The sequence below is a fragment of the Siniperca chuatsi genome, linkage group LG12 (assembly GCF_020085105.1).
Source record: "Siniperca chuatsi isolate FFG_IHB_CAS linkage group LG12, ASM2008510v1, whole genome shotgun sequence".
Classification (NCBI taxonomy): Eukaryota; Metazoa; Chordata; class Actinopteri; order Centrarchiformes; family Sinipercidae; genus Siniperca; species Siniperca chuatsi.
Window position 1 is genome coordinate 1 of NC_058053.1, and position 288,358 is coordinate 288,358.

A 288,358-nucleotide genomic window follows, 5' to 3' on the forward strand; every position below is an offset into this window, starting at 1 on the left:
TACCTTGCTTAAATCCTGAAACACCTCCAAAGAACGATCAGGCATGCGTCGCTGTCCAGCAGCAGTGTGGTGTCATCTGCATACTGGGACAACTTGACCCGTAGGCCTCCGCTGCCAGGCACTAGGAAACCTTTCACACCCGGGTCAGCCCGAATGGCTGCTGCCAGGGGCTCCATGTAAAGGATGTAGAGCAGCGGTGAGAGTGGGCACCCCTGTCTTACCCCTGAATACAAACTGAAAACATCCCCCAAGTGACCGTTAACTGAAACTGTGCTCCCCACGCCCGTATACAATGTACGCAACCATCCTACAAAAACCTGGCTAAAACCTAACCTTTCCAATACCCTAAACATAAAACCCCAGTGTACCCTGTCAAAAGCCTTTGCCTGGTCAAGACCAACCACCATAAGTGGCAAGTGCCTGTCCTCTGCCCAAGTAACAGCATCTCGTACCAACTGTAGATTCCACCTCACGGAGCGCCCTGCCACCCCGCATGTCTGGTCCACATGGACCACATGTGGAAGCGCTGTGCCCAGTCGATCCGCTAGGACCTTTGCCAGGAGTTTATAATCAACACACAGCATGGTCAGTGGCCGCCAGTTCCCTAGGTCAGTGTGATCACCCTTCTTAAACAGAAGGGAGATAACACCGGTGGCCAAAGTCCCTCCCATTACACCTGTGCGGAGTGTTGCAGAGAGTACCTCCAAAAGTACCGGCCCTAGTATGTCCCAAAACTTCACATAAAACTCCACTGGCAGTCCATCGATGCCAGGCACCTTCTTCCTTTTCATTCTATGGAGGGCACCCTCAAGCTCTTTGAGGGTGAGCGGGGCCTCCAAAGCCTGTGCTATGTCCAACGGCACCCGCTGGGTCAATAAATCCAGGAAACCATCCCCTCCCCCTACATCTACCTCTTTCTCCATAAAACTTGCGCGGTAGTAGTCAGTGGCGGCACACACCATCTCAGCCGCTTCTGACACTACCCTGCCCTGCATATCCTTAACCCCAGTCATTACCTGTTTTTTCCTTTCAGCCCGTATTGCGCTGAAAAAAACAGCAGAACAAGTCTCAAACTTCTCGTGGAATTCTCGACGTGATCGCATCCCTTAGGGCTGGGAGTGGTGGGAAAACCCTCTGTGGACTCACCGATGTTCCTCGTGGAACCTCATTGGGCCCCCAGTCTCAAATCGCCGCGTATCGGCCGCGACGCGGCGCAGAATCGACCGCCAGGCGAAGCCTCCGAAAAGGCAGCCAGATTTGCGCTTTGGATTGGCAGGGGATATTGCCCCATTGCGACCGGTATACAATACCTGTTGAATGTGCCCCGCATTTTCCCTCCCTCTCTCTCACTCGTGGCCGAGGGCTTGGCTTGCAGAGCCTGAGTACTCCTGATGTTAAAAGCCAGGCCCCTAATTTCTCCGCAATCCGATTGGATGGAGCCTGGGATAATGCGGTTGAGGGGAATGGGCGTGGCCTGGTATTTGGGACTCCGTCGGCAGAGTGAGGCTTACCGCGAGGGTAGTGACTGGGGCCGCTAGGCTCGTCGGCCGCTCTCGAGGCCAGGCCTGAACTTGCTCGGGTTTCTCTTCATAACGCACAAGTCTTTCGCCTTTTATTAAAGACTTCCGTGGAGAGGGACGCCCATGAGTTACGCCTATTTTTGGCAGGCTTTGCCGTCCGGCCGAGCCTTGCGCGTCTTTGAAAAGCAAGAGAGCTGCCCCAGGCGATATCGGGGCGTGAGGGCAGGTGAGGGGCTGGAAGGGCAGATGCCTTACTTTCATAGGTAAAGTTCTTGTCTTGAAGGTAGACGTCCTACCATCTCTCTTATACCTGGCATACATATACCCACTGCCAGTTAGTATGAGGAGGCCTCTTATGCGCCTGGTGTTCGGTTTCATATGGGGTGGGAGATACGAGTATGTGGCGAGGACTCGCATGTTGGCTGGAATCGAAGCAGGGGGGAGAGATGTGCCACACCTCCCGCTGAAGCTGGACTGCATCTTTGTTTCTTTTTTGTGTAGGGAATTATCCGCTACAATAGTGCACCCCTCAGGCTACTTTCTGAGGCTCTATTTTGCTTACCAGGCCAGACGGCAGATGGTATGGAGCAATTTGGCACCCCGAGTGGAGCAGCAACCATGGCACTACCATCATGCAACCAGGTGGCTGCGGGCTCATCCGGAAGCTACTGAGACAGAGGTGAGAATAAACCACAAGGTCCTCTACAGAGTGGTTAGACAGGGAGTGGTCATGCCTCAGGTGGCTGGGACCACGACGGAGATTTGGAAGAGGATCCAGCCACGGAGGCTAGACAACGGACTCAAAGATCTAAATTGGTTATGCCTCCATAAATGTATGCCGGTACGAGAAACTATGTATAGGCATGGGTTGGCAAGATCCCCTGTGTGCCCGAGGGCAGCTTGTGCAGGAGAGGAGACGATTAGGCATGTCATGTGGGACTGTCCATTTATGGGGCGGTATGGGATAAAGTTGGGACATGGCTAGGCCTCTGTTCTTATCAGTTTAATATCTGATAGGTCCTCTATAAGTTTGTGGGGACGACGTATTAAACGGATTTTTAGCACGGGAGCTGACAAAACGGGCTCGCTCCGCTCACTCCACGCATCGACCCGGCACTGCAGCGCCGCCGAACGGTGCACCCTTCTCCTGCCTTGTGGAAAGCCAAACGCGCGAACGCGAACGGAGAGGTTCGACGCTGGACCAAAAGACTCGAGTCGGGGTGGATGGCATCCCTTAGGGCTGGGGGCGGTGGGAAAAACCTCTGTGGACTCACCGATGTTCTCTCACCGAACCTCATTGGAACCTCATTGGGCCCCCAGTCTCAAATCGCGCGTCGTCGCGCGCTTGGCGCAGAATCGACAGCCAGGCCAAGCCTCCGAAAAGGCAGCCAGATTTGCGCTTTGGATTGGCAGGGGATATTGCCCCATTGCGACCGGTATACAATACCTGTTAAATGTGCCCCGCATTTTTCCCCCTCTCTCTCACTCGTGGCCGAGGGCTTGGCTTGCGAGAGCCTGAGTACTCCTGATGTTAAAAGCCAGGCCCTAATTTCTCCGCAATCCGATTGGATGGAGCCTGGGATAATGCGGTTGAGGGGAATGGGCGTGGCCTGGTATTTGGGACTCCGTCGGCAGAGTGAGGCTTACCGCGAGGGTAGTGACTGGGGCCGCTAGGCTCGTCGGCCTCTCGAGGCCAGGCCTGCACTTGCTCGGGTTTCTCTTCATAACGCACAAGTCTTTCGCCTTTACTAAAGACTTCCGTGGAGAGGGACGCCCATGAGTTACGCCTATTTTTGGCAGGCTTTGCCGTCGGCCGAGCCTTGCGCGTCTGTGAAAAGCAAGAGAGCTGCCCCAGGCGATATCGGGGCGTGGGCCGCTTGGGAGGCGGTGCTGAGGAAGCAGCCGTTGTTGTGCGCAGAGACAAGAGGCTGCACCAGGGCAAGGGAGAAGCGTTCCAGGAGGTGGGCTCCGGAAGCGAAGCGTCAGGGCTCATCGCTTCTCGGCCTTTTGGCTAAGATCAAGTGTAGTATCTGTTCTTATCAGTTTAATATCTGATAGGTCCTCTATAAGGGGACGACGTATTAAACGGATTTTTAGCACGGGAGCTGAAAGGGGCTCGCTCCGCTCACTCCACGCATCGACCCGGCACTGCAGCGCCGCCGGGAACGGTGCACCCTTCTCCTGCCTTGTGGAAAGCCAAACGCGAACGGAGAGGTTCGACGCTGGACCAAAAGACTCGAGTCGGGGTGGATGGCATCCCTTAGGGCTGGGAGCGGTGGGAAAACCCTCTGTGGACTCACCGATGTTCCTCGTGGAACCTCATTGGGCCCCCAGTCTCAAATCGCCGTGTGTCGGCCGCGACGCGGCGCAGAATCGACAGCCAGGCCAAGCCTCCGAAAAGGCAGCCAGATTTGCGCTTTGGATTGGCAGGGGATATTGCCCCATTGCGACCGGTATACAATACCTGTTAAATGTGCCCCGCATTTTCCCTCCCTCTCTCTCACTCGTGGCCGAGGGCTTGGCTTGCGAGAGCCTGAGTACTCCTGATGTTAAAAGCCAGGCCCTAATTTCTCCGCAATCCGATTGGATGGAGCCTGGGATAATGCGGTTGAGGGGGAATGGGCGTGGCCTGGTATTTGGGACTCCGTCGGCAGAGTGAGGCTTACCGCGAGGGTAGTGACTGGGGCCGCTAGGCTCGTCGGCCGCTCTCGAGGCGAGGCCTGCACTTGCTCGGGTTTCTCTTCATAACGCACAAGTCTTTCGCCTTTTACTAAAGACTTCCGTGGAGAGGGACGCCCATGAGTTACGCCTATTTTTGGCAGGCTTTGCCGTCCGGCCGAGCCTTGCGCGTCTGTGAAAAGCAAGAGAGCTGCCCCAGGCGATATCGGGGCGTGGGCCGCTTGGGAGGCGGTGCTGAGGAAGCAGCCGTTGTTGTGCGCAGAGACAAGAGGCTGCACCAGGGCAAGGGAGAAGCGTTCCAGGAGGTGGGCTCCGGAAGCGAAGCGTCAGGGCTCATCGCTTCTCGGCCTTTTGGCTAAGATCAAGTGCGTTGAGGAGGGACCACTGATGACTTTAAGATGTCAATTTCATCAGCTAATTTACAACAGCAACTAACTGTGCTGAAAAATACCATTAGATTTGTTTCGAAAAGCGATGAAGAACTCATGGAGAGGACAGTGTTTGGGCAAACCATTCTTTTTGGAGCTTTGGGACTCAACACAGATGATCTTCTGTGTTTGCAGAAGAATGCAAAGGAGAAGTACTACGATGTCACTTTTTTTACCATCAGCAAGATGGAGGAGGTAACAGGGCTGGCGTCTCGTTTGGCTGATGGCCCGCTGAAAAGCTTTCAGGTGCAAAGCCTGTGTCGCACCCGTGAGCGTATTGTTACAGTGCACATTTATAACCCTTGGGTAACAGAAGAAGCAACCAGGTATTTTCTTGCCAGGTACGCAACGGTGCTATCGGGTATGGGAGAAATTAGGGATACTCTAGGGATATGGACTGGAAAGCGTCAATATCGCATCATGCTGAAAGACGACCCAAACGGTTACGACGGATTTTGCCATCCCCCAGCCACTTTCACCATTGGAACCAATAGAGGTTATCTGATTTATGCAGGTCAGCCGAAGTACTGCAGGCAGTGTGCTACATACGGACACCTAGCGACGTCGTGCAAGCAGGTGCGGTGCAGAAACTGTGATGGCCTGGGACACACTATGAGAGGCTGTGATCATCCTAAAAAGTGTAGTCTATGTGGGTCAGAGGCACATTTATTTAAGCACTGCCCTAAAGTTGTTTCATCATATGCTAATGCTGCCAGACGGGAGTCAATGGTGACGGGGGTACAGCATATGGAAAAACCAGGGGTTGACGACTGTCACACCTCCTCGTTAAGAGCAATTGAGGATGTAATCGCTGAACTCACAAGAGACAGAGAGATTGAAGCAGCTGTGGCTGATTTGCCTGATGCAGCACCAGCCCCTGTGGGGAGCGGTGACTCAGGGGAAAAGCAGGTCGAGGAGGATGAAAGTTTGGAGGAGAACTCGTTTGTCGCTGAGTGGGTAACGGTGGCGAACAGAGGTGGAAAGGGAAAAAGAAAGAGGTTGGAGGTGGGCATTCCTGTTTTGCCACCCTCGTCCCCCTCTCCACTGGTTAAGGCGAGCAGGTACAATGTACTTTCGGAGGTTTCGGAAGAGATGTACGAAGAAAAGGAGTCTGATAAGGTGCAAGAAAGCAATAAAGAGATTGTGATGACTGGGGAAACTGAATCTGCTGCAGCCGCAATTGAGGGAGATGGAATGGAGAATGGGGAAACTGGAGCGTCTTCGACTCAGCAGGACATTACTGCATCAGACAGTAGCAGGCTTACACCCAGCGGTGTCTCTGGAGAGTCTCCAAGGTTGGCTGCTACTCTCTCACATCACTTACCGGTTCCAGAAGGCAGCCCCTTACCTTCTGAGGACAGCCCTCCCGGTTCAGAGCGTGGTTTTCCTTCTGAAGAGCCAGATGAGGATGACTGTCTTTCATGACTGGTTACAGGAAGTAATGTGAGTGAACCCATAAGATATATTTCCCCTTTTACACAGGCTGTCTTTATTTCGGATAATTACTTTAAACGTTAGAGGTTTGAGAAATGCGGCTAAAAGAGCTGTGGTTTTCTCACATTTATGTTCAGTTGATTTCTCACTGTGTCTCTTGCAAGAGGTCCACTTGAAGACTGTGGAGGACTTGAATGGATTCACAAAAGAGTGGGTTAAAGGGGAATCCAGATGGAGTATTGGGGGTGTTCACTCATCTGGGGTGGGTACATTATGTGGGACTGCTGAAGTTAAAATTGTTGGGAGTTTCTCTGTGATACAGGGGAGGGTTTTGGTCACAGATGTGGCATGGAAGGGTATGGGCTTAAGAGTGGTGAATATATATGCGCATGCTACACCAAAAGAAAGAAGTGAGCTGTTCCTTAAGTTAGATACTGTCTTTATGACTAATCGCCATGTTATAGTTGGAGGTGATTTCAATTCACCAAGTGAGGGTAGTAAAACAGCAACCAGTTTCCAAAGTATGATAACAAAATACAGCTTAGTAGATTCTTATAAAAAAGTCAATTCAGATGCCCCTGGTTTCACATGGTCAAATAGTAGAGGGGCAAGGAGTAGAATTGACTACATATTTTGTCCTTTAGAATTTCAGGTGAGTGGGGCTCAGGTATCACCTGTGTTTTATTCAGATCACAATATGCTCACTGTTGAACTAAACTTGAAGGGGATAAGGTTTGGAAAAGGATATTGGAAATTGAATAACCGCATTCTAGAAGTTCAGCAGTTGAGGATTGCTTTCAGTTGTTTCTTTAAAGAGTGTGTAAAAATGAAGTCGTTTTACGGCAATGTGTCCGAGTGGTGGGAAAGTACAAAGATTCGTATTAAACATTATATGCAGGTATACTCAAAGAAATCAAAAAAAGCTGAATTTAAGAAATACTATCAACTGCAAAAATCAATAGAAATTTTAATGGCACAAAAAAACACTTGTGGGCATACAGATGAGGACTTACTGAAACACTTACAAAATAAACAGAGTATTTTTTTTCACAGGAGAGCGGAGGCCTATAAATTTAGGTGTCTTACGGAGAAGTGGGAGAAGGATGAAAAGTGTTCTTCTTATTTTTTCAAGCAGTCTAGAGCAAGGGTGAAGAGAAGGAGTATTGTCTCCCTTCTAAATGAAATGGGAGGGGAAATTGATGATCCGGTTGGTTTAGTAGAAGTTGTTTCTTGCCATTATTCCAAGTTTTTTAGCGCAGAAACAGTAGATCATATAAAAGGCACAATATTGTTAAATAACATAGACAGTGTCGTTCCTGACTATTTGAAAATAGAGTTGGAAAGGGACATAGAACTGGAAGAAATCTTGAGAGCACTTATGTCATTGAAAAATGGTAAAGTGCCAGGAATAGATGGGCTCACAAAAGAGTTCTACTTGACTTTCTGGGATGACATTGGGCCTCAGTTGTTGGAATTATTTACTTTCATTTGCACATCGGGAATTATGGGGAGATCTATGAGAGAAGGGGTGATCTCCCTTCTATACAAAAAAGGAGATGATCGTATAATCTCTAACTACAGGCCCTTAACAATGTTGTGTGCAGATTACAAGATTTTTAGTAAGATTCTAACAAACCGATTGGTTTCTGCATTGTCTTTTATCATAGGTCCAGATCAAACCTGTGCAGTACAAGGCAGACAGATACAATGGAATTTACAAATGCATAGAGATTTATTAACTTATTCCTGGGAAAGAAATCTTCCCCTTATTGTTCTCAGCCTTGACCAAGAGAAAGCTTTTGACAGGGTCAATCATGAATTTTTATTTAGGATATTGGAAAAATTTGGGTTTGGGAATAGATTTAGAAGTTGGTTAAAAATTTTATATACAGAGGTAGGAAGCAGAGTTAATGTCAATGGCAACATTGGGAAATTGTTTAAGCAGACCAGAGGGGTTAGGCAGGGGTGCCCAGCATCAGCTCCATTGTATGTGGTGTTTATTGAAATTTTGGCATGTGCAATTAGGAAAAATGCTCATATTAGAGGCATACAGCTGCCAGGTGGTGAAACTCTGACCTTGTCACAGTTTGCAGATGACACAGTATTGTATTTAGAAAATGATTTTTGTTTACAGGAAGCTATGAATGTTATTGAAGTGTTTTCAAGTGCCTCAGGGTCTAAGATTAATAAAGGGAAATCACAAATCAAATATGTGGGAAAGTGGAAGGATAGGATTGACGCAACTCTGGGTCTCTGCGTGTGTTCGGGACCAATGACTTTATTGGGCATATCCTTTGGTAATAGGGATGATGTCGAAACTAATTGGGAGATAAGATTAGGCAAAGTGTTAACAAAACTAAATATGTGGAAATTAAGAAGGCTGTCTTTCAGTGGTAAAGTTTTAGTTATAAAATCTGATATATTGCCAACATTACTCCATGTGGCATATGTCTTTCCTATGCCGCCAACAATTTGTTTTAAGCTACAAAAAGCTTTGTTTGATTTCATGTGGGGAGGGTATGAATATATTAAAAGGGAAACTATGTATCAGCCAGTTGAGAGAGGAGGTAGAGACATGCCCAATTTCAGGTTGAAGTTGAATGTGCTATTTTTTTCAAATGTTTGTAAAATGATTATGGCACCTCCTCAGCATAAATGTCAGTCTTTAATGAAATTCTGGCTTGCTTGTCATTTGAGACTCTTAACTGTGCCATGGGATAATAGGTTTCCCAAAGCAGAAGTCATGCCGGGGTACTATAACAGGATAATCAGGTGGGCGAAGAAGTACAAGGAGTGTTGGGACAGATGCTTAGTCCTTAATCACAAAAAGTTGTATAAGGTATTGATTGCCAGATTTGACCCTAGGGATGCAATTCATATTCCTACCGAAGTGTGGAAGAGAACTCAACATAAGCAGTTAGACAATAAATTCAAGGATTTTAATTGGCTAGTGCTTCACAAGAGATTGGCGGTGAGGGACACCTTATTTAATCATAATTTGACCAGAAATAAGTTCTGTCCAAGAGAGGGATGCTTGGGAACAGAAACGGTAGAACATGTATTATTTGAGTGTCCTTTTGCACAAGAAGTTTGGAAAATATTGGGTCAAAAGTTTGTTTTTTTGAAGGATTTGACTTGGACAAGGGTTCAGTATATGGATTTTGATTTGAAGGGAAAGAATGTGAATAAAGTCTTGGAACTTGTGTCTATTGTGAAGGCCAAGTTATGGGAGGTAAGATGTAGTGTCATTAATGGTGCGACCAAGTGGACAGTGCGAGGCACTGCAAAAAGTATTGAAGAGGCAATGCAGAGGTGTTTCCAAAGGGAGATTAATAAGTGGGGAATTGACTCAATAAAAGACAGATGGAAAATTATTTATGGACATGTATAGATGTCGAGGGAGCTTACCTCCTTTAGCAAAATCTGTTGTTTAAAATGTTTGTGTGATTGGGTTTGATGATGTTTTCACATGTGGACATACTGATGTCATCCAGCATTATATCATAGTGTGAAAGAAAAAGTGGAATAGATCTCATATAAGGAACTAAAAGGGTTTGAGTATGGAAGGCTATCCTTATTGAATGTGAGTTTGACTTGGTTGTAATGTTTTGTACCATAACATGTGTAAAATTTGTTTATGAATCAAATAAATTATATATTTCCAAAAAAAAAAAAAAATCTGTTCTTATCAGTTTAATATCTGATAGGTCCTCTATAAGGGGACGACGTATTAAACGGATTTTTAGCACCGGGAGCTGAAAACGGGGCTCGCTCCGCTCACTCCACGCATCGACCCGGCACTGCAGCGCCGCCGGGAACGGTGCACCCTTCTCCTGCCTTGTGGAAAGCCAAACGCGGAACGCGAACGGAGAGGTTCGACGCTGGACCAAAAGACTCGAGTCGGGGTGGATGGCATCCCTTAGGGCTGGGAGCGGTGGGAAAACCCTCTGTGGACTCACCGATGTTCCTCGTGGAACCTCATTGGGCCCCCAGTCTCAAATCGCCGTGTGTCGGCCGCGACGCGGCGCAGAATGGACAGCCAGGCCAAGCCTCCGAAAAGGCAGCCAGATTTGCGCTTTGGATTGGCAGGGGATATTGCCCCATTGCGACCGGTATACAATACCTGTTAAATGTGCCCCGCATTTTCCCTCCCTCTCTCTCACTCGTGGCCGAGGGCTTGGCTTGCGAGAGCCTGAGTACTCCTGATGTTAAAAGCCAGGCCCTAATTTCTCCGCAATCCGATTGGATGGAGCCTGGGATAATGCGGTTGAGGGGGAATGGGCGTGGCCTGGTATTTGGGACTCCGTCGGCAGAGTGAGGCTTACCGCGAGGGTAGTGACTGGGGCCGCTAGGCTCGTCGGCCGCTCTCGAGGCCAGGCCTGCACTTGCTCGGGTTTCTCTTCATAACGCACAAGTCTTTCGCCTTTTACTAAAGACTTCCGTGGAGAGGGACGCCCATGAGTTACGCCTATTTTTGGCAGGCTTTGCCGTCCGGCCGAGCCCTTGCGCGTCTGTGAAAAGCAAGAGAGCTGCCCCAGGCGATATCGGGGCGTGGGCCGCTTGGGAGGCGGTGCTGAGGAAGCAGCCGTTGTTGTGCGCAGAGACAAGAGGCTGCACCAGGGCAAGGGAGAAGCGTTCCAGGAGGTGGGCTCCGGAAGCGAAGCGTCAGGGCTCATCGCTTCTCGGCCTTTTGGCTAAGATCAAGTGTAGTATCTGTTCTTATCAGTTTAATATCTGATAGGTCCTCTATAAGGGGACGACGTATTAAACGGATTTTTAGCACGGGAGCTGAAAACGGGGCTCGCTCCGCTCACTCCACGCATCGACCCGGCACTGCAGCGCCGCCGGGAACGGTGCACCCTTCTCCTGCCTTGTGGAAAGCCAAACGCGAACGGAGAGGTTCGACGCTGGACCAAAAGACTCGAGTCGGGGTGGATGGCATCCCTTAGGGGGTATGGCGATTGTCAGTGGTGACAATTGGGAACATTTTGACAAATGCTGCGACAAATAGGAACACTTTTGACGCGCGCGACGTCCACTTGGGAACGTTTTTGACACAGCGGAACTCGGTGTCCAAAGGGGAACACTGAGGGCTCCGTTCTGAGGTATGGCAAATGTCAACATATAAGGGCGTTTCTTACATTTTGACATTTGGCACACTTTTGAATGGGGTTTTCGGTATGGCAATTGTCAGTGTGACAAATAGGAACATTTTTGACAAATGCTGTGACAAATAGGAACATTTTTGACGCAGCGCGACGTCCACTTGGGAACATTTTTGACACGGGGGAACTCGGTGTCCAAAGGGGAACACTGAGGTCTCCATTCTGAGGTATGGCAAATGTCAAAATATAAGGCCAATTCTTACATTTTGACATTTGGCACACTTTTGAATGGGGTTTTCGGTATGGCAATTGTCAGTGTTGACAATTGGGAACATTTTTGACAAATGCTGTGACAAAAAGGAACATTTTTGACGCGGCGCGACGTCCACTTGGGAACATTTTTGACACGGCGGAACTCGGTGTCCAAAGGGGAACACTGAGGTCTCCATTCTGAGGTATGGCAAATGTCAAAATATAAGGCCAATTCTTATATTTTGACATTTGGCACACTTTTGAATGGGGTTTTGGGGGTTGCCAAATGTCAGTGGTGACAATTGGGAACATTTTTGACACGGCGGAACTCTGTGTCCAATTGGGAACACTGAGGGCTCCATTCTGAGGTATGGCAAATGTCAAAATATAAGGGCAATTCTTATATTTTGACATTTGGCACACTTTTGAATGGGGTTTTCGGTATGGCAATTGTCAGTGTTGACAAATGGGAACATTTTTGACAAATGCTGTGACAAATAGGAACATTTTTGACACGGCGCGACGTCCACTTGGGAACATTTTTGACACGGCAGAACTTGGTGTTGTCAGCGCATTCATTTATTTGTAAAAGAAAAGTCTGGAGAGAAGTTATTCCTTAATTTGGCATTTATTAAAGAATTGGAGGATAAAAAGCATGTTGTACAAACATATTTTCTATTCAGACAACCACAGTCAGCAAGCTGTTAATCTGTAGCCATCATCCTAAAAAGAATGCTATTCTTAACATTACACAGAGTTTTAAATGAAAATGTACAACTATCTGATTTCTACAGAGGTGGGGAGGAGCTGTGGTTTAAACTTAGCTCTCCTTCGGTGGTGCACAGGCTGGTCCCAGCCTCTGGCACACGATTCCACCCTTCGTCTGGAGACAGCGCCCTAGTGGAGGAATCCTACACTTCCTCTGTTTGTAACTTGCTAAAGTCTCTGCTTTGTTCCCCAAAACTGATACTTGTCCAAAGAGGAACACTGAGGCTCCATTCTGAGGTATGGCAAATGTCAAAATATAAGGGCAATTCTTATATTTTGACATTTGGCACACTTTTGAATGGGGTTTTCGGTATGGCAATTGTCAGTGTTGACAATTAGGAACATTTTTGACAAATGCTGTGACAAATAGGAACATTTTTGACGCGGCGCGACGTCCACTTGGGAACATTTTTGACACGGCGGAACTTGGCGTCCAAAGGGGAACACTGAGGGCTCCATTCTGAGGTATGGCAAATGTCAAAATATAAGGGCAATTCTTATATTTTGACATTTGGCACACTTTTGAATGGGGTTTTGGGGGTTGCCAAATGTCAGTGGTGACAATTGGGAACATTTTTGACACGGCGGAACTCTGTGTCCAATTGGGAACACTGAGGGCTCCATTCTGAGGTATGGCAAATGTCAAAATATAAGGGCATTTCTTATATTTTGACATTTGGCACACTTTTGAATGGGGTTTTCAGTATGGCAATTGTCAGTGGTGACAATTGGGAACATTTTTGACAAATGCTGTGACAAATAGGAACATTTTTGACGCGGCGCGACGTCCACTTGGGAACATTTTTGACACGGCGGAACTCGGTGTCCAAAGGGGAACACTGAGGTCTCCATTCTGAGGTATGGCAAATGTCAAAATATAAGGGCAATTCTTATATTTTGACATTTGGCACACTTTTGAATGGGGTTTTGGGGGTTGCCAAATGTCAGTGGTGACAATTGGGAACATTTTTGACACGGCACAACTCGGTGTCCAATTGGGAACACTGAGGGCTCCATTCTGAGGTATGGCAAATGTCAAAATATAAGGGCAATTCTTATATTTTGACATTTGGCACACTTTTTGAATGGGGTTTTGGGGTTGCCAAATGTCAGTGGTGACAATTGGGAACATTTTTGACACGGCGGAACTCGGTGTCCAATTCGAACACTGAGGGCTCCATTCTGAGGTATGGCAAATGTCAAAATATAAGGGCAATTCTTATATTTTGACATTTGGCACACTTTTGGATGGGGTTTTAGGGGTTGTAAAATGTCAGTGGTGACAATTGGGAACATTTTTGACACGGCGGAACTCGGTGTCCAATTGGGAACACTGAGGGCTCCATTCTGAGGTATGGCAAATGTCAAAATATAAGGGCATTTCTTATATTTTGACATTTGGCACACTTTTGAATGGGGTTTTCGGTATGGCAAATGTCAGTGGTGACAATTGGGAACAATTTTGACAAATGCTGTGACAAATAGGAACATTTTTGACGCGCGCGACGTCCACTTGGGGAACATTTTGACACGGCGGAACTTGGTGTCCAAAGGGGAACACTGAGGTCTCCATTCTGAGGTATGGCAAATGTCAAAATATAAGGGCAATTCCTATATTTTGACATTTGGCACACTTTTTGAATGGGGTTTTTGGTATGGCAATTGTCAGTGGTGACAATTGGGAACAATTTTGACAAATGCTGTGACAAATAGGAACATTTTTGACGCGGGCGCGACGTCCACTTGGGAACATTTTTGACACGGGCGGAACTTGGCGCCCAAAGGGGAACACTGAGGTCCCCATTCTGAGGTATGGCAAATGTCAAAATATAAGGGCAATTCTTATATTTTGACATTTGGCACACTTTTGAATGGGGTTTTGGGGGTTGCCAAATGTCAGTGGTGACAATTGGGAACATTTTTGACACAGCGGAACTCGGTGTCCAATTGGGAACACTGAGGGCTCCATTCTGAGGTATGGCAAATGTCAAAATATAAGGGCAATTCTTATATTTTGACATTTGGCACACTTCTGAATGGGGTTTTCGGTATGGCAATTGTCAGTGGTGACAATTGGGAACAATTTTGACAAATGCTGTGACAAATAGGAACATTTTTGACGCGGCGCGACGTCCACTTGGGAACATTTTTGACACGGCGGAACTTGGTGTCCAAAGGGGAACACTGAGGTCTCCATTCTGAGGTATGGCAAATGTCAAAATATAAGGGCAATTCTTATATTTTGACATTTGGCACACTTTTGAATGGGGTTTTGGGGTTGCCAAATGTCAGTGGTGACAATTGGGAACATTTTTGACACGGGCGGAACTCGGTGTCCAATTGGGAACACTGAGGTCTCCATTCTGAGGTATGGCAAATGTCAAAATATAAGGGCAATTCTTATATTTTGACATTTGGCACACTTTTGAATGGGGTTTTGGGGGTTGCCAAATGTCAGTGGTGACAATTGGGAACATTTTTGACACGGCGGAACTCTGTGTCCAATTGGGAACACTGAGGGCTCCATTCTGAGGTATGGCAAATGTCAAAATATAAGGGCAATTCTTATATTTTGACATTTGGCACACTTTTGAATGGGGTTTTCGGTATGGCAATTGTCAGTGTTGACAAATGGGAACATTTTTGACAAATGCTGTGACAAATAGGAACATTTTTGACACGCGCGACGTCCACTTGGGAACATTTTTGACACGGCAGAACTTGGTGTTGTCAGCGCATTCATTTATTTGTAAAAGAAAAGTCTGAGAGAAGTTATTCCTTAATTTGGCATTTATTAAAGAATTGGAGGATAAAAAGCATGTTGTACAAACATATTTTCTATTCAGACAACCACAGTCAGCAAGCTGTTAATCTGTAGCCATCATCCTAAAAAGAATGCTATTCTTAACATTACACAGAGTTTTAAATGAAAATGTACAACTATCTGATTTCTACAGAGGTGGGGAGGAGCTGTGGTTTAAACTTAGCTCTCCCTTCGGTGGTGCACAGGCTGGTCCCAGCCTCTTGGCACACGATTCCACCCTTCGCCTGGAGACAGCGTCCTAGTGGAGGAATCCTACACTTCCTCTGTTTGTAACTTGCTAAAGTCTCTGCTTTGTTCCCCAAAACTGATACTTGTCCAAAGAGGAACACTGAGGCTCCATTCTGAGGTATGGCAAATGTCAAAATATAAGGGCAATTCTTATATTTTGACATTTGGCACACTTTGAATGGGGTTTTGGTATGGCAATTGTCAGTGTTGACAATTAGGAACATTTTTGACAAATGCTGTGACAAATAGGAACATTTTTGACGCGCGCGTCCACTTGGGAACATTTTTGACACGGCGGAACTTGGCGCCCAAAGGGGAACACTGAGGGCTCCATTCTGAGGTATGGCAAATGTCAAAATATAAGGGCAATTCTTATATTTTGACATTTGGCACACTTTTGAATGGGGTTTTGGGGTTGCCAAATGTCAGTGGTGACAATTGGGAACATTTTTGACACGGCGGAACTCTGTGTCCAATTGGGAACACTGAGGGCTCCATTCTGAGGTATGGCAAATGTCAAAATATAAGGGCATTTCTTATATTTTGACATTTGGCACACTTTTTGAATGGGGTTTTCAGTATGGCAATTGTCAGTGGTGACAATTGGGAACATTTTTGACAAATGCTGTGACAAATAGGAACATTTTTGACGCGGCGCGACGTCCACTTGGGAACATTTTTGACACGGCGGAACTCGGTGTCCAAAGGGGAACACTGAGGTCTCCATTCTGAGGTATGGCAAATGTCAAAATATAAGGGCAATTCTTATATTTTGACATTTGGCACACTTTTGAATGGGGTTTTGGGGGTTGCCAAATGTCAGTGGTGACAATTGGGAACATTTTTGACACGGCACAACTCGGTGTCCAATTGGGAACACTGAGGGCTCCATTCTGAGGTATGGCAAATGTCAAAATATAAGGGCAATTCTTATATTTTGACATTTGGCACACTTTTGAATGGGGTTTTGGGGGTTGCCAAATGTCAGTGGTGACAATTGGGAACATTTTTGACACGGCGGAACTCGGTGTCCAATTCGGAACACTGAGGGCTCCATTCTGAGGTATGGCAAATGTCAAAATATAAGGGCAATTCTTATATTTTGACATTTGGCACACTTTTGGATGGGGTTTTAGGGGTTGTAAAATGTCAGTGGTGACAATTGGGAACATTTTTGACACGGCGGAACTCGGTGTCCAATTGGGAACACTGAGGGCTCCATTCTGAGGTATGGCAAATGTCAAAATATAAGGGCATTTCTTATATTTTGACATTTGGCACACTTTTGAATGGGGTTTTCGGTATGGCAAATGTCAGTGGTGACAATTGGGAACAATTTTGACAAATGCTGTGACAAATAGGAACATTTTTGACGCGGCGCGACGTCCACTTGGGAACATTTTTGACACGGCGGAACTTGGTGTCCAAAGGGGAACACTGAGGTCTCCATTCTGAGGTATGGCAAATGTCAAAATATAAGGGCAATTCCTATATTTTGACATTTGGCACACTTTTGAATGGGGTTTTCGGTATGGCAATTGTCAGTGGTGACAATTGGGAACAATTTTGACAAATGCTGTGACAAATAGGAACATTTTTGACGCGGCGCGACGTCCACTTGGGAACATTTTTGACACGGCGGAACTTGGCGTCCAAAGGGGAACACTGAGGTCCCCATTCTGAGGTATGGCAAATGTCAAAATATAAGGGCAATTCTTATATTTTGACATTTGGCACACTTTTGAATGGGGTTTTGGGGGTTGCCAAATGTCAGTGGTGACAATTGGGAACATTTTTGACACAGCGGAACTCGGTGTCCAATTGGGAACACTGAGGGCTCCATTCTGAGGTATGGCAAATGTCAAAATATAAGGGCAATTCTTATATTTTGACATTTGGCACACTTCTGAATGGGGTTTTCGGTATGGCAATTGTCAGTGGTGACAATTGGGAACAATTTTGACAAATGCTGTGACAAATAGGAACATTTTTGACGCGGCGCGACGTCCACTTGGGAACATTTTTGACACGGCGGAACTTGGTGTCCAAAGGGGAACACTGAGGTCTCCATTCTGAGGTATGGCAAATGTCAAAATATAAGGGCAATTCTTATATTTTGACATTTGGCACACTTTTGAATGGGGTTTTGGGGTTGCCAAATGTCAGTGGTGACAATTGGGAACATTTTTGACACTGGCGGAACTCGGTGTCCAATTGGGAACACTGAGGTCTCCATTCTGAGGTATGGCAAATGTCAAAATATAAGGGCAATTCTTATATTTTGACATTTGGCACACTTTTGAATGGGGTTTTGGGGTTGCCAAATGTCAGTGGTGACAATTGGGAACATTTTTGACACGGCGGAACTCTGTGTCCAATTGGGAACACTGAGGGCTCCATTCTGAGGTATGGCAAATGTCAAAATATAAGGGCAATTCTTATATTTTGACATTTGGCACACTTTTTGAATGGGGTTTTCGGTATGGCAATTGTCAGTGTTGACAAATGGGAACATTTTTGACAAATGCTGTGACAAATAGGAACATTTTTGACACGCCGCGACGTCCACTTGGGAACATTTTTGACACGGCAGAACTTGGTGTTGTCAGCGCATTCATTTATTTGTAAAAGAAAAGTCTGAGAGAAGTTATTCCTTAATTTGGCATTTATTAAAGAATTGGAGGATAAAAAGCATGTTGTACAAACATATTTTCTATTCAGACAACCACAGTCAGCAAGCTGTTAATCTGTAGCCATCATCCTAAAAAAAGAATGCTATTCTTAACATTACACAGAGTTTTAAATGAAAATGTACAACTATCTGATTTCTACAGAGGTGGGGAGGAGCTGTGGTTTAAACTTAGCTCTCCCTTCGGTGGTGCACAGGCTGGTCCCAGCCTCTTGGCACACGATTCCACCCCTTCGTCTGGAGACAGCGTCCTAGTGGAGGAATCCTACACTTCCTCTGTTTGTAACTTGCTAAAGTCTCTGCTTTGTTCCCCAAAACTGATACTTGTCCAAAGAGGAACACTGAGGCTCCATTCTGAGAGTATGGCAAATGTCAAAATATAAGGGCAATTCTTATATTTTGACATTTGGCACACTTTTGAATGGGGTTTTCGGTATGGCAATTGTCAGTGTTGACAATTAGGAACATTTTTGACAAATGCTGTGACAAATAGGAACATTTTTGACGCGGCGCGACGTCCACTTGGGAACATTTTTGACACGGCGGAACTTGGCGTCCAAAGGGGAACACTGAGGGCTCCATTCTGAGGTATGGCAAATGTCAAAATATAAGGGCAATTCTTATATTTTGACATTTGGCACACTTTTGAATGGGGTTTTGGGGGTTGCCAAATGTCAGTGGTGACAATTGGGAACATTTTTGACACGGCGGAACTCTGTGTCCAATTGGGAACACTGAGGGCTCCATTCTGAGGTATGGCAAATGTCAAAATATAAGGGCATTTCTTATATTTTGACATTTGGCACACTTTTGAATGGGGTTTTCAGTATGGCAATTGTCAGTGGTGACAATTGGGAACATTTTTGACAAATGCTGTGACAAATAGGAACATTTTTGACGCGGCGCGACGTCCACTTGGGAACATTTTTGACACGGCGGAACTCGGTGTCCAAAGGGGAACACTGAGGTCTCCATTCTGAGGTATGGCAAATGTCAAAATATAAGGGCAATTCTTATATTTTGACATTTGGCACACTTACTGAATGGGGTTTTGGGGTTGCCAAATGTCAGTGGTGACAATTGGGAACATTTTTGACACGGCACAACTCGGTGTCCAATTGGGAACACTGAGGGCTCCATTCTGAGGTATGGCAAATGTCAAAATATAAGGGCAATTCTTATATTTTGACATTTGGCACACTTTTGAATGGGGTTTTGGGGGTTGCCAAATGTCAGTGGTGACAATTGGGAACATTTTTGACACGGCGGAACTCGGTGTCCAATTCGGAACACTGAGGGCTCCATTCTGAGGTATGGCAAATGTCAAAATATAAGGGCAATTCTTATATTTTGACATTTGGCACACTTTTGGATGGGGTTTTAGGGGTTGTAAAATGTCAGTGGTGACAATTGGGAACATTTTTGACACGGCGGAACTCGGTGTCCAATTGGGAACACTGAGGGCTCCATTCTGAGGTATGGCAAATGTCAAAATATAAGGGCATTTCTTATATTTTGACATTTGGCACACTTTTGAATGGGGTTTTCGGTATGGCAAATGTCAGTGGTGACAATTGGGAACAATTTTGACAAATGCTGTGACAAATAGGAACATTTTTGACGCGGCGCGACGTCCACTTGGGAACATTTTTGACACGGGCGGAACTTGGTGTCCAAAGGGGAACACTGAGGTCTCCATTCTGAGGTATGGCAAATGTCAAAATATAAGGGCAATTCCTATATTTTGACATTTGGCACACTTTTGAATGGGGTTTTTTGGTATGGCAATTGTCAGTGGTGACAATTGGGAACAATTTTGACAAATGCTGTGACAAATAGGAACATTTTTGACGCGCGCGACGTCCACTTGGGAACATTTTTGACACGGGCGGAACTTGGCGCCCAAAGGGGAACACTGAGGTCCCCATTCTGAGGTATGGCAAATGTCAAAATATAAGGGCAATTCTTATATTTTGACATTTGGCACACTTTTGAATGGGGTTTTGGGGTTGCCAAATGTCAGTGGTGACAATTGGGAACATTTTTGACACAGCGGAACTCGGTGTCCAATTGGGAACACTGAGGGCTCCATTCTGAGGTATGGCAAATGTCAAAATATAAGGGCAATTCTTATATTTTGACATTTGGCACACTTCTGAATGGGGTTTTCGGTATGGCAATTGTCAGTGGTGACAATTGGGAACAATTTTGACAAATGCTGTGACAAATAGGAACATTTTTGACGCGGCGCGACGTCCACTTGGGAACATTTTTGACACGGCGGAACTTGGTGTCCAAAGGGGAACACTGAGGTCTCCATTCTGAGGTATGGCAAATGTCAAAATATAAGGGCAATTCTTATATTTTGACATTTGGCACACTTTTGAATGGGGTTTTGGGGGTTGCCAAATGTCAGTGGTGACAATTGGGAACATTTTTGACACGGCGGAACTCGGTGTCCAATTGGGAACACTGAGGTCTCCATTCTGAGGTATGGCAAATGTCAAAATATAAGGGCAATTCTTATATTTTGACATTTGGCACACTTTTGAATGGGGTTTTGGGGTTGCCAAATGTCAGTGGTGACAATTGGGAACATTTTTGACACGGCGGAACTCTGTGTCCAATTGGGAACACTGAGGGCTCCATTCTGAGGTATGGCAAATGTCAAAATATAAGGGCAATTCTTATATTTTGACATTTGGCACACTTTTGAATGGGGTTTTCGGTATGGCAATTGTCAGTGTTGACAAATGGGAACATTTTTGACAAATGCTGTGACAAATAGGAACATTTTTGACACGCCGCGACGTCCACTTGGGAACATTTTTGACACGGCAGAACTTGGTGTTGTCAGCGCATTCATTTATTTGTAAAAGAAAAGTCTGGAGAGAAGTTATTCCTTAATTTGGCATTTATTAAAGAATTGGAGGATAAAAAGCATGTTGTACAAACATATTTTCTATTCAGACAACCACAGTCAGCAAGCTGTTAATCTGTAGCCATCATCCTAAAAAAGAATGCTATTCTTAACATTACACAGAGTTTTAAATGAAAATGTACAACTATCTGATTTCTACAGAGGTGGGGAGGAGCTGTGGTTTAAACTTAGCTCTCCCTTCGGTGGTGCACAGGCTGGTCCCAGCCTCTTGGCACACGATTCCACCCTTCGTCTGGAGACAGCGTCCTAGTGGAGGAATCCTACACTTCCTCTGTTTGTAACTTGCTAAAGTCTCTGCTTTGTTCCCCAAAACTGATACTTGTCCAAAGAGGAACACTGAGGCTCCATTCTGAGGTATGGCAAATGTCAAAATATAAGGGCAATTCTTATATTTTGACATTTGGCACACTTTTGAATGGGGTTTTCGGTATGGCAATTGTCAGTGTTGACAATTAGGAACATTTTTGACAAATGCTGTGACAAATAGGAACATTTTTGACGCTGCGCGACGTCCACTTGGGAACATTTTTGACACGGCGGAACTTGGCGTCCAAAGGGGAACACTGAGGGCTCCATTCTGAGGTATGGCAAATGTCAAAATATAAGGGCAATTCTTATATTTTGACATTTGGCACACTTTTGAATGGGGTTTTGGGGGTTGCCAAATGTCAGTGGTGACAATTGGGAACATATTTGACACGGCGGAACTCTGTGTCCAATTGGGAACACTGAGGGCTCCATTCTGAGGTATGGCAAATGTCAAAATATAAGGGCATTTCTTATATTTTGACATTTGGCACACTTTTGAATGGGGTTTTCAGTATGGCAATTGTCAGTGGTGACAATTGGGAACATTTTTGACAAATGCTGTGACAAATAGGAACATTTTTGACGCTGCGCGACGTCCACTTGGGAACATTTTTGACACGGCGGAACTCGGTGTCCAAAGGGGAACACTGAGGTCTCCATTCTGAGGTATGGCAAATGTCAAAATATAAGGGCAATTCTTATATTTTGACATTTGGCACACTTTTTGAATGGGGTTTTGGGGTTGCCAAATGTCAGTGGTGACAATTGGGAACATTTTTGACACGGCACAACTCGGTGTCCAATTGGGAACACTGAGGGCTCCATTCTGAGGTATGGCAAATGTCAAAATATAAGGGCAATTCTTATATTTTGACATTTGGCACACTACTGAATGGGGTTTTGGGGTTGCCAAATGTCAGTGGTGACAATTGGGAACATTTTTGACACGGCGGAACTCGGTGTCCAATTCGAACACTGAGGGCTCCATTCTGAGGTATGGCAAATGTCAAAATATAAGGGCAATTCTTATATTTTGACATTTGGCACACTTTTGGATGGGGTTTTAGGGGTTGTAAAATGTCAGTGGTGACAATTGGGAACATTTTTGACACGGCGGAACTCGGTGTCCAATTGGGAACACTGAGGGCTCCATTCTGAGGTATGGCAAATGTCAAAATATAAGGGCATTTCTTATATTTTGACATTTGGCACACTTTTGAATGGGGTTTTGGTATGGCAAATGTCAGTGGTGACAATTGGGAACAATTTTGACAAATGCTGTGACAAATAGGAACATTTTTGACGCGCGCGACGTCCACTTGGGAACATTTTTGACACGGCGGAACTTGGTGTCCAAAGGGAACACTGAGGTCTCCATTCTGAGGTATGGCAAATGTCAAAATATAAGGGCAATTCCTATATTTTGACATTTGGCACACTTTTGAATGGGGTTTTCGGTATGGCAATTGTCAGTGGTGACAATTGGGAACAATTTTGACAAATGCTGTGACAAATAGGAACATTTTTGACGCGGCGCGACGTCCACTTGGGAACATTTTTGACACGGCGGAACTTGGCGCCCAAAGGGAACACTGAGGTCCCCATTCTGAGGTATGGCAAATGTCAAAATATAAGGGCAATTCTTATATTTTGACATTTGGCACACTTTTGAATGGGGTTTTGGGGGTTGCCAAATGTCAGTGGTGACAATTGGGAACATTTTTGACACAGCGGAACTCGGTGTCCAATTGGGAACACTGAGGGCTCCATTCTGAGGTATGGCAAATGTCAAAATATAAGGGCAATTCTTATATTTTGACATTTGGCACACTTCTGAATGGGGTTTTTGTATGGCAATTGTCAGTGGTGACAATTGGGAACAATTTTGACAAATGCTGTGACAAATAGGAACATTTTTGACCTTGGCGCGACGTCCACTTGGGAACATTTTTGACACGGCGGAACTTGGTGTCCAAAGGGAACACTGAGGTCTCCATTCTGAGGTATGGCAAATGTCAAAATATAAGGGCAATTCTTATATTTTGACATTTGGCACACTTTTGAATGGGGTTTTGGGGTTGCCAAATGTCAGTGGTGACAATTGGGAACATTTTTGACATCGGCGGAACTCGGTGTCCAATTGGGAACACTGAGGTCTCCATTCTGAGGTATGGCAAATGTCAAAATATAAGGGCAATTCTTATATTTTGACATTTGGCACACTGAATGGGGTTTTGGGGTTGCCAAATGTCAGTGGTGACAATTGGGAACATTTTTGACACGGGCGGAACTCTGTGTCCAATTGGGAACACTGAGGGCTCCATTCTGAGGTATGGCAAATGTCAAAATATAAGGGCAATTCTTATATTTTGACATTTGGCACACTTTTGAATGGGGTTTTCGGTATGGCAATTGTCAGTGTTGACAAATGGGAACATTTTTGACAAATGCTGTGACAAATAGGAACATTTTTGACACGGCGCGACGTCCACTTGGGAACATTTTTGACACGGCAGAACTTGGTGTTGTCAGCGCATTCATTTATTTGTAAAAGAAAAGTCTGGAGAGAAGTTATTCCTTAATTTGGCATTTATTAAAGAATTGGAGGATAAAAAGCATGTTGTACAAACATATTTTCTATTCAGACAACCACAGTCAGCAAGCTGTTAATCTGTAGCCATCATCCTAAAAAAGAATGCTATTCTTAACATTACACAGAGTTTTAAATGAAAATGTACAACTATCTGATTTCTACAGAGGTGGGGAGGAGCTGTGGTTTAAACTTAGCTCTCCCTTCGGTGGTGCACAGGCTGGTCCCAGCCTCTTGGCACACGATTCCACCCTTCGTCTGGAGACAGCGTCCTAGTGGAGGAATCCTACACTTCCTCTGTTTGTAACTTGCTAAAGTCTCTGCTTTGTTCCCCAAAACTGATACTTGTCCAAAGAGGAACACTGAGGCTCCATTCTGAGGTATGGCAAATGTCAAAATATAAGGGCAATTCTTATATTTTGACATTTGGCACACTTTTGAATGGGGTTTTCGGTATGGCAATTGTCAGTGTTGACAATTAGGAACATTTTTGACAAATGCTGTGACAAATAGGAACATTTTTGACGCGGCGCGACGTCCACTTGGGAACATTTTTGACACGGCGGAACTTGGCGTCCAAAGGGGAACACTGAGGGCTCCATTCTGAGGTATGGCAAATGTCAAAATATAAGGGCAATTCTTATATTTTGACATTTGGCACACTTTTGGAATGGGGTTTTGGGGTTGCCAAATGTCAGTGGTGACAATTGGGAACATATTTGACACGGCGGAACTCTGTGTCCAATTGGGAACACTGAGGGCTCCATTCTGAGGTATGGCAAATGTCAAAATATAAGGGCAATTCTTATATTTTGACATTTGGCACACTTTTGAATGGGGTTTTCAGTATGGCAATTGTCAGTGGTGACAATTGGGAACATTTTTGACAAATGCTGTGACAAATAGGAACATTTTTGACGCGGCGCGACGTCCACTTGGGAACATTTTTGACACGGCGGAACTCGGTGTCCAAAGGGGAACACTGAGGTCTCCATTCTGAGGTATGGCAAATGTCAAAATATAAGGGCAATTCTTATATTTTGACATTTGGCACACTTTTGAATGGGGTTTTGGGGTTGCCAAATGTCAGTGGTGACAATTGGGAACATTTTTGACACGGCACAACTCGGTGTCCAATTGGGAACACTGAGGGCTCCATTCTGAGGTATGGCAAATGTCAAAATATAAGGGCAATTCTTATATTTTGACATTTGGCACACTTTTGAATGGGGTTTTGGGGGTTGCCAAATGTCAGTGGTGACAATTGGGAACATTTTTGACACGGCGGAACTCGGTGTCCAATTCGAACACTGAGGGCTCCATTCTGAGGTATGGCAAATGTCAAAATATAAGGGCAATTCTTATATTTTGACATTTGGCACACTTTTGGATGGGGTTTTAGGGGTTGTAAAATGTCAGTGGTGACAATTGGGAACATTTTTGACACGGCGGAACTCGGTGTCCAATTGGGAACACTGAGGGCTCCATTCTGAGGTATGGCAAATGTCAAAATATAAGGGCATTTCTTATATTTTGACATTTGGCACACTTTTGAATGGGGTTTTCGGTATGGCAAATGTCAGTGGTGACAATTGGGAACAATTTTGACAAATGCTGTGACAAATAGGAACATTTTTGACGCGGCGCGACGTCCACTTGGGAACATTTTTGACACGGCGGAACTTGGTGTCCAAAGGGGAACACTGAGGTCTCCATTCTGAGGTATGGCAAATGTCAAAATATAAGGGCAATTCTTATATTTTGACATTTGGCACACTTTTGAATGGGGTTTTCGGTATGGCAATTGTCAGTGGTGACAATTGGGAACAATTTTGACAAATGCTGTGACAAATAGGAACATTTTTGACGTGCGCGACGTCCACTTGGGAACATTTTTGACACGGCGGAACTTGGCGCCCAAAGGGGAACACTGAGGTCCCCATTCTGAGGTATGGCAAATGTCAAAATATAAGGGCAATTCTTATATTTTGACATTTGGCACACTTTTTGAATGGGGTTTTGGGGTTGCCAAATGTCAGTGGTGACAATTGGGAACATTTTTGACACAGCGGAACTCGGTGTCCAATTGGGAACACTGAGGGCTCCATTCTGAGGTATGGCAAATGTCAAAATATAAGGGCAATTCTTATATTTTGACATTTGGCACACTTCTGAATGGGGTTTTCGGTATGGCAATTGTCAGTGGTGACAATTGGGAACAATTTTGACAAATGCTGTGACAAATAGGAACATTTTTGACGCGGCGCGACGTCCACTTGGGAACATTTTTGACACGGCGGAACTTGGTGTCCAAAGGGGAACACTGAGGTCTCCATTCTGAGGTATGGCAAATGTCAAAATATAAGGGCAATTCTTATATTTTGACATTTGGCACACTTTTGAATGGGGTTTTGGGGGTTGCCAAATGTCAGTGGTGACAACTGGGAACATTTTTGACACGGCGGAACTCGGTGTCCAATTGGGAACACTGAGGTCTCCATTCTGAGGTATGGCAAATGTCAAAATATAAGGGCAATTCTTATATTTTGACATTTGGCACACTTTTGAATGGGGTTTTGGGGGTTGCCAAATGTCAGTGGTGACAATTGGGAACATTTTTGACACGGCGGAACTCGGTGTCCAATTGGGAACACTGAGGGCTCCATTCTGAGGTATGGCAAATGTCAAAATATAAGGGCATTCCTTATATTTCGACATTTGGCACACTTTTGAATGGGGTTTTCGGTATGGCAAATGTCAGTGGTGACAATTGGGAACATTTTTGACAAATGCTGTGACAAATAGGAACATTTTTGACGCGGCGCGACGTCCACTTGGGAACATTTTTGACACGGCGGAGCTCGGTGTCCAAAGGGGAACACTGAGGTCTCCATTCTGAGGTATGGCAAATGTCAAAATATAAGGAACAACCTTCTATTTTGACACTTGGCATACATCAGAATGGGGCGCTCGGGGTTGCCAAATGTCAGTGTGACAGACGGGAACATTTTTGACACACTTCAATGTCCAAAGGGGAACACTGAGGGCTCCATTCTGAGGTATGGCAAATGTCAAAATATTAGATAGTGTGACAAACGGGGACATTTTTGACACGCATTTTTCCGTCGAAGGCTAATTTTCACATTTTTCTAACCAAAGTGCAATGCCCATCCCCCACCCAGTGACACACGGGAACATTTTTGACAAATGGGAGGGAGGGTCCGCCGGAGGTCTACCCAGGAACGAATGCCCGTCTCGGGGCACGCGGAGGAAGGAGGGACCCCCCCCCCTCCAGGACTGGCTCTCTGACAAATGGGAACATTTTTGACAAATGGGAGGGAGGGTCCGCCGGAGGTCTACCCAGGAACGAATGCTCGTCTCGGGGCACGCGGAAGGAAGCAGGGACCCCCCCCCCTCCAGGACTGGCGCTCTGACAATTGGGAACATTTTTGACAAATGGGAGGGAGGGTCCGCCGGAGGTCTACCCAGGAACGAATGCCCGTCTCTGGGCACGCGGAGGAAGGAGGGACCCCCCCCATCCAGGACTGGCACTCTGACAATTGGGAACATTTTTGACAAATGGGAGGGAGGGCCCGCCGGAGGTCTTCCCAGGAACGAATGCCCGTCTCGGGGCACGCGGAGGACCTCCGCCGGGCCCTCCCGGAACGGGCGCTCTGACGATCGGCGTACGCCCCAAATGTCAAAAATGTTCCCAAATGGACGCAGACGTAAGGGAACCCGCGACCTCAGAGGGCCTCGTTAAGTGCGTTTGACCGGGTCGCGACCCTTTACGCTCGAGGTAGAGCTTTGCGACCGTTTCCGGTCGAAAGTAGGTGTTGCTGTGAAGAGCTGGTGTGATTTTGGTGGTCCTGGGTGCATGCTGAGGTGCCTAATAACCTGCACAAAGGTCAAAAGGTCGCCAGGTGTCCCAAATGTCAATTTTGACATTTGGGTCAAACCACTGGATTTCATCATTTTAGCACGGGGCGAGAAAGTTGCGACCGTTTCCGGTCGAAAGTCGGGGTTGCAGAGAAGAGCTGGTGTGATTTTGGTGGTCCTGGGTGCATGCTGAGGTGCCTAATAACCTGCACAAAGGTCAAAAGGTCGCCAGGTGTCCCAAATGTCAATTTTGACATTTGGGTCACATCACCTGAACTCAACATTTTAGCACGGGGCCAGAAAGCTGCGACCTTTTCCGTTTGAAAGAAGGGGTCACGGTGGAGCGCTGACGCGAATTTGGCGGTCCTGCGTGCGGGCTGAGGTGCCCAAAGACCCGCACGCGGGTCGGTAGGCCGGACGGTTCCCTTACGTTTTTGAATTATTCAATTTATTACATCAAAAATTCATAACTTTTTACAGAAACGTCCCAGAGACCCCATATTCGGCACGGACGGCGCGGGCGGGGCCCGGAACGAGCCCGCGGCGTCGAATCCCCCCCAGCGGCACCGGGGGGGGAAATAGGGTCCGTTCGACCCGCCGAGAGAGGACGGGTTAGGAAGCGACGAAACTCACACCCTCCATGACTTTTGGACGGCTCGGAGAGATTTTTTTTTTCGAGCGCGCCAGAGCTCCGATTTTTCGGCACGTCGTCGCCGGGCCCCGGAGGGCCCCGCCCGACTAGGTCCGGCCCCTCCGGGGCGCTCGGCGGCGGCGCGGGACCGCGTGACACTTCCCATACATTTGAATGGGAAATTTGGAAAGGACGAAAGAATGGGAGGTTATACCCGAATGTCAACCCGAATGTCAAAAATGTTCCCGTGCGTCAATTTTCGCAAGGGCCGCTCTGACGAACGGGACCGTTTCTGACACTTGACTTTTTGAGCGCGTGTCAAAAATGTTCCCGTTCGTCAATACATATTTCCATACGGACCCCCTCCACTGTAACAGTCGACCCGAGCGTCAAAAATGTTCCCGTGCGTCAAATTTCGTAAGGGCGCTCTGACGAACGGGACCGTTTCTGACACTTGACTTTTTGGGCGCGTGTCAAAAATGTTCCCGTTCGTCAATACATATTTCCATACGGACCCCTCCACTGTAACAGTCGACCCGAAGCGCCAAAAATGTTCCCCGCGTCAAATTTCGTAAGGCCCGCTCTGACGAACGGGACCGTTTCTGACACTTGACTTGTTGGGCGCGTGTCAAAAATGTTCCCGTTCGTCAATACATATTTCCCCTCCACTGTAACGTTCGACGACGTTCCCGTCCGTCACGGCGGCTTCCCAATCGTCAGAACGGTCGTCGGCGACCGAAACGTCAAAAACGAGCCCGCGTGTCAAAAGAGCGCGACAGAGAACGTCCCCTTTGTCAAAAAGGGCTCCGCAAGTGTCAAATCTAAAAATTGGACGCGGACGCCCCCCTCGGGATCCGGCCGGTCGTCGCGCCCGCGTTCCCGAATGTCAGGAATGTTCCCGAATGTCCAATTCAATGTATGGCAAGTGTCGACCACATTGACACCGTGGTGACTTTTTGACAATGGCAATACTCTCCCATTCATTTTCCCTGACAATTGGGAACATTTCCCTTACCTACCTCGGTGCTCCTTACCTTTGGTCAAGTTTCTTTTTCTTTTTCTTTTCCTTTCTTTTCTCCCCTTCTTTCCGGGCAGGTTCCAGCGAGATCTCTCTTACCTAGAAGATATAAAAAATTAAATAAAAAACACATTTTTTAACACGGGGTCGGCTTGGAGTTTTAAGCTTTTAAACTGAGTATTGGTCAGGACCTTAGGCGGACATTGCTGCAACAGGGCTATTCGGTTTTCTCCCTTTGGTTAATTAGCACTTACCTTTTTTTATTTCCAGCACTTACCGCCCTGCTGCAGTTCTGTTTGTCTGCTTTTTGTTTTTCTGACCCAGCTGCTCTCCTCAAATTATACCTGAGCACTTACTTTTTATGAATTATCAATGGTGGTGTCTCAATTCTCCCCGTCACAGGAGATTTAACTGAGCCCCGTCGACTGTTAGACTATGTAATCATTTATTCCATTTCTTAGTGATTTTAGTCCCAGACACTGATTTGTTGTTTCCCCTAATTTTTTCCTTTTGGTTGTTTTTAAAACTTTTTATAAACCACATAGTAGCACCTGTTGATTTTATGAACTTAGAATACAAAGAAATACTAGTGCCAGTGCATTATAACTGCCTGCAGGGAGTTAACCCCTTTTTGCCCCTAACCCTAACCCTATGTTTATAAGTCCCCTAACCTAACCCCTGACCCTAACCCTAACCTTAACCCCCTAACCCTAACCCCTAACCCTAATCCCCTAAACCAACCCCTAACCCTAATCCCCTAAACCAACCCCTAACCCCTTAACCCCTAACCCTAACCCTTTGAGATAAACAAAATATTTGAAGAATACTACAAAAAATTATACTCATCTGATCTGGACCCAAACCAAGAAGACATAAACCAATTCCTCAATAACATCCTACTACCAAAACTCAACCCGGAACAAACTAACTCTCTCGAATTACCAGTCACTGAAAAAGAACTCCACTCCGCGCTGAAACACATGCAAAATAATAAGGCACCAGGACCGGATGGTTTCCCTGCTGAGTTCTACAAACATTTTTGGTCAACCTTATTCCCACTATTCAGTAGAACAATAACAGATATAAAACAAAATGCTAAATTCCCATCCCACATGAACACAGCGCTTATATCACTCATCCCTAAACCCAACAAAGACCACACCCTCACATCTAACTACCTTCCTATTTCACTTATAAATGTCAACGTAAAAATCATCAGCAAAGTATTATCCCATAGAATTGTAAAAATTATACCATATATCATCCATCCTGATCAGACCAGCTTTATAAAAGGTAGACATGCATCCAATAATACTCGCAGATTATACAATTTAATGCATTACTCATCAGTACAACAGAAAGATACTCTCATTGCCACATTAGATGCAGAAAAAGTTTTCGATAGGGTCAAGTGGAAATTTTTATTCACCGCATTACAAAAATTTGGCTTTGGAGAGTCATTTATTAACTGGATCAAGATTTTATAGACATCACCATCTGCCACAGTCACAACCAATGGACTAACATCACAAAGCTTCACACTGCACAGGGGGACGAGGCAGGGATGTCCACTCTCTCCATCTCTATTTACCATTTTTATTGAACCCCTAGCAGTAGCTATCCGCCAAAACCCATCGATCAAAGGTATTGAAACACCACAACAAACACATAAAATCTCACTTTATGCAGATGATATTCTACTATTTATACAAAAACCGTTACTATCCACTCAAGAAATAATTAAAACAATCCAGTCCTTTTCAAAGATCTCAGATTATGCAATAAATTGGAACAAATCATCCATCCTCCCTTTACATAAAACCAAATGGGATGTGGCACCCCACCAATCACCTATACCTACATGTCATGATCACATCACTTACTTAGGCATCAAGATTTCCTCCAGACTGTCAGAGTTGGTAACACTCAACTTCACACCACTGCTAAAAAAATAGAAGACGACTTGCTTCGATGGCTCAACCTTCCAATCTCCATAATTGGCAGGATAGCGGCAATAAAAATGACAATTTTACCAAAAATCAATTATTTATTCTCAATGATTCCAATCCACCCCACACTCACCTGGTTTAAATCGCTAGACTCCATTATCACTCACTTCTACTGGAAAAATAAAATGCCAAGGATAAAATTCACTACACTACAAAAAAACAGGACTAGAAGCACCAAATTTTCATTACTACTCAATGGCTAATCAACTGCAATACATATACAAATGGATCCACCCCACCAAATCCGATATTATATGGCTAGATATCGAACAGTCACTATGCAAAGAATTAAATATAGCTGACATACCATTCCTTTCTAAATCAATCAAACACCACACATGTTTCAACGCTGTAACAATAACTTCCACTCTGACAGCCTGGTGGAAATTTCACCAAATCACAAATTCTATACTAGCTCCATCTAACCTCACCCCACTGTGGAACAATCCTGACTTCATAAGCAATAAAAAAAAATACTGAACTTCCGCACATGGGATGAAAAAGGTATCACTCACATTAAACACATTTTCAAATCCAACACATTAACAACATTTCCGCAGTTGGCCCAGGAGTTCGGCATCAGGAGCAATGAATTTTTAAAATACCTACAAATTAAATCTTCTGTTCTGGCTAAAATAATAATCAGAGCCACAAACTTAAAACTTCCACCTGCAATATCAGACTTGGTTAACATTCCATCCCGAAAGAAACTTCTCTCTAAAATATACAAAATCATTTCAAATCAACTTCAGACCATATACTTGCCAACAATAAAATGGGAAAATGATCTCTCAATAGCTCCTGATGCCAACTTCTGGACCCAAATTTGCAAAAACATCTATCTTATGTCCAAAAATGCTAATCTTCAATTAATACAATACAAAACACTTCACAGAACACATTACACGGGCAATAGATTAGCTAAAATGGGTTTTACATCAGAAATTTGCACACATTGCAGTCAGAAATCCACAGATACATACATCCATGCAACCTGGCACTGCACTCCCATCAAACAGTTTTGGGAAGAGGTCACACAGACACTATCCACTTTAGTGGGCTGCCACATCCCACTATCGCCCTCTCTCTGCTTGCTAGGGGACCTCACAATAATTACTGATAAATCTATAAACTTTAAAATTCTCCTAATAGCTCTAACCATCGCCACGAAAACTATCCTCATGAACTGGAAAACTCGCAACAACATACTGTTACGGACGGACCAATCCGGAGACACTGGTAAGGAGATTTCGAGAGTTTATTGATTACAGAGAGAAATAGAGAGTCTATAGGAGTAGAGAAGATACCGTCCCTTGTATCACTGACGGTGGCGGAGTGCAGGAGCTGGATAGCTGAACACGAGGCGACGGGAACGGGAGCCACACACACTGGAGACAGAAGACACTCCGGAGCCGGGTGAGAACTGCTACCCATAGAAAACCGGAGTCGAGTTAGAGGTTCGTAGTGCTGGATGGCTGTGATCAAGAAGTAGCGTCGTAGGAGAGTCCGAGGTTAACTGAAGGTAGGAGGCGTAGCTCTGTCCTTCTAGCGAACGAGACCAGACACTGACTGAGGTGAAGAGTGGAGATTTATAGTGGAGAGGAGTGGCTAATTGCAACCAGGTGTGTGCTGAGTCACAGGTGCAGGCCATTAGTATTCAGGTGAGGAGGAGTGGTGTGGCTGAGATGAGGTGGAGCCTGGCGTGTCTGTGACAGTACCCCCCCCTTCACGGTCCGCTCCTGAGGACCGAGGACCCCGACGTCGCGGCGGTCTTCCCCTTCCTCGGGGGGCAGGTCGGTCCGGATGGTTAGCGTGGAATTCAGTCAACAAGGAGGGGTCGAGGATGTCATGTCGGGGAACCCATGACCTTTCTTCCGGACCGTAACCCTCCCAGTCCACCAGATACTCCAGAAGACCACCACGGCGTCGGGAGTCCAAGATCTCACTGACCTGGTAAGCGGCTCCATCGTCTACGATTAGCGGTAAGGGGGGATCTGCCGAATCGCCAGGCTCTGTAGAGACGGAGACAGAGGGATAGAAAGGTTTAAGCAGTGAGACGTGGAAGGTAGGATGAATCTTGTATTGTGGTGGTAACTGAAGCTTGTATGTAACAGGATTGATTTGTTCTGTTATGGTGAAGGGACCAATGAATCTGGGACTTAGCTTCTTGCAGGGCAGGCGCATCCTGATATCGCGGGTGGATAGCCAGACCTTCTGGCCAGGTTGGTACGTCGGAGTGCTGGATCTCCTACGGTCAGCCGTCAGCCTGCGCCTGCAGAGTGCTCTTCTGAGTTGCCGATGAGCTGCGTCCCAGACCCTCTCGCTCTCTCGGAACCAGTATGTCTTCAGGTATCCCATAGTATCTAAAGACATGGTTGAAGAGACATTCTGCCGTCTCCATGGCCATAGGTAGTCCTCGAAGAGGGATGAGACGGCAGGACTTCGAAAAATGGTCCACGATTACCAGGACACAGGTGTTGTTGTTTGATGGAGGGAGGTCGGTGATGAAGTCCACTCCTAGGTGTGACCAGGGTCTATTGGGCGTCGGTAGGGGACATAGTTTGCCTGCAGGAAGATGACGCGGAGATTTAGACATGGCACATTCTGTACAACCCTGCACGTACCTTCTCACGTCCCTTGCCATGCTTGGCCACCAGAAGTGTTCTCGTAGCAGCAAGAGGGTTTCATTGGCCCCTGGGTGACCAGTGCCTAGTGAGGTGTGAGAAGTATGGATGAGTTGATTTCTCTGGATTCTCGGAACATACTGAAGATTGGGGGGACAGCCCGGCGGAGTGTTAGTGGAGACATTGGAGGAGGAACAGAATCCTCTGACCATTGTATGGGATTAACGAATACTTGCCGGGTAGAATGGGTTCTGGGTCTTCCGTGGTGCTTTCTGGAGCGTGTAGGCGGGAAAGTGCATCGGCTTTCAGGTTCTTGGATCCAGGGCGATATGAGATGTTGAAATGGAATCTGGTAAAGAACAAGGCCCAGCGTGCCTGGCGTGGGTTGAGACGTTTGGCTCTCTTGAGATACTCTAGGTTCTTATGATCTGTTAACACGGTGAATGGGTGTTGGGCGCCCTCCAACCAATGTCTCCATTCCTCTAGTGCCAACTTCACAGCCAGCAGTTCACGGTCACCGATGTCGTAGTTTCTCTCCGCCGGGCTGAGTTTCCGAGAGGAGAAAGCACATGGGTGGAGTTTGGCTGGGTCTCCCTGTAGTTGTGATAGCGCCGCTCCTACCCCCGTAGTAGAGGCGTCCACCTCGACTGTGAATGGTTTCTCGGGGTCTGGATGGGTGAGGAGCGGTGCACTGGTGAATGCTCTCTTGAGGAGGTCGAAAGCTTCCTGTGCCGCTTGTGGCCAGGACAGAGACTTAGGCTTGTTGTGAAGGAGACTGGTCAAAGGGTGGACTATCCTGCTGTAGTCCTGAATGAAGCGGCGGTAGAAGTTAGCAAACCCCAGGAATCGTTGTAGTTCCTTTATCGTAGTTGGAGTGGGCCAATTCCTAATGGCCTCCACTTTCCCCTCGTCCATCTGGATGCCACTGCTCCTGATGACATAACCAAGGAACTGCACGGAGGATCGATGGAACTCGCACTTCTCAGCCTTGAGGAATAGCTGATGGCTTCGCGAGGCGTTCGAGGACCTCCGCAAGCGTGTTGGCGATGGTCTTCCTCGCCCGGGAGTAGATCAGGATGTCATCGATGTAAACTATGACGAATTTGTGAAGGAACTCCCGAGCACCTCATGGATGAAGTCCTGGAAGACGGAAGGGGCGTTAGCCAGACCGTAGGGCATGACTAGGTACTCATAGTGGCCGGTGGGTGTTACGAAGGCTGTTTTCCATTCGTCTTCCTCCCGTATCCGGATCAGGTTGTATGCGCTGCGGAGGTCCAACTTGGTGTAGACTGTGGCACCACGAAGTTGTTCCAGTGCAGCAGGGATGAGAGGAAGTGGGTAACGGAACTTGACTGTAATCCGATTGAGTGCTCTATAGTCTATACAGGGCCGCAAGCCTCCGTCCTTTTTGGCCACAAAAAAGAAGCTTGAGGCTGCTGGAGAAGTGGATGGTCTGATATACCCCTGGGCTAGGGCCTCCTCAATATACTCCCCCATGGCTTTCTGTTCTGGTAGGGACAATGGATAGATTCTTCCATTGGGCACTGGTTCACCCGGTAGGAGGTCTATTGCACAGTCCCATGGCCGATGCGGGGGTAACTGGGAGGCTCTCCTTGGGCAGAAAACATCTTGATAGGCGGCATAGCAAGACGGGATGTCCACTGACTGTTTCTCCTTAGGACTCTCGATGGACGTGGCACACACGGGAAGACTCTGGAAGTTATACGAGGACGGTCGTGGTCGCCGCGGGAAACAGCCGGGATAACAGGACTTGCCCCATTTCAGCACTTCCCCTGTAGCCCAGGAAATGATGGGGTCATGTTGCTCCAACCAAGACCGCCCTAAGATTACCTCCGCAGTCGAACCCTCCAGAACCATTAAATGCAGCTGTTCTTCATGCAGTAGACCTACCCGAATTCCAAGGCGTAGTCCTGGATAGACCGCTGACCTTGCTTAAGCTGATATAATTTCTCACCAGCTGAGGAGTCACCGGCGGGTCGTCCGAATACCTCGTGGAAGTGATCTAGGAAACTCGTCAGAGACTGGGTGACGGGTCCGCTTTGTGACCAGATGGACTCGGCCCACTGTAACGCTCTCCCTTGCAGCTGGGAGATAACGAAGGCTATTTTGGAGCGTTCAGTGGGATACAAGGGCGATTGCATTTCCAGAACCAGGGTACACTGTAGAATGAATCCATTGCAGTCCTCCGCCGAGCCAGAGAAGGGCGCTGGTTTGGCCATGGGACTGGAACAATGCGGAACTGCTGGAGTGACCGGAGCGGAAGCGGAAGTGGTGGAGGTGGACGTGGATGATGGTGGAGCGTTGAGGCCACGGCGTAGGATCTCCACCAGCTCCTGGAATGGATCCGTGGCACTCATGCTGCAATCCTGTTGTGTGGTCCGGTCTTCTGTTACGGACAGACCAACCCGGAGACACTGGTAAGGAGATTTCGAGAGTTTATTGATTACAGAGAGAAATAGAGAGTCTATAGGAGTAGAGAAGATACCGTCCCTTGTATCACTGACGGTGGCGAAGTGCAGGAGCTGGATAGCTGAACACGAGGCGACGGGAACGGGAGCCACACACACTGGAGACAGAAGACACTCCGGAGCCGGGTGAGAACTGCTACCCATAGAAAACCGGAGTCGAGTTAGAGGTTCGTAGCGCTGGATGGCTGTGATCAAGAAGTAGCGTCGTAGGAGAGTCCGAGGTTAACTGAAGGTAGGAGGCGTAGCTCTGTCCTTCTAGCGAACGAGACCGGACACTGACTGAGGTGAAGAGTGGAGATTTATAGTGGAGAGGAGTGGCTAATTGCAACCAGGTGTGTGCTGAGTCACAGGTGCAGGTGATTAGTGTTCAGGTGAGGAGGAGCGGTGTGGCTGAGATGAGGTGGAGCCTGGCGTGTCTGTGACACATACACATCACTTCATTACATTTGAATATACATCTCCCTCCTATAATTATTCATCTGAAACCGACCTCTGTCATCCAACACTTTCTGACCTCTTACAACTCTGAATCCCTTCTCTATCCTCAACTCCAACTCCTCCCACCTTATAATCAAACCACAGATATTACTACATTGCTGTTATTGTTGTCATCATTGTCATTAATTTCATTAATGTTAATGTTATGATTGCTATTATTGTTTGTTATCATTGTCATTATTGTTTTATTTATTGTTGCTCTTATCACTCTTATCATTGCCATTGTCATCATCATTGTCATCATCAACAGCATCATCATTATTATTATTATTGTTATTATTATTGCTATTTTGGAATAACTAACCTGGTTGTCAATACCACTATATTTAAACCATTGGATTATTTCCAATCCCCCCCCCAATCTTCTCATGTGTTTTTAATGCACCACAACGTAGAAGAGAAAAATATATATATACATACATTGAAAAACCTCACAAACACTCAGGCATGGGAGACAGGCGAGAAGTGGTTCACTGGGACAGCAGCTCTGTCCCAGGTTGGCACACTTGCACAACGTCCCCCTTCTTTTAATGCACCTTAGACACTACACATAACATACAAAAAAAAAAGAATAGGAGAACATAGGTACCGAAAAGATGTGGGGGGGAGAGTTCTCTTATATTATATTATATTATATCACTAGCTAAAATTAATTGATTCATTGAGAGTGGTGTGACAATGGTAATCATTACATCGGGAAAAAAAAAAAAACTTAACTAATGCAACAATAGTGATGGTGGGTGAATGATGGTAATGGTGATGACAATGGTAATAAATGGGCATATACACACACACACACACACACACACACACAGACACACACACACACACACACTTCTGCAATTATAATTCCACTTCTGGAATTATGGAACTACTAGATTGTTGGTCACTGCACTATTATAGTCTGTACATCTGTCTGTCTGTCAATAAAAAAAAGGAAAAAAAAGAAAGATATATGGCCATACGGCTGGAAGACACAACAGACTGGGCCAGAGAACAGCAGGGGGACCCCAAGTTCAGTATGGCATTAGCTGGAGGCCAACCAGTGACCAGAATGGTCAGAGGTTGCTGCGGCTGGTCTGTCCTTGGTATTGGAACGTTTGGGGGCAGTGATTTACAGGGTGAAGCTGGCAGGACGGGGACAAGTTGTGGTGATGATGATAATAATAATAATAATAATAATAATAATAATAATAATAATAATATAATAATAATAATAATAATAAAACTTTATTTATAGAGCACTTATCAAAACAAAGTACAAAGTGCTTCACAACAAGAAAAATAAAATAACACAGTGAATTTGACGAAATATAAAGAAATAAAACACATGAAATACAGAAAAACAATAAAATAAACAGTAAAATAAACAGCCAGTTCAAGTAAAATCAGGATATGATTTCAGATAAAAATGTGTTTTGAGACGAGATTTAAACGAAGACACTGACTCAGACAACCTAATTTCTTGGGCAAGTTGTTCCAGAGCCTCGGGGCCCTGATAGCAAAAGCTCTGTCCCCTTAGTTTTCATCCTGGACTCAGGAACAGACAGGAGACCCCTGCCCGAAGATCTCAAACTACGTGAAGGTTCATAAGGGATTACAAGGTCTAAAATATAATCTGGGGCCAGGCCATGAAGAGCCTTAAAAGTAATCAACAAGATCTTAAAATCAATCCTAAAACCAACAGGGAGCCAGTGTAAAGAGGCTAAAACAGGTGTTATGTGGTCATACTTCTTGGTCCTGGTTAACAGCCTAGCAGCTGAGTTTTGTACAGTCTGCAGTCGTGTCAGAGTTTTTTGATTAAGACAAGTGAACAGGCTGTTACAATAATCAAGGCGTGAGGAGATAAAAGCATGCACAACAGTTTCTGCATCACTAAGATTTAAAATAGATCGTATTTTTGCAATATTTCTGAGGTGATAGAAACATGATTGGACAAGCTTAGTGATATGTTACTCAAAACATAAATTGCTATCAAACAGGACACCAAGATTTCGTGCAACAGGCTTGATATGTTGTGACAGGTTACCAGTGGATGGCAGTATTTGTTTAGTGATGTGTTGGGGCCCAATAACAAGGATTTCAGTTTTATTTGAGTTGAGCTGAAGAAAATTTATCGACATCCAATTTTTTATGTCAGACAGGCAGTCCTGCAGAGAACTCAGCGTACTAAGGTCAGTGGGCTTGACAGGGAGGTACAACTGTGTGTCATCCACATAACAATGAAAAGAAATACCATGTCTGCGGATTACATCGCCCAAGGGAAGCATGTATAAGGAGAACAATATTGGTCCCAGAATTGAACCTCGAGGCACACCGTACTTGATATGGGAAAAGGATGACTTGAAGTTATTAATGCTAACACAGAATTTCCTATTGGACAGATAAGATGCGAACCAGTCTAGTGCAGTGCCAGATATGCCCACCCAGTGCCTCAGTCTATCTAAAAGAATGCCATGATCAATTGTATCAAAGGCAGCACTTATGTCCAACAGCACAAAAATTGAACACATGCCTGCGTCTGCATTCATTAAAAGGTCATTAGTGACTTTGAGAAGGGCTGTCTCAGTGCTGTGGTGTTGACGAAAGCCAGATTGGAACTTTTCAAAGGTATTATTGTTTTCCACAGCAGCAAGGAGCTGCTTAGATACAAGTTTTTCGAGAATCTTCGAAATAAAAGGCAATTTGGATATTGGGCGGTAGTTATCCAGGAGGGTGGGATCAAGCCCAGGTTTTTTTAAGACTGGCTGGACACAAGCTGTTTTAAAGAAATCAGGGACGCAGCCAGTAGACAGCGAGCTGTTAAAAATAATTTGTAGAAGGGGACAGTAATGAGGCCCCCACCTCGACCACAGACCCTAGGGCAACTAAAGCAGTCATAATCAGGAGGGCACAATTCAGCCAGCTGACTGTGATCACCAGGACGTAACCAGGATTCAGTTAAAAATATAAAGTCTAACTCGGTGGAAGAGATAAAGTCATTTAAAATAAACGTTTTGTTAGAGAGGGATCTTACATGCCGAAGAGCCATCTTAAAAAGTCTGTGCTGGGCCAGATTTGATGTTGAGACTGGAGGTCGGGTTCTGGCCCGGATCTTTATTAAGTTATTATTGTCGCTGTGTCGCTGATACACTGCGACCGCTTGACACCCTACCGAGGAACGAGCCAACCAAACTACAAACCGGATTGCCAGTCTCCTACGGCTGTTTGGACACGTCCTGCAGAGGGGGCCTCTTCCTCACAGCACCTTGTGAAGGGGACCCTGTGTTCTTCTAGCTGACAGCAGATGGACATTCAAGTCACACTGCTTGGAGCAGTTATCCCCACACAGGATTTCAGGGAGGGTAGTGCGAGGGGGACTCCTCGGCCCAAAAGACAGCATAGGGTTCTCCAGCGTTATATGGACTTAAGTTTAGCTCCTCTGGATGAGGAGAATCAGAAAGGGGGGGAGCAGTGTAATGCTGGGTATAAGTTCCTGTTTATGTGTGTTGTTTTTGCAGTGGTTTTATTGAGGGAGGTGTCCACCGTAGTGGGTAATTGGCTAAGTAGTAGTTCCGGGGAGGGAAAAAGGGGGTTATGTGTTTAAGTCACTACATTATGCTCCAGATCATCAGAGACGAGTGAGAGAGACAAGGGACATTGTAACATAACCCTTGTTACCGTCAGTCCTTGGCTTGACACAGACAATGTGACACAATTGGCAGGTAACGTTTTCTTTTATTTACCTTCTGCTCACACACACAAATGCAACTTCTTAAACGCAAAACTCTTGAACCACGCCACTGTCACGGCTGCTCACGGGTCCAACTCCTCCACAACATCCATGCAAAAATGACATCTTTCTCCAGTCTATTTCTCTGTCTGGATCAGTCCGTGCGTGTGAGAGAGAGCCCAGGTCCAGCACGCTACTGAATATAAAGGGGAGAGCATAATTAGACAACGAGACACAGCTGTGATAATTAGCTCTCCCTGACACTGCTCACCTAGGCCACGCCCCCACCTCTCCCTCTGCAGATTGCTAACCATGCCCAACTCCACAGACATGCTAATGGAGAATTAGCTAACGAGAAGTAAAGTTACAAGTTCAGAGAACCAGCAGGTTAGCCACCCTGTTTTGTTGTCTTACCAGGGACACCTCAACCTCGGGTTAGCCGTTGCTGCAGCACGGAAATAAATCTGGGTTCCGTTGGGCTATCAACACGCATATTGCCTCCTGGTTGTTCTTGCGCCTAGCTACCCTGCAATGTTACAGTAGATATAACAATAAAAGCAAAAAAAATTGTATATGGTTTAAAAAGCTATTGTTAGGTGGTGGACTTGTTCTTCTGTTGGAAAAACAGCCAGTCCAGGCAAAAAGTGAATGCTGGTTGGGGGCGCTTCGGTATGGGGGAACTGACTTCGACACAACAGCCTGGACTGGCTGTTTTTCCAGTAGAAGAACAAGTCCACCACCTAGCAGTAGCTTAGTTATTTACATTTAAAGGCTACTGTATAGTCTATAGTTGGTAAATGCATGTGTTGTAATCGAGGGGTGACAAGTTATTCTGTCTATTTAGAAAAACGTCTTTCCCACTTTGAAATTAAACAGGAAGTACCGAAGTTTTCCACCAGCACTTAAACGCAGCATGAATTTGTGGCTCTGTGTGGAGTTGGAGACCGTGAAAAGAGTCTCAAAACCCCACACGCAAATTTAACCTGATCCATTCGTATCGTCCAAGCACACATTTAACAATCTGTCAATAAATACAAAGAATGTCACAAATATTTCAGAATCAGAAATACTTTATTGATCCCCGAGGGGAAACTCTTTCAAAGTAAATTTAAAATAATATCTCTACGTAAAATATTCATATTTATTCAGGTTGTGATTTGTGCATTTTAGCTGTTTTACATGTGTTCAAATTGCTTGGTACTTGTGTGTGGATTGGAACCATAGACTGGAACACGCATTTGAGTACCCAAAATGACTTGAAAATAGTTGTACACATTTGTGACCATTTTTGGTTTAATTTCTCTCCATATAAAGAGACCGTTCATTCCTTAGAAAGTCGCTCTAGAACCGTCTGTCTCGCACTCCGCCATTTGACACTGATAAGACGCAATGCATTTTGGGGTGGTTGGGTGCAGTAAACTTACGCCGCATACTCAAAAAATCTTGCAAATCTAGTATACGTCTAGGCATTTCTACTCGCGTACATACAATCCTCAACGCACTACATACTCAATTTGACTTCATACTTACAGCGCTATGTAGTGTGCGATTCCGAACATATCGAATACGACAGCGGTTATATGACCCTCGTCGTGTTTGTCCCTGAAGCGACTCACTCCTGCCAGCTGATCAGCGCAGCGCTCGATGTTTCGGATGGCTCGGAAGTAGAAACTGACGGGCTGACTTCGCTTTATGAGTTGATGTAGCTTAGCTGGTTAACAGCGTCACCAAACCAGAGACAGAAAACACAACTCGTAAATATGCTTTGGTTTGAAGGCTCAATTCCTGATGCCATTAACTCGGCTAAACAGCGGAGTTTCGTCTTTGTCGTTGTCATTACAGGTATGTGTGTTGATTAACCAGTTAGCTAATGCAGGTCTGCAGAGGTAACAAGTGAGAAAGAAGTGATAGCGTTAGGGTGCTAGCCAGCTAGCCGTTGTAGTTGTAACTACTAAGCTAAGCCACTAGCATAGCCTACCAGATGTCAAAGAAATAAGAAGTGTCGTTACGCATGTTTGAGGAAAATGACCCACCGAAAACAAGAAGACAGAAACGTAGTTACCTAAATATGATGTACTATGATGTGCTAGCTAGTAGTGTTGGTTACTGGCCTGTGTGACGTTGTTTTAAGAAGAAATGACAATGTCTTTACAACAGCGCCTGGTGTCCCTAATAGCCTAACCAGATTAACTTAATGCTAGAAGGAGCACAGGCTAGTTGAATTTGGTAGCCCAATTAAACGATTTTACAAATCGGTTAGTGATGTGACATTAGTCAGATTATGATTGGAGAGATCCGGGCAGATGGGTACAGTCAATGATAGCCGATCAACTTCATTCTAGCCGGGTAAGCTAAAACGTCACCAGTTTGAGTTGGGTCATTGTTGCATCATAGGCACCAGTATTAGCAGTGGCGGTGTTAGTTAGCCATGTCACCATTGCAGCTTTCTAGAAAGTATCCAACTTCTGACAGGATGGTTTAATGTATTGACAGTGAGCTTTAACTAGATGACTCATTACTGTCACTTTTTCTGTTCTCAGGGGAAGATGAACAGTCAGCACAGCTGATGTCCAGCTGGGAGGAAGACAAAGTCTCAGAGGCAGCACAGAACTGTTGTGTGGCCATTAAAGTAGATGCCAAGAGGTACTGATGTGTTAAGTTAGGTGCACAGTGCATGGTACTGAATTTTAGTTGCAAGGAAAGTAACTCTCTTCAAGATTTCCATAAGTGAATATTCACCACTGTCTCCCATAAGAAAAATATGATGTTCCACTAGGGGTGGGCGATACACCTAACATTTATATCAAAGTATTTTGTACGTTTTTTTACGGTGATGGTATTTTATCAGGTTATTACAAAAATGAAAGGGATACTCCACTCAAAAAATGATTCTACCTCTTTTCACTCTATTGGCAATGTCAGGGGACGTATCTTAAGAAAGAAAAATGATTACAACTGGATGTGTGTATTGGCTCCAAATAGGAATGAAAATGAGGTATAGGCCTACATGTGTTTTGGGAGGAGTAGCCTGCCCCATAATGTAGGTTAATTAGTAAATGTAATGTGATTCATTCTCAGAGTTAGATAAAGGGTACGATTAGGCATCTCAACAGCATTTATTTGGCAGAAAACCCAAAGTATATTATATGAGTACAATACTCAGTGTACTACCACGGGACATGTCCATCAAGTACATTTTCATACGGCAGCAATAGACACACACACACACGCAGCAGCAGCTGTGGTCTGCCTCTGTCACCAGATTCATCACACATTCGCAAACATACTAGTGAGCACTACATCACAGCCACCTACCAAAAAAGAAATGTAATCTGCTGTTAGGGGAACCAGTTAGTTTGAAAACCAGTTGGGACATAACACCGGCGAGAGCAGAGGGGACTGTCTTGTAACAACAAAGCCAGTTGAGCTAACGTTAGCGGTGCAATATGAAGTTCCACAAAAAGCAACGTGAAAAAACAGTTTTCCACATCTAACCTACTGCTCTGGTTATGTAATTGGCTTCAAATGAGGCTTAACGTTCACACAAGTTCTCTTGACTGTCCTGTGTGACGTGATAGTGAGCAGCTGTAACGAAAGAGTTTCCCCTCGGGGATCAATAAAGTATTTCTGATTCTGATTTCTGATTCTGAACAGGCTAACCTGCAAAATAAACAGTAAAGCAAGATGAAGATTTTGTGTTGGTTTTTGCAGCCAACAGCAGAAAAATTGGTAGCTTTGCTCGTGGAATATAGTAGTTACTGGATGTAACTCCAGTTCTATGAGTATGTGCGTAGCCCACTACCTGCATGGTATCGCAGCCACAGTAAAGCACATTTGTTTTAAATGTGATACATTTATCACGGTAATGATGGCATTGCAAAATCCATCTCATAGAAGAATGTGACGGTAAACTGCCCAACCCAATATCCCACAGCTTTCTACCTCAACTAACCAATTTCCTGGGGAAACTCTGGTGTCCAACTAGTTTTGCAGTGGACATTACCCCTATGTCTATTCAGTGTAAATAATTCAGGGTGCCTGCAGGGCCTGTTTTTGTTACACAAAGATTGTCCTATATTTCTTCAGAATCTGGCAGAATCAGAAATTCATTCCATAGTCAGTCTTTTCAATAAACTTATTATGATGACTTTTCTTCCTGTTGGGGAAAATGCATGTAATAGATAAATCCAACTGCACTTATTGACACTACTTATGACACTTATTACACTCCCCATTACATATCTTTCTATGTGTCTCATAGGAAACTGGTGTAATTTAAGTAACATTCATGAAGCTGATTGTACCAAAACTAGTATGTATGTCTAAACCTTTAATTTGGTCTTCCTTAACAAATCACTGGTGCAGACAATCTTAAAACATTTTTAGAATTGCTTCTACTTTTGACTAAAATATTAACATCAACAATACTACCTGAGTTATTCAATTGTTTCTTAAATTCCGTCATTTTTATTCTTTCAAATATATGAGTCTCTGCACCCTGGAAAGCCTCTCTGTTGTACAGTACACGTCTGTCAACTTGTTTAGTGCAATCACTTTGACAGGTGTTTTGATGTAATACATTTAAAGAATAGATGTGTTAATGTGTGTGGAGTTTCACCATATGATGCTGCAACTTCTTTTCCACAGTGAGACATGTGTGCAGTTCTCCCAGATCTGTATCCTTTTTGTTGTTCTGAATATTGACCATTTCTTCTTGGGTTGAATTAGCTACTACAGAAAGTTAGTTAGGAAGTTATTAATTACTGACTAATCTCTGAGAAAAGCTAGTGCAGTGCTTTTGCATGTTTTAGACTAAGAACCTCCCCTTTCAGGCTGGATTACAAAGGAAGTGTTTTATAAAAGAATGCATAAGATAAGATTTATACAATAGATGAAATTCCTCAACCATTAAAAATATCTTGTCTGGCAGAAGTTTACATAATGTAGACATGGTACTAGAGATGTCCCGAGCTGGTACGTGGGCCAGTCCGGAAATATTTTAATGGATCGGTATTGGCTAAAATAAAGCAGATCAAAATCCGATCCTGTCTGTCCTGAACTGAACTCTACTGTGTTTTGTCACCTCTGCCTGCTAGTGCTGAAGTGCTGCTCTCCTTAACGACAGCCTACAGTGCAGCATATCCAAGTAAAAATTATAGTGTGTGAATGTGAAAAACGATTTGGTTGCACCAGTGATCGACAGTGTTCTGACACTGGGTTGGCAAAATTTGATAAGCTCAGACAGTAATGAATCTAAGCGATCTTGCGATTTTCGCGTGATCTCGTGAAACCAGCTTCCTCACAAGATAAGGTGATTTAGGCAGCAGGACTGCTTACCACGTTCTCACGTGACGTGACAGTTGGTGGTAATGCATCTTTTAAGCTGGTTTGCCAACCGCCACAGAAGAGAGTAAACATGGAGGAGGAGGAATAATCAAATGTGATGAAGTACGGTGGGGTTATTGTAAACATCGTCCATTGCCGATGACAGACATCGACGACTTAGCCCTCTACTATCGTAACATACCACTCCCCAATTGCTGAGTAACATGTCGTTACTGAAAGTGCAATAAAAGCTTCGCGAGTAAAAAGCGTTTATTTTTGGTAGTTTATCACTATCGCTTGTATTTTTTATAATCATATGAACTTAATGAGGTAACTTAAGCATAGTGTTAACCTTTCCTGCTGCAGCTTTCAGACAGTGGTCAGGAAGCACAGGTTAGACTGTTTTCCTCCAGGGCTGAAGTTGATGCTAATCTCTGGGCGAACCACCTTCACTTTTACCCAGCAGCTGGGAAGCAAGACACTGGAACGTCTTTGGTATTGAGGAGCTGCAGCATTTAGTCTTGGGCACACTGTAAGCTACAATGTACATTTACTGCCACTAGACAACTTCACTGCTCTCTCTCGCTCACTTGCCCACACACTCACTACAGGCTGCCCTCGTCATTAAGAGTCATGCTACTCTTTTAACAAATATGGAGGAAATCGCCATATGCCAGTTTGGTAGACATCGCTCAACCCTATTTTAAACCATTTCTAAATTGAATTTACAGAACAATTACTGTAGTATTTTATATATATATATATATATATATATATATATATATATATATATATACTGTTACCGTGATGTATATAATTACATATAGTGTTTTAAAAGATTTTGGCCAAATCACCCACACCTAAGCTACTTCATCCAAATACTGAAGATCCTGATTCAAGGCTGTAATGTTAATCATCTGAAATTATTGATTTGATATGATTAAAACTTTAAATGGCAGAATGTGACGTGATCAGCTAGTGAGAAGACGTCCCGCTCTGTGACGGTCAGCACCAGCTAAAAATGCTACCTGAATGTTTTCTCCACTGATCTTTGCTAATGATTAGTAGTATCAGAGTTTAACTAATCTGTATATTTTGACAACCTCATTGTCAGAACTCCAGTGCAACCAAAATTCTTCATATTCACATACTCAAATTTTCACTGACATATGGAGCTAAATGCTGCACTGTAGTCCATCCATCCATCCATCTTCTTCCGCTTATCCAGGGCCGGGTCGCGGGGGCAGCAGTCTAAGCAGGGACTCCCAGACTTCCTTCGCCCCAGACACTTCCTCCAGCTCCTCCGGGGGGATCCCGAGGCGTTCCCAGGCCAGCCGAGAGACATAGTCCCTCCAGCGTGTCCTGGGTCTTCCCCGGGGCCGCCTCCCGGTGGGACATGCCCAGAACACCTCCCGAGGGAGGCGTCCAGGAGGCATCCGGATCAGATGCCCTAGCCACCTCAGCTGGCTCCTCTCGACGTGGAGGAGCAGCAGCTCTACTCGAGCTCCCCCGTGTGACTGAGCTCCTCACCCTATCTCTAAGGGAGCGCCCAGCCACTCGGCGGAGGAAGCCCATTTCGGCCGCTTGTATCCGCGATCTTGTCCTTTCGGTCACTACCCAAAGCTCATGACCATAGGTGAGGGCAGGGCGTAGATTGACGGTAAATCGAGAGCTTTGTCTTTCGACTCAGCTCCTTCTTTACCACAACGGTCCGATACAGCGCCCGCATCACTGCAGACGCTGCACCGATCCGCCTGTCAATCTCACGCTCCATCCGTCCCTCACTCGTGAACAAGACCCGAGATACTTAAACTCCTCCACTTGGGGCAAGGACTCCCACCCACGCGAAGAGAGCAAACCACCTTTTTCCGGTCAAGAACCATGGCCTCAGATTTGGAAGAGCTGATTCTCATCCCAGCTGCTTCACACTCGGCTGCAAACCGTCCCAGTGCATGCTGCAGGTCCTGGTTTGAAGAAGCCATCAGAACGACATCATCTGCAAACAGCAGAGATGAGATCCTGTGGTTCCCAAACCGGACACCCTCCGGCCCCTGACTGCGCCTAGAAATTCTGTCCATATAAATTATGAACAGAACCGGTGACAAAGGGCAGCCCTGGCGGAGTCCAACATGCACCGGGAACAGGTCTGACTTACTGCCGGCAATGCGAACACAGCTCCTGCTCCGGTTATACAGGGACCGGACAGCCCTTAGCAAAGGGCCCCGGACCCCATACTCCCAGAGCACTCCCACAAAGCGCCCGGGGCACACGGTCGAATGCCTTCTCCAGATCCACAAAGCACATGTGGACTGGTTGGGCAAACTCCCATGAACCCTCGAGCACCCGGTGGAGAGTATAGAGCTGGTCCAGTGTTCCACGACCGGGACGAAAACCACTCTGCTCCTCCTGAATCCGAGGTTCGACTATCGGACGAATTCTCCTCTCCAGTACCCTGGAATAGACCTTACCGGGGAGGCTGAGAAGTGTGATCCCTCTGTAATTGCTGCACTGTAGTGTTGTGTTTTATCCACACAAAAAAACATAAGATGATGATGACAGTGGCCAACAGTCACTGTGTGAGTGTGTAAACAGAAATAAGTTTCTGTGTGGCATCGGAGTCGTAAAGGAAAGCAGGCCGAGGTAGAAGTAAAGAAACACAGTAGAGTATTATGGCTTTATTTTAGCCCATACCGATCAATCAAAATATGCCGGATCAAATCGGGACATCTCTATATCTAACCCTAACCCTATATTTTGATTCCTTTACTATCTCATAATTGTAACTTTGAGTAAAACTTTTGACAGGGCGTCTCATAATTTTGACCTACCATGACTATCATTTTTATCATTCCTTACCTTTTAATTTTTTTTTTCTGTGATCTTTTGCTATGGTGGAAATGGTCTTCCATAAGTATGTGATCAGTGAAGAGTGCTATTTATACTGCTTATGAGGACACTACTACTACAAAATGCTTGTTGCTGGGAGCTTGTTCCTTAACCCCCCACCCCCACCGTGTAAAGATCCAGTGGTGTGCATACCCTCTAGTTTCTTTATTGGCGAGAATGGGATTCCTCTGGAGGTCATCGCTGGCAGTGTGTCTGCTGAAGAACTGATGAAAAGAATCAACAGGGTTAAGCAGGTACGGGCACAAAGACTGTATTGTGTACAGTTTAATGTGAAGTGAGCTCTCTACTGGTTTTTCAAACCTTCCATGTGTTTTATCTAGCTATCCACAGTACTCCGGTTGGTTGGTCGGTCCACCACTGTGGTCCTGACTGAAATATCTCAACAGCTATCGGATGGATTGCCATGAAATTTGCTACACACATTAATGTTCCCCAGAGGATGAATTTGAATAACTTTGATAATGTTGATCCTCTGACTCTTCATTTAGTGTCAACATCAGGTCAATTCAGTACTTTTGCTTATGACCAAATACCTGCAAAACTAGTCACATTCCCATCAGCCTCAGCAGTACAAATGTTAGCATGCTAATGCACCAGACTGAAATGGGGAACATGGTAAACATTACATTTGCCTAGCATCAGCATGTTGGCATCATCATTGTGAGCATGTTAGCATGTTTATATTAGCATTTAGCTCAAATCCCCACTGTGCCTAAGTCCAGCCTCACAAAGCTGCTAGCATGGCTGTAGACTTTAGCCACATGAGTGTCACTTTTCACATACTTGCCTGCATACTTTGTGTGTACATGGATTAAATAGTATGTCCACTAGGGGGCAGATCAGGGCCAAATTATCCCTAGCTGACACCAGAATAGCATCTTTGGGAACTTCTTAATAATCCCCAATGTTCACAGCATCCAGTTGCACCACGTTCCCATTCACAGTTTCATTGTACACTGGAAACGCTTCAGAAGAGGAGTGTCTGTTCTTAAATAGCTACTTTTATAATTTATAATTTATTGTTATTCTGCCAACGTTTAGATGGTAACTGATGCTTTTTGTCTTTACTTGAATATGACAATCTTTTGTTGTCCTCACTCATTTTAAATGGCACTATAGTCGATCTCAGCACAGCTGCTGTCATTAACCTTTATGTCTGTTTATTTTGTCTGACGACGTCATGATCATAAAATAATTTTATCTGCACATCTGCAGCTTGGTAATGATTGCTGGTCAACATAGTATTTATGAGCCGCCATCAAATTACGTACTCATCCAGTTGTCTGACAACGGCAACAGAAAGATATGTAAATGGTATAAACTTTATGGTGAATTTGGCTGCATTGTGTTGTGCTTTGCAACACAGTATAGGTGACCACCGCGGAAAAAAGTCACTCATAAAGTTAGGTGTTTATCTAGCTAGCTGTTCACAGTCTGGACCAACTGCTGTGAAAAGCAGAAGACGCCATAGTAACAATACATAAACAAACACACAGCCTTTCAGTAACTATTATACTGCAACCCAAGCTTATCTACACACTTTGACTGACGAAAGTAATTTAACTACCCCTCACCAGCGACCAGTGGAAACACTGACAACTCGAATGTGATGAATTTTTGTGGTCAATAATCAATATTCGAATATACTAGCTATATCGCCCAGACCTACTGACTACAAACACAAAAAACTGTTTTTATTGTGTATGCGTGAAGACAAAGTGTACTTTCACAAGTGAATTTCACGCCTCAGTGACGCGAGTTGACTTCTGCAAAAATAGACCCGGCGCGTAAAGAGACAAGAGCTGGGAAAAGAGCAGTGCGTGAGACGCTCCTGACACTACTGTGATGGAGACACATACACACGAGCTAGAATGGCAGCGGATCGTCTCTGCTTCTGTGACACAGCCTGATCCTGTGTACATTGGTATTAATGATCATGGCAGAAAAAGCTACAAGCTTTCCTTTCTAAACTCTCCTCTGTTGTTTTTATAGTTTTTTTTCAGAGTCTGCTTCTGACCTTTCTTCACATCATGATATACTGCCCCCATGTGCTTACTTGCTTAAATGTTGTTAGATCACACAGTGTTAATTTCTGAGGATGTGCACAACAAATTTTACAAAGGAACACAGGATATGTGGAGTAGCCATAATGTGAATGCGAATGTGTAGTTGAAAGCAAGTGTATCACAGTCCTAGATGTGAAGACAACCCTTTAACACCTGAGCTACTGCCACTGAAGCTACTGAATATACGTGGTGTTCTTTCTTGTAATGATCTTTCCCCCTTTTTTTTGACAGATGCATACTCAGCAGATTGGAGGTGAGACAGTGTTACCAGAGGCAAGCGCTTCTGTGGAGACCAGCCCACGTGACAGTACAGCTCCAGCCCCTGCTCCAGCCTCAGCTTTAGCCTCAGCTCCAGCCCCTGCTCCAGCCTCAGCTTTAGCCTCAGCTCCAGCAGTGTCTGTTAGGTCAGCAGCAGCAGCCACAGAGCCTGCAGTAGTACTAGGAACAGCGAAAGGTGAGTGAGCCTGGATCACACACTCATCCAGTAGGCAGATGCAACTTAGACTCTTGTGCTTCTCTGGTGACAAGGGCCTGGTTCATAACAAATTTAGCTTAATTAGGGCAGGGAAAGTAATCCATGTTGGTCCTTTTTTTCCTACATTATTTGAGGCTAATTACACAATGGAAAAATGGGACTACAATTTTAAAGTTGTGCAGGACCGTAGAAGGAAAAAACATTGCACTCAAAGACAAAAACAAAGTTGAAGTGCTCAGCCACAGTTGAAGTCCAGTAAGTTCAAAAAGGAGTATTTGCACTCCAAATCTATCAGGATACTCTTGTAATTGGTTTCTGTTTTCAGCAAAGGGAGTAAAATACACAGATATTTTGACTATGCCCTCTTCAATGTGCAGTAGTCATTCAGCCTTAGGGCCGGATTATGCATCAAAAGAACTAGTTTGTATGACGGGTTGTCCGACTACGTCAGAAAGCAAGCAACGCTTCTCTCACCAACTGTGTTACCTGGGGCCTATACTACGCGATCACCTTAAGCGGTCACACAACAGTGGTTATCAACTCGATAAGTCAACCTAGGTTTTCCAAATCTAGCCACGAGAGCATTTACATAAAAGGGGTGTTTGCAGCATATGACCAATTACAAAGATGGACAAGTCTACTGGCAGCAGAGCAGCATATTTTACAAATGAAGAGCAAACTATAATATTAGACAAATACGAAGAAGTTAAACACATAATCCAGCTGAAAGCACCACAGTTGCCAAATGCAAGAAGGACAGCTGGCAAAAAAATCTCCAGATTTTGTGAATCCATAAATTAATAGGCTTATAATATCACTACCCCAACATTAGGGCAAGCAATCTGACTATAATTACATTTATAAAAATATTAATAAAGTTTATTTGTATAGCATTTATCAAAACCAGCGTTACAAAGTGCTTTTCACATAAAACACAACAATAAAATACACAGTGAATAAACAGGCAGCCATAGAGAATAAAAGAGGAATAAAACTTAAACATAACTGATGATTAAAAACCATAAATAAAACACCAAGGATAAAATGTAAAGCAATGGGTGAATTAAAACTTAAAATAGAGCAGTATAAGACTGAAGTGCAGCATCGAGAATAAAGTATAATGTAACCCAATAGTTAAGAATTCAAATAAATCTAAATATCATAAGAAGGTAGGAAGATTTGTGTTTTCCATTAAATTAATGTGTTAGATGTGTTCTTATGCCGTGTACGATCATTTTAGCCTTAATCTTTGAGCTGCACCCCAGCGGTGTATAATGGACTTGCAAATAAAAGATAAATATAAAAACATAATTCAAAGCGGTAATTAGCTTACTTTCATATCTTATAAGTATAACAAGTACAGGGCTTTAGTGCTTCAATCAGTCTCTGTTGTAGGATGATATCGGTATACAAAAGCACAATGGTTTTGTTGTCTCGGAACATTCTTGCCCTCCTAAGAAACCCTCTCATGCACCAAGCTTTTATTTTTTTATTCTGAGCACTGAGCTCCACAGGATCTTCTATGAATGGTGATGTCATTTTCCGAAAGAGTTGATTTGGTCAGTAGCCTATTTAGGCTGTGCTTTTATACACGTTGATCTCTTATTTTGAACATAACCTGCAGGTTCATTAAATTGTTATAAATGGATTTGCATAGGCTATTCGTTGATAGTTTTTCAAACGCTTACCTTTATTATCAAGTCGTCTTCAGGGTCATTGGGTCGCTGTGCTAGGCATCTTTGCTGTCATCAAAGAATGTCGGTAATGCGTCATAACCCGGTTACTCAAGATAATCCACAGATTTGTTGTGAGCAGTTTTATGCAGGAAGTATTTTATTTCTACCGGTAGTTCCTACATGAAACTGCTCACAACAAGGTCTGTGGATTATCTTGAGTAACCGGGTCATGATTTCCGGAACGAGACATTGCTGTTGAGTTTCAAATATATTCTTTTGGCCCTTTGAGCACCACAAGCTGAGTGCCATTTAGTCCCATTATATTCAAAAAATGCAGACATCTCTACGGCCGTTAGTCGACAAGTTTTCATTAGTCGGGTAGTTGCTGAAAAAAAAAAAAAAGCCCCTCAAACTGCATTTGGTAGCTGCGCGTTGTCACAGAGACAAACGTATTGGGATTGATGCAACACAAACATTTTCTCTTGTAACTCAGGAAGTCACTTACCAGTGCACTGCTGCTAACTGTACCAGCTGCCATTAGCTAGTTAGCTAACTTAGCAGTCCTATTAGCTTAGTCTGCCCGGACTAGAAGCTCGGAGTACCAGGGAGTGTTTGTTTACAAAGCTTTGGACCACCGGGAGGAGGAAGATTTCAGGCGCAGGACCCAGCAGGGGGGATTCAGCAGTGCCAGAATGACCACCAGAACAGGAGCCGGGCGAGCAGGCAACAGAACCGGGCTTATCTGCCTCCCACTGAACACGGGCCCGGGACAGAACACAGCCTCTGAGATTGACGGAGATCATTTGATGACAGGGAATACAGTACAGAGGTGATTTATAGCAGCTCCGACCAGGACTCTGGGGATGACAAAGACACTGCGTGTTCAGGCGGGGACAGGAGCTGCGTGAAGCGGGAGTGTTCAACGACTAGTCGACTAAGAACAAACAGGCTTGAACAAACGACTACTAGTCGACTAGGAAAATCTTTAGTCGGAGGCAGCCTTATTAATTCTCAACGCAAAGTGATGCTGACTTTGCCTTATCAGGATCTAAATCACCAGAGGTGTAAAAAGTACCCAGAAATTATACTTAAGTTAAAACAGTTTCAAACTTTTTTTGGTCAGGCCCCCCTTTTAAAACTAGAAAATCTGTGATTTGATCCCCCCATCTTAATCCGTGGGGGTGCAATTGAGTAAAAGTACTTAAGTATTAAGGTCAACTTTTTTCTTAATTTCAAATTGGATTTGAAACCCTTTTTTAAAATGCTGAATTTTTTATAAGATCAGATGAGGCAAAGGAGATACTTCATTCAATAAGAATCACTGTTGACTCAGATGAAAAAGAACATTTCATGGAGATTGAATCGACTGTTTGGCCTTCATCACTCGCTTGTGTAACATTAGCCATCTTCTGCAGCTTTTGTCATCTTCTAATGTTCTCTAATCTGAGATCCACTATGGTCTAATGGACGATCCTTGCACAACGACCAGTCAGCATTGAAAGGGATTTTAGTTGAATGCATCTTTGCCTGATAACAGTGTACCACTTGTCATCTGTAAATTTCAAATTCTACGTAAAGTATTACTAAAAGTAAAAATATTAAAGAGTCCCACCATGAGCAAGCACTTGGCGACAGTGGCAAGTAAAACTTCCTTTTAAGAGGTAGAAGCCTTGAGCAGAACCAGACTCACCACAGTCCTTCACCTCACCACAATACGTTTCAGTCCCGGTCTTGTTTTGAAGTCTGTTGCCCTTCAAATAGTGTTTTACATCTGTTAGAATAGTGCGGTACCCCTCACTGCTCACTGCCATGTTTTTTTTTTGTTGTTTTGTTTTTTGTTTTTTTCGGGGTAGTGATATTATTAATATGAATATGAATGCCAATAAAGCCTGATAATAAGGAATTGCAAATATTATTATAATTTCAGTCAGGATATTTTATTATATTATCGGTTAAGTTCTTACATTATTGGGTTTTATTACATTTTCAGGAAATTATTACACAGGCCTGATCACTTTTAACAATGAAAGGCCCATCTGAAGGTGGTGGAAGGCCTGACCCACTGGTATCGGGACAACAACCTGGAGCTGATAGCAGACCTTGGGAATAGCAGGGGAGGAACTACGCCCCCCTTAAAGGTTTAGTTTGAGTTTTTTCAAGTGGGGTTGTATGAGGTACTTATCGATAGTCAGTGTATCTACAGTGGATGGGGGTCGGTGACAGTTTGGAGAAGCAGACAGCTACTCCGCCACAGACGCTCAGCTCTGTATTGTTGTGAATGCTGATCAACAGTAATACTTATTTTGATGGGCTACAAAAATTTGACCTAAAAAAATCAGTATCAGTGTAAGTGTACGCTATGAAGACGGTGTAGTCCCTCATTCGTCCAGGAGTGTTCTATCGTAGAAAAGGTTTCAGTCGTAGTCATCTGGACACTGTTTTCAGAATCACAATTGAGAATGACTTCCGGATGGGAGCCGAAACGTCTTGATTCTGAAAACAGTGTCCAGATGGCTACGACTGAAACCTTTTCTACAATGTACGCCATGAAAGTAAAATTCTCACTGCTTTAGCGTGCTGTCAGACAGCCCCTTTCCTTTGGCACTACATTTTCTGAACCGCTGGAATTTGTGCATTATGACGCGTGTTACATAGTGATGTAAGTACGTTACGGAAGGAAAGGCTGGACTACAATCGAGCTGTTTTTCAGGCAGTTCAGGAGGAGTGTTTTCAGTGGGAGAGGTAACTCCCTTTGGGGTTGACTTTGGGCTTTTTCCCTTTGCAAACCTATTACATGCACAAAAAAGATATATAACACAATAAAGGAAAGGGGAAAAGCCTAAAAACATAATCAGGGTGCAGGGACTAATTGCATATTAGACACAGCATTGTAGATTAGACAATGTCATACATGCTACAATGACTTCACCGTTACTTTACCAGCAGCTCAGCTTTTTTTTGTTTGTTTGTTTGTTTTTCACAAAAACCATCATATACCGTATACCCGGTGAAATGTCAGGAAGGTATGAAAAAATAGATTCTGCCAAAGCCTACTGGCTACTTTCTCACCTCCACACAGCTGAACAATCAGAGCATGAAGTGGGTGTGAATGTCATGTTGTCGGGAAAATTACAGAAATGATCAGACACAGGTGTGGGGGGGAGGCGCTTTCTGAAGCTCATCAAGTGATTTTACCATGTGAGTTACAGAGATTATGGTGTCACAGTCAAAGGCTGTTGAAGTGCGTAGTTTTTGACATCTCTCAATGATATTTAAATCATGACGGTTACAGACAGTAATGTGATTCGGTTTCACCTTCAAGTTATTTATGGAATAACTGTGAAGAGCTTTGAGAAGAAGGAGAGACTTTTCATCTGTGGCACAAAGATCTTTGCTGTTCCTCTGGAAAACAACTGGTGCCCTGCTGTTTGGTGGATACTTGTTCATTTCTTCTGGAGCGTGCTGGGACTGTAGGCCTGTTCAGAAAACCAGGCTCTCCTCCTCCTCTCCTCGCATTAAGATCCTCAGGGCCAAGCTGAATCATGGAGAGGGGTGTCTATCCACAGCCCTCCCTTATGACGTGGCAACTCTCATCAAACAGTTTTGTAGGGAGCTGCTGGAGCCTTTGTTTCCCTCTGAGCTCCATGCAGCTCTGATCAAAGTCCAGGCGCTGTCCAACCTACAGGACAGGACTTCAGCCCTCCAGCTGCTGTCCTGTTTGCTACCTGCCAGAAACTCCTCCTGTCTGCATTACCTCTTTGACTTCCTCTCCAAAGTCTCCCAGAGATGCACCGAAAACTTGATGACAAGCTCCAACCTTGCCACAGTCTTCACTCAGAATCAGAATCAGAAATACTTTATTGATCCCCGAGGGGAAACTCTTTTGTTACAGCAGCTCACTATCATGTCAGTGCACACAGGAATAGAAGTACTAAGCAAAAAATATAATACACTATATGCTCACTCACTATAATACCAAATGCTTGATCATGGTGGGATTTGTTGGGTCTCTGTAATTAATATTAGAAAGAGTACGGTCTAGACCTGCTCTATAGGAAAAGCGCAATGAGATAACTTCTATTATGAATTGGCGCTGTATAAATAAAATTGAATTGAATATAATACAGGTCAGAAAATAGATTAAGTACCAAGTGGGTATAAGTATAAAATTAAAATAAGTGTGAAGTACAAAGTGGGTTTACCGGTTGATGATAATACGCTATAAAGTAATAGTGCATGAACTGTCAAGTTAAGTGTAGCTTATTAAGATTATAATGAGATGGAGGATATTGCACAGCAGTAATAGAGGTATGAATAAATATCAATAAATAGGACGTTTTAAACTGAAAAGAGTACTGCACAGCAGTATTAATACAGAATTTTGCACAATTATGTCAAGTATTGCAGAGATGTTAATGATCAATGTCCTGTTTAATGACTTTAGGGTCATATAGACTAACAGGGAGGAATTAAAGAGTTTGATGGCCACAGGCAGGAATGACTTCCTGTGGTGCTTTTTGGGGGGATGAGTCTTCCGCTGAAGATACTCCTTAGTTTGACCAGCATGTCATGGAGCGGGTGGGAGACACTGTCCAAGATGGCATGTAGTTTGGTCAGCATCCTCCTCTCTGACACCACCGACAGAGAGTCCAGCTCCACCCCCACAATGTCACTGGCCTTACGGATCAGTTTGTTGAGTCTGTTAGTGTCCACTACCCTCAGCCTGCTGCCCCAGCATGCAACAGCATACAGGATAGCACTGGCCACCACAGACTCATAAAACATCTTCAGCATTGTCCGGCAGATGTTGAAGGACCTCAGCCTCCTCAGAAAATAGAGGTGGCTTTGGCCCTTCCTGTACTGAGCTTGCGTGTTCTTAGCCCAGTCCAATTTATTGTCCATGTGTACTCCCAGGTACTTGTAATCCTCTACAATGTCCACACTGACCCCCTGGATGGAAACCGGGGTTACTGGTGCCTTGGCCCTTCGTAGATCTACAACCAGCTCCTTAGACTTTGTCGCTTTGAGCTGCAGATGGTTTTGCTCACACCATGAGACAAAGTTACCCACCACAGCCCTGTACTCAGTCTCATAACCACCGCTGATACATCCCACCACAGCAGAGTCATCGTAAAACTTCTGAAGGTGACAGGAAGGGAGAGGGAGAGAACAGTCCCCTGAGGGGCCCCAGTGTTGCTGACCACGCTGTCCGACACACAGTGCTGCAGGCGCATATGCTGTGGTCTGCCAGTCTGGTAGTCAACAATCCAGGACACGAGGGGGGCATCCACCTGCATTGCTGCCAGCTTCTCATGCAGCAGGGCTGGCCAGATGGTGTTGAAAGCACTGGGGAAGTCAAAAAACATGACATGCATTCTCTGTAAATAATATTATAAAGAGTACGGTCTAGACCTGCTCTATAGGAAAAGTGCAATGAGATAACTTCTGTTATGAATTGGTGCTATATAAATAAATTGAATTGAAGTAAAAGTTACAGTGCAAGAAATTAATCATTATTTGATTTAATAAAAGGCAGCGGCAAACAGAAGTCTTCAGCCTTGATTTAAAAGAAAAGAGTTGCAGCAGCAGGTCATGTATAAGTGGCTACCTCTGGTAAGACAGGTGACTTCAGAGTCGCCTTACTGAAAATCGTCTTAGGCAACATTAAATCCCAGAAGTACAATAACCAAGCAAAAGTACTCAAAGTACTTTAAAAAATGTGCAGTAACAACTGATGAAAGTAGACGGTTTCTAAATTTAAACTTTGAAATTAATTAAGAAGTCTGAATCCAGGTAGGTTGGTCTCTTTGTTTTCTTCTTTTCATTTTTTTGTCTTTCAAATTCTGAAATGTTGATGGAAGAATGATGATATGAGTTGATGTAAGAATCCATTGTGCAGTTGTACCTCATGGAAACTTCAAGTAAAAACTCCAATTAAATATAATGTTTTGGCACTTTAGAAAGAAGAAAGTAATGAATTCAAACTGCTTCCACAGTGTGACATAACTGAATGCCACTAATATCAGCTTTGAAATAATCTGCTGTCATTCAACAACAGCAATTGTATTTTAGCTCACAGTGATGATAATCAGGGCTCTGTGTGAAATGCAATCACCTTGCCAAAGGAGGTGAGAATCATCAAGGAGTTCACATGGCATCATGCCTATTGCTGTTTCTGAAGCTACTCTGGCAGGCAGAGACAATCTTCTTGCAACCAAAGTAGTAATTGAAAAAGTAACTGGCTACTGAGGTCTTGGTGCATGGTCCCTGAAGATTTTGTAGAAGTATAGCATTTTTTGTAGGCATGCACAGATTGGACAGTTTTTGCTGCCAATTTTAACTAACTTTTCATTGAGTTCTACCACTTTTCAGTTTGGAAAGTGAGAGAAGGCAGTCTTGAATGGGTTCAATGTAATTGAATGTTATACAGTTCATGGCATGACGACAGTAGGTGAAACAAAGGATTCCATACAGAAATAAATTATGGATCTATAAATGAAGGATAGATAGACTTTGTTTGCTTTGTGCTGTCAATAAGCGAATTAACCCAGTGCTTTCTGTTTGTGTTTCTGCTCTATGTAGCTTCCCTCTCAAACACAGTAGATGATGGCAGCCTTTCAGCCACAGTGACGCTTGCAGAGAATGCATCTTCAGATCATGCTACTCAGTGTTCTCAGAGTGAAGAAAACCTGGATGCTAAGGTGGAAAGGTAGGAGCACACATACATGTCAAGCTCTGTACGTTCTAGACAAAAAATGTGCTCTGTGTTGAGGTGTTTGTACTAAAGATGTCATCTCTGTGTAAGTTAAATGTCAGCCAAAGGGAAAACAACAGTAAATAAGCACATTTTAGGCTACCTATTAGACTGTTCATCAGTATGAGAACTATACTAAAAGATGTTTCTGATATCAAGTCCCAAACATTAGAAACAACTATCACTATAATGGAGTCCAGTATAAATCCACCTCTAAACAAGCCTGTTTACTCGACTTCAATCTGACAGTGTCACAATCTGACTTGACATTAGCAGCTTCACAAATATGAGTTTATTACAGGGCTGTTGGATTCGATTGGTACCTCATTGTACCTGTGACAGTCTCAACAAAAATGTAACATTAGCTTCATAAAAGTGAGATTTGCCCAGTTATTTAATTTCATTACAGCTACTAAGGCTGGACAATAAATCACATTTTATTGAGTTATTGACATAACTCTCATACTAACCCTAATTAACTCATATTGAAGTTTTCAATAAATTGTCAGAATCCCATCTAATTAAAGTGTGAATAGCTAAATCAACCAATGACATCTAACCTGAAGTCCAGTCCAGAATCTTTTAACTGCTCAGACTGCAATGAATTAGGACAAATAAAACAGAAATGAGCCAACATGAGGAAGGATATACCATTCACTGATGTATTAAAAAGCCTGCTATTGTTTTGTCAGGTTAACCAAGAAACTGGAGGAGAGACGAGAGCAAAGGAAGATGGGAGAAGAAGAAGTAAGGAGACAAGCCTGTTTTGGGCACTAAATACTAGTCCATATTTTTCATGGGGATGCACCACTAATCACTGTAATCACTGCAGTCACAGGTGGTCACATCCCCCCAATATACACCCCTCCCCCAATTTGCTATTGACCAGACACACAATTCCTCCAAAAGCTGAAAGAAAGCTAATTTGTTTCCCTCAATTCAATGTTAAACTGAAAACGTACTGCATGCGTAGCATTTTGGTGTCAACAATCAATGAACACAACAGCTCAGGAGCACGCTCTGTATTGGCCTATCCTCCATGTGCCATACACTCATCTCTGCCCTACGCAGGCTAATCACTCATATGTCCACATAAGTAAAACACAGTCTGTTTCAATTACAGCATCACTGACGCACATGTTAAATATGAATCAGTGCGTTACCGCTCTTGTTGATTAGCATGAGGTGTTTTTCAGTGTATAGGATGATCTGAGTTTCACTCAGCCACTTTTCCAGTTTGAAAACTGTGTCTCTAGTTGATTTGTCTCTAAACTGTGACGCTGTGAACCGACCATTTTCTCACTGTTTTGTTGTTTAAAATGCACACACGCTTGCGGGTGGCAATTCTGAAACTTGTGTGCGCGCCGGGGAGTGCATTTTCTCTGGCACATCTGGTCTTTACCGCTCCCTGCACTGTGTTCTGTGTAACTGCTGGTTAAAGAGTTGAACATGCAACTTTTACATGTACAAAAAGCAAATTCTATTTATTTATTTATATAGCACCATAAGTTATCTCATTGCACTTTTTTAAATATTTATTCATACTTCTATTACTACTGTGCAATATCCACCGTCACCATTATAATCTTATAATCTTACATTGTATTGCTATACCATATTATTATCATCAACCGGTAAACCCACTTTGTACTTTACACTTATTTAAATTTTATATTTATACCCACTTGGTACTTAATTTATCTGACCTGTATTATAGTGTATTATATTTTTTGCTTAGTACTTCTATTCCTGTGTGCATTGACGTGAGCTGCTGCAACAAAAGAGTTTCCCCTCGGGGATCAATAGAGTATTTCTGATTCTGATTTTCCTATAGAGCAGGTCTAGACTGAACTCTTGATGATAATATTTACAGAGACCCAACAAATCCCACCATGAGCAAGCACTTGGCGACAGTGGCAAGAAAAAACTTCCTTTTAACAGGCAGAAACCTCAAGCAGAACCAGACTCACCACAGTCCTTCACCTCACCACAATACGTTTCAGTCCTGGTCTTGTTTTGAAGTCTGTTGCCCTTCAAATAGTGTTTTGCATCTGTTAGAATAGTGCGGTACCCCTCACTGCTCACATATCAGAATTAAACGACCAGTGTCCTTTTAAATACCACTTACACAGAAATAGAAATATATAGTGTGTTTGGTTTTTACAAAAGCAGCTTGTATACAGCCTTTGTGACAGGTGTGTGCACATTAGGATACAAACAGGAGGCTGACTGACCGGTTAGGTGATTGGTTGCTTCCAGATTGTGTCAGACTATGTACACAATGAGCCAAGCTGACCTGCTGGTTCAGGTGTGCAAGATATACCTCAGATTCTATGAGTACAGGCATAGCCTAATTTCCCAAATCAGCAACATTGACCATTAGTGCTTTATTTTTATGTGATTGTTTGGTAGGTGCACCTCTACAAATGGCATTTTTGGGTTATTTTTTCGAGCCTCTGAGTTTTCTGTAGTGTGAATGTTGATTGGAATGCGTAATTAATGTGGCCCACTCCACCCCTGACCTACCTGTGTGTTGCCTGTGATTCAGAATGAGATCAGGAAGGAAATAGAGCGGCGGAAGGTGGGGAAGGACATGCAGGACTTAAAGAGGAAACAGGAAGAGGAGAAGACCAAGCGACTCCTGGAGGAAAGGAACAGAGAGAAAGCAGAGGAGAAAGCTGCCAGGGAGCGGGTCAAACAGCAGATTGCCTTGGTAAGCTCATCTTTCTCTCTCCTCTCTGCCCTACCTAAAGATGACATCACAGTTTGCAGGATTGAATGTGGAAGAAGTGAGAAACAGTTATCAAGCTGCTATATGATTTGTAAGACATTACATTCAGAATGGCCCTGTGTTAGTTGGTGCTGATGACGCTTCGAACTCAATTATTAAGTGGGCACAATAACAGTGTCAGGGAGTCTGTCATTAAACAGTCATTCTAAACATTTTAAAAAATCTTCTATTCTAAATTCTAAAATTAAACTGGACAGGACCTTTTATGTACCCCAACTGCAGAGAGAATGATACATTAGAGACAGTTCTTTATAAATATATTTCATCATATTTAGTAAGAAGCCTCTCTGTTTTCTGATCTGCTCTGGTTTTCATTTGCTGTTGATACAAACTCAACACTTCATCCATGTTTTCCTGTTGTCTTAATAGATTCAGTATAATGTCCATTTCGTCATCACTTTTATTTTACCACAAATATTCTCATTGAGATTCAGAATCTCTTTTACAAGGGAGTCCTGGCCAAGACAGCAGCATAAAAATTTTCACAAAAAAGACAAGCAACGGACTTAAAACACAACAGTAAAGAGTTAAATCCAACAGCATAACAATTTCACATAAAAGAAACAAGCAACAGACTTAAAACAAACAAGAAACGTGTGTTCATGTGACCGAAGGTTACAACTACTGATTCATTAGAAGTTGTAATTTGGAATCAGTAGAGAACATAAATAAGGAGGCAGTTCATGTAAAATGACCTTTATAAAGACAAATGTACCAGTGCTCCATTCTACAGTTGTATAAGGAAAACAAACCAACTTTCTCATGCAAATCGTACTGTGCATGGTACACCGAATCTAACATTTTCAAAGAAGATGAATTTGCATGCATGATAAAAGCATCACTTGAACCAAATGTTTTCTTGCACCAGCAGAAAAACAGCATTTTTTTCTGTAATAGAAACCCAACTTTACCCTGAGTCATCATATCAAGACCCTTGATTTGATGTTTAAAAGACAGATTATCTTCTAGGAAAAAACCCAGGAATTTTTAAGTTGAGACTTGTTCAATCACCTTACACTGTTTTCACTCACTAGTTATTCCCTGTCAATTCTACAGTACTTTGCCATTTTTTCTTTGGCTGTTTAGCTTCTGTCACTGCTCTTCAAGACCTCCTCTGTCTGCACAGAGGTTTCACATTAAAAGCCTTGAGTGACTCAGAGGGCATAATCTCTCCCATATTCACTGATCGGTGGTACTTTGCTGCATCTTGTGTCTCTTACTTAATTTTATTTTGTTTGTATTTACAGTATATGTCATGTTTTGTATTAGCTTTTAAAATCTTAATTTGGGGGGAGGTCCACTGTGTAAGCCTACAACTTCTTGACCTCTCCTGCTACACTGGTTACATCTGTATTGGTTTTTATGCTTTTGTACAAATGCAAAATAAACATAACTAATCTCTCCCTTTTTTGGTAATTAATGTCAAACATAGAAAGTGTTGTGTTTCATTTATGGTAGCTTAAAAGCAATGGACAAAACTGATTTGAATTAATTTAGTGAGTGAAAACAGTTTTTGTGTTAAGAAGTGATCTCAGCAAAGTGGTGAGTATAATATGACAAAATTCCACCTTGCAGTGTTTTATCCTGCCAATATTAGGGCTCAGTCTTTATTTGGTTGTCTGCTACCAACTAGCTTTTATTTGACCATTTATGGTATTCTCAGCAAAGTGAGGCATCAAAAATATAGTTTTGGTGCCAGTTCTTAAACTCAGGTATTATTAAACAAAACTGGAATGATACATAGCTCAACACAAAATATGCCTGTGATTTCAAGCTCTTCCAAGACAAAAATGCAGGAATAGATTCACATGACATTACGAGCTTTAACTTGAACTGTTGCGCTTGTTTGAAACAATGCAGATATATCATATACATAATGTATTTTAAGTATACGCCTTTGTTCCCTCTGTCCTGCAGGACCGGGCTGACAGAGCAGCCCGCTATGCCAAAACCCAGGAGGAGGAGAAAGCTGCTAAGCAGGCCCTACTGCAGGCCAGACAGGCAGAGCAGGAGGCCAGGAAGGAGACATTAGTCAGGGAGAGGAGGTAAAGAGACTGAGAAAGATATATACACAAACTGTATATCTTTCAGCTGCCAGCACTGCAGGAGAAAATGGACAATTGTTTGTTTTATAGCCAAAACAATTATCATCCTGAAGTGTGCATATCAAAACAACACTATAAAAACAGCTCACAGTTTATGGCTTTTTCACTGCAGACATTTTGACATAACACATAAAGAAAAGCAGAAGTGTAACAAAAATGGCTACAAGGCTAAGCTAAGGCTACATTTTTGGAAGAACATTCACATATGCTAACTGTCTAAATGTTGCAGTTACAGTTCTGCTGATCATGAACTGTTCAGGAAGTGATCTTATAATCGATCTGTATAATCAGAATCAGAAATACTTTATTGATCCCTGAGGGGAAACTCTTTAAACAGAGCTACGGCAACAGGCAGCATGCAGGCTGGCGCATGCTATACCATGTGTCATGCCGCTTTAGAAAAAAAAAAGTATTTTTTGTTTTGTCTCAGCAGTACAGCGCGATCTGTTTATTTCTCTAACTATAGTAACGTAATACCGGTGCACGTCTTGAATCAGGAAGTACTGTAGGTCGCCTGCGGTTGTCAGTTACAGCAGTGTGCGAGCTCTACCGGTCATCCGTTCTCAGGCGATCGCTTTCTCCTCTTCTCTTTTGCTAAAGCAGCGTCTGTGAGTATTTCTCATCATATACGGAGCAAGTTAATACCAAGAGATAAGTGGCTAACGCTATAGCGCCCTGTCAGCAACGCAATAGCTCTCTTCTCCTGTAATCGACAATGCAGTGAGTCACAATGTCACAACATAGCAACAGTAGAAAAAGGGACGAAGATATCCAGTCTGAGACTATGCGTTCAAGAAGCAGTCATTCATCTGGTTCATCGTCCAGCTCGAAGATTAGTATGGCTGTCGCCATGGCAAAGGCGAAGGCTGAAGCAGCACAAGCTAGAGCAGCACACACGCAGAAGGAAATCGAACTTAAAGTAGAGCAGGCCCGCGTTCAAGCTAATCTTGATGCATTAAATGATGAGAAAGAAAAGGATGCAGCCATAGCAGAGGCGAATGCCCTCATGGCTGGTCTACAAGATATGGGTGTTGAAGTATGCAGTAAGGCTAGCAGTCAGGTTCCTCAATCGGTCAAAGACCAGCGAGTCGCCGCTTATGTGTCGGTGCAAGCCAGCCTATGCAGCAGAGATTTATCAGTCAGAAGAGGTAGTGATTATGCTCCACCAACGCTGCATCCTCCGTATTCTCAACCTAATGATGCTATCTTCTCAATGCCTCACTCACTCAGCGTGAGCCAAAATCAAGCTACTGCTTCCGCAGACATTATGCTACATGAAGCTCATCAAGCACCTCAGAACAGTGGAGCGCCGCTACAACAAAGTTACAATCGCTTAACTCTGTCCCAGTGCTTCAGCGCGGTGGGAGTTGTCTGCAACAGAACATCAAAGTGGATCCCTCACCTCCTGCATGCACGCATGCCCACAAGACACCTTATGGAGCTAGCTATGACCATTCTACATCCACTGGAGACCTCATTAAATACCTAGCTCGTAGCAGCCTGGTGACTTCAGGTCTAACCGCATATGATGACCAGCCAATGAACTATTGGGCCTGGAAAACATCGTTCCTGAACACTATCGCCGATCTAGACCTGTCTGCTGCAGGAGAACTCAGCCTCCTCACCAGGTATCTAGGAAGAGAGTCGACAGAACAAGTAAGAAGAATTACAACAGTTAACATTAAGGATCCAACAACTGGATTGCGCATGGCATGGGAACGCCTCGACGAAATATATGGCTCACCAGAGGCCGTCGAACAGGCTTTGTTCAACAAGCTAGAAAACTTTCTGAAGGTTACAACGAAGGATCTGCAAAGACTCAGGGATCTAGCCGACTTGTTGTCGGAGCTACAAGCGGCCAAAGAAGACGGCTACCTTGCAAGCTTGTCGTGTTTGGATACCTCCAGAGGCATTAAGCCTATTATCGAGAAACTTCCATACAACATGCAAGAAAAGTGGCTTTACCTTGGCACAAGATACAAACAGGAACATTTCGTTAGCTTTCCACATTTCTCCTTGTTGGTAAACTTCATCGCCACGGAAGCAAGGGCTCGCACTGACCCAAGTTTTAACTTCTTCTCGCAAGCTCCAGCAGAGAGAGAGTAAGTGGGAGAAACCTACTAAAACATCTGTATACGTTCACAAGACACAGGTCTCAGGAACTGCCAAGGCCGAGTGTAGAGAAAGTACGGAACGTATTGATCCTAACAAACACTGCCCTCTGCATAGAAAGCCCCACCCTCTGAGGAAATGCAGAGGCTTTTGTGAGAAGAGCATAAGTGATCGCAAACAGCTTTTGAAAGAGCATTACATCTGCTTTCGCTGTTGCTCCTCCACAGATCATCTCACAAAGAATTGCACTGCTGAGATAAAATGTACGGAGTGTGGGAGTGCGGCTCATGTGACGGCACTTCACCCCTACCCACCTACCTGGAGATCTAAGTCGTCCCCTTCCACTTCAGAGGATGAGGAGGACAAAGCAGAAATCTGGGAGGTCAAGTCGACGTGCACTCAAGTATGTGGTGAAGGATTGAGTGCCAGAACATGTGCTAAGATCTGCCTTGTCAGTGTGTTCCCCAATGGCTGCAGGAAGGAGTCCAAGAGAATTTACGCCATACTAGACGAACAGCGCAATCGCTCCCTGGCTCGGTCGGAGTTCTATGAGATTTTTAAGATCTCTGGAAGTTCCTACTCATATACCCTCAAGACCTGTGCAGGGTGTTCAGAGACAGCAGGGAGGAGAGCCAGCAGTTACACTGTAGAGTCGGTGGACAAGAAAATAAGCATTCAGGACCACCGTGATTTTCTTCGCTTCCTGTGGTACAGGAACAACGACCCTACCTCCGACATCGTGGACTACAGAATGCGGGTTCGTCTTTTTGGGAATAGTCCTTCACCTGCCGTTGCAGTGTATGGTCTGTGACAGCTAAGGAAGCAGAGGCCGACTATGGTAGTGATGCAAGAAGATTCATCGACCGCAAGTTCTATGTTGACGACGCTTTGAAGTCCTTCAGCACAGAGGAAGAGACCATCAGCGTCCTTGGGCGAGCACAGAAGATGCTTGCGGCTTCTAACTTAAGGCTACACAAAATTGCTTCAAATCGTCCAGCAGTCATCGAAGCGTTCCATTTGGAGATCGTACCAAGGACGTCAACAGCCTAGGTCTCTTCGTTGATGATCTGCCAATACAACGTAGCCTTGGATTGTTCTGGAACATGCGCGCAGACACCTTCATGTTTCAAATCGAAGATGACCAGAAGCCATTCACTCGCAGAGGAGTACTTTCGACCGTGAACAGCCTCTACGATCCTCTAGGATTCCTCGCACCCATCACAGTTCATGGAAGACTAATACTCAGACAACTGACTAAGCAAGCAGAGGATTGGGACACACCTCTACCCAAAGACATGGAGACTGAATGGACTAGATGGAAACGGTCACTCCGAGACCTGGAGGGACTCCAGATACCACGTCCTTATAAGTCATTCTCCACCGCAGGCGCTCTAAGAAGAGAACTCTGTATCTTCGCAGATGCATCGGTCAAGGCAATAGCAGCCGTAGCCTACATCAAGGTGACAAGCCACCAAGAACAGATTGACATTGGCTTTGTCTTCGGGAAGGCGAAGTTGGCGCCCCAGCCTGATTTAACTATTCCAAAACTTGAGCTTTGTGCGGCTGTACTCGCCATCGAGATCGCTGAGATGGTAGTTTCAGAGATGGACACAACGTTCGACAACATTACCTACTACACAGATAGCAAGGTCGTATTGGGATACATCCAGAATCAGTCAAGGAGATTCTATGTCTACGTACATAACAGGATCCAAAGAATCTGTCAATCACCTTGTTCCAGCCCGTGGAAGTACGTTCCAACGCATCTCAACCCAGCTGACATTGGGTCAAGAACTGTGCCTTCAGACTTGCTTAGCAGCACAACTTTGCTCAAAGGGCCAGCCTTTCTTCATGATATGTCTTCACATTCGCCTGTATTCAAGAGGCTTACGACCTTATCAACCCCCACGCCGACTCTGAAGTGCGTCCCCAGGTGGTGGCAAGTTTCACTCACGTTACCAGAGATGTGATACATCCACAATGCTTCGACCAGCCATCGCTCACCTCATCCACGTGGCTCGTTCTTTCGCCCACTTTACTCAGGATGAATGTCAAGGGTGGCATGTCTGTCGACCTACAGAGAAAGAGTTGTTGAGAGCCAAAGTGTGCATTGTGAAGAGCATCCAGAACCAGTGCTATTCAGAGGAACTTAAGTGCATCAACTCAGGATCTAACATTCCACCAAGCAGCAGCTTTTGGAAACTGCACCCCATCATGGACCAAAATCAACTTCTTAGAGTAGGAGAATTGAGCAGTCGGATCTGAGCATGAACGAGGTTCATCCCATCATCATTTCTGGCCGGCATCATCTAGCTACCCTGCTCGTGTCTCACTATCACGAAGCAGTGAAGCACCAAGGAAGACATCTGACCGAAGGTGCCATTCGAGCAGCAGGATTCTAGCTGGTGGGAGCTAAACGCTGCATCAGCAGTTTGCTTCATAGATGCGTCACTTGTAGAAGACTGAGGGGAAAAATGGAACTTCAGCAGATGGCTGCTCTGCCAGCAGAACGGTTACAAGTAGCGCCTCCTTTCACCTATGTAGGTGTCGACGTCTTTGGACCCTGGGAAATTGTCTCACGCTGTACAAGAGGAGGAGTCTCCAACTGTAAACGATGGGCTGTGATGTTCTCTTGTATGTGTTTGAGGGCAGTCCACCTATGTCCTGGAGTTTCTTGGGAGTGTTTAAGCTGAATGGAGCATAGTCCACGACACCATGTATATATTTATGTAAATCATTTGGTATTTACGGTAACACATATGAGCATCACCACTTGAGTGCAGGATTTCCCCTAATCAATCTGACAGTCAAAAGCAGTTTAAACTGCAGTGTGTTGTGCTTGTGTCCTAATCCATGTACTTTATCAGTTCATTAAATCCATTAAAAAGTGTGTGACATAGTGATCCCGCAATAATCTCCCCAGAGCATTGTTGGACAAGACGCCTCTTTTCCGTCCTGTCTACCCGTTTGTCATTATTCACAACGTGGTCGATTTTCAGTCTTCTAAATACTAATAATGCTTATAATCAGGTAATTGTCTATGAGCTCTTTGCGACACCAGAGAACATAAATATACACATTAGAAGCATTAAAGTGCTGCATGACCTCCTGTCACTGTAATTTCTTGGTGGGTCCCGAACATTTTGATGTTTGAATGAAGTTTCCATGTGAAAGTATTTTAAGTAGTTGAATGACAAAAAAAAGAGTCCAGAAGAAGAATAAAAGATATATTTAAGAGTGTAAGAGTGCTCATCGCTAAAGGCAAGCACACTAATTAATAACATTGATAAAGGCTGCATTCCATTCAGGTGAGCCAGTTCCAGGGCACTGCTATAATGCTTCTGGCTCACTGGACACTTAAATGGAACAGAAGCATCATTCTTGTTATCAGGTACAACAGAACTTGTCCTGCTCGAGCAACGCAAAACGTGTGCTGTAGAAATTGTGTTTTCCCACCCAGTTTTTGGGTCCAGTGGTCTGAATGCTGTGTAGGAAGCCTTTCACATATACTACTCCACAGAAAGAAATTTAATTTTAACCTGTGTGTGTGTGTGTGTGTGTGTGTGTGTGTGTGTGTGTGTGATCAGTACCATAGCGAGGATACAGTTCCGCCTCCCAGACGGCTCATCCTTCACCAACCACTTCTCCTCCCAGAGCAGACTGCAGGAGGCTCGGGACTTTGCTGTTCAGGTCTGTTGGACCAATGTATTTCCATACAGTTGCTGCTCTTCTAGCTGTTGGTATGTTTGATTTGATTTAAGTACCTGGTTTTCAACTGCAGTAACTGGTTTTATTATTTTTGAATTACATTTTGCTCTAAATCATGAACTCAGACAAAATAAATTTGTAAAACAATATATGATCATATCTTTATGCTATGTTTCCACTTAAATTCCATGAACAAGAATATTGAATTATCAACCCTCTCAAGTGAGAAACAAACATGAGAATCACAAATTGGTTTGATTCAAAACATATCATATTGATTATCGCTAAAGAAGAGCAGATAAGTTCAGTTCTTTTTAATAGATGCAGCAGTTGTTCCACCCTTGATTTCTAGTGTGTGTGTTTTGTAATTGTGACCCTACATTCAGAGATGCTGCTGCTGCAAACTAAATTCCACATCATATTACAGATGGAAGTAAACAGTTTAGTCTCTGGTCATCTGTCTGGTCTTTGTCCCTTGCATAGTTATACACAGTCACTTTTCACTTTTACATCGCTGATTAAACCTGCCACTTCTGTTTGTTTCCAATGTTATTATTTTTAATGATAACCAGTGAAGTCATTAGTATAGCATTAATGCAGAGGTTCACAGGCTTGGTGGTTTTAATTCCAGGGTTCTGTATCACAAAGCAAGTTCAACTTAGTCTGTCTCTCTTTGGGTTACCTCCTTCACTGAGCCTAACATTGGTGATTCTGGATAACCGGTATCACCAAGCTGGTTATCAACTGGCCCTGTTAACTCTGGGTTTATTAGTCCAGTTGCATGTCCATGTGAAAGAGGCGGAGTAGTTCAGTATAAGCGACATCATCAGAACAATGAACAACAAAGAACTTAATATGACATGAGATGAAACAGTCTTAACCGTGTGGAAATTCAGTTATAGCGACAGCAGAAAGTGATTTTTAAAGAGGTGAAATGTATCAAATATAATCACATAACCAAATATTAAAGTAAGGCTATAAATAAGTGTGTGAATTATTAGTATAGAGTGAGTATTTTTCGTGTCTGATTGATGTCTGTTTGTTCAGTTATTTACTAAGCTACCTGCTATAGCTCAATAAACTCCCCACTGGAAGGGTTTCAGGACAAGCACGGCGGACACAACTCAAGCCACTTTTTGAGTTTTATTGTGCACACATACACAATAAGCATCCACAAGCTAGTTATGTGTAACATTTAGCTCGTCAATTAACTACTCAATTAAGTTGCTAGGTTGTAAACCTGCAATGAAAACACAAAACAAACATCAGAATTAACTAATGAAATTACACAATCATGAGACATTAATTCTTAATCTGAATTACTAGCAATGCCAGTTTAGACACTCACCGGCAAGCGTACCAGCCCTGATCAACAACAGAATGAAAATTTAACCTAGGTGGCGCTTGCGCACTGACTAACTTCACATATAGATAGACAATCTGGTGACTAGGAACGATAATAAAACATATCTGTAACCTAGTAAGATTATAACATATATGACATAAATGTGCCTATATTTAGAATAAGATGGTAAATATACACACTTATTTCTTTAAATACCCCAGGACATGATGATAACATCTATCACTTGTAATATACATACACAAAACAAATAGTGACACCTGCTGGAAAGTTCTACACTGTTTCTGCTGCCAAAGCAGAGAGGAGAAAAAAAGTGGTGGAGGTCTGTCTGACTGAAATGTTGTATTTATAATCATGGGAGCTATCTAACGTGTGTAGATTATTTTTCTAATAAAAGACAACAAAGGGTTTAGTTTTTATTTCCAATTATGATCACAGAGTCTCCTCATGTCATTCTGAGTCTCCTCATGTCATTCTGAGCTGCAATGATGCAAAAGTGTAAAAGCATGTAGTTACTTATTGTGGTAAACCTTCTCCTCCTCCCCTTCTGTTACGGATATACCTCAATTACTCTCGACAGTACATGCACCTCCGCTTTTACTTTTACTATTATTTATTACATAATTAGTGACATTGTATTTATACTGTACTTCACCATCTACCAGTAAACCCACTTGGTACTCGACACTTAGTTTATCTTATACTTATACCAACATGTTACTTAATTTATTTCTGACCTGTTTATAGTGTATAATATCGTTTTCTCCTGTGTGCACTGACGTAAAGAAGAGCTACTGGAACAAAGAGTTTCCCTACGGGGATCAATAAAGTATTTCTGATTCTGATTTTGTTAGAAGCTCTGCTTTAAAACCAGAGTGACACATGGAAAGCCTGGAATAGTAAAATGATTCTACTGATCTATAAAAAATCTACTGCTATTACTTATCATGTTATTGTAAACTCAGCACTTTGGTCCCTGTCAGGCTCTGTAGGAATGATGTTTTCCAGTGATCTGATTGGTCAGTAGTCAGGCTGTTGATCCTCTGTAGTTCACCTGCTCAAGAGCAGTTTAGCCATGCAGCATGGTTACCATGGTGATGTCCCCGGTTAAAAGAGAGCCAGTTTCGTGATACCAGAGTTAAACCCAAAGATAACTGCCTAACCCACTAATCTGGCTGTGTGATACAGGCCCCCGGTGTTGTAGAATCTCTGCTGTCTCTGGACACAACTGTGACTTCCCTTCAAGCAGAATCACTGTGAAATGTTTTGTGCTGGTCTTGTCTCAGGAAGTGGGAAACCGCTATGGTAACTTCTCCCTGGCGACAATGTTCCCTCGGCGGGAGTTTACCAGTGAAGACCTAAACAAGACTCTGCTGGAGCTGGAACTGGCTCCGAGTGCTTCCATCGTGCTTCTGCCGGTGAGTAGACCAGAGTCCAGCTTCCATGTGTCATTCAGTCAACATCCCACCTAACCGAGTCATCGCTGAATAATGCAAGTAGACCAGTACGTTGTGCTGCTCTGAACAGCTACCTGATCTTCTTGGATGTCACTGTGACATTCTTAAACACTGGCACTTTCCATTCACACTGGTTTTAAAGGAGTAGTTCAACATTTTGGGAAATGATCGGATGTTCAGCTTGATGTCAGTCTCATGTCTGTATGTTAAGTACAAAGATGGCGTCAGGACAAGGTTAGCTTAGTTTAGCATAGGGAAGCAGGGGTAAACAACTAGGCTGGCTCTAAACAAATGTCCCAAAATGTTGAACCATTCCTTAAACGTGCCTCTTGTATCAACATTATTTGGATGCTCTCCCTCTCAGCAGTCAGGCAGGCCTGCTAACACAGTGGCCCAGTCCTCTGGGGGTGGTATCTGGACAGTTCTGGGCACACTCCTCTACCCTCTTCTGGCTGTATGGAGATTCCTCAGCGCCTTCTTGTTTGCAACCCCGCCCCCTCCTGGAGCAGCATCCAGAGGCCCCGCCCACCAGTCCAACTCTTACACCAACTCAGCATCAGCCTCTGACAAAGCAAAGAGGTGAGGGATGCTCACTGTTTTCAGATAGAAATACTTGTAAACGGCGTCGACTATGGCTTAGTGGTAGAGCAGGTCATCCACCAGTCGGAAGGTTGGCGGTTCAATCCCGGCTTCCCCTAGACCACATGTCGAGTGTCCTTGGGCAAGACACTGAACCCCAAATTGCTCCTGAGGGCTGTACCTTCGGTGTGTGTGAATGTGATATGTAGTTGAAGCGCTTTGAGTAGTTAGAAAAGACTAGAGACAGATCCAAATCAAATTCTGTGTGAAATTCCTCTAAAATTGATTCAGCTGTCAAAAAGTGATCTGAAAAGTCCAACACAAGTGCAAACAGCTGTACAAAAACTAAATAAAATAAGCTTAAAATTATGATTTAATTCAGAAATGATCAACTATAAATAAACAAACAATATGACCAGACATTCTGTGCCAAAAAAGTAGTCTTCAATACCTAACCCTACTCTCGTGCCAGAAAGAAATCCCACACTGATAGAAATGACAACACTGCCTGAAATCTGTACGTTAGCAGTCTGTAAAACGCACAGTGGAGTCAAAATGTGCCGGTGGAACCACAAGCTGAGCTATTTTACTCACAAGAATGTGGATCCAAATATAGATGGAAGGCGCTGACCCGGGAACTTACATTAGTGTGACAACAGACAACTTTTGAACTTTTCCCCCTCCAGCGTTTCCAAGTGGTGTTATTGTTGGCGCCACTGTCAGGAAGAAAACCGGATCGCTTTCCGTTTTCCTCAGAGCCTAGCAACTATTCAATTAAATTTTATTTATTTATATTGCGCCAATTCATAACAGAAGTTATGGGGAGAGGGAGGCACAATGCAAAGACCACGTATAATTGTTTTTATTTTTTTAAATAGTAGAATAGTAAATGTAGTGTTAATATTAATAAGTTAGTAATAATAGGAATGACAGCTATAGGAAAAATAATGTCAGTATTAGTAACAGAGCCAATAACAACAACTGTAGTAGCAGTTGTCGAGCAGGAACACGGGGGCAGCAGGTGGCCCACAACCACAGATCCAGACTCTGCAGCTCCGGAGGCAGAAATACCTGCTGAAAGCGACAGAAGGAGAGAGGAGAGAAACGAGAAGGCACAGAACTACGGGAGAGAGAAGATGTTGAATTAGTAACATGCAGTAATGGGATAAAGATGCATACAGATGGAGAGGGAGAGAAAGAGAGAGGAAAGAGGTGCATCATGGGAAGTCTCCCGGCAGTCTAGGCCTATAGCAGCATAACTAAAGGATGGATCAGGACTCACCTGAGCCAGCCCTAACTATAAGCTTTATCAAAGAGGAAAGTCTTAAGCCTACTCTTAAATGTGGAGATGGTGTCTGCCTCCCGAACCCAAACTGGGATCTGATTCCACAGGAGAGGAGCTTGATTGGAGCTTGACTACTAACAACACAGGACGATCTCAGTGCTATGATAAAGGCAGAGTAAAACACCCAGTAGTAGGCAGGTTTTGTTACTTACATTCAACTGAATGTCAGTTTGGAACTCAAGTCCGGTAGAGTTTCCAAAGTTACTCCGGTTATTCCACCCTCCACCGATAGCAACTGGGGAAAACAAAAGCGCTATCCTCTTCCTCTTTTGGTTGTGCAATGGTTGACACACTTCCCTTTGTGTTGTAAATTGAGCCTTCATTTTCCCAGGAGATCGTACCCGGTGGCAGACAGAATTGCATCTACCGATGGTAAGACGGTGTAGTCCCTCATTCGTCCAGGAGTGTTCTATCATAGAAAAGGTTTCAGTCGTAGTCATCTGGACACTGTTTTCAGAATAAAGACGTTTCGGCTCCCATCCGGAAGTCATTCTCAATTGTGAAAAAAAAAAAAAAGACTTTATCAGCACAGACGACACGCTAACTCAGGATTACAGAGCGCCGTGCATTTGCATCTAAAAGCTACAAACCACACATTTGAAGACAGCGAGGTGAAGATTCTAAGTAGAGAGAAGAGTTGGTTTGAACGGGGCGTCAAGGAAGCCATTTTTGTAAAAAAAAAGAGAACCCCTCTTTGAACAAAAATGGTGGTTTGAGATTCAATTTGCCCAAAGTCTATCAGAGTGTATTATCACCTTGGTCACGACAATCACATGCTAATCAGGTACTTAACAGTGATGAAGCAGATGCAGCCAAAAAACAATAGGCCTGATTACTGATTACTGGGCCATCTTGGAAACTATTAGGTCAGTTTCAGGTGAAACTAGCTATTAACAGATACTCAGGCAGATTCCTTATGTAACACAGAGTAGCTTAAATTTCTAATTCCCGTCCCATTTTTTCACAATTGAGAATGACTTCCGGATGGGAGCCGAAACGTCTTGATTCTGAAAACAGTGTCCAGATGACTACGACGGAAACCTTTTCTATGATCTACCGATGGTGTCATTATTCTATAGCCGTAACATTGTGCAATCAACATTTATTTCATAATGATAAGTTAAAGCAAAAAACTTATCTATTGCCACTTTTACATATTTCAGTGTAAAATTTCTCCTCTAGGACTGGCCAATAATGCATCTCTGCCTATGTTAACTGTTGTTGGTGTGGCAGTGAACACAACGAGGCATTTCTGAATGAGTACTTAAATAAATATTTAGGAAGTATTGATGTTTCCTTTTTAAGTTATCGAACCCAATACATTGTCATTCATTAACAAATAAAAATTTCAAATCTGAGCTGAATCACAATGAAATTACTGCTGAATGAAACTGAATCAGTTTTGAATGGCAATTTATCAAATGGCTACGAGTGGATCTGTGTGGGGGTTTTTTTTAGCACATGGATGGTAGACCGTGTACTGTATCCTGATATACTGTATATCAAATCTATAACTAAACCCTCACGCGCTAAATGAACGTCGCACGGACTTGACAGCAGTTTTGTACTTTTTCAGACTTTTTGTTGAATTCTATACTAATTTTTGTGTGCCACAGTGGTGGTTAATGTGCCTATATGTGTGTGTTAAGAGCTTTGACTCTGTTGTACTTGTGCTACTGTTACACTGCACCAGAACTTACAACAGCAAAGATTTGTAAGATCCAAATCAATGCTTTTCAATGGAAAAAAGGATAGATTTTATTGGTATAAACAGTATGTATATACCAGGGCTTGACACTAACTTTTTTCCCAAGGAGCACATGTGCTCCTAAGTTGAAAAATTTAGGAGCACATAAAGAACTTTAGGAGTGCAATGAAAATTCATCAAATAATGTGTGTTTCTTTAATACAGGGATACGAGGAGACATTAAAAAGCTAAATTATTTAATTTATTTGAATAAAGCACATTAGGTTTTTAATTATTTGTGCTTCAAACTGTATTTGTTTAATATTTATCTAATTATTTATACTTTAAACTACTTTAAATGGTATGAACAGTATAAACACATCTATAACTGGAAGGGCACTATTATGACAATATTTATTAAAAAACACATTAAGCGTAATGTCCTGAAGTAATCCTTCACAGTTTGTGAGTGATTGCACTGTGTGTCATAAAAAAATAGTAATCACAAAATAACATTGGTTAAACAAGGCTTATAGTGAAGGGATTTGATAAGATTATATCTTTATCTTATCCATACTCTCATCGGCCCAGCTCTTATCATTACTAATGCAATGTGTTTTTGTTTTTTTTATTGTCATTTTTAATAATGCATAGATTCAGAACAGAATTTTTAGTCGCAAATGCGAGTGAACCACTCGCACTGTCGAGCCCTGTATACTATATGTGTGTGATTCACTCACTGAGTGTCCTGCCATTTTCCTTTGTGTCCGCTCAGAGAAACTCTCTCCAAGCACACTCGGGAGAAGCGGCCTAAGGACTTCAAGAAAGACGGCAAAATCTGCAGGCTCAGGACTCAGGAGGACAGCGAGGACGACAACAACACCTGGAACGGAAACTCCACCCAGCAGATGTAGCGCTCTCCTGGAGTGATTAGTTCAGTCTGACCAGTTCAAGAATGCTGCATATAGGGCTGATCCTTTTGTTCTCTCTTTCTCTTACTGAGTTCCGGGCCTACGCCCCTGCACCTCGCCTGCATGGGAAGATCAATAATAATCAACAGAACCTCCTTTGGGCTTAAGCTGAGTGTTTTTGTGTTGATTATAACATGATTCTGTCTCCTAACCCGGGCTCAGATTACAGTAGCAGGTTAAAAATCCTGACACACTGAAAGGCTGCACCGGCATCCTCTTTTGTATTTGTAGCTCAGTTGATCATCCTCAAATCCATCTGACAGGTTTAAAAAAGAACTGGGTGGCCCTAATTGTGTCTGGCACCAAATTCTATGACAAGAGCAAATGAGCAGTAAACAGTAGACCTGACCTGAAGATGTAATCTGAGCCTGGCTTTACATTATGTTATGGAGTCACTGTGATTGGGTGATTGCCAGTGACTTATCTGGATTATTACCTAACAGTGGAATGAAGATGTTTTTGTTTTAGATGTATAAAATATTTCAAACAGCTTGCAGCCGCTGGCACAGTACGATACGTCTGTAGCTGTTTGAGTTCTACCAAGGTGGTGGCCCACACACACACACACACACACACACCTTGGCAGTATGTGTTTCTACTAGTTGACAATGGGTGACTACTGTAGTTCTCCTCATCCAACAATGAAAATTAAAACAGCCTGTTTTTCAGAAAAGCCTTGAATTGTGTTGTTTCTTAACAAGGACCGTTACCTGACCCACGTTCTTCACACATGGGTGAGCTTATCCAGGTCAACACAATGTCATCATGATCCAGATAATCTTTGAACACAGTTACCGCTTTGAATTGAAAGTGGAAACCATGATCAGCACTCATGTGATTGGCTGATCATCTGATAGTGCCATGCCAACTCATCTTTATTACCAACCCTGTCAAAAAGCAGATCCATCTCACCTAAATAATAAATCTATTGTTTATGAAACAAAAGTCAAATGTAACTAAATTGTTTGCATTCCAATGTACAGTTCATTTATTTAGGGTTAGTCAAAATGTCATCTAATAGCATGTTTTCTGGCTCCAGCAGTCAGAAACTTTTAGTTGAATATATTTATTTTGCTGGTAATATCCCAAACTAAATTTGAAGTAGTCTTTAAGGTTTACTGATTTAAATTTCTTGTACAGTGTAGTTTATCATGTGAAGGTACTTAACCTTTCTTGTAAAAATTACATGATGATCTCCCTCATTACCCTCTGTAGCTGTTGGAGCAAAGAGCCAGATGTTTTTCTTAGGAGTTGGTGGAGCCCAAACCAGAGCAACTATTGGATTTATTGTCTGTTTGCCAGAAACATCAATTACTGCAGCTTTAAATCTTATTTTAGCCCTCATGACATTTAAAATAAGAACACATTTTGAAAATGGTTAACTTTCTGACCTTTCGTAGAAAAGGTTTCAGTCATAGTCATCTGGACACTGTTTTTTCAGAATCAAGACGTTGACCAGTTCCCGGTCCATTTTTCACAATTGAGAATGACTTCTGGATGGGAGCCGAAAATGGGAGTCTTGATTCTGAAAACAGTGTCCAGATGACTACGACTGAAACCTTTTCTACGATAGAACACTCTTGGACGAATGAGGGACTACACCGTCTTATTTCTGATCTTCATTCAATTCATTTCCAATTCAAATTAGATTTTAAAGACATACATATAGAAGAAATCATTTTAGCAATCACTAAAATTATGTGCCACATGAAGAGAAAAACAGTGCTTTGAACTATATAATGTGTATCAATGTTCTTATGATACATCCAGTGTATGTATGTGTTACATCATTATATTCTGCCCATCCTATACATACTGTACCACTATAAACTGTGTACATTATAAGCTCTACTACATTACAATATCTCATGAAATTATTATAAGCAAAGAGCATAAATGTGCATCATTTTTGGAATAATAAGTAAACAAATATAATGCAACTGCAATCGTGTGTAGACAGTAAATGACAGTAATTCATTATTAAGAAAGTAAGCAAGTCAGCATTAATGCTGGAAAATAAATCTGTGAATGTGGACATTTGCAAATATATATGAGCATTACAAATTATACTTTCTAACATACTGTCATAATTTAGATACAACAGAGATGTACTGAACTCTCGCTGTGCCCTCACTCCCCAGTGAAGGTTGGGTTGGACACAGTGGTGGTGGCATTCTGGAACAGTGGGTTGTCAGCCTAGCAAGAGAGAAAGCCCAACGATTAGTTTGTTTCCATCTATGATGTTTTTTAATTTTGTCTTGAAGTCACTTAATTTCAAGATTTCACATCATATGGAACAAGCAAATTACAAAAGCACACACAGTGTCACTGATGCTCTTAGGCAGATCCCTGAGTGCTGCACATGTTCATCTCCAAAATGTAGAAGGTGGACTTTAAATTCTCTAATAAAAGTCTCAAATAATAGCAGCCAGTGGCTGGCACAAATAAAGGCTGGTCTCTCAAAAAGTCTGTGTCAAAAAAACATTGAGGGAAGTGAATTACCTGTACTATAATGGCCACATGGTGACTTGAGAACAGCCAGCAGAGCCCTGCCTAAGGATCTCAGGCTGCGCTCTGGCTCATGGGGGTGCAGCAATTCAGCAATGTAAGTGGGAGCTGAACCATGAAGTGCTTTTTAATATAATCAGTAAAATCTTAAAATCAATTCTAAAACTGACTGACTTCTGTTTAAATGTGCAACAGCAAATTTAAACAGGAGCAGATTAGAAAACAGAGGTGTCTTACTAAAATATACTCAAATATAATAGTAAAATAGGGGAAATGAGAAATAAAGGCTTGTTTCAAATAAAGGTCTGGTTCTAGTCTGCTGTTTAGTTACATAAAGGCCCTGGACACTATTTGAGAGTGTATGGTATGTAGGTTTGTGTGGAATATTGAGGTGGTGAAATTAATATGTAGATGATAGATATAAATGATAAAAACAACTTGGCAATATTAGCTGACTTACTGGAAAAGTTTGCGCTTCATCAAGGGCTTGTACAGGATGGATAAAAGCACAGCCTATACTGTATACACTGACTGAATCTCTGTCAGTTATCCTATGAGAACTAGACATAGATGACCAGCCTCTGAAGGATACAGTTATAAATACCATCAAAGCCATCATAAAAACAAGGAAAGAATTTAACACCTAACTGAATATTAAAAGGAAGGAAGTTGATATCATCTAATCTATCATCTAGTAATTACAAAGTCTGAGGTACTTTGGCTCATCTGGTGTCTAAATAGTATCCAAGAATCTTTAGACCTTGTTGATGTGGTATGTTAATGTACGGCTGTTGCTAAAGAGATCTTGATTTCAATGATATTCAAGGTAATAATGACTTCTATGTCTAAAGCATTCATTATAGTATCTGTTGTTGCAGGTGAAAGATTTCAATAAAGAATTTAACAAAAATAAACAACACCATAGAAGCTCTAGTTCTTAAAATGGTGATTGTGATTATTTCTAGTTTTTATTTTTGTTAGCAGTGATAATAAAAAATAACATTCAAATAATTCGTCTCACCTCTGCCCACTTAGATTTCTTCTTTTCATTTTCAAATTTCCTCCACTCTTTCAAGTCCTTTATGTAGATTAATAACTTGATGATCATCAGCAGAATGATGCCAATGAGAGCCACAGACACAATGGAGCCTCCGATAATAGCTGTGACGCTGGGTGGTTCCGGACAGTCTGGAGAAAGAGGAATACATTACAGAAGGTTTTACACATATCCAAAATGCCAAACTATAAAAAAAATAACAACTATTGGATAAATTGCCATGAAATTTTGTGGTCCCCAGAGATTGAATCCAAGTTACTTGAGTGATCCTCTGACCTTTCCTGTAGTGCTACCATAAGGGCGATAATGGTTTTTGACAGAAATGTCTCAACGAGTTGCCATGCTATTTGGTACAAACATTTATGTTCCCCTCAGGATGAATTGTAATCACTTTGGTGATCCTCCAACTTTTCAGCTTTGACAAATAAAAATTGACCTGATGATGTCACAAATTCTTTTTACTTTTTTGTGGCAGAAATGAGTTGTGCGATGCTAATTGTGAACAGTTTCTTTTGCACTTTGCTGGTAAGGTGGAGTTAATAAGATCTGATATCACCCCCAATCCTGCCTTTTTAGATGTGGATCAACCGCTCAGCCATTCTTTGAGCAATTTTTCTGCTGTTGCTCTGCCTGAACTCGCAGACGTCATGTCTCTCATGAGTTTCCTCCAGCCCTCTGGACAAAATCCCAACTAGGTTTTTATTGGAAGTTATGGATTGTATTGCGCCCCTTTTGCTAATTATTTTTAACAGCTCACTGTCTACTGGCTGCGACCCAGATTACTTTAAAACTGCTTGTGTCCAGCCAGTCCTAAAAAAACCTGGGCTTGATCCCACCCTCCTGGGTAACTATAGTCCAATCTCCAAACTGCCTTTTATTTAGAAGATTCTTGTATCTAAGCAACTTCTTGCTGCTGTGGAAAACAATAAATGACAACAAATGACCTTTTAATGAATGCAGACACAGGCATGTGTTCAATTCTTGTGCTGCTGGACTTAAGTGCTGGCTTTGACACAGTTGATCATGGCATTCGTTTAGATAGACTGAGGCACTGGGTGGGCATATCTGGCACTGCACTAGACTGGTTCTCATCTTATCTGTCTAATGGGAAATTCTGTGTCAGTATTAATAACTTCATGTCATCCTTTTCCCATATCAATTACGGTGTGCCTCAAGGTTCAGTTCTGGGACCAATACTGTTCTCCTTATACATGCTTCCTTTGGGTGATGTCATCCGCAGACATGGTATTTCTTTTCATTGTTATGCGGATGACAAACACTGTTGTACCTCCCTGTCAAGCCCACTGACCTTAGTACGCTGAGTTCTCTGCAAGACTTGGTGGCTAACATAAAAAATTGGATGTCGATACTGAAATCCTTGTTATTGGGCCCCAACACATCAATACACAAATACTGCCATCTACTGGTAACCTGTCACAACATATTTAGCCTGTTGCAAGAAATCTTGGTGTCCTGTTTGATAGCAATTTTATGTTTTTATCACCTCAGAAACATTGCAAAAATCCAATCTATTCTAAATCTTAGTGATGCAGAAACTGTTGTACATGCTTTTATCTCCTCATGCCTTGATTACTGTAACAGTCTGTTCACTTGTCCTAATAAAAAAACTCTGAAACGACTGCAGACTGTACAAAACTCAGCTGCTTGGCTGTTAACCAGGACCCAGAGGTACGATCACATAACACCTGTTTTAGCCTCTTTACATTGGCTCCCTGTTTGTTTTACGATTGATTTTAAGATCTTATTGATTACTTTTAAGGCTCTTCATGACCTGGCTCCAGACTATATTTTAGACCTTGTAATCCCTTATGAACCTTCACATAGTTTGAGATCTTTGGGCAAGGGTCTTCTGTCTGTTCCTGAGTCCAGGATGAAAACTAAGGGGGACAGAGCTTTTGCTATGAGGGCCCTGAGGCTCTGGAACAACTTGCCTGAAGAAATTAGGTTATCTGAATCAGTGTCTTCGTTTAAGTCTCTTCTCAAAACACATTTTTATCGGAAAGCAGATCCTGATTTTACCTGAACTGGCTGTTTATTTTATTGCTTTTGTGTATTTTATGTATTTCTTTATATTTCGTCATTCACTGTGGTATTTTATTTATCTTGTTGTGAAGCACTTTGTACTTGTTTTGATAAGTGCTCTATAAATAAAGTTTTATTACTATTATTGTTTGGATTCTTCCTGCTGCTTTGGACTTTGGATAGAGTGACTGCTGCAGTTTGGTTAAGTTACACAACTTAGGGGCGGCTGTGGCTTAGAGTTAGAACGGGACAAGACATGACAGCCTTTGATGTGTGACTGAGTTAGTTTCTCTGGACTGATGAGTAGTTGGCACCTGCCATCAGTTTATGAATGTGTGTGAATGGGGATCTGTCACAGCTGTCGCAGGGAGGTCTCAGAATCTGCTGTCACTCTTCCATGGCTGAAAGAGGCTTGACAAAACTGAAATAATCTTATTTGTGCAAAATGAGGAGAGACTTAAGATTGCCACGTATCTTGACACAAAAGGACTTAAACGAAGGACACTGTTAAAAACCTTGTTGTCTTGATTGATTGCGATCGCATTTTTTTTTAAAACCACGTTAAAGTAATAACTTAATCTGCTTTTTACCATCCAAACTTAGAGGCCTTATGTCAAAACATGATTTAGAAAAACTCATTTATGCTTTTATTTCCAGCAGGGTTGACTACTGCAATGGTCTTTTCACAGGCCTTCCTTAAAACACCATCAAACCGCTTCAGCTATTTATTCATTGTTCAAAAGATGTAGATTAAATTAAACCTAAAGCTAATCCCTGGTGAAAATAAGTTATGGTAAATGGACTGTACTTATATAGCGCCTTTCTGGTCTTTCTGACTACTCAAAGTGCTTTAACTACATATCACATTCACCCCATTCACACACTGATGGCAGGTGCCAACTGCTCATCAGTGTGAACTAATCATTCACACACACACACCGGGGGCACAGCCCTCAGTGGTTCTGGAGGTCTCATTTGTCCGGAGACAACAGGGAACCCCTCTACTAAGAAGGACGCTGCCCCCTCACCGCAGCAGTCCCGGCTACGACCATCCATTCAATCGGTGAATGCGGCGCACACTATGGATGCTGAATGTGCTCTGTTTTGTCCTGACAGAGCCCAGCCTACACCCCCTTGGCACCCTTGGGAGACCCTTAAGACTGATTGTCGGTGATTCCATAACTAGGAAAGTGTGTTTCTTTAATGCAGACACAATATTATTTACAGAGACCCAACAAATCCCACCATGAGCAAGCATTTGGCGACAGTGGCAAGAAAAAACTTCCTTCAAGAGGCAGAAACCTTGGACAGAACCAGACTCAATAGTGGGCGGCCATCCACCGCTGCCATGTTAGGTTTTGAGAGAGGTTTAGAGAGGGAGAGAGAGACAGAGGTAGAGAGAGAGGTTTAGAGAGGGAGAGAGAGGTAGAGAGGTAGCGGTAGAGAGAGAGGTTTAGAGAGGTAGAGAGAGAGGTAGAGGGAGCGAGAGAGGTTTAGAGAGGGATAGAGGAAGAGGTAGAGTGATTTAGAGGTAGAGGTAGAGATTTAGAGAGAGAGCGATTTAGAGAGGAAGAGAGAGGTAGAGAGAGATCTAGAGAGAAAAGTAGAGAGAGAGATTTTGGGGAAGGAGGGGTGGGGGTGGGAGAGAGGGAGGCACAATGCAAATACCACCTACAATTTTTAATATAGTAGAAATGTAATTGTAGTGTTAATATTAATAAAATAATAATAATGATAATAGGAATGACAGCTATAGGAAAAATAATGTCAGTATTAACAGAGCCAAAAACAACAACTACAGTTGTTTTAGCAGTTGTCGAGCAGGAACACAGGGGAAGCAAGTGGCCCACAACCACAGATCCAGTCTTTGCAACTCTGGAGGCAGAAATACCTGCTGAAAGTGACAGAAGGAGAGAGGAGAGAAACAAGAAGGCACATAACTGCAGCATAACTAAGGGATGGTTCAGGGCTCACCTGAGCCAGCCCTAACTATAAGCTTTATCAAAGAGGAAAGTCTTAAGCCTACTCTTAAATGTGGAGATGGTGTCTGCCTCCCGAACCCAAATTGGGACCTGAAGTTTGTTTCATTTGGGAGTTAAAGGATAAATCCTGATCAAAGATAACTCTGAGCTTCCTTACGGTGGTGCTGGAGGCCAGGACAATGCGATCTAGACACAACTATCTCTTTAGATAATGTGTCTGTGGTGTTTGGGGCGAAGTACAATCACTTCAGTTTTGTTTGAGTTTAGAAAATTGCAGGTCATCCAGGTCTTTATGTCCTTAAGGCATGCTTGAAGTTTAGCTAATTAGTTACAGTAGTTTAATCTGGCTTGATTGATAGATATAATTGGGTATCATCCATAACAATGAAGGTTTATGGAGTGTTTCCTAATAATATTGCCTAGAGGAAGCATATATAAGGTGAATAGAATTGGTCCAAGCACAGAACCTTGTGGAACTGCGTGACTAACTTGGGCGTATATGAAGGACTCACCGTTAACATGTACAAACTGATATCGATATGATAGATAGGATTTAAACCAGCTTAGTCCGGCCTTTGTCTCACCTCGTGTTGTCTAGTGTTTGTAATTGTGTTTTTAAGGTCTGTTATGTTTTACATTAACTGTTTTTATGTTGTTATTTTTTTTTAACAATTTTACTTGTGAAGCACTTTGTGACCTTGCTCTGTGAAAGGTGCTATACTAAATAAACTTTACTTACTTACTTTGTTTATGACCAAATACCTGCAAAACTTCAAAATCAGCCTCAGCTGTACTTTGTGTTTAGGGCTAATTAGCAAATTGACTAACCCTAACAAATTGACTGCAGCATTTATTTTCTTGAGCAAAACTAATTTAGGGACATCATAACTAGCCACTATATATAGCAATAATTAACGTAGCCTACATTCTTTACTAGCCTTCATGTACCTTGTCTCGGGTCCGCTCTGTGGACTGGATTCGTAGACTGTAATGTTATGCTTTTGGCTAAGATCCTGAAGCAGAGACGTTGTGCTGTTGTGGTAGGCTAGTTCAGTTTTACAATAGACACACTGTGCAGAGTTTTCTTGGACACTTTCTGTCGCTTTCTCTGGCCTGTCTCTTCTCTGCCTGTCGGCACGCAGGAAACAGGGAAAGGACCCAAACGCAGACCGCACAGGCAGGTGCATCAATTATTTAATATGGCTTACTGGCAGGTATACTGGTTGGCAGGCAGGCCAGTAGGTAGACAGGCAGCAAGATAGTCACCGGTAACAGGCAGGCAGATAATAGTCCAAACGACAGGAAACAAAACGGCAGAAGCCAACATAGCACGTAGCATAGAGATGAAGGAATCACCAAGACTATATACAGAGGTGAGGGCAGGATAACTAGACACAGATTAACTTAATTAGGGAGGGGCAAACAATCCAAACTGGCTGGAAAAACAAAACAAAGACAGGAAATAAAACTACCAGACACATGAGGGGAGGAGAACATACAAAATAAAACAGGAAATAACTATAAACATGACACTGCGCCTTTCGCTATTTTCTCTCTCTTCTTCCTTTTTGTAATCTGCACTGTCAAAGATGCTCTGAACTGTCTCTGATCACACACAGTGTAAGCATGTCGTGTGACAGTAATAATCATCCGTTTGAAACAGTGCGCTATATGTAATTATATGGATTAAACGAAGCTTTGATGCAAATAATTTGCATCGAAGGTTTTTAAGTAATTACTCGCGTTACTCGAGGAATCGTTTCAGCCATATAGTACAGTATACTCATACTGTAAACTTTAGCACATTCCCATGTAAATATTTTGCACATGCCTGCACAAACTGTAAATTAAACAACAGTCATATTGTACGTATTCTTTTATTTTCTTATATTTTTTACATTCTTTAATACCTTATTGTCAATTTATGATTCTTGACCTGCAGTACTTGCTTTATATTTCTTATATGTCTACTATGTTTATTGTTTTGCACCAAAATACCAAAGCAAATTCGTTGTATGTGTAAACCTACTTGGCAATAAAGCTGATTCTTATTCTGAGAGCATGTTAACATACTGGTTTTAGCATTTAGCTGAAAGCACTGCTGTTCCTAAGTACAAAGCTACTAGTCTTGTTTAATGTTTCCAAATAGCAGAACCACTGAAAACGGTATTGAAACAATGACATTGTTCTTAAATTTAAGAGTTTGGCACCTCTGAAGAGTTTTCTGTATTTCAGCAGCTTACCTCTCTGTTTCAGAATTTCAGCCCTGTAGTTATCCTCTCCGACCAACTGTTCTAGCCTAAATTTGATCCAGCAGCCCTCTGTGTCCTTCTGCTGGCACTGCTTGCTTTGTATGGTGAACTGGTCTACCATGTCAGGATAAATGCTCTTGTTGCAAGCCACACTGCAGTTTTTTTTAAATGGACCTGAATTAAAGCCGAGGCATTCAATGCAGTTCCTGAAAACAAGATTAATAGCAACAGTTAATACTTAGGTCAGTAGTGAAGCTACTTTATTTATTTATGACCAAATACAGGACCTTTAACAATAATTTGAAAGTAAAAGTTGAGTTCTGGACTCCTTACAATTTGGTCTTGCAAAGGTCAGGGCAGCCGAGGCATGTCTCGCATAGTGGAGGCTGGTATCCCTCCTTACACTCACAGCGGTTACACTTGCAGGTCCCTCTGCCGTAGCATATGGTGTTGTTAAGGGTACGACAGGCATTCTCAGACACCGTACACTGACAGGCTGAGCCCTCGTAGCCTGGATTGCATTCACATCTGTCACAGTTGCATTTACCGTGTCCTACAAGTGATGAGGAAAAGACAGGAGAGTTAGAGTGCTGATATAATTGCTTTTAACTACACATTCGTGTGCTCATGCTATTCCACATGGCCTGCATTCCCTCTGAGGAAGTATCTGCAAGGTGCAACTAAGCCCATGAATAGTGGGGGCAGCAGATCTGGTCAGCAGCTGAGTCTGAAAAAACAATCACAGAAAGCTTTGAAGATGAACTAAAAAGGGATTTATAGTTAAAGGGTCTAGCTGACGTGTTCATCCTTGAAAATATAACTACATGTCAGGGCTATAGAGACACCACATGGAGAATGCAAGAACTGTGCTGTGATTGGTCAGCCTGAGCTGCATTTTTTTTCTCCTTCGAGTTTCTAATGCTGATGGAAAATGATGGTGAAGACAACATGAAGCGAGCTAAAGAAAGATTCAGTAATCTGCTGCTTTTCACTCACACACATCTGACAAAGCCATCTCCACTCAACATGCTCACCTTGATCACTGCTCACTATCACAGTGACAATGTAAAGAGTGATTGTACAGTAACAGTCTCCTATTCAGTTATGAGACAAGGTGAACAGTCCCATCATTGTTTCTGACAGCAAAATCCCAATTCTTCTGTTTATGTAATATATTTTGTATTTGTTGTTTATATTTTACACTTACTTTGGCAATGTAAATGTCTGTTTACATTCAATTCAATTCAAAGGGGCTTAATTGGCATAATAAACAAGGTTACTGTGAGGAACATAATTAAAGCCTAACAGAGTGTAGAGCACACATCCAAAAACTTTCTACAGGTGCTGGATCATAACACAAGCTGAAAGCAAAAGTCAGACAAAAGATCGACACTGATAGCTCCCTGCAAATTTAATTTAACAGAGCAACATTTTGATCTGACCAGATCTTTGTTAGGCATTGTCAAATAAACATCACAACATATATAAAGCACAATACAGACTGATCACAAATGGTATATCCGTCTAGTGTTGTGGTGGTGATATTAACAGGTGAAATGAACTACAGACCCAAACCTGCGCTGTAGTTATCTACAGCAGCTTCTACAAAAGTATAAATCCAGTTTACACAGCAGGGTTCTCAGGAACTGTCAACACCTCCCACACTTAGCAGCCTGTGGGCAGATCAGTCTGTTGTAAATCCAAATGCAGTTTACTGCTGCTTCCACTGTTGTTGCAGTTAAGGTTCATAAGTAGGTCAATGTAGGAGTTGTGTATGAATGGAGTTTCGTATCAGATGTATAATATTGGACTTCAAATAAATATACAACTGCTATCAACTGTGACTGGTTCCTGCACACTCAATTAATTTGAACTTTGCATGCATATCTCTCACAGCTGACCTCCACTAATTTTCTATAAGAAGCAGCAAATTCCTCACGTGAAGCACAATGGAGTGAGAGATGGTGAGGTAAGGCGCAGCAGCAAATATTCAAATGAATGAACTGTGACCTGGAAAGAGTTTGAAAATATTGCCGTGGTAACTAGTCACACCTGTCATATTTCTTATAAATAAATAATATAATAGTAAACATAATAATAATAAATAATGATAAAAATAATTAGCTTAATATGTTAGTCCTGAAATAACTGTCCAATAAGATGCAGCGATTGACAGTAAGATTGTTCTGCCCATGGTGGCTAAGAGTGGGAGGTTTGGTAGTTCCTGGGGACCGATAGATTGGCTGGGCCATTATTATTGGACAAAATTTGCTTATTTATTATAGATATATCAGTATCAGTGTATGTCAGCCAATTAGTAACAAGAAATGTCATTACATTTAGAAATGTTTGAGGTAATTTTGAAACAGTGTCTCCGTTACAGAGTGTGTCCACCAAAGAGCCTTGTCAAGTTCATTTTTACACTGTAAAATGTCCCACTCACAACATATATTGGTCACAATTCTTTCAAATTTAAAGTCCCTTAAAAAATGTTTGTGTATGTTTTGATAAGAAATACTGGGGACATCCTGGTGGCCTTGGGGTGTAAGATGCTTACCATGTAATTGCAACGTCCCTGTTTAGTCAGGGCCATTTTTTTGCATACGACCCCTTTTCTCTCTTTCCTCATTTACACTCCATCCATCCATCCATTTTCTACCGCTTGGTCCCGTTAGGGGTCGCGGGTGACTGGAGCCTATCCCAGTGACTTTGGGCCTTAGGCGGGGTACACCCTGGACAGTGGCCAACTCGTCGCAGGGCTAACACAGACAAGGACAGACAACCACTCACTCTCACATTCATTCAATACGGGCAATTTAGAGTTATCAATTAACCTACACATGCATGTCTTTGGACGGTGGGAGGAAGCCGGAGAACCCGGAGAGAACCCACGGTAACACGGGGAGGACATGCAGACTCCACCCAGAGAGATTGTGTGATGTTGGTCTGGTCCGGGAATCGATCCCACGAACCCACGATCTCCTTATTGGGAGGCAGGAGCTTTAGCCGCTCTGCCACCGTGCACCCCCCATTTACACTCCACAATAAAAAATAAAAGTAAGAACTCCTCCCTATCTACCCCCTTGTTACATAGCAATCTGGAAGAAGAAGACTGCTATCTAGCAAACATGAATGTTAACAATAAAGAAAATGCTTTCCAAATGTTTTATGAGGTAGAAAATACATTTAACCCAAATGTTTGGTCTTAAGGATACAGACAATGTGTTTTGGTGAGAAATACTTTTATCTGTTAAACCATAATGGGAAAAAAAACAGTTATTTTGTTGTAACACTTTAAAATGCAGATAATTTAAAATGACTAAAACTCTACCTCCACATAGTTTATTCTGGAACTTCTCACAGTGTTCATCGTCGCACTCGCAGAAGTCGCCATGGTAATTGCTTCCACTCACTGTGGTGTGGCACTGGCACCTGCCACACACACAGTCTCCTCGACCCTCACACTCAGTGCCATTCTGCCTCTGACAGGAAGCTCGCAGGGAGCGCTCGTCTTTATCGCCAATGGAGCACTTACAGAACTGACCGACAAAGCTTTCACTGCAGCTGAATAAGGATAAGTTAGAAAGAGCGATAAAACATAAAATTAGCAAATAAACTTGAACAATAACTCAATAAAGAGCTAGTTTTTTCACCAGCATCCATCCTTCTATGATGCATGTTAAAATAGAAATTTTCTTTTATCAGTTTTGTGAGCCCCAACTATTCTTTTGATCTGTCACCTTAATAGATTTTTGTAAATTTTTCAGCAACCCACACAACGCCCCGTAAAGTCACAAATTGTTGCTTCTGTTTTTCTATTTAAGGGGTGTTAATTAGTGAGCTTCAGAGGTGTTGGTGTATTTTTTAACTTTGAAGAGCCAGAAACGCAGTTTGCCCTGCTTTCAGTCTAAACTAGGCTAACCACATCCTGACTCATGCTTCTCATCTCACTTTCAAAAAGAAAGCAAATAACAGGTCTCTTAACTATTTTCACCATCTTCCCAGAACAGTCTCAAAAGTACAATCTAAGCCATCCTGAAATGAATGTGGACCGTCCTGAATTTAGAGTCTTTGTTTTCTACATTATCATAAGCTAAAATCATTCAAAGTGACCTTTTAAGATAAATAAAACATCATACAAATGATTAGATGATCAATCTAGGCTTGGGTGGTAACTGTTTTGCCTCCATACCATCCTGACATTTAACCAGGGTATAGGTATATGACGGTATTAGTGTAGAAAAAAACAACGTGAAACAACATGAGCTGCTGGTGATAGAAGTCACTGTAGCATGTATGACATTGCCTAGCTTACAATGCTGTGTCATTGCTTGTGCTGAACCAAACTTCTATTTAGGTTTTTGAATTAAGTTTTGAATGTCGTCATATTTTATGAGCATCACCCTAAAAACAATTTAAAAATCCTCTAACAAAATCCTCAGTTTAAATAAAGTGATCCATCGGATTAAATTACTTAGTCTTTTTTATGAAATCAAATTTCTTTAATGAATGTAACTCTTTAACTTAGTTATGGTGCTGTTAGAATGCTGCTATACTGCCCCATTAACATAGGTGCTGCCTTCCTTGTGTGTGGCAAGCGGGACAACAAACAGTTTTTTGATCACAGTGAAAATGTTGTTTTTCAAAGGCTAAACGCCATCAAATATGGATTGAAGCACAAATAAAAACATATTGTTGTCGTAAGGCGAGGTGCTAAATAGAGGTATGTGGACCCAAAAGCAGATGACAAGGAAGCGGTCTCAGGGTGAAGTAGCCGGATGACTACAGTGTTTATTGTTGGGTGGAATGCAGGCAAGAACAGGCAGAGGTGAGCAGACAGGTAATGAGCAGACAAAAGCCAAAATCCAAAAAAGGTTCACGGGAGAACAAAGAATCCAACACAACTTAGCGACAAGGCTCGGCAGGAACAACACCATATGTACAACAATGATCCGACACAGAACAAAGAAAAGACCAAGACTAAATACCCTAGGGGAGGTGAGATAACAAGACACAGGTGCCAACAATCAAGGGAGGACCAACAATCAAAACTGGAGGGAAAACACAGACAGGAAGTAAAAACACAGGACACACAAGGGAAGGAGACTACTACAAAATAAACCAGGAAGTGATACACCTAAACTACCACAGTTGTGATTTTGAAAATTATTACATCTATCTTTTCTCAATAAATTTTGACTTTTGGACTTTATAACGCTCTGGAGTTCTTGGAAATGTTTGGATCATGCGAGTCAAACAATCCCAGCCACTAGGGTTGGGTTATTTTTTATAGCTAATGTGGTGAATTAATTGTTATATCAACCAAACCAGAGATGGTGATTGTTGGAACAGTGTAAAGACTAAGTCATCCTCCCCGATCCTATTTTTTATTCCCGGTATGAAGGGAGGTCCTTAAACTTGAGCAAGCGTTGGCACCTCTGTTTTGAACAGGCTGTTGGGAGAGACTCGGCTGGGCGTTGCTGAATGGATGCTGGTGATTTTTTGTTGTCACCAAGGCATCCTCCACGGCCCGCCAGACGGACCTGTGGCTCCGGAGGGACACAGAGAGAGAGAGAGAGGACCGGACGACCAAGTGAACCTGCCAGGTGAATGTAAGAAGCGTGCGGTGGACATTTTAAGTATCCCCTCCCCTTTGACTTTTAAGTCTCCTTCTGTTCCTTAGTGTTGAGGTAACTGTGGACTTAAGTAATTGCTGGGGCAACATTTTAATTCCTCTTTTTAAGTTATAAAAAAAAAAATCTGAATCAGAATTTTAAATTCATTTAATTATTTAATATTTTATGTTCCATTTTTAAAATACACCCCATCACTACATACGCCACACCAAATTAGGTGTGGGCAGACAAAACACAAATATAGCGAGGCGAAAACCCAAGCGTTCAAAGCTTGTTCCAAAACGAGAGTGAATCTGGGGTAGGCTTTCACCCACTGACGAGCACTAAAGGAGAGGATGGGGATGAAGAGCGACGCCGAGTGGGCTTGTTTTATGTTGGACAAGTAGGTGCCGGCGGTTAACTTAGTTAGTTTGCTAAAGTATCGGTTTTTCCATTACAACAAATGTAACGTTCCAAAAATAGCAGCTAGCAGTGTACGTCAGCACGTTCTCATTCAATACTGAAGTTTCGTCACACCTCTCTGTGTCATATAAACACACACAAGATAGCCTTTAGTGTCTGTATTACAGGGCTGCCAGAAAGCCTTCATGAAATCAGTTGACGTAATGTAATGTAAAGAGCGACAAAGTCCACTTAAGGAGGAGGTGGGCTGGTTGGACGGGTCAAACAAACCCATGACCGGGGTTCATGTCCTGTGTAAAACAAAAAGTTAACATTGACTTTAAAGTTTTAAGTTACGTTACATGTCACATGACAAAAGTCAAGTAAGTCACATGACTTCCTACTGCCTAACCAAGTGTTTTTTTCCCTAAACCTAAGCACAAGTGTGACGTCACACGTCACACAAGTGACGTGACATTGTTTCTGAAAGGGTCTCCTACTAATGCCAAAGGGTACCATGTTCCTGTTTATATGATGCAGAGAGGCGTGACAAAACGTTGGTATTTGGCGTCCTGGGAATGAAAATGCGTGTACGTTCAAGCATTGTACGTACACCAACATAGTAAGTTGATCGTCAGAGACTCCGTGCTAGTGTCTGTAATGAGCTTGTATATAGCTGACAATAGCTAACATTACTGTTGGCAGTGTACTTTTTTTCCAATGTTGAAGAACTGATACAACAACATTGTCATATAACATTACAGCATTGGGCGTCTGCTTCTGGTGTCATTGAGCCGAGGAGGAGGGGCCAACTTTGAATGTTATGTTTACAAACTGCAACCAACAAATCCTATCCAAATCCAAATTCTGCCTTTAAGGTTATGAAAAGATCATAGGCATGTTTAAAAGAAACCAACATTGACTGTTGGTAGGACACGAGTTGTAGATTGTGGTCTCTAGTATCAAAGTCAAACATCCACCCAGACCCTGAATCTAAAGTCTTGTTCACACAAAGTAGCAGGCTCTCTCGCCTCTCACATTTACACAATTTACATACTCAGCTCTGATTTAATTATTTTCTCCCATTGCCGCAATACTGATGGATAACTAAGTAGGTAATTTCTCAAGCACTGTGTTCCACAAATCATTTTTCTTATTCAAGTCCCAGTAGCTCATTACAGTTATATTATACTAAATAGGGCAGCCATTGATCGCTATGATCGTCTTTTCCCCCAGTTGAAGTGCTTTTATAGAGTTGAGTTGAAGTAAAAAACAGCTTTGGCCCACGTTCCCTAAGAGAATCAAAACCAAGTATGATTGGCTCTCTCTGGGTTGTTGCTCCCGTGCATCAGAGGACATTTTGCATGAAGTTGATCATTTCTCAACTTCTCCAGGTCACACCCTGGCTGACATTTGAGTCTTGAATCGCAGGAACTGGTGCTAGGATGTTATTTGGAGGTACCATTCACAGTGAATGGCAGCCTGTCGTGCCTTGTGTTTTAGTCTTTGTGTGAACTGGGGGTAAGAGGTTTTACTGCACTACAACATCAAGCTTGTCCTTCTTTTTTCCTGACAGAGGACAGTCATTATCCGCACAAAAGGTTGCTTGTCAGGAAAACAAACAGTTCATTTTACATGTTTGAACAAATGACTGAGGCTGGCATTTTTCTTGTGAAGAAAGCCTCCTACAGGCAGCTAGAATAGCATTGTTTATTTTAGATATACACAAGGCCACCAAATACATATTGATGCATGCATTTAAGAAAGCCAACACATACTGTATTTTTTATGAACTCAAAAGTGCATGCCAAGTCACTGAAACAGTCATTGTGTAGGAGGTATAAAGCTTACCTGCAAATACCACAAGTGACTCTTCCCTTGCCATTGCAGTGTGGGTGGCTACTGTCATGGGGATCATCACATTGACACTCACAGTTTGTAGATAAGGTGACTGTCAATGTGTCTTTAATGCCCAGTGGTCTGATAGTGAAAGACTTGTCCTTCATACATGAGTCCGCTGTCACAGTGACATCAAAAGAAATCTGGAGAGGGCAGTTAGGGTTGGGGAGTCAGACAGAGGTGTACATTTTTTTTACAACAGTTTAAACATATAAGAAACTATAATCACTTGACAAAATGAGATATTCACATTCTTTCATCCCCTATTGTATTAATATGCAATGCATTGGACCTCTCCTTTCCAGCTCCTCCTGAATCTGAGGTTCTACAATCAGCGTCATCCTCTTTTCCAGCCTCTTGGCATCTTTTCCCAGTAGCCTGAGCAATGTGATACCCTGATAGTGTACATTCGGTCGTGAGTATTTCCTGGGGTGTAGTGTGGGAGTATGGGGTGCCAGCGCCATTACTACGGGCCATTTGGTTCATGTATAGCCGGAGTGTGAGCTGTGTCTCCATTCTTGACAGGAAGTCAAGTGCATTGGGAGCGAGTTACTACCTCAATTAAAATAGTTCAAGCCTCTTGGGGTCTTGTTCACGAGTCAGGGTAAGATGGAAGGCAAGATCTACAGGCGGATTGATGCAAGAAGCATTAAAGCCTGCGTTATACCAGACTATTGTGGAAAGAGGCAGCTAAACCTAAAGGCTAAAGTCTTGATTTACTGGTCAATTTACATTCCAACCTTACTCATGAGCTTTGGGTAATGACCAAAAGAATGTGGTCACAAATTCAAGTGGCTGAGATGAGTTTCCTTTACAGTGTGGCTGGGCTCTTAGAGATAGGGGGAAGAGCTCAGACATCTGGATGGAGCTTGATGGAGAACTGCTACTTCTTCACAGTGAAAGGAGCCAGTTAAGGGGGTTTGGGCATTTGATTAGAATGCTTCCAGTTAGAATGCTTCCAGGCAGCCTCCCTTTGGAGGTACTCTGGGCCCTAACTGGGAGGAGACTCTGGGGGAAAGACCCAGAAAGAACTGGAGGAGGGGGCTAGGGAGAGGGAAGTTTAGGCTTTCGTACTTCTGGTACCACCAGGACCTGTACCAGGATAAGCGGATGGACAATGGATGGATGACTTTTTAATACCCATTACAATGTTTAAACCTGAAATTGATGTAACAGGAACTATGTGCACATGCAATATGAACATCACCATGAAAAGTTTAAAAACTACAAAAAGAACTGACCTCCTGTCCCACATGTACATTGTCACAAACCCCTTCGCTGTCTCCTGCTGGTCCTGCATGATTGCATTTAGGGGTGTAGACAACTCTTACATTGTCAGGGAGATTGTCATGGGTCACAGTTACTTTGGAGGACAACCTCTGTCATGGATTACACATTTGAGAGGGTTGTGAGATACAGACAAAAATAGCACAAAATTGTGAGAAAAAATGTATTGGCTACAATGGACAGTTCTAAAAATACATGTGCACACAAAAGCAGAAAGGTAAAATTTGTCAAATAGACAACTTACATTGTAGGCGCTTTCAATCAATTGAACAACATTTTTAGAATCTGATGACAGAACTCCCACCTCTGATTTTGGAATCATTTTAGAGAGATGCTGAGATAAAACATAAGGTGAAATGAAAAATCAATCAGAGTAAGAATAGAATGTGTACTTTATAAATAAATAAAAAGAGGTACAGAAATTAATAAATTTTATTTACCTTGTACACAATCTCCACATTTTTTGTCACTGCGAATATCGGCTGAATATTGTTTTTTTCTAACTGCATAGCTAGTTGTCCAACAGATGGATAGTCCTGCACACATCAATCAGTGAAATCAGTGAATTTTTTAAAACCTAATGTTACACTTCTTAAATAACCATTTGAGGTGTTAACCACTGAAAAAAACTCACCACTCATCAGTGGTTTTTAAAGAAAACTTAAGAAAACTTTTTGGAATCAGTGTAGCAAAGTCTTAATGGATAGTTGCAATGTATTACAACCCAGATCTTTTTTTCATGGTTTTGCCCATCAGTTATGATAACATGGCACTGTAAACCTTTTGACTCCGTTATGTGATTCTATGCATACCATCTCAATGCTCTTGGTATAAAGGTTGTTTTCCATGTGGCAATGTTCATCATTGGGTTCCAGTATGCCGGCCAATTTTCCATCCCCGGCCATGTGGAATCCAGCATCAGTGGTCAGCACAATCAGCCGAGTGCTGCTGTTCCTCCAACCTATTTTGTCCTAAACGACAATATATGTTAGGGACCATTTAAACAAGAAAACTTCAAAGGCACGATTACCCAACTTTTAACTTGTTTAAAAAAAAAAAAAATACTGTGTTCACACTTCTCTACCTCCTACAAATTACCATTATACCCCATTAACTTGCTTTGCGAAAAATGTTTGGGAGTAAACATAATTGCTGCCTGGAGTGTGCTGTAATCCTTTTGCTGTAGGGAGGAGCTCAGGGTGGACGGTTAGGAATACAAAACCCAGAAAGGATAGAAATAGGCCCTCTTTGCATTTAAAGTCAGCACTGAGTTTTTCAATATTTAACCAAGACCACCATTTGTCTTCTAACCTTAACCAAGTTTTGAGTTAAGCAAACAGAACCATAAAAATGCTTTAGCTGCTAAGAGCAGTTATTGTTGGAAAAGCAAGTGAAATATGTTAAAGGTGGGTGATATAGAGCGAACAACGACATGGCAAGTAATATAACTAACGTTAGCTAGGTTGTGGGTTAAACTGTCTCTACAGTTGCTGCTGCGAAGCTAACAGCCAGAGAGGATGAGACGGTTTCCCAGAGCCAGCACAGCAGCTCCAGACAGCGATACTCACAACTCTCCTGCTACTGTAGCTAACATCACAACAACAGCATATCTTGGCAAACTAGAAAGTAAGCTGAATGTCTGTGGGCAAGTCATTTAATGTTACACACAAATCATGGCTGGAATGGCTGGAATAGTGTTGTGTGGCTCAGAAGTTTTAAGACACAGGATTACATTTTAGACTGAATTCAATTGTGGTGGGGTGTTGGCTTTCACTGGGCTGTGTTTTACATCTGTATGTAAGAAAAACTTTGGAATATGCACCATCTAGATGGAGGGCACTGACAAAATGATGACAAACCCTGTGATTTGTTATCCCTACGAGGACGTCATGTACTCTCATCCTCTGGTCAGAATGGGCTCCTAATCCTCTTTCCCCCCGCATAATGTGATTACTTTCTCTTTACTTACTGTCAATTTTAAGTTTCTATGTTTCCCCGTTGTTTTCTTTCACAGATGCTAAACCATTAAATGGATGGATGGCTTAACTACTGTTCATATAGTGTGTTTGTTTTCCAAACAGTCAAAAAACTACACTAATTTGCCAGCCAAGGCTACAAAAGATGAAGAAAGGAAAATCTAATTCTGTTTCATGTATATAAATGCCTGTATTTATTGATAGCAGTTCATGGAGAACTTTACTGAACTTTATGTGTTACTTCTCTGGTGTCACAAGGAGCTCACAAAAAATTTGATGATTATGAGAATTATTAATCCAGACTGTAACTGGACATCTTGTTTCATTTGTGGCTTAAAAGGTATATTGTACTGATAGTATTGATCATTACTGTGTGGTCACAACATGTCACTGACTTTTTAATGAGGCATGATATAAATCTGAGCAGGACACTACCTCAAGTTACAGTTCAGTTCATGATCAGCAGATGTTTTAATAGTGGTTTATTGTTTGAATTCATGTTAAAATCGCATATCTACTAGCATTCACACCACAAACAAACTGCACCACCAAATGAGACCCTCCTTTTCACGCAGGCTCTGTCCGTTTGTTTAGTTTGCTCCAGAGTATGATTGAGAGCTACCATGCCACCCCAAATTCAGTTCATTTAAACAGAACCAAACAGATTAGGTGTGAAAGCACCTAAATTCTATGGTATGATGTACATTTTAATCAGAATCAGAAATACTTTATTGATCCCCGAGGGGAAACTCTTTTGTTACAGCAGCTCACTATCACGTCAGTGCACACAGAAATAGAAGTACTAAGCAAATCAGAATATAATACACTATAATATAGGTCAGATAAATTAAGTACCAAATAGATATATGTATAAAATTAAAATAAGTGTAAAGTGGGTTTACCAGTTGATGATAATAATATGGTATAACAATACAATGTAATAATATAAGTAGTAAGTAATAGTGCATGAACTGTCAAGTTAAGTGTAGCTTATTAAGATGATTATGAGATGGTGGATATTGCACAGCAGTAATAGAAGTATGAATAAATATCAATAAACATTATACTATTTAAAACAGAACTCAGCCTCACTTCTGACATCAGACAAAATGGCATCAACCAAAAGGTGTCAGGCAACAGGAAAAATATTGTCAGGTCTTGACAATTCATCAAAGATATTTGCTGGCTCAGTTTCTTGTACTTATTGCAGTCATTTGTGATTCATAGCTGGTACAGCTATTGCACTATGCGCTTTAAGCTCATACAGCCCGTTAAAAGGCATAGCTTGTGTGACATGTGAGTGTTATTCAATTCAATTCAATTTTATTTATATAGCGCCAATTCATAACAGAAGTTATCTCATTGCACTTTTCCTATAGAGCAGGTCTAGACCGTACTCTTTATAATATTTTTTACAAAGACCCAACAAATCCCACCATGAGCAAGCATTTGGCGACAGTGGCAAGAAAAAACTTCCTTTTAACAGGCAGAAACCTTGGACAGAACCAGACTCAGGGTGGGCGGCCATCCACTGCTGCCGTGTTTTTGTAATTAGTTATTGCAGTGTTAATATTAATAAATTAGTAATAATAGGAATGACAGCTATAGGAAGAATAATGTCAGCATCAGTAACAGAGCCAATAACAACAACTGTAGTGTTATGCATGGAACTGCTACTTAAATGGGCCCAAACAGAATGTTTTCTAGTTTCATTCTTTTCTAATGATGAAATGATGCTTGCTTTCCTTGTGTTACTCACAGCACATAGTTATCTCTTTGGATGAGTCCTTACCCCACATACTGCAGCCTGCATCATGGCATCAAGACTCCCTTCCGGAGAGTCCAAGTTCCCAGAAATGAACTGCTCTGTCACTTTTCTTTTGAACTCCTCTTCTTTTGGTGTCATACTAAGCACATGTCTGTAGCCAAAGGCAGCCTGACACTGCTGGTCATTCTCATCACATGGCTTCTGCAGTTTCTCCTTGTTGGTGTTAGTGTAAGGAAGGACTGTTTTATCGACAAAGGCACCAAACCCTGTAGTTATAGAAACGACTATTAGTTCCTAATTCCTTGTTTGTTCCTTATAAGGTAGCACTTCTTGAAAGGTTTATGAAACATTTCAGACCATTGAGATTTATAAAGAAATAACACTGAAATAAAAAGCCTGTACATACAATACAATACAGCCTGTACATTTTGTGTAAGTTGTTTGTACAAATGGGATACCAACAAAATACATACCGCTAAGTGAAAAGAAGGGAGTACAGGGAATAATAGCCAGGACCTGGCTGCGCTGCATTCTGGCTCTGTCTTGGCTGCCGGAGACTATCTGCTGCCATTCTAGCCGGTGTGTGTGTGTGTGTGTGTGTCCATCAGGTTAGTCTTTTCCCCGCTCCTCTATCTTTACGAGCCAGTCTATTTTTTCTGGAGGAGCTCATGTATCAGAAGCGTAATTCACTTGTGAATGCCTGTATTTATTGGCATTTGACTTATTTTGACGTGTTTTAATAAGGCCAAATTTACGTTATAGTTGTTCTCATTCACATATTCTTTCTGTGTCTGTTGTTAGACAACTGTACGAATATGAAATTTGAGGCTCATAAACACTAATTTGACCAGCAGTCATTACCAAGCTCCTCAGTTTTCAGATAAAATCATTACATTACAATCATGACAGCAGGTCTTTAAGCTCCACAGCTCACATTGTCTCAAAGCTAAGGTCAAGCATTATTGCCCATACCACAATGCCAGAGAGCATTATCTATATGCTCTGAATTCAAGACTCAGATTACCCTGCAAATTGTGGAGTGGATCAAAGGAAAGGTCGGCTGGCACTGTGGTAGGAATCATGCACCAGAGGCATGTATCCTGAAGAAGCCCTGTAGCTTCTGCAAGCAGCAAAACCTCAGCCAACTGGAGCCCAAAAGAGTTCTAATGGTTAATGCTACTCCAGATACCATCTACATTGACACTCCCTTTTGCAGTTTTGAATGATGGTTTGGAGAGGATCTTCATCGTCTCCCCTGCTGTTCAGCAACTTAATTTAACTCAGGAGACAGAAACCCTTCCACTAAGGACAGTTTGTCAGAATTTCTATGCACCTACAGGGGGTTCAGTATCATCTCCCCAGTGCATGATCCCACAACGAGATACCAGATCCATCATGTATTCACATTTGAGAGAGAATTAGGCCTGTCAGAGCATAGTTATCCAGTCAAGGCTTTGGTGAAGAAGTTCTCACACCTACCCATCTCACTCACGGTCAAGGTGCATCCATTGGTGCTCATTAGGTCAGACTACCCCTACCTGCTTGTGCCGACACAACCAGAGAGATTTGGTCCTCCTGGGGCTCTGTAGCAGGGTATACATCCCTCTGATGGGCATTACAAGGTCCAGACACTCTTGCCCAGTTTCCCGTTAAGGAGCAACTGTGTCAATTTACCACTATTTCTCCAGCCTGTGAAATTCTACAGCATGTGGAAAGATTGTTGAAACTGGACATATTGCTGTATGCTAAAACGGCCACACGATCAAAGGAAGACCATCAGACTTCGAACGTAGTGGAAAGGATGGATGTGGATGGTGTGAAAAGATACACCACTCCTCCCAAACAGCCCCATCCTGCAGGCACCCAAGATAGAACTTCTGCCTCAACATTGGAGCATCAGTTAACCAAAGATGTTAAGGCAGTTTTAACTATACGCACTATACGCCTCCAGTGATTAGTTTGGAAGATAGCAATGGCGGCACAGCCAGATTCTGGTCCAACTTTGTTTGTCACCATCTACCCAACTTACAGAAGAGACAGAAAGCGACAATAAAAACATTGCCACCAGGCAAGTTATAATGGTTGGTGATTCTCAAGTACTTCAAGCCCTGTCAGCTGCATGGTCAAGACCTGCCCAGAAGCAGATGGCCACATTAAAGCGGCTGAAGTGAAGATCAAGGACAGACTTATCTTCAACCCGTGGCTTGGCTAACCAAACAGCTGGATCGACGATGAGGATACTGAATTGAGTACTGTATCAACCTCCCATTAAGTGCAACTTTACTACTTAAATTTCGGAGCGGCTGTGAAGGAAAGTCTGCTATTTTCTGTTTACTGAAGGTAAAGCTGCTGTGAGTTTTTTAAATTTAGTTTATCCTAGTTAACTTACCATAATTGATGATCACCATCCTGCAGGAGTCTAACTCTCTGCCTGTTATAGTAAGCCTCTATTCCCCCCTGATCCCTGTGTGCTTTAGTGTGCTTTTCCTCTCCTTTTGTTTCTTGGGTGTCCCCTGTTTGTTGCTGTTTGTGTGTGTGTGTGTGTGTGTGTGCATTCTGGTCTGGCTTCCTGGTCTCCCGCCTGCTGCTGATCATCGGCACATCTGACATCAATCATTCATCAGTCTCCACAGCATATCTACCAGGCTCTACCACACTACCAGCGCCAGATTGTCTCCGTACACTTCCGATACCTATATTACGGCTCCAACCTTGACTAAGTTAAGTGCTCTAGTATGATCTAGTTTTTGCCTTGTTGTAACTTTGTCTGTTTCTGTCACAGAGCTATTCTCTGCCGGTGATCTCAGCCACAGTCTCCCCTCGGATCTCTGCAAGACTGTTTCCTGTACCAACTGCCACGCTACACTAGCCAGCTGCCTTGCGTGCTCTGTCAACGTCACCTCTCGAGCCTGCTGCCTCTCGTGTCCAACCTACTCCACCCCCACGGATCAGCTGCCTGGTCGGTTCAGCACATCCCGCTACACCAGCCAGTCCAGAGCTAACACTGTAATAAAGAAGCTTTCTCCAACATTTTAAATGCCATGACCTGATGGCTGTGTACTGTCACTAAAAGATAATTGGCGGCTGCTGCTCAGGAGGTAGAACAGGTCATCCACTGATCACAGGGTTGGCGTTTAGATCCCCACCACTTCCTGTTCACATGTCAAAGTGTGAAGACACTGATTGCCAAATTGCTCCCAACGGTCAGGACAACACCCTGCGTGGTAGCTCGCTGACATTAGTGTGCCATTAATACCATAACTAATTTCAATACAACAGCACTGTCACCCTATTTTACCCACTTTTCCTATCTTGTTAACAAGTACTACTACCATATTCAGCAATGGTTAAATCCATTACAGTGTAAATTGGGCTGTATTCGAAAGTGTTACCAAATGATAAATATTAGTATTTTAGATGATTCAAGTTGTCAGATTAAGATTGCAATCTTATTACCTATTTGAGCATTTGCAGTGATATTTTTCAGAGCTTCAAAAAGATCTTTTCCCAGTTCTTTGACATTTGCCAAGTCATCTTTCATGGAGTAAGACAGGTCCATCAGGTAGTAGAGATCAACTGGATAACCCTGAACTCTTTTAAAAGAAACCGTGAATGTGGTAGAAAGCCCTGTAAACACACAAGAAACAAAATAATGAAAAATTCAAGAATTAATGAAAATATGAATTACTACCATGCTCATGTATGCTTAAAACAATATGCAATATAAAGTTCAGTGAAAGTAAGTTTATAATGACCCTGCACACAGGTAACTGCTCTGGTTTTGCTCTGATCTGGAAACCAAACCACTACATTCCTTTAATTTTCAAAGATCAGCATTAACTGATTCCACTAACCAGGTCGCAGTCTCAGACTAATCTTCTGTGGACTCAGCTGGACAGGCTCCTGCTGATTGAATGACGTGGACAGAGGATCTTTCTTGACAATGGTTAGATTATTCTTAGGGGAGACGATTTCTTCCCTCTTGCAGCCTCTCTCTATTAATTGAGCTTGGGTGTCACAGCGTGCTGCCTCCTGCTCACCGGCTTTGGTGAAATTCTGTACAAAGGGGATGCAAGAACACATGAAAAGAGATAAGAATTGTCTTTTATACTAAAGATATACTAAGTTCACTTATCTGTGTTTGCATATAATGTTACGATTACTCCCTTGTCTCAACTAACTGTACTATAATGGCATTCGGTATAATGTACAACACACCACTCTGCTGAAAACACTTTTTAACACAAATACAGTTTTTGTTCTGTAGTCATATCCAATCTGTGCCACTTTTGACATTCATACACTGATGCAGGTGCCAATTGCTCATCAGAACAAAGAAACTAATCATGGGAGCAATTTGAGCTTCAGTATCTTGCCCAAGGACACTTCAATAGGTGGTCTGGGGGAAGCCAGGCGCTAACCATTCAAACAAGTGAGCATGATTGTGGGGCAATGAGTGGAGCGACCGTCTACGAGTTAGTTAACTCATAGAGGTTCAGGTAAGGCCTGCATCCTCTCTTGTAGTTGGCGATCAAAGCACCTGAATCATATTTGGCTCATTAGAAAGGTTTTACTGCCAGATAGAGGATTGTGCACCTTATGAATGGAGCAGCTGTTCAGCTCAAGTACCCTCATATACATACAGTTTTAAATAGTGGTAGAGTTAGTATTAGCATTAACTTCAGGCTGCTAGTAAGCAGTCAAAAAGGATATAGTGCTTTAGGTGTAGTCTGAGGGAATCATCAGTCTCTTCATTTCTTTTGAGTTAAGAGTTGGCAGGACTGTAAAACACTTTGCAGACAGTGGTGTGTTGTTTGTGGCTACTTACAAGCCATTTCATGCAGTGTGCATTTGGTGGTAGCTGTTCAATTGGTACTGATTCCTGTGTAGCCTTAAACGCGTGGCTGTTTCGGTGTTTGTATGTCAGCAAGAGTAACATTAAGACGCAGGTCTTAATGTTACTCTTGCTGACATCTTGCTGAGTCTTTGTGGGAAATGTGGAGATGACCCACACCGAATTTAGACCACTCAAAAAGTTAATTGCGATTGTGGAGCAAGAAGAAGTTAACTTGGAAGAAAATATGGCAAAATCAGATGTAGCAGAACGATTGGAAAAAGGAGAAAAAGAAAAGGAAAAAGCAGGATAGGATCTACCAAGAGTAACTGGCCCAAACTGTAGTGGGAAATGTTAGAGCAATATGGTGGCTAGCTTTCGATATTAAGCAGGTGCACACTATACTACCACTTTTTAATGAAAATGCAGTGGACATTTTTTTTTAAATGTTTGAGAACATACAAGCGGTAAGTAACTGCCCAAAGGCAAAATCGCCTCTTTTGGTTTAGAGTGCTCTAGTGGACAAAGCTCCACACCGCCAATCCTGTCGAGGCGCTTCCAGTCAGCCACAACAGGGCAAACTGCCAAGAGGTGGGACACACTCTTTTGCAACTTAAAGGTAAGTCTCAAGTCTCGGTTATAAAGTCCCTAGTCAAATCCGTATTGAATCCATTTCTCTTCCGCTTTCAGCATTTCTAAGAAAAGTCAATAACTAAAAGTCAAAGATTTAATTGAGATCTGTACTTTTTGTTGATTGAATAATAATAATAATGATAATAATAATAATAATAATAATAATAATAAGTGCTTTAGTTTAAAAAAGTAATAAAAGTAAATAAAATCATCATAAAATACAAGGATACTTTCTTCTTAGACAATAAGCACGAGCCTGACCATTCAGTGCTTTTAAAATGAGCATTAAAATCTTAAAATCAATTCTAAAACTCACAGGTAACCAGTGAACGGCAGCAAGAATTGGTGTGATGTGGTCGCTTCTCTTAGAACGTGTTAAAAGCCTGGTAGCAGCGTTTTGTATAAGTTGCAGTCTTTGGATGTTTCGCCTGCTGATACCAGAGTAAAATGCAATGCAATAGTCAAGTCTGGAGGAGATAAAAGCATGGATATGTTTTTCTGTATCTGCAGATGAAAGGAATGACCTGATCTTGATTAAATGTCTCAGATGGAGAAAACAGGCCTGCACCACTTTAGTCACCTGAGCATCAAAAGGCAACTCTGAGTCAACAAGACTAGGCCGAAACCTAGTATATGGCTGGACCGTGTTTCAGTGTGCTCCTGAGGATATAATTGAGAACTTACCGTGCCTCGGTGTAAATCTTTGTTTATCAGAATCAGAAATACTTTATTGATCCCCGAAGGGAAACTCTTTGTTACAGCAGCTCGCCTTTACGTCAGTTCACACAGGAGAAAGTACTAGCAAAAAATATAATACAATACACTATAAAAACACTATAAAAACAGGTCAGAAAATAAATTAAGTACCTGGTGGATATAAGTATAAGATAAAATAAGTGTGAGGTACCAAGTGGGTTTACCGGTTGATGATGATACTACAGTATAATAATACAATGTAATAATATAAGTAATAAGTAGTGGTGCATGTACTGTCGAGTTAAGTGTAGCTTATTGAGGTTATTAAGATATTGCACAGCAGTAATGGAGGTATATAATATCAATATCCATAAATAGGAAAAAACTAACATAGGAAAACTAAATATTGCACGGGAGTAATACACAGAATATTGCACAATTATTCAAGTATGGCAGAGATGTAAAGAACAATGTCGAGTTTAGTGACCTAGGATCATACAGACTAACCCTTATGCTTGATGCAGTGTCCCCAGCGCGAGGGTGCATGCGCCAAAAGTGGTTGTCTACCTCCCAATATTTTAGATTAGGTGCTCACTATGCGCGTGAGGCTTTTCATTTCAAGATGGACAAGTTTGAGGGGTGGGTTTTTTTTCCTTCTCACTTTGTTGAATACAAAATTCAAACAGGCATCTGTAGAACATTACATTGGTTCATTACAATTTTACTGAGAACATGACTGCCACAAATACTGAAAAAAGAAAATAAATTAAGAAGTGAAGTAATAAATTAATTTTACTATTAATATGTCTCAAGGATTTTAAAAAGCCTACCAATTAATTTTTAAATGCTTTAAAAACAGGAGATCTTAAAAATCAACGTTTGAGTGAATAATATTTTGCTAGCAGAATCAAATTGTTTACAGGATATTCAACCTCTGTTTCATTAGAATACATTAGTTTTTCCAAATACGTGACTTCTTTCTTTACAGGGATTGTATAATGACGATAAAGTATGTCCATGAATAGATATGAGTTTACAATTAATTACAATTCATCCTCGGCATTGAGGAGCTGTATAGCAGAGTGTACCAGATTTTATCAGGACATACAGTTGCATATCATCTGCTTAGCAATGAAAATCAATATTATGTCTATGCTTTATTTGTCCCAGGAGTAGCATGCATATAGTAAATTAGAGGGGATCCAGAATAGACCCATGGGGAACCCCAACAAAAGAGAGGAGCACTAGGGGAAGAGGCATCTCCAAGCACAACAGAGACAAAGCTGTTGGACAGATAAGAGATGAACCAATCCAGAGCCTCGTCAGTGATACCAGCATTTTCATGTTTTTCAGATGGCTGATTAAGACATTGTGGTCCACTGTGTCAAAGCCTTAGCTGAGGTCAAGGATAATTAATATGGAGTAAATATCTGTGTTAGCGACAAACAGTCATTTGTGACCTTGACAAGAGCAGTCTCAGTGCTGACTAAAATTTTTCAAAAATTTGATTGGTTTGATTGATTGTTCATAAAAGAAATCAATTGAGTGGAGACTTGAGTGGAATTTTGAATAAAAATGGTAACTTAGAGATGGGTCTTGTAGCACACAATAATGTAATTAACTGAAAATGTAATGAAACCCAATAATGTAATAACTTGACCAATAATGTAATAAATGTCCTGACTGATATTGTAATAACATTTTTACTGATAATGATAATTGAACGAGTTCCAATAACCTATTCCAGGATAATAATAATAATAGCAGTTACGTTATTTTCCTGCGCTTCCCAAAACTATTAGGCTGTGCAGCTGGTTCAGGAAGAGTGATGTTCTCTCCTTAGTATGCAGATTATATGTAAATCACGTTGTCCTTGCCCCCTCCCCTCAGACCCCTCCTCTCCACGGCAAGACAGTGACAGAAAGTTGAAATTGAAAACCAGTGTCACTGAAAAAAAGCTGATAGTGTAAAAAAAAACTGTCACTGAAAAAAGAGTGACTTGAAGAAAAAATCATTGTCATTGTCATTTTTAATGTCTGATTTATTTTTCAGTGAAACAGTCAAATTTTATTTTCGAATTCTTTTTTCTGCCTCAAATTTTAATATCTGACCATTTCTTTTTTACTTCAGCAACAGTTCGCAGTGTGTGGAGCAAACACTGTTCACTGAATCTGTCACATGTTTCTATTCACCTTGTTTCCTTTAGTTTGAGATGCCACTACTGAGCCCCCCAAACAGTACACCTTTACAGTGCTCAACCTCAGCGATGAGCACCTTGATCTCGCACTGTGCCTTCTTTTGTGTAGTTGGCTTCTCCATCTTTCCCTCTTTGATAGCCCAACAAAGGCTCCTTAAGAACATCAGCATATTCATGACCTATTTAGCATTGACCATTTATGGATGATTGTGGGACGACACTAGGATAGATCGATAGATACCATAAATTCCTCAATTGTGGGTGGGGCTTTTATTTATCTTAAAACCAGGCCCCCTTTTTTTGGGAAAAGGCTTATTTTAGACATTCATAATTTCCTATGTTCCCCTGTTAATACAAACTTAACTTCTTCTATGTTTACTACCCCCTCCAGGTTGGGAGGGGGCAGTAAACGTGCTGCCACTGCTTTAACTAAGGTATAATTTCTGGGTACGTTTTATACCCCTGGGGCCTCATTTATAAAACTCAGCGTAGATTTCATCCTAAAACATTGCGTACTCACACACCTCAGAATCTACATATGCAAGCAAATATTTAGATCAGAATCAGAATTCTGACTAGTAAACATGGAAGTTAAGTTTGTATTGACAGGAGAACATAGGACATTATGAATGTCTAAAATAAGCCATTTCCAAAAAAAGGCCTGGTTTTAAGATAAATAAAAGCCCCAGTCACAATTGAGGAATTTATGGTATGCTGCGCAGTGTGTATAGTGTGAACGATGTACCATAGATTAAGTATTAGTCACACTCATATTATAAAAGTTTCATATTTTTGAAAGTTAACTGTAGGTGTTTGACAAACCACATTTGATTTGTATAATTAGTTTAATATTATACTATATATTATACTATAGGAAAAGTGCAATGAGATAACTTCTGCTATGAATTGGCACTATATAAATAAAATTGAAATTGAAAATTGAATTTAATTTGTGAACACAGACTACTCATGAAGTTACTATCGTAATACATTCATATATGACCCATACAGAATAAGTAAAAGCTTACTTTACACAACGATCGAAGGTTGAGCTGTGGTATGTTGATAAATGCCACTATTTTAACATGACATGTTAACACCTGAGCAGGGACAGTATGTGTTACATTAACTTTGTTTCTCACCAGCTGTTGGCACCACACACAGTATGGCCCAGATCTGATACAGTCATCGCAGGAGTTGATCACAGACTTTGAGCAAACTTCCTCTTGTTGACACAATCCTGCAAAGAAAAACACAAACTGTGAACAACACAGTTTCATAAAGAAACTGTAAAATCAGCACAAATTCTAAAATTAATTGAAATGCTGTGGACACAAATAATTTAAATTCATCTTTTTTATGTCTACCTCGTATAGAAATTAAATGTATGCCGGAGGGGTGGGTGGATCAATACCTGTAGTATTTATACTACCAATACTAAAATACTAAGTCCTGATTTGAGTACTAATGCTAGTGTCAGTAGGATCAATCAAAAAAAAAAAAACCTGCATATGTGCAGCAATCATCTCATTAGTTCAGAAAATTCAGACTATTAACATTTGTTATTCACCATTATAATCGGTCTTGTGTTTCAATAACAGCTGTGTTATACTACGTAACACAAATAAAAAGAGTAAAAACGGTGAACAGAGGGGAAAAAAAGCACAATATATGACAAATCAGTCAGTGGTCATGTCAGTCATGAAACTGTATTCAGAGGTAGGCTATATGATGCATTTGCCTCATAAATCACGACACATGGCTGTCCCCTACATGATTGTACAGTAGCTGCTTTTAAAAATAAAAACTATTCGTATTGATTTTGCAGATTCTGGCACTGCTTGGTATTGGAATGAACCTAAATTTTGTGGTATAATCCACCCCGTGTCTGCCCAATATCTTTACTTTTTTTTTAAAAGAAAACGTTGTTCAGGCAGAGTCATATTAAAAGCCTTTACTTAGTACAAAATAATGTTTTAAAATGCACACAGGGTCTTCATCAGATCCAGGCAGAAATAACACAAACAGACTTATTTCACCTGGTACTCTATATAGACAACCCACACAATGGAGGACAAAGAGAACTATCACAAAATATTAATATCATGAAAAAAATATGAATTAAAAAATGTAAATCTAATCAAGTATAATGCAGTCCCACCAATAGCTTCAATTACGAATGTTAAAATGTTAAAATAATTTAAATCCATTTCATCATCCAGAACTGGATGTAAGCACCAAATTTAAGAATTTAAAGGATTTCCCTCTGCAGCAAATTTTCAAACAGTCACCAACTCTGACAGTTGAACACATTCTATTTTTCCACCCTCAAACAACTATACATGCATTTATGATGTTCAACATAGTGTCATGCCATGTAAGTGCTAGATTTTTGGTTCTGATGGCGCATTTATGTTCACTCACTCTGTCCTTCAGACATCTCTCAGTACATTCAAAGTAGAAACAATCAATGTGTTTTTTTTTTATTATTCCTGCTCTGATGGAGACCCTGTGAGGTCGAACCCGGTTGACTTTTCAATCCATTGTGTCTGACTAAATAAAGGCTTTGGATAGAATTTTTCTCCTTACTCTGTCTAAGAGCGTTTTCTTTATTGCCACCAGCTTTTGCAACTTTAAGAACAAGGCTCCCTAGACTTTGGCAAATGAAACTGAATGATCATTTGGTCTGAACATTCTTTATTATTGATACTTTATTTTGGCTTTTATTTGGTGATGGTGATATTTTCTGTATGTGTGTTATTAAAAGTGACCCCTTTGGCATTACACAGTCATGTAATTCACTGATTCATTCATATAAAAAAATATTCATTAGTTGACTGACCTTTAAAGATTTGCAAATAAATAATGTAATGTTATCTTTTTAAAACGTACCATTTCCCATCAGCAGGAGCACAAGAAACAGCAAACACTGATCCATTTCCTGATGACAAAAAACAAATACTGACATTTTTTCACTTAGAGCAAACATTCAATAGATCAGAATTAAAATTGTGAGATTTCCATATAGTACAGACGGTCACTATGAAGAAAGGATCCCTTAAAATACAAATACTTAATCCTTAATTTACCCCTACATACCAAACATACCAAATACACCGTTATCTGTATCTGTATCTGTTCAACCAACTAAATTATATTTATTCATATCTGTACTTGAAATGGACGGTGCTTAACATGGGTGGTGTTTAAACCGGAAGTGGGCAGGATTAACTGGAAGTTGTTAGTTCATACGGGTTGATCAGAAGTTGCTATATTTATTAGAAAACTATTTACAGAACAGCCTCAGAATTGAGCTTCAGGGTTACTAATGTTTTCTGCATTTTCTCCATGGATTAAGGTGTTTTTAATGAGTAAAAATCCCTTAAAATGTACCCAAACAGCATTGACAAAAATATCATCCATTGTCCTAAAGTTACCACAGGGTCAGCATGCTGGACATTTGGCATACATTGCATGGGGACATTTGGGAAACATTTAGACAGTTGGGAGCCGACAAAGTGTCAAATCCTGCGGGAGACGCTGTTATAATATCATGACACACGGGAAACTTCTTGACACTGAGGAAACTGTGATGGCAAATAGGACAATTATTGCCATATGGTATGCACAAGTTCAGAGGGGCAACTTTTTGCCAGATGTGGTGTCCATGTGGGACACCTTTTTGGAATGCTGCAGTAAATGACTCCAATTGGTTCCACAAAGGCCAGTTTTTGTCAGAGTACAGTACATGAACCCAACTGAATCCACACATGAGGTAAATGACATTTGGGAAATGTTTTGCCCAACCCCAAGTGGACATTTGGGAAACCTGACCACACAATATAAATGACATTTGGGAAATTTTTTGCCCAACCCCAAGTGGACATTTGGGAAACCTGACCACACAATATAAATGCATGGCAAATGTCAAAGAATTAGGGAAATTACTTTTGGGAAACTTTTTGCCGAATGGCAAAATTGCCTTATGGGTCATTCCACTGAAATTGAATGTGTTTTAATAAAGCTAGAAGGTGGAACCTTTTCCAAGTCAAAGTTGGGCTTGTAGAAAATAACTGATCCAAATTTGGTGGTTCTGGCTGCATGTTAAAGGGACAGTTCACTCTTTTCTCTTATATGGATTATCTTGAGTAAGAGGGTCATGTTTTCTGGAAAGAGACATTGCTGTTGAGTTTTTCAAATGTATTTTTTTGGCGCTTTGAGCACCACAAGCCAAGTGCCATATAATCCCATTATATTCAAAAAATGTAGATATCTCTACAGCTGATATCTCCAAAACTCGGCAACTCACACCAAAACAATCTAGATGGCTTAATAGCACTACAGTTAAGTGGAAAAAGATGTATTTTTGATTTTGGGGTGAACTGTCCCCTTTAAGGTTCCCAAAAACCTGCATAAAGGTCAAAAGGTGGACAGGTTTCCCTAAGTTTACAGTGTCTATTTGTCTAATTTAAAATGTGCATATTTTCTCAGAGAATGGTCCCAGAGACCCCCAATTTTGCACACACAGAATTGACGGGGGCCTTGAACAAGCCCACATCACCACCTCGCCTCTGTGGCATCTGGAAAAAAATTGTTGTTTTTTAAAAAAAACAGGTGAGGATGGTGTGAGGATTAACTGGTTTGACACCCTTGGAAGTGGGTCAGATTGGGGACAAGTTTTTCTAAACTTGTCAGAGCTTTGATTTTTTTAATGTGATGTTGCCATGCCCAAATGGGGCATTTCTTCCTTTGTTCGCACCCTCTATCACTTAGCATTCCTGCGTGGGAAACTTGCCACCCCCCATTACAAATGAATAGTATAAATTAATGGGATTTAATACCCAAATGTCAAATTTTGAAATGTGTATATTTTCTCACAAAATTGCCCGATTGGCCTCAAAGTTGCACCCAACTCCTATTTTGGAACTTACATTTAGCATGTGAAGCACTTACTCTGTAGACCGTTTGGTAAGCTATCTTTTTTCAGAAGCATTCAACTGAGGTGGAACCAGGTCAGTCTTATAGAGCAGCCTCTAATATAGCATTATAACATAGAAGTTATCGCATTGCATATAGAGCAGTTCTAGACCATACTTTTTATTTATAAAGAGTATAATAACAAGTTTTTATTTGGGGGTTTGACATTTGGGTAACCTTTTACCACCTGCAGGAACCAGGTGGAGGGACTGAGGTAGATGGGGCCCATGCCTAGGGCCGACTACCCTCTGTCAGCCCTGCATGGTAGCTTGGTAGTTTGCTGCCATCGGTGTGTCAGTATGTGCATGAATGGGTAAATGAGTGGTAAAAACCTTTTAATAAGTGCTTTGGATAAAAGCGATATGTAAATGTAGCCATTTACCATTTACTTCTGAAATATGCTGTAGGCCAAAGAGAATGATGTGAAAATGTTCCTGGGAAATTAAGTTTATAGAATTTCAGAGTTGCATGACTCCAAAATCTGCAGGACTGTTCATCAAACCAAACTGTGACTGGTTAAGCAGGGAAGGATATGTGGTAGCACTGGTGCATGCCTGTTTTTGTTTGTTCCGCCCATTTTCTTTTTAATTTAGTTGTTGTTAATTCCGAGTGTGTATCACAGTTCCTGTTTCTCTCAACCCCTCTATCAGGGGAAGGGTGTAGACACCATGTAGATGCCACTCACTTCTTCATACCTACCAACACCAGGAGCCAGATGCATAAAACTCTGTGTAGAGTCATGATTAAAACTCTTTGTGCACACAAAGACAGAAATATGCAGACACATTCTTTTTGTCATATTTTTAAAGCTGTGTGTATGCCTGGTTTTGTTTTATAAACCTTGGACAGAACCAGACTCAATGGTGGGCGGCCATACGCCGCTGCCGTCACATGTACCTGTAAACCATTGTTGCGATATCGCGCAATATCTTAATCATCCTTTTGAAACGCCAGAAGGATGATCAATGATCAATTTATAGAGCTCATATTGAAACAGACTTTACAAGATTTTACTGCTTCACAATTCATGATAATTTGAAAAGATGATTAACACAGAGAAATGATTCATCACTCATAAATAATTTATAAACAAGTTTAAAAATGTGCCTTTGAGTGATATTTTACGCTGTGTAGACTGCAATATAATACCACAATCAATGAAACTGAACAACCTGAACAAACAATGTTTTACTATAAGGTTACGTCTCTCTAGAAAACTGCGTGTACACTGGTCTGCATGACGTTGTACATACTTCTTTTATAAATACCAATTTATGTGTGAGAAATGGCATATGCATTTTTTGGTGCGTACACATTGCTTATACATCTGGCCCCAGGCTGCCAGAGACTGAGCAGCATGATGCATCTGGATTGACAGCACGGTTGACCTGCCCACAGGCAGTGGATTGAAAGTCAGTATTGTATTGTGTCTTTATCCTATAAAAGACTTCTGCATTAGATGCCCTTGTGAATCCTCAATGGAGAGTTCAAGGATCCAGAACATAGCTGTGCCAACTCACCTAGATCCCTTTCCCCCAACCAGTTAAACTTCCTAGTGCAAAAACCAGGACACCATCACTCACTGGCTTTCCACCTGCCAGCAGTGCCTGGAACTGAACCCAGGGCTCTGGTGGGCCATATGGACAGGAGTTTTAGGTGTATCTGTGCCTCTGTTTGGACACCTCTCCTTCTTTGGTCGGCTTTATTACCTGACTAGAATTTGTAATGTCAAAACAAGGCAAAATAATTCTTACACAATGTTAAGCCAAAAACGCCAAATGAGAGGTTTAACCAATCCAAGAGAGTGATCATTACTGAGACACATCTGTATAGACAACAAGGTCACTAACTGTGGCCACATTTGGGTCTGTCCATATTCAGATACACTAACATGCTAACCAGCAGAAATAGAACTTGACAATTTGCTATAAGAAGTGGTTATGAGTTGTAAACTATAAATGACTTCACACTGACAATTTGACAACACTCTTCTAAATACAATTGCTTAATCAAAAACAAAAACCTTACCCATGGTAAGTTGGTTAACCAATGATGAATGACTCACTACTGCAGCTAAAAAACATTTGATTTTAAAATATCAAAGGTCCTTGGAGCATCATGCAATTAGGGGACTACATATGAAAATGACAAAAATTTCATTCTGTTGAGGTGTGTGATACATCCACCCACTGTCAGAGCTCAGGCTAAGTGTAATACTGAATATGTATACACAGAGTCTTGTGTTGCCCTCTGTGTCAACACTGTCGACACCATAAAAGGTAGAAGGGAACAATGAAGTGTTGTGTCATCGGTACATTTCCGCTTTGTGACTTAAGCTGAAAAAGTGCTCATATGAAAGCAGAAGGTATATCTTGTATGTATCCATATTTGTTTCTTTGTTAATTCTACTGCTGCTGCTTCTTTTGATTAAAATTACATGTTGAGCCTTCACTGTGTACAGTACACAGCACTAGCCCAAATGACACATTTTCCAGTGAGATTTTAGATAGATTTTGAGGTAGCAGTTGGTGGATTATTGTGGATATTGTACTTAAACCCTTACAGTACATAATGTAGTCCAATACAACACTGCTAACTATGGCCTCAGAAATGACCATAGATTTGAATCAACACATCTGTGAAACAGTCTACAGTTTAGATTTAGTTCAGTTAATGTGTCCAGCCATGAATACTATGTAACTGTAACTTAATGGAATAATAACGGTCTAGACCTGCTCTATAGGAAAAGTGCAATGAGATAACTTCTGTTATGAATTGGCGCTATATAAATAAAAATGAATTGAATAACAATATGTTTTGTTTGTAAGACACAATTTGTACATAAAATGCATCAATAAGCGCTGTAGTGCCTCAATTCATTGTTTGCCAGCCACCATAAAATATAAAAAGAACAAGAAGGAAGAGAGTGTCTGAAATGAACTTTTTGACTCATCGGCCAAGGGGACTGGTAGATGAAAAATCCATTGGCCAAGCATATTTTTTACCGGCCAAAATTATAAATTGCCTTTTTGTGTCACATATACATACTCAAAGAACAGGCCAGAGCAAAATTATTTTAATATATTGATCAACAGTTAATCAATTCAAGCCTGAATGCAGCTCTTCTTGTCTTGATCTCAAAATTCTACTGAAGTATTTGCTATTGAATGAAAACCTAACACAGCAGCGGATGGCCGCCTCCACCATTGAGTCTGGTTCTGTCCAAGGTTTCTGCCTCTTAAAATAAGTTTTTTCGTGCCACTGTCGCCAAATGCTTGCTCATGGTGGGATTTGTTGGGTCTCTGTAATTAATAATATAAGGAGTATGGTCTAGACCTGAATTGGCGCTATATAAATAACAAATTGAATTGAATTGCAGAGGAATACAGAATAAAGCGATGCCAGTTCTCTATTTGAATTTGGAAGTGGTGATGTGTTAGGTCTATTGTTCATGTAAATGGTGGAAGGTTTTCCACCATTTACATTACACATTGCAGTCTAGATATTCTTTATTGATGAAATTAATTCAAAGAATTAATAAAACTGCATCATATTTTGCTCAATTCATAAAAACAAGTGACTGAGTGTAAACAGACAATTTAGATATTAATTTTCTTGATCTGCCAACAGATATGAAAGCCTACACAAAGACCACTGTAGATTTTTCTGCCTGTCAGCGGCTCATTTGTATGGGTAATATGATATGATGTAGGAGACATGAGTTGCTCTTATCGATTAAATGGCAACATTTAATCGATTTAACGGAAGATGTGTAAAAATGTTTTTACAAATGAAATTCACATAATGTAATTAAAAAGTTCTGGATTCAGAAACCAAATTGAAAATACAATTTTTGGTACCTTTTCTTGAAAATGTGTCGACTAGTAGTTAAGTCAACTTCCTCATAGAAAACAAGACGCTTCTCTTCCTCATGTGGCTTAATATGAATTCCCCAACTGTCACAAACCAGTGGTGTGGCTATGTAGACATTTTTTTCACATTATAGTAGTCTGACTTTTGACTTTATGTGACACTCGAATACAAATATGGTTCTTCACAAAATGTTTGATGATGTAAAATACAGTTTATTTTATCCTTCATCAGACTTCATTTGAAACACAGCTTTTCATGTAAGACTATCAAAAATACAAAATGAGGGGTTATAAGATATTAAAAAATGGTTTCTTTACTAAAAGAAACTTTTAGAAAAGCAAACTTACCAGTAACAGGAAGATGCAGCTCTCGTCTGTGGTTGACTGTTGCGTTGAACACTATCTGGATGGAGAGACTCCACCCATATGACAGGAAGTGTGAAGCAACCAAAGAGAACAGCAAAGGTTGTGTCACAGAGTAGGCCACACATCATGATGTTAAAAATAAATTGCACATTACCCTGCCCAACTGGAGATATGAGACTTGTACCTGAATCACCCTTAAGTCGCTAAAAGTCAAAACTCCTAAAATCACAGAACAATAAAATATAAATAAGATATTGACATGCTGGAAAAGTCCACTTAAAAGCTTTCATAGTCTTCTTCAGCAAATGGAGCTGGCTCAGGTGTCATCATGTGACCTCAGTGGGGAACATCGGTTCATGTGATAATTTTCAAATGATGTTTGGCCATAGATAATTTGGTTAAAGCCACTATAATCAACAAGGGATCACAAAAGGTTGTTGCTCGTAGTGATGAATTATCACCCAACTCTGCAGTTCTCAGTTCTACAATGCTTTATTGCATTTTTCAGCTCATTCTTTTGGTTTTACCCACGCAACTGTTTTGGTTCAGTCTTACTGCTCTCATCAGTGTCAGAAGCAGCAGGCAGCAGGCAGCTGTTGTCTATGAAAAAGCTCTGATAAACCCACTGTACGCTACCTGCTCAGCAGCAAACAGCAGACAGACACACTTGGAGACTAGCTGCTGCCACAAACTCTTTTTCAAGGAACTAAAAAGTTCCTTCAGCCCATTGTTGTGTGTGTTTCCACTGCAGTCTAATGACCCGCGAAGATTAGGCAAATTATTATTTGCTGGTGGTTGCAGGAGTAAACACACTGGGGGATTAGGGGTTAGGTTAGGGGACTATAAACATGACATGGTTAGTCATGTATTGCACTGGCACAGGTCTTAATCATGGTGATAGTAGCGCTTTTTTGTTAGGGGAACAGTTCTCAAATCAATTTTAAGCCCCGATAAAAAAAAAAAATATTAAAATTAAAAAACATTTTTAAAGAAAATATTTCTAAATAAACTCAGAAAGAAAAAGTGTAAAAAAGGGTTAGAGTTGTTAGGTGAAGAAAAGGGTTAACTCCCCACAGGGAGTTATAATGCACTTTCTTTGTATTATAAGTTCATAAAATCAACAGTTTCTACTATGTGGTTTATAAAAGCGCTAAAAACTCAAAGAAGGAAGGAATTGAGGGAAATAACAAAATAATATAATAAAATAAAATAGTCTTGGAGTAAAATAACCAAGAAATGACCACATAGTCTAGCAGGCGAGGGGGCTCAGAGTTAATGCTCCTGTACCGGGGAGATTTGAGACACCACCACTGATTCATAGAAATGAAGTGCTCAGGCATGATTCAGAAGACCAGCGAGGCCAGAATAAACCCCATAATGTCCCTTCAATTTACCATGTCATTAAAAAGGTACTAATGTAAAGGGCATTGGGGAAAACAGACAAACAGAATTGCAGCAGGGCAGTAAGTGCTAAGGAATCAAAGGGAGATGCAAAACAATTATATTAATATTAATAAGAGCTTCAATAGAAAAACATACATATAATAAATCATAAGGTGCATAATAGAAAAAATACAGAAACACACAAAGAATCAAACAAAATAGCCCTGTTGCAGCAATGTCTGTCCAAGATCCTAGCCAATACTCAATTTAAAAGTTTAAAATTACAAGCCAATCCCTTGTTGAAAAATATGTTTTTTATTTGATTTTTTACATGTCTTCTAGGTAACTGAGATTTTACTGGGACCTGACAGGGTAAGGGGGGAGGAGGTTAGGGTTAGGGAAGGGAAGGGTGGAGGAAGGTTAGGGTCAGGGTTAGGGTTAGGGGTTAGGGTTAGGGTAGGGAACTGAACCACATTTTAAGCCCAGATAATAAAAATTTAAATAAAAACTGAAAAAAATATTTCTGATTAAACTAAAATAGAAAACATTTAAAAGGGGGGGGGGGGGGGGGGGGGTGTCAGAATGAAATACTGGTCAGAAATAAGATTACAAGAGGACAGGGCAGCAAAGAGAATGCCAGTGGCCAATTCCACATCCTCCCTGTAGGTACATATCCTATGGAACCTGATCAGTTGGGATTTAATCAGGCCCCGATAGGTGTGTCAGGTGTTTCTTTGAAGTAAACTTTTGTAGTTAACTTCTTAGAAGTCCCATCAAAGTCTGAAAAAAAGACTTGAGTATCCAGAAATTCCACCCTAAATAGATGAATATTATGCTTCAGCTTTATTTTTGGATGATGTTTATTCAATATATTAACAAAGTTTTCAAATTCAGACAACGAATGGGGCCAAAGACCAAAGATGTCATCTAAATACCTTAAATACAGCGAAGGCAATTTAGGGCATTTAAGAAACCCAGATGATTCCCAGTCTGCCAAATATATATCTGCATATGCAGGAGAATATTTTCTTCCCATTGCACAGCCTGAAATCTGCAGATAACATTTCCCATCAAATTCAAAGTCATTTCTGACCAACGTCAATTTCAAAAGTTCTAATATTATGTTATCAGGGCGCAACCCATCCGGGTGCTTTTGAAAAGCTCGTGCTACCGCTTGTAAACCTAAATTTGTATCAATATTTGTGTAAAGTGATTCCACATCTATTGTAAAGACCTAAGTATTTTTAGGAACTCGCATATTTTTTAATTTTTGAACAAAATCATACATGTCTTTTACATAACTGTCATGTCCATTGGACAAGGGGTTTAAGAAGTGATCTACATATTCCGTTACACGATAAGACTCAGAGCCACAGTCACTGACAATCGGACGGCCGCTAGGAACTCTGAAGGGATCTGGCCAGGATTCTGGTCGTTTATGGATCTTAGGGAGCAAATAAAACAACCTAGCACGGGGAGAGTTGTGACCAGACAAATATGTTTGTTGTTTAGTTGTGATATAACCCTCCTCGTGGAGACGCGCTACTATAGCTCTCACCATTAACTGAGTCTCAGGTTGAAGCGAGCAAGGTAAGGGGATGTAATATTTATCATCATTTAGTTGTCTATATGCCTCCCGTAAATAATTTGCTTTATCCTGAATACAGATTTGACCACCTTTGTCAACCTCTTTAATAATAATATCAGGATTAGCTGACAATCCTATGACAAACATATGTAGATCCCTTCTTAGTTCAAAGTGATTAGGCAATCTCGGAGTTGGAATAAAAGTCAAGCCCCTTTCTAAAACACTGTATTCCAAGCTACTAAGTGTAAAAGATGAACACAAGTTAATTACATTAGAAAGGTGGGGATTTACTGAAGAATAATTCTCCCCCTTCACATGTTTAACTGTGTCAGCCAATGATGTAAAATACTACTGGCCGTGTCTTTGGTCCAATTCATAGGGTCTTTTGAATCTACCTCAAACCCATTCCTCTCTATCCGTTTTAAATGGGAAAACTTCTCTCTGATTTTTGTGTTCAAATCTTTAATAAGAGTTTGTTGTTGTTGTGGTAATGAGTCTGAATAATGAATAAGCAGAATATAAATAGAAGCCATAGGAAATATGGCTCCTGCCGTTGTCATCAATTGCTGCATCTGTTTAAATGCTGTTGCTGTTGATTGTTCGCGCAGACAATTGTTAAGTCCCACTGGTAATACTTGTGGGTGAGTTCCAAGTTTGTTCAGCACTGCAGTTATGTGATAACAAGTGGCACCAAGAAAACTATCTACTTGCACATCTGGATCACTAAAGGCTGGAACTCTGGCCAAATTTGAATCACCCATTATAACAATGTGTTTGTCAACTTTGACTGTCCAATCCTGAATCTTCCTATTGGTGTGAGGATGGACAGTGGGTTCTGGACGTGTCGGGTGGACCGATACCTGTGCGAGGCCCACCAACGAATCCAGCAAAGGAGAAAGTTCAGACAAAGGGGAGCTCCTATCATTGTGATTTTCAGGAGCAACTCCAATCCTCATGAGATCTCCACTTTGAGTCAGATGTTGAATGGTCTTATTTGGAAGGCCCGGCACCGGATCAGACACCACCGTTTCCATTTCTACCACAGTCTGTGCACCTAAGAAAGAGTCAAGAGTAATGGTGTCATTTAGTTGAACTGCCACATTTGTGGCCCACCTGGTCTTCCATACACCAGTGCCTGTCAACTTCAGTCCAGCTTTAAAAGTTATATTGATAACATTTTTATGTAGACGAATTTAAAAAAAAAAAAAATCCATGGAGCTTTTAGAAAGGTGCAGAATGAAAGTATCACTTTTCCTAAAAAAAAATATTATGATTGTGAATGAATCATTTAAAAAATTTTGAGTTTATCTCTGTGTGAGATGTCTGACGTTTGGTTCCTGCTTCTAACAAGGCTTGTGAGCCAATAGTATAACGATGTTGGTATCACGTGGTATAGTTGCCAGTTAGTGTGGAAAAAACGAACACTGACGTTAGCACATATTAGCTATCTTAGCTTAATTGTCTGAACAACAATAACCCATAAAATTACAGTTCTGCATATTTAAACAAAATAAACAACTAATGTGTTGTCACTGGTTAGATTGTCAAGATTGTCCAGTTACCTATCGTTATAGTTCCCTCAAACAATGTAACGTTATAACGAAGAACAGGATCAGAGGGGATTTAGAAGTAAGCCAGGGTCTGACGTAACCGATGGCCCGGGCCAGTAAAAGTTTATGCAGGGCAAGATGATGGTCCTTCCAGGCCAATGACTGGTCAGCTTATGAAAAGATAGTTGCTCTTCTTTAAGAACAGAGTGCACGTAGGATCCCAATATATTACCAATGTGTCATGTTGAAGGTAAATTAAAGTTCAGAACTACTGTAAATCTACTCGTTATATTGTTTAGACCCAAAACTTGACAGTTATTGAAGGTCATCTATAACAGTCTAACGTTAGTGCTATTATGAGACAGTTTACTGAGGTACTCGTGGCTAGCTAGCCATGTAGCCAGCTGCATTGAGCCCAACAGCTACGGTACTCACATTAATATAAAAATCTGAAAATACTGGCATGATCGTACAGTTGTCTTTTCTCCCTGTAGCCATTGTTGCTGTGTGGCTCTCAGCTGTTTTTTTTTATAATCAGCTATGAGATTTGTTTTCAGCAAGAAACCACTATGACTAATGTTAGTCAACACTACGCTAACACTTATGCTAGCTAACGTCAACTTTTACTGTAGCTGTCTGTATAAGATTAAGCGCTGTAGGTTATAATAGCATCCCTACAATGTACTGTACTGTACTCTTTGATTGGATTAAAATGTAAATATTTACCTAATGTCTTATACTGTAAGGATGATTGAAATGTCATTTTACGGTAAGTGTTGCAATATAGGGCTCCTATAATTATTAAATGATGGGGGAAAAGGGTTACCTAAAGCTAAGCTAGCCATATCCTAAGATTACCATAGATCACGTTACATGAAACACCACTGCACAAAGTTAGTGGTGCTATACATCACAGCTAATCTATAGCTGTGATGTATAGCTTATGTTGCAAAATGAATTCATTACTCTATCATGAAAGATTCATCACCTGATATGACTGAGTATGAGTCTCACTCCACTGACCATGAAATATGCAGGTTGTGTAACGAACTGGCAACCAATGGAATGGAATGGAAGGGGGAGTGCGTCATCTACTGGCTGGATGTTATCAATGTTTTCAATAGCACCTTTAACTTTCACTTTTGATTTTGATTTCAGTTAGTCGGACCTGCAATTGCACTGAGTTGTCTTTTTTTTGTCTTTTTCACACTTTACGGTTGTTCGACAGGAAAAAAGGCAGCAACGACATACAGGACAGGTACTGCGGTTTAGTGTTAGGACAGGCTGTATTTGACTAGCTTTATTTTTCATATTTTGTTAACCGAGTTTCGTTTTCGTCCGTCAGGTCATGGCTGACATCTACAAAAACCGCCCGATAGATGTCAAGGTAAGGATTATTTGAGTATTTGACGAGTGTGGTCGTTACTTATCGGTGAAGGGCTAAGTGGTCCAGCCTGGTTGGTAACAGGGCTATTCCTTATTGTCAGATGGACGGTCTGGAGGAGGAAGGCAGTCGATTCGAGGAGGCCAAGAAAGAGCTGGAGACATGGAAGGTAATGAGAGGCAAAGTTCACAATACTTACATCATTTCATCTCCTAACCGTCTCGTGAACAAAACCTTACAAGTTCCAGAGGTTCAAGTACCGTTTTATTTGAGCACCGAAGAGAGTTCAGGCTGAACTCAGCATAGGCCTACAGAGAGAAAAACGCGAATCGCTCAAGGCGGAAGTTTCAAACCAGAATGGTGCGGTGTAATATTGTACATTTCTGTTAAAAAACGGAGGTAGATAACATACGTTTCCTGAGAATTCAACAGTCCCGTGAAAAGCAGAAGTGGAATACAAGTACTCTGATGCTTTACCAACAGTGTAAAATTACTCCAATTCAATTACAAATCCTGCATTCAAGTATATATATTATGGTTAATACTGGTCATGGATCAGTGCGTAAGTTGCATTTTACTGCTATAGATGGTGGAGGTGGACCTAGTTTCAGTGGCATAGCAGCATAAACATCTGGGCCCTGTATGCAACCTTAGCCTTCCGTTTTAATACAGCCACTGTCACGCCTACAAATAACTGAATCAACAAGTAAACACATGCATCTGTAGTGGTTATTAGTGTAATCAACAGTGAAGTGTTGCATTTAAAAAAAAAATCTCAGCATATTTCATTCACCATGAAGTTTTACAAGATTATAGAATTTCTGTCACAGCTTTTTAGGTCTTCATTATACCCGTACTGTACTCTTTGATTGGATTAAAATGTAAATATTTACCTAATGTCTTATACTGTAAGGATGATTGAAATGTCATTTTACGGTAAGTGTTGCAATATAGGGCTCCTATAATTATTAAATGATGGGGGAAAAGGGTTACCTAAAGCTAGCTAGCCATATCCTAAGATTACCATAGATCACGTTACATGAAACACCACTGCACAAAGTTAGTGGTGCTATACATCACAGCTAATCTATAGCTGTGATGTATAGCTTATGTTGCAAAATGAATTCATTACTCTATCATGAAAGATTCATCACCTGATATGACTGAGTATGAGTCTCACTCCACTGACCATGAAATATGCAGGTTGTGTAACGAACTGGCAACCAATGGAATAGAATGGAAGGGGGAGTTAAGGCAAAGGTGAAAAGCCATCTTATTCTGGCCCCTATGTTGACAAAGGATAATCATGTTTTTATTTGCAGAATTAAGTTGAATTAGTTTCCAACAAGTGCCAGCCCAGTCTGTTGCAACATAGAAGTAGCATAATAACACTTTAGAAACTTAAAGGCACAGATACAGAAGAGGTAGGCCCAGTATTTAAACTGAAAACACAGAGTTAGAACCTGCTATCACTTCTAAATTGATTGATTGGTCTTAATACAGGGAGTAATGTTCAATAAGTTTTAGATACAGAAATAGTCTGTCAAACTATTTATTCAGCCAACAGTAAGAATGCTAATGATGTAAAATTTCAAAATTGCACATAAAAACAAATGTTTAATTCCAGGCTTTTTGAGGGATGTTCAGTTAAATTTTGAATTCAACACAATCTCCCCCATGAAACTGATAAGAAAACTTAGCACTGCGCTTGAGTAGTAATTAGATATTCAATTCAATTCAATTTTGTTTTTATATAGCGCCAATTCATAACAGAAGTTATCTTATTGTAGTTTTCCTATAGAGCAGGTCTAGGCCGTACTCTTTATAATATTATTTACAGAGATCCAACAAATCCCAAAATGAGCAAGCATTTGGTGACATTGGCAAGGAAAAACTTCCTTTTAAGAGGCAGGGTTCCTCAGGGTGGGCGGCCATCCGGTTGGGTTGAGAGAGAGAGAGAGAGGATGCTGACCCTGGGTACTTAGCTCCACTTTTCCCCTCACTTCTACGCCCCTGGCTAGTTTTAAATACTTTATATACAGTTAGCTAGTTTAGTCCAGTGGTTCCCAACCCAGGAGTTGGGCCCCTCCAAAGGGTCACAAGATAAATTTGAGGGGTCATGAGCTGATTAATGGGACAGGAAAGAAGAAAAAAATAAGCTCTGATACACAAATTTGTTTTCTTTTTTTGTTTAAAGGGGAAATGTCTCTTTGGTGGAACTGCTAACAACTCATAGGTATCTGAAATGTGAAAAGTGGCTCCAAGTAGAGAATTTAATAAGAGTTAAATAAGAGGTTACAAACGTAAAAGGTTGGGAACCACTGGTTTAATCTTTAACATGCATTGTATTTAATACGGTTATCATGTTTTTTGTATTGTAAAATCTTAACCTGAAAAGAAACTAGTATATCTGTCAGATGAATTTAGTGGAATAGAAGTATATAGCTGCAGTAAATGGAAATACTTAAGTATAGTACCAATACCTAAGTACAGAATGAAAACAATCTGATACAATATGGTAAAATTACACTTCATTTCTCAGTACCTTCACTCGTGTCTGTGACAGATTAGGAATGGAGTATCGCAGTTTGTTTTCTTGGTTCTGCCCTTGACTATGACTACAATGTTAAAGTGCTTACTTTCAGGCAAACAGGTCTAGCTGTAGTCTCTCTGAACTCTTCCTGCTTTATCTTTAAGTCTAAAGCAGAGAAAGCTGATGATGTGAAAGCCAGGCTGATATTGGAAAAACTGGAAGAGGAGGAAGCCAAGATGAAGGCCCAGCAAGAGATGTTTGCATGTGTCGAAAAGCAAGAGGAGTGTCAGAAGGAATTCACTCAAAGCATGAACGCAGTGCAGGTACAGTACATCTGCAGGCTGCCGGGAAGAAATTAGATGAGGATAACAAGGGACTCACTACATTTTTTCACTTGATTCTTTCATACAGGATGAAATCCTGAAGCTTGGTAAACGAAGACAGGATTTGCTGGACAAACTGAGGAGATGTCAAGATGAACTGGAAGCTAAGAGGGCCGAGTCCACCAAACTGAAGCAGAAATTCAAGGTGGGAAAAGAAGAAAGTCCTCAGGATCGTCCACCAGCCCAAATTGTTCTTCCCTAACTACACCAGACTGTCACTGCATCCATTTCAGTCTATTTACTAGTAACAATACAATATACCTTACATTACAATACACTGACATATGCAGCAATAAGCTGCTACAATAATAACAATAATAATAACATACAATCTAACTTTTATAATGTCACAGATACAATTATTATCCTGTAAGTCAGTGTGTTCTTCCTCCTGTCCAGATTTACGCCCAGATTCCAGACACAGAGGTGAAGTTCAGGGCTCAGAATAAAGAGGAGAGGGAGGACGACAGTCAGCCAATCAGAGGAGTGTTTGCCATCAGCCAGAGACCCACTGTGCTTCTGCAGGAAGGACAGGCACTCATCACCTTTGAAGAGGAGAAAGGTACACATCACTTCATCTACTCTTCTGTGTGATAGACTGTAATGTGATAAGTAGCAGAGTTCTTCATCACTTGTATTTTAATATTAATACTACCAAAAATGATGAGTCAACAATTTGTATTCAGCACTGACTGGCTATGTCACATATGCACACATTAGTAGATAACAGTCACTCACCCACATGCAAATGAGAAAAGTAGCAGCAGTTTAACAAACTTTGAACATACACTAAAGTATGTGTTCATGAAAGCAAGACGTTCAAATACCATGTATTCACATTTTTATTGAAATCAAAATACTGAATTCAAACTTGAACTGAAGATTAGCTCTAGGTCCAAAAATATGAAAGTATGAAAGTCAACAATTTATTTTAAATAAAGGTGGAGAGGTATAGGTTACGTATCTCAATTGCAGTCCCTATAAAAGTCAGTTTTAATAACCTTGTCACAGCTTTATGTGGGATGTTCCTTTGTCTTCCAGATGTAGTTTTTGCCAGAAAATTGATGAACTGAGGTTGGACCTTCTATATATAACCTGATTATAGTATAATATACAGTTTAATATAATATACAGTATATACACTGGCTGCCCTGGTGGCCCACTACCCCTGCGGTTATACACAACACACAAGTAACTCTAGCAGCAACTTCCTTTCTCTAGCTGTAAAGACCATCCACGGCTCTCGATGGCTGTCGTTCTTAATGACGGCGATGGTGATCAGATGAATTAAAAACAGCCACATGACTTTTCAGTATCACTTTCTAAGGCACCCTTTATAAAGGGTTTATAAGTTAGAACTAATGGCTTTCTTATTTTTTTATAATTCATTTACCAAGAATTTATACTTCAATCAAATCACTTAGAAACTCTAACCCTTTATATTAGAAAGTGATACTTGCCTTTCTAAAATATTATTCAGATTCTTTCCAAAGTAGCAAAGTAAATCACTTTAACTGAACTTCACATGACATTTGGTTTTTCAGTTCACAGTTGAAAACTATGACCAATGTCAGTGTCTTCCATCTAGATCAATCACTGGTTAAAAAAAAAAACCCATGTGGCTTCCTCCTTTGTTTATTGGATTTAAGTTAATGTAGCTATTCAGCCAGCAGGGGCTGCTGCTGCTTTGGACTAGAACAGTAACAGACAAACGTGGCCAAAATGACTAATTTTTCTAATGTTTTCTGTCCTCCAGTGGCCTCTCAGATCCTGAAGATTGCCAAGTGCTCTGTGTCCTGTGACAGCATTAGTTTGGATGTGAAACCAAAAAGAATAACCATGGATCCTGCTGTTAAGTTTGAGGTATTTTTGTGCAGTGATGGTGGTTTTCCACTTTCAGGCCATGACAAGTATTGCTGCACATCAACAGACACACCCACTCCCACACACACAGTCTAACTATGTTTAGGGGTTGTGAATTTCCATCAGCGACAGCTAGATTCTCAATGGACGCCTGTAAGCTATATGTGAGGAAATAATAGTTAAATTGTTAAAAATTCAGAAGTCAGCTCAACAAAAAGATCAGTGATTGAGGGCTCAGAATCAAGGGCCAGGTGGGAGACTTGGGGCAGACGGCCCGGGGGCTGGACAGGTGCGGCGCTGGGGACCTCGGAGCTGATCATCTCATCATCTGAAGACCAGACAGAAGACTGGCGGCGAACACTGAGAGTCACAGGAGGCCGATGGCGAACACTGAGAGTCACAGGAGGCCGATGGCGAACACTGAGAGTCACAGGAGGCCGATGGCGAACACTGAGAGTCACAGGAGGCCGGCGGCGAACACGCAGCCCTTCTGGAGGCCGGCGGCGAAGACGCAGCCCTTCTGGAGGCCGGCGGCAAACACAGAGAGTCACTGGAGGCTGATAGCGAACACTGAGCCGTTCTGGAGGCCGGCGGCGAAGGTTGAACCCTCCTGGAGGCCGGCAGCGAAAGCTGAACCCTCCTGGAGGCCGGCGGCGAAAGCTGAACCCTTCTGGAGGCTGGAATCCTTCTGGAGGCCGGCGGCGAAGACCGAGAGTCTCTGGAGGCCGATGGCGAGGACTGACCCTTTCTGGAGGCCTGCCCATCCACTCAGGGACCAGTGGTGGTACCGCGGGGCCGGGGACTGGCAACGAGACATCAGGATGGGGAGCCGGCGACGGCGGGACATCAAGGCATGGCGACGAGGCGGCTGGACCTGGAACCGGCGACGGCGGGACATCAAGGCATGGCGACGAGGCGGCTGGACCTGGACAGGGTGCGGCTGCGATCCAGCAGAGGCCGGGAGCGATGGCGCCTGCCTTCCGGCAGAGGCCGGGAGCGATGGCGCCTGCCTTCCGGCAGAGGCCGGGAGCGATGGCGCCTGCCTTCCGGCAGAGACAGGGAGCGGTGGAGAGTGACCGGAATCTGTAGGCGAGGTGGTGCCGGCTGTTGAGAGCTGGATGGTGAGTCGGGAGACCTGCTGGGTTAGCTGTGTAATTTGGGAAACCATAGCCTGTTTGCTGTCTTTCAGAGTCTGGAGTAATTGTTCATGCTGGCCTAGCAGAATCTCTCGGTTAGCCAGCGCTATGTGGTAGGGTGCTACTTCTGGGGTTTTACCTGCTGGGTCCATGTTTGGTTGGATCATTCTGTCATAGCGGGGGTGCTATATGGAGGTATGTGGACCCAAAAACAGATGACGAGGAAGCGGTCTCAGGGTGAAGTAGCTGGATGACTACCGTGTTTATTGTGGGGTGGAATGCAGGCAAGAACAGGCAGAGGTGAGCAGACAAAATCCAAAATTCCAAACAAGGTCCACGGGAGAACAAAGAATCCAACACAACTTAGAGACAAGGCTCGGCAGGAACAACACCACGTGTACAACGATGATCCAACACAGAACAAAGAAAAGACCCAGACTAAATACCCTAGGGGAGGTGAGACAACGAGACACAGGTGCAAACAATCAAGGGAGGGCCAACAATCAAAACTGGAGGGAAAACACAGACTGGAAGTAAAAACACAAGAGAAGAAGAATACTACCAAAATAAAACAGGAAGTGATAACAAAACCTAAACTACCACAGCTATTGCACGATCAACACATAAGAGTGATAGAGTTTAACTGCAAAGCAACATAACTGATCATTGTGTGTGTGTGTGTGTGTGTGTGTGTGTGTGTGTGTGTGTGATCAAATATGCTTTGCATTTCCATTTTCACATAAAATCAGCCAGAAATGACAGTGCCATGGGCAAATTACTTAATTGGAGAGGTTGAAAACAATTAAAACTGTATATAAAGTCATACTGTACTTATGGTCTCTTCACACTGTATTGATATATATTCTTTGCGGTGACCATTAAAGAATCCCCTGTAATCAGTGTGTGCTGTCATCAATGAAGGTCCACCTCGATGTTTCCAGAAAGGAGCTCAAGGTTTTCAACATCCCCCCTTCCATGCCAGAGGAGAGAATGAAGGACCGACTGGAGATGAATTTCTCCAGGCCCAGCAGAGGAGGAGGAGAGGTGGAGAGTGTGGAGTATGATAAGAACACTGGGACAGGACAGATCACCTTTCTCCACCCTGGAGGTACAACTCTCTGGGCCACATTTACTAAGACAATGGTGCAGTGCAGATGTGTCCTGCAGTTCTCAGTGAATTTGCAGCCACATTCTGTGTTTATTTAGCTCCTGATTTACTAAGACAATGCCTCAGAATCAGTTAATGTTAGCACAGTACTTTAACAAAGTCCTCCTAGCGAATTCATCAATCTATTTCAAATTTTCGGAGTGCAATCTAAACACCTAGTAGCCCCCCTCGCTACGTTTCACCTAGATCTCAGAATCTAGATCTTTGGGTGGTAACACTCCATAAACTTTCATTGTTATGCAGATGAAACCCAATTATATATATCGATCAAGCCAGATGAAACTAACCAATTAGCTAAACTTCAAGCATGCCTTAGGGACATAAAGACCTGGATGACCTGCAATTTTCTGTTGTTAAACTCTGACAAAACTGAAGTAATTGTACTTGGCCCCAAATACCTCCGAGACATATATCTAAAGATATAGTTACTCTAGATGGCATTGCCATGGCCTCTAGCACCACCATAAGGAACCTCAGAGTTATCTTTGATCAGGATTTATCCTTTAACTCCTACATGAAACAAAATTCAAGGACTGCCTTCTTTCACCTACTTAACGTTGCAAAAATCAGGCACATCCTGTCTCAAAATGATGCCGAAAAACTAGTGTATGCATTTGTTACTTCTAGGTTGGACTATTGCAATTCCTTATTATCAGGCTGCCCGAATACATCCCTTAAGATCAATATTAGCTTCTCTGCACTGGCTCCCTATAAAATCCAGAATAGAATTTAAAATCCTTCTCCTCACCTACAAAGCTCTTAACAGTCAGACACCATCATATCTTAAAGATTTCATAATACCATATTGCACGACTAGAACACTGCGCTCCCAGAATGCAGGGTTACTTGTGGTCCCTAGAGTCTCCAAAAGTAGATTGGGAGCCAGCGCCTTCAGTTATCACGCTCCTCTCCTGTGGAGTCAGGTCCCAATTTGGGTTTGAGAAGCAGACACCATCTCCGCATTTAAGAGTAGCCTTAAGACTTTCCTCTTTGATAAAGCTTATAGTTAGGGCTGGCTTGGGTGAGCCCTGAACCATCCCTTAGTTATGCTGCTATAGGCCTAGACTGCCAGGAGACTTCCCATGATGCACCTCTTTCCTCTCTCCTCCTCTCCCTCTGTATGCATTTTTATCCCATTACTGCATGTTACTAACTCAACATCATCTCTCTCCCGTAGTTTTGTGCTTTCTCGTTTCTCTCCTTCTGTTGCATTCAGCAGGTATTTCTGCCTTCGAAGCTGCAGAGTCTGAATCTGTGGTTGTGGGCCACTTACTGCCCCCATGTTCCTGCTCGACAACTGCTACTGCAGTTGTTGTTATTGGCTCTCTATATAGTCCTATTATTATTAATATTATTATTAATATTAATGTTACCACTACAATTACATTATTACTATTTAAAAAATTCTAGGTGGTATTTGATTGTGCCTCCCTCTCCCCCCTCCCCCAAAACCTCTCTCTCTCTCAGTCTCTAAACCTCTCTCTCTAAACCCCCCCCATCTTTCTCTAAATCTATCTCTCTCTCAAAACCTAACACGGCAGCGGCAGATGGCCTCCCACTATTGAGTCTGGTTCTGTCCAAGGTTTCTGCCTCTTAAAGGAAGTTATTCCTTGCCACTGTTGCCAAGAGCAAGCACATGGTGGGATTTGTTGGGTCTCTGTAAATAATATTATAAGTAGTACGGTCTAGACCTGCTCTATATGAAATAAGTGCTAACTTCTGTTATGAATTGGCGCTATATAAATAAAATTGAATTGATCCACCTCAAATTTTAAGATCTTGATGATGCACAGTAGTGGAGATTGTGAGTTGCTGTAACTTGAGTGTACATTGTCCAATGTGTCCCGAATTTTGGGTGGGGGTCCTGACCTGAGGACAGCTACATGCCAATTAAGACTTGTACTCATTGTGCCACCTACTGGCAACAGGAAGTAAGCCTTGTATGACAATCATCATTTAATTTAGATGAAAGTTTCAGGATGTGGTCCACACTTCATATACTGAAACAAAACGTATAATTAGTGGCAAAGAAAAACTTCCTTTTTAGAGGCAGAAACCTCACGCAGAACCAGACAGAGAGCGAGAGAGAGAGAGAGCATGCAGGAGATAAGAGAGCATACAGTAACACAATGCAAATTCCACATAGAATTTTTAAATAATGTAGTGTTAATATTAATAAAATAATATTAGTAATAATAATGATAATAATAGTAATAAGACTAATAATAATTGTAGTAGGTGGTCCGCAATCATAGATCCGGACTCTACAGCTCCAGAGGCAGAAATACCTGCTGAAAGCGACAGAATCAGAATCAGAAATACAGTGTCACCAAACATGTAATAAGTAATAGTAATAAGTGGAGGTGCATGTACTGTCAAGAGTAATAGAGGTATATAATATCAATACAATAAATAAGAAAAACTAACATGGGAAAACTAATATTGCACGGGAGTAGTACACAGAATATTGCACAATTATTATTAATTAAGGCGGAGCTGTAATGCTCAATGTCCAGTTTAGTGACCTAGGGTCAAGACCTAGGGTCAAACAGACTAACCCTTAGAGGGAGGAGTTAAATAGTTTGATGGCCACAGGCAGCAAGGACTTCCTGTGGCGCTCTGTGGTGCTTTTTGGTGGGATAAGTCTTCCGCTGAAGGTGCTCCTTTGCTTGACCAGCACGTCATGGAGTGGGTGGGAGACACTGTCCAAGATGGCGTGTAGTTTGGCCAGCATCCTCCTCTCTGACACCACCGCCAGAGAGTCCAGCTCCACCCCCACAATGTCACTGGCCTTACGGATCAGTTTATTGAGTCTGTTTGCGTCCGCTACCTTTTAACCTGCTACCCCAGCATGCAACAGCATACAGGATAGCACTGGCCACCACAGACTCATAAAACATCTTCAGCATTGTCCGGCAGATGTTGAAGGACCTCAGCCTCCTCAGGAAATAGAGGCGGCTCTGGCCCTTCCTGTAAACAGCTTGAGTGTTCTTAGCCCAGTCCAGTTTGTTATCTAAGTGTACTCCCAGGTACTTATAGTCAGTCAGATAGTCAGTCAGTTCAGATCTAAATGAAACCCAACCCTGCTGAGCATTTATATTATAAAGAGTATGGTCTAGACCTGCTCAATAGGAAAAGCGCAATGAGATAACTTCTGTTATGAATTGGCGCTATATAAATAAAACTGAATTGAAATAATTATGTATTATAATGCTAAAGTGTGTGTGTGTGACTGTAGTTGCTGAGAGTCTGGCCCTGAGAGGGAGGTACCGTGTGGATCTGGACTCTGAAGTGAATGTGCAGGTTGGACCCATTTACAAATACCAGCTGCGCAAGTTTCAGGTAAGATACAGTACTAAGACTGGGTAAAGGTAACATTCAATCATTTTCAGAATCAGAATCAGAAATACTTTATTGATCCCTGAGGGGAAACTCTTTTGTTACAGCTGCTCACTATCACTTCAGTGCACACAGGAATAGAAGTACTTAAAAGTACTAAAAAATATAATACACTATAACACAGGTCAGAAAATAAATTAAGTACCAAGTGGGTATAAGTATAAAATTAAAATAAGTGTGAAGTACAAAGTGGGTTTACCGGTTGATGATAAGACAGTATAAAGTACGGTATGAAGTAATAGTGCATAGGAATAGTGAACTGTTAAGTGTAGCTATTAAGATTATAATGAGATGGAGGATATTGCACAGCAGTAATAGAGATATGAATAAATATCAATGAATAGGGAATTTTAAACTGGAGAGTATATTGCACAGCAGTAACACAGAAAATTGCACAGTTATGTCAAGTATTGCAGTGATGTTAATGATCTATGTCCAGTTTAATGACTTAGGGTCATATAGACTAACACTTAGAGGGAGGAGTTAAAAAGTTTGATGGCCACAGGCAGGAATGACTTTCTGTGGTGCTTTTTGGGGGGATGAGTCTTCCACTGAAGGTACTCCTTTGTTTGACCAGCATGTCATGGAGTGGGTGTCTCCCACCCACTCCATGTCCAAGATGGCATGTAGTTTGGTCAGCATCCTCCTCTCTGACACCACCGACAGAGAGTCCAGCTCCACCCCCACAATGTCACTGGCCTTACGGATCAGTTTGTTGAGTCTGTTAGCGTCCACTACCCTCAGCCTGCTGCCCCAGCATGCAACAGCATACAGGATAGCACTGGCCACCACAGACTTATAAAACATCTTCAGCATTGTGCGGCAGATGTTGAAGGACCTCAGCCTCCTCAGAAAATAGAGGCGGCTCTGGCCCTTCCTGTACAGAGCTTCAGCGTTCTTAGCCCAGTCCAGTTTATTGTCCATGTGTACTCCCAGGTACTTGTAATCCTCAACAATGTCTACACTGACCCCCTGGATGGAAACCGGGGTCACTGGTGCCTTGGCCCTTCATAGGTCTACAACCAGCTCCTTAGATTTTGTCGCATTGAGCTGCAGATGGTTCTGCTCACACCATGAGACAAAGTACAGCATGCTCTCCACTCCATCAGCATATCATGATCTGCATTCCTTCCCTGCCCTTTGTTTTTCCAAGACAATACACACTACAGAGTGGAACTTATCAGTTCTACACCGATCTCTCAACAAAGCACACTGATCACAAAAACAGATCCAAAACCCAAAGACTGGGGCTGCAATGAACAACTAATTTCATCTATACATTATGATGCAGTTTGTGTCAATAATTACACCCTTTATTCTTAAAGTCACAACTCAATCAAAACCAAACACACAGACATTGTACATGTACTGCTGGAATCAGTGCGACTGAGGTGCAACTATACCAATTTGACACCTGCAGCACACACCAGATCATACAGACAGAGGTATGGTAAAGTAGAAAGGATGTGCTGAGGTCTGTTCATTCGGATTCAAAACTATATTGTCCATTAATGCAGGCAATAATCAAAATTTGTCTTTTGCTAGTGCATGACACATGTAGAGATTTGATACAGTGTATATGTAAGAGCATCAAAGTGCACATAAAAAAGATGTAAAATTTCATACAGTAAAATGCTGTGTACTAACAGAAGTGGGAGTTAAAAATTAATTTAAAGAGTTGACCAGTGGCAGTTAAAAATTAGATACTAACTATAGAGTGCTCTGGCTCAGCTCAGTAATTCCATGTTCCTCCGTAGCTGCTGTTGAGCTGCACAGTGGCAGTGGTGATAAAGGATTTTCTAAAACAGCACTTCAGCACACAGGGAACTCTGAAGCTCCACCCCAACAGCATCATTTCAAAAAAGATATGAAGGGGGTGGGATGTGTCATCAAGGATTTTATTGGCCATTCTTTTTACTGCTTTTGCATGATGTTCTGAGAGCTGGGTATGTGTGCAGCCTGTGATTTTGGTTCCCTGGCTGACCACTCTGGAGAGTTTGGCTTTGCTCCTCACAGACAGGTGACTAAACCAAGACAATTACACTACACTACAAATACACTTTCTATCAGAGCTTGGTAGACATTGCTCAAGATCTCTTTTTTGAGAGATTATTATTATTATTTCAATGCCAAGATATTTGAAACTGGGATTCTGAGATCAGAACAAATGTAGCGGTGATACGCTTGGGAGGACCAACGGCCCAAGATTTGTATTAAAGTGCTCAGGAATGCCAATGCAGGAGGCTGAGGTAGCAGCTCCTATCCTGAAGGAGTGACCAGAGTAATGGATGGGACAAATGCTGGACAAAAAGTACGTGTTGGAAGTGCTGGTGAAACCAGAATCGAGTAGCCACTTGTCCAGACTCGGAGACGAAGAGAGGTTCTGACGTGGTTATGCTCTGGGATTTGTGGAATTCCGAGTAGTTTGCAAGCATCTCGAAAGGGTTCAGCGGTGATTGGACCTCGAAGTAAAAGATGGGCGTAGGATGGCCAGATTGATTGGTTTCGGTATTGTACATGGGACTTCAGTGCCCCCCTGCCTGGTATTCTGGTAGGTGGTATTCTACCTAAAATGAACATTTTAGGTAGAATACCATGGTGTCGTCTGAGAAATGTGACAAGTCTGAAATGTAGGCGTGACGGCATGGGTCAAACTGAAGAGTAGAGGCAGTGAATTCAGAGCATCTGAGGAAACCAAAGAAAGCCAGCAGAAACATGGCTTCTAAGGTTCGAGCAACATGAGGGATGCTGTATCCGGAGCTGAGGATGGTTAGAGGCTGGGCCAGGGCTGGTGGTTAGAAGTTTGGAGAAGAAGCTGATACTGCTAAGGTAAACTTTGATGGTGTGTGTTTTGATAGCCATCACGGTGTGGGCATAAGTAATGAAACAGGACAAGGTGACAAGATCAAACGACAGGAAGGTTATGTTGTACTGGTTGTGAAAGTGGCAGAAATTCTTCCAAGCTGACCAGTAAGATGAGAGGGTAGAGGGCGCTAAGCTGTTGATGACGTGATCAGACAGTGGAACCCGAAGGCCTGAGAAGAGTGAAGTCAATGTGACCAGACCTGATGCGGGTGGCGATGAGGGAGAGGAAATGATGAGGAAATCATCCAAGAGATAGACGAGGAATGAAATCTTATGGTTATTCAACAAGATCCAACAGAGGGCTTCTGACAGGGTGTCGAAGAGTTTAGGGCTGCTTTTGCAACCAGGTGAGCCTGACATTTCTTTCCGGACTATTTCCTTGTTGCAACACAGGGGGCTGATGCGGAAGTTAGTGTTGGGATTTACAATGTTTAAAGGGGGGCACCCACTTGTGTAGGTGCGATCAATTAATTATGGCAGAATTATCAAAGATAATCAGAAATAACATTAATAGATAAAGTCCTCAGGGGCACCACTCTTCTTAAAGAAGATAAATTGTTAATTAATGCCAATTAATTGATTGAGCAAAAGGGCCAATCATGAAGCCTTCTTTGACTTCCTTGGTGTTCAGGTGATCGACAGACCCTGGCTCATTAATGGCAGACTGAACATTTTTGCATGAAAAAGATGTGGATGGTCGTGTGGAAATTCCGGGGTGGGAACCTTCTCTAAATCCCTTGATGAGGAACTGAGCAAAAGCTGGATCAGGATGGTTTTGGAGTGTTGCTGCTAAGGCCCGGCCTAATGGGTGTTGAAAAGTGCTTACCTAGCTGCAAGGTGGGGTTGTGCGGGCATGCAGGGCAGGCGTGGCCTCCATCGTAGTAGGAGCAGACATGGAGGAAGCAGGACATGGTACATCCAGCCTCGTTGAAGTTATTGCAGATGGAACAACCTCTTTGGATCATGATTGGCCTGCCATTTTTTATCTCTACCTTTGTTTATGGGGAAGAAGAAGGTAGGGGCTGATGATGGTTGCCATAGAGGTATGAGTTCTGCTGATGATAGGCGAGAGAAAGCTGAAGTTCTTGTTTGGGCTTTATGTGGCTTAGCGTGAGCGGGAAAGGAGCAAGAAGAGGTTGGATGAGATGGGGCGCTACACAGGGAGCATGGTAGGGCTGCACAGGCAGCGAAGATGCAGTAATAGATTTCGTTGTCGAGTGTGCCCCAGTAAGTGTTCTCATTGAATTGTTGGAGGCGGGCAGCAGCTTCAGAGGCAAAGTGAATGTGGTACTGATAGAAATCATTTCCTCCAAAACGGAGGGCCAGATTTAGAATGACTGCCTTGTAGTCGTCCATTTCTTGCCGGTGGGTGGGAAATTGGGACCATAGTACATCACTGAAAAGAGAAAGCATAAGCAAACTCAGTGGAAGAAAGCTCTCTGGTGCGGGTGGTTTTCCTCCCTTTCGGGTAATGGAGTCCGTTTTGGCGGGTGGTTGGTGGATGGAAGGCATGATGAGAAAAGCAAGATCTATGTAATTACCATCTATGATCTGTTTACATAGATTGGAGGGAACTGGAGAAGGACGGGAGATGAAAGTGTTAGGATGCCGAATGGAAGGATTAGCTGTAGGGTGAAGTTGCCTGCTGGGCTGGAAAGTGTTGAGAAGGAAGACTGAAGTAAAGAGAGGAAGGGAATTGCTGCTGCAAGGGCTGTGGATGAAAGCTGGGTGCTGGCATCCCGGTGCCGGACGCTCCAACTGGTGGGACTGGTGAAGCTGGGAGACGGAAGATCCTGGAATTCCGGTAGGAAGTGGGCACCAGAGGGCGCTGCCATCTCGGGGGGGGGGGCTGCTGTGGCTGGCTGGTTTTGGTACTGGAGCTGGAAGGCAGGGGGGCACTGAAGTCCCAGTGTAGATTCTGCTGTATGATGTGGCCTGTTGGAGCTGTTGCTGAAAACAACAACCCTGATGAGAGGTGGAGAGCCCCAGAATTCCAGTGATGGTTGCTTCAACTGACTGTAATGGAATTTAATGTGGGTCAGAGGTGGTTGCTGAATCTGTGGTGATTTTTGCACTGGCTGATGAGTCACATTTTTTCTTTTGTTCTTCTTGTCTTCGAGCTGGAGGATGTGGGTGAGCTGTCCCTTTAATGGGAGCGCTGACGTCACGGCTTGTAGTTGGGGTGCGCACGATGCCGTCATCCGGAAGTGAGCTGGTGTTGACAGAACAGTGGCCATGAGGGGCTGACATGAGAGTTGAAGAATTTTGCTTTATTGACCGTTCTATAGAAGTTTCCTTTGTCCTTCAGCGCTTTCTGAAGTGAACGGTCCAGTCAGACAATTTTGATGAGGGCTATTTGTCGAGGAGCCTTACTTGGAGTGTGGTGACCAGCTGCGGGTTGTGAGCCCCAAGCTGTCTGGGAGATGACGGGGGGCCTGGGTTGTCCTCGGAGGGGAAGGAGTCGGAGAAGTGCAGTGGGGGCAACGGACTGATCTTGAGTGTCATCTACCTCTTTTTGATGGGGGAGAAGGGCTGGAGGAGACGGATGGTTCGTCGGATGAATTGTAGTGGTCTTGGGTGTGGTGGAGAGATGAACCAGATGGGATATAGACCATGGAAGTGACAGAATATGAGTGAGTGAGTGAGTGGATGGATGGGATTAAGTTCATCGTATATACAGTGGTGTGAAAAAGTGTTTGCCCCCTTCCTGATTTCTTATTTTTTTTGCATGTTTCAGATCATCAAACAAATTTAAATTTTAGTCAAAGATAACACAAGTAAACACAAAATTCTGTTTTTAAATGAAGGTTGTTATTATTAAGGGAAAACAAAATCCAAACCTACATGGCCCTGTGTGAAATAGCGATTGCCCCCTAAACCTAATAACTAGTTGGGCCACCCTTAGCAGCAACAACTGCAATCAAGCATTTGCGATAACTTGCAATGAGTCTTTTACAGTGCTGTGGAGGAATTTTGGCCCACTCATCTGGAGGGTTTTCGAGCATGAACTGCCTTTTTAAGGTCATGCCACAGCATCTCAATAGCATTCAGGTCAGGTCTGACTAGGCCACTCCAAAGTCTTCATGGGAGATGGGTTAGGTAGGTATTTATGGAAGTGCCGGAAGTGGAATGGTTGAGGTGTGGTCCTGCTCCTGAAACTCCAAATCATCTGCGTACTTCACTAAAGTGAGGCAGTTGTTATTGCACATGATCTCGTTGGTATATATACACATGTTTTAACATTACTACATACTATTATTATCCCATTCATATACACATATTTACTAGTATAGTACCACTCACATGGCAATTGATGGCATTTCTGAGTAGCCCAACTGAACTTATTTCCCTGGAATAAAATATGCATCCGTTGACTAAAAAGATTAGAATATTGTACTCTTCTACTCCACTACATTTATCTGACAGCTAATTACTAGTGACTTTTAGATTAAGATTTATATACAAATAATAGACATAGTAAGTCAAATTGTGGATTTTTTATAATTTTGACTTAGAAAGTCAAATGTTGTAGTATGTTTTGACTTACGAGTATCTTTATTTTATTTATTCCTAACTTTTCATCAGTTGTTTAATGTTAAGAGTGATGTTCAAGAACTTTGTTTTTGTTCATTGTTACAAAATACATTCTACATTACTCATCTGTAATATTGGTCAGTGGTTAGCTTAAAAAACTCTGAAGCCAAATTGTATCCTTTTAGTATTAAATCCAAATTGATCAAATATAGAGCAACAGCTGTGGTCAGCTTGAGTTCACATCAGTGGTAGCAGTCTATCAATATCCATCTCCTCATTTGATTCTGAAGAAGAGAAAGAAGTTGTGTAACAAACAGAGTGATGACAAAGCTGATGTTGATGGTTCGTTTCAGACATTCTGTGGCTCTCCAGAGCGAACCATCCTCCTGGATGACATCAAGGATGTGAAGGACGAGGAGGACCTGCAGGACCACCTGGAGATCCACTTCCAGAAGCCCAGCAACTATGGTGGTGAGATAGAGTGCATCAAGTACATCTCCAGGGGGAAGGCTCTGCAGGCCTTTTTTCTCTGTGAGGACTCTGTGGATGACTGACTTTAACCAGCAGGAGCCAAACCTCCTACATCTGCAACATGTAAGGAAAGTAAAAAGAAGCTCCTCCCCATCCACTGGTAATCTGTCTGTCTCCTATGCTTGTTAGAAATAGAAACTATTTGTAATATGTTTTGGATTATTTCAAAGAATTCTGTATATTTCTTGTCATGCCTAAATTGAAAGGATGCATTTTGGAAAATTCTCTTATTTCCTGTCCTGTTGAGAAGATTTAGTAATTTCATCTCTGTGCATTCAATAGAGGGTCTGAATTTGATTATATGTTTTCATATCACACGGTGAGGGGTGTTAAGTGGTCATCGGCAAAGTACTCAACAGCAGTCTGTAGCCAGAGTGTCCTGACACATATGTAGATAACTGTATAACCTGGAAAGTAATCTCACAGCCTGATTGTATGTAGATGCCTGGTCCTACATTAAGGCAGGGTTTGACAGCCTCACAATTTATTTATTCGCATTTGTTTGATGATTTCTGTGATTTGGATGTCTGTCTGTATGCCTATTCCTGATAGATTACTTTGTAACATGAAGGCAGTACTGATGTAACAAGAGATATAATACCGTAATAGTGACGTTGATAGGTTTTCAATGTAGTGAGTCCCCGGGACCCACAGGTGGTCATTTGAGTGGGTCCCAGGGAAATTGAGTGGGTCCCCAATAAAATGTGTGTCTTTTGACAAATTGTAGTGTTTGGTGTTATATGGTTATAATTATGGTATTAATGTATGTTGAAAATTTATCTGATAATTAAACAAATAAAATCCCAAATCTGTAAATACACTGCAGACACACAGCAGCTAACAGGTTATATTATACGGAGAAATATTAGCTTTTTCTGGGTGAATAAATGAATGGAGTCATAACACCATCAAGCACATCATGGTAAATTAGGAAAGTAGTTTAAAAAAACACACACACACACACACGGTGTATTTACTGCATACTGCCGTTATAAAATAAGTGCAATTAGCTGATAATTAGCCTGATAGCCACCGTCAGTAATCAATACAAACACACATTATTAGATTGCAAACCATTAATCAAACAAATAACTAACTGCAGTCGACCATATCATACCTTAGCAGTTACCTAGTGTTTCTGTAGTGGTGACAAAATAAATTAAATATAGGCTACATACAGTATTAACAGTTTGAATTAAACTGAAGCTCCCTGGAAAATAATATGTCAAACTCCCTTTAAGAAATCTCTAGAAACACAAGATAAATATGTCAATAGTCTTCTTGTCAATTTGGCATCAATATAATCCATAAAGAAACTGTATTTCCGTACTTACATACTTTCTGTGCTTCACATTTTGTATTTTGTCTCAACTTGCTACCAGCCTCCATTTGTTACGGACAGATAGGCAGGAGACAGTGATAGGGCAACAGATGGATATTTATTGGATTACAGCACAGAGCAGACAGGTTTACAGTTAAGAAGTGAGGTTAGGGATACGTAATGGGATGAATACGGGCTATTGCTACTGTCCTTTGTCTTACTGTTCCGTAGACTGTAGATGGGTAGATGATGAATGGAGATGGGGAGAACACGCTGGAGTAGAACTGGGGAGTCTTGCTACGTTCACAGGTCGAGACCAGATAACTGGCTGAGGTGAGTGGTGGGCCTTTATCCTAGTAGTGATGAGGTGCTGATGGGGAGCAGGTGTGTGTGATTAGTACTCTGGTGAGGGAGTGCGCTGTGACTGGCTGATGGTGAGCCTAGCGTGTCTGTGACACCATTGTTTAGCTGCACTATTTTAGTTGGAGAAGCATTTAGGAATGAGAGGCAAACGTTTCAAAAATTAAGATTTCTCACTAAATTACGGGCTGGTTGGTGGACCAGATACACAACGAATTAAACACAGACTCATATCACCGTCTATCGTGTGTGTGTGTGACAGTATTTGAAGAGTTTTTTCTGTCGTTACTAAAGTAACTACCCGGTTTGCTGCTTCCCATTTGGTGCTGGAGAGATACAGTATATGCGCAGATGGTAATTCAATTCAATTCAGTTTTATTTATATAGCGCCAATTCATAACAGAAGTTATCTCATTGCACTTTTCCTATAGAGCAGGTCTAGACCGTAGTCTTTATAATATTAAGAAACAAGTTTTTTGACAGTGTGCGAATTAATAATTTAAATGAAGGTTGCTTGCCTATTATATTAATACCATGTTGAAACTTTTGTACACATACACACACACACACACACAGGGCATGAGGCTTAACAATTCAAAGTGTTGTCCTGCAGACTTGCTGACTGCAGGGAAAAGTTGATTAGCTGTTGCAAACAGGCTTCCATTTATACAAAGAAACAGGGATATCAGAAAGAACATCATATACTGAGGGAGGAAAAGTATCAGTTTTGGGGAATGAAGCAGGGTGGAATCGTGTGCTAAGAGGCTGGGACCAGCCTGTGCACCACAGAAGGGAGAGCTAAGTCTAAACCACAGCCCCTCCCATCCTCTGCAGAAACAGATAGTTGTACATTCACATTTAAAACTCTGTGTAATGTTAAGAATAGCATTTTTTTAGGATGATGAGATTAACAGCTTGCTGACTGTGGTTTTCTGAATAGAAAAGATCCTTGTACAAGATGCTTTTGATCCTCCAATGCTTTAATAAATGCCAAATTAAGGAATAGCTGCACTTTTCCTAAAGAGCAGGTCTAGACCGTACTCTTTATAATATTAGAGACCCAACAAATCCCACCATGAGCAAGCATTTGGCAACTTCATGGAAGCCCAGTTTTGCCAGAAGAATAAAAAGTAAATGAAATGTTACAAAAATTATCAAAATTATGACACAGGAAGTCAAACTTTTGACTTAATATCATAATTCTGGATGAATCGCAACACAATTACATACAGTCAATGCAGCTATCAGTTGTACTTGAACTATGAACCAAGTTAGCACTAGCGTTAGCTGCCTTTCCCAGTACTCCTATTGGTTGTTAAGGGCATATATTCACGGGTTCCGAAATACTCCAAAATACACTCCAGTGGTTGTATTTGAGCGAGTAACTCAAGGCGAAATTTTGGTTTGAACAGACCTTTACAGTGCTGTGATCTGCCTACTAAATTTTGACATACAGTATTTTGATCTGAAGCTGGTACTGGATCAGAGAGCAAAAAACTGCAAACTATATTCATCTCAGCATAACAAAACATATGTGAACAAAGAGCATTGGTGGTAGACAAAATGTCAAGAAATGTCACCAGGAACATTACACTGCATGCAAGCCTTTAATATCCGAACATATCAAGGAAAGTATACCTTAATCATTTTACCTCACCTTACTGCTAACCCTAACCTCTCATACCTCATAGGATATCTCAACTGAAACGTGTGGCTCTAAAAAATACACAAACTACAGAGAAAAGGTATCATGTCAAGCTTAAGATAATGAAGATATGCAGCTAAGAAGAAGATTAATTCCACACCATGGACATTATGACTCGATATAGCTAAGGCTGACAGTATACTGCTGCTGTGAGAAGTAACAGTAACAACTCACTGTTTCTCAATAAAAAGTCAATTGAACAGTTGAAAGAGTTAATTTTTCTAAGAAATTTAACATTAGATTGAAAACACATTTTACTGCCAAGAACTGTCTCAAGTTCCATGGTCCTGAATAACTGAATAAAACCCATCTCCAACTGGTGTTAAAATGTGATGATCTGGATCTGGATCAGGAAAAAGACATCTGGAAGTGGTCTGCATACCTAATTTGCATATTGAGATCAGATCACAGTGTGGACAGAATTTAGATAATGACAACACTTATTAATATTAGGTATAAATGCTAAATAAATAGGTGGATGAGCATATAGAATACACATGCTTCCATACAATACAATAATTAACCTCCTACTGTACTCTGTGACATGTATACAAATAATGAGCGGCCCAGTTGACCTCAACTTTGGATCAAGATGGCAAGAGGAAAAGATCTAAAAGAGAGGATGTCTATCTACAGGGCTCGAGGGCTCACTATTGGTTTGATGAGGATGAAAATTATGTGAATCATATACTATGGCCTTCACAGTCACCAGATCTCAACCCAACTGAACACCTATGGGAGATTGTGGAGCGATGTCTTCATTCTCTCTAAATGAGGGAATATCTTTTGGAAGAATGCTGTACATCATTTAGTAGAGTTCCACACGCTATGATAAGGAGCACTGACGCTGTTCTAGTGGAACAATGCCTTACTAACACACATCGTGTTGGATTTTCAACAGCTATCTGTAGTTGCAGGTGCTAGTGTATTGGGGGTCACGAAGAAGGTCATGTCGCCTGTAGCACTCAAGGTGAAATGCCATACTTCTTTCTGGTTCCAAGCCCATCATTTCGCTGTCATGCACACTCCACACCCTGTCCAAAGTATTCTGCCAGTCAAGTGTCTCCATAAAGTATGCTTGGCATAATTTCATCCAAAGCACCAAATCAGTCTTGACACCTGCTTCATTTTCAAATGATGCCCAGCCCATAGATACTTTGGAACCTCTCGTCCTTGGTCCTCAGCAGTGTGTATTTGTGTTACATGGCAGCACAGCTGTTAGTTTTGGTCTGCTGATAGTGTGTTGTTACCACAGTGGGTATGTCTCCTCCACTGTAAGACATCCTCTTGGTGGCTCTGGAGGACTTCCTCCTCTTCATGTTAGGCATGTTGTTGTTCTTGTTTACACAGGTCAATGTGGCCACGTGGAAAATTTGTCTCTGACGCTGTTCTCAGATTGCAGAGAAGAACACTCCAGGTAGGGGGCGCTCAGCTGCTGGGCTGTGTTGGAACCCTGCTAATGGAAACATTAACAGGAATACGTCACATTGATACTCTGCATTCCCAATATGTAGTTACGTGTTTAAACTGATAAATAGAGCTGACACATTTAGTCAATTAGTCCAGGGGTGGCATGGTGGCATGTTCCATGGACAGCCAACAGTTTGCAGTCTCTACCCATTGCTTAGCACTTCAGGCAGAGGGGAGGTGATCAGTGGGGAAACAAACTGTTGGCTCTCCATGGTACATACAATAGTTGGACACCCCTGGATTTGTCCATAGACACAATTAACCAACAATAATTGACAAACAACTTACAGTTTATGTCATTTGTCAAAAGAAAAATGCCAAACATTTGCAGATTCCAACTTCTTGTTCCTCAAGGTTCTGTGCTTGGACCGATTCTGTTCACCTTATATATGCTTCCTTTAGGCAATATTATTAGGAAACACTCCATAAACTTTCATTGTTATGTGGATGATACCCAAGTATATCTATCTATCAAGCCAGATGAAACTAATCAGTTAGCTAAACTACAAGCATAAGGGACATAAAACCTGGATGACCTGCAATTTTCTGATGTTAAACTCTGACAAAACTGAAGTTATTGTACTTGGTATATATTGGTATATATAGATATAGTTACTCTAGATGGCATTACCCTGGCCTCCAGCACCACCGTAAGGAGCCTCAGTTATCTTTGATCAGGATTTATCCTTTAACTCCCACATGAAACAAACTTCAGGGACTGCCTTCTTTCACCTATGTAACATTGTAAATGTCAGGCACATCCTGTCTCAAAATAATGCTGAAAAACTAGTCCATGCCTTTGTTACTTCTAGGCTGGATTATTGCAATTCCTTATTATCCGGCTGCCCGAATAAGTCTCTTAAAGACTCCCCAGTTGATCCAAAATGCTGCGGCACATGTACTGACAAGAACTAGGAAAATAGATTATATTTCTCCAATATTAGCTTCTCTGCACTGGCAGAATCCTTCTCCTCACCTACAAAGCTCTTAATGGTCAGGCGCCATCATATCTTAAAGAGCTCGTAATATCTTATTAACCCATTAGAACATTGCGCTCCTAGAATCCAGGGTTACTAGTTGTTCCTAGAGTCTCCAAAAGTAGAATGGGACCCAGAGCCTTCAGTTGTCAAACTCCTCTGCTGTGGAATCAGATCCCAGTTTGGGTTCGGGGAGGCAGACACCATCTCCACATTTAGGAGTAGGCTAAAGACTTTCCTCTTTGATAAAGCTTATAGTTAGGGCTGGCTTGGGTGAGTCCTGAACCATCCCTTAGTTATGTTGCTATAGGCCTAGACTGCCGGGAGACTTACATGATGCACCATGATACCATGATGCACTGAGCTCCTCTCTCCCTCTCTATCTGTATGCATTTCTCATTAATATATGTTACTAACTCAACATCTTCTCTCTCCCGTAGTTTTGTGCTTTCACGTCTCTCTCCTCTCTCCTTCTGTTGCTTTCAGCAGGTATTTCTACCTCCAAAGCTGCAGAGTCTGGATCTGTGATTGTGTGCCACCTGCTGCCCCTGTGTTCCTGCTCGACAACTGCTACTACAATTGCTATTATTAGTCTTATTACTATTATAATCATTATTATTCCTATCTCTTTAATTCCTATTATTATTTCTTTATTAATATTAATATTATCACTACCATTACATTATTATTATTATTTTAAAATTCTAGGTGGAATTTGTATTGTCGAATAGCAGCTCAAAGGGAGAAAATACCTTGGAAGTTGGGTGCCAGTGTAGCAAAGACTACCGTGGGTTCCCCGGCACAAACACAGATGCATTAGAGCGTTTCACAGGTAACGTCTTTTATTGGTACAGACTGCTCACACAAATTCTTTCTATACTAAACACAAAACACTTCACCATATGCCTCTGGCAAGCCCAGCTCTGTCGCACTGGTTGAGGTGCCTTTTCTTCAAAGTCTTCATTTTGTTAATTTTGTTCTTCTTCGGCCATTCAGAGACCCCACAACAACATCCAAAGGACTGCAGGCCTCACTTGCCTTAGTTAAGGTCAGTGTTCATGACTCCACCATAAGAAAGGCAAAAATGGCCTACATGGCAGAGTTCCAAGACGAAAACCACTGCTGAGCAAAAAGAACATTAAGGCTCATCTCATTTTTGCCAAAAAACATCTTGATGATCGCCAAGACTTTTGGGTAAATAGTCTGTGGACTGATGAGACAAAAGTTGAACTTTTTGGAAGGTGTGTGTCCCATTACATCTGGCGTAAAAGTAACACCACATTTCAGAAAAAGAACATCAGTACAACAGTAAAATATGGTGGTGGTAGTGTGATGGTCTGGGGCTGTTTTGCTGCTTCAGGACCTGGAAGACTTGCTGTGATAAATGGAACCATGAATTCTGCTATCTACCAAAAACTCCTGAAGGAGAAGCTGTGTAGTGTCCACTTGTAGAGATCAGAGGAAGCCAGTTGCACCACCTGTGGTTGTCCTTACAGAGTTAACAGCTTGGCGTTAACTTGCTTCATGCTCCTGTTAGCATGTGAAGTTAGCTGGCAGGCTTTGTGTGACGCAGCTGTTTTTGTTAAACTTTGTTGCAGAGATCTAATAGGACTTTGCACTGCTTTGGCAGATCAGGAGGTTTTGCTGCGTGCGTCTGCTCCGAGCAGATTACATGACAAAGCCAGGAGGAGAGAGTTCAGGTGGGTGTCTGCTGGGGAGCATGCCAAACTAAGCGGGGGGACAGCCATGGCCACCGTAGTAAAGGATTCCAGGAGAAAGAGAGACAGAACAAATGATCGCTGACCTTTTTATTGACCTGGTGACATCCCCGCCACAGGTCAGACTGGCCAATGCTGCGTTCATTGGCTCTCAGGATTGCAAGACAAAAGAGAATGCAGTCTCCTAACAAAAGTTCAAGTGGCGGAAATGGAGTCAGAGGAGAAATCGGAATGCAAAATTGGAAACGAGGACACAAGAGGATTTGAAAATAAAAAGAAACGTAAGAAGAGTAATTGGAGTGGTTCCAGTCAGGCAATGAGGAAAGAGGAGACGTATCTTGTTGGGATGGTAGATGTGACAAATACAGACAGGATTTTCAAGGATCCATATGATGTCGTAAAGTTTGTAGGAGGAAACTTTGGAGATGTACGATTGGCCAGGATAACAAGAAGTGGGATGGTTATCATTGATTGTGTATCAACGTGTCAGAGAGATAGAGCCCTGAAGATTCATGCATTTGGAGATTATAGCAGTGTGACTTGCTTCCCACTCGGATCAGAGGTAAAGATGAAGGGAGTAGTAAGTGGCATGCCATTGACAGTAGAGGCTGAGCCATTTTGGGATGTTGAAGATGTGTGTGAGGAAAGAAGACTGACAAGATTCTGAAAAGGGGAGAAGAAGGACAGTAACTCGGTGTGTTTAACTTTTGAGGGGTAATTGCCAGAAAGAGTGTAATCTAAATTATGCGCGTTACAGGTTGAGGCCATATGAAAGAGCTCCTCTCAGATGTTTCTGCTGTCAGGAATATGGACATGTTGCTGCAGTATGTAGAAGTGTAAGGAGATGTGGGAAGGATAACTGTAATCTGGAGGAGACTAAAGTGGAGAAAGAGTAAGACACAAATTGTCAGCGGCAGGAAAGGAGGAGGAGGGAGGAAGGATAAACAAGATAGCCAGTCGACACCTTCAGGAAAACGGGCATTAGAAGAGGAGGAGGAAGTGTGAGAGGTCAGGAAAAAGATTATGATGGAGGAATTTAAGATCATTCTTAAATTTAAGGTGGGGAGCGAGATAACATCGATTAATCCAATAACTTTGATAACTGGATTGAGGAAGGCAATTGGGGATATAGAAATGGCAAAGGTGTTGCGTGATGGCAGTTTGTTGGTGAAATGCAATGTGGAGAAGAGAAATAAAGTGATGAAAAAAGTGTGTAAAAAATAATGGAAAGGAGGATAGTTGGTGAGAGAAGAGGAGCTAGGGGAGTGATAACAGGAATCCCCATCTGAGAAAATTTGGAAGAACTAAGGAAAATGCTGAAAGGAGGAAAAATCACAGGAATTAGACGGCTGCAGGCCTTCAGGAATGGGGAAAAAGTGGATAGTGAGTCAGTATTGCTACAGTTCAATGATGAGGTGCTTCCTGAAAAAGTAATGGTAGGCTACATGAGCTTTAATGTAAGAGAATATGTTCCTCCTCCAGTAAGATTTTATGTCAGTGATATGGTCATACAGCCAATGTATGTAAAAGAAAACAAAGATGTGGAGGAGAAAATGCGTATGGAGAATATGCTAGCAATGCTCAAGTTAAGCACTGTAATTGTGGAGAAAACCACACAGCAGTGTATGGTGGTTGCACCATCAGGAAGCAGGCAGTGGAGATTCAAAGAGTAAGATCAGAACGGAAAGTAAGTAATATGCAGAGGCTGGAACAACACAGATAGTGCTGTTTTTAGCCTACGTCATCAACTGCTCAGAGCAAGTAAAAACCAAGACAGAAAAATTCTAAATCATAGTTAAGCAAGCAGCTAAATTCCTAAATATGAAATATTTATCATGAGAAAAGAGACGTGCTGATCTTAGTCAACCAGATGTCATATGCATTCAGGAGACGTGGCTCAAGCCAAATCTGGAGTTCATTATAAATGGATATACAAACATACGCAAAGATAGATACAAAGGAAATGGTGGAGGGTGTGCAATATTTATTAAAGAAGGTATAAAACATAGACAGTTAAGTACAGTACAATAATTGGAAGTAGTAGTTGTTGAAATATGGTGCAAGAAAGAAAGTATGAAAATATTAAACTTCTATAACCCATGCAAAAAACTAGAGAAGGTAAAACTAGAATCAATACTGGAACATTGGAGAGGTAATATCATCTGGTGTGGAGACTTCAATGCGCACAGCACAGTATGGGGAGAAAAAGAACATTTAAATGGAGAAATCTTAGAGGAGCTAATGGACGAAAAGGAACTGGTATGTTTAAATGATGGATCAGGCACAAGGGTAAATTTGGTGAAGGGTATAGAGTCTGCAATAGATCTTACTTTGGTATCAGTCTTTGGTTGGGGAAAGTAGTTGGGAAGTAATTAAAGGAACCACTATAGGGAGTGATCACTATCCTATATTCACAAGTATTGGAGTAGAAAGGGAAGTAGAACAGGATGAGAGAGAAGGAAGATGGAAATTTGAAGAAGCAAACTGGAACAAGTATAGAGTGATAACTGAAGGGAAATTAAAGGAGGTAAATATGAACCAGACAATTCAATTCAATTTTATTTATATAGCGCCAATTCATAACAGAAGTTATCTCAATGCACTTTTCCTATAGAGCAGGTCTAGAATGAATGCACTTTTTCATTAAAAATCGAAATAAGGCATTTAAAGTCTTGAAGAAAACACATAATTTTCAGAATCTCATTGACTATAAAAGAAAGCACAGTAAAGAGAGTTAAAAGATATTTTTGGAAAATGTATTGTGACTCACTAGGAAGGACTACACCATTAGACCGAGAAAAGATTATGGATATTCTACAATGAAAGATGGGAAAAAGTAGTAATATAAGGTAAAGATAAAGCAGAGTTATTAGCAAGGACATTTGTTAAGGTAGTAGAAAAGGTTTCAGTCGTAGTCATCTGGACAATGTTTTCAAATGCAAGACGTTTCTCCCATCCGGAAGTCATTCTCAATTGTGAAAATGGTTCGAGAACTCAGAAATTTAAGCTACTCTGTGTTGCTTAAGCCCTGCCCTCAGGGAGGAATCTTCCTGAGTGCCGTTTACCCTGCCTAGTTTCACCTGAAACTGACCTTCTTTGTTTCCATGATGGCCCAGTAATCAGGACTATTGTTTTCTGGCTGCACCTCCCTCATCACTGTTAAGTACCTGATTAGCATATGATTGGCTTGACCAAGGTGTTAAAACACTGTGGTAAACGTTGGGCAGATTGAATCTCAGACCACCATTTCTGTTCAAAGAGGGGTTTTCTTTTTTCACAAAAATGGCTTCTTTGACTCCTCTTTCAAACGAACTCTTCTCTCTACTTAGAATCTTCACCTCACTGTCTTCAAATGTGTGGTTTGTAGCTTTTAGATGCAAATGCTGATAAAGTCTTTTGTGAAGTGGCTGTTTTTTGCATTAAGAAAGTCTGGGAAAACAATGCCAGGGAGAGACCAAATAAGTTATTGTATGCTAAGAAACCTAAGTTATAGGAGTAAAGGAATATTATTAAGATTATATAATAAGGTATGGGAAGAGGGATGTTTACCAAGTCAATGAAAGAATAAGTTATTGTCCCCATATGTAAGCCAGGCAAGGATCCAGGCTTAGCAGAAAGTAATAGACTGATTGTTTTGACATCACATGTAGAGAAAATTATGGAAAAAATGACAAACGAAACGTTAATGTTTCATATAGAGACAAAAGATCTGATAAAGAATTACCAAAGCGGATTTAGAAAAGGAAGAAGTACAATTGATCCGGCTCTCTGCTTAGAAAATGAAATTAGGAAAGCTCAAATGAATAAAGAGAGTTTAGTAGCTGTATTTTGTGATGTTGAAAAGGTGTATGACATGTTGTGGAAGGAATGGTTAATGATCAAGTTACATCAAATGGGAGTAAGAGGGAGAATGTGTAGATAGGTTAAAAACTTCTTAACAGCGAGGTGGATATTGTATTTGTATTATTATACCGTACATACTTATCATCTTATCATCAACTGGTAAATCCACTTTGTACTTTACACTTATTTTAATTTTATACTCATACCCACTTGGTACTTAATTTACCTTACCTGTATTATAGTGTATTATATTTTTTGCTTAGTACTTCTATTCCTGTGTGCACTGACGTGATAGTGAGCAGCTGTAACAAAAGAGTTTCCCCTCGGGGATCAATAAAGTATTTCTGATTCTGATTGGTGTTACATTATTTGCAGATGACGGAGTTATGTGGAAAAAGGGAAGGAATATAAAGTAGATTATGTAGTCAGGAAAATGCAAGAAGCAATAAGGAAAGTAGAGGGCTGGGCAATGGAGTGGAGTTTTCGATTTTCAGTGGCAAAGACAAAGGCAGTATTTTTCACAAAAAGGAAAATTCAGGACCAGATTAAACTTGAACGTATGGAGAACGTTTAGAGAGGGTAGAGTGTTTCAAGTATCTAGGTATCTGGTTCGACAAGAATCTTACTTGGACTACACATATTGGAAAAACTGTTGAAAAGTGTAAATAGATGATAGGAAACACAGCGAATGGAATAGGGATAGGGGAGATAATGTTAAGCCCCATGGTACCGTTCTCCATAGTCCCACCTTGGTTATTAGGAGAGATAGTGGTGGACCTGCACCTTCTAGAAAGGAAGAAAGAGAGAAATACAGATAGGAACCAAGTCAACATATAGAGGGAAATTACTCTGAGTACATTAAAAATATACACTGATCATCAGCATCAAAAGTAGGACGGTGCAGTCCCTCATTCGTCCAGGAGTGTTCTATCGTAGAAAAGGTTTCAGTCGTAGTCATCTGGACACTGTTTTCAGAATCAAGACGTTTCGGCTCCCATCCGGAAGTCATTCTCAGAAGAGCGTTTGGCTCCCATCCGAAGTCATTCTGAGAATGACTTCGGATGGGAGCCAAACGTCTTGATTCTGAAAACAGTGTCCAGATGACTACGACTGAAACCTTTTCTACGATAGCATCAAAAGTAGATAATAACAGAGTAGGAGTTGCATTCATAATCCCAGATTTAAATGTAGTGTCAAATAAAAGAGTTAGTAACAACCTTTCAGTATTTACAGGGGAAATGTTGGCTATTCTTTTAGCCCTTCAGTGGACAGAAAGCATCAAACCAGGCAAAGTGTTATTAGGTTCAGATTCTAGTAGTGTGTTTCCAACACCAAAACTACCAGTTTCTGTGGTAGTTTTGGTGTTGTCACTTCCTGGTTTATTTTGTAGTATTCTCTTTCCCTTGTGTGTCTTGTGTTTTTACTTCCTGTCTGTGTTTTCCCTCCAGTTTTGATTGTTGGTCCTCCCTTGATTGTTGGCACCTGTGTCTTGTTATCTCACCTCCCCTAGGGTATTTAGTCTTGGTCTTTTCTTTGTTCAGTGTTGGATTATCGTTGTACACATGGTGTTGTTCCTGCCAAGTGTGTTTACCGTGAGTTTGTATTGGATTCTTTGTTCTCCCGTGGACCTTGTTTGGATTTTAGATTTTTAGATTTTGCCTGCTCCCCTGTGAACTGTGTTCCCACCTTGGACTCACTCCCCTGCTTTCACCTATGCTAACCGGTACTTATCTGCCTTTTGTCTGTTCATTACCTGTCTGCTTACTACTCACCTCTGCCTATTCTTGCCTGCATTCCACCCCCACAATAAACACGGTAGTCATCCGGCTACTTTTCCCTGCTTCCTCGTCATCTGCTTTTGGGTCCACATACCCCCATGCAGCACCCCCGGTACGACAGTTTCACGTGTTTACAGGCAGAAGCAAGACAGGACATGATGCTGGAAATAGCTCAAAGTATGTGCAGAATTATTAAAGCAGGAATAACAGTGAGATTCATCTGGATTCCAGCACATATAGTGGTAGAGGGAAATGAACTGGCAGACAAATATGCAAAAGATGAAGTAAATATGACAGTAAATTATAGTAAGGCTGAAGTTAAAAGCATAATCAAAGTAGAAATGAAAAAGAAATTGCAGGACATTTGGAACAGGGAAACTAAAGGTAGGCATAACTATAGTATCCAAAAGAAAGTAGGAGAAATGAGGGAAACCAGTAGAACAAAAAAAGAAGACAGTATCTCGAGAATGAGGTTTGGGCATACTGGTCTTATTAGTACACTGAAGATAACTGATAAACATGGGAATGGTATGTGTGAGTATTGTAACATGCAGGAAACTGTAGAACATGTAATTATCAATTGTCCTAGGTACATGCAGGAAAGACAGATGGTAAAAAACAAACTGGGAAGAGATCGCATCAAGTTCGGAATAAAGACGTTACTTCAATTGAACTCAAGGCATGTGGGGTACAGGGCAATCTTTAGTTTTTTGGAAGACAGGATACAGGGTATGAGACCATTCTGATCCAAACTCCATTTCAAAAGGTGGCGGTAATGCACCAAAAGCTGTTTGCCAACCGCCATAAAACATAAGAAGAAGACTGCATCAAAACAGCGCATGCGCGAATTCAAGGTGAATCTAGCATGGAGGAATTTAGTATTTAGTGTTGTGCTAACCATAGCTTTGAATGAGTTCGATCTTTATAAACATCTCTTCAAGTAATAAAAATATCACATAACGCTATCAGATAGAAGTCGAATGTCTTTGTATTTCGGTGTTCTGTCTAACACTGTAAATGGAAGCTAATTAACGCTGCCATTTAGTTTGAACTTTGTAACGTTAGCTAGGTAAGTTCGTGTTCTTGCCCCTTTGTTAGCCTACAATAATAGCTAACGTTACGTTACTTGTTGAAACTTTTTCAGTGTTACACCAAAATCTGTCAGATCCAGTGACCCTAGAGGATAGACTGTAACGTTAGGAGATGGACTGAGAGGTTGACTAGGTATTGTCAGGTGGCCCTATCTAAATACGAAAGAAGTACCATATTTGGTAACAGCTATCTAAATACACAACGTGACAGAATTATTAATTCATAATATTTGTATTTGGAACATAGCAGAAACTCACATAGTGGTATCAGATTCTGACGGATCACATAATCCATTATTTCTTTCTTTCTTTAGTTTCTAACATTAATTGTGTCAGAATAGATGTGTTTGGAAATTCTTGCCTGCTTCATCATCTAACTACTCTTACAGCAACATAACTGGACACTGCAAGAAAACAGAGGCACACCATGATGGCCAGGGTAAGTCAAGTGTGTATACAGTTGTGTAAGAGACAGAAAGATGGTATGACATAGACATAAGTGTGTGTGTTTGAATGAGTAAAAGAGGAGTGCATGAGATGGCTAGAAGTAGTTCAGAGCTAGCTGTATGTACACTCAGTGGCATACAATGCTGTTAGCTGTTGTATTGAATTTCAACAGATTGTCCAGGTGTACCTAATAAAATGGCCACTGAGTGTATGTGTGGGTGATAAGAGTGTAAAAAGTATACATTACCCTCAGTTGCCAGTTTATTAGGTATCTAGCTAAAACTAATGTCTAATCCAGCAGTCCTGCAATAAATCATCCCTTCATGAAGGTTATAATGTTAAATTTTTTTTGAAAGGGTTACAAGCGCAGTATACTGACAGGTGTTTCTATTATTTTGTCCACCCTATATATATTAATGAGGGTAGGCTAAATACCAGAAACACCTCTCTGTATAATGCAATGCAGCTCAACAGCAGCACAAGCTACATCCTCCAAAATGATCCTACAGTTGAATCACCACGTCTCTGAAATAGTTTCAACACAAACTGAACATTAGAACCTTCATGAAGGAGGATTTATTGCAGGACTGTTGGCTTGAACTGCATTTGTTTTAGCAAAGTGAGTGTGTGTAAATGTCGACACTCACCTCACAGTTCATGGGCCTGCTGGTACAGGCATCTACATTAATTTTGACTGAAATTAACCAGTTTGAGAATGATAGGACATTTGGTTTTCACTGTTCAGACTTTAGAACATGAGTTGCTTTTTTCATTGTGAATGCTCTACACACTCTTAGTAAACACTATGTATTTGGGACTTGTGTGTGTGAGAGGCTGGTTTGTGTGTGTTGTGTGCCTACAGCTGGTCCAAAACGCTGCAGCCGTTAACAGGCACATGCAAGCATGATCACATTTTGGCCTCTCTGCATTGGCTTTTAGAATTGATTTTAAGATCTTATTGTTTGTTTTTAAGTCGTTGAATGGGTTGGCACTTCCTTACCTTGCTGATCTTTTATTTTTGCACGCTCCCTCAAGATCACTGAGGTCTGCTGACCAAATTCTTGTGGTTGTCCCAAGGTCCAAAGCACAGGGGAGATAGGGCCTTTGCTATCGCTGCTCCTAAATTATGGAACAGCCTACCGCTCCACATCAGGACCTCACCTATAGGGAACACTTGTAAAACTTGTTAGAAAACCCATTTTTATTCTTTGGTTTTTAAATCAGACTGAGTTTTGACATTTAGAATTCTATTTTGTGATTATTTATTTTTTCTATATATTCTCTATTTTGTATTTTAAATGTATTTTATTGTGTTATTGTTTCATATATTTTATCCCAGCTGTTTACAGCCTGTTTCTTTTAATTTGTCCAACACTTTGGTCAACATCTGTTGTTTTTAAACGTGCTTATAAATTTGACTTGACTGACTTGACTTGTTCAGGTGCTGTGCAGCAGAGCCAGGCTGGTCAGTTACCTCCCAGGGCTTCATGTGTTGGTGCATCGTGTGGCTGGAGCCAGAGCCTTCTCTGCTGCTGGATCCTCGGGCTCTGATGAGCCCCACCTAGCCATAACTCCTTCTGACATGGGTATGTCATACATTTTTTTTTGTTTTACATTTTAACATTAATTAGTTGATTATAAAATGAGAAGCCTAGTATAGATCATAATGTGTGTCTCGTTATGCTATATAGACATAAGGCTGGTCATTTTGAGGTTGGAAACGTGTATTAAAGGCAACAGAAGGGTTAAATAGCTGTGCAGTCTCTTTCTCTGATTCATTGATTTTGGTGTAGACCAAGCCTGTAAGAAAATGTGTTTTCTTTGAAACCTGCATTTTCATGCATCATGTACTTTTCCTAATGTGCTTCCCTGGTTAAGGACTGCGGACAGTGTGGCCTGATGAGAGCATGGGGCCTTTTGGACCCCAGGACCAGCGCTTCCAGCTGCCTGGTAACGTGGGTTTTGACTCCCACCTGGAAGGACTAGCAGAGCAGAAGACAGGCCTGCCAAACAAGATGATCCCTGATGTGCTGTCTGCCCCGTCCAGCAGTGAGAGACATGAGTTCATATTGACCCAGTTCATCGGAGAGTTCTTTGTAAGTGTAATAATGTTAACATTAATACTTTTTCTGACAACAGGAAAACTGCTTCAGATTAGATTTTCTGCCATGGCCAGAAAAAAATGCTAATTTCTTATTGGTTTGCAGTTATGTTAAAAATGATACCAAGACACCACAAATACCGTTTGAGTTCACAGTTACACCACTGTTCTAAATCAATGCCAAAGGTATTATATATTGAACTCCAGTTGGCCATAGCAACAGTAGTTCATACTGTATTAGCAGTTATATGCAACTCCCTGGTAGAAGTATTTTAACCATTTTAACTAGAAAGAAACAGACAATTTACTACAGCCCCCTATGTAGTGATATGAGCACAATGACACTGTCTGAGGTGTCCCATGTCAGAAAATAATGGAGAAAGAATGATCTAGACACAGCTCACTGTGCAGTATTACTTATTTCATCATTGATGTGTAGCTGCGTAACAACACAATTTAGAATAAAGGGTTCATGACTTTATACACTCAGTGTTTGAATGTTTGAACATATATAGTTTTTCTAACTCACTCATTGGCCATTTTATCAGGTCCACCTGTATAATCAAATGCAATCCAAAACAACCACTCTGCCTTGAAGTCTGCCTTTACTAAGCTCACTTTTCAGGTATGTAAAAAGGATGAAACAAATGGAGAGAAAGTAGTCTCAATATTGGTGACAAATGCATGTTTCATGATGTACAAATAAAAACAAGATTCACAAATGTGTATGACTTTTTGTGAGTGATTTATGGTGTTTACAAATGCATCGTCCAATACACAAATTGAAACACCATGAATGACTCACAAATTGTCACATACAACTCTTGTTTTTATTTGTAGATCATGAAACATGCATTTGTCACCAATATTCAGACTACTTTCTCTCCATAAAACACTTATAATGCATTGCAATACACCAGAACCACTATGACCTTTATATTAAACATATAGTTGAATGAACCTTCCTGACAGTGTCCTTCTCGATATAAAGACCTGGTTGAGATCTGAAGAATAGAAACTGTCTGGATGAGAATGCCTTTATAGAGACAAAGAGCAAACATTAAGTTTAATGTTACTGCAGCTAAGATGTTTGCATTAAAACATTCTCCAAACACCTCAGCTGGCCACACACCCAATTTGATTTTAGATTTCTGCAGTAGAACGTCGACCACAAGCGTGTCAACATATTCAGGCAGCAGTTGAGCCGTCTGACCATTCTCAGTGTTAATGGATTACTTTTAATTGTGCCCTCTGGTAATAATTTGGAGTCATCCCTGACAGGACTTAATATTGCATTCTATCTTTCATTTGTAAAGTGATATATTGTCTCCTACATACTGTATGCATCTCCTATGGCCTTATTCCTGATGTGTTTCTATTGGAAGAAGGGGAGTGGTGGGATGAGTGTTTGGATGGCTCAGATTAGTCAGTGTAAGTGAAAATTTCTTCCAGTGCATTACTGAGTGACAGACTACTGACTCTTTGGTTATTGAGTCTGGGTCACATTTTGTGACATTTCCCTTTTAACATGATAGTGTTTTCATGGAAAATCATTGTCAAAGTCCCAGACCATAAAAAATCAAGGCGTTGAAAGTTTTTGAAAATAGACATAAATAGACAGGGTCATTGAAAGTGCTTGAATTTATATATTTTGGGCAAGAATAGAAATTGTTCTTTTGAGTGTTGACACATTCAAGCCTCTCTCTCTTTTTAATTGTTGTCTGTGAGCTTCTGTAAAGCCTGCTAGTTCTCATTATAAAAATTCTCAGTGTTGTAACTGCAATTACCCTTGATCCTTGTCTCAAACTAAGCTATGCTACTAAACTATGTTAGGTCCTTGAATTTCAGGGAATTGACCCTGGGATGTCCTTGAAAAGTCGTTGAATTTAATGTTTAAGAAAGTGTGGGAACCATGCTTACTTCCATAATGAGGCTCGCATTACATTGTTGACTTTGACTTTGCAGGTAAATCCAGTCATGGTGACTGCTCCTGTAGATGTTTGTTTTATGTGTCCATGGCAGATAAAGGAGATCTTGAGTGCAGACATGACTCAAAACAAGATGGAGACACTAAAATGAGTGTAACTCTTTAGAACATTTCTCAAACATAAAGACCAGTGTCATCACATTGTTGAGCAGTTGCCGGCAGTGTGGTGGACAAATGTGACAAAGACAAATGTGCTTTTTTTGCTGCTGAGAATATCACTAATGCAATTCTGATATAACACACAAGGCAAGACAAGTTTATTTGTACAACACCTTTCAACAACAAGGCAATTCAAAGTGCTTTACATAAGACAGAAAGGCATTAAGATGAGTTATAAAAGCACAAGACAATATAGAAATATTAACATAACATAACAAATAGAATTGTAAAAAGAATCAAATAGAATAGAAGATAAAAATAAGCTTAAATAGAATAAAACAGATAAAAATGACGATGTGCAGTTGCAGTACAGTACAAGATTTGAATAAATAGTCCGTAATTTAATAAAATACAGTGGCAAGTTTTAAACACTGATTTAGAAGAACTGAGAGTTGTAGAAGATTTCAAGTTTTCTGGGAGTTTGTTCCAGATATGTGGTCCATAAAAACTGAATGCTGCTTCTCCATGTTTAGTTTTGACTTGAGGACAGAAAGCAGACCTGTCCCAGACGACCTGAGGAGTCTGGACGCTTTGTAGCATAGCAGCAGATAAGAAATGTGTTTTGGCCCTAAACCATTCAGTGCTTTATAAAGCAACAGTAATATTTTAAAATCAATTATTTTACAAGTAGGAAACCAGTGTAAATATCTGAGAACTGCACTGTTAGAGTGAGGACTCTACTAGCAGCAGCGTTCTGAATCAGCTGCAGTTGTCTGATCTGAGACCTGTAAAGACAGTGTTACAGTAGTAGAGTCTACTGAAGATAAATGCATGGACAAGTTTTTCTAAATCCTGCTGAGACATTAGTCCTTTAAGTCTTGATATATTCTTAAGGTGGTAGTAGGCTGATTTTGTAATTGTCTTAATGTGGATGTTAAAATTTAGGTCAGTGTCCATAAATATACCAATTCTGGCTTGGTTTGTGGTCTTTAACGTTAGCAATTGAAGCTGAGCACTGACTTTTAATCGTTCTTGTTTGGGTCCAAAGACAATTATTTATTTATTTTTCTTGTGGCTTTTTTTTTTTTTTTTTTTTGGCTTTATTTGGAGAGTGACAGAAAAGGCAGAGAGAGTAAGGGGATTCTACCAGGTGAGCTGGGGTGCCCCCAAAATTGTGTTTTTTTGGCACATCCAATTATTGATTTGAATGAACCTACTCAGCGCTTGTATGGGACCATAGTCACCTAGTGATATCGTTATATAAATCTGTGTGTTGTCTGCATAATTATGGATATTTTGTTGTTTCCCATAATCTGTGCTAGTGGGAGCATGTAGATGTTGAATAGAAGAGCTCAGAGAATGGGGCCTTGGGGAACTGCACGTCATTTTTTACTCCGATGTGTAATTTTCTTACACCAATGTGTAATAGTCCCTTTCCTTCAAATAGGATTTAAGTTAATACCACTTGCTGTGCCAGAAAGTCCCACCCAGTTTTCCAGTCTGTCTAGTAACATGTTGTGGTTGACCAAATGAAGCACTGAGATCTAATAATACAAAAGAGATACTTTTCCATTGTCTGTGTTTAAGTGGATGTCATTCAAGACCTTAACAAGTGGAGTCTCTTTGCTGTGGTGTGGGCCACAAAGGTGTTTAGTTGTTGGAAAACAGCCTTTTCAATGATTGTAGGTTTGATTGTCTGTAGTTAGTGCGTTGTCTAGATCAGTGGTTCTCAAACATTTTCACATCAATTGGTTCATTGTTTCAAGGTAAGCATTTTTTGTTGAGCCAGTCTCTCACAGGTCATGTGTAAACTGAGTCAAAGGGGAAGTGAACGGATGAGGTGTGCTAAAGTACTTGTGTGCAGAAATTGGATGAGTTCTAGGCGTGGTTCCCAAATCTAGTTATTAAACTTCATAAAATGATGATACTGCAGTGCCACCTATTGGCCAAATGGCACCAAATTTGCCATGGTCACTCAGACATCATATCTACGCATGTCCACCAAATGTGGTTGCAATAGCACGATGCGTTCAGGAGATATGCCATTTTTGTAATATAAGCCCTGCCCACAGCATTTGAGCAAACTTTGAGGGCCATCTACAGCAAAACTCTATAGGATATCAAAAACCTGAAAAAGTAACTTTTTTTTTGTACCAAATTTGGTGACGATTGCTCAAAATTTGTAGGAATAGCAAAAAATAGATTTGGACAAAATTCAGAATTTTCTTTTGAGACTTGGTTCGATTGTTACGGGCCAAAAACGTGAAGTTTGTTGTTATAGCGCCACCATCTGGCCGAATTGGACCAAATTTGACAGTGCACTCCCTCGGGTCCTCAGCAATACACCCGCATAGTGTAACTAGTGTCAAGTCGATTGAATGAAGCGCTTCACTTTTTCCACATTTTGTTATGTTACATCCTTATTCCAAAATGGATTAAATTCATTATTTTGAAGATGTTTGTTTGAAATCTTTGCAAATGTATTAAAAAAACGTGGTCTTTGCATTGTGACGACCCCCCCCACACACACACACACTCGATCTGTCTCTCTCTCTCTCTCTCTCTCTCTCTCTCTCTCTCTCTCTCTCTCTCTCTCTCTAAACCTAACACGGATGGCTGCCCACCATTGAGTCTGGTTCTGTCCAAGGTTTTTGCCTCTTGAAGGATGTTTTTCCTTGCCACTGTTGCCAAATGCTTGCTCATGGTGGGATTTGTTGGGTCTCTGTAATTAATATTATAAAGAGTATGGTTTAGACCTGCTCTATAGGAAATTGAAAAAATTGAATTCAATAGTCAGGTAGGTGACCGAAAACCTGATGGTCAATCTGACAGGGCTCCAGCGTTTCTCTGTGGAGAGAGGAGAACCTTCCAGAAGAACAACCATCTCTGCAGCACTCCACCAATCAGGCCTGTATGGTAGAGTGGCCAGACGGAAGCCACTCCTCAGTAAAAGGCACCTGACAGCCCACCTGGAGTTTGCCAAAAAGGCACCTGAAGGACTCTCAGACCATGAGAAACAAAATTCTCTGGTCTGAGAGGCAAGCGTCATGTCTGGAGGAAACCAGTCACCGCTCATCACCTAGTCAATACCATCCCTACAGTAAAGCATGGTGGTAGCATCATGCTGTGGGGATGTTTTTCAGCAGCACGAAGTGGGAGACTAGTCAGGATCGAGGGTAAGATGAATGCAGCAATGTACAGAGGCATCCTTGATGAAAACTTGCTCCAGAGCGCTCTGGAGCTCAGACTGGGGTGAAGGTTCATCTTCCAACAGGACGACGACCCTAAGCACACAGCCAAGATAACAAAGGAGTGTCCACGGGACAACTCTGTGAATGTCTTTGAGTGGCCCAGCTAGAGCCCAGACTTGAACCTGATTGAACATCTCTGGAGAGATCTGAAAATGGCTATGCACTGACGATCCCCATCCAACCTGATGGAGCTTGAGAGGTCCTGCAAAGAACAGGTGTGCCAAGCTTGTAGCATCATACTCAGACTTGAGGCTGAAATAGGTGCCAAAGGTGCTTCAACAAAGTATTGAGCAAAGGCTGTGAATACTTGTGATTTTTTTTTGTTTTTTATTTTTAATAAATTTGCAAATAGTTCAAGCAAACTTCTTTCACGTTGTCATTATGGGGTATTGGGTTGATAAGAAGTTGCTGTATTTTCAGTGGTGTGAAAAAGTGTTTGCCCCCTTCCTGATTTCTTATTTTTTTGCATGTTTGTCACACTTAAATGTTTCAGATCATCAAACAAATTTAAATATTAGTCAAAGATAACACAAGTAAACACAAAATGCAGTTTTTAAATGAAGGTTGTTATTGTTAAGGGAAAACAAAATCCAAACCTACATGGCCCTGTGTGAAAGTGATTGCCCCCTAAACCTAATAACTGGTTGGGCCACCCTTAGCAGCAACAACTGCAATCAAGCGTTTGCGATAACTTGCAGTGAGTCTTTTACAGCGCTGTGGAGGAATTTTGGCCCACTCATCTTTGCAGAATTGTTGTAATTCAGCCACATTGGAGGGTTTTCAAGCATGAATTGCCTTTTTAGGGTCATGCCACAGCATCTTAATAGGATTCAGGTCAGGACTTTGACTAAGTCTTCATTTTGTTCTTCTTCAGCCATTCAGAGACCCCACATGGTGGGATTTATTGGGTCTCTGTAAAGAGTATGGTCTAGACCTGCTCTATAGGAGAAGTGCAATGAGATAACTTCTGTTATGAATTGGCGCTATATAAATAAAATTTAAAATGAATACGTACAGAGATTCCTTCCTTTATAGTTAGACTACTGCAGTGCTCATTCAAAACGTTCCTGTTCGAATTGGGCGGATTGCTTGGCCTCTGGTATTGCTGCTCCAACACATAGACAAATTAAAACTGTTGATGGTCTGACTAAGTATATACACCAACAACATGATTCGAGCCAAGAACTCTATCTGTGATGTTTTGACATGGTGTTGCTGCCAAACAGCAAGTCTTCTTTTCCTTTCGGCTGTTCCCTTTCAGGGGTCGCCACAGCGAATCATGTGTCTCCATCTAACCCTGTCCTGTGCATCCTCTTCACTCACACCAATTAACTTCATGTCCTCTCTCACTACATCCATAAATCTCCTCTTTGGTCTTCCTCTAGACCTCCTGCCTGGCAGCTCCAACCTCAGCATCCTTCTACCAATATATTCAGTCTCTCCTCTGAACATGTCCAAACCACCTCAATCTGGCCTCTCTGACTTTATCTCTGAAACATCTAACATGAGCTGTCCCTCTGATGTACTCATTCCTGATCCTGTCCATCCTCGTCACTCCCAAAGAGAACCTCAACATCTTAAGCTCTGCTACCTCCAGCTCTGCCTCTTGTCTTTTCTTCAGTGCCACTGTCTCTAAGCTGTACAACATCGCTGGTCTCACCACCATCTTGAACACCTTTCCTTTCATTCTTGCTGATACTCTTATCACACAACACACCTGACACTTTTCTCCACCCATGCCAACCTGCTTGCACTCGCCTCTTCCTCTTTTCCACAGTCTCAATTGCTCTGAACCGGTGACCCTAAGTACTTAAAGTCCTGAACCTTCTTCACCTCTGCTCCCTGTAACCTCACCGTTCCACCTGGGTCACTCTCATTGACACACGTATTCTGTCTTACTGCGGCTAAGCTTCATTCCTCTGTTTTCCAGAGCAGACCTCCATCTCTCTAGATTTTCCTCCACCTGCTCCCTGCTCTGACTACAAATCACAATGTCATCCGCAAACATCATAGTCCATGGAGATTCCTGTCTAACCTCATCTGTCAGCCTGTTCATCACCAGAGCAAACAAGAAGGGGCTCATCAGCTTTATTCCTCTGTAGTTGCCACAGCTCTGCACATCTCCCTTGTTCTTAAAAATTGGCACCAGTACACTTTTCCTCCATTCCTCGGGTATCCTCTCACTCTCCAAGATCTTGTTAAACAAACTAGTCAGAAACTCTACTGCCACCTCTCCTAGACACTTCCATACCTCCACAGGTATGTCATCAGGACCAACTGCCTTTCCACTCTTCATCCTCTTCAACGTCCTCCTCACTTCACTCTTGCTAATCTTTGCTACTTCCTGCTCCACACCAGTCACTTCTTCTACTCTTCGTTCCCTTTCATTTTCCTCATTCATCAACTCTTCAAAGTACTCCTTCCATCTTCCCATCACACTCCTGGCACCTGTCAATACATTTCCATCCTTATCTTTAATCACCCTAACCTGCTGCACATCCTTCCCATCTCTTTGTCTGGCCAACCTGTACAAATCCACCTCTCCCTCTTTAGTGTCCAACCTAGCATACAAGTCCTCATATGCTCTTTGTTTGGCCTTTGCCACCTCTACCTTCACCTTACGCTGCATCTCCCTGTACTCCTGTCTACTCTCTTCAGTCCTCTCAGTGTCCCACTTCTTCTTAGCTAACCTCTTTCTCTGTATACACTCCTGCACTTCCTCGTTCCACCACCAAGTCGCCTTGTCCGCTTTCCTCTTTCCAGATGACACACCGAGTACCCTCCTACCTGTCTTCCTGATCACATTAGCTGTAGTGGTCCAGTCATCTGTGAGCACTTCCTGACCACCCAGAGTCTGTCTCAGCTCTCCCCTGAAAACTACACGACATTCTTCCTTTTTCAACTTCCACCACTTCGTCCTCTGCTCTGCCTTTGTCCTCTTCATCTTCCTCACCACCAGAGACATTTTACACACTACCATCCTGTGTTGTCTGGCTACACTCTCTCCCACCACTACTTTACAGTCACTGGTCTCTTTCAGATTACAACGTCTACACAAGATGTAGTCCACCTGAGTGCTTCTACCTCCGCTCTTATATGTCACCCTATGTTCCTGCCTCTTCTGGAAGAAAGTGTTCGCTACAGCCATTTCCATCCTCTTTGCAAAGTCTACTACCATCTGTCCTTCTGCGTTCCTGTCCTGAAGTTCAAACCTGCCCATCACATTCTCATCACCTCTGTTCCCTTCACCTACATGCCCATTGAAATCTGCACCAATCACCACTCTCTCACCTCTGGGGATGCTCTGCATCACTTCATCTAACTCACTCCAGAATTTCTCCTTCTCTTCTAACTCACATCCTACCTGTGGGGCATAACCACTCACAACATTGAACATCACCCCTTCAATTTCCAGCTTCAGACTCATCAACCTGTCTGATATTCTTTTCACCTCTAGAACATTCCTCACGAACTCCTCTTTCAGGATAACTCCTACTACGTTTCTCTTCCTATCTGACCCATGGCAGAACAACTTGAACCCTGCTCCTAAGCGTCTAGCCTTGCTACCTTTCCACCTGGTCTCCTGGACACACAGTATGTCCACCTTCCTTCTCTGCATCATGTCGATCAACTCTCTAGCCTTCCCTGTCATAGTCCCAACATTTAAAGTCCCTACTGTCAGTCCTACATTCTTAGCTTTCCTCTTCTCTCTCTGCCTACGAACACACCTTCCTCCTCTCCTTCTTTATCTTTGACCAACAGTAGTCCAATTTCCACCGGTACCTTAGGTCAACAGCACCCGTGGCGGTCGTTGTTAACCCGGGCCCCGACTGATCTAGTATGGAAGTCATTTTCACGATTTGCATTTTTAATTTGGCATGTGTTTTACGTCGGATGCCCTTCCTGACACAACCCTCTGTATTTATCCAGACTTGGGACTGGCACAAGAAGACACTGGCTTGTGCCCCCTTGCGGTTGCATTGCTGCCAAACAGCAAGTAAAGCCCTAAATCTGTAGCAATTGGCATGAGTTTCATATGTAAACTGTAGGATTTGCCACAAAAATAAAGCAGCACACCGCAGGCAGTTGAACCCCATCTCAGTAAACTGAGAGTCCATCGCCAGTGTCTTTTGCTTTTTGTGTCTAAAGTGTTAGGAAAAGCAAAACCTGCATTACATTACGGAGACTGGATCTGTGGTTGTGGGCCACCTACTGCCCCTGTGTTCCTGCTCGACAACTGCTACTACAGTTGTTGTTATTGGCTCTGTTACTAATACAGACATTATTTTTCCTATCGCTGTCATTCCTATTATTTTTCATTTATTAATATTAACACTACAATTACAATTCTATTATTTAAAAAAAAAAATCAAAAAATTCTAGGTGGTCTTTGCATTCCCAAAAAAAAAAAAAAAAAAAAAACCTGGCACGGCAGCGGTGGATGGCCGCCCACCATTGTGTCTGGTTCTGTCCAAGGTTTCGTCCTCTTAAAGGAAGGTTGTTCTTGGTACTGTCGTAAAATGCTTGTTCATGTTGGGATTTGTTGGGTCTCTGTAAATAATATAAACAGCATGGTCTAGACCTGCTCTATAGGAAGTGCAATGAGATAACCTCTTTTATGAATTGGCGCTTTATAAATAAATAAACTCCAAATAAAATAAATTGAATAAATTGAAAACATGTTTTTGTGGTAAATGTCACACTATTTTGAGAGACTGACCTGTAAATGTGAAATTATTTCAGATTTTTAAAAAAATCTGTAGCTTTGAAACTATTTTTGATTTATTATGGATTTCTGATATTTATGGTAATGTAATTGTAATTGCTGCTTCAATGCATAGAAAAATGAATACTGTTGATTTGAGGTCTGAATGAGTATACAGCAACAACATGAAAGACATTCTATTATACACAGATGTTAAGTACTGTTGTAGTGAATCTTGTCTCATTTCAAGTATAATGAGGGCTGCATTTAAAAATAAAATAAGAGCTCTTAAAAAATGTGCATCCGAATATAAAGTGGATCAATCATATTTGGCTCTCAGATCGTTTATTTTCTGTGCCCTCTGTTCACATATCTTGGTTCTCAAGATATGCTAAGGACAGACATTCCTTCCTTTTATAGTTAGATGACTTAGTGGATAGAACTTCAGGGGCTGCTGGTCAACAGTAGCAAATAAGGTGCATGCATTAGGCTCCCATTCTACTTTTAGACTCTAGGAACCACAAGTCATCCTGCATCCTGGGAGCACAGTGTTCTAGTCGGGTAATATGGTAAGATGTGAGATTCTCCAACAGCACCACAGCAGCTGCCATTACACACGGCTGTAGCTTTTTATAGCGCCCATACCACTAATTTGTCACATGTACCTGTAAACTATTGTCGGGATATCTCAATCAATCAATTTATAGAGCCCCTATTGAAATAGACTTTACAAAGTGAGAGAACTGAGATCATCTGACCAAAGACTTCTGTCTGTCCCGAGATTCAGGACTAAGTGTTATGGGTACAGGGCCTTTTCTGTCGCTGCCCCAAAATGATGGAATTCTCTTCCTCCCACTATCCAATTCTCCCCCACTATCGATACATTCAAGAGTCACCTTAAAACACACTTTTATTCACTAACCTTTAACTGTGCCTAACCAGCTCAGGTATTTCCCCTGAAGTCTCTGTAGGTCTGTGTTGTCACTATGGGCTCTGTGTAACCATGTGCCTTTACTATTACTGTTGTTGTTGTTATCATCATCACTTTCTTCTCTTTTGTTTGTTTCATTCTTTCTTGTTTTTCTCTGTGTGCTATAAAGCACTTTGGATCAACTGTGTTGTGTGTAAAGTGCTATATAAATAAAGTTGAGTTTTATAAATACCAATTTATGTGTGGAAAATGGTGTACGTGTGTTTTTTGTACATACACATTGTTTATACATCTGGCCCCTGATGTTTAAGAAAGCTAAATTTCTACTTCTGGGCGTTGGTGGGGACAAACGGACAATTAATTAGTTAATATAGAACTTTATGGTTAATTCAAAATGTTCAATGATTATGTTGATGATATTGTGCGTAATGTTCCGTTATTGGTCATTATGTCTCATGTCCCGTAAGACAGAAAGTTGTAATGATTGTAATCCACTGAGACAGAGAGAGACTAAATAAACAGAACAGAACTGAAATGGAGACTGAAGCCTCCTCAGCACCCCATGCCTCTACTGGGGGAAGGCTGAACAGGGGCCCCCTGTCAAATCTGTTGAACAGATTCAACTCATTGGCCCACTCAAGGTCCCCACCTGTTACTTGGCTACCAGTCTGCTTGTAGCCAGTGATACTCCTTATGGCACTCCACACATCCTTCACATTGTTCTGCTGGAGTTTTTATTCCAGCTTCCTCCTGTAGCTGTCCTTGCCCTGCTTAATCCTGACCTTAAGTTCTCTCTGAGCCCATATCACCTCCTCCCTGTCCCCATCCCCATCATGTCTACAGTATACTGCCAACTTAAGGACAACAAAATGTCTAATAAGAGACAGACAGCAGTCTCTGCAAACTGTAGTGCTTTTCTGAATCGTTGGTTCTATTCCTCACACACTAACAATAGGTGCACTTGCTTTTCTGACTGCTTTTTTGTGTTGTGTTTTCAGGAGAAAGATGACCCAGCCCCGTCTCAGAATGTCAATAAAGCTGAACAGTACTTTGATAATTCCAGTGTGGAGTGTGCCATACAGTCCTGTCCTGAACTACTAAAGAAAGGTACAGCACTGATACTGCACTCCTCACACAATTATCCATTACATCTATGTTCATTTTCTTTATTTGGACTAGTTATTAAGAAACAGGCAAAAGCTGTTTTTTCCCATGTGGTCCTCAGTTAACAGTTTTGTGAATGTGTTACTGTCTATTTGCTGGTACAGTGACGTGTATGTAATTCAAATGTTTGTAATTCTCTTTCTGTCCACCAGAAGGAGAGCAAAAATAACTGTTATAACTCGTATTGCTGATGAGAAGCAGTGTTTCTGTCTGATGTGTATGTCTCCTGATAATGTGACGAACAGATTTCCAGTCCATGTTTCCTGAGGCTCCATCCTCTGGTATGATGGTGGTCACAGTGACCCAAAAGACCCAGAAAGATATGACGTCATGGTGTGCTGAGGTGGAACAGGAGAGAGAGCAAATGCTTGACAAGGTGAGCTGCTGTCTGGAATTTGTTAGAACATATGGAGCAGTGATGCCGCTGCTGTAGAACAGCTGTTTTTCTTGTCTGACAGTTACTGTTTTTAAAAGCTATGCTCATATATTCTGCAGGTTTCTCACATCTCACTTTTTTTTTGGTGAAGAGTACTGTGACAAAACAAAGGTAGACAGAAAACTTAAAAAACATGAAATGTGACATGAAGATAATAGAACATACAGACATCAAGACAAAAAAAAAACAGGGAGTACAGGTAAGGTGGTACATGTGTTGATATATTGACAATGGGGGAGTAAGGGTTAGGAGCTAATATGAACTGATGATTATGATGTTAAAGGGTGTGTATGTTGTTTCTGTATGTGTGTAAGAGAGAGAAGCATTAATATGTGCTGTTATCTGAGGCTGTGAATAGGACAGTGTATGGTATATAGCGAAGTACAGAATTGTTTTTGTGTGGAGTTGTTGATGAACCAGTAGAGTAGGTTGTGTTATAGTAATGAATATATAGTAAGTATGTGGTGTGCTAATGCTGGCTTAGAGGTAGAGCGGGTCGTCCACTAATCGACAGATCGGTGGTTTGATCCCTAGCTTCCCCCAGCCCACATGCCCCAAATTGCTCCCGAAGGCTGTGCCATCAGTCTATGTATGTGCGTGAATGTGACATATAGTGTAAAATGCTTTGAGTGATCGAAAGACTAGAAAGGTGCTATATGATACAGTTCATTTACCATAGGGATAATTTGCGTTCAACAGAAGGAAGGAACTTAAAATTAAAGGGGTTTCAGGCTAGTCAGGCTAGACAAGTAAAGTCACTTCAGTTTGTTTAATTCTGTTTTAAAAGAAGGAGTGAGGCTGATCACAAACTTGTTCAATCATCACAAAGCCTACAAAGCATTTCAATTACTGCGCACTCAAAGCTCCGCCATTCATCCCCCCTTCCATCGTATTTGAAAGAAACTCTGTGTGTATGTTCAGAAGATGGCCGTGGATGTCTCTAGTGAGTTTAATCCAGATTGCTCAGAGGCATCTTGAGTTACAGGCAAGTATGTGATAGGCCATGCCCACTCACACTAATCAATATGAAACTTCAGATTTTGATTAATACTTTCCCCCAGAGCATGCACACCAAATTTGGTGAAATCCTGTCCAACGGGTTTTGAGATACAGTCCTATGGCATTTGTGGCGCCCCCTATGGGTCGATCTCAAAATGCTTTGGCATGCCTATTCCCAAACAAGGACTGCAGATATCTCCCCAGATTTGTGATGATAGGACAAATCAAAGAGTTATGGCCAATTTTGGTTGATGTTTTCGTGTTTCTAGCTCACGGGAATTTGAGCCAAAGCGGCAGACTAATAATAATAATATAATAATAATAATAATTAACTGGCATAATCTCAATAGGGTTCTACTGCTTCACGGTTTGAACCCTAATACTGGTTATAATGGTTATTATAATAATAATAATAATAATAATAATAATATCTGCAAGCAAGTATACCAGGGTCCAAGCACCCGACACAACTCTGAACCAAAGGTGCACCATCAGGAGGATGAGGTCATTGCTGAACAGTGTTAAAAGAAGCACATGTTGAAGCTCTCTGCAGTGCAAACTGCCAAGATCTGCTCCAGCCTTGGACAATAAGGACCACGGTCTGCAAACGGCTGCCACACACAAAGCCTGCTAACGCCAAGCGGTTAACTCTGTAAAGAAAATCACAGATGGAGCGACCAGCTTACTTTGATCTCTACAAGCGGACACTGCGCAGCAAATGATGTTTCCACAGCGGAACCACAATTCTTCCCAGCTTGGCTCGTCTACAACAGACTAACCGCCAACTAACAGCAGCACCAAGGCCTCTTTCCCTCCCATGGATGGGTAATGTAACAACTAGGCATAGCATATAGTAACAGTGTATATAGCTAAGCAAAGGACTGTTTAACTTTGTACATGTGACGTTACTGTGTTTTTCTGAGGTTTTGTTGTGACGTGTTATTTAGGTTAATTTGGTATGCTTACATGCTAAGTTGATGTTAGTTATGTTATGCTCCACACAGAGAGAGTCATTGCATGCTAACTAACTCCTTTTAACCTGGCACCATTATCCTAAACGGAACATACACATACACCTCTAATTTGGCCTTTAAAGACAACCACACACACACACACACACACACACACACTCACACACCCATACACACATACCCTTTGTTCTGTAGTTTAGTGTATTTAGAGTTAGTCTTCATATTAAGACGGTGTACTCCCTCATTCGTCCAGGAGTGTTCTATCGTAGAAAAGGTTTCAGTCGTAGTCATCTGGACACTATTTTCAGAAAAATGGTTTTTCACAATTGAGAATGACTTCCGGATGGGAGCTGAAACGTCTTGATTCTGAAAACAGTGTCCAGATGTCTTCATATTGTGTGTTTTTGCTTTATCTTTTTAAATAAATGCTTGTGTATAATTATGCTCACTTCTTTAATGTTGCACAAGAGTGAGTAATTTGCCAACCTCTGCTATGTTGAACTCCAAATCCTTCAACCTACTATCTATCAATGGTAATTTGGTTATAGTTATTAATTTAATTATGAATCTAAGTTCCAAATTGATAGTTGATAGTGTATTTTATGAGACTCAATCAATTAATTGGCTATCATTTCTCTTCTTTAAGAAGAGTGGAGCCCCCGAGGACTTTATTCATTAAAGTTATTTATAATTATCTTTGATAATTCTGATAGCCATAATTAATTGATTGCACCTACACAAATGGGCCCCTCCTTTAAACATTGTAAAAACAAACCGACTAATGTGCTACAATAGACTTCAGTACAAACGTGTGCAGGAAATCTCAACTAAGTTTCTCTATTTCTTATCTGTTCGGTTATGATCCTTGTCATTCAAGTGCATTTTGGGAGAAAAATCAATAAGTGGCAAGTAAAAACTTCCATTAAGAGGCAGAAGCCTCTGGGAAGAATCAGATTCAGGGTGGGCAGCCATCCGCCATTGAGGGAGAGAGATATTTAAAAAAAAAAAGGTTGCAGTGCTTAGTTTTTTAGTTTATTATTATTATTATTATTACTATCCCATCTTACTTATGTGTATATATTTTAATATCACAATTCTTCTGTTTATGTATGTTTTTATTTTACACATGCTTTGGCAATGTTAACATCTGATTCCCTTGCCAATAAAGCCCAATTGAATTGAGAGAGAGAGAGAATATATAATAGTGTAATGGTAGTGGGAATAATAATGATAATAATAGTAATAAGACTAATAATATTAATTGTAACAGGGGGCAGCATATGGCCTGCAATCATAGATCCTGACTCCGCAGCTCTGGAGGCAGAAATACAAGCAACAGAAAGAGAGAGACGAGAAAGCATAAAACTACAGGAGAGAGAAGATGTGGAGTTAGTAACATGCATTAATGGGATAAGAATGCATGGAGAGGGAGAGAAAGAGAGAGGAGCTCAGTGCATCATGGGAAGTCTCCTGGCAGTCTAGGCCTATAGCAGCATAACTAAGGGATGGTTCAGGACTCACCTGAGCCAGCCCTAACTATAAGCTTGTGCGCATGCTGCCTGTTGCGCATGCTGCCTGTTGCCGTAGCTCTATTCAATTCAATTCAATTCAATTTTATTTATATAGCACCAATTCATAACAGACGTTATCTCATTGCGTTTTTCCTATAGAGCAGGTCTAGACCGTACTCCTTATAATATTAATTACAGAGACACAACAAATCCAATCACGACCAAGCATTTGGCGACAGTGCCAAGAACAAACAAGAAGAACAAAGGAGAGGGAGGCACAATGCAAAGACCACGTAGAATTCTTTTTAAATATATAGTAGAATAGTAATTGTAGTGTTAATATTAATAAATTAGTAATAATAGGAATGACAGCTATAGGGAGAATAATGTCAGCATCAGTAACAGAGCCAATAACAGCAACTGTAGTAGCAGTTGTCGAGCAGGAACATGGGGCAGCAGGTGGCCCACAACCACAGATCCAGTCTCTGCTGCTTCCGGAGGCAGAAATACCTGCTGAAAGCGACAGAAGGAGAGAGGAGAGAAACGAGAAAGCACAAAACTACGCAGCCGCAGCATTCTGGATCAACTGGAGAGTCTTAAGGGACTTATTCGGGCAGCCGGATAATAAGGAATTGCAGTAGTCCAGCCTAGAAGTAACAAAAGCATGCACTAATTTTTCAGCATCATTTTGAGACAGGATGTGCCTGATTTTTGCAATATTACGTAGGTGAAAAAAGGCAGTCACTGAAGTTTGTTTCATGTTGGAGTTAAAGGATAAATCCTTATCCTTATCAAAGATAACTCCGAGGTTCCTTACGGTGCTGCTGAAGGCCAGGGCAATGCCATCTAGAGTAACTATATCTTAAGATAATGGGTCTCTGAGTATTGAAATCACCTACAATATCCACTTTATCTGTTTTAAGGACTAAACTTGATAAAAACTGAGAATTCAGATAAAAACTCAGAATAAGGACCAGGAGCTCTGTCTCGTCGTCTTACTTTTTCCAACTTTTAGCTTTCCTTTTTCTTCCAAACTTGAGTAACTTGTGTGTAAGTATAATATAAATTTAAACTACGCTCTTTACAAAAAGGGACTAGAAAGTGTTTTTACTACTTTTTTTTGCCGTGGAACTTCTTCTCCTGCAACTCGGTCAGGGCACCACTGCAGATCAGCTGTTTGGCCGCATTGTTTACACCAGGGAACAGCTGATCGCACTAAAGCCAAGCAGCGTGGCGCCCAGGACAACCGATGTCCCCACTGAGATCTGGAGGAGAACACACCGAGGATGCAGAGGTGGAACGAAGCGGCGAGGGAAGAAAGAGGGGTCCAGACAAAAGAGACTTAAGAACAAGAGATTTAAGCCGTGTCTGCCTTCTCTCGTAATGGGCAATATGAGATCACTGGCGAATAAAATGGACGAGCTAATGGCATTAGCCCGGAGTCAGACGGAGTTCCGTGTAGTTTGATGTGCTTCTCAGAGACATGGCTACACCAGGATATCCCGGACTATAACGTTTCCATTGACAGCTTTCAGACTGTTAGGGCTGACAGGGATCAAACCAGGAGCAGTAAGCGGAAAGTCGGGGTAACAAAAGACATCAAAGACATTCTGAATGCCAAGAGGAGGGCCTTTACTGATGGTAATAGGGAGGAGGTGAGGGCAATCCAGGCTGACCTGAAGGTGAAGATCAGGAGAAGTACAGGAGGAAGCTGGAGTGGAAACTCCTGCAGAACAACATGAGAGAGGTCTAGTGCGCCATGAAGTGCATCACTGGCTTTAGACCGACTGGTAGTAGAGGAGTTGAAGGCAGCTTGACTACTGACCAGGTGAGAGGACAGCTGATGAAACTCCACTCAAACAAGGCTGCAGGCCCCCGATGGTGTTTACCCCGGGCTGCTAAAAGCTTGTGCCCCCCAACTATGAGGCACCAGTGACCCCGGTTTCCATCCAGGGGTTCAGTGTGGACATTGTTGAGGATTACAAGTACCTGGGAGTACACATGGACAATAAACTGGACTGGGCTAAGAACACTCAATCTCTTTACAGGAAGGGCCAGAGCCGCCTCTATTTTCTGAGGAGGTTGAGGTCTTTCAACATCTGCCGGACAATGCTGAAGATGTTTTATGAGTCTGTGGTGGCTGTTGCCCCAGCATGCAACAGCATGGCAGTGGTGTCAGAGAGGAGGATGCTGGCCAAACTACATGCCATCTTGGACAGTGTCTCCCACCCACTCCATGACGTGCTGGTCAAACTAAGGAGTACCTTCAGCGGAAGACTCATCCCCCCAAAAAGCATCACAGAGCGCCACAGGAAGTCATTCCTGCCTGTGGCCATCAAACTCTTTAATTCCTCCCTCTAAGTGTCAGTCTATATGACCCAAAGTCATTAAACAGGACATTGATCATTAACATCTCTGCAATATTTGACATAATTGTGCAATTTTCTGTGTTAATACTGCTGTGTAATATACTCTTTTCAGTTTGAAATTCCATATTTATTGATATTCTTTCATACCTCTATTACTGCAATATCCTCCATCTCATTATAATCTTAATAAGCTACACTTATCTCGACAGTTCATGCACTATTACTTTACACCGTATTATTATCATAAACCCACTTTGTACTTCACACTTATTTTAATTTTATACTTATACCCACTTGGTACTTAATTTATTTTCTGACCAGTATTATAGTGGATTATATTTTTTGCTTAGTACTTCTATTCCTGTGTGCACTGACGTGATAGTGAGCTGCTGTAACAAAAGAGTTTCCTCTCGGGGATCAATAAAGTATTTCTGATTCTGATCAAAGAGGAAAGTCTTAAGCCTACTCTTAAATGTGGAAATGGTGTCTGCCTCCCAACTCAAACTCAAACTGGTACCTGATTCCACAGTAAAGGAGCTTGATAACTGATTGATAACTGACCTCTCCATGCATTTGTTACTTCTAGGCTGGATTATTGCCTTATTGAGTCTAGTTCTGCCTGAGGTTTCTGCCTCTTAAAGGACGTTTTTCCTTGCCACTGTCGCCAAGTGCTTGCTCATGGTGAGATTTGTTGGGTCTCTATAAATAATATTATAAAGAATACCGTCTAGACCTGCTCTACAGGAAAAGTGCAAAGAGGTAATTTCAGTTATGAATTGGCACTATATAAATTGAATTTAACTAGTTTTTCTGCATCATTTTGAGACCGGATGTGCTTGATTTTTGCAAGGTTACATAGGCGAAAAAAGGCAGTCCTTTAAGTTTGTTTCATGTGGGAGTTAAAGGATAAATCCTGATCAAAGATAACTCCAAGGTTCTTTACAGTGGTGCTGGAGGCCAGGCCAGTGCCATCTAGAGTAACTAGAACTTTAGATAATGTGTCTTGGAGGTGTTTGGGGCCAAGTACAATAACTTCAGTTTTGTCAGAGTTTAAAATCAGAAAATTGCAGGTCATCCAGGTTTTTATATCCTTAAGGCATGCTTGAAGTTTAGCTAACTGATGAGTTTCATCTGGCTTGATCGATAGATATAATTGGGTATCATCTGCGTAACAATGAAGACTTAGGAGTTTTTCCTAATAATACTGCCTAAAGGAAGCATATATAAGGTAATTGGTCCAAGCACAGAACCTTGCGGAAGGATTCATCATTTACATGTGATCTGATAGATAGGATTTAAACCAGCTTAATGCAGTTCCTTTAATGCCTATTAAATGTTCCAATCTCTGTAATAGGATGTGATGATCAATGGTGTCGAATGCAGCAGACAGGTCCATTGTCTGATGCAATTAAAAGGTCATTTGTAATTTTCACAAGTGATTTTATTGAATTTCCACCAGGCTGCAGAGATTACAGTATTTTTAAAGCAGTTATGATGTTTAATGCTTGTACCGATAAAAGGGTAAATCTGCAAGTGTGATGTTTTTACAGTAGGTTTGTTCCAGTTCTATCCAAGAAACGTTTTGGTTCAGTCTGATGAATGATGAAGGGCATTGGGTGCGTTTAATCTCCCCTTGAGATTTGCTTGTTTGCAGTGTGGAGAGTTTTTGGTTAATTGGATAATTCAGGTAATAAAAGAGTCAAGTGATTTTAAACCATTAGTCTGTAGTAGTTTATTTAGGGGAGAATTTTCATTTTAACTGTCCAATTAGTGATATGTTCATCCAACGTTTAAGATCATCAACTTTTTTGATGTAGTTATGGTTGAATAAGTCTGACAGCCTTGGTGACGTTTCAATCCCCAGGTTTCTCACATCTGGAGCACAGTCTGGAATGTCAGGTTCCTTTATGCATGGCTTTGTGTGTCTTTGATGTTAATCAGACTTTGTATTTTGCATCAAATGTTAACCCTGGTGTGACTAAGCTTGAATATAAACTGTCCAAGTGTCCAACAAATATGGAGTTTCAAGTTGTATTTCCCTTATCGCATCATAAGTGCATTAAATTAAGCGCTAATAATAATAGAAATATACCTTTGACGAATAATTTGATCGCTTAGCTTAAGACAGTTCAATTCAATTCAGTTTTATTTATATAGCACCAATTCATAACAGAAGTTATCTCATTGCGCTTTTCCAATAGAGCAGGCCATGCTCTTTATAATATTAATTACAGAGACCCAAGAAATCCCACCATGAGCAAGCATTTGGCGACAGTGGCAAGGAAAAACTTCCTTTAAGAGGGCAGAAACCTTGGACAGAACCAGACTCAATGGTGGTCTTGCTTTTGAGAGAGAGAGAGGGAGAGAGAGAGGTTTTGAGAGAGGGCGGGGGGGAGACACAATGCAAAGACCATAGAATTTTTATATTTTTTTTATATAGTAGAATAGTAATTGTAGTGTTAATATTAATAAATTAGTAATAATAGGAATGACAGCTATAGGTAGTAAATCATCAGTAAACACACAATCACTAATCATTGAAGTCAACTGAGTTGTTCTTCTGCCTTGCAGTTTGTTGATGGAGCGAAGGAGATCTGCTACGCTCTACAAAGAGAAGGATTCTGGGCTGACTTTATCGACCCATCCTCAGGCCTGGCGGTAATTCAATTCAACTTTATTTATATAGCGCCAAATATTAACACAAGTTATCTCAGGGCACTTTTCATATAGAGCAGGTCTAGACATGTTAATGTAAATGCAATAGACTGGGGGTGCTGTTTCTCTTGAATGCATCCAGAATCCTAGGAAAGCCGTGAACAAATGTACATTTACTCCAGGGGCCGTTTTTTTAGACTGGTCTGTAGTGTCACCATTTTGCTCTTAGATTAGTCTAATACAAGTTTGACAGTGTCACATAAATAATGGCTGACTTGTATCAAGCCTGAAAAGTTTTCCTTCAAGCTAACTCAGAACTAAGAGCCATGTTTCCATGGTAACAATCAGTGACATTGACAAGCTGACCAGTGGCACTAAATAAAAACTAGAAAAACATGGCTCATAATTTATGGAGCGAATAATGACAAGAGAAAGAGGTTAAGAGAGCGCAGTAACCTGTTATTAAATATGCAGCAGTGAGGACATGGTCAGTCTTTTTCATTTGTCCTGAGTCTTAGCTGAATTACTGAGCTCTGCTGCAGGTCTGCACTGAGCTGAGATTTTATGTTGTATTTTGTTATACTCTTCTCTGAGAAAAAGCATGTTGTCACCACTAGCTGACAGGGCAAGACAGATTATTAGACTGGGTGAAGTTACTCTTTAAGGTTCACATTGTTCTGTACACCTGTCCCAGGGAGACTACCTTGTCTACTCATGTTAAGTGGTCTGAGCTGGACTCAACAATGGGATAGGTGCAGAGTTAGTGCTAAGAACTGTTAGCATGGAGATGCTTCAGTTTCTAGAAGTGAAACAAACTACTATCCTCTGCAAAATATACCACAAAACCATTGCTACTGAAGCCAGCAGTACCACAAATCTATCCCTTCACCTAAAACAGCTCCCAGCGCAGAATGAATGCATAAAACTATATAAAAAATAAAAAATGTGCCACAAGATGACAGCAGCTACATTTTAAGTTTGTGGGATTAAAGTTATCCGCCGCTGCGACGGATTTCCGTCTATCGGATACCAGAAAGGAGATGTATGAACGTAGATCCGAAGGGAAAAAACGTAAGGGACTAACGCCTGGGACACACAGCTTGTGTGAGCAGCATGTGTGTGTCACAGACCTTCTTGCTTTTCATTTTGGCGCCCATGTTAACAGGTTAGAGCAGCCACACAGCCGCACGTCATCTAGAGATTCTCATCTGTTTTTTTTCCATGTGACACCCGCAGTTCACAGCAAAAATGGATATCATGCCAGCAACATTACACTTTTCACTACCCTTTCAATGTCTATATCTGTAGAGTATGTCACAGACATGAAAAAAATATAAAAATACACCTTTTTTGAACAGAATCCCTTCATTTGTTAACAAGGCTTGTATTGTATTGTATTTATCAAAGGCAAACTCTATGTAGAAAGATAGGGCTGGCAGCAGCAAAGCATTCTGTGTGGACACCACATGCGTGCGAGCCGCAGCAGTTCAGCAAGGTAGCCGTCACGCACAGGTAGAGGTAGGCAGTGTGTCCCAGCCTTAAGAATCTACAGGTGATAGGTACCTGATCTGTACAGACAAACAGTACATTCAGTCAACAATACTGTGATGTAGGCTACCATGCAATCAAATAATGTCATTATGTGTGTCATTATTGATGATCTTACCATGTTGGTTTCTCACATGCTGTGGATTTATCGCCTTTTTCATCCACTCATATGTTGAAAGCAGCCGCAAGAAAGGTCGTCTCTATCGCCCAATAGCCTAAAAATATCAAGATATTATTTATAAGCCATATTGCCCAGCCCTACTTGGCAATAGTAATGTGCAGCACCCAAGAAAGCCACGTGAAGGTTGAACAACTCTGCTCTCTGTAGGAAAACAATGGCTTAAACTTAAGATGCTGCTGATGATCATGTGTAAACCAAGACTGACTGGTTTGTAGTCTTTTAGCACAGACATGCAGGCCCTATTTGTTTTTAAAATTTTACTGACAAAATTTAAAGCAGCTGGTAAGTTGGACTCAGACTCTTGAAAAGTTCAAGAAAATTGCGTAACTTCTGTTGTATTTAAAACCACTGCTGTTTTTCTGGAGATTGATGTGATCAGATAACTATATGATAACTGTTTGTTCCTCCACAGTTCTTTGGCTCGTACACCAACAACACACTGTTTGAGACAGATGACAGGTACCGTCACCTGGGCTTTCAGATTGAAGACCTGGGCTGCTGCAGAGTGATCCAACACTCTCTGTGGGGGACGCATGTTTTTGTGGGGACAATATTCACCAACGCACCACCCAGCAGCCTTATTATGAAGAAGTTTCAGGGCAGCTGAACACCAGCTTAAGGACACTGGGTTGCCGTTAAAAATGTATTTGGACTGTTTGGTGATGTTATTCTTGACTGCAGCTTCATCATTTTAACAAAGTTTTTCAAGAATATCATAAACTGACTCAGTGTTTCTACCTTTTGAACATGTATGTATAAATATTAGTTGATATTGATTTATATTTTTAGATTCGAAACCCACAGGCTGAAACACTACTGTCATCACAATAAAGTGCTTCTTGACTAAACTGCAAGTGTATACCTTTAAGATTCAAATCCCTCTCAGCAACACTCACCCTTTTCTCACTACTTATCTGATTGTCATGTCTAAACTGACATCCGGTTCTTTCATGGAAGGCATAGACAATACTGTTGCTGTGACTGTGCCTTGACAATGTAATACTGTAATACTAATACTAATATAAGCAGTAAGTCACAAATGACTTACCATTTGTTTTAAATAATGCCATTATTACTGTGTATACGGATGATTCAACAATATATATGTCACCATTCATGGCCAAATAGTTAGTTAAATACAGTTCTAAATTTAGAGTTGCAATTTGTGGTTATATGGATATGGAATAATAAATTGGTCCTGAATGTTTCTAAGACAAATAGCACTGTATTTGGTTCAAACCACTCTCTTAGTAGGAAACCAGATTTAAATCGTTGCATAAATGATGTGCTTATTGACCAAGTCCAGGAGATCAAGCTCCCGGGAATTATCTTAGATAGTAAATTATCATGGACAAAACACATAAATAAGATAGTTGCAGGGGGACAGTCAAGTGTCTGCGGTTGGTTCACGTGTCTGTAATAACAGCCGGACGATTGAGTGTCTGCGGTTAGTTCACGTATCTGTAATAACAGCAGTTAGTTACAGAGTTTCTTTAATAATAAAATTGTATCTATTAGAGAAAAAATTAATCACGTCCTGCCCTCAATCTGTACCGGTTTATCTTCAAACACAGGAACCTTACAAACAACTGTAAAACCTAAATATTTTGACTGCTTTGCTGCTATCATCTAACTTCGACGATTAATTAATCTGAACCATCAACCTGTCTCTTAGACCCCATTCCAACTAGCCTCCTTAAAGACGTTTTACACTTAGTTAGCACTTCTTTACTGGATATGATCAATCTGTCTTTATAATGCACCTCTCTCCTCCTCTCCCTCTCCATCTGTATGCATTCATATCCCAATACTGCATGTTACTAACTCGACATCTCTCTCCTGTAGTTCTGCACCTTCTTGTAGAAACAAGAAGGCACAGAACCTTCTGTCGCTTTCAGCAGGTATTTCTGCCTCCGGAGCTGCAGAGACTGGATCTGTGGTTGTGGGCCACCTGCTGCCCCCGTGTTCCTGTTCGACAACTGCTACTACAGTTGTTGTTATTGGCTCTGTTACTGATGCTGACATTATTTTTCCTATAGCTGTCATTCCAATTATTATTAATGTATTAATATTAACACTACATTTACATTTCTACTATAACAATGGAGCAGTCGAGTGTCTACGGTTAATTAACGCATCTAATATCAAAGGGACAGTTGAGTGTCTGGTTAGTTCGCGGTTAGTTCACAGGTCCTTAATAGCAGCTGGACAGTCGAGTGTCTGTGGTTAGTTCACGTGTCTGTAATAACAGCGCTTAGTTAACGTGTCTGTAATACAGCGGGAAAGTGGAGTGTATGCGGTTAGTTCACGTGTCTGTTTTAACAGCAGGACAGTCGAGTGTCTGCAGTTAGTTCATGCATCTAATATCAACGGGACAGTCGAGTGTCTGGTTACTTTGCGCGTCAGTAATAACAGTGGTTAGTTCAGATGTCCTTAATAGCAGCCGGACAGTCGAGTGTCTGTGGTTAGTTCACGTGTCTGTAATAACAGCAATTAGTTCAAACGTCTGTAAAAACAGCAGGACAGTCGGGTGTCTGCGGTTACTTTACACGTCTTTAATTGCAGTGGGACAGTGGAGTGTCTGCGGTTAGTTCACTTGTCTGTAATAACAGCCAGGCAGTCAAGTGTCTGCGGTTAGTTCACGTGTCTGTAATAACAGCAGTTAGTGCATGTGTCTATAGTAACACGGTTACTTCACATGTATGTATGTAAAAAACGGGACAGTGGAGTGTCTGTAGTTAGTTCACATGTCTGTTATAACAGTGGAGCAGTCAAGTGTCTGCAGTTAGTTTACACGTATGTAATAACAGCGGGACAGAGTGTCTGCGGTTAGTTCACGTCTGTAATAACAACCAGACACGGTTAGTTCATGTGTTTGTAATAATGGGTTACTTCATGTGTATGTAAAAACTGCAGAACAGTCAAGTGTTTGCAGTTAGTACACGTGTCTGTTATAACAGTGGAGCAGTTGAGTGTCTGCAGTTAATTCACACATCCTTAATAGCAACGGCAAAGTCAAGTGTTTGTGGTTAGTTCGCATGTCAGTAATAACACCGATTAGTTAAAGCGTCTGCTGTGCTTTTCAACTACAGATGGTGTAACCCTGGTCACGTTACTATCAAGCAGAATATCTGTAGTCCAGACATTGAACTGTTAGCTGTGGAACTCCGGCCATATTATCTGCCACGTGAATTCTCACATGCCATTGTTGTGGCTGTTTACATCCCCCCCCCTCTGCTAACCCGGCATCGGCGTGCAACGCCATTCACACCGTCATAGCACAACTCCAGACTCAACACCCGAGTGCACTAATATTAATCTCGGGTGACTTCAACCATGTCAGTGTTTCAACAACACTTTCACCCAGTATGTGAGTTGTACTACTAGAGAGGTGAGGACACTGGACCTGCTGTATGCTAACGTTAAGGATGCATACAGCTCTGGACTGCAATGTCCCAACTAAGATGGTCCATTGTTATCCAAATAACAAACCGTGGGTAACAAAGGACATCAAAGACTTCCTGAATGCCAAGAGGAGGGCCTTTACTGATGGCAGTAGGGAGGAGGTGAGTGCAATCTAGGCTGACCTGTAGGTGAAGATCAGGGAGGCCAATGAGAAGTACAGAGGAAGCTGGAGTGGAAACTCCAGCAGAACAACATGAGAGAGGTCTAGAGCGGCATGAAGAGCATCACTGGCTTCAGACCAACAGAGGAAGCAGCAGAGGAGTTGAAGGCAGCTTGCACAGGGCCAACGAACCTAATCTGTTCTTTAACAGATTCGACACACTGGCTCCTGCTCATCCCCCCTCTAATTCAGCTGCCCTAATGTCTCTCTCATGACTGATGACTCCCCCCCTCTCCCGCATGTAACCTCTGCTGTGTGCCTGACTACTGACCAGGTGAGAGGACAGCTGATGAAACTCCACTCAAACAAGGCTGCAGGCCCCGATGGTGTTTGCCCCGGGGTTCTAAAAGCCTGTGCCCCCCAGCTATGTGGAGTCCTTCAGCATGTCTTCAACCTGAGCCTAAGTCTTCAAAGGGTCCCTATTCTGTGGAAGACATCTTGCCTCGTTCCTGTGCTGAAGACGCCGTGTCCCAGTGGCTCCAAGGACTACAGACCGGTGGGACTGACCTCCCACATAATGAAGACCCTGGAGAGACTGGTGCTGAAACAGCTGCGGCCCATGGTCAGACCCCTCCTGGACCCCCTTCAGTTCGCCTACCAGCCCCAGCTCGGAGTTGAGGACGCCATCATCTTCCTGCTGGACTGCATCTACACCCACCTGGACAAGCCGGCAAGCACGGTGAGGATCATGTTTTTTGTGTTCTCCAGTGCTTTCAACACCATCCGGCCAGCCCTGCTGGGTGAGAAGCTGGCAGCGATGCAGGTGGATGCCCCCCTCGTGTCCTGGATTGTTGACTACCTGACTGGCAGACCACAGCATATGTGCCTGCAGCACTGTGTGTCGGACAGCGTGGTCAGCAACACTGGGGCCCCTCAGGGGACTGTCCTCTCTCCCTTCCTCTTCACCATCTACACCACAGACTTCAGTTACCACACAGAGTCCTGCCACCTTCAGAAGTTTTCTGATGACTCTGCTGTGGTGGGATGTATCAGCGGTGGTGATGAGACTGAGTACAGGGCTGTGGTGGGTAACTTTGTCTCATGGTGCGAGCAGAACCATCTGCAGCTCAGTGCGACAAAGTCTAAAGAGCTGGTTGTAGACCTACGAAGGGCCAAGGCACCAGTGACCCCGGTTTCCATCCAGGGGGTCAGTGTGGACATTGTTGAGGACTACAAATACCTGGGAGTACACATGGACAATAAACTGGAGTGGGCTAAGAACATTCAAGCTCTTTATAGGAAGGGCCAGAGCCGCCTCTAATTTCTGAGGAGGCTGAGGTCCTTCAACATCTGCTGGACAATGCTGAGGATGTTTTATGAGTCTGTGGTGGCCAGTGCTATCCTGTATGCTGTTGCATGCTGGGGCAGCAGGTTGAGGGTAGCGGACACTAACAGACTCAACAAACTGATCCATAAGGCCAGTGACATTGTGGGGGTGGAGCTGGACTCTCTGGCGGTGGTGTCAGAGAGGAGGATGCTGGCCAAACTGCATGCCATCTTGGACAGTGTCTCCCACCCACTCCATGACATGCTGGTCAAACGCTAGTTTAAATGTTTTTAAAAACAGCAGTACTACAGGTCTAGACCGTACTCTTAATAATATTATTTACAGAGACCCAACAGATCCCACCATGAGCAAGCGACAGTGGCAAGGAAAAACTTCCTTCTAAGAGGCCATCCGCCGCTGCTGTGTTTTGAGAGGGAGATACAGAGACAGAGGTTTTGAGAGAGAGAGAGAGAAGGGGGGTGGGGAAGGGAAGAGGGAAGCACAATGCAAATACCAACTAGAATTTTAAAATAGTAATAATGTAGTGGTAATATTAATAAGTTAATAATAGGAATGGCAGTCAGGAAAAATAATGACAATAATAGTAACAGAGCCAATAACAACTGTAGTAGCAGTTGTCGAGCAGGAACACGGGGGCAGCAGGTGGCCCACAACCACAGATCCAGTCTCTGCAGCTCCGGAGGTAGAAATACCTACTGAAAGCGACAGAAGGAGAAAGGAGAGAAACGAGAAAGCACAAAACTTAGTAACATGCAGTTATGGGATATGAATGCATACAGAGGGAGAGAGGAAAGAGGTGCATTATGGGAAGTCTCCTGGCAGTCTAGGCCTATAGCAGGATAACTAAGGGATGGTTCAGGACTCACCCAAGCCAGCCCTAACTATACTCCCGTTCTGCTTTTGGAGACTCTAGGGACCACAAGTAACCTTGCATTTTGAGAGTGCAGTGTTCTAGTGGGGAATCAGAATCAGAAATACTTTATTGATCCCCAAGGGGAAATTCTTAGGGTACTATAAGCTCTTTAAGACACGATGGTGCCTGACTATTAAGAGCTTTGTAGGTGAGGAGAAGTTTTTTAAATTCTATTCTGGATTTTACAGGGAGCCAGTGCAGAGAAGCTAATATTGGAGATATGCGATCTCTTTTCCTAGTTCTTGTCAGTACACGTACCGCAGCATTCTGGATCAACTGGAGACTCTTAAGGGACTTATTGGGGCAGCCTGATAATTAGGAATTGCCATAGTCCTACCTAGAAGTAACAAATGCATGAACTGGTTGATAGCTTGATAGCTGAAGACTCTGGCTCACATTCTACTTATGGACACTCTAGGAACCACAAGTCACCCTGCATTCTGGGTTGACACCCTAATGTAGGCAGATGACAGTTTTATTTGTACATGGCAGAACCAAAGCTCACCAGTTCATTGGCTCAGGTCACAACATGGATGTAGGATTCGTGTTGTAGTGTGATCAATCCCGATTCGGATGAACACTTTGTAGGCTTATTGATAAAAAGAATTGAACTTCCCTGAAAGTTGGCCTCTGAGCCATAAACAGCTCTGTCCAGAGAACTGATACGCTATCTCCAGTAACTTCCTCTGTCCCATGACCTTTGCCAGACTCAAGGCCACTAATGGAAAACTGAATGACAATCTCTCGAGTTACAACAGGTCTGCTTGAAGTCAAATTAATCCGATGTCCTGGATCGGTGTCACTATGGTGCAAAACGCACAAAAGAATGTTGAGTGCCAGTCGAGAGTGTAGCTAAGCCAGTTTATTAGTTTATGACCCTCACTGACTTGGTAAACTGAAACTCAACCACTCAGCGGACCATGTAAAATGTATTAAAGAATATTTTTTGTTTAATTGACAATATAAGAAGAGTGTGGAATTCAGTCCTTGTCTGTGGACCACAGATTTCAGCATGGGGTGTATGGATGGAGAAGGTCCAGTAGGTACAGGGGGGCAAGGGCATGGAGGGATTTATAGGTGAGGAGGAGGATTTTATAGGAGATGCGGGACTTGACCGGGATCCAGTGAATGGGGAAAAGGGTGGGGGTGATGTGCTGCCAGGGCTTGGTGCAAATGACAACCCTAGCAGCTGAGTTCTGCACATCCAGGAGCCTGTCCAGGACTTTGCTGGGTACACCGGACAGGACACCATTGTAATAATTCAGACAGGAGGTGATGAAAGTATGGATGAGGATTTCTGCCAGTCAGAGAGTGAAGGCCAGAGTTTGGAGATGTTCTTGAGGTAGTAAAAGGCATACTTAGTGATGAGTTTAATGTGTGACTGGAATGAGAGGGTGGAGTCCAGAATGACACCCAGGTTGCGGACTTCCGGGGATGGGGAGATGGAGCAGCCATCTATGTCGAGGAAAAGATCACCGACCCACCGGAGTAGTGGCTAGGGTGCTACAACCATGAGCTCAGTTTTATTGCTGTTTAGCTTGAGTAGATTAGATGTCTCTCTCTCTCTTTCTCTCTAAAAACCTAACACGGCAGCGGCAGATGGCCGCCCACCATTGAATCTGGTTCTGTCCAAGGTTTCTGCCTTGGACAAATATGTTTTTTCTTGCCACTGTTGCCAAATGCTTGCTCATGGTGGGATTTGTTGGGTCTCTATAGATAATATGATAAAGAGTACCGTCTAGACCTACTCTATATGAAAGGTGCCCTGAGATAACTTCTGTTTTCATTTGGCGCTAAATAAATAAATTTGAATTGAATTAAAATTTTTCCTACAAGCCATTATTGTTTCTTTATTCTTTCCCATTTTGATTTGTGATTGTTTAATTTTCTAGCAAGACTGCAAAATCACAGCATTACATTGTCTCTAATTGACAGTGCTAATCTTAGTATATTCTTCTGGGGTATTAATGAACAGTTTGAAGTGACTGAAGAGCTGCTTTATTTGAGTGAGATGAATGGAAAATTACAGCCAAGCATAGACATTATTTCAGCAGTTGTGATAATTTATTATGCTGGTCTGTCATGGTATAAACTGACCAGTTTCTTAATGTACTCTGTTTTCTCCTTGGGAACACTTATTTCATGGTCATCTACTGTATGCTGGTAACTGGGTTTCTAAGCAGCTTTTTACATGTATGAACGTGTAAGACAAGGACTTCTTGGATCCACTTGAATCCTCTTATTCAAAATATTTCCAAGGTCTGACTACAAATGACACAAAGTAGCCTGTAAGAGTCAAATTAAGTCAGTTTCCACAGCTGAACAATTAACTGAGATTCAAATTCTTGGAGCACTAATACAGTTAAACCATGCTTCAGTAAACCATGCTTCCAAAATAAGGTCGGGAGGTAGGGGAGATAGCTGGATACTGCTGCATGTATACATGGATTTACAGTAACCAGTGCATGAATTGTGTTGTCAGATTACCTGCATATCTTGTTTTCTCTCAGTAAACTGGTTTCTTGTGTGCATGTGAACTTCTGTGAACAAATCAAAACTGTACACATGACACATCTTTTGTCAACAGTAATAAATTAATAAGTCAAAATAAAAACAATCAAAAAAAGGATGGAGGATCAGAGGAACATATTTTTAAAATTCACACCTACACTGAAAAGTGTGTTTTTTTGTTGTGACATTTGTTGTGTGTTCTCAGGTACAGTATCAATTTTCATATTCATTTTTAGGACGGTGTAGTCCCTCATTCGTCCAGGAATGTTCCATCGTAGAAAAGGTTTCAATCGTAGTCATCTCCGAAACGGAGTTCTCAGACCATTTTTCACAATTGAGAATGACTTCCGGATGGGAGCCGAAACGTCTTAATTCTGAAAACAGTGTCCCGATGACTACGATTGAAACCTTTTCTGCGATATTCATTTTTACTATAAAAATCAACATAAATGTTTCATTTCGCCAAAATGTCATACACATCTAGGATCCAGGATCCAGTTCTAGCCTGAAAACAGGCTAGAACTTGTAGTAAATGTATCTAACAGCTCTCACCCACTCTATGATGAACTGTGGAAAATGGGCACCTCATTCAGTCACAGACTAAGGGCCGCTTTATGCTTGCAAAGAACTAGTATGTACGTGGTGTTGTCTCATTTCAACGTCAAAAAGGTGTGAGGAGAGGGGCTTTGGAAGCTGTTCAACCATCTGACAAGCAGTTCTGATGGAGTATACTGACAGCTTAATGCCACCCAAGTGCAATACAAAGCACTCAGAAACAACTGTATTTCTTCAGGAAACTTAAAAATGTAGCACAGGAATTTTTCCTTTTTGTTAACTTTTATAGAGGAACATTGCTAAAGCAGTCTGACTGGAAACATTTCAAACTGGCATGGGATGTGCATGGCCCAGGACAGAAGGGTGATTAAAACTGCTCAGAACATCATTGGTACCCATCCACCGAGCATCAGTGATATTGGTGAGGTCAGGTGCCTGGGCAGAGCCCAAAGGACACTAAAAGCCTGTTTACCCTGCTGCCGTCTGGCAAGCGATACAGAAGTATCTGCTGTCGTACCACCAGACTACAGTCCAAACCAGCAATACATTCCCTCTCTATATACGACACTTTGCAGCCTGTGCAAACAACTGAGTATCAATTATACAACCACCTTCCTCAGAGGAGCCTCACTGGAATTAACTAGAAAAGAGGAGAAACTCATACAATTTAAAAAGACAACAATAAATAAAAAGGACACTGTGATGGCTGCAACAAGCATTATTAAGCTACAATAAATTCAGCTGTAGCATGCTAGTCGGCTTAGCCCGGTTAGCCAGGTTTGTCAAAATCATGCAGTTCCTCTGCCATAGAGTGGCAAACAAATGAGAAAGAAGAGCTGGAGGATCCTCCCATGACATTTAGATCCACTATATGGGAGAATTATGGTTAGTTACAGCAAAAATGGAGGGAGAGACTAAACTGACTCGCTGGACGCACCTATCCAGTATGCCTTGCCGGAAGACCCGCCCCTACTCTGCCTCTGATTGGTTATACTGTTCCAGGCATCTGCTAAATGCTAACCTAGCTATGATGCTAACCGGCATTACAAACTAGACAGGCCCACTGACTCAGCTCAAGTTTTTGTTTTGTGTTAGTAAGTTAATTTGAAACGCCAAAGCAAAACTCGACCTAAAGCTAAGTTAATCAATAATCTGTTGTTGAGAATACACCACCATTGTTTAATAAAATTAAGTTTTATCAATATTGAATATGAATGTTAATTAGATTCTGTCCAAACTTGGACAATGTGGCTTACCAGCATATAATGTTAGCTAGCTAATGAGAGAGAGAGGTTTTTGAAAGAGAGCAGGAGGAAAGAGAAGTAGCACAATTCAAATTCCACATAGAATTTAAAAATAATAATAATAATGTAATGGTAGTGATTATATTAATATTAATAATATGGAGTACAGTCTAGACCAGCTCTATAAGATGCAATGAGATAACTTCTGTTAAGAATTGGCGCTTTATAAATAAAATTGAAATTGAATTGAAACAACATGACAAACTGCTGGTGATGTTTTCACATAGTGAATGATTTTAGTGAATAATGTTCACATTTAAAAACCTTCATCTGTATGCGAAGTTAATAGTTTGAGTAATACAAAAGCCTGAATATTGCCTAATACAATAAGATTAAACACTATTAACTATTCTCACATAATCATTGACAACTGTTGACAGAACAAAACAATATGAAAAAGGGTGAGAAGCAGAGACAGTGAGAAGGGAAGTAAGCAACCACCATGTCTTGGGCCATCAGCCTAAACAAACTCTAAAGCCTCCAGCACAATAACACTGTAAATGCAGTACATCACAAGCGCGCGTCAACAGTTTTTGTGTAATTACTCTCACTGCCAGAAGGGGGAGACAAAAGTTCAGCATTCCAGCTTTAAGGTAGACAATTTTAAACTGCTGAGAGGTTAACACGTGGTTAACACAGAGATGCTGGTCATGGTCAGGCACCATCGTATCTTAAAGATCTCATAACACCATATTATCCGACTACAACACTGCGCTCCCATGATGCAGGGTTACTTGTGGTTCCTAGAGTCTCCAAAAGTAGACTGGGAGCCAAGGCTTCGGTTATCAAGCTCCTCTTCTGTGGAATCAGGTCCTAGTTTGGGTTCAGGAGGCAGACACCATCTCCACATTTAAGAGTAGGCTAAAGACTTTCCTCTTTGATAAAGCTTATAATTAGGGCTGGCTTGGGTGAGTCCTGAACCATCACTTAGTGATGGCTATAGGCCTAGGCTGCCGAGAGACTTCCCATGATGCGTCTCTTTCCTCCCTCTCCATCTGTATGCATTTTTATCCCATTACTGCATGTTAATAACTCAACATTTTCTCTCTCCCGTAGTTTTGTGCTTTCTCGTTTCTCTCCTCTCTCCTGTCGCTTTCAGCAGGTATTTCTGCCTCCGGAGCTGCAGAGACTGGATCTGTGGTTGTCGGCCACCTGCTGCCCCCGTGTTCCTGCTCGACAACTGCTACTACAGTTGTTGTTATTTGCTCTGTTACTGATGCTGACATTTTTTCCTATAGCTGTCATTCCTATTACTACTAATATATTAATATTAACACTACAATTACTATACTATTTAAAAAAAAAAATTCATTGTCATTCAAATTCATTTGCATTGTCTCCCTCTGCCTGCCTGATCTCATGAGGTCTGTGATGAAGATCGACACCATCTGGAGGCCTGGCGGAATGCCGGTGGCACAGGAGGAAGGTTACAGGAGGCTGGCGGCAAAGACAGAGAGTCACTGGAGGCCGGCGGCAAAGGCGAATCCCTTCTGGAGGCCGGCGGCAAAGGCGAAACCCTTCTAGAGGCCAGAGAACCAGATCAGAGCCCGGCAACAGGACAGCAGGATAGGAAACCAGCGATGGAAAGACTGGTAGAGGAGCTGGCAGAACCAGTGATGTCCGGGAACCCAGAGCCTGCCACTCCGGCTGTGATCCAACCAGGGCTGGAAGCCGCTGCGATCCAGCGTCGATGAGGGATTGGTGCTGCTGCGATCCAACAGACTGAGTTGCCCCCTGGCTTGCAGGCTGAGATGCTGACTGGAGACTAGCACGTAGGAGGTAAGTATGTAGGGATATTAACTGGGGACCAGCAGGCCGGGGTGCAGTCAGATGGTTGCGAGGACCACCGAGGGCCAGGCGGGTGCCTAGGTATGGGTTTGTGCTATTTGTTTAGCAGCCTGCTTGTTGGAATTTTGACAGTGTGTTTGTACTGTTTGTACAGGAAAGAAAAGTTTGAACAGTTCGAGGGGTGTATACAGTATGTGGAGGTGGAGCTCAGCTGTGGCCCTGGTGTCCGAGCTGTTTGAAACCTGGTGACAGGAGGAGCTGTGTCCAGGTCTTTGTCTGTCTTCCAAGACAGCGGAGCTGGCTGCTGTGTTGGTAGGGGCACTGGTACATGGGATGCTGGTGGCTGTGGGGGAGGTGCTTGTGCTCAGAGGGCACAGGACGTCTTGGCTGGCCTGGCTTGTGATGATGGCTGTGGTGGAGGGGCTGCTGGTGACCTGGTGTCAGGCAGGGGTGATGCTGGCTGTGGTTCACTGGGCCCTAGCAGTGGTGAAAAAAATAATAATTTAGGACATTCACTACTACTAAGTTCACTGAAAGAAACTTCTCACCCCTTTCTCTTTTCTTCCTCCAGATCCCCCACACACATCAAATCACACCGAAGAGGATGTCCTCACATTGCATTGACTGCTTCTCTTCTGTCCTGTCAGCTAATCTTTTCTGTATCTATTCCACTATGTGCTACCTGTCCTGTCCAACAGCAGCAAATCACACCTGAATGAGATATGGGGGTGGGGATACTCTCTTCCATTTCAAAAGATTTCCAGCAATTTAACATTCAGTATAAAATCACAAACATAAATAAATAAAATTCTATGAAAGACAAAGTCTCATCTGTACAGAACAGTATGATAAAATAGCAAATGGCCAGATCACATAGAATAGCCTAAATGTGTGTGAAATGTGGTGTAGTCTGAAGTAATGAAGTTGTTAAGTGTCTATCGCATCATAATCATGATCCAAGAATCAGCAAAACTAAGCAAGTAAAATCAGTGGGGGTGAGGGGACACCTTTTTCTTTTTCTGAGGGGAGGCCCAATGTGTCAGACTTTGAAATCCTCTGTATAAAAGTTATTTCTTTCTGTAAAAGTGAGCTTCATTTACAAATCAGAGTAAACCTTTATTAGGGACAGGTTAATTATGTCAAAGTTCATTACAAATTTTACATATTCAACATTTTTTTGGCCACATTTAGCTTAGTACGAAGTGCAATATTACTGTGATATTGCAAACAAGGTAAAATATATACACTTACCCATCTTCAAATGGATCCCTATTATTTTGGTATTCCTCCTCATCGTCATAATCAAACCCTTCAGGCTCTCAAACTGCAAAAACTTCGCTAACTGTGTACTTCTTCGCCATTTTCTCTCCTTGTTGTCTTCTTCTTTTTCTTCCTCTTATGTGACGGTGTAGTCCCTCATTCGTCCAGGAGTGTTCTAACGTAGAAAAGGTTTCAGTCGTAGTCATCTGGACACTGTTTTCAGAATCAAGACGTTTCGGCTCCCATCCGGAAGTCATTCTCAATTGTGAAAAAATTGGACAGGAACTGGAAATTTAAGCTAATCTGAGTTACATAAGCCCTGCCCTCAGGGAGTATCTGTTAATAGCTAGTTTCACCTGAAACTGACCTGATAGTTTCAAGATGGCCCAGTGATCAGTAATCGGGCCTATTGTTCTCTGGCTGCATCTACTTCATCACTGTTAAGTGCCTGATTAGCATGTGATAGGCGTGACCAAGGTGATAATACACTCTGATAGACTTTGGGCAAATTAAATCTCAGACCACCATTTCTGTTCAAAGAGGGGTTCTCTTTCTTCACAAAAATGGCTTCCTTGACGCCCCGTTCAAACCAACTCTTCTCTCTACTAAGAATCTTCACCTCGCTGTCTTCAAATGTGTGGTTTGTAGCTTTTAAATGCAAATGCACGGCGCTCTGTAATCCTGAGTTAGCGTGTCGTCTGTGCTGATAAAGTCTTTTGTGAAGTAGCTGTTTGGTTTCGCCTATGTACCGTTCTTTGCAGTTTTCCTCACTGCACTGAATGGAGTAGACAACATTGCTCTGTTTTTGTGTGGGTAACTTGTCCTTAGGGTGAACGAGTTTCTGTCTTAAAGTGTTGCCTGGTTTAAAGAAGACAGGAACATCGTGGTGTCTAAAGATCTTTTGTAGTTTTTCAGACAGTCCAGATACATAAGGAATGGAGACACCGTTCCTTCTCGGTTCAGTTACACTTTTGTCCTGTTTTTTGGCTCTTTTAACTTTGTTGATAGCCCAAGTAGGATAACCACAGGCTGAGAGTGCATTCTGGACATGCCGTTCCTCTTTCTTCTTACCCTCTGAGCCTGTGGGCACGTCTTTGGCTCTGTGTTGTAATGTCCGGATTACACCCAGCTTGTGCTGTAGTGGATGGTGTGAGTCAAAGAGCAGGTATTGATCCGTATGTGTTGGTTTCCTGTACACTTCTATCTGGAGCTTTCCGTCCTCTTCTCTGAGAGTAGAATCCCATGACAATTCCATGAGCCTGAGCTGTACATTGTCTTAATTAGAATATATTGGCGTATTGGCTAACACACTAAACTAAAATGGTGAACATGGTAACAACATATCAGTTTAACATCGGCAATGTCATTGTGAGTATGTTAGCATACTGACATTAGCATTTAGCTCAAAGCTCTCTCAGCTTTGAATGGAACAACAGTATTTCTGTAACCATTAATTATAAATAATTTTCTGAATAAAGTTCTGAAGGAACACATCATTCTTAAACTGAAGTTCTGTCACCAAACAAAATAAATACTTTAAAAAACAAAAGGCTCTAATGATTTCTCTGCTTGTTTTCTTCCAAAATGTCTTTAGAACAGGGAACAAAAACAAACAGACTAGTTTCTTATGAAACTGAAAGCAGTAGTTGTTAGTGTTGCACTATTTTGAATTGAGTAGAGTTGAAATGGATGCAGAGAGAAAAGGAGATTAAGTTCCATAAAGGTTTATGTTATCATCCTCTTAAAAGCATTAAAATGTGGTCATGACCCTAAAACAGACACAAAATGAATAAAAAGACAATATGTATGTTCAAACTACACATCATACTGCTGTCACAAACACGCCAGGCTCCCCTTCACTCCGCACTCCCTCACCCGAGTACTAATTCCCTTCACCTGTCACCAGTCACACACCTGCACCTAATCACTCACTCTACTCCCCTATAAATCTCTACCTCACACCACAGTCAGTGTCCGGTCTTGTTCAGACGAAGGATAGAACTCGTGTCTTCTGAATCTACTACGCCTCGGACTCTACCACAGAACGGATAACCTCCTACTATCACCCAGCAGCCTGTACCTCGATCCCGACTCCTGTCTACTCCAGTCCTCCGTGTGTATCGCTCCAGCTCCAGTTCCTGTGTGTCTACAGTCTCCCGTGTGTGTCGCTCCAGCTCCAGGCCCTCGTGTGTCAGTAATAGTAACATATTACTCACCAAGTTAAGAGCTGAGATCTCGGAACACGGTGACATCACTAAAGGTTCAAGAAAGACAAGCAGCCAGAAGATCAGACAGGTCAACAGTTTATCCAGATTATCTAAACCACTTTATTTGGAGGTCAAACTGAAAGTGAGTGCACCTGAAATGTCAGTTATAGTCCCTCATTGCACAGGAAACTGTGCTAGAGTTGGGTTCTGAGATTAATTTCTATTTTGGAATCCGGTTCCCTTCAGGAAAATATCCAAATTTACTAAGCTCTGATGCTAACAAATCTCAGATTGAACTTTTTGTCTCTCTGCTCCTTCTTATCAGCACAGAGCAGGTAGCAGGCTTCTCATTTGTAGATGCCGCTGAGACTGCTTTCCCCATTTGAAATGAAAAATATCACCAGCAGCAGATTATACCAACTCTAATGTAAACTAATTAAGGTTAAGTATGTTCCAAAATGAAAGTTTTGGCTGCTGTCTGGCTAAGGTGCAAGGCAGTGTCTACACCCGGGCAAAGATCGATTAAATTACCGATCTAATTAAATTTAATGAGGTATTCTAAGGAATTTGGATCTAAGGAATTTGGATCCAACAATCGGATTCAAAACTAGATTTGATTGATTTGATAAAATGCAATTAAACCCCAACCCCGGTCTGCGCACAACTACGGTACAGTAGGTCAAAATTGAAGCAGCTGATATGTAGGAAAAAGAGCAGATTAATTTAACCAGGCAGTTTTTAATATATTTTTGGGACAAAACCTGAACCTAACCCTAACATCTGACCCTGACCCTCTAACAATAACCTGTGTGGCTAACCCAGAAATCTGATGAATCTAACTGTAACCAAATAATTCAACCTAACATTTAAACTCAGAAAATGAATTGAACAGCCGCTGCACTTCCAAAACCGTTACAAATCACCTATTTTATGATGTGATAACATTATGGTTATCGCATCTAATGCTAATGCAGTCAGGCTGTGTGTGTTGGAGCAATTATTAAAGCATGTCTATGTCATATTGCACCAACAGAATATGCTAAGAGTCAGGGTGAGAACAATGAGAGAGGTCTAGTTGACCCTGGAGTCTATGAGAGGGTTTTTTTGATGTCTTTTGCAGAAACATCATTGTTAGAAGTGCAGCAAAGACACACGCCATATGCCATGTGACTTTATATAGATACTGCAGGAGACCAGTAGGCTGCAGGCTAGACCACCAGGATACAGGTCCCATAATAGGGTCTTCACAGTGGACCAGGAGAACAGGCTGAAGGCATACATTAATTGAAAATTGAAATTGAAAATCAAATTGAATATTTTTTTATTAAGACATGTTTGCAATTACATATTAACAAGGACATTGTCAGACATTTTTACTAAAAAAAAGAATAATATAAACAATTCACATTTAAACTGTTGTGTTATTTTGACCCACCCATGTGTTACTTTTGTCCCGACAGGGTTGAAAGTAACAATGCACACCTTCTGTTCAAAGTCATATTATACTGAAATCATTTCACATTTGTACAAAATAGCACCTGGTATTGATAGAGCATACGTGAGTTGTTGATCACAATGGAAATTAGTTTATGTCTGTAACGTTATCTTTTAAAATACCAACCGTGGCCATGGCTGAAAAATCTAAAGATGACTGTTGGTTTGAAACAGGAAATGAACAGTGAAGTCTGATGTTTTATTGACCCATCCACCCTCCCTATTTTGTGGCTCTATAGCAACGCCCCCCGATGTCCTCCTTTGTTCCCGTCATAATTTCCACGGCCACTAGAGGGCTTTGTTACTTGAACGTAAACATGTCGTTTTGGGGCACTGTCCCTTTTGTCTGTATGTACACTGTGCTTTTAATACCCCCACTGTCAGCACTGTCTCAGTGACATAAAATGGCGTCTGAGTGCCCTGGAGGCCAGACAGGACAGCCCCCAGCAGCTAATATAAAAGAGATAAAAGATAAAATATTAAAGAGTTTCCCCTCAGGGATCAATAAAGTATTTCTGATTCTGATTCTGATATTATAGTCCCTAAAATGTGCTGTAATCTCCTCTCATATGTTAAATTTTTCAAATGCAGTAAAACAGTAACTGCAGTATATTCCTTTGTCACCCAGGAGAAAGTTTTTAGTATCAGCGTGCAGGCTACTCTGTGTCTAAAGTGTGTAAAAATAACTTGCTGGAATAATTTGTGAGTCACATAAAAGCTTGTTAATTTTATCTTCCTAATTTTCCTTGACATAGTGATTAAAAACAATTTTACTTTTCCTCCCTAATGCAAAAAATGGTTTGGTCTGTCATGCTACTGTAAGGTCAAAAGTTTAACATCTAGCCAGCCTCTTCAAAAATCAGGTGTATATATATATATATATATATATATATGTATATGTATATATATATATATATATATATATATATATATATATATATATATATATATATATATATATATATATATATATATATATATATATATATATATATATATATATATATATATATATATATATATATATATATATATATATATATATATATATATATATATATATATATATATATATGTATGTGTATATGTATATGTATATGTATATATATATGTATATGTATATATATATGTATATGTATATATATATATATATATATATATATATATATGTATATGTATATATATATATATATATATATATATATATGTATATATATATATATATATATATATATATATATATATGTATATATATATATATGTATATATATATATATATATATATATATATATATATATATATATATATATATATATGTATGTATATATATGTATATATATATGTATATATATATGTATATATATATATGTATATATATATATATATATATATATATATATATATATATATATATGTATATATATATATATGTATATATATGTATATATATATATATGTATATATATATATGTATATATATATATGTATATATAATTAGTCACAGGACTTTCACATGGGGGGACCAGGGTTCGAATCCCCTTCGGGACGCATTGAGCAATGACCATCATCCTGTGTGGAACGGCTGGATAGCTCGATTTGGTAGGCCACGGGACATTCACACGGGGGAACAAGGGTTTGAATCCCCCTTGGAGCGCATTGAGCAATGACCCATCATCCAGTGTGGGTCCTTAGGCAAGACCCTTCACGCTGCTGCCTACCTCATGATGATGAGTGACAATGGAATATATGACATGCCGGCTCAGACGTCGCCCGGCCAAACAAGGTCTGCGTCAGGTGTTGGGGAACCAGGGCATCGAGACGACAAATGGGCTACTGGAACAAGACGGAGATGGGCGAGATGCGATAATAAGGCTCTGTTGGAATGCTACTACTCCAGTAACCCTAGTCAGAGGGGTTACATGCACAGGATGTGGGATGAATGGTTACTTCGAAACCCACAATCAAGGCTTACAGCGAAGCAACTAGTAGCTCAGTGTTCCAACATCCCCAAGCGGCAACTGCTATCACAACTTGAGATTGACGAGATACAACACAAATGCTATGGCAAGGGGGAGCCAGGACTACAGGTCAGAGGGGCGCAACCAGCAGCTCCCCAACCAGAGATTGGGTACGAAGCCCCAAGAGAAATCACGCTGAACGATAAGATCATGGCGAGGATGAATACAGTAAGCTAAGTGAAGTACCATCAGAAAGATGTGAATGCAGCATTGAGAGCGATCCCTACCACAACCATCACTGAAACCAATGAGCTGATATACGCCTCCAGTGATCCTACAAGAGCAACCATGGGAGCCATGAGAGACAGTACCCACCATGGAAACGAAGGTTGGAGGCAAAAATCAAGGAGGCCCGGAGAGAAGTGAAGTGAGAAGTGAGCCAACTGACACGAGAGATAATGAAGCCAGAAGAATAAACCGGCTGTTCGCAACTCAACAGCGAAAGTGTAGGCAGGGTAATAACAGCAGAGCAGACCCACCAAGTATATGGGAGAGGGAGGCATCACACAACAGCGATGCACAGTGGCTGACAGCTCTGAGAAAGGACCACAGCAACTTCCCTGAACAGAATCCAGTCACCATCACAGCGGCAGACATCCAAGATGGTATGAAGAACTGGACAGCACCGGGCCCTGCTAAAGAAGCTCACTGCATAAATGAACCAGCTGCTAAGAGATGGGACGCACCCTGAATGGCTTACCGAAGGGCGCACAATCCTGATGAAACATCCAAGATCCACAAGTACATCCAAGATAAGGCCCCAACAGATGACGCTGGAGGAAGGAGAACAAATATAGTTAATATAGTGCGCATGCGCCAGCCCGCATGCTGCCTGTTGCCGTAGCTCCGTCTCGTCGTCTTACCTTTTCCAACTTTTAACTTTCCTTTTTTCTTCCAAACTTGAGTAACTTGTGTGTAAGTGTAATTTAAATTACGCTCTTTGCGAAAATGAGGGTAGAAAGTGTTTTTGTACTTTTTTTCGCCGTGGAACTTCTTCTTCTGCTACTCGGTCAGGGCACCGCTGCAGATCAGCTGTTTGGCCGCATTGTTTACACAAGGGAACAGCTGATCGTGCTGAGGCCGAGCAGCATGGCGCCCAGGACAACTGATGTCCCCACTGAGATCTGGAGGAGGACACACCGAAGATGCAGAGGTGGAACGAAGCGGCGAGGGAAGAGAGAGGGGTGCAGACAAAAGAGACTTAAGAATAAAAGATTTAAGCCGTGTCTGCCTTCTCTCGTCATGGGCAACGTGAGATCGCTGGCGAATAAAATGGATGAGCTAACGGCGTTAGCCCGGAGTCAGACGGAGTTCCGTAAGTGTAGTTTGAAAGCCGTCGATGGAAACGTTATGGTCCAGGATATCCTGGTGTAGCCATGTCTCAGAGAAGCACATCAGACTGTTCGGGCCGACAGGGATCACACCGGGAGCGGTAAGCGGAAAGGCAGCGGGCTTGCTGTTCTAGTTAACAACAGATGGTGTAACCCTGGTCACATTACCATCAATCAGAGTATCTGTAGCCCGGACATTGAACTGTTACCTGTGGGACTCCGGCCATATTATCTGCCACGTGAATTTTCACATTCCATTGTTGTGGCTGTTTACATCCCCCCCTCTGCTAACCCGCCATCGGCGTGCAACGCCATTCACACCGCCATAGCACATCTCCAGACTCAACACCCGAGTGCACTCATTTTAATCTCGGGTGACTTCAACCATGTCAGTGTTTCAACAACACTGACTAATTTCACCCAGTATGTGAGCTGTCCTACTAGAGAGGAGAGGACACTGGACCTGCTGTATGCTAACGTTAAGGATGCATACAGCTCTTCCCCCCTCCCCCCTCTGGGTAGGTCAGACCACAACCTGGTTCACCTCAAATCCTGCGATGTGCCTCTGGTTAAAAGGCAGCCTGTGACCGCAAGGACAGTGAGGAGATGGTCAGGGGAGGCCTATGAGACACTGCAGGAATGTTTTGAGGTGACAAACTGGGATGCACTCTGTGCAAAGAGGCCCCTGAGACAATCCAGCACATAACGGCAGGGTGTAAGATGCTGGCAGGAAAAGCATACATGGAGCGCCATAACCAAGTAGCTGGCATAGTGTACAGGAACATCTGCACTGAGTCTGGACTGGAAACCCCGAGGTCAAAGTGGGAAACACCTCCAAAGGTGGTAGAGAATGACCGAGCCAAGATCCTGTGGGACTTCCAGATTCAGACTGACAGAATGGTAATGGCGAACCAGCCTGACATCGTGGTGGTGGACAAACAGCAGGTAGAGGACCCGAGCTCGAAGGATGAGACCACCCGCGGAGGGTGAAGGACAAAGTTTTATTTATATATATATATATATATATATATATATATATACAAATACACACACATATATATCATATTTGGGTGTTGGAGAGGAGAGCTCTTTTGCTTTGCGCAAATGGAGCATGCGTTGTGTGTGTGTTTTGGACAGTCAGTCTGTGCGACTGGAGGGGTGCCTTTGGAGATCATCTTGTCCTGAGCAAGACACACAACGGGTCTGGTTGTTTGTGTGACAGAATTTGATTGAAACAGAACACAGTTTAATTGAAAAAGAAGTAGTACTAAATTCTCATTTTCTGATTGGGTTACATAAAGAAGAGGGATTTCCCAGACACGCAGTGCCTCCCTCTGTGGATAATCCATTTTGTTCCACTGATTTCAGAATTCTGCAGCCGCTCTTTGAACTCTTGGCAAGTAGATTTAGTGAAGGCATCGAAGATGGAGTTCATTTGTACAATCCAATATGCCCTCATATTCCATAAAGGTACAGAGGTTACGTAAGTTCCCACAACCCTTCTATCCTCTGATCATGAACACTGCATCCAGTAATGATACTGCGTCTGTTAACCCCCTTCTCGCCTGCATATACCGGGAAACCCCTGTGTTCTCCATGCCATTGTCACAGAGTATTTTTAAGGGAAGGCCAAAGCTCTGTACACCAGTCCGAAACAGTTCCAATACACTTGATGTTGTTATTGAGCCACTGCAAGTACATGATGGTCCGATTAAAGCCATCAACGGATCCATCCTCCACTTCACCAATTTATGGTTTCCATCTATATGCCTGTGGGGAGAAAAACTGTCAATTACACAAAGAATGAGAGCGCAGCAGAGAGATCAGTTACATTTTATACCACTACTTTTAAAGGTAAGTTAAGTCCATATTTGAAAGGCATAACATTATTTCATTTATATATAAATAGTGACATGACTAAAACGCATGATGTCAAATCATGTTAAATGCTAACGCCACAGTTTGCTGGCTAAATTAGCTAGTAGACAGCGGAAGTGTATGTGCAATTTTAGCTAGGCTACTAATGTTATTATTTTTTGTTTTGTTTTTGTGTTAGTTGCTAGTGTAATTTCCAAGCAGCAACCTCGGGGGCTTAAAAATATATTCAATTAAATTTTATTTATATAGCGCCAATTCATAACAGAAGTTATCTCATTGCACTTTTCCTATAGAGAAGGTCTAGACTATACTCTTTATAATATTAATTACAGAGACCCAACAAATCCCACCATGAGCAAGCATTTGGCAACAGTGGCAAGAAAAAACTTTTAACAGGCAGAAACCTTGGACAGAACCAGACTCAATGGTGGGCGGCCATCCGCTGCTGCCCTGTCAGGTTTTAAGAGAGAGAGCGAGAGAGAGAGGTTTAGAGATAGAGAGGTTATGAGAGAAAGAGAGAGAGGTTTTTTTTGGCGGGGGGCACAATGCAAATACCACCTGTACATTTTTTTAAAATAGTAATAATTTTATTGTAGTGGTAATATTAATAAATTATTAATAATAATAATAATAGGAATGATAGCTATAGGAAAAATAATGACAATATTAGTATATTTGCTTCCTCCGCGATAAAGATATAGTTGCTTTAGATGGCATTGCCCTGGCCTCCAGCACCACCGTAAGGAACCTTTCTTATCTTTGATCAGCATTTATCCTTTAACTCCCACATGATACACAATTCATGGACTGCCTTCTTTCACCTACGTAACATTGCAAAAATCAGGCACATCCTGTCTCAAAATGATGCAGAAAAACTAGTCCATGCATTTGTTACTTCTAGGCCGGATTTTTGCAATTCCTTATTATCAGGCTGCCCGAATAAGTACCTTAAGACTCTCCAGGTGATCCAGAATTCTGCGGCACATGTACTGACAAGAACTAGGAAAAGAGATCATATTTCTCCAATATTAGCTTCTCTGTACTGGCTCCCAGTAAAATCCAGAGTAGAATTTAAAGTCATTTCAATCTCACCTACAAACCTCTTAATGGTCAGGCATCATCATATCTTAAAGAGCTCATAATACTTTAGTACCCCATTAGAGCACTGCACTCCCATGATGCAGGCTTACTTGTCATTCCTAGAGTCTCCAAAAGTAGAATGGGAGCCAGAGCCTTCAGTTATCAAGCTCCTCTCCTATGGAATCAGGTCCCAGTTTGGGTTCGGGAGGCAGACACCATCTCCACATTTAAGAGCAAGCTTAAGACTTTCCTCTTTGATAAAGCTTATAGTTAGGGCTGGCTTGGGTGAGTCCTGAACCATCCATTAGTTATGCTGCTATAGGCCTAGACTGCCGGGAGTAGAAGAATAGTCCATAGTCTATGTGAGAAGACTACAGGAATAAATAACTCCATGCACACATTAAAGATAGAGAGAGAAAAAGAGCTCTGGATCAGGAAAAAAGAACCTAAAACGTATATAATCGTTTTGTGTATATGTACTTAAAAACTGTATATAATCATATTGTGTATGTGTGCGTTAAAATGTGGGAGGTAGATATTAACAGTGTCTCAGTAAGACAACAAACAGCTGCAACCTAGCGGTGTTAACAAAACTGTTTGGCTGTAGAAACGGTGACAATGCAAACAGTGTCTTACTGATTGGGTCAGTTGCTCAGGTGAACTCCATACAAACTGACTGGCTGTTAAAGGGGAGAGCAAGACGAAAACATGGAAAACAAATGTTGTAAAGGGGAAAGTGAAGAGTTAACAGGCGATGGGAAGTACATGTTGCAGAAAGATGAAAGGAATGTGACATACTTAACCAGGTGGAGCAAAAAGTATGGGTTTTCAGGAAAATTTAGTGTGGAATGTGGTAAAAATGGGAAAAAGTGTAAGAAGAACGGCCATGCAGAGGCAAGAGCTTGGTTGAGTGAGGCAAATAAGCGAACAGAAGGCATAAAAAAAGAAAGAACAGGCAGGCTCAGGGGAAGAAGCTTTAACTGTAATAGATCAGGTGTGGTAGTTTAGGTGTTATCACTTCCTGTTTTATTTTGGTAGTATTCTGCTTCCCTTGTGTTTCTTGTGTTTTTACTTCCTGTCTGTGTTTTCCCTCCAGTTTTGATTGTTGGCCCTCCCTTGATTGTTTGCACCTGTGTCTCGTTGTCTCACCTCCCCTAGGGTATTTAGTCTGGGTCTTTTCTTTGTTCTGTGTTGGATTATTGTTGTTCACATGGTGTTGTTCCTTGCCGAGCCCTTGACTGTGAGTTTATATTGGATTCTTTGTTCTCCGGTGGACCCTGTTTGGATTCTTGGATTTTTGGATTTTGGATTTTGTCTGCTCATTACCTGTCTGCTCACCTCTGCCTGTTCTTGCCTGCATTCCACCCCACAATAAAGACGGTAGTCATCCGGCTACTTCACCCTGAGACCGCTTCCTCGTCATCTGCTTTTGGGTCCACATACCTCCATATAGCACCCCCGCTTCGACAGAATAATCCAACCAAAAAAACATGGACCCAGCATGTAATAACTTGGAAGTAGCACCCTATCACTTAATGCTAGCTAACTGAGAGATTCTGCTAGGCCAGCACGAACAATTACTCTGGACTCTGACAGACAGCAAACAGGCCATGGTTTCCCAAATTGCACAGCTAACCCAGCAGGTCTCCCGACTCACCACCCAGCTCTCAACAGCCGGCACCACCTCACCTACAGATCCCAGTCACTCTCCACTACCCACACGGATAGTTTCTGCTACTAGCCCTGATCGACTCAGGAGCGGTGGACTCTTTGCTGGATCGCCGCACCCCCCAGTCCCTGGACTCTTTACTGGATGGCAGCAGCCATCACTCCCTGTCTCTGCTGGATGGCAGCAGCCATCACACCCTACTGGAACACAGCAGATAGCAACCCCGGCCTGGTGGCAACTGCTTCCTGCTCCCGTACTCCCTGCTGGATCGCAGTCTAATCTCTTGCCGGCCGGACCTCAGCAGCTCCCTGGACTCTCCGCTGGACCTCAGCAGCCCCCTGGACCCCCTGCTGGATCGCAGCCGACTCGTTTCCTGGCTGGATCGCAGCAGTTCCCTGAACTCTCTGCTGGGTCGCAGCCGACTCGTTTCCTGACTGGATCGCAGCAGTTCCCTGAACTCTCTGCTGGATTGCAGCCGACTCCTTTCCCGGCTGGGTCGCAGCAGCTCCTTACTCCCAGCCCTGAGGTTCCAAAGACGGCGCCATGTCCAGAGGTCCAGTTGCCGGTCCCATGTCCTGCTGCCACGCCGGTTCCAGTCCCTGCTGGGTCGCAGCAGCCCCTTGCTCCAGTCCCGGCTGGGTCGCAGCAGCTCCTTACTCCCAGCCCTGAGGTTCCAAAGACGGCGCCATGTCCGGAGGTCCAGTTGCCGGTCCCATGTCCTGCTGCCACGCCGGTTCCAGTCCCTGCTGGGTAGCAGCAGCCCCTTGCTCCAGTCACTGCTGAGTCGCAGCAATCCCTTGCTCCAGTCCCTGCTGAGTCACAGCAGCTCCTTTGTCCGGAGCCGGCTCCCCGTCTTGCTGTCCAGACGCCGGCTCCCCATCTTGCCATCAAAACAACACAAACAAAAGTAATGAAGACCATGACAAAATACATGAAGAATGCACCGTATAGGATGGGTGGTGGTGGCTGTAAGACTCTCCCTTAAAAACCCACGCCACTTTTAAGGGTTTAAATATTTGTCTCTTTTTAGTACAACATATCCCATTTTCATGGAGGATGACCTTTCTCTCATCAAGTGGTTTCGCTCTGAATCCACGGCACTTCCTTAATGGGTGTTTGTGATGGATTGGACATTTGTTTTCTGGATTTTCAACTTTCTTTGGAGAGATTAGAGTTTATGTTGTGTTCAATGTCTGGGGACATGTCTGTCTTGTGGACTGATACTGGGATTCTCCCAGTCCGATAGGGGAAAATCAATTAAGTTCAATTCAATTTTATTTATATAGCACCAATTCAAAACACAAGTCATCTCATTGCACTTTTCCTATTGAGCAGGTCTAGAATATTATTTAGAATAATATTTACAGACCCAAAAAATCCCACCATGAGCAAGCACTTGACGACAGTGGTGGGCGGCCATTCATCGCTGCCATGTTAGGTTTTAAGAGAGAGAAAGCGTAAGAGAGAGAGAGAGAGAAGGTGGGTGGGGTAGAGGGAAGCACAATGCAAATTCCGCCAAGAATTTTAAAATAGCAATAATATAATGGTAGTGGTGACATTAATACCAATAAAGTAATAATAATAGGAATGATAGTCATAGGAATAATAAGGACAATAATAGTAACAAAGCCAATAACAACAACTGTAGTAGCAGTTGTCGAACAGGAACACATGGGCAGTAGATCGCCCATAACTACAGATCCAGACTCTGCAGCTCTGGAGGTAGAAATACCTGCTGAAAGCAACAGAAGGAGAGAGGAGAGAGACGAGAAGGCACGAAACTACAGGAGAGGGAAGATGTAGAGTTAGTAACATGCAGTAATGGGATAAAAATGCATACAGATGGAGAGGGAGAAGAGGAGAGAGGAAAGAGGTGAATCATGGGAAGTCTCTCTCTGGCTCCCATTCTACTTGAGACTCTAGGAACCACAAGTAACCCTGCATTCTGGATGCGCAGTGTTCTAGTGGGATAATAAGGTACTATGAGTTCTTTAAGATACGATGGTGCCTGAAAATGAAAAGCTTTGTAGGTGAGGTGAAGGATTTTAAATTCTATTCTGGATTTTACAGGAAGCAAGTGCAGAGAAGCTAATATTGGAGAAATATGTTCTCTTCCTAGTTTTTGTCAGTACATGTGACGCAGCATTCTGGATCAACTGGAGACTCTTAAGGGACTTAGTCGGGCAGTTTTCCTTGCAACTGTTTCCAAGTGCTTGCTCATGCTGGGAATTGTTGGGTTTCTGAAACTAACATAAAGAGTACAGTCTAGATGTGCTCTGTAGGAAAAGTGCAATGAGATAACTTCTGTTATGAATTGGCCCTATATAAATAAAATTGAATTGAAGTAGTTTTTCAGCATCATTTTGAGACAGGATGTGCCTGATTTTTGCAATGTTGCATAGGTGAAAGATGGCACACTGCAAAAACAGAAATCTAAGAAAGTTAAAAAAATCTTATTTCTAGAAAATGTCTTGATTTTTGCCATAAAAGATAAAAAGTCTTATAAAATACATTGCACACTAGCTCATAAATCTTAATTTAAGAAAATTGTTCTTTTTCTGTCTTGACAAGTAAATATTAACTCATTTTGAGGTAGATTTTACCAGAAACAAGTGACAGCTATAGAGTGCAAGTTTTGGTGCATGTTCAATTAGATTATTGTGCTAATTTTAAGAATAATACCATCCCTAAAAATTCTAATTTCAAGAATCTTAATTAAGAAAGGTCAATTTGTTGTTGTTTAGTGATCTTCTGTTTGTGTCTGTTCAAATTCAATTAAGACTAATTGCTTGTGTGAATATAAACACTTGGTCAAAAAGTGATTTGATTCTGATTTACTATATTTCACATCATCAACAGACATACAACAATGAAATTATTGTATGCAGAACAATCAAAACAGACAATACTTCACATGAGTATTAAAGTTTGTCTAAGGAATATTCTGGGTGAGCTCATAAGCAGCATTTGTTGATGAGCATAAAAATAATTGACAACTTTTTTTCTTCTCAAAAAAGGGGTTTGATCAACATTGTTTTCGATCGAGCTCAACTTGTATTGAAATCAGATTATTCCAAAACATCACAATGATAAATGAAAGGCAAAAAATTGTTATACATCAAAAATAAGTCAAAAGGTATTCAATTTAGAACACACCCGTAAATCCTCACACATTTGAGGCTTTATGTAATTCAATCACATCTCCAAGGTAATATTTCATAGGGACATATGTAATGTCCCTGTGAATGAAACTGTAATACGGTGTGAAGTCTACAAGGTTGTCTGCATTTACAAGTTCAGTTGCCTCTGCCAGGTTGGGAACCTTAATTTTATAAGACATGTAGTCTCTATCAAAACAGACTGTACTGTACATCTGACATTCAAAACAATACAAAGATGAATTTATGACGAATATGTTCCTCACAAGTCCAAATTCAGGTAGACTACTAGCATTTGCCATACACACTAGTAATGTTTTTTCACAAATGTATTTGTTTCCATTTAAAGTAATCCACTTAACAGACACTGCATGGTTTATCTGATTAACACCAAAATAGTCCCTTACTTTTCCTTTTAAATACGGCATGTTTTTTACTTCTGATACTGGTCCCAATACACATTCACTGGCAAAAATGGGGTGGTTGGAACTGTTTACATTCTGACAGCATTCAAACATTTGGTTATGCTTAATCAAGGACTTACAGACATTTTTTAAATTTACTTTGAAACCCATTTTTAAAGAAACAATGTTTGGATTCGAACCTCATGCACATGTGACGAAGCATTGGTCCCAACAGTTTAATCTGGGATGGAACATGAATCAAGTAATGCTGTTTAGGTGTAATGTTGTTCTCTGAGAAAAGATCCTTAAAATGTTTAAGATGCTGTTCAATAAGTACTTTCAACTTGTCAATAGTCTCAAGGCTAATAACAGGTGAAAACAAAATTTGAACAATCTCCAGAAGCTCAAGAATGAAGGAAAAATATGCAGTACCTTTAACCACATCCAACAGAAAGGGCAATATTTTGAGCAAAACAAGCATTTGACCTGATGACTGCTTCAGTTTGTTGTCACTGGAAGCTAATGTAGTGTACGCAATAGGGCTAGGCCTATCTCTAGTATCTTGTGGAGAGTATGGGAAACCAATGATATCAGCATTGAAAACATCTAGGTCCAGTTGTCCCAAAAGAACCAATTGTTTCAGAAGACACTTAATTTCCAAGGGAGCAATGCCCTCAAGAATTACATGCATTATATCTTGAGGAGTTTGTTGGATTAAATTGAAGGCAGGGAAATCCATTACTTTGCTCCTTCGGTTTACTCCATATGTAGTTTTAAGGCTGTTCCTGAGATACTCAGTACTGGCTTTCTCAGTGTCACTGCACTGTCGAATATGTCTTTCCTGTGTTCTTTGTTCAAAGTTTTCTTCATTAAAAAACATTTGCATGTGCTCAAAAGAACATTCACAATGTCGGCATTTACTGTACGCAAAGCCCACACCTTCTTTGAATCCACACAACTCATGTTGAGCTAAAGTATCTCCACATATGGAAACCACTGCTCCATATATCTCATGTTCACCACATGGAAGATGAATCTTCACGCCATTATATAGCTTAACCAAGTCCTCATGCAGTCTTGCCAATATGGCATCAACTCCACGTTCTGAGAGTTCACTTTGCTTTGCAATAGCAAGAAGGCGGATTGAAGCTAATTTTGACCTGTACTTTGGATTAATGTTTCCCAAAGTGTAGTAAAACATGAGCAACTTATTCTTTGAAGCATGAGACCCAAGTGGATTGCAAATTTCGATTTCATCCGAATAAAGGATTATCTGTAAAGCAGAGGGTCTAGAAGAAAATAATGGGTGTGAAAGAATTAGTTCACCATCTATGATGTCATAAAATGGAAACATTTGTTTTTTATTGCGAGGTCTCTTCGTTTTTCTCTTTTCTGACAACATACTGCTAATCTGACCGAAACCTCTTCTGCTTCCACAAAACTGAATTTTTCTTTTATGACACTGTCCTGTCTATATGACGTTGAAACTGCAGCAAATGGATCTTTAAAGGAGTCAAAGAGTCCCAAAGCTTCTTGTTGAAGTTCACTTCCTGCATGTCTGTTCAATACTGTTTGTAGCTGATTCCTCAAGTTGTTCAGTAACTGAGCTTGATACTCCTGAACCGCAGCCACAACATCATTCACACCACTCAACAAAAACAAAACATTAATTAGCAGAGAAATACACTGAGCATTACAACATCACTGAATGAGAATATGTATAGATCATTAATGTGTCTCAGCAACAAAGTTTTTTGTTAAGTTTTAATAGTGACCAATACTAATTTTAGAGGTGTACTTTGAGGTATGTTATGAGGTCAAATTTGGAAACATTAAACATCTCTTATGCTTATGAAGCCTCCATATATTTGATCAAAAATACAGAAAAATATTGTGAAATATTGCAATTTAAAACAATGGTTTTCAATTTTAAAATGTTTTAAACTGTAATTTATTCCTGTGATCAAAGCTGAATTTTCAGCATCATTACGCCAGTCTTCAGTGTCACATGATCCTTCAGAAATCATTCTAATAATAACCGAGTATAAAATCATTATATTATTGTTGGAAACAGTTGTAATGCTTAATATTTTGTGATAATGTAAACCTGTAATTTTTTTTTCAGTATTCAATGAATAAATTATTTGAAAGAACAGCATTTATTCAAAATATAAATCTATTCCAACAATGTCTTTACTGTTGCTTTTTTCCTTTTAAAATCAATTTAACAACCTTACTAAATAAAAGTATTCATTAAAAAAAAAACCTGACTCCAAACTTTGAATGGTAGTGTATATTGTTACAATTTATTTCTATTTTAAATACATTTTAAATAAAGTTATTTTTTAACTTTGTCAAAGAATCCTGAAAAAAAGTATATCTGATTACAACAAAAATGGTAACACTTTACAATAAGGTTTCATTAGTTAGGATTACCGAAGAATTAATAATTATACAGCATTTAGTCATCTTAATGTTGATTTCAACATCTACTAATACATTATTAAAATCAAATGCTGTAGTTTTAAACATTACTTAATGCACGATGAACTAACATGAACCAACAAGCAGCTGTATTCTTATTAATGAACATTAACAAAGATTAATAAATATGGTAACTAACAACTGTATTGCTCATTGTTAGTTCATGTTAGTTAATACATTAGCTAATGTTAACTAATGTGACCTTTTGTGTTACCAAAAAATATTAAGCACTGCAACACAATTTTTTTTTTACTGATACTGACCTGTGAGAGATGATGTTTCTCTCTAGCAGTCATCACAATAGCAGTGGCATGTCTGGATAGCACATCATCACTGGATAATTCATCGTTCTAAACAAGTAGAAAATATATTAAAACAAACAAACAAAAACAAATAAATAAATAATAATTGAACAATTAGGTTGAATAAGAGACTATGCGATGACATAAACAACATGAACTAAGTTATTAATTTACCATGGTTTCCTGGGGAGACATGAAGAACTTGAGTCATCTGAAGGCCTGTCTGGAGTAGGTAGAGTGGGATTCAAATCTGAAGTTTCATTCAGTAGAACATCCTTTGCTTCCAGGTTTGGAGGCGACCGCAAAACGGCGTTACTGCTTAAGCCAGAGAAAACTGTTTCACCAGTGTCAAAAGCATCAAAATCACCAAAATGTTCAACAGGAACAAGAAGAGAGGGCTGAAGATCCACACTGTTCTCCAATGTCGTTTCATTATCCGGAGTGTCACTTGAGTTCTGAGAATCCTGAGCCACCAGCGTTGGCCTGTATGTCCCCAGGTTGTTGCTGTTCGTTCTTCTCGGTTCACCGGACGCCTCGTGTAGTGCTGATCTCTCTCTCCGATGTGATCTGCTGCTACTCACGCCGTCTAGATACTGTGAGTGTGTTCGTCTGATGTGATACCAGAAAGAGTTGTAGACTCGGTACTCTTTAGTGCATCTATCTATTCCACAAACCAGGCAGAAATCTGGACTATGGCTATGTGCAAAATTGATTTGACTCAATAAAGATTTAAGAGTAAGAGCCACAAACACATAACAAATGATGCAGTGCCAAATCATTTTCAAATTTCGTAACTACCTTAAATAAATGTTGAGTTAAAAATTGATGTCAAATGTTTCTTTCACCTGCAACTAATTAACTTAGTTAACACCGGAATAACTACTATACAACACAGGAAATAAGAAAAACATGTGAGCGCGCACACGTAATAGTGCATTGATCCCGTGACGTAACATTTTGTTATACGCATGCACAATCACCGCGCCGCCAAAGTGCAGCAAGGAAACGGAAGGCCACTTCCTCCCGCCACTTTGTCAGTATGGACGGACTTGATGAAGTTGCGATTTCTACCCTAAAAGGTTAGTAATTTATAAAAAATTGTTGAAAATCAGTTCATTCTATTGGTCATTCTGTGTATTTGAAATTGAATTGTAATCTAAAAGGATTCCTACTAGAAACAACACGCTCCTGTAACCGAATGAAATTAGCTGAACGTTGTCTTTTTCTTGAGATCATAGCTTTAACATTTCTGTCATGTTAAGACCATGTTATAAAACAGAAATTTCTCTATTTAGGTAAACTGTTATTTAATAGCTATAATGAAGTAGATGCATTTTTACAATATCTGAAAAGTTATGCAGTATAATGCACCTGAGCTATGCTAACTAACATATTTACATGTGTTCTAAGCTGCTAACATTGGGGAAGACATTTCACCAACTCTCTCACGGGATGATATCCGAGATCTCTTTCCTGGTCCTGAGCACTTCCTGCGGCGCAAAGCCATTTGGCTCATTACTCATAAGAAAGAACAGGTAATTTTACTTAACCCCTTAACTGTCACTCCATTTTTGAGAATAAACAGGATTCCAATCCAAACTTAATTTATTGAAAATAAATTAAGTATTAAAAACTTGTGGAAGTTTAAAGTTACTGTAAATCAAATGTACTGTACTAAGAATATATGTAATATAAAATGTATATATTATCAAATATATTTTACTCTAAAATTGCTATCAAATGAAAGCCATATGTCTATCCAAGTTGCGTTCCAAATTTGAAGTTGATGTCACAAAAATTTAAATTCTGATATTTTGTTTAGGAGCTGTACCAAATAATAGCCACCAGGCGTCACCAATATTTTATTGAATTTTTTTTATGCATTGTCCTGTCCAAATATCTCTTCTATCACAAAACAGTTGGCAAATATGGAACCATGAGATTCAGACCTTTCTAGGAATAAGTATTGTAATTTGAAACTTGACATCACCCACTAGAGTAGGAGCTCACTAAAAGAAATTAAAGTACCATTTCCATGGTAACACAACATCCGATTTCAAATGGTTGTCACAGGCTGAACCTAATTGTGCTGATGATTACTAAAATATGTGAAATGAAAAAAGGCAATATATAAAAAGAGTGCCAAGTGTCCCACCTGTGGGACGGTGACAGTTAAGGTTAAAATATTTGTGCTTTGGATATTTTAAACCTGTTATCGGTAATTACATTTTCAGCACAGAGAATTTATATGTAAGTTGGTGTGGTTAAAGATTAACACTTATACATACAAGTGAGACCCTCTGGAATAAAATTATAAATGACTTTTCTGATTTGATTAATGTATACATTTGTGTTTTAGGGGCACACCACCATTCCTGTTGAAGGTTCATCAGCTGATGATGAACATGATGGAGGTCCAAAAAGAGACGACCCCAGCACTTCAAAGTTTTTAAAGTTGCCCAGCCCAGAATATGTCCTCTTCACTGATAGTGAACTACAACATGTGAGACGTACATATTTCGAGCAGCAGCGTCTTGGAAAAGAGGGTGAAGTCACCTTATCAAAAGAGCTCTTTTGCCGACTCATCCGAAATACAATGACAAATATATCTATTGCAAGAGCCTCTTCAGATGACTACAAATATCCCACTAAACATGAAGTTATCGCCATGGCAAAGCGGTTAGTGGAATACTACCCTATGATAAAAGATAAGTCAACTGGATCGAGTCATGAGTGGATAAGAGACTTCATTTGCTTGAATATTTATAGGCAAAACATGTTTTCTTGTTAACATTATGTTTCATTCATTGATGCGTTTTTTCTGTTTTACAGGACACTGTTGCCAAAAAGCTATTGAAGAGACTTTCGAATATCCAAAGTCCTGCGAAGGCCAAACACCCTCCATCCAAGAGAGCACGTCTGGATGAAGTACCGTCTGCTGCAGCGGGAAGCGACTATGATGCTGATTCCAGTGCGTCAACAGTTCATCTATCACCACCTTCAAGATCAAGCACTCCACGACAAGAAAATGACAGCATTGATGAAGCATGTATGTACATTATGTACAAGTATAGTGTTTGCAGTAAATAATAACACAATATTTGGTAATATATGTAAGCCTAATTCTCCCCTATTTATTTTTATGTGGCATGGCATACATTCATGAATTGTTGATTTTGTGCTTCTTGTTCTAATTATATCGAATGCCTGAATTATAGCCGGTGGTCCAGACAACAGCCTTGACAGCCAGAAAACACAGGCACGACATTACAGGACTCTACAAGAAATGTACAAAGCAAAGAAGCCAAACAAAGCTGCTGTAACTCATCTATTAGACCTGGAGTTCCAGTCCAGAAGAAATTTCATTGACTCAGAAGTTTTGAAGGAGCAAGACAGACCCACAAAAATTTTACAGGCATACCCGTGCTTCAAAGATCTGGACCATGTGGGTATACACTAAAACATAATTTAGACTGAGTAACAAATGTTCCATATCATCTGCCTAACTGCAGACATACAAGTTAATGATTCTTATAACTTTCAATATTTTTCTCAGGCAATGGATGAACTGCAGAGAATCATTGAGCCTAACAATTGCTGATACATTTCTGAGGTGAAAGGCAGGTGGGAGACCTTCTACTCCAAAGTTCAGTTTTATGGCGTCATGAAGAAAGTCATGAAGCCTCCAAGGACACTGAATGGAGGTAAAGATGTATTTCATTGATTCTGTACAGATAATACCCACCTGATTTCAGTAACACTTTATAATAAGTATACAGTAATAAAGTACTTAAATCCTTTGCAAACTATTGGTTTATAGTTAACTCCTAGTTATTATATTGTAGTCTCTACATTCTTAATACATTAATAGGCTATGTACAATTACTTCTTCATTCATTTTACTTACTTACATTTTACTTACTTACATTTTCTTACTCTTCGACAGTACATGCACCTCCGCTTATTAATATTATTTATTACATGAGGAGTTACATTGTATTCTAGACTGTACTTTCATCACCAACCAGTAAACCCACTTGGTACTTGACACTTAGTTTATCTTATACCAACAGGATACTTAATTTATTTATTTCTGACCTGTTTTATAGTGTTTATTTTTTTCTAGTACTTTCTCCTGTGTGCACTGACGTAAAGACGAGCTACTGTAACAAAGAGTTTCCCTACGGGGATCAATAAAGTATTTCTGATTCTGATTCTGATTTTCAGTGGAATTAACACAGTTATTGTTTAATTAGCTCATAAGTAATAAGTTTGTTAATATCTATTATGCTTTTGGTAACAACTAAGGGTTAGTTCACTCAAAAACTAAAATAATGTGATTTATTACTCACACTCATGTCGTTCCACACCTGTAAGACCTTCATTCAGTGTATATTTCATTGGCTGCATAGTGACACCACGGAATATCGAGTTGGGCAACAGCTACAGATATTTAGCATGCTAGATCTTTGTCTTGTGTAGGCGATCTTTGATGTGTCATTGAGTAGTTCACACATAAAGATTGGCGAGCGCCGATCACCTGCTGATTTTCCCCCGATCACAGCCCAACCTGTCGGCAAGCTCCTTAACATTCAAATCGGGCTTAAAATCCTGTAAACTTGCCATTAGATTAGGTCACAGAAAATTGGAAAATGTCATTAATTAAGCACTTTACTCCAACCTTTATTATAAATTTAATGCATTAGTATTAAGTGTTCCTTTAAAAACTGTGATGGGTAGGTTTATGGGCAGAGTTAGTGAAGGGGGAGAGAATATACAGTTTGTATAGTATAAATAACATGACACCCATGTCCCCGTAAACAACACATGCCATTTTAAGGAACACTGAATATGAATGCAATTAATGTCTAATAAAGGTTGGTTTAAAGCACTTTTTCCATTTTCCATGACCTTTCCATGAATTTTGCTATCCTAATCATTGTTAACATGTATTCATTACTTCCATGAGCTCATTGTCTCTATCTTAAATTAATACATTGATAAATTAATACATTATTAGCTAACTGTGTGATTTGTATATGTAGATTTCTGAAATTACAAAAATTGGACACAGCCATCTGATAACGGATCACTATAATTGTTAATGTTGACATGCATTCTCTGTAAAGCTGCTTTGAAACAATATGTATTGTGAAAGGCGCTATACAGATAAATGTGAATTGAACTGAATTAATCTATTTACTCCTAGTTAATTAACAATTCCTTTACTATGAGCTAATTAAACAATGATAATTGCTAATTGCATTGTTTTTTTGTTTTTTTTGTGTTTTTCTCAAGTAGTTGAACATGCCATTGCTGTGTTTACCGCCCGGCCACTGCTCTTCCCATCTGGCTCTGCAGCACCCAAGAAACTGGTCCCAATCAGTGAGGCTCTTTTCCATGTTCTTACGGTGAGTTTAACCTCAGTAGTGATAACTTAGCATGTGCCTAAGATGCCTACACTCTCAATAAAATACTTGATTAAAAAACATCCTAATTGGGCTACTCAATTATTGGCCATGCAGCAAAAAAATAAAAAATAACCCAATAAAATACCCTCAACCCAGCCTTTGGGTAGAAAAAGATACCCATAATAACCAGTTATTTAGAAGGGTGTAAATGCTGTGATGTGTAATTGAGCTTTATTTATAAAGTACTTTTTAGTAGTTTACTTGTACATAATGTACATTTCATTCTGAATGCATATTTAGCCAGCAATAGCCTAAAACTTGAAACAGATGTTTCTGTTTCCTCATTAACCCTTTCCACCTCACAAAAAAATAAACACAAACATTCCTTATTTTGCTTTTTTTGAGAGAACTGCATGGTGGTTGTAGGTACAACTCCAGTTGTAACTTTTGAGAAAGATTTGCTCCACGAGGGGCCTCTCTACCTCCTGGCCTATTACTATGCATTTCACCTGACATATCCCAAGTGTATTGCCACACTCTTGTCTGTTTTACAAACACAAGTACTTGGAGATGTCATCCATGATCAGGATGCAACCTCCTCGTACAAGAAGGCCATTCATGAATGGAAAATGTTTGTTGAGTAATTACTAATTAATTAGTAAAGTTGTTTGATTATTCATTTAGGACATTGATGTTTTTTTATTGGGGTGTTTAAAGAATGTATCAGTTTTCAGGTTGCATCTTAAATATTCTAGTTTTAATGCAATCTGCACTAAAATTACTTATTATTCAGTGCTTATAAAAAGTAAAAATCACATAATTATAAGCATTTTTGTCTTGTTATAAGACCTAACAGTACTTTTAGTGACTAGATTTAAGACAAAATATTCTAGTTTTAATGCAATCTGCACTAAAATTACTTGTTAGTCAGTGCTTATAAAAAGTGAAAATTGCATAATTATAAGCATGTTTGTCTAGTTATAAGACCTAACTAGTGACTAGATTTAAGGCAAAATATTCTAGTTTTAATGCAATTTTCACTAAATGTATGTATTATTCAATTCTTGTAATAAGAAAAAACTGCACAGCTTTAAGCCTTTTTGTCTAGTTTTAAGATCCAATTGCATTTATTAGTGACTAGATATTTATGCTATTTTCAAGAATTCTTATCAAGTCAGTTTTGCTTACCCCATTGGCAGATTTTTTTGCTTGATTTTAGCACACTTTAACTAGATTTAAGCATATATTGCTTGTTTCAAGAGGGGCATTTTTTGCAGTGCAGTCCTTGAAGTTTGTTTCATGTGGGAGTTAAAGGATAAATCCTGATCAAAGATAACTCCAATGTTCCTTATGGTGGTGCTAGAGGCCAGGGCAATGCCATCTAGAGCAACTATATCTTTAGATAACGTATCTCGGAGGCGTCATCCAGGTTTTTATGTTGGTTTTTATGTCCATGCTTGAAGTTTAGCTAACTGGTTAGTTTCATCTGGCTTGATCGATAGATATAATTGGGTATCATCCGCATAACAATAAATGTTTATGGAGTGTTTCCTAATAATATTGCCTAAAGGAGGCATATAGAATCTGTAAGCACAGTAACTTGTGGAACTCCGTGACAAATTTTGGTGTACACGGAGGGCTAACCATAAACATGTACAAACTGAGATCAATCTGATCGGATTTAAACCAGCTTAGTATGGTTCCTTTAATGCCAATTAGATGTTCCAGTCTCTGTATTAGAATGTGATGGGCAGTGGTGTCAAATTAGGCACTAACATCTAACTAGACAAGTATAGAGACAAGTCTGTTGTCTGATGCAATTAAGAGGTCATTTGTAATTTCCACCATTTGTAATTTTTTAACTAAGGGTAAAACGTCTTTAAGCAGCCTAGTTGGAATGGGGTCTAAGAGACAGGTTGATGGCTTAGATGAATTAATCGTTGAAGTTAGCTGAAGACCCCTCCTTGAACCGCCACCTTAACGTGGTGGAGGGGTTTGAGTACCCGAATGACCCTGGGAGCTATGTTGCCTGGGGCTGTATGCCCCTGGTAGGGTCACCCATGGCAAACAGGTCCAGGGTGACGGGTCAGACCAAGAGCGGTTCAGAAGACCCTTATGGATTATTTAAAATCAAGGCCAGTTACGTCGCCGGATTGGCGCTACGCGGGCCCCACCCTGGAGCCAGGCCTGGGGTGGGTGCCCGACGGCGAGCGCCTGGTGGCCGGGCCTTTCCCCCACGGGCCCGGCCGGGCACAGCCCGAAGGAGCGGCGTGGGGCCGTCCTCCCGTGGACCCACCACCCGCAGGAGGATCCGTAAGGGGCGGTGCAGAGAGATCTGGGCGGCAGTCGAAGGCAGGGGCCGGCGACCAGATCTCCGGACACAGAAACTGGCTCTAGGGACATGGAATGTCACTTCGCTGGGGGGGAAGGAGCCTGAGCTTGTGCGGGAGGTTGAGCGTTACCGGCTAGATATAGTCGGCCTCGCCTCCACGCACAGCCTGGGCTCTGGAACCCGTCTCCTCGAGAGGGGCTGGACGCTCCATTTCTCTGGCGTTGCCGGCGGGGAGAGGCGGCGGGCTGGTGTGGGCCTGCTCATAGCCCCACAGCTCAGCCGTCACGTGTTGGAGTTTACCCCAGTGAACGAGAGGGTCGCGTCCCTCCGCCTCCGGGTGGGGGACAGGTCTCTCACTGTTGTGGCGGCCTCACGGGCCGAACAGCAGTGCAGAGTACCAGGCCTTCTTGGAGTCCCTGGGAGGGTACTAGACAGTGCACCACCCGGGACTCCGTTGTTCTACTGGGGACTTCAACGCCCACGTGGGCAACGACAGTGACACCTGGAGAGGGGTAATCGGAAGGGCGGCCCCTGATCTGAACCCGAGCGGTGTTCAGTTGTTGGACTTCTGTGCTAGTTACAGTTTGTCCATAACTAACACCATGTTCAAGCACAAGGGTGTCCATCAGTGCGCGTGGCACCAGGACACCCTAGGCCGGAGGTCGATGATCGACTTTGTTGTCGTATCATCTGACCTCCGCCGCGTGTCTTGGACACTCGGGTGAAGAGAGGGGCGGAGCTGTCAACCGATCACCACCTGGTGGTGAGTTGGATCGCTGGCGGGGAGGAAGCCGGACAGACTTGGCAGGCCCAAGCGTATCGTGAGGGTCTGCTGGGAGCGTCTGGCGGAGCCCTCTGTCAGCAGGGTCTACAACTCACACCTCCGGGAGAGCTTCTCCCAGATCCCGGGAGGTTGGGGACATTGAGTCCGAGTGGACCATGTTTTCCACCTCCATTGTCGATGCGGCGGCTCGTAGCTGTGGTCGCAAGGTTTCTGGTGCCTGTCGCGGCGGCAATCCCGAACACGGTGGTGGACGCCGGAAGTAAGGGATGCCGTCAGGCTGAAGAAGGAGTCCTATCGGGCCTTGTTGGCTCGTGGGACTCCCGAGGCAGCTGACAGGTACCGGCAGGCTAAGCGTGCTGCAGCCCGTGCGGTCACAGAGGCAAAACTCAGGACTGGGAGAGGTTCGAGAGGCCATGGAGGAGGACTATCGGTCGGCCTCAAAGAAATTCTGGCAAACCGTCCGACGGCTCAGGAGGGGGAAGCAGTGCTTCACCAACACCTTGTGCGGTGCGGGTGGAGAGCTGTTGACCTCGACTGGGGATGTTGTCGGACGGTGGAAGGAATACTTTGAGGATCTCCTCAATCCCGCTGTCACGTCTTCCGAAGAGGAAGCGGAGGCTGGGGACCCGAGGCGGACTCATCCATCACCCTGGCCGAAGTCACTGAGGTTGTTGGCAAGCTCCTTGGTGGCAAGGCTTCGGGGTGGATGAGATCCGTCCTGAGTATCTTAAGTCTCTGGATGTTGTGGGACTGTCTTGGCTGACACGTCTCTGCAACATCGCGTGGCGGTCTGGGACAGTGCCTCTGGACTGGCAGACCGGGGTGGTGGTCCCTCTGTATAAGAAAGGGGACCGGAGGGTGTGTTCCAATCACAGAGGATCACACTTCTCAGCCTCCCGGTAAGGTCTATTCCAGGGTACTGGAGAGGAGAATTCGTCCGATAGTCGAACCTCGGATTCAGGAGGAGCAGAGTGGTTTCGTCCCGGTCGTGGAACACTGGACCAGCTCTATACTCTCCATCGGGTGCTCGAGGGTTCATGGGAGTTTGCCCAACCAGTCCACATGTGCTTTGTGGATCTGGAGAAGGCATTCGACCGTGTGCCCCGGGCGCTTTGTGGGGAGTGCTCTGGGAGTATGGGGTCCGGGGCCCTTTGCTAAGGGCTGTCCGGTCCCTGTATAACCGGAGCAGGAGCTGTGTTCGCATTGCCGGCAGTAAGTCAGACCTGTTCCCGGTGCATGTTGGACTCCGCCAGGGCTGCCCTTTGTCACCGGTTCTGTTCATAATTTATATGGACAGAATTTCTAAGCGCAGTCAGGGGCCGGAGGGTGTCCGGTTTGGGAACCACAGGATCTCATCTCTGCTGTTTGCAGATGATGTCGTTCTGATGGCTTCTTCAAACCAGGACCTGCAGCATGCACTGGGACGGTTTGCAGCCGAGTGTGAAGCAGCTGGGATGAGAATCAGCTCTTCCAAATCTGAGGCCATGGTTCTTGACCGGAAAAAGGTGGTTTGCTCTCTTCGCGTGGGTGGGGAGTCCTTGCCCCAAGTGGAGGAGTTTAAGTATCTCGGGGTCTTGTTCACGAGTGAGGGACGGATGGAGCGTGAGATTGACAGGCGGATCGGTGCAGCGTCTGCAGTGATGCGGGCGCTGTATCGGACCGTTGTGGTAAAGAAGGAGCTGAGTCGAAAGACAAAGCTCTCGATTTACCGGTCAATCTACGCTCCTGCCCTCACCTATGGTCATGAGCTTTGGGTAGTGACCGAAAGGACAAGATCGCGGATACAAGCGGCCGAAATGGGCTTCCTCCGCCGAGTGGCTGGGCGCTCCCTTAGAGATAGGGTGAGGAGCTCAGTCACACGGGGAGCTCGAGTAGAGCCGCTGCTCCTCCACGTCGAGAGGAGCCAGCTGAGGTGGCTAGGGCATCTGATCCGGATGCCTCCTGGACGCCTCCCTCGGGAGGTGTTCTGGGCATGTCCCACCGGGAGGCGGCCCCGGGGAAGACCCAGGACACGCTGGAGGGACTATGTCTCTCGGCTGGCCTGGGAACGCCTCGGGATCCCCCCGGAGGAGCTGGAGGAAGTGTCTGGGGCGAAGGAAGTCTGGGAGTCCCTGCTTAGACTGCTGCCCCCGCGACCCGGCCCCGGATAAGCGGAAGAAGATGGATGGATGGATGGAAGTTAGCTGAAGAAAGCCGATAGGCGCAAAGCAGTCAAGATATATATCAGGTTTTAACAGCTGTTTCTAAGGTTCCTGTGTTTGAAGATAAATCGGTACCGGTTGAGGGCAGGACGTGATGAATGTTTTCTCTAATAGTTATTATATATAATTTTATTATTAAAGAAGCTCATGAAGTCATTACTAATGAGGGCTATAGGAAAACATGGCTCAATAGAGCTGTGACTCTGTCAGCCTGGCCACAGTGCTGAAAAGAAACCTGGGGTTGCTTTTATTTTCCTCTATCAATGATGAGTAGTAAGCTGCTCTGGCATTACGGAGGGCTTTCCTATATGTTTTAAGATTAGCTTACCAGACTAAACGAGATTCTTCCAGGTTATTGGAACACCATTTCCTTTCAGGTTTTCGTGATGTTTGCTTTAATTTGCAAGTTTGGGGGTTATTGTTACGGACAGATCAGGCCGGAGACACAAGGAGAATCGTGAGTGCTTTATTTATACACAAACAACGTGGATTGGGTATGGTGGAAAAGCTACTGTTCTTAAGTCTGGAGTAGACGGAGATCTGGAGCGGAGTGGGAAGTCCAGACGAGAAGCTCGACTCGAGCCAGGAGACTGACGTAACTCCCACAGAAGACGAGAGACACACGAACCCTGGGGGTGGAGTGGAAGTCTCACGGGAGACTGGAAATACACGGAGGCTGGAGCTGGTGTGAACACTCACGGGAGACTGGAGATACACGGAGACTGGAGCTGGAGTGAACACTCACGGGAGACTGAAGAAACACGGAGACTGGAGCTGGAGTGAACCACACGGAAGACAGGAACACGATGGAGCCAGGGAAGAGGTACTGAAGAGCGGTTGCAAGGAATAGTTAGGTTTAGGCGAGGTGAGTCCAAATTGTTCTTAGGCTACAGGGGAACTAACGTTCTGTCCTTCACCATGAACAAGACCGGACACTGACTGAGGTGAGGAGCTGTGTTATATAGGGAGTAGAGTGGCTGATTATGTGCAGGTGTGCTATGGGTGACAGGTGCTGGGAATTAATAATCAGGTGAGGGAGTGCAGAGTGACGGGGAAAGAACAAGACAGACTGTGACAGTTATAGCATGGAGCTAACCTTCTTTGTTTTATTATCTTCTTTTTTAGAGGAGCGATAGAATTGAGTGTCGTTCGCAGTGAGCCTGCAGCGCTATCAACAAGATGGTCAATTTGGGAGGGGCTGCGATTTGCATAGCAGTCCTCCGTTATATAAGACATAACATTGAATTAAATACAGATGGGATTGCTTCCTTGAATCTAGCCACAGTAATATCAGATAGACATCTAGAGTAAGAGTTTTTCCCTAATGGCGTGTAGTCCAGTAATAGCAGTTCAAAAGTTATTAAGTAATGGTCTGATAAAGAAGGATTCTGTGGAAAAACTATTAATTGTTCAATTTCAAAGCCATATACCAGAACAAGGTTGAGGGTGTGGTCAAAACAGTGAGTGGCTTTATGTAGACTCAAAGCCAATCAAATCTAATAATGTGATAAACGCATTACTAAGGCTATCATTTTCAACGTCCACATGAACATTGAAATCACCTACAATAATTACTTTATCTGTTTTAAGGACTAAACTTGAAAAAAACTCTGATAATTCAGATAAAAATTCAGAATAAGGACCAGGAGCGCGGTACACTATAAAAAATAGAATTGGCTGTCATGTTTTCCAGGTCGGGTATGAAAGACTAAGAACAAGGCTTTCAAATGAGTTATAATTTAGTGTAGGTTTAGGGTTGATTAATAGGCTTGAGTTGAAGATGGCTGCAACTCCACCGCCTCGGCTGGTGCCTTGAGAAATATGAGTATTAATATGACTGGGCAGAGTGGATTCATTTAGGCTAACATATTCTTCATGACCCAGTCAGGTTTCAGCAAGACAACATAAGTCAATATGATACTTTGATATTAAATTGTTCACTAGTACAGCTTTAGATGACAGAGATCTGATGCTTAAGAGTCCACATTTAATTCTCCTATTTTGTTGTGCTTTAGCATTTTTGTTTAGGTTTTTTATGTATAACTCCTTCTGTTAACTGTTAGTTTTATTAATTTAAGTGGTCATGGGGCAGACACTGTCACTAAGGAGTTTTGGGTGGGTAACTGCTCTGCTCTGGATCTTACTGTATTTACATTTATCCTTAGCCAGCAGTTTTAAATAGGATTCAACGTTGCCTGCTCTGGCCCCAGGTGTCACAGGCTAACAGGCAGAGGACACCGAGATGGATGGGAATGTCTTTATTAAGATGACAGCCAGAAGTGGAGAGTGCGGAGATAGGTAGAGTGGTTCTGGGGAAGTCACCGGAGGGAAGCCACAGGAGACTGGAGAGACAAAGGAGGAATGGCGACGACACGGAGGACTGGAGAACACATGGGGAACTGGAGAGACCACGGGGAACTGGAGAGACACTGGAATAGTCTGGTGCATGGAGTCCTAAACACAAATGAGGTCAGACACTGTGTGTGGAGAGTGGAGTGGTTATATACTGTGTGTGATTGGGACTGATTGAGGGAAGGAGTGTAATTAGAAGCAGGTGTGGGTGATTACGGGCTGGTGAGGACATGACAGACTGTGACACCAGGAATACATTTGACTATGTTTGCTGGTGTTGCTAACTTCACGTTTCTCAAAATGGAGCTGTCAATAATCAGAGTTGGTTTCTTAGCGGGTCTGTCGCTGAGTGGGAAGAACTTGTTGGAAACGTGAATAGGTTGGTGGTGAACCACTAGCATTAGTCACCCAACCTCCCTGGTTTGGGAGACAACTAACAGGAGCTACCTCTGATTGGTCCAAACCAGCTACTGGGTGCTGGCTAACTACAGCAGCTAATGATTGAGTTCCTGTGGTGCGGAACCGCGTTTCCAATTAACTAAGCCTCGCCTCCAATGCTACAAATAAGCTACATTTATTACATGTACCATTATCACTAAAGGAGACAGAGGAATAGCTAAACATTTGACATACCAAGCAGAGTGAGAGGGACAGAGAAGCCATTGCTAGCTAGAATGGTAGTTAGCAAAACTGAATAGCGTGTAAACTGTGGGATTAACGAGAAAGTTGTTAAAAGAGGTGGCGCACTATGAGTGCTTAAGCAGAACTAGTATACATTTAAATGTATAACAGATAGTTAGTCACTATAATAAAGACTCGAACAAAATTAATTGTGATGAACTAGAGCAGCAAAAATACGCTACTAGTAACACACACCGGTGACAGGAAATGAGACAATACACTTACGACAGCACGACAACAGGAAAGAGGCCATTATTTTCATCTTTGAACCTGGAGTCTTGAGATATCCATTTCTCCTGTAAAACGTGGAAGTTTCTCTACAATGCAATTGATTCTGCGAGCGGTGTCCAGGAAGGCCAACCTGGGTAGGTATCCATCCTCCTTTGCAGATTCCATAAGGAGGTCTCCAAGCTCTCTAAATTTAAGATGTCTTTATTGGAGATCCTGGAAACATATCCAGTTTCTTAAAAAGAGCATTTTCAATTACCTCAGGTGAAGCATAACACCGATTCAGTCTATGCCATGCTTTCCTCAGTGCTGCCTCAAGATTATTTACGTGCACCTGACAAATTCTCCTGACAGTGTGAGATGATTCCTTACCTAATCACTTGGTCAGGAGGTCCAATTCTTCACTGGCTGAAAGGTTGAGACCTCTGATGGCGTTAAGGAAGACTGCCATCAGGTCTCATCAAACTGGTTGAGCTATGTAGTCACCAGCTCCTGATGTGCTAAGTACTTAAAGTCTGTCATCACAGAGGTCTTAACTAGGTCAGCTGATGTGGTGTGGTAATGTGGAGTATAGGATTGAGCTGAAGGATTCATCTCTTGGATACGTGTTTTAGCGTGTGGATCTTCATCCCAATATGTCTTGTCAGCATGAGAAAGTGCTTTGGAGTGCGTCAAGTCGAAAGACGGGGCATGCTCTTCAGGCAATTTGACAGGCTTCTGGGTAGAGGGGTTAGATTAAAAAACCTCATATGGGATTCCCCATGGACTAGGCTGTCATCAGGTTGGATGGGCGAAGGTGCAGGGACATCATGACACAAGGTTATATGTAACTCATTCAGTTGTTTTACATATTTTCTTGTGTGATCCTCAATCTCTCTCTCTAAAGACATCGTACCACCCTTGCTGTGAGGTGGCTGAACCTGCTCTTCTGCTGCCTCCAAGACCTCTGCCTGTGTAACAGCAGCAGCTGCTTCTCTCTGGAGAATGCTCCCAATTCAGCATCCAGTCTCGCCTCTCTCTCAGCCAGCTCCAGTTTTAGCTTAGCCTCTCTCTCTGCAAATGAAGCATGTACAGCTGCCTCTACTCTTGCTGCTGCATGCCTGAAGACGCTACTTGCACTAATTTGAGAGGTTCTTCCATTCTCTTTGGCCGGGTCCATGATGCAGTTTACATGCTGTGTTTGATCTGTTGCAGAGGTTGACGTTGAACGAGCTGATCACTTGCCTTTTTACTGTACTGTCCTCCTGTTTTCTAACATTAGACAGCCAGCCAAACTCCCTCAGTAAGCAAGACGAGAAACTGCTTACAATAGGCCATATCAAAGGATTACAACAGATGAGATTCACCATATTTTGGGGTGGCTGTGGCTTAGTGGTAGAGAGGATAGTATACAAGTACAGTCCATTTACCATTTACCATGTTGATCTGCAACATTAGAATAAATGTCTTTCCATCTATGGAAGATACATTTAACAGCTGCTTTCCCTCATATTTATTCAGGAAGGTGCCATAATCTCTTTTTTCCAGGCAGTCTCATTTGATCACATTGAAGCTTTACCACTGAGTTATTTAGAGGTGTTTATTTTTGTGTATATGGTACAGGGATAGTAGTATTGCAAGTTATGCACAGCAAGTTGCATACATATAATCAAAACTTGAACAATTGCATTGAAAACATGGAATATGTAAATCACTGATTCAGTCATTATTGTCATATGTTGATCCAGTTGCAAAGTAGGTTATAATATAATTGAATGCACAACTGTGTACAGTGTAGAATGAAAAGGAAACTCAGTTTATTCAATGTTGAAAAGTAAGATATTGAAACAAAGTTGCAATTTCAACATTGATTTGGTTTGCAAAATCAATACTAATACTTAATTCAATGTTAATTTAACAGGAATAAACTTTGAAATGAAGGCTGGAGGTGGAGCTGTGTCAAAAAAAAACCTTTATTGTAAGATAAGATGCCAGACAAAAATACACCAGACATGGTATTGTCACAGTCTGTCATGTTCTCTCCACCACATCACAGTCACTCTACACTCCCTCACCTGAGTATTAATTCCCAGCACCTGTCACCCATCGCACACCTGCACATAATCAGCCACTCTACTCCCTATATAACCCAGCTCCTCACCTCAGTCAGTGTCCGGTCTCGTTCATACGAAGGACAGAGCATCGCAGTCTTCCTACGAATGCTACACGGACTCACCCACAACGCAACGTTGAGAAAAACTACCACTTGGAACTCCGAACCCCGACTCCCGTCTGTCTCCAGTCTCCAGTCTCCTGAGTGTGTCGCTCCAGTTCCCGGCTCCCGTCTGTCTCCAGTCTCCTGAGTGTGTCGCTCTAACCTCCAGCTCCTGTGTGTCTCCAGGCTCCTGTGAGTGTCGCCCCAGTGCCCACACTCTTCCAACAGCAGTGAAACAAGGACAGTATCAATACCATTCTATATTACCTCTGTGTAGTAATAAACTCTCTCAGTCTCCTTACCTTTGTCTCCGGTTGTTCTGTCCGTAACAGGTATGACAATTTGTTTATAGATCTTGGTTAAACAATGGTTGCACAATTATATTACCATGAAATTACAGTATCTAACAAAAGTTTGAGAAAACATTTGCTTGTCTAACACTTAATTTAATGAACATATATACAAAGAATAATGGACAGATTTCAATTAAATTTGTTGTGGGGAATAAGGGTATGTAGGGGATGAATACTAATTATTTTAGTGACTTCCTGACCTGTCCTTTAGCACCACCCTCAGCTTACCCTACATTTTTGTCTCTGCTGTGGCTCTCATGATATCAAAGTCATTGGTCTGTTTGTTCAATCTGTGGAATATGGTTCTATGGTATTTATATCATATGGTGTATTATAAGCATTGCAACCAGTTGACTTTGATCTTATAGCTTACAGTGTTTTAACATGCAATCAAAACACATTGATTTTGCAAAACTAGATGAGAGAGTCCAAATTCCACGGAAACATGATAACAGTAGTTCCAACATTTCTAAGTAATTAATATTAAAATATAACCATGTTTTCTGTGATATAGGCTTCCGTACTATATACACTGTAGTCCACTGTTATAGGCTGCAAGAGTAAGAATGTGTAAAACCATCTATTACTATATTTCCAGTGCACTGGAAGAACAGAATTTGATGCAATATTAAAAAATACTCACCATAATTGATTGGGAGTTTGAACATTGTAAATTCTTCATCAAATTGCTAGGCAATGGCAGAAGGCTTGTCCAAGTGGGGCAAGCTGTTGCAGGCAACATCTCACGCAGAAAAGTTAAATTCTGATGTTGTGTGATCAAAGGCCTCCTTACACATACCTTTCACCTGCATTTGGGGTAGTTTGAAGGATCTCTTTAACAATGTCAGTCAAGACCTCATCAGACATTCCTGTAGGTCAGTGGTCCAATTTCAAGTTCCTGTCTGTGCCTTTACAATGGCCTCCTGCTGATTTCAAAGCATACAGCTATTCTTTGCCAACACATTCCAAGAGACATACAGTGGGTATTTAGTATGTTGTACTGAGGGTGACTAGGATGATTAGTTAGAGGTACTCTTGAATTAAACATAGCCCTTTGTCTCACTTACACCGATCTTGACTTTCATCTGAATTGATAATGGGACAAAAACATGCATGCCCCAGTGCACCTAAACTTTTTCGACCACTCCCTTCTAAGTTCTTATCTAGAGAAAGGAAGCCATTTTCCATATATATCCATCAAGCACACAGAATAATCTTTTGTGTGAGAGGATGCTGGTGTCTGTTGGTGAGAATGATAGTGTTTCTAATAAAGTACAGCTGTGTGTGTAAGTAATTATGATTTATGGCCTAAACAGTAGTATGAATGTGAGAGTATTATTGGGCATGTTAGAGGGTATAGTAGTGTGTGGGGGAGAGTATAGTTGTGTCTGTGCCAGATTAGTATATAGTGTGTGCGAGAAAGTATGAATTATGGCCTAAATAGCCTCTCATAGTTCACGCAGTGCATTACATGCAACAGTCGGCTTTCTCCAGTGAGCTGATTTCCTAAACATGTCCACTGCTGACTATTTGTTAAATTCAAAGCTCTGCTTTGTCTGTCAGGAAGCAGTTGCTTCTGTCACAGTGCAGTTAAAGTAAGAAAGCCACGCTTGCAAAATACGGTTGGGGAGAAATCTGATTACCGACATGCTGCATGTACACGCAGGTTTACAGTTTGGTATGGTGGATGGCTTTAGCCAGCTGAATTCACTGTGGGACAGCAGGTTGTCAGAGACACAAATTATAGTTTTGTTGTAGTTGGGGACAAAACACAGTACATAGTTAGTGAATTCATCCCTGATCCAGAATCTGAACATAAACTGCTTTAAATTGCTGTATATTTTATCAGGTTTCCACAAAGTGCAATCTGTAGCTTCAGCTTGCTGTTATGGGAACATACAGAATGTGAAGCTCTGTGGTTGGATGTTTCTTACTAAAATTCACCTTGGCAGTTGTAGTCAACTGTTCACAGACTTGTACCTTTGACTTTTAATCGAAGAACCAGATATTTTCTAACAGTTGTTAATTTTTTGTACTGATCATTCAACCAAAGTTCCATGTCAATCCAAGACCTGAAGACCTGTCAGTCACCTGACATTGTCTAGGAGAACATGAATGTGACTTTTACTACGTCCACACCCTGACTGCCTAAAATAACTCATGCCACTCCATGCCACAACAGTCATTCAGTCTGAATGACTGGCACGATGGACTGACCTCATAGTCGACCTCCAGTGAGTCCCCTTCGGTTTGGAAGTTCTGTGTGTGGGAGTCCACTGTGAGCTTCACCTGCTTGTTGAAGCGCTTAATGATGACAAAGTGGCAGTGCTGGTCATCCAGCAGACTGCCAACCGTGACGGCAACACGACTGCTGCTGAACCTCATCCTCGTGTCGTCTAACAGAAACACAGAAAGACAAAAAACAACATGTGAAAAACAACTCAGTCAACATGATTAATGACAATTTTTATAAATGATGAATCATTGAATTCATTTATCCACTAAAACCCTAAAAGATTAGCTTATTCCAGCTTCTCAAATGGGATGGTTTGAAGAGGTCACATGATTTGGGCTTTTTTCAGTCAGATTTCAGTTATCTGAAATCTGACTGAAATCTGAAACCCTTGATACCCAAGCCCTAAAATGTAGAATTATTATTATTCATTAATAAATATGTGCACACTACTGAACAAGAAACTGAAGAAGAGTATTTGTCCATATTTTGGCAGCAGGAGTGGTTTGAAAAGTTCATATGAACTTTTTGACAAAGCCAAACTTCTCAAATGCATCAGTATTTATTTTGTCTCAACTCCTTTACCTAAAAAAGTACTCAAAATTATGATTATACTGTAAATCGCAAACTATCTGATTAAAGAATAAGTAAACATGACTTAAAATCTAATCAAGTATAGCGATGCCAGCATCATATGAACACATTTCTGTCGATACTCAAAAAGCACTGAGGTTCAATACACAGCCCTTACCTTGACCCGAATTTTACAAATGACGAGGTCAGGAGTCCAAATTCCCCAAGTGCAACCTAACGCCCCTCTTTGTACTACCCACCAAAAAGTCTAAAAAGTCTCCACGCTCTATACTTTATTCATTAATTTAATTGTGATGTTTTATCATTAAAGCAGTCAAAATAAAAGAGTCTAAACAGCAACAGAATGAGCCTTAATAAACTCACCATGTGTAAGTTACAAGAACGCATTCACCAAAGGAACAAAAAAAAAAAAAAGTGTATTCGTAATTATCACTTGAGATCTCTCAAGTACCAGACTTGTATCTTATAATTACGAAAACTAGCACATAATTGCACAATAAGTATTTTGGATTATGGATTTATTTATGGAATGTGTATCTCAGAGTTGTAAAATTTTATAATTACAAGATACAGATCTCATGAGATGTTAAGTCACAATTACAAAATAATGTTTATCGTATGTACGATCTTCAAACCCCAAAAAATGCAGAATACCGTGATGTCTTATAATCCAATACACACTTTATTTGTAATAAAGTAGAATAGTGGGAAGGGCCGTAGTAGTTCAGAGCGAAACCAGCGATGTCAAACTTGGTAACCCCAGGAAAGTAGCAGTGATGGTGAACAGGCAATGTGGACTGATGACGACAGGCAAGGTGAAGCTGGCTGGAGAAGCAGGCAAACAGGCTGACAGGAATCCAGGAAATGACAGGAGTGGTGATCACCAGCACCGGATAATCCTTCAGGCAGAGCAAAAGACAGGATCAAAAACACGAAGGAAAAACACACTTGCAAAAGGTACTTAGCTTAAGAAGAGCCTTGACGTAGTTGTCGTACAATGTACGGGGACGATCTGGCATCGGTGTAGTGGAAGAGCCTGGCATATAAGCTGTGGAGACTGATGAGTAGATAGGAGACAGGTGTGCCGGTGATCAGCAGCAGGTGGGGGTTCCTGGAGCCAGGCAGGTGGCATACACACACACACACACACACACACACACACATCCAAAGACAAGTAGGGGACCCACAAGACACACCAGGAAGGGGAACACAACAGAGAACACAGGGCTGGGGAGGAAAAGGTGGCAGACTACCACAGAGTTTTACTTGTTTTTTTGGTAAATGCATTGTGCTTCTGTTGTAATTTGTGTGTAACTGTAAACTCCCAAATTCCTACAAACACATAACCTCGGGGTTCACATTGGTAGCTATGGTTCCTGGCTGGTGTTCTCTGAAAGAAGATACTTCACAGCCGCCTTTCAAACTGCAGCTTTCACCTCTCAATTTATTCTGATCTGTCCTCAGCACCAGAGGAGTCTGCACAGTCCTCTGGCAGACATCAAATCCAGCTGAAAATCTCTTTAAAAAATAATCTAATCCTTCAAAAATGAAGGATGCCTTTCAGTAAAAATTAGTATAAACAGAAAATGATGAGCTGTAGCAACAGTCTATATAAAAACTTGGACATGAAAAAGACATAGGTTTCTGAAGGATTTTGGTTTGCTGCTCGCTAGTGGAGCCACCAAACAATCAAGCACAAAGGCTTCAACATCATATTAAAAGAGAGTGAGGTTGTGAAACAGTTGTGACTCACCTAGATTGAGGTAGAGGGCCAATTCTCCTCTGTGAAGCTCCAGGGTGATGTAATCTCCCCTCTGTCCCTCCACATGCAGTAAGACCCCTTCAGCTTGATGGCTCTTGAAGCGCAGAGAGATCATGTCCTTCACTGTCGACATGGACTTCTGGTTAAAATGATACAGCAAAGAGCTTCTGCCATCGAAGTCTGCCACGTCTGACTCTAAAAGAAAGATGACATCATTAGAATAAAAACTGTAAAACAGCATGACTAACACATGCTACATGCTTGGATGCATGTATGACTAATTTTTAATAACTTAAGTTATACAATTTTGATGGGTTCAATAATATGGCTGTATGGAGAAAAAAAAATCCAAAATTTAGAAAATCCCTAAAGTTTGGGAACCTAAAAAATCACAAACACACAAAACTGATACTTATTACATGGCATTAAACATACTTGTATTTAATAGTTTTTAAGGCTGTGTTCAGACTGAAAATAGCCCTGAGTCAAATAAACATGTCTGCATTGGTGTAGAGGTGTTGCTTCAACTACAAGTGAGAAGACAAAACATAAATTAATCCAAGAACACTTCAATCCAAGGACTAGAAAGAACATACAGTCTTTATGTACCTTTTCTGTCCACGACGTGCTGATGTGCTGTAGCGTATATTTGCTGCTCAAGCTCATCACAACTAATTTTGTTTGATCCCTTATTATAGTGATAAGTATACTAGTTCTGCTCAAGCACTCATAGCTCTCTCCTTTTAACGATTTTCTCGCTTAAATCCCACAGTACATGCTATTCATATTTGCTAGTGTCAGTGCGTTTGTTTATTTGCAAAAGAAAAGTCTGGAGAGAAGCTATTCCTTAATTTGGCATTTATTAAAGCATTGGAGGATCAAAAGCATCTTGTACAAGGATCTTTTCTATTCAGAAAACCACAGTCAGCAAGCTGTTAATCTGTGGTCATTATCCTAAAAAAGAATGCTATTCTTAACATTACACAGAGTTTTAAATGGAAATGTACAACTATCTGATTTTCTACAGAGGTGGGGAGGAGCTGTGGTTTAGACTTAGCTCTCCCTTCGGTGGTGCACAGGCTGGTCCCAGCCTCTTGGCACACGATTCCACCCTTTGTGTGGAGACAGCGCCCTAGTGGAGGAAGCCTACACTTCCTCTGTTTGTAAGTTTCTAAAGTCTCTGCTTCGTTCCCCAAAACTGATACTTTTCCTCTTATGGTCATGGACAATACATACTGTCCTCAGTACATGATGTTCTTTCTGATATCCCTGTCCTATCTTTGTATAAATGGAAGCCTGTTTGCAACAGCTAATCAACTTTTCCCTGCAGTCAGCAGTCTGCAGGACAACACTTTGAATTGTTAAGCCTCATGCCCTGTGTGTGTGTGTGTATATGTGTACAAAAGTTTCAACATGGAATTAATATAATAGGCAAGCAACCTTCATTTAAATTTTTAATTCTCACACTAGCTACCGTTCTTTAGCTTATCAGCTAGCAATGGCTTCTCTCTCTCCCTCTGACTCTCCTGCTCGGTGTGTCAAATGTTTAGCTATTCCTCTGCTTCCTTTAGTGATAATGGTAAATGTAATAAATGTAGTTTATTTGTAAAATTGGAGGCGAGGCTTAGTTAATTGGAAATGCGGTTCCGCACCATGGGAACTCAATCATTAGTTGCTGTAGTTAGACAGTGCGGACTGACCAGAGGTCGCTCCTGTTCGCCGTCTCCCGGCTGCTTGGGTACCAGGGGAGGCTGGGTAACTGTCCAACTGTTGAATCTTATTTAAAACTACTGGCTAAGGATAAACGTAAATACAGTAAGATTGTTATTCACATCGGCGGTAACGACTCCCGATTACGCCAATCAGAGGTCACTAAATTTAATGTTGAGTCGGTGTGTGGACCTAAGCCATGACAACTCAGAGTTGAGACTAGGAAGCAGAGTTGCAGTCCTACATGCTTCTCTGCGCTTCCAGAGCAGTTACCCACCAAAATAATTGAAGAGGAATTATACATAAAAACCTAAATAAAAATGCTGAAAGGAGAATTAAATGTGGACTCTTAATCATCAGATCTCTGTCATCTAAAGCTGATGAACGATAGTGAACAATTTAATATCAGAGTATCATATTGACTTATTTTGTCTTGAAGAAGAATATGTTAGCCTAAATGAATCCACTCCGCCCAGTCAAATTAATGCTCACATTCCTCGAGGCACCAGCCGAGGTGGTGGAGTTGCAGCCATCTTCGATTCAATGCTTATCAACCCTAAACCTACACTAAATTATAATTCATTCGAAAGCCTTGTTCTTAGTTTTTCACAGCCATGACATGACAGCCAATTCTATTTGTTATAGTGTACCGCGCTCCTGGTCCTTATTCTGAATTTTGATCTGAATTCTCAGAGTTTTTATCAAGTTTAGTCCTTAAAAAAGATTGTAAGTAATTATTGTAGGTGATTTCAATGTTCATGTGGACGTTGAAAATGATAGCCTTAGTAATATGTTTATCACATTATTAGATTTGATTGGCTTTGTTAGAGTCTACATAAAGCCACTCACTGTTTTGACCACACCCTCAACCTTGTTCTGGTATATGGCTTTGAAATTGAATATTTAATAGTCTTTCCAGAGAATCCTTCATTACTTTTGAGCTCCTATTACTGGACTACACACCATTAGGCATAAACTCCTACTCTAGATGTCTATCTGATAGTGCTGTAGCTAAATTTAAGGAAGCGATCCCATCTGCAATTCTGTACTATGTCTCGATAAAACAGAGGACTCCCATGCTAATTTCAGCCCCTCCCAAACTGACCATCTTGTTGATATTGCTGTAGGCTCACTGCGAACGACACTCAATTCTATCGCTCCTCTAAAAAAGAATAAAACAAAGAAGGTTAGCTCCATGGTATAACCCCCAAAGCAGCAAATTAAAGCAAACATCGCAAAAACTTGAAAGAAAATGGCATTCCAACAACCTGGAAGAATCTCGTTTAGTCTGGCAAGATAGTCTTAAAACATATAGGAAAGCCCTCTGTAATGCCAGAGCAGCTTACTACTCATCATTAATAGAGGAAAATAAAAAACAACCCCAGGTTGCTTTTCAGCATTGTGGCCAGGCTGACAGAGAGTCACAGCTCTATTGAGCCATGTATTGCTATAGCCCTCAGTAGTAACGACTTCATGAGCTTCTTAGAAAATACAATTTTAACTATTAGAGAAAAAAAAAATTCATCACGTCCTGCCCTCAACCGGTACCGATTTATCTTCAAACACAGGAACCTTAGAAACAACTGTAAAACCTGATATATATATTTTGTCTGCTTTGCTCTTATCGACCTTCTTCAACTTAAATGATTAATTCATCTAAGCCATCAACCTGTCTCTTAGACCGCATTCCAACTAGGCTGCTTAAAGACATTTACACCCTTAGTTAGCACTTCTTTACTGGATATGATCAATCTGTCTTTATTAACAGGCTATGTATGTATGACAGTCCTTTAAAGTAGCTGTAATTTAACCTCTTCTTGATCCAGGGGTTTTAGTCAACTACAGACCTATATCTAACCTTCCTTTTCTCTCTAAGATCCTTGAGAAAGCAGTCGCCAATCAGTTGTGTGACTTTCTAAATAACAATAGTTTATTTGAGGATTTATGCCTTAAGGACATACAAACCTGGATGCAATTTTCTGGTGTTAAACTCTGACAAAACTGAAGTTATTGTACTTGGCCCCAAACACCTCAGAGACATGTTATCTAAAAATATAGTTGCTCTAGATGGCATTGCACTGGCCTCCAGCACCACTGTAAAGAACATTGGAGTTATCTTTGATCAGGATTTATCCTTTAACTCCCACATGAAACAAACTTCAAGGATTGCCTTCTTTCACCTATGCAACATTGCAAAAATCCTGCACATCCTGTCTCAAAATGATGCCGAAAAACTAGTGCATGCATTTGTTACTTCTAGGTTGGAATATTGCAATTCCTTATTATCAGGCTGCCCGAACTAGTCCCTAAGACTCTCTAGTTGATCCAGAATGCTGTGGCACGTGTACTGACAAGAGATCATATTTCTCCAATATTAGCTTCTCTGCACTGGCTCCCTGTAAAATCCAAAATAGAATTTAAAATCCTTCTCACCTACAAAGCTTTTAATGGTCAGGCACCATCGCATCTTATAATCATAGGCTCATAATACTGTATTACCTGACTGCAACACTGCACTCCCAGAATGCAGGATGTGGTTCCTAGAGTCTCCAAAAGTAGAATGGGAGCCAGAGCCTTCAGTTTTCAAGCTCCTCTCCCATAGAATCAGATCCCAATTTGAATTTGGGCAGATTCCAGATCTCCACATTTAATGTCAAATGGAATGTACTTATGTGGCGCCTTTCTAGTCTTTCTGACTACTCAAACGCTGCAACTACATATCACATTCACCCCATTCACACACATTGATTCACCAATGGCGGAACTGCTTCACACACATTCACACACCGAAGGCACAGCCCTCGGGAGCAATTTGAGTTCAGTGTCTTCCCCAGGGACACTTCGCCATGTGGGCTGGGGGAAGCCGGGATCTAACTGCCGACCTTCCAATTGATTGACGACCCGCTCTACCACTAAGCCACAGTCGACCCCAAATAAAAATTAGGCTTAAGACTTTCCTATTTGATAAAGCTTATAGTTAGGGCTGGCTTGGGTGAGCCTTTTAATAGTGCAAAATATGTTGTAAGGGGTGCTGTATGGAGGTATGTGGACCCAAAAGCAGATGACGAGGAAGCAGTCTCAGGGAAAAGTAGCCGGATGACTACCGTGTTTATTGTGGGATGGTATGCAGGCAAGTACGGGCAGAACAGTAAGCAGACAGGTAGTGAGTAGACAAAAGGCAGATAAGTACCGGCTAGCATAGGTGAAAGCAGGGGAGTTAGTCCAAGGTGGAAAACACGGTTCACTAGGGAGCAGGCAAAATCCAAAATCCAAACAAGGTCCACGGGAGAACAAAGAATCCAATACAAACTTACAGTCAATGCTCAGCAGGAACAACACCATGTGTACAACAATAATCCAACCCTGAACAAAGAAAAGACCGAGACTAAATACCCTAGGGGAGGTGAGACAACGAGACACAGATTCAATGGCCAGGTGGGAGACTTGGGACGGACGGCCCGGGGGCTGGACAGGTGCGGAGCTGGGGACCTCGGAGCTGATCTCCCGCGGTCCGTGATGGAGACTGACACCATCCAAAGACCAGACAGAAGACCGGCGGCCAACACTGAGAGTCACAGGAGGCTGATAGTGAACACTGAGCCCTTCTGGAGGCTGGTGACGAAGACGGAAACCCTTCTGGAGGCCGGCGACGAACACTGAGAGTCACTGGAGGCCAGCAGCGAAGACATAACCCTTCTGGAGGCCAGTGGCGGACGCTGAACCCTTCTGGAGGCCGGCGGCGAAGACAGAACCCTCCGGGAGGCTGGAGGCGGATGCTGAACCCTCCGGGAGGCCGGTGGCGGAGACCGAGAGTCTTTGGAGGCTTTTGGCGAGGACTGGCCCTTTTTGGAGGCCTGTCCATCCGCTCAGGGACCTATGGTGGGACAGCGGGGCCGGGGACTGGCAACGAGACGTCAGAGCTGGGAGCCGGCGACAGCAGGACATCAAGGCAGGGCGCCGAGGCGGCTGGACCTGGAGCCGGCGGGACGTCAAGGCAGGGCGTCGAGGTGGCTGGACCTGGAGCCGGCGACTGGGCAGCTGGACCTGGAACCGGTGCGACATCAAGGCAGGGTGGTGAGGTGGCAGGGCCGGGAGCTGGCGACAAGGCGGCTGGACCTGGAACCGGTGACGGTGGGACATCAAGGCATGGCGCCGAGGCAGCTGGATCTGGAGCTGGCAGCTGGGCCTCGGGACAGGGAGCCAGCGGCTGGACGGCTGGACATGGAGCCGGCGGCTGGACACCAGGGTGTGGAGCCGGCGACGGCGGGACATCAAGGCATGGCGCCGAAGCGGCAGGGCCAGGAGCCAGCAGGGAGGCGGCTGGACATGGAGCCGCTGACGGCGGGACGCCAAGGCAGGGCGCCGAGGCGGCTGGGCCTGGAGCCGGCTCCGGACCAAGGAGCTGCTGTGACTCAGCAGGGACTGGGGCAAGGGGCTGCTGTGATCCAGCAGGAGCTGGAGCCGGCGTGGCAGCAGGACATGGGACCGGCAACTGGACCACAGGACTTAGTGCCGGTGTCGGGGAATCGTGCCATGGCGCCGGGACAGCAGGACATGGCGCCATGGCGACTGGACCTCTGGAGCAGATGACGAGGAAGCAGTCTCAGGGAAAAGTAGCCGGATGACTACCGTGTTTATTGTGGGATGGTATGCAGGCAAGTACGGGCAGAACAGTAAGCAGACAGGTAGTGAGTAGACAAAAGGCAGATAAGTACCGGCTAGCATAGGTGAAAGCAGGGGAGTTAGTCCAAGGTGGAAAACACGGTTCACTAGGGAGCAGGCAAAATCCAAACAAGGTCCACCGGAGAACAAAGAATCCAATACAAACTTACAGTCAATGCTCAGCAGGAACAACACCATGTGTACAACAATAATCCAACCCTGAACAAAGAAAAGACCGAGACTAAATACCCTAGGGGAGGTGAGACAACGAGACACAGGTGCAAACAATCAAGGGAGGACCAACAATCAAAACTGGAGGGAAAACATAGGGGGACCATAAGCGAGCACCGAGTCAAGTGTGTATCCTTTGTAGTGGCTGGGATGCTTGACATATTGGGTAACATAAAAAGAATCTTAAAGTTTGATAAAATCAAAAGTAAATGAGGAGGAAGAGGGGCAACAAACATGGATATTAAGAACTCTGTCAAATTGTAACATAATGACTAATAAAAGTTAAGTTTAGGGGGTCTGTAGATTAAAACACATTAAAACAAAGATTCTCAAAGGTGGAGCGTCTTGCATTTTTTTTCTGCTCAGCCAGAGGAGAGTGTGTGGGATCCACACCTTGCCAGCATAAGCCCCCGGCTGCCGCCCTCACTGTGATGTAGTCTGCCCGTCGCAGGGCCATTAAGCATCATTAAGAAGATGTCGGAAGACCGGAGCGTTACTTCGAAAGTTGTGCATTTGAGAACCGGAGTGCTGAGGCTGGCTAACAGGTGTAAATGGTCCTTGGCATTGGTGAATGTCGCCAGAAAGTAAAAGGAGTTGTCAGTAATATTTCAATTCTTGAGCAGTTATATACCATTCTGCTAATTTTTTTGCTCTTTGTGTTGTACTAGTCAGGGTAAACAAATGTTTGTTGTAGAGCTTGTTTTCCATGGCCAAAATGCAAACGTCCCTCGTATGGAGTTACAAAAAAATGGGATTGATCACAACAATAGCTCACAGTAAGAATCAAATAAAGGTTGGTTCAAAATAAATCCATGTATTAAAACCACAGCCAGCACAACATGCACCAGCAGGCCTGACATCCCCTATCCAGAGACTCTCTTGCAGAAATTCATGACTTTATGGATTTCTAGCCTGAAATGCAGCAGGATGAGCTGCAATGATTCCTGCCTGCAGGCCTCCTCACTGTCATTCTGTCTCTGTCTTCTCTACACCCCCCAACACACACACACACACACTCAGTAGGCGATTTGTAAATTTGTAAAAGGGGGGGATGGCCCAATGGTAGTGCAAATTGAGAATTATTAAATTTTGACAGAGTGTTTCTATTTAGCTTTTTTAGCCTTTCCGGCACTGGTTCAGCAGCCTTTGTGTTGAGTCACTAAGTGAGGTATGCTACACACACACACAGGGAGAGCAGATACGAGACGAGTCAGAGAAATAATTTTACATGGCATGCTCTAAAAAGAGATAAGTAGACAGTGGAAACTTGGAAGCTTTTAATCAAGAATGGAAAGACTCTTACATGTTCAATCTTCCCAAAGGCAGTTCAATACCAGTATGTCTCATGTTCCAAGATTGTGGCAATGTGAAGCGCAACTACGAGACAAAGCACAGATCATCTTTTGAGCATGTTAACAAGGGTGATGGATTTTGGTCATTTTACTAACAAGGGGGATGGCATCCCCCCTCGTACACCTCAAATCACCTATAGACTATTCTCCAAGTACTCAGTAAACCGATGGAGAGAATAGTCCATTCTCAAATACGAGATTACTTTGACTGTAATAGTTTAAATACTAGATTTCAACACGCTTATAGACACAACTACTCCACTTGTTCCACCCTAACACAAGTGACAGACAACTGGTTAAAGGAGATGGATAACTCTTAAGATGACAGGTGCAGTGTTACAGGATTTGATGTTATAGATCATGATCTTTTAATTGGTAAACTAAAATGCTATGTATTTAGACCAAGCGCCATCTCATTCATGAGGAATCATCTTTCATGCAGAACACAAAGGGTGTATTACAATGGCAGCATGTCTAACTATAAAGGGCTAGACTGTGGCATGCCGCAGGGTAGCTGTCTTGGACCACTCCTGTATTCCATCTTTACAAATGACATGCCACTGTATTATGCAGCAAATACTAGTGGAGAACTAGACAAATTTTTATCTTCAGAGTTAAATTTGGTCTTTGATAAAACTAAATAACTTACTAAACATCTCAAAGACCAAATCCATTATTCTGGGGATCTAGTTATAGCAGTTCTATGTCTATATTGAGTCTGTACTGTACTGGAGAACCTTATGTTTCAGCACACATTCCAGGGCAAGTAGTAAATCTTTAATTGCTGCAAAATTGGGATTCCTTTTGTAGTGTTGTGATGTATATTTTTTAAGGGGGGCACCCACTTGTGTAGGGGCAATCAATTAATTATGGCTATCAGAATTATCAAATATAATTATAAATAACTTTAATGAATAAAGTCCTCGGGGGAACCACTCTTCTAAAAGAAGGGAAATGACAATTAATTGATTGAGTCTCATAAAATACACTAAATTGTCAATTTGGAACTCAGATTAATAATTAAATTAATAACTGTAACCAAAATTACCATTTATAGCTAGTAGGTTGAAGGATATGGAGTTCAACATAGCAGAGGTTGGCAAATTACTCACTCTTGTGCAACATTAAAGAAGCCAGCATAATTATACACAATAATTTATTTAAAAAGATAAACAAAGCAAAAATACACAGTATGAAGACTAACTCTAAACACAAAACTACAGAACACAGGGTGTGTGTGTGTGTGCGTGCAGGTCTGGGGGCACACCAAAAGAAATGTGTGTGTGTGTGTGTTATAGTGCATGATCTAAGGACCCAAACGCAGAACACAAGGAAGTGGAAGACTGGATTGTAGTGGCAGTCTATATTATAATTCGGCAAACAATCACAGGTAGATAGATCCGCTGTAACCAGTGATGACGTAGTAGACATCGTCAGAGAGATAAGCAATACTTTCTGTCACTTTTTAATTGACGGATGATGGATGGTGACCTTTGACCTTTGATTAAATCTTAAAATAGGTTAGGAGGAGCTTGCGTGAGGCAATGATTTTGTGAAAATGTGAACTAAAAAATAAATGATTAAAGTTTTGAAGCTGAATAAATGTCCAGATATCTGTTGATGAATGTCTACATGCAGCATCTCTTGCAACTCCTGTGCAGATTGTGTAAAGACCAAGGAATGAGGGCATCAGATTTCCTCTGTAATACCATCACCTTTAAAGGCAGTTTGAAATTGGCATGTGAAACTCCTCACACACAGGGTAAATAAAAACCATATGGATGCCTAAGGCATTTTCCCAACCATCTATACATCCTGTGTCGATAAAAGGATCAATGTTTGCTGCTCTTTCTGAAGGCCCGTTGTGTGAAGACAGATCAAGGAATGTCTCTTTTATGGCCTTAAGGCATATTGAATGCTTGTCAGCCAGGCAACACTTTCATACACACTTTGTACAAAATAAGATAAATTACCCATAAAATCTGTAACCTGGGAACCTCTACTCACTCTTATGTTGAAAAAAGATTATACTTTAAAGTTTCACAATATCATAAGGGGAAATTACAATTAGTGTATTTAACACTGAGCCTGATGTCAAATGTACTTGAAGTTTCTGTGTGAAGCTCCGTGTTGGATGTCTGGATAATAAACATCTCAAATGACAAGAAAGTAAAATAAATTTTAAATCTCAGTATAAATTGCAATGATGTTGATTTAAGGTTTTTAAAAGCGTTTGATTTTTATTAGGTCATGGATCAACACAAACTAGTAGCTAATGAATTGTTAGAGAGTTTAGCAGACTCAGTAACACAACATCTTCAGAATGAGTCGGGTTTTCAAAACAATTTAACTGAAAATGATTTGAATGAAAACGACACAGTGACTACATCTAACAGCTCTGAACAGCCGGTAGATCCTCTCCTTGCTTTAAATCAAGCTCTCGCTAACCTTGAACAGTTAGAGAATGAATCATCAGACGAAACAATCAGAATAAATAATGTCCAGCTCGAACAAAGTCCCACTTTATCAGACCCTCAGACACTCCCAAACTATATCGATCTCAGCATACCCAGTCCTCCTGTGCAGCAAGGAGGTGCTCATATTTCACCACAACCAAGCGTTGTTAAACTTTCTACCCCCTCTTAACGCAGATGGAATAGTGGACTACGGCGTTTATTACAACACAACTTTGCAACAAGTGGATGCGTTGCTACAGCAAGCATTAGCATATATGTGACTCCTCGAGACGCGGTACGGTTAGAGCTGCGCGGGCAAAATCTCCATAGTAATGTCTTGGTCGTCTTATCTAATGACAAGCTCCCCAGCCTAGCTGACTTTGAAAGGCTCTTACTCCGTGTTGTGCAGTCTAACTGGGCCGTTATGGCTGATGGTCAGCTAGAACTTATCGTAGAAGTGATCCAGAACCCTAGGGGTGGGGGGAAACGAATTCTTGGGAAAATGCTAGACAATGAAATCATAAAAAAAACATGACATTTTCTGTACATCGTCCAGAACAGAGAGAATCAACTCTGCCATCTGTCTGGCTCATCTGTTACATCCCGATATCAGCGATAGAGAAGCCCTCGAACAATGAAGCTTCAAAATGAAGTAGGGTTAGACGATCAGACCGCTGTATCCTTTAGCGACATCCCAAAATTTGAAACCGCGTTGGACTGTAAAATTGTAGTGTTTTACAGAACCGAGGATGACAAGGCTCTCCGCAAATTCTTGACAGATAGCCCAAAACGGAGTAAAACCCTGATTTTGTTTCTCTTCCAAAATCACTACTACGCGGATAAAAATCTCAAAGCCTTTCTAGGTTCGCCTTATATTTGTGAACACTGCTTTACAGGTTTTAACACCGTGTTAGGCCATACTTGCGAAGCCCAGTTGTACACAGAGACCGTGTCACCCTGTTGTGTGTGACCAATGCAACAGCCTTTCTGTTTGACCAAACACAAAGAACCTACAGAGAGATCGAGAAGTCAAACATATGCCAGCACCTGTGCCTTGTACAAAAAATGTACAAATGTGCAAAGCTGTACTACTGCGCTATGAACGGTAATGGTAAACAACACAAATGTCAGACTGCAAAATGTAAAATTTGCGGCAAGAAATTGATCTCTGACTCTGACTCTGAGACAGAGGTTCATCAGTGCTACCTCCAAACGATACCTGCTGAAACAAAACACAATGAAAAAGTGGTGTTTTATGATTTTGAAATCTACGTTAACGAGAACGGCGTTCACGTTCCATTTTTAGTGTGTACACGAACCTTAGATGGTAAAACATGGAGCTCTCAGGGTACAGATTGTGCCAAAGAGTTTCTACTGCATTTCAGACGACCTTTGTAGAAAAATGCAGTGTTTATAGCATACAATGCCCAAGGTTTTGACAGCTATCTCCTTATCAAAGCCATGGTCGAACAGGGATTAAAGCCCTCTTTGATTATGCAAGGGTCAAAAGTAATTTGTGTCACCCATACGATTACAAACAAAGATACATCGACTCTCTATCCTTTTTAACCATGCGTTTAGCTAATTTTCCGAAAGCGCTTGGTTTCAGTGATAAAATAAAGGGGTACTTTCCTCATGGTTTCAGCTCAGAGGCCCATTTGAGTTATACAGGTGAGTACCCTTCCCCTCAGTCTTACGGCATTGAGACCACGACAACGGAGCAACTAACAGACTTACAGTTGGTACGTGACGGTGCGACACGTCACACTCAACTTCATGAAAGAGGCTCGCCTCTATTGTCAAAATGATGTAGACATTCTCGCTGATGGTTGCATGATGTTCAGAAAACAGTATATCGCTGAAACCGCCGTTGATCCCTTCAGCAGTGCGACCATCGTGTCGGCATGCATGAAGGTGTTTCTGACAAACTTTCTACCACCTAAAACATTAGCGATCTCCTCTCCGGACGACTACAGGCGTCAGTTCAAGACATTTTCAAACGGCGGTATCCAGTGGTTAGAGTGGTTGTCACACACCCGCGGCATCCCTATCCAACATGCTTTAAATAAGGGGGAAAAACAGCTGGGGCGCTTCTTTGTAGACGGGTATGCTGAGATCGGTGGGGTGAAATATGCCTATGAGTTTCTAGGATGTTTCTATCACGGCTGTTCAATTTGCTATTAAGCGCACGACACCTGTCCTCTGACGGGTCGCCCCTTCGGAGAGTTGCACACACGCTGCGAGGAGAAATTACGTGAGTTAGAAGCCACGCACAAGGTAAAACTCATCATCATGCGTGAGCACACGTGGACGATGCTGAAAAAATCTCATCACGGGCTGAAGGAGTTTCTCAAACAATATAAGGCTCCACAGCCGTTGTCACCCCGCGAAGCTTTGTACGGAGGGCGTACCTCTGCTATAAAGTTGAGACACACCGCTGCGTCGAACGAGACAATCTCTTATGTAGATGTGACATCTCTCTATCCGTACTGTAACACCAACTTCCCCTATCCTCTTGGGCACCCTGAAATAATCTATAAAGATTTCCAAGAACCTCAAAGCTACTTTGGGCTAATCAGGGCAAGGGTCTACCCACCGAGAGAGTTGTACTTTCCAGTCCTGCCCTATAGAACGACGTAAGCTTGTAAGCTTGTGTTTACCCTTTGCCGAGCATGCGCCGAGCTCAATTTGCAGGAGGGTCCGTGTCGGCATAGCGATGATGACAGGGCGTTGACAGGTGTCTGGGTCACTCCTGAATTTAACAAGGCTTTGGAGATGGGCTATCGGATAGCTGAAATAACTGAGGTATGGCACTTTGATAGACGCAGTGATTCTATTTTTGTTGACTATATGCACACTTTTCTGAAAGGTAAACAGGAAGCTTCGGGTTACCCTTCCGACGCTGTAGATCAGGAAAGCAGAGAAAAGTACATCAGCGACTATCATGCAAACCAGGGGATTTTGCTGGAGGCGGATAAAATCAGACCAAACCCTGCTAAAAGACAAGTGTCTAAATTATGTCTGAACTCCTTTTGGGGTAAGTTTGCACAGAGAAGCAACCAAACTAATCAACCAAACTAGTCACAGACCCGGAAGAATTCTTTAACCTCATGTTTTCTGAAAAATATAAAGTCAAGTACTTCTCCTTCGTCAGTGACAAAGTGGCTTTGGTTCAGTGGTCTTACGGAGACCACTGTATCCCGCTACCAAACAAGGTAGATAATGTTTTTATAGCCGCTTTCACCACAGCCTACGGACGTCTGACTTTGTACAGATATTTGGAACAGTTGCAAGATAGAGTCCTTTACTACGACACAGACAGCCTCATCTATGTCACAAAAGAGGGAGAGACGCTGCTCAAGCTGGGTAATTACCTGGGAGATTTGACGGATGAGTTAGGGGGAGATAGCATCAAAGAATTTGTGGCAGCGGGTCCAAAAAGTTATGCTTACCAAACTCAAACCAACAAGGTTGTTTTACGCATAAAAGGCATTACGCAGACGCACCAGTGCTGTGAAATTGTCAACTTTGATAGCGTCAAAGACCTGGTTCAGGATTATGTGCAAAACTCTGATGAGAGGGGAGTCCTTGATATCACTCAACACAATATTGTGCGAGATAAGAAAGGCTTCCTTCTAAAAAACACGTCATTCCAAAAAAAGTTCAGAGTTGTGCATGATAAAAGACGGCTGCTGAGTCTAGGACATACACTGCCTTTTGGTTATTGAGGAGAAAATGTTTTCATCCGAAGAAATTGATTTTGACCCCAGATTGAAAGTGCCTTTTTCTTGTCTGGTCACAGGACCGAGTGGCTGTGGCAAGACTTATTTTCTAAAGTCTGTTTTGGAAAACTGTAATCATGTGATGGATATACTGCCTGATAACATTGTATGGATTTTTACATCGTTTCAACCGTTGTATGCAGAACTGCAAAAGAAGAATAAAAAGATTAAATTTTTTGAAGGCCTGCCTCATTCTTTTGATGATGAAAAACTGTTTCCCTCTGACCAAAATCATTTGATTATTTTGGACGACGTCATTTTTCAGGCCTCTGACCATCCCGATGTAGTCAAAATTTTTACACAATACCGACATCACAAGAACATGTCCGTCATGATGCTGACTCAAAATCTTTTCCATCAAGGTAAGCACAGCCGCACCATCAGTTTAAACAGTAATTATCTGGTACTGTTTAAAAACCCTCGAGACAGATTACAGCTGAATATATTGGCTCAACAAATGTTTCCCGGACGAAAAGCCTTTTTATTAGAAAGTTTTGAAGATGCTACCAAAGATCCTCACGGGTATTTAATCATCGATCTCACACCCGGCTGCCCAGAACAATACAGACTAAGGACGGGAATACTCCCCCATGAGTGGCCCGTCGTCTATCTACCTAAATCCAAGTCCTGATCCAGTATGTCAGCGCACTTAAAAAGAAATGCGCCTTTACTACGCGCTTTATGTCACGCCACGCCTCGGAAACGTAAAGATATTCTCAACCATTGTTCATCTGACTTTCTGCAGTCTCTGTGCGAGCTCTCCTTAAACCTCTTAAAAGGAAACATTCCCCTGACATCGGCTCAATATAAAAAACTCAGAAAACAAAAGAAAATTATCAAGTTGCTGGCCAATAAAAAAACCAGTCTAAAAACCAAACACCAGGCTCTGAGAAAACAGTCTGGAGGTTTTCTCTTACCTTTACTGTCAGCGGTGGTGCCGATATTTGGAGAGTTGCTGGGAGGGCTTATTAGAAGATAAATCATGAGTCAAAAGATGTTTTTGATTTCGCCGCAACAGTTAAACCGTCTGAGTCAGTCGGTAGCTTCTGCTCCCGGCGCCGGGAAACGATGAGACGTGACGGCAGAAAATGATTTGGATGTAAAAATGAGGATGTGTTAAATGAAAAGGGTTTGAACGCTCACGATAAAATTAAAAAATACAACGCTCTGCTGCAAAGATACCTGACATTACTCAAACAAGATGAGAAAGATGACCGTCGTATCACTTTGACTCTAGCCCAAGAATCGGGGGAACAAGAAAATCAGCGAGAAGACAAGCAAGTAACGCTGGATGAAACTGCTAGCGAGGTGCTGCAAAACCTACCTGTTCGCTACCGTAACAATGCAGAGTACATTATGAAGAAATTAACCAAGAGCGGATGGGCTCCTTCAGGAGAGTTTGTCCATAAAGGAGAGATTGTGAAAGGCTCACACCTGCTAGACCTGATTAAAAATCTCTCCGTCACGCATAAAAAATCCAGAGAATCCAAGGGATGGATGGGGTTTCTAAATACTTTACGGGAGCTCAACATCCCTTCATCCTTGATGAGTAACCCCCATGCTCGTGAGCAATATCATAAACTTCAGAAGGGAGGACCGCTTTGGGACGACGACGATGAGGGGTCACCCCTAGTGTTGAAGAAGGGAAAGAAAAAAAAACAGTCGCCCTTAGCACCACGCTGGGACTATGACATGGAAACATCACCTCCGCAGTTAAGATCAGGAAAACGAAAGAAACATATACCTTTATCACCTAGCTGGCTTTATTTGAATAAAAAATGATTCAAACGAATTTAACAGTCTCCAGATCCATCTTTATTTATATAAAGTTGTAACAATCTTTAAACATTTGTAAAGAACAGACGGTGTGGTGAAAAGATCCGACTCTTTGCAACCTCATACAACTTTGATATTTTTTCACAAACTTTGATACCATAACATCATTCTTCATCACATCATCTTGATACAAAGACAGCACGTTTTCAAAAGATAAACCGCAGGCTCTGTGGCATAAATAATAAACACAATGCTGACCGCACACCGTAGACAGAACGTGTTGAAGCTGACTGTTGTGGTATAAAATAGATTCGCAACGGTTTTCTAAAAATTGCAAGATGCTTTTAGGATAATGTGAAAAATCCGGGGAGAATCCGAAAGAATCAAAAAAACTGCCTTTTTTACCTTCCTCAAGAGTGAGGGCCAACCAGTGCTCTCCTGGTTCGTGTGCAGGGTGCGTGTTGACTATAAAAAAGGCTGGAAATCTAAAGGACTGACGCAGTAAAGGTAACTGATCAGCGGCCCACACTCCGCAAAAAGCATCTCCTAGTAAATGACGTAGTAATCCGTCCAATTGGTGATTGTTCATATTGTCTCAGTAATAGTCCACAAGTACCTGTCGTTTGGAATTAATCTCCAAAATAGACTCGTAACAAGCATAAACGATGAGAGTGGTAGTATGGGGCAGCGGCTCTCTGAATCTCATTTCCAGTCTTAAACTTCCATTGGAAACGCACGACAATGCATCAGCATCTTCACAGGCGTTGAGATTAAAAACAAACAAAGAGTAGCCCTGCTGAAATTCCTCCCGGTCAATGCTTAAAGGTAAATCTTTCAAGTGTCTCCCCGTAGCGGTAAACATATTCTAAAACTCTCTGACAGATAACCCCTGATTAAAGTGAGGTTGGAAAGCTTTGGCGGGCACCTGTCTCCCATCCTGACACAGAGCCATGTATTCAACGTTGTTGTGAATAAAATTGAAGGGTGACAGATCTCTTTTTCCTGTGAAGGCTTCATGGTTCACCATGGCTATCACTAGATATTTAGGCATCGTCCCCAGGAAGAGGTTTTCCTGGTTACATATTCTGGAATTCTCTGGGATGGAGTAGGTTTTTACGTTCACGCGTGATAATGGGTAAAGAGCATTGCCCCTCATTAAAGCTGACGCATGGCCTAAACGCACGGCGGGGGAAACGGTGACTTTCTTGATAAACAACGAGGCCCCCAGTATTTTTAAACGGAAAGTGCTGGCGGCGTTGCCCATGAGACAGAAGGCGTCATTAGCTCTGGTCAGCTTAATTCTCAAATCCACAGAGTTCAAGAGAAGCCTCTCGCAGAAAAATATGTCTGCGTGAAGAGGACCTAATAGGTGAAGTTCTTTAGATTCTGAGGTAAACCGGGCTCTCTGATTTAATCCCCTATTTGGCCCGTTATTTGGTACTATAGAGTCCATAGCACCGGCCGTGTCTTTGTAAAATAGCCCGGCAGTGAACTGACTTTTCAGCATTCGGCTGATTTGTGATGTAAAAGCGCCATATTTGTTTTCTAAAATATATCTCCGGAGCTCGCAACAGCGTGCTTTCCTTTGGACTTACTTCTCCCTACTGATTTTCTCTTTTTTGACCTACGCACTTTTACTCGCTGCCCCGGAGGTCTCTTCCTCAGTCGTCTGGCTAAAACCATCATACCGCCGGATCCTTCTTGAGCCCCGTTGTCCGATCGACCCCCTATTCTACTAACAGTGTGGCTTATCACCTCCGAGGCAATGTTTTTTGCGGCTGATTTAAGATGAGGCTTAGCAATGGCAAATCCTTTTTTCATCAACGGCAATACAAAACGAAATATTTTAGAAAAAATCGAACCGATTCCTCTCCCGTACATAACAGGCGGCCCGTAAAAACCGGGGAGAGCGCCTCTCATAATAACTCACAAAACGGTGAGGATCGTGTCTCTGATGCATCATTTTGTTTTGTCACAGAGGATTTTTTTTGGAAGGTCTAAAATGGAGTTTCACGATAGTCTTCCCAAAGGTAAAATTTATAGGTTTATTTTGATCCGTCTTTATCTCAATGTGGATGTTTTCGATGTGCTGCTTGACCACCGGTAGGTAGCAGGGTGGATTAAAATACTGCGTGATGACGTCCCCGTACGTTCCTTCTATAGCGACCGTTCTCAAGAGCGGAGCGTAAGCGTCACCAACCAGCTGATGTTGTACCACATCACTATAACAATACATATGGTAAAATCCTCCCTTTATATCAGCCGGATATGGAGACATCCTTTCATTGAAAATAACCCATTCTCCCGGGTTAACCCCCATGATGTAAGCCAGAGGGGGGTAAAATCGTAAATGATATTGACCTCCTGCCAGAAATTCAAATCTCTTTTGAATGGAGCTAAACCTTAAATAAATATCAGAGTTAATTTTTCTAAGAAAGGCGTTCAGCTCTGTCTTGAGCTGTTCCAGATCGTGATAATAACCAGCCCTTAAAACCCTGACGGGTGAACACCTCGCTCTTTGAAGCATCATCATCATCATCTTTTGGTTTATTCCTCCATTCAAAATAAGCATCCTCCCTAGAAGTGTTAAACCAGGTGTGGAGGTATGAAATCTCTGTCAGAGCTACCTCCCACGGGCCTTCTAAATCAATATGCTGCGCTAAATCGACGTGGTAGCTGGAGCTCGTGTTATTTTTAAATACATTGCGACTGGCGTTGGAGGGTAGGACAACGTAGAACCCTTCTCCTGTGATTTGGTCCATGTTTTAATGATTCAGATTCGACGTACCTATTTGATTTTATACATTTTTCAGGTCGCTTGCCTTGACCCAGCTGTTGAATTTCTCAGGCCAGTTTTTCCAACGCACCAGCATTTGTTTTTTACCCCTGACAACACGCTCATCCAGAATTTCTTCAACTTGAAACGCTTTGTCTTTACCGACCTTGACTTTTTGCAACTCTGCTTCGTAAAACGAGCCTTGGATAGGTTCTCCGTCATAATCTTTCAGTTTGTACACAGGGGGTTGGCGAGGTATACATTCGGTTACTGTGAACAATTCGTCGGTAAAACTCTGTTGATATTTTTTTATCAAACACTCCTCTCAGTTTGGATATTCTCACCAAATCCCCATCCTTAAAATTCATCTTTAATTTGTTTTTGTCGCGTATGGGAAATGTTCCGTACAGGTTTTCAAACACTCGAGAGACATTTTCTGACGTCACCTGCTTAGGCGTCATTTTTATACTTTTATGATAACTGTTATTGTAGCTGTCAAGCAATTCCTGTAAGACGTCCACGTACCTACGGCTGTTTGTAGCAGTAAAATACCTCCACATTCGTGTTTTCAACGTGCGGTTAAATCTTTCAGACGCTTTCAGTTCACTGGCTGTTGCAAAATGATTAATTCCTTGTTTCTTCATCAACCCCTCAAAGCTTTTGTTAAAGAACTCTTTGCCCGCGTCCGTTTGTAACTTTTCAGGGATCCGACTTTCTTTTAAGATAGAGTCAAAGGCCTTAGAGACCTCAGCCCCTGTTTTTGTCTTCAAAAGTATACAAGTCCTGTTCCGATAAAAAATCTTTGACCCGTTCTATGTTGACTTTTTTCCCCATTTCATCCTGCACGGCACTGCGTAGTCGTTCCACTCCCCCAAAACTACCAGCTGGTAATACACTTTTTTCATGACACGTTTTTCAGTCATGTTTCTGGTTGCCCTCTCTAGGGTTTTTGAAAACAAACAATGAGACACAAGCTTCTTTAAATCGTTTTTTATTGATTATAAACACACACAGCATTTCTCAAAGTACAGGAGGTTAACTTCAACACATTGATTCCATACATTTGGTAAATATCGTGTAATGTTCTCAATTCATTCCAGGTATTCAGATACATGTTGTTTTGTACACAATAACTCATAACGTCTACAAATAAAGTGTAAAGAGTAAACAGATGAGACATTTTCATGCAAGAATCTTTAGTCATCTCTTTTATAATTTTACAAAAGGTATCAGATACAGAGCATTTGTTTACCGTTAGCAATGTGTCACTTACTAACTGTTCCCAATTTTCAACATTTCAACAACATCCAAAATCTTTTCTAGTCTTGCGACTTCGTCTCTAAAGTAAAAACATTGTCATCCGCAACATGGGTGACTCTGTTTTTAATCACCTGATCTAAAACAATGATTAACTGGTTAACGATTACACGTTCCTCTACATAATTTTGAAATTTTCTGCAAAAGTTACCCATTTTTTATTTTTATTTTTTTAATTACTCAATCCCCTTCCAAAAGTCCGCCACATTGTTCATCAGTTCAATCTTTTTCTCGTCTTGACCGACCAGAGCGTCGTACATCTTCTCCAATTTCTCTCCGATGCGTCTTGTCTTTTTGAGGTTATGAAGAAAGGCCTCGGAGGCGCCATGGACTCTGTATGCAGACACGTGGACATGGCATGCCTGAAGCGCCCGTTGAATGGCTTTGATGAAACGATCCGTCCAAAGCCGCTTCGTCAACTCGTTATAGTGCTGATGGAAGAAATAATTTGGCATCTCAAACAGACATTCGTGCTGTAGCTGGCTCGGGTGATCAATTTGACAGTCGTTACAGATTTCAGATCTGTACACGGTCAGAACCTTGCTCAACAGGCGAACCACCACGGCTCTCACCGTGTTCAGAAATAGGTCAGAGAGCACCCCGTCAGGTTTGTCCTCTTCCTTGGGAGAGGGGGGTGGTGAGGCGCTTGGAGTTGAGGATACCGAAGAAGAAGAAGAGGGCCAGTCAGGGGAGGGAGATGGTGATGGAGGAGGCAGAATCCAGTCAGGGGTCCCCGGCGGTGAAGGTGGGGGTGTCGTATCAAGGGTAGGGCTCCCGGGTTGCAGGATACAAGGGAGAGACATGGCTTTTCTCAGAATCGGAGATGAATCTGTGCTTTCTGGTTGCGGTAGAAGAGGAACAGACATGATTTGAAGTTGCAGGGGTACCCGTTTCAAGCGGAATGAATTAGGGGGCGGAGTCAGAGGAGGAGTCGGGGGCGGTGTCTTCTGTGAACAGAGTCTTTCTTATCATCAGAATGTCTTTCGATGTCTGACTTCTTAGGAAGAGATCCTTCAGTTTTTCTGCTTTTTCAATCATCATTTTTATCCACACCTTGAGGGGCAGACGTAATGACGTCTGGAACACACCGCATTCGGTATTGAAATATTCCAAGACAAATTCGTCCGAGTGTTCATCTCCTTCGACCACCTGACGGCTTGTGCGGTAGAACCATCTGCCGGAACCCGAGCTTTTCGTCTCCCAAATGCTGCAGGTTACAATTTTTTTCTGGGCGAGTGCCGGTGGAAATTCCTTTTTAACCCGCACAAACGTTTGCGTCTGTTTGTCTTTTGTCGCAGGTTCCTTTCCTTCATTTGCTCTGAGGTTGTTTGACACCACCAGATTCAGCACAGACCAGTCCACTGACGTAAGCATTGCTTTTGGAGTGAGGGGTCCAAACGTTTCTCCTTTCTCCAGCTGGTAAAAACAAAGTTCGTTGACTTCATAATTGAACGCATATCCCCACACGCCTCCATTTTCTAAATCCCATTCCTCCTGAAGCGTGCTGGGGGGAGGTGTCTGGATCCGAGCCAAATACAACACCTGTTTCTTGGGTGCACCCCCTAGTGTCGCATTTTGATAATGCGTCACAGGCGTCTGGCTGATCATCTTCAACTGTTTCATCTTGTTTGATGGTTCAGACCGGAAATATTCTGCTTTTTTTTTTTTTTTTTTTTGCCGCAAGCTCTTCCTAACCTATTTTCCCATTGGCTAACCCTCCCTTTGGTTCACGCAAACTCCGCCTACCCTCCCACATCTTTCCAATTCATTCACACCTCACTCTGCACCGGACAGACAACAGAGAAGGACGTGTCTTTTGCTCCTGAAAGATTAGATTTTACAGATGGTAAATTTGTCAATTATTTTTATACTTTTGATACTATTGATTTCACTTAAATGATTGAATTATTTAACCATATTATTTAATTTACAGGGTTTTTCATTCCCACGCCTACTTTACTCCCATTCGCTCCTGCTCACCACGCATGCTTCACGCTCATTGGCTCCTGCTAACCACGCCTGCCTCACGCTCATTGGTCCACGATAAGGCCACGCACTTCCGGCATGACGCACTTCCGACGTGACGCACTTCCTGTGTGATGCACTTCCGGGGTGGGAGAGACATCCGGGGTTAATCAAAGGTCAAAGGTCACCATCCATCATCCTTCAATTAAAAAGTGGCAGAAAGTATTGTTTATCTCTCTCTGATAAGAAAAGGAGGGGAAAGTCTGAGGACATCTGGTGTACAGCTTGAGGAAAGCACGTCTTGGGAGTTGAAGGGAAGAACATGGTTTGGGAGAAGTGAGCAGGGGCAGAGGGGAACTGAGGAGCAGATTGTGACAGTCAGCTTGTTAGTTGACTAATTACTAATATCTTGTCTCACTGTTCACTTGCTGAGTGAGCAAAACCTAAAATTCTGTTCAGGTTTGTTAATATCTATCTTGTCATAATACTTTCATATAATGAAACACAAATTGCACATAAAACGTGTCAAATATGAAAACTTGGGCTGTGTTAGTAGGATTGATAGTTTGTGCTACGTACACCTTGTATGTAAGATGTTTGCCTCTGTACAAGTCTAACTAATGTAACATCTCAGGTCAGCAGCTGTTCTGCACCATAGACTGCAATCTAATTAACAGTTAGATACGAGAAAGTGGGGGAAGGTACAGTGGATATGATAATCCCATGGTGACATACAGAGGTGATTTGGGTTGACAAAGAGTGGGAAGAAATGTATGCACGTGTTGGCAGGCCGGAGCCGGCAACCTGTTGAGATGAGTTGTTTGATCAATGCATGGGGGTGACTCGCATTTCCTTACTGACCAGCCGCTCTGATCACACCTGAGAATGGAATGCAGCGGCCGGTGAAGATCAAGAGGAATGGGAAGTGTGAACTTAGGCATTTACATAGCATTGTGTACCAAGAGGACATATAACCAACCACTTTTGTATTGCTGCTTCAGACATAGCAGGGAGACCCTCTGCTTCTTCAAAAGCGTTGGACAAACATTTCAAAACTGTGAGACTGTGCTCAGAATTCCTGGTGACTGTGGCATTGGGAGAGCACAACTTTTCAATGTTGAAAAATAAATCAAGCTATCAACTATTTGCATACATCAGTGTCTCAGGACCGAATTTGTGGGCTTGCTGTTCTATCCATTGAAAAGGATGTTGCATCCAAGATGAATTTATAGACGTACATAGATTTTAATGCTGGGTTTCCTGCCTAGAAAGCAGAAAGAAAAGTGACTTTCATGTAATTCGTTCCATGTATGGTGAGTAGGGGTATAATGGTACACAGAAGTCATGGTTCGCTTCATATCTCGGTTTAGGAGTCACGGTTTAGAGTTCCCAGACAACTGATTTAAAGGCTGCAGGATGTCTTCCAGCTCTGGCGTTTCACCTGACTGATTGGCATACCAATCAGCTTGTTGTGCTAACCTCAGCACATGATGCTAACAGCATACGGCTAAAAGTTTCTGGGCCTAATGCTAATTATGCTAACAATTTTTAACAAGAACATTGTCTGTCATCTGTTTGTCAATCATATTTCAATTAAAAAATTTTCTTGTAACAATTTTTACGAGCTTCTCAGTGACTATAAAGTTACGGTAGATGGCAATCCAGGACGATGATATGTTTGTGTGACAGCCCAGGTCAGTGCCACTTGAAACCATAGACACACAATTTAATTTACCCAATTAAATAGATAAGATAAAGAGTACGGTCTGGAGCTGCTCTATATGAAAAATGAAATGAGAACTTATGTTATGAATTGGTGCTATAAATTTATTTTTAAAATTTAAATTAGGACACGTTAACAACTTTTGCATTGGAATTGATTTGATATGAGGTTGAAAGTGATGTGAGGGTAACAATTTTTTTGCATTGAAAGTTGGTATTATAGTATGTAAAATTACTGAACATCCTCTATCCTACTTACCATCTCTTCTGTTGAGCTTGGTACTGTGAGGACTGTGACTGATGGAGGACTGTGAAGAGCTCTGGAAGGATGACTGTGGTAATATGGACACCAAAGTACTGTTGCAGTTATCTATGAAAGAAAAATGGCAAACTATCAGGCATTAACAACATTTTTAAACTGAAACTTGAGTTTAAGTAAACAAAAGAGTTTGATATCAAAAGTGTCAGATGTGAGACTGGCTAAATGGATCTGTGAAGCTAACTTTCGTGACATGAGTGATATTAATTTCCTCATCTAACTCTCTGAAAGACACCGTGTTTTTCAAATACTGAACCTTAAACATCTATCTTAACGAATATTTTTTCTTAAAATAGAAAACCCCCTATGTGTTGAGATAATTTCACTTGTAAATAATTCCAATAGTTTCCCTTGTTTTAGGATTTGAGATTAGAGCAGTTCCAACATGCAGGAACAGATTAACGCTGAATGTATGCATTCTTCAGCAGCCACATTTATAATATAGTAATTTTTATAATAGTTGTTTTGCTGACATGTTTCATTGTTTTACATTTTTACAGCATTAATACAGCAGCTCATTTAGATGGTAACAGAAACAGAAAAATATGTAAATGAGAACAACTATATGGTGAATTTGGCTGCATTAAAACACAGTATAGGTGATCACAGAGAGCAGGAGGGAACAGAATGGAGGTTTGGGCTCTCATCTTCCTGTAATGCAGCCATGCCCTCCACAATAAGAGCAGTGAGCTCCGACAACAACACTCTGTTCTGCTTGTTCTGTTGGAGCTCAGAGCTGCATTAAGGCCTGAATCTCAGACCACAATGGGAACTGGCCTAATTACAGTCATCCCCACACTCTCTCCATCAGTCCTCCCAGAGACAAATGCTTTTGTTGTGGATGTTGGTCCACTTCAATTCAAGAGGAATTCTAATCACATCTACAGTAGGGCTGGGTACCTCAATATTTTTTGAGTATTGACTGACATGTGTCAGTAGCAGGGAGCATTGAAAAGTGTTCAATAATGAAAGATGGCATCGACCACTTGGTCAGACTGTTAGGATTGTTACTTCAGATATTTCCTGATTTAAAGAGTAATTTAACACTAAATCCACTTTTTTGATGTAAGGTCACTTTATTTACACATTTACATGCAGGCACACACATATCCCACCCAACATATGAATACAGCAATCAACTTTCAGCAGTGTGGACATTAGTGTTGGGGGGAAAATCTACACCTCCCCTACAACTCATTCACATCCCCTATCTTTTCACTCTCCAATGTGTCGGCTGAAGCCTCGCTAAGCTAACGTTAAGCTCGCAGTTCCAACCACTCTGAACCACCGCCTTGGCCATCAGTGAAGATGGACACCTGGAAGGCCTGATGATACCATCAATGCTTTCAGTTTCAGTCAGAAAGAGAGAAACTTTGGGAGTCATGCGAGTGGAAACAGGAGTTGTTAACCGCCGGTACAAACGTTGCAACGAGTTACTTGAAACTACGGTTCTATAAATTTTGGATAATCATCAGATGTAATAGGTAGGCATTAAACTGGCTGAAAATGCAGAAATGTGACAGTTAAAATGAGAGGAGAGATGGAGGAACATTGAAGCTACAATCTGACAGAGCTAAGATTGATAGACAGATTATATACAATAACTAAATAGACTTAATTAAATGTAAAAGAATAAAATATAAAAATAAAGTATGAAATAAATATAAAATATATAGGACAGAGACTCAAGATAGGACTTTAACTCTAATATGTACTGAATATACACTGTACAATGATATTTATACACTGTTATATATTGTAGTGCAAGTCAAGTGGATGTTTCCAAAAGCTGTATAATAAGATGCAGAGTTATCCTTGAATATTAAACGGAATCAAATGCACATTGAATATATGCATAATGTAACAATATATGAATAATTTACACTTTGTATATACAGTTGGTCAGTCTCTTGCTGAGGGTGCTCATGGAGGGGATGAGAGGCATTATCCGCGTATCCAGTTTAACAGTTTGTGTAGCATCCTCCTTTCCACAACCAACTCTAAGGGCTCCAGAAAAGTCCCCTGCCAGCCTTTCTGATCACTTTGTTCAGTTTTTTTGTTACTAGAGCTGATGCTGCTGCCCCAGCAGACTGCAGCAAAGAATATTGCACTTGCCATAGCAGACATGTAAAATAATTGTAACATCTTGCTGCACACATTAGAGGACCAATGCCTCCTCAAGAAGGAGAGTCTGCTCTGTCCCTTCCTGTAGACAGCCTCTGTGTTGCACTTCCGGTCCACTTTTGTGTCTCTTTGTGGTCATTTTGAGTCTCTTTCAGTAACGTTTTGCAGATATCTGTGAGATCCTTGACATTTTAAACCCTGAAAAGGACAGCTCTCGCTCTGCCAATCTTCCTCTGTATCTGTCCATCATATCTTGCTTCACTGGCTGATGATCTGACGAACCAAGTGAGGTCACACTTTTTGTATGTTTTCAGTTCAGGCTATAAAGTTTTGTTACTGTTCCAAGTGTTTCTTTTTTTTTATTATCTCATTTTAATGTTCAATTATCATACTCTTGAAACTTCCTTGAGCTATATAATCCATCACAGTGAGCATCAAGTCTGTATTAATTTTTGTCAAAGTTACAATATAGTTTCCTAGTACTTTCCTAATGACTGTCCCAGGAACAATGTCATTTGATAAAAACTGTAAGTAAAATAAATATATAATGCATTCTATGTTTGACTGGATACAAATTTCACATTTTTTGCATGTTACGTTGACCTGTTGTGCTGCAACTAAAAGATTCTTTAAGTTGTGCTTTTTTAGCAATTAATTGGAAGTGCACTGATGGGAAACTGTCTTTATTTTCCCTATCATTACATAAATTACATATTTCCTTCCAGGAAACTTCCAGGAAAATTATTATGAATTCATGGACCCTTAAAATAAAGCTTTGCCCAATATTGTAATTTAATTATTGCCAACTTAATCTAGCACTGTGATGGATTATAGGTCAAGCAAGTGTCAAGAGTCTGTTTTTAATATGGAAAGTCATGAATGCATGAAATGGTATGTATGTAGTGTGTGGATTGTGTTTCATAGACTATCTGGCAACTTGGGTGATGTCAGAAAAACATCCAAAACTTGGATCTGTGTAGGGGAGAAGGCCTTAAAATACAGGAGTGTTGGCAGGTATGAAGTAAAGCATTATCAAAAAGCACAACATGATTTGCAAAATGGTTTGTGTAATAGAAAAGTAAACAAGATTAGTAGTTAAAGGAACAGATGTGGTTAACCAGGTTTTCTGAATCTGTATAATAACCTTTTTATGGCATAAGACTGCATAACTGTCAAGCTCTGTGGGAACTGAAACCATATCTCTATGTGCAAAATCTGCATCTTATAAACCCTGTTGTTGGTGATCCATATGCTGAGCTGTCAATCACAGAGACTTATGAATGGAGGCTGATTTTGCTCCTGCTTGCCTCCTACTTGGCCTGTGATAATTAATAATTTTCTACAGCTATGAATATGTTATGGCACGCTCTCTATGCAAAGCTCTGGGGCTTAAATCTCAGATTCATGCAAGCCCAGACGTGCATCTGCATGCAACGGTGCAAACACATGACTGCGACCGAGTGTGAAAACTCTCAAAGCCATAAATACATCAACTGTTAGAAAAAGAAGCAGAGCAAAGACTTTCAAGTGCTGCAATGATGTTTGTTTTTTACAGGCCGACAGCGTGGCGGTTGCACACAACAAAAGGACTCAGCTCCACATCCCGGGCTTGTGTTACACCACCAAAGGTTATCACTGTTTGGGATAAAAATAATAGCTACCACCACTCCCTCCGAGAGTGACCATGTAGTGATGCGTACAAAGATGGATGACTGCTATCAGAATAACGCTGTGAGCTCCCATGGCACTCTTTGGCCTCTAAGATGTTCATCAGTTAATAAAGAGCTCCATGAAGAAGATGTTTGACATGTCGAATGGCAATCTGTAATTTACTCATGCACAAATGCATGCAACTTTTCAATAGAGGGACATACAGTAACGCATCTGAAAGGCAAAGTAAAAATATTTTTCATTCCCTCTTTTACAATTGACATTGCTATGCAAACATGCACACTTTCAGTATAAATTTGAATACAGATACTTTTAAGACATTAATAGATGCAGATAACTAGGTAGTAGCTTTACCCCTAATATCGAGTCGCTATAAACATGAAAACAGCTGGACATAAAAACTACAAAAAGAAATTTCAAACTGTACATCCAGGAGTGATGAGTCCAACATGATCCTAGTCACCAACTGGATCAAACACGTAGTTTAACATGTTTGTTCTATGACATATAATACCTCACTCTTGCATTTTTAAGCTTTTACGTGTCTTAAAAAAGGCTGTTGCTAACAAGTGGCTAAATGAGACTACAGAGGTTGTCAGGGACTTAAATGTCATCACACCGAACACGAAAACTCATCTACTCACTAGTCCACCTTTACAGCCTCGTTGTGTCAAGTTTAAAAAAGTGGTGTTCATTTGTAAAGATTATCTTGGTGAACAAAACGTGTAAGTGGCATCAACTTTTGTTTGCCACAGAACTTATTTTTTGCACAAAAAAAAGAATGGAAAAATGCCATTGGTTTTTTGTCGAGGGAACCAGGGCAATGCTAACAGGTTGGCCTACAAAAATACGTCATCCCTGCAACACTCTATTGGGCCTCAGCTTATGACACAAACAGTCAAGTCACATTTTCCCAACAGTGAAGATGAATTTCAATCCAGTAGAAATCCCACAGAAGTGTCAGGCGATTGATCACCAAGCTGTATATTGGAAAATTCAGGTCGCTTTGTGATTTTGGCTTAAAAACGAAATGTGTTGGACAGCCAGCTGCTCACTCAGAATATTGCTTTACTAATTTATGATTTGATATTTGACTCCTGCTGGTGAATCAGTGTCAGACTGAACTGCTGATAAACCTGAATTAAACTCTCTCTCTCTCTCTCTCTCTCTCTCTCTCTCTCTATCTCATTCATATATATATAAAAACTTTGTCCTTCACCCTCCGGGCTATCTGCATCTATTAATGTCTTAAGACGGTGGTCTCATCCTTCGAGCTCGGGTCCTCTACCAGAGGCCTGGGAGCTTGAGGGTTCTGCGCAGTATCTTTGCTGTTCCTAGTACTGCACTCTTCTGGACCGAGATGTCTGGTGTTCTTCAAGCGATCTGCTGTAGCCACTTCTCCAGTTTGGGGGTCACTGCCCCGAGTGCTCCAATGACCACGGGCACCACTGTCGCCTTCACCTTCCAGGCCTTCTCCAGCTCTTCTCTGAGCCCTTGGTATTTCTCTAGTTTCTCATGTTCCTTTTTCCTGATGTTGCCATCGCTTGGTATTGCCACGTCAACCACAACGGCTTTCTTCTGCTGTTTGTCCACCACCACGATGTCTGGTTGGTTCGCCGTCACCATTCTGTCAGTCTGAAACAGGATCTTGGCTCGGTCATTCTCTACCACCTTTGGAGGTGTTTCCCACTTTGACCTCTGGGTTTCCAGTCCATACTCAGTGCAGATGTTCCTGTACACTATGCCAGCCACTTGGTTATGGTGCTCCATGTATGCTTTTCCTGCCAGCATCTTGCACCCTGCAGTTATGTGCTGGATCGTCTCAGGGGCCTCTTTGCACAGCCTACACCTTGGGTCTTGTCTGGTGTGGTAGATCTGGGCCTCTATTGCTCTGGTGCTCAGGGCCTGCTCCTGTGCAGCCATGATGAGTGCCTCTGTGCTGTCCTTCAATCCGGCCCGCTCTAGCCATTGGTAGGATTTCTTGATATCAGCCACTTCAGTTATGTTCCGGTGGTACATCCCATGTAGGGGTTTGTCCTCCCATGATGGTCCCTCCTCCTGCACCTCTTCCTCTGTTCCCCATTGCCTGAGACATTCCCTGAGCACGTCATCTGTTGGGGCCTTATCTTTGATGTACTTGTGGATCTTGGATGTTTCATCCTGGATAGTGGCTCTCACACTCACTAGTCCACGGCAGCCTTCCTTACGGCTAGCGTACAGTCTCAGGGTGCTGGATTTGGGATGGAACCCTCCATGCATAGTAAGGAGCTTTCGCGTCTTAACGTCTGTGGTCTGTATCTCTTCCTTTGGCCACCTTATTATTCCCGAAGGGTATCTGATCACTGGCAGGGCGTAGCTGTTTATTGCCTGGGCCTTGTTCTTGCCATTGAGCTGACTTCTTAGGACTTGCCTTACTCGTTGGAGGTATTTGGCAGTTGCTGTATTCCTTGTTACCTCTTCGAGGTTGCCATTTTCCTGTGGTATTCCAAGGTACTTGTAACCATCCTCAATGTCTGCTATTGTTCCTTCTGGGAGTGAGACCCCTTCTGTGTGGACTACCTTCCCTCTCTTTGTCACCATTCGACCGCACTTCTCAAGCCCAAATGACATCCCAATGTCAGAGCTGTAGATCCTGGTGGTGAGGATCAGTGAGTCGATGTCCCGCTCGCTCTTAGCATATAGCTTGATGTCATCCATGTAGAGGAAGTGACTGATGGTGGCCCCGTTCCTGAGTCGGTATCCATAGCCAGTCTTGTTGATTATTTGGCTGAGGGGGTTCAGACCTATGCAGAACAGCAGTGGGGACAGAGCATCTCCTTGGTATATGCCACATTTGATGGATACCTGTGCAAGTGGCTTGCCATTGGCCTCAAGGGTGGTTTTCCACAGCCTCATCGAGTTTGCAATGAAGTCTCTTAGAGTCCTGTTGATGTTGTACATCTCCAAGCATTCAGTGATCCATGTGTGTGGCATTGAGTCGTATACTTTCTTGTAATCAATCGAGGCAGTGCACAGGTTGGTGTGTCGGGTTCTGCAGTCTTGGGTGACTGTTCTGTCAACCAGGAGTTGGTGTTTGGCTCCTCTGGTCCCTTTGCCAATGCCCTTCTGTGCTTTGCTCATGTATCGATCCATGTGTCCACTTATCTTAGCCGCAATGATGCCTGACATGAGCTTCCATGTTGTGGAAAGACAGGTTATTGGCCGATAGTTGGATGGGACTGTACAGTTCTTCATACCTGAGACTCTTTCTTGGATGTCTGCCGCTGTGATGGTGACTGGATTCTGTTCAGGGAGGTTGCTGTGGTCCTTTCTCAGAGCCACCAGCCTCCCTCTCCCATATACTTTTCCAGTACTGTTCAGTTTCCAGCCTTGGTGGGTCTGCTCTGCTGTTATTACCCTGCCACTGAGCGTACACTTTCGCAGGTTGAGTTGCGAACAGCCAGTTTATTCTACTGGCTTCATTATCTCTTGTGTACCTTTTTAGGCGGCTGGCCAAGGCTTGGAGCCTTTGTTTGGCAGTTTCGAGTGCTTCAGGTATGGGCATCTGGTTGTACTTCTTGGGTACTTGCTTTCTCATTGCACCTCTCTCAGCCTCTGTCAGTTGGCTCACTTCTCTCCGGGCCTCCTTGATTTTTGCCTCCAGCCTTCGTTTCCATGGTGGGTACTGTTTCTCATGGCTCCCATGGTTGCTCTTGTAGCCAAGCATCTCGAGGATCACTGCTGCTGAGGCGTATATCAGCTCATTGGTTTCAGTGATGGTTGTGGTAGGGATAGGGTAGGGTCTAACCTCATCTGTCAGCCTGTCCATCACCAGAGCAAACAAGAAGGGGATCAGAGCCGATCCTTGATGCAGACCCACCTCCACCTTGAACTCCTCTGTCACACCTACAGCACACCTCACCACGGTCTTACAGCTCTCATACATGTCCTGCACCACTCTAACATACTTCTCTGCCACTCCAGACTTCCTCATACAATACCACAGCTCCTCTCTCGACACCCTGTCATACGCTTTCTCTAAATCTACGAAGACACAATGCAACTCCCTATGACCTTCTCTGTACTTCTCCATCAGCACCCTCAACGTCCATACCTCCACAGGTATGTCATCAGGACCAACTGCCTTTCCACTCTTCATCCTCTTCAACGTCCTCCTCACTTCACTCTTGCTAATCTTTGCTACTTCCTGCTCCACACCAGTCACCTCTTCTACTCTTTGTTCCCTTTCATTTTCCTCATCAACTCTTCAAAGTACTCCTTCCATCTTCCCATCACACTCCTGGCACCTGTCAATACATTTCCATCCTTATCTTTAATCACCCTAACCTGCTGCACATCCTTCCCATCTCTATCTCTTTGTCTGGCCAACCTGTACAAATCCACCTCTCCCTCTTTAGTGTCCAACCTAGCATACAAGTCCTCATATGGCCTCATTTGTGTGGCCGTTGCCACTTGTACCTTCACCTTACGCTGCATCTCCCTGTACTCCTGGCTACTTTCCTCAGTCCTCTCAGTGTCCCACTTCTTCTTAGCTAACCTCTTTCTCTGTATACACTCCTGCACTTCTTTGTTCCACCACCAAGTCTCCTTGTCCGCTTTCCTCTTTCCAGATGACACACCGAGTACCCTCCTACCTGTCTCCCTGATCACATTAGCTGTAGTGGTCCAGTCATCTGGGAGCACTTCCTGACCACCCAGAGTCTGTCTCAGCTCCTCCCTGAAAACTACACGACATTCTTCCTTTTTCAACTTCCACCACTTCGTCCTCTGCTCTGCCTTTGTCCTCTTCATCTTCCTCATCACCAGACTCATTTTACACATTACCATCCTGTGTTGTCTGGCTGTTAACCCGGGCCCCAACCGATCCGGTATGGAAGTCATTGTCACGATTCACATTTTTAATTTGGCATGTGTTTTACGTCGGATGCCCTTCCTGACACAACCCTCTGCATTTATCCAGACTTGGGACTGGCACAAGAAGACTCTGGCTTGTGCCCCCTTGCGGTTGCATTTCCCTTGCGGTTGCATTTTGTTAGAAGTGGTATGGAATCGTGGTATGGAATCGATATATGGTCAAGAATGTTGATATCGGATGATTCTGCTAAACCCCGGATTACGTACAATGATAACAGTTTTTATGGCCACTGCTGTTAATAAAATTCTTGCCCATGGCAAGTAGGGTGTGGTTAGGTTTTGGAAAGATTGTGGTTATGGCAAATCAACTATTATTACAGTATGATTAGGCAACTTTAACACTTGATTAAGGTTAAGGAAAGATGGTTAATAACAATGGTAAACTTAATCCTAAAAAACTTTGACCAAGAATTTTTCAGTCTACAAAAGATGCTACTTAAGACGGTGTAGTCCCTCATTCGTCCAGGAGTGTTCTATCATAGAAAAGGTTTCAGTCATAGTTAATAGTATCTGTTAATAGCTAGTTGAAATTAGTTGAAACTAGCTATTAACAGATACTATTAACTACTCAGGCAGATTCCTTCCTGAGGGCAGGGCTTATGTAACACAGAGTATCATAAATTTCTAGTTCCCGTCCCATTTTTTCACAATTGAGAATGACTTCCGGATGGGAGCTGAAACGTCTTGATTCTGAAAACAGTGTCCAGATGACTACGACTGAAACCTTTTCTACGAAAGATGCTACTTACAAAAAAAGTAGCAACAGCATTCTGACTGGTTAATGCACAGAGAGAGGGTGCTGTCATGAAACAAAAAATTCTCCCTTTTTCTGATCACTGGATGCATTTGAGAAGCACAGGAGCGCCATAAATGAATAATGCAGTTTAGTTCAGTTCATTGGCTTACCTCACTGACATAAACTGCTTCTATACCCCAGCACAGGCCTGGTGTCACGTTGCCCCCATAGCCACAGCCTTACACTCTGAGTACGAGAAAAGCTCTCGCCTTCTCCCGCCTACTTAGTTTTATATATTACCAAACTAACTGCCAGCAATCAAAAGCTAAATGAGAAAACCTTAAACAGTGTTATAAATTCACTCAGTACTGCGTGACAAAGTTTAGCTTGCTTTAAACAGTGCAGTTGGTGACTGGTGACCCTTATGCCCTAAAATACCAAAGAGACCGGCTGGAGGCTTCAAGGCTCGCAAGATTAATTCCTGACAGAGTCAGACAGTAGGTTCAGTACTTGTTAGCCTGCGGATACTATTCCTGCTGCCTGCAGAGTTTGGAGAGACTCTCTGCTGCAGTTTAGTTGGTAGAGTATTTATTGTGAGTGTTGATTGGGATTTATTGTTGTGCATAAAAGGGTTACATCATTGTTTGTTCCCATGCGTGTGCATGGGAACAAACAAAGAGAGTACGAGTACGCACATGCACTCATAAAAGGATGCGGCTGTCCCCAATGGTTTCACACTGTTCCACTGATCTGCGGGTGGCAGTAGAGTGCAAAGAAACAACAGCAATGTACCAACAAAGACAGTGAAGAGGAAGGCGGTTTGCAAGTTAACGTGGTGAGAAATGCTGTGGGTAACCAGAAAATTTGTTTACAAGAAAACTCCACACAGCACCTTTAAACACTTTAGATGTCCAGGCTTTGCATTTACTGAAACAACACAAACTCTGAACCTCCTGAAACTGTGAGGATGAAGATGAGCAAAATGTCTAACATCTAACTCTAAAGTCTAGAGTCGCCTAGAGGCTGCAATGTTCAATACAGCTCAAAATATAAAAATGTGGGCCAGAATTAGCAACATACTGAATCCTTGGCTATTCTTAGTAGTGGCAAAAATGTAAAGCTAAATATTTATGTTTATATTTATTAAATGTTTAAAGTTATGAAGCTAAATATTGAACATTGTAGAAACCTGATAAACCATTCAGCAGTTTAAATCAGTTCAGATTCTGGATCACTGTGGGATGAATTCAGGAACTATGACGACATGTTTTGTTATTTGACAATGATGCGTTCTGAATTTGCACGAGCGCGGATTCCCACTTCTGACTGGCTTCTTCTTAACGACTGCTGAGGCTCATGGGCATGGTAGAGCCATTTGCCATACCATCCTCTGTGGATCTGTTGGTTCTGAATGCAAACTGGTGAGGGTCCAAGCTGGCTGGGATGTTGTCTTTGATGTGCTGGAGAACTAGTTTCTCAAAGCACTTCATCATCAGAATGGGGATGAGTGCCACAGGACGGTAATGGTAAGGCCAGTGACATTGTGGGGGTGGAGCTGGACTCTCTGGCGGTGGTGTCAGAGAGGAGGATGCTGGCCAAACTACATGCCATCTTGGACAGTGTCTCCCACCCGCTCCATGACGTGCTGGTCAAGCAAAGGAGCACCTTCAGCAGAAGACTCATCCCACCAAAAAGCACCACAGAGTGCCACAGGAAGTCATTCCTGCCTGTGGCCATCAAACTCTTTAACTCCTCCCTCTAAGGGTTAGTCTGTATGACCCTAGGTCACTAAACTGGACATTGAGCATTACATCTCCGCCATAATTATTAACAATTGTGCAATATTCTGTGTACTACTCCTGTGCAATATTAGTTTTCCCATGTTAGTTTTTCATATTTATTGTAGTGATATCATATACCTCTATTACTCTTGACAGTACATGCACCTCCGCTTTTACTATTACTTATTACATATGTGGTGACACTGTATTTTATACTGTACTTTCATCATCAACCAGTAAACCCACTTGGTACTCGACACTTAGTTTATCTTATACTTATACCGACATGATACTTATTTATTTTCTGACCTGTTTATAGTGTTTATAGTGTATCATATCGTTTTCTAGTACTTTCTCCTGTGTGCACTGACGTAAAGGCAAGCTACTGTAACAAAGACTTTCCCTACGGGGATCAATAAATTATTTCTGATTCTGATTAATCATTTAGACTAGATGCTGCAGACTTTTTAGGTACAGGTACAATGGTGGCTGTCTTGAAGCAGGTAGGAACAGTTTCCTGTGACAGTGATATGTTGAAAATGTCAGTAATAACATCAGCTAGCTAGCTGGTTGGCACATGTTCTTAATACACAGCCAGGGATGTTATCAGGCCCAGCAGCTTTACTCACATTCACTCTCAGCAGGATCTTCTCTCATCCACTGTGTACTGACAGTGGCCGGAGGCGGAGTAAACTTGACAGCTGACTCTTTGTTGAGGCAATCAAAGCGAGCATAAAATGTGTTTAGTTCATTTGGCAACATGGCCTCATACATGATTGGGGCGCTCCTGCTTATGTAGCCTGTGATGTTCTGGATTGCCTGGACCATGTCTTTGGTGTTGTTGGTGTTGAGGTCTCTCTCCAGTCTCTCCTGATGTTTCAGCTTTGCCTTGATGCCAGCTTTCAGTCTTGCTCAGTTTCCTTGTCACCAGCTTTTTTGGCTCAGAGTAGAGCCCTCACCTCTCCATTCATCCAGGCTTTCTGGTTGGGGAATGATTTTATTGTTTTTGTCATCAACACATTTGCTGATATATGATGTCACTGATGATGTATATTCCTCAAGATTGATGTGGTTCTCCTTGGTGGCGGCATCTCTGAACATGTGCCAATCTGTGCACTCAAAACAGTCCTGTAGTGCTACTGTAGCTTCATTTGTCCACATTTTAACAGTTTTTTCTGATTGTTGATCTTTTTAATCAGCTGGGAGTAAGTAGGCAGGAGAAGCAGGGAAATATGGTCTGATTGACCGTGTACATGGTCCAGGGTATTACTTCCCCTGGTATGTATGTGGACATGCTGATGAAATATAGGTAAAGCAGTTCTGAGGGCTGTTTCATTAAAATCACCAGTTACAATAAAAATGCCATCTGGTTGTTTTGTCATGTGTCTGCTGATGACCTCATACAGTTTCTGTAGAGCATTCTTTGAAATTGCATCTGGGGGAATGTAAACAGCAGCAACAAAAACACTAGTGAACTCTCTGGGCAGATAAAATGGTTGACATCTTAACATGAAAAGCATGACATCAAGGAACCATTGTCCATCAAGTTTGACCACGTTTGAGCACCAAGCATCATTGATGTAAATACAGAGTCCGCCTCCCCTCGTCTTACCAGTGTTGGGACTCCACAGATGAATTCATTAATTTTGATGATTGTTAACTGCATTTTCTTTTCTCCCACAATCCTGAGAGCCATTGAACACAGCATTGGCCAGTCTGACCTGTAACCCGGATGTCACTAGGTCAGGGATGGGCAAACTTTTTGACTCACGGGCCACAATGGGTTCTAAAATTTGACAGAGGGAACAGGCCACCTGTTCTTGCGTTGACTGCTTGCTAGCGTAGTTGGCATGCTTCATAGCAAAGTGATGGCTGATATTGTACTCTCTGAAAACCGCAACAGTTTCTTGGCATATTAGGCATACAGCCTTTGATCGGACTTCAGTGAAAAAATATTTTATTGTCCACTCCGTATTAAACACTCGGCGCTCACTATCCACTTTTCTTTTCTTTGATAAGCTCATTTTTGCAGAAGGGCTCATAAGAGAAGAAGAAACTAATACACGCGAACAAGGTCAATGTAGCTGAAGTGCGCCATCTTTTGGGGAAACGAGGGCATTACAGGGGAAAAGTAAATTGAACAAGGTTTACCCGTACCTATTATAATATAATTTGGTCACATTCGGAGGGCCGGATTATTAAACCCAACGGGCTGTGTGTGGCCCGTGGGCCATAGTTTGCCCATGTCTGCACTAGGTCAATAAAAAGGTTTGGCAATGGTTTGTTCTGTCTCTCTTTTCTCCTGGAATCCTTCACTGCAGCAGACAGCCGTGGCTGTCTCTCTCTCAGTGTGCTCAAAGCAGAAACCCACCTGAACTCTCTCCTCCTGGCTTCGCTGTGTAATCTGCTCGTAGCAGAAACACGTAGCAGAACCGAAGTCTCCTGATCTACCAAAGCGCTGCGAAGGCCTCTTAGATCTCTGCAACAAAATTTAGCGCAAACGGCTGCCACACACAAAGTCTGCCAGCTAACTTCACATGCTAACAGGAGCACAAAGCAAGTTAACGCCGAGCTGTTAACTATGTAAGGACAACCACGGATGGAGCGACTGGCTTCCTCCAATCTTTACAAGCGGACACTGCACAGCAAAAGATGTTTCCACAGCGGAACCACAATTCTTCCCAGCTTGGCTTGTCTACAACAGACTGACCGCCAGCTAACAGCAACACCAAGCCTCTTTCCCTCCCACAGACGGGTAACGTAATAACTGGGCATAGCATAGAGTAACAGTGTATACAGCTAAGCAAAGAACTGTTTAACTTTGTACATATGACGTTACTCGTGTTTTTCTGAGGTTTTGTTGTTGTGACGTGTTTCTGTTAGATTAATTTGGTAGCCACATGCTAAGTTGATGTTAGTTATGTTATGCTCTACACCGACACAGAGTCTTTGCATGCTAACTAACTCCTTTTAACTATGCACCGTTATCCTAAACAGACCACACACATACACCTCTAATTTGACTTAAAGACAACCACACCTGGCGGAGAGAAACTTTAAAGCTCCCGCTTCAGATGTTCCTTTGTTTCTGACTATGTGGGTTCATGCTCGTGCACGTGAAACATACGGAGTCAGAACAAAGAAACATACACTCATTCCTTTTGGCGACCTGTGGGCACAGACACACACACTTTGTTTTGTAGTTGTGTTTTGTATTTAGAGTTGTTGTGTGTTTTTGCTTTGTTTATCTTTTTAAATAAATGCTTGTGTATAATTATGCTGGTTTCTTTACTGTTTCACAAGAGTGAGTAATTTGCCAACCTCTATGTTGAACTCCAAATCCTTCAACCTACCTATCAATGGTAATTTGGTTACAGTTATTAATTTAATTATTAATCTGAGTTCCAAATTGATAGTTTAGTGTATTTTATGAGACTCAATCAACTAATTGGCTATCATTTCTCTTCTTTAAGAAGAGTGGTGCCCTTGAGGACTTTATTCATTAAAGTTATTTATAATTATCTTTGATAATTCTGATGCCATAATTAATTGAGCACATCTATACAAGTGGGTGCCCCCCTTTAAACATTGTAAATCCCAACACCAGAACTTGCGTTCTGTCAGCACAGAACACGGTCTGTCTGCGCAATAGCTTGATCTGGGATGTAGTGGTGGAGCCTGGTCTCTGTAAAGATGTGGGCAAAACAGTCTCTGATTTCCTGTTGCTGGCTCTTAGTCTGAATCTTATTTCATCCATTTTATTTTCCTGTGATTGGACATCAGCCAGAAGTAGGCTGGGGAGTGGAATAGCCTTAGGTCAAAGCTGGGTTAGTTTAGCTCTTATCCCAACTCTCTTCCCCCTCTTCCTGGGGCTATGGATGGTCTGAAGATGTTGTGGGCAGTGATCGTCTTAAGGTCCGCTGCTCTTAATCCATTCCCTGCACTTTGTTTTCCGACATTGATGAGTGTATTTCTGTCATAGGTAATACCATAAATAATATGTGCTTCAGTAATAAAGGTGAAAAATTAACAATTTAAAACAATGTAGCAAATTTGAAGAAGCTACTGGCCGCCGCATCTGCATGCACCATCGTGTATATATACTGTATATATACTTTGGGTTTATTATAGGCCAAAACAAATATAGCAAAAGTTGGTGATTTTCATCTATTAACCCCTATTTCTGTTTTTTTTTGCAGTAAAACACACCAAACATAGGAAAACATGACTTGTAAGATTTACATACAGCAGTGTACTGCAGAGAGAGATGGAAAATCCAGAAAAGTATGGACAGGATAGAACAAACTGTTTCTGTGTGTTTATGTGAATAATCCATAAGAGGACACAGATTTTCTCAACCTTGTAATATTGCTATTTTTACAGAGAGAGCAGGACCTAAATTTTGCATTCTTGCATCCTTTTTATTTAATAACCATAAGTTTTTTCAGAGATGAAGTTTTTACAAAATTGATTTTACATAATAAAAAGTTTTATGAACACTTTTGACTTAAAATCAACAGTAAAAGTACGTGTGTATACACACAAAATACACTTTAAACCTTTTCACTGTAGCAGTAACCCAGTGGGTTTTTACTTCAGTACTTTTTTGTCTTTATATTTCAACATTTACAGTTATGAAGTCTAGTCCAACCCAGACAGCTCAGCTCTGTAGACTTCCATTGCACATTTCTGCACTGGGCTTTAGATAAATACACATAATAAGTTTCGTAGTGAACGAAGACATTTTGTTAAACTAGGAAATCTGCACATATCACCACACTTTATACCAGGAGTAAACCACTCATGTACTTCAAATAAACAGAAGACAGTGCCTTACAGCTTCAAACTGAAAAAGACCCCGTGTGGCAAAATCTGGAACCTACTGTTCAATTTACTTACTGTGTTTCATGGCTGTAAACTGTCCCAAACTTTCAGACCACTGAATGATTGTAAATTCTTCTAATCATCCGAAATAACAGCCTGACTGACACATCAGCTGCCATTACCAGCTTATCAAAGAAATATGGGATCAGCGTTTATGATGGCAGATATGCAAAAAAAGAGTGATGTTACGGTTTAATAGACTACACTTTAAGCAGATTCCAACCTTGTTTTTATTGATTAAAATGTACTTGTATTTATTGTCATTGATTATAATGATTTTGATTTATTGATCCTTTTCTAAGTTTCTGTTCAAAATTTAGTGTTTTCTCATAACTTATTTGTAAAAAAACCCACAAATATCTGCTAATATATTGCTATCTGGAAGATGAGGAGAAAAGCCTTTTATCTAGATAAAAATAAGTATAAGAAGAAAAAAATGTATATATAATTTCTTCTGCTATTGGGTGTGTAATGTATTAGACATTTAGTACATAAACATACATTGCCTGAAAAGCTGTAGTGTATATATAATGATATGATTAATATTGTTCTTTTGCATATCTTTTGTCTATATTATATGCATATCTTTTTCTGTAATTTTTCAATGGCGCTTTCTTATTCCATGTGGAATGTCACAGACACAGAAAGAAAAATGAACTTAACTATTGCGATCAGAATCAAAAGTCAAATCAGTATCAGCCTCAAAGGAATCGTTACACAATATCTATATGTAACTTCACCACTTCACCACAAATGTGAAATTAATAACTTGTTAACTTCCGTTTGCTCTGTATTGATTATGCTATTTATTGTGTTAGAAACTGATCTGATTTAGAAAAATGTATGAGTAAGACGTGTGTCGTCAACCAGGCCCAGGTTTCCCCTTCAGCTTCACTTTGATTGAACCCTGATTCTGATTCTGACTCATAAAGCTAATGTGCTGTATTTGTATGCGTCAATAAAAGAAGGTGACTGAAATTCTGCAAACATAGTTCTGTCACAGAAAGAGCAGACAGCATTGAACCACTTGCAGACATACAACAGGAATGCAGACCAATGCAAGTTGGAAAGCTTTTTGTGTTTTTGCACAGGGTCCTCTGTTCTTTGCACAAAACAAAGTAACCTTCAATGCTGAAACAGGTTTTGGTAGTAGGCCTGTTGCTATAAGTGTGGAGCAATAATTGATGTTCCTTTTACATTGTAATGGCAAGAACAAAGGGACTCTCTGATATAATAACATACAGATGTTATACATAATTGTTTGGCATCAATACTTCATTTGTGTATGATTGTTTGGTGTGCGAGATGAGAACAGTACACTGATAATGATGACATGGAATTACAAAACATCCTAGCGACTGTTATGTCCAGACTTCAGGGACACTCTTCTCCCGGCCCTGAAGACTGGATAAATAACTGATGCTCTTTTTCCTCTGTACTCATTCAGAGCAGATTATACTGATGTATGTTTTTGCTGCTGTGAGTCCGTCTGCAGACGCTTGAAGTAAATCTACAGAAAGACTGTGTAAGAAGTGATTGCCTTGAGTGTTTCTTTATTCCGAAGGAATTGCCACTACAACATACAGCTCCTACGCAGAAGTTTGATCATGTTCTATCTGATAACTTCTTTGCAATGGACATCATATAAGGAGAGGTGTCCATAAACAATGCTAAATGCATTAATTTGAGAATCTCCAGGTACCTTCCATTCCAAATAGACATATGGCTCAGAAGGAAAGAAGGAAGGAAAGAAGGAAGGAAAGACTGTTTGTGTGGAGCATAATATAACTAACATCAACATGTGGCTACCAAATTATCCAGATAAACACATCACAACAACTAAACCTCAGAAAAACAAATCAGTACATGTACATCATTAACTAAACAGTGCTGTGTTTAGCCAAGTACACTGTTACTCTTTGCCATGCCCAGTTATGTTACCATCCATCAGGAGGGAAAGAGAGGTTGCTTTGGGCATTGCTGCTCCGTTAACCGGCGGTCCGTTGTCGTGTATGGGCCAGGCGGGGGAGAATGGTGGTTCCGTTGAAGAAGAGTCTTTTGCTGTGCAGTGTCTGTTTGTAGAGATCGGAGGAAGCTGGTCACTCGTCTTCACTGTCCTCACAGAGTTAACACCTTGGCGATAACTTGCTTTGTGCTTCTTAAAGTTAGCTGGCAGGCTTTGTGCAATAGCCTTTGGCGCTAAACTTTATTGGAGAGATCTAACAGGCCTTTGCAGCGCTGCTATAGATCAGGAGAGTTTGGGTCTGCTGCGTGTTTCTGCTCCGAGCAGATTACATGGTGGTGGTAGCAGACAACCGTCTGCTGCTTGCTGGAGGTGAAGCCAGGTTGAAAGAGACAGAACAAATGATCGCTGACCTTTTAACTGACCTGGTGACATCTGGGTCACAGGCCAGACTGGCCAATGCTGCATTCAATGGCTCTCAGGATTATGGGACAAAAAGAGAATGCAGTCTCCAAACAAAAGTTCAGTTAACAATCACCCAAATGAATGAATTCATCTGTGGAGTGGACCCGACCGGGAGTGATCAATTCCCGGCCTGTGTCCATGAGGCTTTCCGGCTTGAAGCACATCCAAGCCCAAGTAGTTGGGCTCGTATTCTGCAAGCCCTGGGGGATCCATCTGCTTCCTGGGACTGACGTTATTGTTGCTGTCAAGTCATCCAAAAAGGTTCTGATGGGGGCTGCCAGATTTCACGCTTGGCTATTGGGCCTCTGCATGCCACCTTGGCTGACTTGACCAGCATGTTCATGGGCTGGGGAAAAAAGGTCACTAGATGCTGCACCCAGTGATGATCCCTTTTTACAGTCGGTGGCACTCGGATGTGACTGGCCCAGACGTGACCCTCAGATTAAAGTTGTCATAATAATCCAAAATGAGGTTCTTAAAGTTACTTCGTCCCGACTATCTTATGGGATATGGAACCATATGCATTGGCGAGGTCCAGCCATAGTATTGCCAGGTCCCCTTTTTCTTCTCACACCTATCTGATCAGCTGTGTTACTACTCCACTGTGTTCCAGGCATTCTGCACAGAGGAGTCAATGTACTGGTTCTTTAGGAGGTACTCTGCCAGCCGTTGGTCAACGATGCTGAAAAATATCTTCACCTCGACACTGAGCAGCGAGATGGTACCAAACTGCTCAATGTTAGTTGAGTTCTCCTCTAATGGAACCTCCATTGTTGGGCTACCATCCCCCTCCTCCAGATCGATGTTTAGTAAACCCAAAGGGGTTTGCTAGGAAGGCAGTGCTTTTCTTTATTCTCTCCTCCTGTTGTCTGCCTCCTTTGAACTTTGTCTCGGGACAGTGACCGGAATATTTCATACACACAAACACACAATAACCAATAATCAGTGCACACAGGAATAGAAGTACTAAGCAAAAATATAATACACTATAATACAGGTCAGATTAAGTATAAATTAAGTAGCAAGTGGGTATAAGTATAAAATTAAAATAAGAGTAAAGTACAAAGTGGGTTTACCGGTTGATGATAATATCATAATGTATAATAATACAATGTAATAACACAAGTAGTACGTAATAGTGCATGAACTGTCAAGTTAAGTGTAGCCTATTAAGATTATAATGACACAGTGGATATTGCACAGTAGTATTTGAACTATGAATAAATATCAATAAATAAGGAATTTTAAACTGAAAAGAGTATATTGCACAGCAGTATTAACACAGAATATTACACAATTATGTCAAGTATTGCAGTGATGTTAATGATCAATTTCCAGTTTAATGACTTAGGGTCATATAGACTAACACTTAGAGGGAGGAGTTAAAGAGTTTGATGGCCACAGGCAGGAATGACTTCCTGTGGCGCTCTGTGCTGCTTTTGAGGGGATGAGTCTTCCGCTGAAGGTACTCCTTTGTTTGACCAGCACGTCATGGAGTGGGTGGGAGACACTGTCCAAGATGGCATGTAGTTTGGCCAGCATCCTCCTCTCTGACACCACCACCAGAGAGTCCAGCTCCACCCCCACAATGTCACTGGCCTTATGGATCAGTTTGTTGAGTCTGTTGGCGTCCGCTACCCTCAGCCTGCTGCATCAGCATGCAACAGCATACAGGATAGCACTGGCCACCACAGACTCATAAAACATCTTCAGCATGTTGAAGGACCTCAGCCTCCACAGAAAAGGCGGCTCTGGCCCTTCCTGTAAACAGCTTGAGTGTTCTTGGTCCAGTCCAGTTTGTTATCCAAGTGTACTCCCAGGTACTTGTAGTCCTCCACAATGTCCACACTGACCCCCTGGATGGAAACCGGGGTCGCTCGTGCCTTGGCCCTCCGTGGATCCACAATCAGCTCCTTAGACTTTGTCGCATTGAGCTGCAGATGGTTCTGCTCACACCATGAAAGAAGTTACCCACCACAGCCCTGTACTCCGTCTCATCACCACCGCTGATACATCCCACCACAGCAGAGTCATCAGAAAACTTCTGAAGGTGGCAGGACTCTGTGTGGTAGCTGAAGTCCGTGGTGTAGATGGTGAAGAAGAAGGGAGAGAGGACAGTCCTCTGAGGGGCCCGAGTGTTGCTGACCACGCTGTCCAACACACAGTGCTTCAATCAGTACATCATTAATGTAGCGTGTGTGTGGATGTGTGGCAGTGTATGTGGAGAACAAAACACAAAACGCCATTCTGCTGCCTTTCCGGCCATGGGTCAGACGATCACCCCAGATAGTGAGAGCAACTGCAGGATGAAGAAGGTATTTAAAGGCAGAGGACACTGGGCCCAGGTGTAGCTCATGCTGCTGATGACCCACCAACCAACATCTGCAAAACAGGAAACCACAAGAAACCACAAGGAAAAAGGGACACCTAGTGCCCAGGTGGAGGGGCCGTCACATTAGTCATAAACCAAAGTATTGGACAAATAAAAAATCTGACGTGATAATAGTTAAGGGATGACCAAAATGATTCTAATTCATCCTGATCCGGATGTCTGAACTAAATTTCATGGTAATCCATCTAAAGGTTGTGGAGACATTTCACTCAAAACCACAAATGTCAACCTCATGGTGGCGGTAGAGGAAAATTCAGGTGATCACCATTGTGACATTGTGAGTCAATTATTTCCAATGAACAGTGACTGCGTTTTCTCAGGCATCTGCCTAAGCCAAAACAATGAGCACTATGCCGGTGTTCCATCATGCGGCAAAGAAACTAAATTGAGCTTTGACCCAAATACACTGATTTCAACAACACATGGGATTCTAGCCTTGACAGTAGGCTGAAGTAATGAAATAATGTGAAATTTATACAGTAGAGAAGAATTCTGGAAAAATGTAATTAGGGCATCTCTGAAGTCACAGAGTTATGTTAGTGTATTTTCTGACGCTACCAGGACTTGAGTAAAAAAGCCTGGCAGAACAGATCAGAGAGGACAGCGATACCAGGTTATCAAATTAATATGCCATTGTTAACGTTCTGATGTGGTCCTAAGCATCCTGATTAGACACTTGGTGCTGCTCTTCATTACGCGCTCAACCTCCTGCCAACTATTCATTATTGCGCATTTGGTCTGTAACTGCCATCAGTAGGATGCCTTGCCTGGTACCCTTCAACGTCTCTACAAAATGTTGTGCCTTGTTGGTGGAGCAGAAAATCAGAGTATCACCAAATGTGTGATCTTAATAGAGGTAAAATATTTCAGGCAGGCGTAAGTGTATAACCTTTGCTTTAAAATGCTGCAGCTTTAATGCAAGTTCTGGTTTTATTCGTCCAGATTTTGATATATCGGTCTCTGAGATTTCTGCCTGCATCTAAAGACAATGGAGATCTTACTATCACAGATCTTACTCTGGACAGTTTTCATATGGGCTATTTCTTAATATTTCCATAAAAATTGTACACAGTTTATTCTGTCAATTATCTATTCACTTCCTCTGTGTTGGGCACTGATTCTGGAATCAGATGTTGCCACTGAATTTTTAATGCTTTTTTAAAATGCTGTGAGCATCACAAATGTAATTCTGTGTACCTCATTTGTTTTAATAAGTGGAAGCAGAAATCTCAGAGAGAGCTATCACAAAACCTGGCAAATAAATCCAACAGTTGCATGAATAGATGCCACGCAACGCTCTTTTTGATAAATGCTGTCAGGCCAGTAAGTTTGTAATGTCAGATATTCTGCAAAAGCTTGTGTTATTGGAGGAATTTAAGAATCAGCTCCCAGAGAAAATTATAAATGAACAAAAAGTCACTTACTGCTGCCCCTGTACTGTTTACACTAACTCACAAAAGTGTGTTTTCCCCCTCAATTTGTCGGGATCTAGTCTCAGTTGACCGGAAAGCTAGATCTCCGAAGAGTGTCTGTCATAACCCCACTGTTGCCCTGCTGCCACAGAAACCCAAGAGTGTTTGTTTTTACTTCCATGAGCAAGGACATGTCATCACTGTCTATCCTTCACTTAAAAGAAAAGAGCTAAGTAAAAATGCAAAAACACCGTATCCACACTAACCCACACAAAAACTTGAAAAAAACCTTTAGGCCATTTGTTTCGCAGGGTTTTGTTTCTCTGGTGGGTGAGGAAAAACAAGTCCCTATTAGCTGAATCCTACTGTGGTATGGATGTTTTAGCATGGGGTGATAAAATGTGCGCGCCTTTAGATTTCATTCAGTTGTCCTCCAGATTTGTGTCCGGCAAATTCAAAATTGCCATGCGACCTCAGTTGCTGATAGCCAGTATAGATCCTCGGGAATGACTTGGCTGGGGGAAAAGTTTTCCCATCTCCTGAGGTAACTGAAAAGCCAATCGCGGATGAGTGTTTCTGACCCCGTTGCACCAAACTTGCTCCATTGTTTCCTGTGTGCTGTAACCCGTGCCCAAGCACAAAAGCTTGGTGACTTGGTGGCTCTTAGTGACTCTTATGAGTACCCCTGATCCAACAAGCTCACCTCAAGATGTACCTGTATGTGTAGAGTTTCAGGCTGACAATAAAACCCTAACCCTTTCTGTAGAGAAAGAGCAGCTGATCAGAGCATAAACCTTATCTTCTTGTTTTTCTCTTGTGGAAAACATAACATGTGGAAAGTCTGTCCTACCTTGTTGATGATGATCTTATGCGACATTGGTCTCCTAGCTCAGGTTTTATGCACAAGTCTGTGTCCCAAATTGTGGTGGCACAGCCATTCCGTTCCCAGGTCTTGAGTTTAGCACATAATCATAGCATGTCCGGCCACTTAGGAATCAGAAAAACCTACAACTGGGTCCTTCGTTGTTTCTTCTGGCCTGGTCAGATGTGGTGAAATTCAATCGACGGTGCCACAACTGTCAAGTCTCAGGTAAACCAAACCAAATAATTCCGGCTGCTCCCTTACAGCCCGTTCCTGTCGTTGGAGAACTATTTGAGCACGTTATTGTTGACTGCGTTGGTCCTCTACCTAAAACAAAGTCTGGAAACCAATACATCCTCACCATTATGTGTTCTGCCACTCGTTATCCCAAAGCTTTTCCGTTGCACTCGTTAAAAGCCTGTGTCATTGTGAAAGCACTCGTTTCTCCACTTTTGGTCTTCCTAAATGCGTCCAAACTGACCATGGATCGAACAAACAACCAACAAATCTTTTCCCAGGTCATGTCGGAGTTAATCATTACACATCATACTTCCAGCGCTTATCATCCAGAAAGTCAGGGTGCATTAGAGAGATTCCATCAAACTCTGAATTTTTTTGCCACAGCATGCTGTTCAAAGTCAAAATGTGAGTGGCATGAGGGGTTGCCGATGTTGTTGTTTGCTGTGCGGGAAACGTCACAAGAATCTTTAGGGTTCTAGGGTTTAGGGTTCACATTCTGGACTATTTTAGTTCTTTCAGAGACTGCATCATGTGAGGTTGCCCTTGACTCTGTCTCAAGTGCCCAGTCGAAAATTAAGTCTAAATATGACAAAAGGTCTGTTGCATGCAAATTTCATTCAGGCAACTGCGTACTAGTTCTCTTACCTATTGTTAGTTCTGGTCTGCAAGCAAAGTTTCCTGGTCCCTACGTGGACGATAGGAAACTCAGTGACATGGATGTAATCCAGACCCCTGATCACAAAAAAAACATATGTGTCAACATGCTTAAAACGTATGTTGACTGTATAAGTATCGTTAGTACATTCCCCGTGGTTGCACCTGTGACCTCAGTACTGGTCGTCCAGTGATGACAGGCGTAGTTCTGTTTCCTCTGCGTACCTCAGAAACTCAGAAATCTTGTCAAACTTGGATGCACATTTGGCGCATCTGTCTGACTTCTGCCAGGTCTGATATCAAGGAGCTCATTGAAACATATCTGACCCTTTTCGGTGACATCCCCACGCAGACCAATGCATTAAGCCATGATGTTGATGTGGGCGATCAGAAACCCATAAAACAACATGCCTAGTGTGTCCATCCAACAAAGCGTGTCTTAATGCAGCAGAAGATAAAGTATGTCCTTGACCACGGTTTCGAGTAGTAGTTCCTAGAGCTCCCCTTCGCTGCTTGTTCCTGCATTTCTATAATGACCGTTAAAGTTAATGCCATCACCAAACTAGACTCTTTTCCCCTCCCACGCATGGCCCACGCATGACGCATGGACTACTTTGGAAAACAAGTGGAACAGGGTCATATCTGCCCAGTTACTGCCAAAGTACAGGTAAGCTTAGATTTCCCAGCCCCTCAAACACGGCGTGAGCTCTGTCAATTTTTGGGGGGATGACTACTGTGCGTTCTGCAAAAATTTTGCAGATGTAGTAGCTCCGTTGACCAGTTTAGCAAGCCCCAAACCACCATCATCAAACAGTGGTCAGAGGAATGTCAGTTGTCTTTCGAGGCTGCAAATGTTCTCCTCTGCAGTGCCCCTGTGCAAGCAGCCCCAAACTTCACTCGCCCATTTAAGCTGGAAGTAGATGCCAGCGCTCTTGGTACAGGTGTAGTGCTACTGCAGGAGGATGAACAAGGCATTGATCACCCATTTTGTTACTTTTCCAGTTCAAGTTCAAAAACACCAGCTGCATTACAACACAATTGAAACGGAGGCCTTAGCCCTACTGTTCACTGTACAATACTTCAAAGTGTACCTTGGGTCCAGTCCTATGTCAGCCATCATCTTCTCTGAACACAATCCTCTTGTGTTCCTGTCTCGTATGCAGAATAGCAACCAGCATTTAATGTCTCCTATGCAGAATAGCAACCAGCATTTAATGTGCTGGTATTTGTTGCTTCAGTATTTTCATTTTGAGATTCATTATAAGACGGGGTTAGAAAATGTCATGACTGATGCTCTATCTAGGTCTTGATGAATCAAACATTTATTTTTGGTTTAATGTGTTTGATCTTGAGTGGGGAGACACCATGCAATGAATGCTTGGAGCAGTGAGAATCAATGTTGGAGCTGCACAATGGGACTTAACCAAAATTAAAAAAGTAAGCACTTATATTTTGTACATTAAATGAAAACTACATGTCTGGTAGCCTCAACAGACTTAAATTGACTTAATTCATTGTGTTCATTAACACCATTACTCAGACATAACGTTAATTTTACTCAAGACTATCAGTGCAGTTAATGTTAGCTGCTAAAGCTAACTGCACACCCACTTGGATACAAGCTTTATCATTTATTATTTTATTATTAAAACGTTAGGATTATCCATCACTATCCATTACTCACAGGGAGCTATATTGATCACAGGTAAGATATTTTTTAAACCTTATCAAAGTTTGTTATGTTAGATAAAGAATGCTTCATCAAAAATATAGCATGTGACAAGTTAATATGCAAACACAATGTTGTGGTGTTTTTAATAAAATGCAAAAATGAATACATGCAATGAACCCAATAATATTGATGACATGTTAGTGTCAGTGATGGGTGGATACATCTCAAAATAGAGATAGAATAGAGATGCCAAATTTTAAGATCCGTGGCCAACTAAGAAAAAGTTGGATGATATTGTTGTGTGTGTTTATTGTGTGTGCTTTCTCATGGTTTAGGGGGGCATGATTTGGAATATCAGAATATGATATTATATAATATAATATAATATAATATAATATATATATATATATATATAATATAATATGGCTTTCAGTAACCTAAAGTATGTCACATCACAACTTGGCATGACTTGAAATAATGAGATAGTGAAACAATGGAGCAAGATACAGTATGCATCACTGCTGGGAAGCTGTCCATTGTACTGGCACACACTTAAACTCAGACTGCTATGAGATGTGGATGTATTGTAGATTTTCTAAATCTTAGCATTTTGTTAGCATCACATATATTAGAAGTATGTATAGCTTTCAAAATTCACAATCATTGACAATCAATTTCTGAAAGTCATACAGTATGCTGTGCTTAGGCATGATTTGTTAAATGAGGGTCACCCAATATGGCTACTGTTTCCTCTCCTAAAGAGGTTTGTCAATACAGTTTGTCATTGTTTATCATGCCGCTACCCGCTCCCTTATGCAACACTACATGCCCTTAGAATCGCATTGTCCTATATTTTTATGGTGTCCATGGACAAAACTCCATGCTGTTGGAACATTGACTTATATAATGTTTAAATACTAATAAAAAATGTATCACAAAACTCCATGCTAGAGTACCACAGTTATGTAGTCCTCTACTATATGGCTATCAGTAATCTACTGTTTGTTTATGTGTATTAACTTTGTGTGTATATCATGGTTTTGTTGTCTGCAGGGAATAATGGTTGGATCTCAGCAGCATGACAAGAGGTCAGGCAGTGGAGATGATGGTAAGAAAACAGTTTCATTAAAATATAGAGGTATAAAATATAATGTGTATTTATGGACAGTATATTTTTCACTGTTTATGATGTAATTTTAATGAATCCTCTTCCAAATTCAAGCTCACCCAAGCCAGCCCTATAACTATAAGCTTTATCAAAGAGGAAAGTCTTAAGCCTACTCTTAAATGTGGAGATGGTGACTGCCTCCAACAAAATTGCCAAACTGTTGCCTGGTGCCAAACTGGGATCTGATTCCACAGGAGAGGAGCTTAATAACTGAAGGCTCTGGCTCCCATTCTACTTTTGGAGACTCTAGGAACCACAAGTAACCCTGCATTCCTTCAGCATTGCTTACTTATACTAAAAATAAACTAAGATCCACAGGTTTGATGATGAATGTACAAACAACCAAAGATGATCACAGGTAGCCACTGTAGCCTGAAAGAGCTCACAGTGGGTGTAGATTGGCACGTAACAAATTTGGCAGACCCCACCTGATCTATGCAATCGCCCATACGCGGCAAAGGAAATTAGTCTGATTTAGTCACAGAATGTACTTTCCTTAAATCGGTGCAGAATCTAGGTGTTCCATCATGGGCACCAAAATGCATGGAGAAGCCCAACTAGTTGACGATGGCACAGCAATATTGTTTTGGAGCATATATCAACCTCAGCATCCAAGTAAAACTGTTGCTTAATCGGCTGAGCCTCTCCAACATCAATATCATGCACAATCTGATCAGTTCATGAAGGAATATCACCAAACGAACACTGATACTGTATTAACTCCGACAGTTCATCATGCTTTGACGAACTGTCACCGGCAATTGAGGCAACAACTTGTCCAAATTATGTAGAGATTCAGAATTTTTTAAAAACGCCCATACAGCTGTCTATCGTCAGGCTCCAGCACTCCATCTTCCTTATGCACCAAAACCTCTTAAGTCACAGCAAGAGCTGGGTGCACACCAAGCTTCATCTCCTGTAGTCTGTGTCAACTACATGCCTGTAGTAAGGTTTCAGGAGGTTTACATGACAGATGTTTGCTGTTGCTACGATATAATTCAAATAAGACATTTTCTCAGTGATGGTGTATGGACCTGTGTACTTAGCCTGAAATGGTGAACCAACAATAGGCATAAGTACTAGAATCTGGTCTCTCACCCTGTTTCCTCTCCCAAGACCTAAAACGTTGACAATACCCCTCTAGCACCAGCTCGTACACCTTTAGCACAGCAGATTTTATTTTAGAGTAGCGAGAGCTGTCTTCAAGACTTAACGATGAATAAGGCTCCTGTGCTTTCCCTGAGAGGACACACCGAAGCATAAGAGCGCAGTCTGCATCAGGCCAATTTTGAGCCTTAGCTACACGCTCAAAAAGCAAAAAAAAGTATCTGGGTCTCTTTCATTGAACTGTGGCAAAAAGCGAACGTTATTAAAATCAAAGTGAAAAGAACTGGGCACCTGTCCTCCCTGTAACCTCACCATTCCACCTGGGTCCCTCTCATTGACACACATGTATTCTGTCTTACTTCAGCTAAGCTTCATTCCTCTGTTTTCCAGAGCAGACCTCCATCTCTCTAGATTTTCCTCCACCTGCTCCCTGCTCTCACTACAAATCACAATGTCATCCGCAAACATCATAGTCCATGGAGATTCCTGTCTAACCTCATCTGTCAGCTGGCCCATCGCCAGAGCAAACAAGAAGGGGCTCAGAGGCGATCCTTGATGCAAACCCACCTCCACCTTGAACTCCTCTGTCACACCTATAGCACACCTCACCACGGTCTTACAGCTCTCATACATATCCTGCACCACTCTAACATGCCTCTCTGCCACTCCAGACTTCCTCATACAATACCACAGCTCCTCTCTCGGCACCCTGCCATACGCTTTCTCTAAATCTACGAAGACACAATGCAACTCCCTATGACCTTCTCTGTACTTCTCCATCAGCATCCTCAAAGCAAATACTGCATGTGTTGTACTCTTTCTAGGCATGAAACCATATTGCTGCTCACCTCTGCCCTTAGCCTAGTTTCCACTACTCCCACAGCTTCATTGTATGGCTCATCAGCTTTATTCCTCTGTAGTTGCCACAGCTTTGCACATCTCCCCTGATCTTAAAAATTGTCACCAGTACACTTCTCCATTCCTCGGGCATCCTCTCCCTCTCCAAGAACAAACTAGACAGAAACTCTACTGCCACGTCTTCTAGACACTTCCATACTTCCACAGGTATGTCATCAGCACCAACTGCCTTTCCATTCTTCATCCTCTTCAACATCCTCCTCACTTCACTCTTGCTAATCTTTGCTACTTCCTGCTCCACACCAGTCACCTCTTCTACTCTTCGTTCCCTTTCATTTTCCTCATTCATCAACTCTTCAAAGTACTCCTTCCATCTTCCCATCACACTCCTGGCACCTGTCAATGCATTTCCATCCTTATCTTTATTCACCCTAACCTGCTGCACATCCTTCCCATCTCTATCTCTTTGTCTGGCCAACCTGTACAAATCCACCTCTCCCTCTTTAGTGTACAACCTAGCATACAAGTCCTCATATGCTCTTTGTTTGGCCTTTGCCACCTCTACCTTCACCTTACGCTGCATCTCCCTGTACTCCTGTCTACTCTCTTCAGTCCTCTCAGTGTCCCACTTCTTCTTAGCTAACCTCGTTCTCTGTATACACTCCTGAACTTCCTCGTTCCACCACCAAGTCTCCTTGTCCGCTTTCCTCTTTCCAGATGACACACCGAGTACACTCCTACCTGTCTCCCTGATCACATTAGCTGTAGTGGTCCAGTCATCTGTGAGCACTTCCTGACCACCCAGAGTCTGTCTCAGCTCCTCCCTGAAAACTACACTACATTCTTCCTTTTTCAACTTCCACCACTTCGTCCTCTGCTCTGCCTTTGTCCTCTTCATCTTCCTCACCACCAGAGACATTTTACACACTACCATCCTGTGTTGTCTGGCTACACTCTCCCCTACCACTACTTTACAGTCACTGGTCTCTTTCAGATTACAACGTCTACGCAAGATGTAGTCCACCTGAGTGCTTCTACCTCCGCTCTTATATGTCACCCTATGTTCTGCCTCTTCTGGAAGAAAGTGTTCACTACAGCCATTTCCATCCTCTTTGCAAAGTCTACCACCATCTGTCCTTCTGCGTTCCTGTCCTGAAGACCAAACCTGCCCATCACATTCTCATCACCTCTGTTCCCTTCACCTACATGCCCATTGAAATCTGCACAAATCACCACTCTCTCTCCTCTGGGGATGCTCTGCATCACTTCATCTAACTCACTCCAGAATTTCTCCTTCTCTTCTAACTCACATCCTACCTGTGGGGCATAACCACTCACAACACTGAACATCACCCCTTCAATTTCCAGCTTCAGACTCATCAACCTGTCTAATACTCTTTTCACCTCTAGAACATTCCTCACAAACTCCTCTTTCAGGATAACTCCTACTCCGTTTCTCTTCCTATCTGACCCATGGTAGAACAACATGAACCCTGCTCCTAAGCTTCTAGCCTTGCTACCTTTCCACCTGGTCTCCTGGACACACAGTATGTCCACCTTTCTTATCTGCATCATGTCAATCAACTCTCTAGCCTTCCCTGTCATAGTCCCAACATTCAAAGTCCCTACTGTCAGTCCTACATTCTTAGCTTTCCTCTTCTCTCTCTGCCTATGAACACACCTTACTCCTCTCCTTCTTCGTCTTTGACCAACAGTAGTCCAATTTCCACCGGTACCCTGTAGGT

The 288,358-nt window shown here is 42.0% G+C and overlaps 5 protein-coding genes, 3 long non-coding RNA genes, 6 other non-coding genes and 2 pseudogenes across 20 annotated transcripts; 13 read left to right on the forward strand and 3 right to left on the reverse strand.

The window, feature by feature from the left end:
• The first annotated feature begins 1,571 nt into the window (after positions 1-1,571).
• LOC122886192 lies at positions 1,572-1,684 on the forward strand. Its single transcript, XR_006380301.1, has one exon. It is a non-coding gene; the product is annotated as a U5 spliceosomal RNA (small nuclear RNA).
• Positions 1,685-2,497: 813 nt separating this feature from the next.
• On the forward strand, positions 2,498-2,665 carry LOC122886189 (annotated as a pseudogene).
• Positions 2,666-3,225: 560 nt separating this feature from the next.
• Positions 3,226-3,336, forward strand: LOC122886193. Its single transcript, XR_006380302.1, has one exon. It is a non-coding gene; the product is annotated as a U5 spliceosomal RNA (small nuclear RNA).
• A 3-nt stretch (positions 3,337-3,339) lies between these two features.
• LOC122886084 lies at positions 3,340-9,883 on the forward strand. Its single transcript, XR_006380253.1, has 2 exons — positions 3,340-3,578; positions 9,769-9,883. It is a non-coding gene; the product is annotated as an uncharacterized LOC122886084 (long non-coding RNA).
• On the forward strand, positions 3,512-3,699 carry LOC122886187. Its single transcript, XR_006380298.1, has one exon. It is a non-coding gene; the product is annotated as a U2 spliceosomal RNA (small nuclear RNA).
• On the forward strand, positions 4,247-4,359 carry LOC122886190. The gene has a single exon (XR_006380299.1). It is a non-coding gene; the product is annotated as a U5 spliceosomal RNA (small nuclear RNA).
• On the forward strand, positions 9,717-9,892 carry LOC122886188 (annotated as a pseudogene).
• Positions 9,893-10,446: 554 nt separating this feature from the next.
• LOC122886191 lies at positions 10,447-10,559 on the forward strand. The gene has a single exon (XR_006380300.1). It is a non-coding gene; the product is annotated as a U5 spliceosomal RNA (small nuclear RNA).
• A 176-nt stretch (positions 10,560-10,735) lies between these two features.
• LOC122886186 lies at positions 10,736-10,925 on the forward strand. Its single transcript, XR_006380297.1, has one exon. It is a non-coding gene; the product is annotated as a U2 spliceosomal RNA (small nuclear RNA).
• Positions 10,926-40,612: 29,687 nt separating this feature from the next.
• On the reverse strand, positions 40,613-42,295 carry LOC122885931. The gene is made up of 2 exons (XR_006380218.1): positions 42,158-42,295; positions 40,613-40,823 (listed from the first exon to the last, which is right to left on the reverse strand). It is a non-coding gene; the product is annotated as an uncharacterized LOC122885931 (long non-coding RNA).
• ubxn4 (UBX domain protein 4) lies at positions 41,283-78,621 on the forward strand. Of its 3 annotated transcripts, none has more exons than XM_044217706.1 (13): positions 41,283-42,469; positions 43,168-43,270; positions 45,275-45,303; positions 48,974-49,092; positions 51,157-51,379; positions 59,659-59,785; positions 60,523-60,577; positions 62,379-62,543; positions 64,539-64,666; positions 70,426-70,528; positions 73,196-73,327; positions 73,731-73,945; positions 77,753-78,621. In XM_044217706.1, exons 1-13 carry the CDS (start codon positions 42,388-42,390, stop codon positions 77,889-77,891), a joined length of 1,620 nt encoding a protein of 539 aa, XP_044073641.1. In that variant the 5' UTR covers positions 41,283-42,387; the 3' UTR covers positions 77,892-78,621. The 3 variants fall into 3 exon arrangements, with proteins under 3 accessions (XP_044073641.1, XP_044073642.1, XP_044073643.1); XM_044217707.1 differs by having other exon boundaries at positions 73,734-73,945; XM_044217708.1 differs by lacking the exon at positions 73,731-73,945.
• Positions 78,622-79,214: 593 nt separating this feature from the next.
• itgb2 (integrin, beta 2) lies at positions 79,215-118,406 on the reverse strand. The gene is made up of 16 exons (XM_044217705.1): positions 118,295-118,406; positions 111,990-112,038; positions 110,240-110,337; positions 104,592-104,793; positions 104,194-104,364; positions 100,762-101,003; positions 97,806-97,964; positions 97,434-97,529; positions 97,238-97,327; positions 96,948-97,085; positions 95,659-95,849; positions 91,122-91,354; positions 88,124-88,343; positions 87,782-87,996; positions 81,478-81,644; positions 79,215-80,144 (listed from the first exon to the last, which is right to left on the reverse strand). The coding sequence occupies exons 2-16, from the start codon at positions 112,033-112,035 to the stop codon at positions 80,079-80,081; spliced, it is 2,334 nt and encodes a 777-aa protein (XP_044073640.1). The 5' UTR covers positions 112,036-112,038; positions 118,295-118,406; the 3' UTR covers positions 79,215-80,078.
• Positions 118,407-123,940: 5,534 nt separating this feature from the next.
• Positions 123,941-142,350, forward strand: nmi (N-myc (and STAT) interactor). Its single transcript, XM_044217709.1, has 10 exons — positions 123,941-124,091; positions 124,179-124,220; positions 124,321-124,386; positions 126,915-127,073; positions 127,162-127,278; positions 127,533-127,695; positions 128,890-128,996; positions 131,054-131,240; positions 134,539-134,642; positions 141,452-142,350. Exons 2-10 carry the CDS (start codon positions 124,182-124,184, stop codon positions 141,650-141,652), a joined length of 1,143 nt encoding a protein of 380 aa, XP_044073644.1. The 5' UTR covers positions 123,941-124,091; positions 124,179-124,181; the 3' UTR covers positions 141,653-142,350.
• A 12,246-nt stretch (positions 142,351-154,596) lies between these two features.
• mmadhcb (metabolism of cobalamin associated Db) lies at positions 154,597-182,095 on the forward strand. Of its 5 annotated transcripts, none has more exons than XM_044217712.1 (8): positions 154,597-154,615; positions 156,282-156,331; positions 157,781-157,925; positions 158,218-158,435; positions 170,412-170,520; positions 170,823-170,953; positions 179,435-179,521; positions 181,660-182,095. In XM_044217712.1, exons 2-8 carry the CDS (start codon positions 156,320-156,322, stop codon positions 181,852-181,854), a joined length of 897 nt encoding a protein of 298 aa, XP_044073647.1. In that variant the 5' UTR covers positions 154,597-154,615; positions 156,282-156,319; the 3' UTR covers positions 181,855-182,095. The 5 variants fall into 5 exon arrangements, with proteins under 5 accessions (XP_044073647.1, XP_044073646.1, XP_044073645.1 ...); XM_044217711.1 differs by lacking the exon at positions 154,597-154,615 and adding an exon at positions 155,560-155,655; XM_044217710.1 differs by lacking the exon at positions 154,597-154,615 and adding an exon at positions 155,662-155,870.
• A 24,847-nt stretch (positions 182,096-206,942) lies between these two features.
• Positions 206,943-212,547, reverse strand: LOC122885823. Its single transcript, XM_044217506.1, has 3 exons — positions 212,479-212,547; positions 209,915-211,379; positions 206,943-207,049 (listed from the first exon to the last, which is right to left on the reverse strand). Exons 2-3 carry the CDS (start codon positions 211,131-211,133, stop codon positions 206,943-206,945), a joined length of 1,326 nt encoding a protein of 441 aa, XP_044073441.1. The 5' UTR covers positions 211,134-211,379; positions 212,479-212,547.
• A 2,864-nt stretch (positions 212,548-215,411) lies between these two features.
• On the forward strand, positions 215,412-216,208 carry LOC122886040. The gene is made up of 3 exons (XR_006380240.1): positions 215,412-215,566; positions 215,736-215,962; positions 216,074-216,208. It is a non-coding gene; the product is annotated as an uncharacterized LOC122886040 (long non-coding RNA).
• The last annotated feature ends 72,150 nt before the right edge of the window (positions 216,209-288,358 follow it).

What these genes read in the sequence shown, in the direction of transcription:
- mmadhcb (XM_044217712.1), top strand. An exon ending in TCCTGAACTACTAAAGAAAG is followed by an intron (nt 170,521 to 170,822) that starts GTACAGCACTGA and finishes TGTGACGAACAG; the next exon opens with ATTTCCAGTCCATGTTTCCT. An exon ending in ACCCATCCTCAGGCCTGGCG is followed by an intron (nt 179,522 to 181,659) that starts GTAATTCAATTC and finishes GTTCCTCCACAG; the next exon opens with TTCTTTGGCTCGTACACCAA.
- ubxn4 (XM_044217706.1), top strand. Translation starts at nt 42,388, where the DNA reads ATGCTTTGGTTTGAAGGCTCAATTCCTGATGCCATTAACTCGGCTAAA. An exon ending in ATTAAAGTAGATGCCAAGAG is followed by an intron (nt 43,271 to 45,274) that starts GTACTGATGTGT and finishes TCTTTTCCACAG; the next exon opens with TGAGACATGTGTGCAGTTCT. An exon ending in CTGGATGCTAAGGTGGAAAG is followed by an intron (nt 59,786 to 60,522) that starts GTAGGAGCACAC and finishes TTGTTTTGTCAG; the next exon opens with GTTAACCAAGAAACTGGAGG.
- itgb2 (XM_044217705.1), bottom strand. Translation starts at nt 112,035, where the DNA reads ATGGATCAGTGTTTGCTGTTTCTTGTGCTCCTGCTGATGGGAAATG. An exon ending in TAGTCTGAGACTGCGACCTG is followed by an intron (nt 104,365 to 104,591) that starts GTTAGTGGAATC and finishes GTGTGTTTACAG; the next exon opens with GGCTTTCTACCACATTCACG. An exon ending in ATGTACATGTGGGACAGGAG is followed by an intron (nt 95,850 to 96,947) that starts GTCAGTTCTTTT and finishes TGCCCTCTCCAG; the next exon opens with ATTTCTTTTGATGTCACTGT.
- nmi (XM_044217709.1), top strand. Translation starts at nt 124,182, where the DNA reads ATGGCTGACATCTACAAAAACCGCCCGATAGATGTCAAG. An exon ending in ACCGCCCGATAGATGTCAAG is followed by an intron (nt 124,221 to 124,320) that starts GTAAGGATTATT and finishes CCTTATTGTCAG; the next exon opens with ATGGACGGTCTGGAGGAGGA. An exon ending in AACTGAAGCAGAAATTCAAG is followed by an intron (nt 127,279 to 127,532) that starts GTGGGAAAAGAA and finishes CCTCCTGTCCAG; the next exon opens with ATTTACGCCCAGATTCCAGA.
- LOC122885823 (XM_044217506.1), bottom strand. Translation starts at nt 211,133, where the DNA reads ATGTTGTCAGAAAAGAGAAAAACGAAGAGACCTCGCAATAAAAAACAA. An exon ending in GAGGTTCGAATCCAAACATT is followed by an intron (nt 207,050 to 209,914) that starts GTTTCTTTAAAA and finishes TTTGATGGCAAG; the next exon opens with ATGGGGAGCCGGCGTCTGGA.